Source organism: Ochlerotatus camptorhynchus, unplaced genomic scaffold (assembly GCF_037179485.1).
Source record: "Ochlerotatus camptorhynchus isolate MF236.1 unplaced genomic scaffold, CSIRO-AGI_Acam_v1.1 ptg000503l, whole genome shotgun sequence".
In the NCBI taxonomy this organism is placed as follows: Eukaryota; Metazoa; Arthropoda; class Insecta; order Diptera; family Culicidae; genus Ochlerotatus; species Ochlerotatus camptorhynchus.
In genome coordinates, this window is record NW_027040988.1 from 4,524,551 (window position 1) to 4,768,343 (window position 243,793).

Below are 243,793 nucleotides of genomic sequence, written 5' to 3' on the forward strand. Positions count from 1 at the left end.
CACATCGGGCTAGTCACGAATGATCTAAAATGTGTTAAACAAAACAAATAAACAATAATCGTTAGTTCAACAACACATGAACTTAAATCAAATTTTAAACAAGAAATAACCGGCAGAACTTCAAGTTAAGTTGCTTTGATTTAAAAAGTCTTGACTGCATAATGAAAGCACAATATGATATCAGACTTCTGTCGCGACAGTTGAACTCAAAATGAGTTTTGCATCGATGGTGAAAGTGAAGTAAACGACAGTTCTGAAAGTGACGGAGAAATAAGTATCGATGAATTATTTTTTTTCTTTGATATGCTATGAAATGGTTGATGAAATTTTAATATATTGATATATAGGTAGTAATAATTTGAGGTAGTAATGTTTTTTTTTAAATGTTCATCATGCGTATTTCCGTTACATATAAAAAAGAACAGTGACACAATAATAATAACTTCAGGAAAAATCAAAAACACTTCAGAAACATTCTGAATCACTTTGAAAAGCACTGAATCATTGCGGAAAGTTTACTTCGGAAATAATTGAATCACTTCGGAAAATGTTGAATAGCTTCAATCACTTCCGCAAGTACTGAATTACTTTAAAGAGCTGAATCACTTTTGAAAAGTTTGAAATCAATTCTGAAAGTACTGAATCTTTTCAGAAACCCTCGGAATTTCTTCGGATAGTATTCGAACAGAATCACTGCACAAAACGTCGGCAAGTACTGTATCAATTATCTCAAGTTTGCAATCACTTCCTCAAGAACTGAATCACTTCGTAAAAACTGAACCACTTCGGAATAGTTTGAAATCTCTTCAGAAAATATTATATCACTTCAGAAGAATCTGAATCACTTTGTGGAGCACAGAATCGTTCATAAAAAGTCGGAAATCTCTTCGGAGATTTACGGAAATATTTTAGAAAATCACGGAATCTGTAGTACTGAATTACTGCATAAAAGCTTGAACTCACTTCAGAAAGTGCTGAATCACTTCGGTACTTACAGACATAAGTAAGCATACGGTTGATACTCCGTTATTGTGTTACATAGAGAAGCAACAAATGATGCGTGGAACTAGCATGCATCTGCAATGTGTAAAAACTGGTGATCTCATACTTTACAATAGGCAATCAATCACACCACCGGCCGCGTCCAAATGTAGATTAATAAGGGAATGGAAAGGAGTGTGTTGACATGATTCTTTTCATTTTCATTTCAACAGGATTCACTTAAGAGAGTATTGATTCTTATCACAGAGAACAGACATCCAAGTTTAAACAAAGTTTCGAAAAATTATGTGTAAGAATTCAAATTAAAATACGTTAGAAACACTAGCGCTGCCATACGGAATGTTGCAACTCGCGTTATCAGGAATAAATGAGTAAACTGAACTAAAATTTTGGTTGATCTTATTGACCGTGTAATGAACTGTCATATCTGTTCAAAACAACGGAAATCAATCCTGTTTCTGCGGAACCATTATTTTAGATTAAAAATGTAAGCTCTTTTACAGTTTCCTGTACATCTTCAACCGTTTTTCGTTTCAATTTTAACTGGGCATAGTAGTCAGGGGTAAAACTGACTTTTCTTGATTCTGGCGGCGTATCTTCAAATGGTTCAGTGATGGTGTGAACGGAGATTAGCTCTCATTTAAATTCAGAAAAATGTGATAAGATTTGAACTCTGCATATGTTCTTCCAGAAATTCGAAAAGCCTCCGGGAGGAAGTGGTTGGAACATACATTTTTCGTTGCAAGCACGTCGACTCCACGTGAGAAGAAAATCTCCAGTAGTTTCGGCAATTGTGAAAAGATTTTCGCTTGGTAACACCTTGTTTAATTGCGCACCAATAAAACTCGCACTTGCGGCCCATGTTTTGATCGGTTATAACAAACAATGTTTTGCTCACAATAATGATAACATTAATGTTAAGATGTCGTCTGCCGGTCATCGACGTCGATGGGCAGCAACACTAGCGCCACCACGATATTGCTAGTTTCAAATGTCTATTCAAAATAGCAGTTAAATTTCTTACACAATTTAGGAATTTGACTTGGATGTCTGTTCTCTGTGTTCTTATCATTAAGCCATATTAGCACTCAATTGTGATACATCGAAATAGGTCTCGATTTTGGCAACATACCGTATGCGTGATAATGTTTGCACCATCGTATAAATAAGGTTCCCGTTTCACCTGTGAATACAATGCCTTGGATTTCTTTGCAAGCACGTAACCTACAGCTCATACCGTAGTAGGCTGTGTATAAAAGAAAATGATTTACTTAGTTTGACAGTTGCACCATGACGAAGTGGCAGCGTATTCGTGATTTGTCCCACGCGCAAATGTCGCAAAAAGACATTTCAATCACCGTGGGAGTGTCCCGGTGGAACGTCAAAAGTGTTTTAGACCGAGAAAAGAAAGGACAACTATCCGCGAAGGTGGCCACAGGTCGTCCGAGGTCAGCTCGGGTTTCGAGGGTTATCGCTGCTATCAAAAGGGAGATTCGGGTGAATCCAGTGCGTTCAATAAGGAAAATGGCAAAGGAACACGGGATCAGTGACTTTACGGCACGGAAGATCGTAAAGGAAGATTGCGGGGCGAAGTCGAGGGCACGGAAAAAACTGACATGATTACCAACCGCATCCGGGAGCTACGAGTCAAACGATGCAAGAAAATCTTGAACTTCTTTAAGCTGATTGATTGATTGATTTCTTTATTATAGAGACTTTCAGCCGTTGGCTGGTTCGTCTCTGCACTTCTTTAAGCGTAAAAATCCGGTAATCCTGTTCACCGACCAGGGCATGTTTACCGTCGATCCCGTATCAAATTCCAGAACCGACCGGTATATTAGTTCTCTTCCGGTAAAAGACGTGGTCGACGAGCACAAGAACGTGTATCTGACCAAGCATCCTGCTAGCGTTATGGTGTTTGGATTGGTGGACCGATGGCTAAAAATGGACCCGGTGTTCTTTCCAGATGGTGACAAGGTCAACACGGAGGTCTACATCGGGATTTTAAGTAAGTATGTTCTTCCGTGGATCAAAGAACAGTACGGTCCGAAGCCAAATGTTGTATTTCAACAAGATGAGGCTCCGTGTCACACCTCGAACCGCACTCCGAAGGGGTTTCAGGAACATCTTCCGTTCTGGGCGAAGGATATGTGGCCGCCATCCAGCCCCGATCTTCATCCGCTGGATTACTCAATATGGCGCGTCATGAAGGCCAAGGCCTGTTCTAAACGCCACCCGAGTACAGCAAGCCTCAGACAAACATTGACCCGTACCTGGAGAGAAATGGATCCAGACTACATTATTAGAACCTGCCGTGCATTCCGGAAGCGTGTGGAGGCCGTCATTGCAGCAAGTGGAAACTCGATCGATGATTAACATAGTTTAAGACTCAGAGAAACATCCCCCTTTAAATAAATAAAAAAAAAACTCGAAAACGAAATTTTTGAGAATTTTTTTAATTTTGACATTGCTTAATGGTGCAAACATTATCACGCATACGGTAGATGAAGTATAGCCAACTCTCCACAACTCGATGTCCACTAACTCGATATTGAGTTGTAGAACAGTAGTGAACATGAATATCAGGGGTACTGGGATAGCGAATTTGTATGGGATAGTTATTCTATAACTTAATAATTCTATAATTAGATGGCCCCTTCAAGATCGAGTTGTAGAGAGTACACTGTAGTCATGTGTCCAAAAACGAGGTCTATCTGTACTGACATTTCATTACATTAGGAAAGCTTAGAATCACTTTGGAAAAGTTCAGAATCACTTCAGAAAGTACTGAATAACTTGTGAAAAGCTGATCACTTTGAAAAGTACTGAACCATTTCAGAAAAGCTTAGCACGTACATAATCACTTTAAACAGTACTAAACTTTGCAATAGTTTGGAATTACTTCGGGAAAAAATTGGAAACACTGAATCCATGTATTCAGCTCAGACAATGCTTAAAAACTTCAGAAAAGCTTGAGCTCAGTAGGTATAATATTGAATCCTTCAAGGATAGACTCACTTCCCAAAGTGTTACATTTTTTGGACTGATTTAACACTTTCGGCAGTAATACCAAACCATGGTTACTCCCATGAGGTCTTGAGAACTTCTGAAACAAGAACCTGAAATAGACGGAAAAACCTGGCACTGAATCAGTAAACGTATTGATTATTAAGGTTTCCAACGGTTACATCACAAACATCCAAGAATATGGGGTTTTTTCAGAACTTTGTTTTGCCCACGGAAGATTTATAGAAATGAATCACATTTTTTTTTCTGAAATTAGAAGAAAATCGATTATGATACCGTTCCGATTCAAATTTCGGACGATTCAAATTTCGGACACTTTGATTTTTAATTAAATATTACATCCAGTTAGAAACAAAGTAATAATGTTAGATGATCGTGGAGGGCACTAGTCAAAAAAATTTAAAATTTACAAGACATGTGGATCATATTCGACCGAGATACTCAACTTTCAAAAGTGTCCGAAATTCGAGTTTAAGTGTCCGAAATTTGAATCGGCACGGTATAAGATAAATAAGAAAACAAAAATGATGTTGCTTGGAAAATTTTGATGGAACTTTTAGAAATTAAGAATAATTTCAAGGAGGATAAAGGGACTTTGTAGATGTTCAAGGAACCAAATTCCACCTTCGCCACCTGAAATGCATGGTGCTGCTAATCGTGCAGCAACGGTAGAGCGCAAATGTTTTGCAAAGTACCATATCAACTAGATAGTACACTATTCTAAACAATGTCATCATTGTTATTTTAGGCAGTTTCTTAATTCAAGGGCTCAGAGTGGGTTGGGTGCGACTGCTTAGCTCAAATTTTAGGAACGCAGCACTGAATATAGGCAATTTCAGTACTAAAAAAAATTCAAGGAACCTCTAAAGTGCTTCAAAATCAAAAACGAAGCTCAGGTTAATTCATCAAAATTTAGGGAATCCTTGGAAGTACAGGACACTTCGTGAAAGGCCAGAAAATTCGGGACAACTTTATTATAGGTGTACAGCCATTCCATAGCAAAACGAAATAGTGATTTTCATAAAAAATGTTGTTTTGTTCCTCATCGCAACATATTTGACTCATATTTTTTTATTTTGTCATTAGGGGTGGTCAAAAAAAATTGTTTTTTTTTTTCAATAATGACTTTACTCAAAAATTTAAAACTTTTAAACCAATGCAATTGCAAAGATGAAAATATCAAATGAAAGGTAGCTAAAAATAATTTTTAGGAAAAATAAAATGTTACTTAAAACTAGTTGGATTTTGGATTGAAAAACATTGATTGTATTTTATTTTTTATGGTTTTCATGGTTTCTGGACAGAGGGTGCAATATGTTTTTATATTTTTTCCATGAAAATTTAAGCTTTTAACAACATAAAAAAAATGTTTTTTTGAGTTTTGGGTTTTCGCTCAGTACTTCTATTCGACTTGACTACCATGCGTCTCTAAATCGATAATTTGGACCACCCTAACATGGAAATTGTCACCCTAATAACAACATAAAATATACGTCTAATATTTAGTAATAAGGAACAAAACTACAATTTTTTACGAAATTCTGAGAACCACTAAATCGTTTTGCTAATATATTGTTTTGGCTGAAATATTTTCTTCAAATCGGTTGAGATACTTCTTTTTGAAGTTTCCTTGTTACAAAGTTTACATTAAACAATTGAACATTCAAGTGGGTTTGGGGTTAATTATATTTAAAAAAAATCATATAATCCTTGACAATGACAGCAATTGACCCAAGCAGGCTTCAGATTTTAGTCTCTCTTTTGATAAATGCGAATGTAATGTAATTGTTACTTAATTACCAAAAAAAAATGTCGTTATGCACAAATATTCACACTTTTCAATATTTCTAGTACCTACAGACAAATACAGACATTTTAGTAGCATTCATAGAGACCAGTAGCAAGAAATTCTGGCAACCTTGTTTTATATACAGGGTAAAATTATAACGTTTCAATTGCTAGATTCATTAAAAAAAATCATTACTTCAGGATTCATAAATCACAAAACGATTTAACGTTGGTAATTTGTATGGAATCCCATAACACTGTTGTAAGCAGCTCGCATCGATTTGAAGTTAGCTCAAGTTTGCCTTCTTTTGCCCTAATTTAGAAACACACATTTCAAACATTATTACAGTTCGGCTCATAACGCGCTGCACAGTTCAATCCACGTAAGCAAGTCTAGACAATTTTGTATTCTCCTAACCCAACACATTTTTCAAACTTCACATGTCAGAGACACGATGCACCTGTCTGTCACATTTAAGCGATTGCATCGGTAGCATTTTTTTTCGATTGACTCACCTAAATTCCGCTCTATATTTCTACTGACTTTGTGAGTTTTCACCGAACACAACACTGTCGTCCACAAGACTTTCCAGTAGTTTTTAACACATGATAATATTTGATATCACTCTTCGCGCAAGGTTTTAGTCACAGATAAGCAAATCGTCAGTCAGTTTCACTTTTTTTTTGATGCTTCCTATTTACTACTATATTCCACAGCAGAATTAGCTGAACCGTTTACTGGCAGCAGCAGAGGCACTAACACGGTTCCGAAAGCAGGCGACGAACCCCGTCAATATTTATTCTTACTTTCCCAACTCGGCGGTTGAGCCTCATGAAACTGACCGGCGACGAAGCGGTTTTGTTGTGTGCACTGGGTCGAAGATTTGTTTATTTTTGCACTTAAAAACTGTTTATGTTGGCACTGTGCTCGGTTCCGTTTGGAACAAAAAGTGACAACTGCAATTTTGCAATACTTTTCGAAATCTTAACGCACTTGGTGAGCTTGCTTATCGTTATGTTTGGACTAAAAAAAACAATGGAAATATTTAAACTGTGGACAACGGACGGCAGCTTTTGCGAGTCGATAGACACAGGATGGGCTCCGCGTGGCGCGTTCCTCAACGGACGAATGGACAATGAAGGTGTAGAGCCTGGACGCGAACTGAAAAAAGTAAAACCTGCAAGAGTTTCCCGCAGCGTTGCACATTTGCTATAGCTTTTTTCTCCTTTGAATGAGCGCGCGCGATCAGCATTTCGAATAGATTTACTATGACTTGGGCCGGGTCGAGTATGGTGCATAGTTGGAATGGAACCTTGTGATTGTTTGTTTTTTGAAGGGTATTCGGCGGTGAGTTAATTTACGTTTGGACAAGGTTTGATCTGAGATCAATTTTCGTGCTATTCCGGTTTGGTTAATCCAACAGGGGAAACTTGTTTGAAATTAGGGTATGATAGTCCTTGAAATTTGATACAAATGTAGCTTCCAAATCAGTCTCTCTACTGAAAGTTGAATTTTGCTAAATTGGATACCAATTTTGCGGGAACTGGTGATTGATTATGCTTAATTGGAAAGGCAAGGTGTATTAATGGTTCGAGGTTTTGAGACTCTATTGTTGTGAGTTATGTTTCTCATTTTGAGGCACAAAAGCTGAGATTTAATTGTTTAAGGGTAACATTTGCGCTCTTCAACCCTCAATGTCTTGGACAGTGTCATATCAACACATTTTTTGATACTATTTTAAAAAAAGTTCTCAATCACCACAAAATAAAACCTGTCGCTAGCATTCACAGCTAAAAATATCCAAGAAGATGCACTTGAATCATGTCGAATATCTCATGTACTTTTTATGGCCACAAAAATAAACAAATGTCCTTTTTGGCAAGTAATATTACACCATAATTTAAATTTTTTTTGCTGTTTTTTTTAAAAGCCTTCCCGCCTAAGGGCTGAGTTGTTGAACCCGTAACTAGTCGTATGAGCTGAACACTCATCTGACAATGGGGAACACTGATTAAAACTTGTCGAAGAAGGTTAATATTGACTTACTCAGAAGTCATTTACTATATAGTGATCGAGATAGAGTTATATAGTGAAATATAATTAGTGAAACCTACACACTTGAATTGATGTAAATTTAGGTGCTCTGAGACTGACATATACGAGCGTCAATCTTGATATAAAATTGAGTCATAACAGACGCGAAATTCAGCTCAATTAAACGTACTTTCGAACTTTTCAGTCTCGGAGCACTTAATTTTACATGACATGTTTATGTCAAAGATGGATTCCGTCACGTGTTAGATTATGTATTTTCAAGTGTGTAGAAGATTATTTGAGAGGATAGGAAAAACCATTGACAGAGAGAAAAGTGGTCACACAACGAGATATTGGCTGCACGAGATTGACAAATGACAAAATTCCCATTCTTTAAAATTAATTTTCCAATATACCTGCTTGGTGAGGAGCAACTAATTAATTGTAAATGTAAAAGTTAAAGTGAAAATAAAACATCCACCATTTAGATTTGTAAACATCATCTTCACAAACAAACAGACGTAACACTTCATTGTGTAACTTCAGTTCACGCATTTAATGGTTGATTTGAATATTATCAGTTCCACGATCTACTCGCCACAGCGCTGGCATCGGATCACTTTGACGTTTCTATACATTCTATAGAACTTTTATGGAACATTGTTCGTGAGTTAGCGAGCATGTTTGTTGTCATCATCATGACTAATTTAATTAAGACAAAAAAAAATTGAAACGAATATTTGATTTGAACTATTTAATACTTTATTTGTAATCATCATCTTGAATATGCTATTGATTGCACTATACTATACCTACATCGAGTTTAAGATTATTTTTTTATTTTCTTATTTTCTGTACTACACGCACACATTACGGAACTGCCGAACAGGAGGTTACGAAACCTACCTTGATACTTCTTTCGGCCGAAGCTGGGGCAATCCACCATGCTGTCACCACTCCTACCGACAAACAGCTATGTATCTTAACTGACACCGGCAGTGTTCTCGCAGCATTGAAATCACCTGTAACACGTCATCCTTGGATCCAAGGGATTCAAAAGTCAGCCCCACTGAATACCATTTTCTTCTGGATCCCTGGCAGTGCTGAGATTTGTCATTGTCATTGACAGACTTTCGCGCGATATTAACAAAATTGTTCGTCACATAGTCACTGACAGACTTGATCCTCAAAAAAACCTTTGTCAAAATCTCATTCATTTTTTCGTCAATGACAAAGATTCACCTGGTAACAAAAAGTGTAATTTAGTACATTCTGTGTCACATTATTGTTATCCAAGTAGCTCAGGACGTAGATACTTGTTCACTAAAATGGATCCATGTAATTGTTTTGCTCAAGTCATTTAATTTTGTTACAAATTTAGCTAATTAACAAATCTGCACATGTTCGTCACTGATACCATTGTCATTGACAATTGACATGGTTTGCCTTGACTATGACTGTTAGCTAAAATGAGTGACCAAAGCAGAATTGTCAATATCACCGTGTACTGTCGAGATTTTGCAGCACTGATCCCTGGTCACTGCGAAATATTGCAGCGGATCACCCACGGGGTAAGTCACTCTGCCACCTTGTGTCTGTGCTTATTGCGTTTCATGTGTGTTTTTGGGTGCTGGAAGCAGTTTCTAGGAGTTTCATCGTGATGATTGAGCTGTCGAAACTTCAACCGAAAAAATATATTCACTGGCAACCATATCCTCAACCATAGCATAACGCCGAAAATAACAGATCCCTCTGCGACTCTCTTGGTGTTGTTTGTGTGCAAATTAGTCCTTGACACGGGCATTGGCCCTCTCGCTACAGGAGGAAGACGAATGGGCACGTGCCACCCGGGAAGAAGGACCAAGGAATGGGCGCAATTTGCAATTAATTGGTGGGTCGTGATTGGGCTGCTGCTGGTGAGAACTTAGGATTTATAATTAGATACTATTCCGTTGCGTTTGTCTTGGTATTCTTTCAAGACATCTACATTTTTATCCCGGCAGGATGGTACGACGGTTTTTTGCCCGTTTTTTTCACAACATAGTTTGCTTATCATGCGGCGAAAGGGTGTTTGGAGTGTGTCGAAATGTGTTTCTGTGGGTGTCAGCACAATGTGGCAGAGTGACTTACCCCTGAGCTCACCTCGCTGCCACCGGCCGTAGTGGTCGCAACGTTACAACGAGTGTCCCTGGTCCGGACGCCAAAAAGTGGACTACTTCGCGAAGCTTGGGCTAGTGAGTGGGCTTCCAGAATAGAGCCATTTATCCTCGCATTTATCCGCAAGCTTAAGGGGAAACCAACAAGAAGGACAGATGTTCCAAACTGGCGGGACGTGTCGTGTCCCGTTTGCGTTCCAACCACACACGAGTCGCACATAACATAGGAAGAGCACCCACCTTCCGGTAGAAATTCGTAGGATTGACTGGCTGAGGTCCCAAGCAACACGGCTTGTCATAAAGAAGTTGAAAATACTTTGTAATGACTAACGCAAAGAATCACTAATACCTTAATATACATCATTTAATACATTTATACAACCTAAAAAGCGCAAGACGCGGAGCTTATACAACTAAATAATGGTCTTATAACATGTTTTGGAAACATCATAAAAACCAGCGACAAAAAAAAACCAATAAAAAAATCTTGAGCATGGGATTCGATCACTGGTCCTTGGCGTGGTAGACTTGTTTCTACCTAACTAGACCAACACCGCTTGATGAAAGGTCTGTTATAAGTATCTATCATGTTCTTGCCAATGGCATGCAAATTATTTTCTCGTTCAACACGCCTTCGATCCGTCATGAAGACGTTTTGTTAGTAGCAAAGCGTACATCTAATTGCCAGAATGTTATTTAAACGTATTTTCAACTCCTTATAAGACAACCTGCACATTTTCAGTTGTATTAATTTATGAGATGTCATAAAAAAGTATTTTCAACTTTCTTTATAACAAACCTCCGAATACCTCATAAGAAACTGTCAATCACTGCATGAAGAGACAGTCCGGCTCAATGGCACCGTCAATGTTTACGTCAATCTGGATTGATTTTGTATACGACAAGTTTTATAGGGGTATTAAAACAGTAAGATGCACGTGCAAATAACATTTAAAGATAAAAGCAAAAGAAAACTATTTTAGAAAATGTTGAATCGAAGAAGTATGAAGAAAACATCTTTAAACCTCATATATAACGTAGGATGTTTTCTGCATCTCTTATAATACATTTATACAACAATCCGTTCTAATTATTTTTCAAAAGATGTTTTATGTGTTACTTGGGGTATAAGTTTCTGGAAAGCTACTTCCAGAATCATGTGTTGACGTCCGACACAGAAGATGTTGAAAAATGCGTTAGAGTCACCGCAGGAGTGCCACAAGGCTCCATCCTGGGCCCGGTGTTATGGAACGTCATGTACGATGGACTGTTGAGGATAAAATTCCCGGTAGGCGTGAAAATTGTAGGTTTTGCCAACGATGTCACGCTGGTAGTCTGCGGAGAATCCCTCGAGGAGGTAGAGCTGACAGCGGCCCACTGCGTCAGGCTTGTGGAGGAATGGATGAGAACCAGGAAACTGGAGCTCGCCCATCACAAGACGGAAGTGGTCGTAGTCAACAATCTCATGTCAGTACAGCATGCAACGTTGACAGTCGGCGGAAGCACAATTAGGTCTGTGCGCTCTCTAAAACTCTTGGGGGTTATGCTCGACGATAAGCTCAGCTTCGGCTGCCACGTCGAGTACGGCTGCAAGAGAGCGTCTATGGCTGTGGGGGCATTATCCCGTATGATGTCAAACAGCTCGGCAGTGAATGCCAGCAAGCGCAGGCTCCTCGCTGGGGTCGTAGAATCTATCCTTAGATACGGCGGCCCTGCGTGGGCTGCGGTACTGGATATTGACTGCCACAGGCAGAAATTAGAGAGTACACACAGGCTAATGTACTTAAGGGTGGCCAGTGCATACCGCACTATCTCGAGAGAGGCCGTCTGTGTCATAGAAGGGATGATGCCAATCAGCCTTATCATTAAGGAGGATGTGGCGTGCTATGACGCGAGGACCGTTCGAGGGGTGCGCCCCACACCCTGAGTTCCTTTTCAGGTGTCTGTGAGCAGATTCCCCCCTGTATATATAAAAAAAAAAACATGATTGATTTGTCGCAATGTAGCCATACTGTAGCAATCGAGAAACCGGGAAGCACCGCCATGCAATATAGAACAATCAAGATCAGGGTAAAGAAAGCCGTTGCTAGATGGTTTCCATGAGATTCCTGGCAAGTTGAAATAACCCATAACGATAATTTTATCCATAGCCATTGCCATTTTGACCGCAGGTATAATTTAGACTGAGAATAGATTTCGCTTAATGAACCCTAATGTGTCCGATCGGTAGGGATGAGATTCCGAACAGGCTGCGGTTACAAAACTGGACATGCACCCATACCTGTTCGACGCTACCCCGTCGTTGTCTATTTCACCGCAATAAGAACACCGCCACCCTGTTATTCCTAGGACGACGCTCGCAACGATACACGTCGTATTCGGGTCCGAAAACCTGACTGGACAGGGTACAGGATGACGTCATAGCAATCGTCGGAAATTGCCAGAAAAGTTAGTTGTTAACGTCGCAGTCCATCCCACGAGCGATTTGATAATAAATCATGATGGCGATTTGATAATAAAGCATGATCATCGAGTTCGTCCGTTGGAATTACTGGAATTTTTTTACAACAGGTACCGAGGTATCATTACTAGAAAAGCAGAAATACTCGCCTGGGGTAACACATTGGAAGACCCCCGCACCATAACAGACCGCAGGACCGGGACGGCTAAGAAGAACGGAGGAAGCGATTGGTTCGACTGGGTCCGAAGGGCCGGGGGCTTCCACGAGACTTTCTACGGTGCGGCCCAGTGATGAACCAGATGATTATGTAGATTTGTTGCATTCAGTAAACGCTGATTTCACGTCACAGGAGCTCCAGGCGAAGAGTAGGTTGGAATTTAGAAATTCATCACAGGGAGGTCCTGATAAAGCACATATATTTGCCTCGAAATGCAGACTGGGAGACCTCGTCCAATCCACCGTGAACAGGACCAGAACGACGAAGATGGCAGGAAACAGATACGGTTGCATTATCGGATACCGCACTACTGTAACGAGACTCCCATTATGCTATGTTGCGTGCGTCCTGAGATCGATAGTGTTGTAGGTATTTCGGAGCTGCGTAGTGGATCGTTCATTGAACGTAGTTGGGTTGCATTTGCTATTATAGTCACTTTAACACTCTTGGGTCATTCGTGACATCCGGGGATGAGATTTGAGCTCGTGACTTTGGCGTGAGAGGCATGGATGCTAACCACTACGCCGGGGTCGCCCCCGGACGAAAGATAATTCCCTTGTTTGGGAGCTGGACCTTACTTTCCTTCGGGTGGACTGTATTTAGGTTAGTTGTGGTGAATGCCTTCCTCCGGGTTGACTTGAGTGGGGCTTCCAAGTTTCTCCTTGGATTCACACACATCACGTTTACGAAATAACAATTTATTCATTTGAGTATTATTTATTACACTACATTAATTACGGTTTATTCTAACATAAATATGTTGGTGAATTCCATAAAATTATTGCCTGCTATTCTAGATCATTGCTTACCGTTTACCGACGCGTTTTATTATTAATCTTTCTTGGTCGCCTCGGGGGATGTCCACTTCATCGTTTTACTCTCCTTACTCTCCGTGAATCATTCCTTCTCGCCGATAGACGCTTTTATCGAACTAACTCGAACGCCGCTTTCTTATGCTGTGCTGAGGGGACAGCCGATACGGTCGTTACTAGTTGCGAATAATCTGGCCCGCCCTGAAATTACTGTAATTTCTGAAAAGGTAAAAAAAAACTCTACTGTTCGGTTTGTGGATCAGACGATGGAAGTATACTTCCGTAACGCCTGAAGGAAGCGGTCAGTGGATAGGTCTGTCTAGTTCCAGATGTACAGCCTTGGTGCACAGTACCGGTTACGCTGGTGAACTATCTGACGAGCTACTCTGCAACCACCTAGCGGCCAATATCGGAGTCTTATGGTTCCCAGTAGCAGCTGCGGTCCAGCATGTAGCAACTTCGGATGGTAATACGTTATTATCATGCTGGTCAGGGAATTTTTAGCTGGTAGTACTATCGGATGCTTGGTGTCCTGGTTCTCTGCTGAACGACTCAATCGTCCACTAACTCGGATCAAATTTTTATTCGACTGTTGCATAATCTCCATAAGTCATAACCAGTACACTGTACCAAGCTCGTGAATGACAGAAACCTTTTCACATACCAACTGCCGAAATCTTTCTGATCTTGCGTGCAGTGTATGGCCGATCGACGAGTTTCCTTCTCTACTGCATCCATAATTGAAATATTTAGTTGGTTTGGCCAGGACTTCTGTTCTATCAGCCAAGATGGGCCACACAGCTAAAAAAAGTATTGTAAATTTCCGTTACTATGATGCACATAAATGGAGCGTCATATATCATACAAGTTTAGATTAAAGATCGTGTACACGCTCGTTCGAGGGTACTCAAAACTGAGTTGGAGTTACTCATTTTTATATCTTCATTTGAAACGTCAACGAATGAGTGGCTTAGATTTATAAATTTGAGTAACATCAACTCAACAAAAAATAAATAAGTGTGGATCTCAATTATGAGTTTTCAGCCTGTTAGTTAACTCAAAACAAAAATCTAAATGGCGTTTGTGAAGAATTTATAAACACAAAGTTCATCTTTCCGGTATCTAAAACAAAAATTTACAATTTTGAAAGAAATCTGTAGCAGATTGCAGCCACGGTTGATGTGATCTAACACCTGATTATACAGGAATTTTATTCAAATGCCTCTTATGAACTCTCATAAATTCGCTCAGGTTCAAGATGGTAAGTACACATCCTCGCTGTATTTGAATTGCATACTAATTTAATCCCACTAAATTTCAGAATACATCCGGGCATTACTGAGTTTTAATGACAAGATGCCAGTTCGTGGAAACCACCGAACAGTAAAATTGAATCCGTCGATGGACGAGGAACGAGCGATTCATCTTTTGGTCTATTGGGTAGCGGTAAGAAACATTCAGATATTCATTGCATTTGTGAAATTTAATGAACATTTACTTTACGGCATTTCAGTCTTCAGAAAACGCATTGATGGATCACATGTCCTCACTCAACAGTGTTCCCCACCCGCATATCGTATGCATTACCAATCCTATGAGTGCTGGAAAGCTTTACTTGGTGATTAGTAACCAAGTTTACGTGGAAGCGAAATCGCCCATTTACGGCATCGATTTTTTGTTTAAAAAATTTCCGGTCTTCGGAATTAAAGTTCCTACTGGACTTATTAGGTTGATCGATTTCTTGGCTATCGTTATCTACAAGACACTGAATCACAGCACACGAATGACGGTCAACAGACTCGCCGCCTCATTCAAAGAAGCAGCACGTGCTGAAGATCGAGAATGAGATGATTTTTTGTTTGTGTGACCTGTTATATCTCATTACTTACATGAGCATGGAATGAAATAAAGTCACTTGATTCTTTTTAATTTAACAGAATGTTTTTCGTTTTTACTTCACAATCACAAAAAGAAAAAAGAAATTATTTTTACATAGGGTAAATGTTGGCTTCGGCACCCATTGACTGTTTTCGGCAACCAAAATTTAAACGTTAATTTCACTATGTTTTCCCATCAACGCACTTCCCTGAATGTGTCCAAACGATTGTTTAGCCTTTCAGCTTCAATCTGATTATATTTGAACGATCGAGCAATCCAGTAATGCTACATTTTTCTTCAAATAAAGCATACGCAGTACAAAATGAGGTTGATTTCGAGTTGCCGATAATAGAACAGCTGGTTAACACGCAGTTCTAATGGGAAGGTTGCCGAAGAAAAAGAGACTGCCGTGACTAACCTGCTATTGCAATTTTTCCGTGTACCACATGACAACACCCCTACTACTGGATTGTAGCACATGGCAACACTACTACTGGATTGAACTAGCATTTTCACCAAATGTACTAGAATGTTTTGGTTCTATCTCTTTCATTCTACTCAAAACTGAAATGCATAAAAAATGACAAAATGATACACTCTTTGCACACTGTCAAAGAATCATTGTACACAAAATCAACTTTGTGCAAAACCAAACCAAAAATACTATCCCATCTGGTGGGTGATGGCACAAGCTTCTAAGAAAATTCTATTTCAGCGAACCACATTATTTTAATTGATTTCTTCGCCAGTTAGTCGTCTGTCATTTCGTTTGTGGTGGCGCCTAGTTCGGTTCTCGTTAATTTCTTGGATCTTTGCCACACGATTAGCTACAAAGGTCGTCCATATTGTTCACCGTTCGAAAAATTCATGTAAATTTCTGGGAGATATAGCACACGTAAAATTAACGCTAGATTTGGCTTGAGTTTACGCGATATTTCGTGTAAATTTAAGCGCAATATCGCATAAATTAGCAATATTGTATGCAAGCTTGTATACCCCTGTCCAAGGATATAGGGCTTGATGATGATTTGTCAAGTGTCGCTAAGATTTTTTTGCAATTTGTTAAAATTTTAGTTTTTCTCCAGTTCATTGATTTGAAAGGTTCAAGCGAGTTAATTTCACGGAGTCGTAAATTGTAGTTTTATCATAATTTTAATATTAGCATAAAATAAAATAGTAATTTTAAATTCGCTTTTGTAATGCTAAGGTAAATAGTTTGCTTTGAGTGTAAAGTTAATTTATAAGAAAGTTCTAACAGTTTTTTTTTGCACTTCGAAACTTGACGGGTCATACCTCTAACATAGTAGCAGTGACAGTGTCGCATGTCCTAAAAACAACTGCCTGCGACTAGTGTTCGAGGGGCCGACAGGGCTGAATACGGGTCAATACTAACAAAACTATAACACTAACATGACCCCGAAACTAACGTTCATCCATTGCACTAATAGTTATAATGTAGTTGTACTTTCCTAATAACCCATCTATCATAGACAAACAGACATAACACTCGTAGGTTGTTCATCGAACACGCATTTGACGGTCAATTTGAGTGTTTTTGGTTGGTGGTGCCGCCACCTATGGCGCGCACGGTCGGATCCCTTGCGTTTGACGTTTGCACACTAACGCCATCTGTTCAGCGTACTATCCATCAAATGATACTCAACAGATGACGGTAGTGTTTTAGTGACTATGTTTTGTGGAGAGAAATATTAAATGTGTTATATCTGTTTGTCTGTGGGGGGGGGGGGGGGGGGTATTAGTATTGGTAACATAAACCCCCCGTTAATGTTACCAATACTAATACCTTTCTCTCTGTTCTTTTATTCGTTTTCTATATCCCTTCACCATCACCCCATATCCCATCATCTCGACGAGAGATGAGTTACTTGCAAGGTGCACGCCCAAGTCGTACTACAGGGTAATATGCCGAGCGTGGTAATATCACAAAAATCACGCAGAAACGGAAATCGATGGAGCTGAGGAATAATGAGGTAAATTTTACACAGTATTTTAAAGGAGCCAACTCTAAGCAGGTAATAATAGCAATTAATAATCAAACAACCATAAAAAGGTAAGAATGAATTTATTTATTTTAAATACAGTCATGACCCGATTTTGTCAGTCCCTCCGCGCTTCAGACTTTATTCTTTCAATAATTTCACATACCCATAAATCTAAATTTTTCTCATTCATCGTTAAGAGGGATATTTAAAGTATACTTTGGTGCAATAGGTTCAAGAAGATTACAGAAAAAGGGCATGGGTCTTGTAGAACATTGGAAAACATTTTCAAAAAAGGGGGCTGACAAAATCGGGGGTGATTTAAATTAATGTAGCCCCCTTTAGAATTATTCCTACAATTACTCATTTTCCTTACATATGCAAATTGTTTACTAATTGCTTAATTGAGAAATAAATTTAGCATCCCCCTAGGATTTTTCCTTAGTTAGTGAATGGTCCCACCCCCATTCTCTATGTGAAGACAAACTTCATCCATTGGCAAATAATTGACTGTACAACAGAATCATCTAGAGACAAACATCCAGATAAACTGTGGATATTCAAATGACGCAACACACGATCTATTCAGTATAGTGAAGCACTCATCTCGCTACGTGAACGATATGTTCATGGTTCAGTTTGCTCTTTATACTAGATGCCCAACAGAAAAGGTCTTTTAGAATCTCACAACTTACGGTATGTTGCAGATTCCCTTGTTGATATTTCACACACGATAGGTAAATAGAGCTATCCTTGGCCCATAGAAGCTTAAATCTGCTCTCAAACTATGTAGGAATGTGTTGTCAACGAGTGCTGTTTGGCCTGAACAATGCGCATAATTTAACACGATTTGGTTATTTTCAGTTTGGGGAAAAGTTGGCTTCGGCAAAACCTTAACCTATTATCGTCACCCCCCGTAAACAAAGTCCTAGAGCACTCAAATTTGGCCAATAGTTGCTCTGAAACACAATGTATCCACATGCCAAAATTGAGCTCTCAAGGACGTTGTTTACCCCCCTGACGATAATAGGTTAAGGTATTGCCGAAGCCAACTTTTCCCCTACACCTTATTCAAAAACAATCCTATGCCGGACAAGAGAGTTCATAACGATGACCAGATACCTACGCAATATAATTTACACATGGTTTAAATAAGGTTCAAGTTTAAATATTTCATCATATTATTAGACATCCCCAAGTTCCACCTGAATGATGTAAAAGTTCAAAGTTAAACTCTGCCTCAATGTTTCAGTGTCAAATCAGTCATTATTGATCTTAAGATGGGGAAAACTCCACCTGATGATGATGGGCTATTGCATTTAGTTTACCCATCATAACTAGCTGCTAATTCTTCCGCAAACTTGCTCACATCACCGAGTGCCGCCACCGCCGCTGCTGCCGCCGAAGCTGACAAAGACGTATTGTATAGGGTATGCTGTAAATCTCCTCAATTATTACTCCTGTCCAGCTCAAGACTCACTTTCAGAGTCATATTAACCGACGTGTTTTATTGCATTAGACGAGGTGACGAGACACATGGTGTTCGGTGCTGGACTTGGTGTTTATTACTTCAACCAAACGAGAATGTTGTTCGGTCGATAGAAAAGAAAACGTCCAATCAGTCACATTTTTCCACTTTGTTCGATATGATATGAATTTCGTGATGAAACGGCTCATACCTGTGAGACTTTCCGGCCGTATGTGACTTGCACTTTTCAACAACAGCTACCACGGAGGTATTTTTTTAATTAAATGCGAAGATTGTGTCAGAAGAAAGCAATTTCTCCGATACGCTGTCATTCAGGAGAAGTCCAAATGATCGCCCGTACTGGGGTTCGCCGGGTGAACAATACCATATATAAATGCATACCGTACCATAGCTAACCTCTTTAAGCACTTTCAAGGAGCCCTAGACACGTGCAATGTAATAACGGTAGTGTGACATATTACATGTGCCAAGTAGGGAAACCTCAATGATTAATATATCTATCTTATTGTATCATTGGTCTAACGAGGAGTGTCAAACGGTTTTAGACGAGAAGAAACCAGCGTGGGCGATGATATTGTAGCAAGGGACCCGTTAAAATAAGGAGAGATACAAACCAAAGACAGAAAACTCATCTTTTACGAATTTTTCCCACTGTGCGATGATGCGTTGGTTTGGGTGGGCGGCCTTCACTAGGTGAGGAAAGAGCTTCAGAACGGTTTGTTTATAAATGTTGATAGATAAAAAAATCATCTATCAATGAAGCAGTCATCGGTCGTCATTGAAAAGCAATGCAACTATGTTCTGCCAATCTAATTGAAACTTTTATTGGCTCTGTTGAAACTAATGTTCTGCCCGACAACAACTCAGCAGCACGAGACTCCTTGAACTGTGTCTCAGAGTCGGCGCACTACTGGGCAAACTGGAGGGGCTACGCGGACGAAAAGGCACTCAAGCTTTCAATTAAACTAAAACACAACGCGGATCAATTTAAACACTGTATTTCTGCAATTACCGATAGTGTGGATTGTGTGGTGTTGTATTCGATTTTCTTGGCACATAGCCTTGATGACGATGGTGACTACGACGGCTGCAGACCAGCGAGCGCTCGCTGTGGTTCCGGAAAGATCCTTAAAGGCCGATCTTGTCGGCAAGATGGCGGTACCACCGCTCGGTGAAATTGCGGTACAATTCCGGCAATGGCGGACGAAGCGAGGCTGACCGAACGTCGGCCGTAGTGCGATGGCGGGTTGGTTTTACCGGGCTGGTATAGCGGTTTGTGGAGATGGTTCCGATGCACAGGCGCTTCCTTCTGACGAAGCCGGTCGACGACGGCAAGGCCGCCCTCTGTCGAACCAGGAAGGGAAATTCTCCTTGGCGTTTAGGGCCTTCAGCCCGAGAACAATGTCCTTTACGGTTAGATCAAGGTAACTCAATGTCACCTAGACCGTAGCGTGCAATGGCGGTCCTTGACTCGCCAACCAGAAAACCATTTGATTGGTTGAAAAGAAAGGTCCTAACGAGGAGGTAACATCCATTAGTGCCTTGGACCAATTTAGATGACTTGGACTTTACCTGAATCAGCTGAATTGGTGATTTCCACTGCACCTTGATTCACTACTCGCACTGTTTTCTATTAACATGTATTCCACAGACACTTCTGGTCTACACGCTCGCCTGAGATAAAGTGAACGATGGCCGTTCTCTAAGCATCGCAGAACCCTTCAGCTCATCACCCGTGACTCCGTGTCACCATTTTGCCGCGGCCATGCGCGCCTTATTCAGCAGTCGGCCGTTAAGCATGGCCGTGTCGTCTGCCCAGTGGGTTTCACCGCAAGTGTTACACAAGTTTATTTGAATGCTCGATCACACGGTGCATATTTAAAATATTGTATTGAACCTTTGTAACAGAACGGTTACACTGTTGTCTTGTGAATTTTAGCTATAACGGCCTCTTTTCTAATGTTTATCTCTCAATCAATTTATACGAAAACTATGTTTGAACGAAATTTTTAGAACAATATAAGGGACATTATGCCGTAGACTACATATTTTTATATCATATGGGTGAAAAGATCGTAGAACAAATACTTTAAAATTTTTCATTTTTAAGATATCTTCAAGCATTAAACTAAGTCAAATTTCAATAAAATCACTTTGAATAGTCAACCCCTAGTCATAAAGTTGGTAGATAACACATCAAGCTTCGCTATGAAAGTTATTACAGCAGTTTTCGTTGTTTCAGTCTCGAGATACAAATATTATAATAAGTCGTAAATTACCTAAAAACATAAAATTAACTTGAAAATAACGTAGACTTTCTTCGACCCACGCAGGTATCTCCTTCCTCATTACGTGATAATTATAATTGTAGACGGTCTGCTTGGCATAGACACGAACCTGTCAGGGCTTTGATAGAAGCTGCATGAAATATGAGTATGAGCATGATTGACCTCCCGCGTCCGCTACTCCGTTACTGTCCTGTCAGATCACACGGAGAATCAACAGATGATGCTTGGGACTCCCTATTAAAATTAACCATAAAAGAGAGCTTAACGACGTGTTTGGGATATCATCCTAACCATTTGTGGGTTAGTTTACCCATCCGGGATACAGTTCGTTTATGGCATTTGTTTATTAAGGCTAGCATTTATCCTCAATGTGTAAAATATGGTTCCCCTTTAATTTTAAAACGCAACACCAGCGCCGGCCGCGCCCGAATGCAGGTCAATTAAGGAATTGGGTAGGAATATGTTGACGTGAAAACTCGTGTTGTACGAAGCCGAGAAATCCTCTACTCTTCCACGAGTAATCACTGGGATGTTGGATATAAGGGTTATGTTTGTTTTGGTAGACGATACGCTGCATTAAGAGAATTTGTCCATGTTAAGCTAAATTTCTGGGTTTGCCTCAACGAAAGCTGAAAAAAAAATCATCATTATAATATAAATCCAAATATCCATCATCAAAGAGCTGAAAACTATTTAAACAAATCAAATCAATCAATTCAACCAGGGCAAAAGCTGAAAAGATTGTATCATTACAATATAAATCTAAAAAAGTTCCATAATCGAAGAACTGAAAAAAAAAAACATTTTCATACAACCAACAACCGGGTCAGCAGAAAGTTGAAAAGTCTTTTAAATCTTAAAAAAAAAGATTTTCAGCCGTAGGCTAGTTCATCTCAAAGGTGAAAAAGTTAATATTTATAATATAAATACAAAATTCAATAATTTAAATTAATTATTATAATATAATACTAAAGATGTTTCATCATCGAAGAGCTGAAAGCAAGCTTAAATAATTTATATCCATGCATTGCAGCATGAATGAAAACTGAAAAAAGTGTATTATTATTAGGTAAATCTAATGATGGCATATATTAAAAGAGCTGAACATAAACTTATATTATTAAAAACAATGAATCCAACCTGAGTGAAGGCGGAGAAAAACTAATCATTACGATATAAATCCAAAGATGTTCCGTCATCAACGAACCCAAAGATATTTCATCATTGAAGAACTGGAAATAGTTTTTAAATAATATTTTTTCGAGGGCCCGTCGAGTGGTTTAAGCAATTCAACTATTGGTTATTAACTGCGCTTTTTGCTCTCGGAACCCAACGATGCCGGTTTATTATGTTGTGGCAGAGATTGGGATTAAACCCATGATATTCTATTCTATTAGCTCATTAAGCTAAACCGATCCCTCTAGGGTTATCAAGCATCTCAAAACCACAACACTCCACGGCAAAATATGATTATGTTTTCACTTGGTATGTAATAATCAACACGATTACGACGGGCGTATCCTGCGAGACATCCTTCAGCTTGCTCACAATCTCCGACACTAGCGAGAGACCAGCTGCCGAGTACTTTAGCAAGCCGTAAACTTTCTTATTCACGGCAACGTCGGACATCAAACCACCACTAAAACTCGCGACGAACACATTATCAGCACTTTCCCGGCTAATTTGCCAACGGGACCGTATTCAAACTCGCGCACGGTGACTCGATAGAACTACACGCCGAAAGCGTGACATCCGTACGCGGTGAACCGGCCTCCCGGGAGGCAATGAAAATCACAAGCACATTTACACACCCGTGCACAGGCGACGATCGATGTCGTATCGTGGAGCGAGATTGTGCGCGATGAAAAAAGAAGAGCTGCAGTATTTCTCGGTTACTCGGAAGCTTCACCGGTGGAACCTAGTAATGGGTTGACCAATCAACCGCTCCTCCGTATCACTTCTCAACTCCATGGCACTATTGTATCCTATTGTATCTTAAGGTTTATAAACATTGAGGTAAAAAAAATGTCTAGCAAAGCATACTATGAAACATGCCCTATAAGCATACCTGTTTTTCTGCACAAATCAAGGTTTATCTGCAGTTCCGAAAGCCAATTTCTGTTTTCTGAAGCATCAAATCGACTTGCAGTCTTCAACAAAGTTGTTCATTATGCTAATGGTGGTTTCGACTGGTTGATTGGAATCACTTTATGTTCATTATAGTTTTAAGGATAACATATTTTAATTTCATGCGAATCGGTTTATTAGAAAAAAAGTTAAAATGATTTTAGTGGGTCATCATTTTCTCCCTAACTAATTTGACGAAAATCCCGAACAAAATTGAAATCGTTGGCGCGACCTCTTAACGTGGACCAATTTAGCTGATTCTTTGCACAGATGTTTGTTTTTGTGTTATGAACTGAACTAGGGGGTAGCCTATCAAAAATATCAATCTTTTTCCAGAATGAAACACCCTACTGTCGCAGTCGGTCCAACCTGATTAAGACCATCTCCCGCCCCCACCGATCCAACAATCGCGAAATCCGCTTCCGCGTAGCTAGAGCCATCATCGACAGTCGCCTACTGTACGGTGTAGAGATTACATGCGTTGCCACCGAGAAAGCCGTCCAGATTCTGGAACCGGTACATTGTACAACGGCTACGTTCGAACAGTCTCCGGTCTCCTGCCCTCTACCTCGGCTGACGCTGCATGCGTTGAAGCCGGTATCCTACCTTTTCTCGTTTTCACCGCAGCTACTGCTACCAAAGCCGCTGTCTTTCTCGCTAAAACGTCGAGAAACAACAGGATCGTTCTCCACGACGAGGAGAACCGACTCCTCCGCACGGCCGCCGACGTAGATCTCCCTCCAGTGGCCAGGGTCCACTGGCACGGAGACAAAAGTTGGCAATCGCACAAGATTAAAATTGACAGTAGTCGGAGACGAGCCAGCCAACGGCTGAAAGTCTCCTTAATAAAGATAAAAAAAAAAAATTGACAGCCGAATCAAGGACCGCTTTAGAGCAGGAGACAACTCGGTGGCTTTACGCCGGACAGTTGTCGAAACTCTCTGGGCGCACTACCAAGGTTATGAAGTTAGGTACACCGACGGCTCTCTCTCCAGGAGCGGAGTGGCAATGGGGGTCTCCGGAGATGGTCTGCTTGTGAGCAGATCGCTCCCGACCCAATGCTCGGTGTTCTCAGCTGAGGCAGCGGCCATTCTCCACGCGGTTAAGCTACCGGCCAACCGGCCGATATTAGTCGTAACTAACTCACACAGCGTGATATTGGCCCTAACAACAGAAACACCGAAGCATCCGTGGATCCAGGGAACGGTAAAGCACGCGCCGCCCAATACAGTATTCATGTGGGTACCCGGTCACTGCGGGATCCAAGGGAACCTAATAGCCGACCACCTCAACGGCTCAGGCCACACCGGATCCAGGTCCACCGGATCCAGGTCCACCGGCAATGTACCGCTCCAAGATGTCAAAAAGTGGATCAAGCGGACGATTTGGAGAGCCTGGGGGACCGAGTGGAGGAACAACAGGACACACCATCTTCAGAAGATCAAGGTGACCACCGGAACCTGGAAGGATCGTCCAAACCTACGAGAACAGCGAGTGGTGTCAAGGCTGCGCACCGGGCACAGCAGAGTCTCCCACAACTTCGGAGGAACACCGTTCCGGTGGACCTGCGAAACCTGCGGAATGCCAGTCACCGTGGAGCACATCTTCGTGAACTGCGCGGAGTTGGAAGACCTTCGGCTTGGAGTCAATCAGCATTCGGAACCTGTTGGGCGAGTGATGAGGGCACCTTCCTAAAAGAGGCGAACCTTTACCGCAATATCTGAGTGTTCTTGTTTGTTTTTCCGTTTTGTTGGCCCTTTTGACAGTTTTCTACACCTTTTCATTATAGCAAGATAAATGTACCACAGCCAAGATTGGGAATCTCCTTCTGAAAACCCATTTTTTTTTCGCCATTTTTCAATCTTAAGAGAAGAACTAGCCATATGGCTAAAAATCTCTATAATAAAGAAAAAAAAAATGTGTGATGATTGTTTTGCAGGTTATTACACTATTCAATATCCAAACAGCCCAACATGCTTTTTCTTCAGCAAGAAATCCCTCAACTATTGATTTGGTCTTAACTGATTCCTGTCAAGTTTGTAGCCAATTGGTCACCCATGCTGACTTCGGTTCTGATCAACTTCCAGTAACTTTTGAAATATCCCAAGAAATAATTTCTAATCACAACAGCTCTACTTTCAATTACCATAGAGCTAATTGGGAGCAATATCGAACATTTATGGAATATAACTTCGATCCAAACATTCCTTTGGAAACCAAAGATGAAATTAATTATGCTCTTGAATCTCTGACTACTTCTATAGTTGAAGCAAGAGCTGCCTCAGTACGAAAATGCGAGGTTAAATTCGATTCAATTATAATAGATGACGATCTTCAGCTCTTGATCCGTCTTAAAAATGTCCGTAGGAGACAATATCAAAGAACACGCGATCCTGCCATGAAAATTATCTGGCGAGATTTGTAATAACAAATTAAAAAGCGATTCTCTGCTTTGAGGAACAAAACTTTTGAAAATAATGTTTCTACATTAGACCCGAGCTCCAAACCCTTTTGGAAACTCACAAAAATTTTGAAAAAACCTTTAAAGCCTATTCCAGCGCTTAAAGAAGGTGGTAAAATTTTGATCATACATTCGGAAAAAGCTCAGAAACTCGCAAAGCAATTCGAGAGTTCCCATAATTTCAGTTTGGGTCTTACTAGTCCTATTGAGAGTCAGGTTGCTCGGGATTATCTGAATATTTTCTCTCGGGAAAATATTTTTGATGGTTCCTGGGGGACTTATTTGGATGAAGTAAGATCTATAACTAAAAAGTTTTATAATATGAAAGCTCCAGGTGATGATGTAATTTTCTATATCCTCATCAAAAAACTCCCAGCGAGTACCTTGTCTTTCTTGGTAAAATTATTTAACAGATGTTTCCATTTGGCATACTTTCCTGATGAATGGAAAAATGCAAAAATTGTTCCAATTTTAAACTGGTAAAAAAGTTTTTCCCCTTGAAACTAAACATACTGCTGCTGCTTTCGAGTTGCCGATTAACAGCTGATTGACATTCAGTTCAAATGGAAAGAATGCCGAATAGAAGCAGGTTGCCGTCAGGTTGGTTCATGATTATCTGCAAAGTTTAGAGTGTTTGTATTTTTTTTACCTAGCTACATCGATTGGAGAAAATGGGCAAAGCAGTACGGGGTCACCTTGATTTGCTGAGAACTCGTAATATATCTGACAGGATTAGATCCCATGGAAGCATCGTTAGCTCAAGTATTCGTAATGATAGTTATCAATATGTAATAATGAAATCAATTACTAAGTATTAAATCCGTGATTCATACAAGTTCACTCTTCATTCATGACTGTCTGGGGACTGATCGCAAAGCACAATGTTTGCACTGCATTGCGTGACCCAATTAAGTGATCATAGCTGAACTCCCAACGTCTCTATAGTTATCGTCGTCGAGGGTATGAAAATTATCCATCCGAAAATGACAACCTGCCATTTCACCGATTAAGACACAAAGATGAACCGTTCATTATCGATTTTTATGATCAGTGCCGGACAGCGAAGCGAAACAAAAGAAAGTGAAACTTCGTGACATTCGACAATCTTGAACAGATGCGAAAACAAGCACTTAGCACTCGTCCAATTTGTCACTATCCTTGGCAACGAGAAAATTCAAATTTGGTGTTGGCGTGTCGTCTTCATCGCTACGCATAAAAAAAAACAAGTCCTCTACTGTCTCAAAAGGAGAACTTGCTCTGCAGACAAGTGATTGATCAAATTAATATTTATACTCCGCAAACATGAACCCGTACAAAAGCACGCATAACGGATCTGGTGCGAATAAGAAGAGAAAGAAATAAAATAAAAAAAAAGACCACATGTCAATTTGCTTGATCGCGAGACCTCAGCAAGGAGACCCCGAGGCCGGTCGGCCTGTTTATGAACGGGTCCTACCGCTACCTACGTGGTCCGTAAATGGTGCTGTCGATCGCCAGGACGCGGATTTTCAAGCTGGCACCAGTCGGGTCAGTTATGGTTCATTAAAAGTGAAAATCCTGGCGTCCCTGGTTCGGGGGCTCTTGTATCTCGTGATCAAAGGTTAAATTGAAACACGCGGTTCTGAACAACAAGTGTGGGTATGTTGCGTGCGACCGGGCGCAGATCCGAACATACGGAATCCGCGCACGTTTGTCCTCCCAAATCTAAGAAGACGTGCATCAATAGGGCAAAAGCTGTTAAATTGCACTCGAGTTAAGAAACAGTGTTTGCAGACGATTTTGAGCAGTTCGGATAAATATTTAGGTAAGTAAGGCAACACTGAAAATTTACCCTGCCCCATCGGTCACATGTCATCAGATAGCCGTAAATTAAGTTCAACAAACTAAGTGACCTGCACAGTCGATAAGAAGAACAATAACAATAAAACTTGCACAGCTCATCTTATTACGTTGTACTTTCTGGCAGAGATAAATAACGAAATACTTAAGGCGTGACTTTCCTGGCAGTGCCGCTTTTGATTAGGGTTTTCTTTTTCATCTTTCTACCAGAAACGAAAAACTCGGAAGGGCCTTAAGCGGACTCCGTATCGTGCACCCAACCGGGAAGTGTAAGACTCTGTTACAGATTTGCATTAATTAGCATGCATGATTTGGTATTGTTCCAATTTGAGCAGATTCTGTAATGTGGTCGTCGAAAGAAAGTTTGTTTCCCAAAATGCACTAGAAAATTTTCTTATGTTTTTTTTTTGTACGAAAATACTAATCCTAGAAAAATGTGCATTGTAAGAATTGATATTACAAATGTTCGTAAGAAAACATGGAGAGGATGTAAGAAATCCACCCTTACATTTGATGTTCGTGCCGTTTGTTTTGCGTGTATCTCATCATTTTCACTTTTTTGTGCACTTGCAATGCGAGTAAATTTCACCTAAAAAGAAATTTACTCGCGGTGGTGGCGGTCAAAGTGCACACCGAAGAACCGTGTCAGGAGTTGGGGACTCGTCGCACACCCGAGTCCATATCACCGCATATTTTATGTTCAAGATATAAGTCGAACGAGACAAACTGGCTAAATCACACTTCGACATGGATACAGACGGGATCTCAACGACGAAAGCTGTGCGAAATTACCACCACGTGAACCAGTCAGAAGATACCAAACTGCAAAACGTGGAGATGACATAAAGAAATGAGTTCAGATGTGAGGAGAAACGATGTGTAATGTGGTCGGTCAGTATATTAGGACAATAAAATTGGATAAGTTAATTGTACCTTTGTTGTTGGTTGAAAAAAAAACGTTGGGACTGAGGCATAAAGAGAAATTTTGCGAAACGCGTGATTATGTTCGAAGAGGAGTTTCGTTTCGCAGAACGGGACTTAAGGTGTAGATTGGAACCAGTTATTTGATGGTGACGAAGGATGTGGACGAGAATCCTAGGTAGTTTTTCATTCTTGCTCAAATTTTTGAATGTACTATAGTGTTATGATCTAATTTCTGTCATTACCACTTTATTTTGATTGAGTTTGAACAAATAATGGAATTTTTCTATCAAAGATGACTTCACAATTTATTAACCTTTCCATGCGTACCGTTAGATTTGATAAAGAGTAACATCGCTTCTTGACTCCAATTCCGTCATACGAGTTTCAACACGTCTCGACTCAAAGAAACGCCATTGAATTCATATCGGCATACGAATGAAGGGAGAAAAAATGGATTCGCTAGGAGCACTTCATTTGTTTTAGAGTGCTGCCATAAAAATCTTCCGATTTTGACAAATGTCTATTACCGCTATAAATCATTACAACTTCATCTCAGCAGCAAGACAGTCTTAACAAATAAATAAAAGTGCTGATATCACTTTACATCAATATTTCGTACTCAATATTCATGATAAGTAAACAATTAAGTCTGTTTTATAGCATCCCTCAATTTTTGTTTTACTCATTTGAATCTATGTTGAACAGTTCGTGGTAAATACTACATTGAAATTGAGAAAACCAATTTCCCAAATAGCAATTTTGGTTTTATCGCAGCCTTGTTGCCCATGATTTGGACTTATAGAATGCTTTAAAATCTTGATAATACTTACTTGGCTTAACGGCTTTTGCAGTCTTAACACTCTAACGACAACGTCGACTAATCTTGAAAAACTTTCAATACTACTTGAGATCAATCCATATGTCGTTTGTACAACTCATCTTTTTCTGGTTTCCAGTTCTGGCTTACTAAAAACATAGGAGATGACTTTCTAGGCATAGTGCATTGGAAAACACACACTAAGTACATAAATTCACCGAACGTAAACATTATAGAAAACAGTTCAATGTAGATTACAATCTTCACCAACGTGAGTGGTTCGTGATTCAACAGCTGCAAGAAACAAATTACCAATATATTGCGTATTCCACACCAAACCAGACAAATAAACGCGTTTTCGCTTATTAAAAAGTGTGAGTTTCCGTCTAATTATCTTGAAGTCTTCGGTGCACTAATTTCTTATGATGCAAGCAATAAGTTCTTCAAAGACACCAACATTATTTGACGTGCACTTTAATCACACTTTTTGTATTTTTGGGCAGTTCAGTTTCAGATGTAATTAGCAATATTATTGCAAAATTTTCCGTACACGGTAATCGCAAAATACCCAATAATGACTACAAAGTAAGCATTTTTGAGAGAAACTAGGACTACCCATTAAATCCCTGCGCTTCGGTCAGAGAGCGTATAGGGCGTCGTTGTGCCAATTTGGTCGTGGCACATTTCGAGTATGAGAGAGTAATTGCAGTTAGATCAAAAGTGCCTGAGAAAAATGCAAATACTTTCGTAGATTACCCGAAGTTGCGATAGTGAAGGTATGATCACAGACAAGCAGACATAACACTCTTAAAACCTTCATCGAAATCGTTTTTAACGGTCAATTTAAATGTTTCTTAGTTGGTAGTATCGCCACTTGTGGTGCACATAATCAATTCCCTTGCGTTTGACGTTTACACACTACAGCCTTCTGTAGATGGCGGTGTGTTTACAATGAAAATTTGTTGTGTCTATTTGTCTGTGATATAACATTGAGGTAAAGTTAGGATAAAATCAAAACATTGAGAAATATAACGCATCACTTTCAGAAATATTTCACTTCGCAACCGATGAACCATTCTGACGGCCATATGAGTACCCAAGTAACCATATAGTCGCAATATAGCTTGTATATTCTTACTTTGCTTGACTATGGTTAGTTGGGGAATCTGATGAAACGGTCACTTCTTGAAACTGATCCCTTTCGTATTTCTTTCATTCTCTTTTCGCACACGGAGCGCTCGGTGGAACAGCGACTTTGGACGTGAGCCTCGTCCCAGATCACCATGGCAATTCATTTCAATTCAATGAAACCCACCAAAAAAGGCGGAATCATATTAGAACCAACCAAGGACGATCTACGGAAGGAAATTGCCGGTGAAGCACAGAATGAAATACGAAGCGTTAGAGAAAAAGTCCAAGGGATTCCAGAAGAAGTAATCAACGACGGCGGAAGAGCAGAATATGGTGAGAGCTTTCCAATTATTAAAAAAAATATATATCAAAATTAAAGTAAATACATGCCAGGTTTGAAAAAAATATATTTTCAAACCTGGAAGCGTGTATGTAATACCAATATCCATTTGTCAACATCCATCCGGATGCATACATGCGGGGCTTATTGTAAGTGAAAGTAACCTCGGAATGGGCGTGACTCTCCAGACATTCTGAAATGGGTTGCTGGATCTTCAATAGAGCTATCACCTTCTAACTCCCGGACTAAAGCTGTCTACAATGACCATAAATGCGACATTGTAGAGAGAGTTCTTCCATAATAACACTGCCGGCCAGTGGGGATTAGGTTGAATACACACACACACATACACAAACTAGGACTACCCATTAAATGAGTAAAATTTTACTCATTTATGAGTAAATACAACTACAAAAACAAGTAGTAAGTATTCATTTTTTAATAACAAATACTCATAAATGGGTAATATTTTTACTAATTTAATGGGTACTCCCAGTCTCCCTCGAAAATGCTTACTTTGTAGTCATTATTGGGTATTTTGCGTGTAGGTTTCCTTCTACTTGGTTACTCCATAGAGGTAACTCTAAGACTAGAAGGTCCCGAAGAAACGTGCTCAACTTTTTGGCTCAAGTCTGGTACTCTCTTCGGTCCCAAGCTAATCGATTCACCCCTCGAAACATAGGAAAACACCGGCGCCGGTGGGGCGGAACGAAAAAGATTAAATTAGATTAGATTAGATTAGATTAGAATCAACAAAGCATCCTTTTAAACTAGCAACTCGCAATCAGATGCTATCATAATTTTCAGCAACGTCAGGAATGCTCACGAACCCCCAACATTTGCCATAAAACTTACTACTAACTCAAGGTATCTTCCAAATAAGCTTCAAAATTGCATTTTTTTTATCAAATGTTAAATTCAGTCCTCTATATCCGTAATATGCGTGCGAGGGTCAAACTTTTGTAGACTACTTTTGTTTTAAATTAATCTACTAATAAATCAAATATTAAAAATCCATCATCACCATCGTGGCTAACAGAAATATTTTTTGCAGTGCCACAATAATTATATCCATATACAATAATCCGTTAGAGATAACTTTGTCAAGATACATAATTTGTCAATTCATAAAAAAATCCCTGGATAACTGTTCAAAAGACAGTTTTAACGTGTGAAATGCAGTGTCTTTTAAATTCTGTAAGTGTTGCTGAACGTTTTATATGTCTAGTAGACTGATGCAAAATTTGACTTTTTCGCTCCACAATACTTAAACGATTCCAAATCAGATCCTGACTAACCTCTCAATTTTAACCCCTTTGGTAAGAAACTGAGATGGCACAAACCATTTGAAGTTTGTATGGGAATTACTATGGTAAAACCAAGATTTTTGTTCATGTCTATCTAATAATTCACCATATCGGTCTGCTTCAAAAGCTTTCAACTGTACTTTTATAAAATTTTCCCAGCTACAACTTTGCGGAAGACCACTTTTTGATTAAATGCAAGGATCGAAAGTTATCAATGGTTCAATGCGCTGATGTCTAATGATCATGCTCAATCAACTGCTCAGCAGGCAACATTGGTGTTTCTGGGGGCGTTGAATAGGACACAAAAATCATGACTACTATGTCACACTGCAAAATACAGTGTTGCCTACAGAGCAGCTGCTTGATCATGTCATAAGTTTACCAATCTCTTAAATAATTAATAACTTTGTCCTGTCTCGTTTTACATAGAAACTATCTTGAGCAAAGTTGTAGCTGAGAAAATTTTCTTTAATAATGGCTATCGAACTGTTTCGCAGATCAATATGGAAAAAGACTAGAAGGCAATGAACAAAAAGTTGAGATTTCCCATAGTAATTTACATGTAAACTTCAAATGGCTTGTGCGAAGTCTGTTTCTAACCAAATGAGTTGTAACTTTGGGAGGCTTATCAGGACCCGATTTGAAACCATTTAAGCACTGTGGAGTGAAAAAGTCAAATTTTGCATCAGTCTAATGTCTAGGCATCGAATTGAAAACATTTATTCCTTTATAATATAATGAATTCTGTGAAGCACAGATCAAGAAACGTGGTGTTCTTATTTCAACCGCGTTTCTAGTATTATATCTATGAAAGTCACTTCCTCTTTCAATTCGATCACACAAATATCGAGGCAGCCATTGTAAGGCGTCTAGCATCAAACGCATTATTTTATTCTGCAAGCGCTGTAATCTCGATATTTGTGTTGCATTGGCCAGAAATAAAATGGAAGGGCAAAAGTCAAGATGAGGAGAGATGATTGATTTGTATAGCTGTATTTTACTGGCAATAGTTAAATCGTTTTTCAGTCGACATAGAATTCCATAGATCTTGGCAATTTTCTTGATGACATTGTCAATGTGAGAGTTGAACTTAAGTGTGTCATCAATAATCACGCCACGATATTTAATCTCCCGAACGCGATCAATAGTCTCATCATCAATTACAACAGAGACGTTCTCATTTACTCGATTCTGCGAAATTACCATAAATTTAGTTTTACTTGTATTCAATTTCAACTGCTTATACTTCAACCATCTACTTAGAGAACGCAAATCTTCATTCAAGTGTAAAACGGTATCATTTAAATCCTTAGCTGCAATGAATAACACAGTATCATCTGCAAAAAGATTAATGTCGCAAAATCGTAAAACACGTCGCATGTCATTAATATACATAATAAATAACAGGGGCCTTAATACACTTCCCTGGGGCACTCCAAGGTTATTCCCCACGGGACTTGGAACAGAATCATTAAAAACAGTCCGTTGAGTTCTGTCAGACAAATAGCTTTCTAACCATTTATATGCAGTACTCGTAATTCCAAAGCGCTTGATTGATCTTAACAATAAGGGCCATCAACAATCGTATCTTTACACTCCAAGTTATTTTTCCACTTCGCTAATACCAAATTCAACGCAGTTTCATAAGAACGACCTTCCCGATATCCCGATTGTTCTGGTATTAACAACCTATTACTATTTAAATACTCCAACAGCTGGCCTTTAACAACAAGTTCTAAAATTGTCTCTAATGTGGGCAACATGTTGATGGGACGAAACTCTTCGGCTTTAATCGTTCCAGCAACTGCAACAGCTGCAATTACTTGTTCTGACTGTTCTAAGGTGTCATTAAAAGCTATGGACCGCGGTTTGCACTTACTAGGTTTTAATAAAGATTTCAAAATTTTCCATAACTCTTTGCTGTTGTTTTGATGCTGATCAATCTTCCTTTGAACATATTCACAACGAGTTTTCTTTATTGATTGTGAATACTTATTACGCGCGATTTTGTACCTATTCCAATGATTGTCATTATTTGATCTACAAAACTTTTTGTACCATTTGTCCCTTTTCTGTTTAAGACGCAAAAGATTCAAATTGTACCAGCGAGTTTTTCAAAGAAACAAACTTTTGCTCAACTAGTTGATTGGTACACGTTTTCAAAGCGTTATTAAGAACAGTTGTAGATTCATCTAAGTTAGCGGAAACTTGAATCGTAATTTCATCTATAAAAGACAAAGTTACAAGCGTTCAAAACCTAACTCTATTTCACCACACATATTTTTTGATTTGCAAAGTCAAAGTCGACAAAGACGTAGTTCTACGTCAAAAAAAAAACAAAAACAAAAAAACGACGTCACTACGAGCGTGTTTGAGCATACGAAAGAAGCTAATCTTGCGAAGCCGACTGAAAGCCAGTGTTGGGAAAATATCAAAAATTCAAACCTCACCAACGCCCAAGATGACGCTTGATTTTGGTAGACAAAAATCAACAAGCAAACAACTGCGGTTGATTTTGCAAGCTGTAATATCGCAGCTCGAAATATCAAGCTAACAAAACTCACCAACTGCAAATCTCACCAAACTGTGGTGAGATTGAGTTTAATGATTTTTGCTTTACACCCGAATGCAGCCGAATCTTCCATAACGGCTTGCAGCAGTCCCTTCGTGTCTGCCATCGGTGAAGATTAAAAAGAGATAGCAAACTATGCTTTCTCTTTCTAAGAAAACGATGTGCAATGGAATCATTTTTGTGTCGAGTCAACTCTCAGCTTGATTTTTGCACGTTGTGAATAGTCTCGCAATATCAAAGGCGCTTGTAAAATCAATATTAAGCATAATATTGTGTTCAAATATCACGCGTGATATTGCGAGCGCATGAGAGCGGAGAAATATCAATTGATTTCTGATTTTGCCAACACTGCGTACAGCCAGGGATGGAAAATCATTTACATTCATTTCGTGCATTCATTTACATTCATTTGCCTCTAACTTTTTTCATCAGCGAAATTCCGTAAAGTAATGTATGAAACTTTTGTAGGTTTTTATGTTAGCTACATCTTTTGTTAACCCTCAGTTGTGTATCTCTTATGCATGATGAATCAGAGCGATTAGAATCCACCATTGTTTTTCAGTGAATGTAAATTGCATTCACTGAAAAACAATAACATGTTCTGCCAGCTCTATTTCATCATGCATAAGAGATTCATATTTTAGTTATTAACAAAAGTTTTAGTTAATAGCAAAAGCTACAAAAACTTCATACTTTATTTAACGGTATTCTGTTGATGAAAAAAGTTAAAGGCAAATGAATGTAAATGAATGCACGAAATGAATGTAAATGATTTTCCATCCCTGCGTACAGCCAATCAATTCCACACCTTGTATAGACCAGGTTGTATGTATCCAACGGTAAAGAACAAGACAATGAAACAGCCATCAAAAACATTCAGTCACTCACCAACAGGCGACTCACACCGCTTGCCTTCGCTCACACAGCATGTAATTGAGGCCATAGAAATCCATAGAAAATGTACACTTAGCCATTCAAAACAAGGGTGAAGTTCTTTGGTTAAGTACCATCATGGAAGAATAAATGTGCTGACTGAGCTACTGTCTGAGTGCCCAACAATCAGTGACTAGTTGGCTGTTCATCAGACTGCCAATGAATGTATGGGAAAAATTTGACCATCAAATTTCGCTAACAAACCATATAAAAAATGTTTATTGCCTCGAAAAATGACCCTATGCAAAATTTGAGCTCAATCGGACATGATTTAGGGGTGGCGCAAACGCGTCAAAGTTTGACTTTTTTCACTCTGGAAAATCTCCCAGGGGGAGGTACATGAAATTTCGGAAATGAAATTTTTTTTTTGATGCCAAATGTCTTAAAAATGCATGAAACGTCGAGATTTGGTGTTATCTCGAAAAAATTTTTGTTTTCAAAAATCGACATTCTGGGATTTTTTTCATGAGTTCTATATGGAATATAGAAGATTGATGAGTCGGCTTCTAAAACTGTTCACAATTGTCTCCAACCTGCTTATATATCGAATTAAACCACCATTTAGGATCTAATACGAAATAATTCACTAGGGTGGTCCAATTATTCTTCATTAGGGTGGTCCAAAAATCAAAATAGGTATGTAAAAACCACTACTTTTTACCAAACGCATGTATCTGAAAATATCATCATGTTGTGTTTTGGAATTTTTAAGAATCCAAACTTCAAAACATTTGATGATATTACTACCACGTAAAATAGAAGCATAGACAGACATAAATTGTAGAATAATTCCGAAAATTGTACAGGACAACCGTTAGGGCCTGTTCATAAACTACGTAGACATTTTTTTGGGATTCTTGACCCCCCCTCCCCCTGCGTAGACAATTTTCCATACAAAATTTTTAAAATTTGTATGGGCCGTGGATAATTGTCAACCCCCCCCCCCTAAACTGTCTACGTAGTTTATGGACGGCCCCTTAGTGTTGTTTAGTTTACAGTACAATCTGACGAAAGTACAATGACTTTTTAACATATCCACCTAATACGGGACAACCCGTGTAGACTAGACTAGACTAGACTAGACTAGACTAAAAAGAGGGACGCACATTTTTGAGATCGAAGTGTGCCTTGGCCGCGATTAAACGTGTTTGTTTTCTATTGTCGACAGCCCAAGGCTGAAAATCTCTCTAATAAAGCAAAAAAAAAATTCTATTGTCGGGATTTTTTGCGATAATCTTCTGTCAGCGTTTTGGCTGGTGGCGCTACGCCATCCGGAAGAATTTTCGTTTGAATTATTTCCAAATGTTTAGTCCAGTTCAGTTTTTACGTATTCAGTAACCGTGTTGTGCCAGTGTTAGTGATTTAGACCGTGAAATCAGCATGGAAAGAAAAGATTCCCATTGGTTAAACCCTGTTAAGCCGTGCCGTTCTTTTCTGGATACTAATTTGGTGAACTCGTTCCTTAATTTTTGTGGTAATTCTATCGTAAATATTTTTTTTAAATCATTAAATACGCGTCAATCAAATTTTGCGCTACTGTTTTATAGAAAGTTTCAGTACATTATCAGCATCGATACTGTACCGGAGCGGGGCTTATTGTAAGCAAAATCTTCGGAAGCATGCGATCTTGAAATTGGCTAATGGGTATACGGTAAAACTATCACCTTCGAACTCCAGAGTTCAAACTTTTTGCAGTCATAAAAAAATGGTTACAGGTAGATTTTATACCTAATACCACTGCCAGACCACTGCCAGACAGGAGTGTGGTTGTAGATACATACAGTACATACAATAAATGAACGAATGAAAAATTGCATCAGTCAAATGTGTCAAAATTAGTCTGTTTTTTTTTTTTTATAAAATCTTTATTCTGTCTTCCTAACATATAAACATGTCTTACAAGCTAAGCTATTCTAAACTAATTACAGGCATTTATTTCTAAGAAGAATTTGAAGCTAGGCAAGGAGATCATATGTCGTTCTGTTTCCAAAATATATTGACTAAACTGAACAAATTTTCTTAGAATCATAATTTTGTCATCCCTGCTAAACTCTTCTAAGGTTGGAGCTATCAAACTGGAAAAGGTTAAGAAGCGCATTAAACGAGGATCAAATCTGTTTAGTAAATGTCTAATAAAATAGTTCCATGACTGATTGACCGAAAAACGTTTACAAAATATATGCTCAAGATCTTCGAGGAATCCGCATGATAAGCAATTAGGGTTGTCAGCAATACCTATGCGATACAAATGAGCTCTGTGATCAATTTTCCTATTATAAAGTAAATAAAGAATAGATTTTTCATTTGAGTTCAGGTTCTTTAATTTAATATTATTCCAGACACGTGGCGAATTATTTTGTTCTTTAGTTTCAATAGTTGGTCTAGGCAATGATCCAATTTTATCAGAATATAGTTTTGTCATAGAAAAAGGTTGTGTTAGATCATGTTTGTAAAACAAATTCATGAAAGAAGGATACATATGTGGTATTATAGTAACAGGTTTCCTAATGACTACTGACTACTGATATTAGGCAGAATATAATTTTTCAACAAACACGTGTCGGTCGAATTAGGATTTATCCCAGGCTACTATTGTAGAAAAACGTAATTGATAGATATTGGGCGGAACGCGTCGGAATGTTTAGAAAAATAGGGCGCACGCTTGATCCGGTTTAAGATACATTGTTGACTGCTTTCGGGAACGTGATTTCATTTTAATAACTTGTTTACTTGTTTAACCATTGAACGTCGCGTGAAAGTGGAACTTAATGAAGGCATCAGTGCTTTTTCGTAATTTTTAGTTTTTGGATTAGAAAAATCATCGGTTGCAGGACAGTGTTACCGATTTATATTGGATAATCCAAAGCTATGTTGATCATTATAACATTAAATTTTGAATAACAAATGATAAGACAATCTTATTCAAATGTCGTAATAATACCTCTGACCAAGGAAAAATGATTTATATAGTTTTCATAAAAGTTGACGATACAAATACTAATGAGGAAAGGAATTCCGCATTTCCTTTTCCGAAGTCCTTTTCCTCTCCTTCCCTTCCCTTCTTCTCTTTTCAGAAAGCGAGTAATGGCGCTATAACCATATGCCATATAGGGCTAGGACAAGAGTTAGTGCTCAGGTCCCAACCGCTAGAAGAAAATGGTAGCGAGCAAGGGCGCTATAACCTAGGCGAATACAGCATTCCCTCCGTATAGGTTACGTCCGCACACCGCTCTCTGTTGTCCTTCGACTGAGGTCGGCTGGATCGATTGAGGGATGGCAGTGGGTTGGCGGTGCCCTCCACGCTTGTACGGAGGGAGGACTGTACGCTCGAACACAAGGGGTAAATACCTGTGTTCCATCCCAGGAGATCGGACAACCAAGGAGTGTACATTAACTTTCTTAGCTCTGTCACTCCCAACGATTTATATAGCCTATTTTCAAATCCTGCATACGGAGCGGTTGGTACGGTATGTCCCCGCTCTTTGATTACCTGTGGATTAAATGTTAACCACTGTCTATACTTATTAAGTAGACATGGTAAACATTCACTTCCACAAAAATTAACTAAACGCTACACAGTAGGCCTGGCCGCTTTATTGTTTGTTTCACATCCTTGATGTGCAGCAGGCATTAATAATGACAAGAAAAATGATAGATGTATCATTTTCCAGGATTCTTTCAAGTACTGGCTGTGTATGTGTAGACTAGACTAGACTAGACTATCCACCTAATACGGGACAACCCTTTATATGTGTTTCTTTTAAATTCCTACTCAATAGAGGTGGCAAACTAGTACCCGCATAAAGCATATTGTTTATCTGGCTTCCTTTTGGGTATTAATTAAAAAACACACACTAACAGTGTTCTCCTACAGGCAAGCAACGGTCTCAAGTACTTATTTCTACGTAAACTTTTCTACCTTGGCTTTTTCTACGGCAAACATACTTTTGAACATAAAAACCAATAAATGATCCATAAAATATTGCAAAACGTTCCATAAAATACATCCAAATGATCCATAAAACTTCGGAGAAAATCCTTAAAAAAGTGTGAATGAACCATAAAAAATATAAATATGATCCATATTTAATGTAAAATTTAGCAACACAATTGTAAAAATGTACCGCTAAATTTATAAGCAATGAGCATTGAAATTGTACGAATTACCCATAAACATATTGCAATTGATCCATAATACATTCAGCAGTGAACCTTAAACTAAAGAAAGTGATCCATAGAAAATCATGTTTGCGCACTTAAAAATATAGCCATATTCGTATTAATGAAAGCAACTTCCTCAGAGCAGTCTCGTTTTGGACAGCTTGAAGCTGAAATAGGTTTTATTAAACTAATATAAAATCAAAACCAATCTTAATGCTTATAATAAAACCTATTTCAGCTTCAAGCTGTCCAAAACGAGACTGCTCTGAGGAAGTTGCTTTCATTAATCCGAACATTCTTGAAGAACAACATCGAATATAACCTCAAAATGTCAGAGGGATCAACACCACCGTTGAGTGAAGAACAGAACAGCGATAGAAACTGTGCGCTTTGTGAAGGCCATGACCACGTAGATGATATGGTTCAGTGTGATGTCTGCGATTTCTGGACCCATTATAGTTGCGCTGGTAAGACAACAGCTGTAAAGGAGGTTCCGTAGACGTGCTCTAAGTGCACAAATATGCTGAAGGTGGCAAAAGGAACCAAGAAGTCTGTCCCAAAGAAACCACCTAGCAGAAATAATAGAGCGAGGAGTGATGCCGCAACCGAATCTGGAAAAGGAAGTACCAATGAGGTCAGCCTGGAAGAATCCCTAGACCAGTTGCTGCAGGAGAAAAGCGCAAATAAGAAAGCGCTGGAGGAAGAGAAATTCCTCCATGAAAAGCGATAGGAGGCTGAGCGGAAGATTTTCAAACCGAGAGTTCTCTTCCGTCACTCTTTCAACAAAGATTTGGCTAGATTTAGGCATTTAGGGATTCAATTATTATTTTAGTTAAGCACGCAAACGATGTAGAATGAGCTACTTACTAGTTACTTAGGGTAAATCATGTATAGGAACAAATTGTAGGTTACCAGATTTTAGAATCAAATTGTAGTATCTAGATTAAGCAAATATAGGGTTATCAAATTCAATATTTACACGAATTCCACCTTCAACTAACCTACTTCAGTAGCTACATAGCGGTAACTTTAAGACCAGAACGTCCCGAAGAAATGTGCTCAACTTTTTGGCTAAGCTCTGGTACTAGCGGTCCCAAGCTTATCGATGCACCCCTATAAAACACAAGAAAATCCACGAACCCCTCATTTTACCTGTCAAACTTTCATAGCGAATTAGAACAAATATTGTGTAGTACTAGAATTTTGACTAGAATGGGGTACGTTAATCGATTTGCTTGGGACCAATAGGCAAGTCAAGTAGTGAGCCAATTTAAAATCGTTAGTTTTGTTTTGATTGTTGATGGCTAGTTCACTACAAATAACTACAATTTAATTAAACAAATTTAGGCAATTAAAATAATTTAGCTGTAAAACGTTTTTTAGATGGTTTGGAATTGTATCTTCTTTTCCTCTTTTTTTTCTCGTTCATACTCCGACCTGACGTCTGTCATTTCTGACAGCGACCGTTACCGTCGCTCTCTGAATCTCTCACAGGGTTGTCACTGGGTTTGGCGGTACAGGGTTGTCCCGATATTCTTATATATTATTCACGTTTTGGACAATGTATTATTAATTTTGATTCATAAACCATGAAAAATTGCTCCATTACTGCTTAACTACTAAGATTTACTGTCCTGCCGTGTTTTTAGGTAGATGTGCGAGCGATGGTCAAGCGTCTAGAATTAGCTTCCAAAAGAAGCTTCTATAATAATCTTCTTAAGAAAAAATGAAAAATAAATGTTAATTTTATGGATCATACCAAGGGTAGGTGTTCCAGTAGACGTGCTTATTTTGGTGTGTTCCAATTATAGTCTATATCGAGGGGGGCGACACATCCAAATCTCAATTCTAGATGCTCAACAGATCTACCACTAGCGAATCAATCTTCGAAAAATATTCTTTCATTTCTCGCATCTACTTGCATCGTGCCTCATCTTTTTACAGGAAATCTTCAAAATTGTCATCAATCTTCTTTCTATCTACTCAGCGTGTGCGCAGCTAGCCGAAACAAAACACAATTTTTCTTGCATCGTAGCTAGAGTCGCTCCCCTCGGTCTATATACATATGTTTTTTTTTAATTTGATCAATATACCTTGAAAAATTGCTACATTACTGCGTAGCTACTCAGGTTTACTGTTCTGCCCGTGTTTTTTTGTCAGAAGAGCAGAACGATGGGCGAGCCTCTAGAATAAGCTTCTTAAAAAGTTTCTAAATGAAGCTTCCATAGGAAGCTTCTTAAGAATATTGTTATAGAATCTTCTTTTGGAAGCTAATTCTAGACGCTTGCCCGTCGCTTCGCACATCTACCTTAAATACACGGACAGGACAGTGAATCTAAGTAGATAAGCAGTGGAGCAATTTTTCAAGGTTTATGGATCAAAATTTAAAAAAAATGTGTCCTAAACATGAATAATATACGTCTAATTTATGGATCATGCCTATGTTTTTAAGTGTGCAAACTTGATTTTTTATGGATCACTTTCTTTAGTTTAAGGTTCATTGCTGAATGTTTTATGGATCAATTGCAATATGTTTATGGGTAATTCGTACAATTCCAATGCTCATTATTTAGAAATTTAGTGGTACATTTTTACAATTGTGTTGCTAAATTTCACATAAAATATTGATAATATTGATATTTTTTATGGATCATCCACACTTTTTTAGGGATTTTCTCCGATGTTTTATGGATCATTTGGTAGTTTTTAATGGAACGTTTTTCAATTTGTTATGGATCGTTTTATCAATTCTATAGGTGCAAACTTAGGGCTGCCCTTTTTCTACCTATGCTTTAGTATAAAAAAAAGGATGCGATCTGAGGATGTATGATCAATCAGTAGTGCGTTTGAAGAAGACAACAAGCAGAGAACTGATAGAGAATAGTACGACAGTTTGTTAAAAATGGTTGACATTTGGCTAGTTGGAGAATATCTGCCGTCGTTCGGCCATTCTGTTAACTTGCCGACGTATAGTGAAGTTTTTCGTAAATATATGTTTCATTTGCGTGCTGAAAAAAAAGTTGTAAGCTTAGTGCCTTCCTAACAATAAAGGAATTAAAGGATGCTTGGAAGAAAAAAAACTTAACACATTTGGTAAATGACATAAGCATAAAGAAAAAACTGTTGCTATTTTTCAATACCTGGAAAGCCTTATTAAAATGCAAACTTAGAATGGCTAAGAAAGACGTCGAAAAAAGGAACACATTTCATGGATCATTGCGGAGTTTGTTTGATATCGGGAAGAATTTTAAGGCAAAATCCCGTGAAGAAAAGCAGGCGATGAAATATTTGCAAAAACAACGGGAAAGAGCTCATTTTGAAGAAGAAACTGAGGTTCTCCCTACCAATGAAACCATTTCGTGTAGCGATTTTGAGGAAGAAGGGTCAAGCCCAAGACCGGATCAAATTTGTAGTGCAACCTCAATTGAAACATCATCACAAAACGACAGCCAGGCTGGGTCAGTGTACTCGCCTAGTACATCCGAAAGAGCTTCTCCAAAAACAGGTACGTTGTGATGTTTTACTAATGTTTTTTTTTTCTTTTAGATTATACACCTATTACCATCCATGTTAATATATTTTGAACGTTCTAGGTTCTCCAAAACCAGCTTTGACACGTAAATCGCAACTGATACGAGTTGTTACAGTTGAGGTAGCTGCTGCATTGGACCGCTGTAAAGTGAGTGATCGAAATGCTGTGTTTCTAATATCATCGATCGCTAAAGTTTTAGGGCACGATGTTTCATCATAATTGTTGAACAAGGAATCTGTCAGAATCGCCAGAGCAGGAATTCGCTTACAAATGCAACATGATTTAAAAGCGTCGTTTAAGCCAGATATAATTTAACAGTACCTTGGGATTCTAAGCTGCTACCTAACATATTACCATCCAAAGCTCTACCAAAAACCGAGCGCTTGGCCATAGTTGAATCAGGCGAAGGCATTAGCAAATTATTGGCTGTTCCACCCATCGAAAACTCTATGGGGGCACAACAAGCAGAAGCGGTGTACAATGCAGTCGTCGAATGGGGGCTTGCGGACAGGTATGATCTTAAATCTTGTATGTTCACCTCAGAATTCTGACTATTTTATCGTTTGTTTTCAGAATTATGTTTACATCTTTTGATACTACTGCATCAAACACCGGTAGAAAAAAGGTGCGTGTCAGTACCTGGACAAATTGTTTAAGAGGCAGCTTATAGGCCTCCCTTGTAGACACCACATACATGAACTGCTGCTTGGCAAAGCTTTTAAAATTCTGAAATTTGAAACGTCAAAGTCTCCAAATGTTGAGATTTTTAAGGAATTCCAATCAAAATGGCAAATTTTGGAAAAGACTTCATACCACTCAGGTATGGATGATGATTTTTTAAAATAGCTATTTCGGAAATAGAAAGATTGGCGTTATTAGAGCAACACCACCGTAGTGATTACCGAGAGGTTCTACAACTTGCCATTTTATATTTGGGTGGAAAAATAGATGAAAAATTACAAATAAGAGCTCCTGGTGCGTTCCACAATGCAAGGTGCATGGCCAAAATCATTTATTCTTTGAAAATGTTTATTCTTCGGCATGAATTTTCTTTACCAGATAAAACTAAAAATCAACTAGCTCGATTTTGTGTGTTCATTGTAAAAAATTATTTGAAAAGTTGGTTTCTTTCTCCGTGTGCTGCGATGGCACCCAACAACGATCTGAACCTGTTAAAAATATTGAAGGAATATGAAACTGTTGATGAAGACGTTGCGAAAGCAGTACATAAAGGAATTTTAACTCACTTGCAATATTTGGACAACAGCCTTATCGGACTATGTTTGTTCGACGAAAATGTAGACCTCCTAAATGCTTTAATTGATACATTTGCATTTAATTTCCTAATGATTTTTTTTTACAGATACTCATAGAAACATTACAGTCAGATCCGTTGTTGAATCCAACGATATTTCAACGATTGAACTACACTCGTTTGTACAAGGCAGCAGTGGTATTGAAAACTTATTTAAAGCTCTTCAAATTCCGAAGTCGTTGCTGAACGTCGATATGGAGCAGTGGAGTAGTTCCATCGAGTTTTAAAATGCCAAAAGACGGGTTCAATGTTTGGAAGTAGTTAATGATAATGCAGAGCGTGGTATAGCATTGATTAAAACATACAATTCAAAACTATCAACGGATGAAGATCAAAAGCAGTGCATTTTACAATTAGTTCAAGATCATCGAAAAAATTATAAGAGTACCAGGAAATTTGATTTGGTGTAGCTAATAAGGAAATATATGGCAAAGTATAAAACAAGCATTTTTTCATCTTTTCAGGCAAATGTTCCTCTTGTGTAAAACTCATGATTCCCAAAAAAAAAACAGATTAATGCAATTCAAGATATTTTTACAATTGATTTTAGGAATTTCTGATGAAAAGTTGTGGTTTTTTCATATATTTTAGAATTTTTGGACCACCCTAATGAAGAATAATTGGATTATAGTGAATTATTTCGTATTAGATCCTAAATGGTGGTTTAATTCGATATATAAGCAGGTTGGAGACAATTGTGAACAGTTTTAGAAGCCGTCTCATGAATCTTCTATATTCCATATAGAACTCATGAAAAAAAATCTAAGTCCCAGAAAGTCGATTTTTGAAAAAAAAAAAAAAAATTTCGAGATAACACCAAATCTCGACGTTTCATGCATTTTTAAGACATTTGGCATAAAAAAAAAATTGATTTCCGAAATTTCATGTAAACCCCCCCCCCCCCCCTTGGGAGATTTTCCAGAGTGAAAAAAGTCAAACTTTGACGCGTTTGCGCCACCCCTAAATCATGTCCGATTGAGCTCAAATTTTGCATAGGGTCATTTTTCGAGGTAATAAACATTTTGTATATGGTTTGTTAGCAAAATTAAAAATTACCATTTTCGCTGGCAGTCAACTGTTCATATTCATATGAAAATGACTCATTGAACCTGACTGTTTTGAGCACTAGTCGTAGCTCTTTAAATAAATTTTCTTTAAAAATATCGTCACGACATCTTGTGAGCTATTCGCAGAAAAAGCTTGCTTGCCAAGTTTCAAACATACAGTTCGCTCGAAGCTGTTGACACAAGCAGCCGAGGGTTTTTATTCGGTGTGAGTCACACGATAGTATGTTTTTCGATAGCAACTCATTGTTGCGGAGCTTGCTCATTGTTTGAAGTTCGTTCGCTTTTGCTGTTACCCCGTTGGAAGCAAACAACTAGTGGAGTTGTCGGAGGAAATATAACTTACGATCTGATTCAGGAAACCATCAATGGAAGACATTGCGAATTTTGTGAAATCGCTGGATGAGGATCCCACTCATATGATCACACCATACTGCATAGCGTAGGAAAAAATCTATGTTCATCAAGTTTAAATCAAAGGATTCGATGCTTTTTTGTTTGTTAAACGATGGGAAGCTAGTCGAGGTACGCATGTCGCCTGCTGGGGGCACCGTTCAGTACGTGGAAGTTTTTAACCTACCATCAGAAGTCCCGTATAGCGATCTAGCATTGGTGCTAGGGAAATACGGTGACGTAAAGCGAATAGTACGGGAGTAATTTCCAGTAATAAAGATGTAAAACAGGAGATTCCCAACTCGCTGCATTTACTTTACCGGAAGGGGAACATATTCTACCAAGGGAACAAAAATTTGAGTTTCTTTTGTAAGATGGAGGGGCATCGGCTGAATTCCTGCCCCAAGCGGAAGGATCGAAAGCAGTCGATACAACAACGAACGGAAGATGAAAACCCAACAACGGAATGAGGAAGATACCAGTACGCACGCTGGTATAGTGACTGAAGGTGCATTGCCAAACGAGGAAGCGGTTGAGATCCTGGAAAAAGAGGTGGTAGTGACGGATGTGACGCCCCCGGACGCCGAGAAGAACAATGGAGAGGAAGCAAGCACTACTGAGAAACAACAGCCGCCTGTTTTCAACAAGCGGATAAAGGACGAAGAGAATGCTGGCGGATAAAGGACGAAAACAATTGGCAGAAGCAAGGTAGTTGAAGAAACGGATGAAAACGGAAGCTAAACTCAAATCGCCTCCAAGGAATAGTTAGAAAAAGTTATAAACTATGTCCCGCTTCATAGTTTAATGTAATTATTAAATTATTTAATGGTTCTCGGCTCCGTGGAGTATTTTTGGACATTTGAGCCTAACATATAAACTACTGAAAAAAAGTCTCAAAAATTGCATTCGATATAATGTATATAGAAAAGTCAAAGTGATCCGATGTCAGCGCTGTGGTAAAGGATTCGCGAAACTAATAATGTATAAATTGATAAAAAAATTGACTGACGAGAAAGAGTTACGTCTGCTTGTCTGTGGTTTTTTGTTTAGCTTTCGTTTCTTAGGTGGCTCGTTCGCCATTGGTTCATCATTAGTTACCATCAGTTGCATTCGTTTAAAACTGCTTTGTTAGTCTTAATGGGTATTGAGTCTAAAATTTCAAGGTTCACAGTCGTGAAAGCCATTTTTGGTGTTTTAAAACGATCGTATAGTTTTTCTTTATCGTTAGTTTTTAACACAACCTTGGAGTTTTCAATTCTAGTAGGTGCCAACTTCCCCACCAGCTGAGTACGATGCAGTCAATAATGAACATACCTATGATGAAGAATGGATGTTTAGGTATAACAGATGATAAATTTTCCTATTATGGTCAGTGATTGAAGGAGTGGTTGACTTGAACATGTTTGCAGCCTAAATTTAAACCTGCAGGAAAAGAAAATCAATGTATTTATTTCGATGCGTCCAGAGAGGTCGTTGAATTATCAGTGAAAGAACATCAGCATCTCGAAGTTGCTCCCACTGACCTATTCAGATTTTCCTATGAGATAACCGGCCCCGGATATATGAAACTTCAACACGAGACACGGAATGATCACCAGCTTGGCTAATAAACCCTTTGTGTCGTTGTTGATGAATCGACTAGACCGAATCCAATCAATATGCATTGAAATGTATTACATAAAGCTACCACTACTCAGGAGTCCGTTCACTCTGCTCTAATGTTGTACAGACTCATACTTTACCATGTAAGGGATAATTACATTTCGACTTTGGAGATAGCCTTTTCACTTTCTTTACTAAATGACATGAACATTAAATTCGAAGACATTGTTAGATTGGAAGACTTTTTCAATCTAAAAGCTGTTGTAAATTCCGATGCAAATATCATCCACTTTGCACATTTCAATCTGTAGGTCTCAGGCCGCCAGGTTAGTGGCAAGGTAGCTACTAATTGTTTAGTTATAAAACTTTATGATGAATGGCACACGCAAGGGCTGATCGGATTGCATCGAGAGATGCAGGTAATGTTGGATTAATATTACTTATTAGCTGACATTCGACATTTGTAACTATTAACTGCCGGGATGGCTGGCACGAAAGAGCGCCGGCTCATCTTCTCGACCAGCGGCACGTCCCAGTTCAATAGTTCAAGTTCGGACGGTGCTGGGAAGTGACAATTAGCTAAGTATACAATAATACAACTCATCTCATCCGTGGCGGAAAAAAAAAACATTCACGCCTTGTTGAACTTTTGAGTAAATATGCAAACATTCAAGAAGAAGGATGCTAAAAGTTAAGTGTGTATCATTAGAGCGTCATCGGTGCTATAAAAAGGTAAATTTTATATGGGTCCATATCAATCCTGGTAAGATTTGCAACGAGGGGTGGAGCAGGCGTTTCATTGAGCAAATAGTAAATTCCATTTTACGATGCTAGTACAGGTGCTGCTTTCCTGATTTACTGAGAAGCGAAAAGCTCAAGCGGTAATTTTTTTTTAATATGACTATTGTATGGTACCTTCAACATCTGATGTGATTGACATACCGGTGATGGTAAAAATTTGCACTTATCATCCAGCATAAAGAAATCTGTTCGCAAGGCACGACGCACCATGCACCTTTTGTGACCGATTGTCCACTCATCGCGTTCACTTTCAATAAATATTGCATATGTGTAGTGGCTCTCAGCGTGATGCAGTTTAGGTTTTCTATACCCGTGTAGGAAGTAAACAGCCAGCGTGCATAATGCTGTTAAAATATCCGGCTGCAAATGTACGCTCGCCCGCTTTCATCATACACCACTTGATATGACGAGTGCCAAGTAGGTGGCTAAGAGTCACGCGGCTGGTAATTGTTTGTTTTAAGAGAAAATTTTACAGCCCTAAATCATGTCTTAATGGCTTTAGCGTGAATTATTTGGGGCCTTCCATAGCTCAGTCAGTAAAGGCGCAGCTACAAAGCAAGATCATGCTGGAGGTGGTTGGGTCCGAATCCCGGTCCGGTCTAGGAATTTTTCGGGTTGGAAAAGTTGGAAGTGCATCTAGACACCTATAGTTGAGAGCACGCAATTAGCTATGATATGCGATAAACAATAAGCTTGAAATGCAAGGAAGATGAAGAATAAATAATTTTTGTATGGATTTTTGCATTTTTTTAAATGCTTACTTTGTAGTCAATATTGAGTCTTTTATAGTAATTATTTGGTATTTTGCAGTTACCGTGTAGAGCAGAGAATACATATTTTCTTCTGGCTACCAGCTCCAGTGGAGACATGCACTGCCGCTCATCGCAAGTCGGTCCCATTTGCGTTTTTGTCAAAACTGCGATTTTCAATGGAAGTGTTAGCTACCCGAGCAAAGTCTGAGATCAAATTTAAATCTAAATTTGATGTTGTGATTTCGCTGATAATGATTACTCAGGCTGCTGTCAATTTGCTGTCATTTTGATGCTGTACTTTGCTCGGGTAATCACTCATAGATTCATTATACTGCCTGAACTCAATATCTTTGTTCTGGAAATGCTTGGAAAAACAATAAAACCAGTTGTCCCATTACATAAGAAGCAATGGTACAAAACAAACCTAAAACACGTTTGTTCTCGGCTTGCTGAGATATGGGACGGACTTGTCATGAGCTGCAGTGTACTTGGGGATGAGTCTCTGTTGCGAGGGTCTTTATTGCTAGAACAGGAAAATACAACCACGAGTTTAAACGAACAAGATCATACCACCATACCCCCACAGACGCCCTTTATATGATGTTCACACTATGGACCTGTAACAGTTTCCAACCCTTTTCATGATACAAGCGCTTTATCATGTTTTTAAAACGTTTTATTCCCATACGATTTTGACAACTCTGTACCACCTGCTTGTAACTAGATATTCTCTAAGAGGATAAGGTGACAATTGGCTTCTTCCTATTTTATTTCTATCTCTATCTCTATCTTTATCTATCTCTATCTCTATCTTACGCACATGAAATCGGCCAAACAGGAGCTGGTTCACGTTTGACAGAAAAGTGGTTCATTTTCGCCCCCATATTGTCACCTCTTCTCTTAGGATATTCTGAATAACGTGTTTAAAGGGTGATACGGTCAAAATTTGGTCAATATCAACTTGACGTATTTCTTTCAATTTTGCATTTAAAAAACCTGAACACCCCTCATTTTGAAGGTGTGTGTGTGTAGAATGTTGCTCCTATTTTGATTTTGGAATTCACTCTTCAGTTGTCAAAATGCCGTCCAAGCAAGAAGAGCAGCGTATCAAAATTTTGCTCGCGCATCGCGAAAATCCGAGCTACTCGCACGCAAAGTTGGCAAAATCGCTAAAAGTTGCCAAATCAACCGTTACAAATGTAATTAAAGTGTTTGGGGAACGTTTGTCGACAGCCAGGAAGTCTGGATCGGGGGGAAATCGAAAACCGGAAGCCGCTGAGACGACAAAGAGAGTTGCCGGTAGTTTCAAGCGAAACCCTAACCTCTCTCTCCGAGATGCCGCAAATAAGCAAATAAGTACACGACGATGCTGACGAAGTTTGACTGCGTGGTAATGGACGACGAAACCTACGTCAAAGCCGACTACAAGCAGCTTCCGGGACAGGAGTTTTATACGGCAAAAGGAAGGGGAAAGGTAGCAGATGTTTTCAAGCACATGAAACTGTCAAAGTTCACAAAGAAATATCTGGTTTGGCAAGCCATCTGTACCTGTGGCTTGAAAAGCAGCATTTTCATAGCTTCCGGGACTGTCAACCAAGAAATTTACGTGAAAGAGTGTTTGATTAATCGTCTGCTGCCTTTCCTGAAGAAACACGGTTGTTCCGTACTGTTTTGGCCGGATTTGGCATCTTGCCATTACGGTAAAAAGGCCATGGAGTGGTACGCCGCCAACAACGTGCAGGTGGTTCCCAAGGACAAGAACCCTCCCAACACGCCAGAGCTCCGCCCAATTGAGAAATACTGGGCTATTGTCAAGCGGAACCTAAAGAAGACCAAAAAACTGCTAAGGGCGAGCAGCAGTTCAAGGCAAACTGGCTTTCTGCGGCGAAGAAGGTGGACAAGGTGGCTGTACAAAATCTGATGGCAGGGGTCAAGCGTAAGGCCCGGCAATTCGAATTTGGAAAAGTGGAAGCCTAACTGAATATTTTTCCTGAATTTTATACTAATTGAACTTGAAAAAGAAATTTAATTTGATTTTTTAAATAAACGATTTCACCGATTTACACGCGTTTTCCCTTGAACAAATTTTGACCGTATCACCCTTTAAAATGGGGTTCGAACTTCTCGAATCAGGTCTAAAATCACGCTTTATCACAGCCCTGCAATAGATTTGACGTCTCATAATGCATTTTCATCGCATTCGCTGTCAACAAAATTTATTAAATTCTTTCGTTTTTTTTAATTGGCAAAGTATCGTTTCGTCCTGGAAAAAGTTCTCACCGTGCTTCTTGCATCATAAGGTTAGTTTCTCTTAAAATGAAGCAAGCAATGATTGATTTTTTTTTGTTTTTTTCTTCAGCTCTTCCCGTGTCCCCTTCCAATCGAACGTTCCAATTAATTGGAACGATTCTCGTGCTCGTGTGTGTGTCTTGTTTCAGTGTGATTATGGATTCTGAGCAAAAACGCAGAAAATGCAACCGATGGACTACAGAGCACATGATATATTAGTAGAAATATGGGCAGAAAAAAATTCATAATCTGCGCGGTGCTCCGCGGAACAACCATAGAGGTAACTCTAAGACTAGAAGGTCACGAAATAACGTGCTCAACTTTTTGGCTCAGCGCTGGTACTCTCTTCGGTCCCAAGCTAACCGATTCACCCCTCAAAACATAGGAAAAACCAATAACCCTTCATTTTATCTGTCAAACTTTCATAGCGAATCAAAACAAACATTGCGTAGTACTAGAATTCCGGCTAGAATGGGGTACGTTAATCGTTTGCTTGGGACCAATAGGCTAGTCAAGTAGTGAGCCAATTTAAAATCGTTACTTTCGTATTGATTGTTGGAACAACCATGTGTTCCAGGAGATGAAGCTGGCTCTCCAGGAAAACATTGTAGAGGCAACGGTGGAAGACATCAAAGGCCGCATCCATAACCTAAATACCAGTAGATAATATGCATGTTTATTGTTTTTAATGCAATATTGTTGTTATTCATATAATTTTTAAATTTAACACAGCAAAGAGAAATCAAAAATGGAGCCATCAGGCGGTTCCCCATCTGTATGGCCTTTTTATGAAAAAGTTCATGATATACTTGGCAAGCATGCCATTAATAATCTGGAAACGTTGATCGAGGATAGCATAATGCTGCCAGGTATAATTCGTATGAAATGATAATGGAAGACAGTTTATTTATTGAAAACCATACAGAAACACCCGAAGAAATCCAGGTCCAGTCCAGTCTGAAGAATGACTGGATTACGAGATGAGGTCACCTGACCTTGACGGGATACTAACTCTATCTCCGGGACCACCACATTCGGGAACTTCGCAATCGACTCCACAGACTGTAAAGAAGAAGAAAAATAACTTTCAAGCCGAGATTCTCAAGTGATGGGATATCCTAGAAGATCAGGCTAAACAAGAAAAACCGAGGGGGGCGCTCTACCTACGATGTAGGAAAATTTTGTTTTGCTGTGGTTAGCTGCGCACACGCTGAGTAGATAGAAAGCAGATTGATGACGATTCTGAAGATTTCCTGCAAAAAATTGATGCGCGATGCAAGTAGATGCGAAAAATGATAGAAGATTGTTCGAAGATTCATTCGCTAGTACGAGATTTTTCGAGTATCTAGAAGTGAGATTTAGATGTGTCGCCCCCCTCGAGAAAAACGACAACGGGAGATCGACGAACAAATCTTGCACCAGGAAGCACGTCGGACAGAGCTGCTTGAGAAGTTTGTGCAGGAGTCAGCCGAGCTGAAGGATGCATTTATAAGTTACTTAAAGGGGCTTATTACGGATGTCACTTCACGGTGAAAACTTGTCACTTGTCGTCACGGTGAAGTGATTCCCATTTGATTTGTATGGCAATCACGGCTCTTATTATGAGTATGAGCGAATCCAAACACATAAAGCAACCAACGATACAGACAAAACGGTTGCTACGACTACCATGACAAACTCGCTCTGTAACAAAGCTCGATCCGAGTGGTAGAAGGATAATGATATATTGCTTGCCTGCTTTGTTGCAATATACACGGATGAGGACATAGCTTGATATGAATCGGGAAAAGACATAACAAAAAAAATCCCATTAACACACGTGTATCATCTTCGGCTTTACTTCGTGAAGCAGCTTGCCAACAATTTGCTCGTTTCCTTCTACCGCCCCGAATGAGTTGTGTCGCACGGGCTGCTTGTCATGAAAAAGTACAAAGAAGATTATATCATTATTGCTTTCGACTTCTGACATAGCGTTATTATTCGGTTCGATGATCGCTTGTCATTTTTTCATTTGGAGATATTTTTGATTCCTTGTGAGTATCACTTCCTTATCACCGTGTAGTGACACCCGTAATAAAGCCCAAATAGTCACGTTTAAGATTTGCTTGTTATATACAGTTTTTAAATGCGCTTTGTAATATTGTGAATTTATTGTTGAAGAGGGAAAAACGGGTGGTTTTGTTTGCATGGAGAGTCACCCAGAAATATTTTTTGCTGCAAAATTTAGTTTATTGTACAGTAATTATTTTCTTTTGAGGTTCCTAATGCCTAATCTCTTCGGCACTCGCATTTTTGTTTCCGATTTTCGTTTCCATCGTGGGTTGAACCAAAACTTTATCATCCTTTAGTTGATTTAACAACCATGATATATTTAAATCGTCGTTTCGGTCATTTAAATAATTGTGCAAACTACAACTACTTTTTATGATTAAAGACACATTGTCCATCGAATTGTCAATTCTCTTTCCCACTCTCCTGAAGCGTGCTTTCAGATGTCCGAAAGCGTTTTCGACAACTCTTCGGTACTTAGAAAGTGCATAATTAAAATTACGCTTTAGATCTTCTTGTTGTAGCTGGAAAAGGTATGGCTTCATCATATTAGCTGAAAGCCGGAAGGCTGAATCTCCGATCAGCACAATGGGAACCTGAACACCGTGAATTCTTCGTGTCATTTGCTGCAAAACCAGACTGTGCAGAATTTGCTGCTTCAATTTGGAAGACTCGTACAGCTGCGAATCGTTGCACCGACCAGGACTGCCAACGTTGATATAGAGGAAGCGAAATCTAAAATAAAAATAATATATAATTTTGCTTGAGTACAACATCACGAAAACAATTTTATTTTATTTTACTCGTGGACAATTAGAGCCAGCAAGTTCGTGGAATACCACCCTTTATACCCTTTAATCCAAGTTTTTCAAACCCGGATATGCAGTCCTCCAGAGTGTCCCTCACTAACGGGAAAAAGTTCAAAACTTTAGGTTGTAGGGTATCCCATACAGATTGGCAAAATTCCAGCAAGATATAGCACGTTGCCGATTTGCCGATACCAAAAAGAATTGCAATCGTCCGCTACTCTGATGACGACCCAAGGACATAAACAGCGACAGCGATCCGCTTTTCCAAAGGTATTGCCTTTCTGAGCACGATCGTTTCCTGTTGTAACAAAGACAGCAAACTGCAAAGCTCTTGGAAGCAACCACGGCTCATGCGGAAGTTTTCTTAAAAAAAAATCTTCTCCGTCCTCTCGGCAGTCAACTTCCCAAAAGTATTGCGACCGTTCCTGAAATATCAATAATAAATCTTCGTTAACTAACACAAATTTGAAAAAAAGAAATATCTTGACCCAAATTCGAGGAACCGATGTATTCTTTTACACCACCACCATTAAGAGTGTCTGCTGCTTCCGAAGCTCGAAAATCGTATTGGCACATCCCCAGCGTTTCCTCCAAAGCCGCGTCATTGATTCCTCAAATAAATCATTGAGGATTCTCATTTTTCTTTCAACAGTTTGAAGAAACATGAAGATGGGAACGTTATTTGTTTCCATTTATGAATTGAGTCTTGTACTTTAAAAATAAAAAGTGGTTTTCCGGCTTAGACAATGTAAACAAAAACATTGGAAACCAAAACAACCACCGAGCTGTCAACTTGTATCACCAAAAACATAATGTGAACGGTTTTGTTGCAGAGTTGTATTAAGTATCGAATAACATGTTACAACTCTCTAATCTGAACAAGGCATTAGCTTCAACTCAGTTTTAGACGTTTTTCATTTCTTTGGGTTTTGTTCAATTGTTATTTATTCGATTGGAGAAATTTCTAAAAGCGTAGGTCACTCAGCGCTGAGTGACCATGCTTTTAAAAAATTATCCATACGAATGAGTAAAAGTGAGTCGTTAAAGTAAAATTCGTTTTCAATGTACATTTATATTTGATTTTTCCTGATTTAAAAAAACATATATATATATATATATATATAAGTTGCACTAAATTAGGTTTCAGTATGAGATCCCACGATAAAAAATACGTGAAACAGAATTGAATGTATTTTTGTGGCATAGATAACCGGCTGAAAAAACGAACGTCCCCTAAAACAAAAAAAAAATAGGTCTGTTCCCGTACTTGCTTTTTGACGTAGAACTACGTCTTTGTCGACTATACTGGGGTGCAAATCAAAAAATATGTGTGGTGAAGGAGTGTTAGGTTTTGAACGCTTGTAACTTTGTCATTTATAGATGAAATTAAAATTCAAATATGCCAATCGATAGGATATTACATTACGAACCTGTTGAAATAAATGTTTATACATAAATATTTTTCTGTAATTAAACTTTTTTAAATGTACAAATGATAATTTTATCACTGATTTCATGAAATAAGCCTTTTTTCCAAACCCAGTCATCATAAACAAATACCACTTGGTTGCACATCATTCTGCTTGAACCTGAAAAGATATAAATCAGCGCTGCTGTCATGCTTTTGCTCATTTTCGCTTCGGACGGCGTGGCACTTGGTCCTGCAGTAAGCAGGACCAAATCAGCGGCTAAAGGTGGATCACGGCGTGACCAAAATGAGGAAAAGTAATGTATGTAAACCCCCTCCCCCTTTCACAACAACCTCTCCCCCTCCCCTCTTCACAACAATCTCTCCCCCCCCCTCAACAACCTCTCCTAACCCCCCCCCCCCTCACTCATCAACACTCATCAACAACCTTTCCTAACCCCCGCCCCCACTCATCAACAACCTCTCCTACCCCCCCCCCCCCCCTCAAATCAACAAATCAATATCTAAATATCAAATATCAAATCAACGTGATCAACAAATCAATATCTATGTGTCGGCCACATACTAATATATGTACATATAAAAACCATGCGTGACCACACATACTATTCATTTGCGTATTAATTTCATGTGTACTTCTGAGTGGATTCTGTTTATGTGTGGTCAAATGAAAATCATGTGGAATTTCACATGGATATTTGTCAAGAAAAATGTGAAAATTGTTTTGAGTCAACCATAACCGAAACATTTTTTTTCCTTTGGTTTGTTTTTTTCCGTCGATCTTGTTTTCCGTGCTGAGCACCAATGCTACCGACGTGCCAGGAAGGCAGCTCCCACACCTGGACCCTACATATCGACCCATCAACTCATGAACCGGGGACCAACGGCTTTACTTCCCATCCGAAGGAAGGCGTGATCAGAGATGTTATGCCTCAGAACATCACGGCGGCGTCGGCTGGGATTGAACCCAGGCCTGCTGGGGTGAGAGGTAATTACGCTTACCACTACACCACCGGCGCCGTTCTAACCGAAACATTGAAATACTTGAAAATTTTAAGATAAAGTATAATAGTCAAAAATGCATGAAAAACATCAATTTTGTGTGGTTCTACGTCATACTGCGGTCGTGTCTAGGACACAACCCTTTATTTATTTTTGCTTTTCCTGTAAGATGATGCAGCTTTCTGTAAGTTGCTCAAGAAAATAATATGGCGCAGAAAGTACGGGAACATACTTTTGCTTTTTGCTGAACAGAATCTTACAGAAAAGCAAATACAAGAACAAACCTAACAATTGCTGGGCTGTGCAGTCAAAACAATCGAGATAATAAAATCGTTCATCAGAGAGCACGAGAGTTCCTCAGAGTTACTCTGGTTTTCTCACTGTCTTCCCCCTCGCCTAAAATGCTTCGTACAAAATATACAAATCAGAACTGCTCCTACATCATTCCACTGAACTGATTTTTTTTTTCATTCACAAAGTAGGCCTTGGATAGCGATGTTAAATAATAGCGAATTCTTTTATTGTTCAGTTCCAACCTGGATCGAGTATCAAGATTGGGTCTGCTTGTTTTCGGACAAACGCCAATTTGCTCGTTTGTTTTAAAAACCTAGCTCAGGTTGAGATTCGCACTGACAAAAAGTTCGGTTTCGCACTGGGTTGGAACTGGTTCCAAACCCGATAAAAAACGAATTCGCTTTAAGAGACGTGCGAAGGCTGAAACCAAAAGTTACAATCGTGGTTCCAATCGAGAAATGTAAATAAACACTAAAAAAAGCAATTTTTGAGATTAAAAAAATTATAACTAAGTTTGTGCATGAAAAGACTTAGTATAATTCATCAATCAATTCAGCCCTATTATAATCCTTTACATCACCATAAATTGCGGCCTCTGTTCCCTCGTTCAATTTCGAAACAATTTCAAAAACAGGAACTGCACCCGGATCTGCTAATAGTTTCCCGCGCTCCGATGCCACGTATAAATCTAAATCGTAATTGAAATGTAGCTGAAATATAATAAATCAGTTTAAAATCGACTATCATCTAAACGACAATTCAATCATAGAAAACAGACGTAACTCTTTGAATGAGTTTTTCTTTAAAACATTGTAGCTAAAAAATAGAACCTCAGTAATGACATCTCTCGACCTTTTCGCGGAAAATCTGCCATCTAGCTAAGTCGCAAACAATGTTGCATGCAAGGTAAACAGAATACATATATAGAAACGTCTAGCCGGCGCCGATGGTGTAGTGGTAAGCGTGACTACTTTCTGTGGGTGGGATTTTTCTGAGGCATAAAAATCTCTGGTCACGTCTTCCTTCGGAAGGGAAGTAAAGCCGTTGGTCACGGTCCATGTGTGTTGAATGGGTGCGATATCCTACGCAGGTGTGGAAGCTGCCTTTCTGCCTTTCTCCGTCGGTGATTGGCACTAGATTGCGGAACAGAGACCGACGTTAAATAAAGGAATGAAGAAGAAGAAGCATATAGAACGGTGAGTAGTTCGCGGAAATGATAATACTTAAATCAACCGTTATGACTTCACCCCAAGGAGTTATTAATTTTGGCGAAACCGAAATTTTTGTCAGTGCGAACCTCAACCTGAGCTAGGTTTTAAAAACAAACGAGCAAACTGACGTTTGTCAGAAAACAAGCAGACCCAATCTTGATACCCGATCCAGGTTGGAACTGAATAATAAACGAATTCGCTATAAGTAATAAAGAAATTAAGTCAAATTTCATAACGCTTCCATTTCCTGATTTGATGATTATGCTGCGCTACTATTATTTGCAGCATCCGTGATTATTTGATTTAATTTGATTCACATGGGGGAGAAGGTTGGCGGATGTTCACGGTTCATTTTTTATTCCTCACACAGGCGGATGAGGATGCCGATAATCTCTCAAAAACTGTCCACGTGGTTTGTGGACAGCTCCCAAATAGACTGTGTATGAATCGTATTAATCCAACCATAGAGATTGCTAAAGTATGATTGTGTCAGTGATTTGTTTTCATCAGGAAAATTTTCCGCTATGAAATTTTTTTCCCGATGAAAACAATTTCCGTATACGTATACGTGACGTAGTGTGCGTACGATAAACGTCAGCAATCTCTTTACAGCACAGCAGGGCATTATTTCAAATACACGCTGAACGAGGTGAGCTTTTGAAACATTTCAATTATGTAGCTTTGATATAAGACCGCACGCTTGAAAGAGTGAACAACCTAGAGCTTTCATCGGAGCTTTATAGCGGTACGAATGTTGTCGGAATTAAAGAGGTTGAATCTGTATTCAGTTTCTTTAGTCTAAATAAATTGCTTGGGATGAATCGAATGTGTGATTATAATTAGGTACAGCCTGCATGGTCCTTGGGACTAGCTCAAAATTGAGCAGAATTCAAAGTGAACAATGTATTAGGTCCTAAGTAACATTAGCAGATTCTCTTCGTTGACTTTCTCTTCGCATTCTCACGGCCACGTTAAGACTTTCCCTGGAAAGTTTCCCAGCTGTTTTCAGCACACAGTTCGATGAATGCTGTTATTATCTAGCTTCTAATACGACAAACACGACAAGAAACGGTAGAACCCAATTTATTAACGAAAGAGAGTTTTATCGGATCCAAACGGTTCTACACAAGTGGAAATTAATATAAGGACACTTTAAAAACCATGGCTCCTCCCAAATCTAAGAATCAGAGGAATTATATATCATGTGTGTTTGGAAGCCACATATTCATGCTACAATATGAGCCTAAAAAAGAACCAATTACATCATGTACGTAGGAAAAAATAAATCGAAATGTGATTTTATCCTTCGGAAATAAATATAAGGACGCTATACAAAAATGTATGGGAAATTTTAAAACATTATTTAGCATGTCAACAATTATGGTGGCACCAAAATAACCAAAGAGGTAGTTCAAATAATCATTAAACTTTATTTCTGAAAAGTTATAAGCAGATCCAATCGCTAGAAGTTCTCGAACATCACCAAAATCATTAGTTGAACTGTCATATGTCAACTATATGTCAAATTGTCATGAGCCTCTCGGATTTGCTGAGGTTTCGGAAATTACCTGAGTTTCTTGGAACACTTTTAAAGGTTCAGAAATTTCCTTCAATAGATTGTGGTATCCTAAAGTTTACACCATGTTATGTGTCCAATAAGTGTACTCGCCATCAAATACAAACTCTCTTCCTCGACATCTCATTACACACTGAAGTAAGCACCAACATTAAATCTGTTAGATACCACATCCTCCCATTGCACAAAATGTAGGATAGAAATCCTAAATCGATTCTTGTCGTGCATCGACAGCATCAATTTATGTTAAATTCTCTATACAGCATCTAAAAATTCTATGCTTTGCTAAACATGCTATACAGCCTCTGATTTTGTGTGACTTCTTGTATATGTTCACGCACTACGTCAATTTGAATTCTAATCTTGAGAGAGGTATAATTTTGAGGTTTTTTTTAGATTTCTCGCGTCACTTTTCAAATAGACCAATGTAACATATCCACCATTTTGAGAAAATCGAAGTTGAAGTTCGACAGATTATTATTTTAACTGTTTAAAAATAATACATTTTGCAATACTATTTTTAATGTAGTCAGTGTATAATAACGTTGAAAATTCAGAAGAAACGGTAAATCACAATTTTACTATGAATTTCATGCTACAACATAGAAAAAACCACATAGGACGTTTTGACAAGTCGAGTTGTACATCGGACATGTTACATTGGACGATTTTTCTCAATGACATAATCAATGAGTGTTACATTGGACGTTTTGTCTACATGATACTAGATTCCCTTTCACAGATTTCAGAGTATAGTACCTAACTTTAGATTGGCCCCGCCTTTGGAAAATGAGCATCAATCATGTTAGGCAGTCCGAATGACCGAAGTAACAATCATATACCCATCATTTCAAACTGTACATTGGACAATTTTTGATCGATGATTTTCTTAAATAAATGAAAGTAAATTCGCATGGGTGTTTTTGTATCCCATACAATGATAGAAGAGCAATAGCTTATATCGCTTAACTCGATTTGTTTACATTTGTTACATTGGTCTAGTTGAAAAGTGACGCGAGATTTCTTCAATTTAGTGGAACATGATTTTTTTTTTTCTACAACTTGTTTTAATGCATTGAACTTGTGTTTTGAAGACTTGACGACTTTGGCAAAGTTGTTTATCTTGATAAAATAAACAACTTTTCTTAAGACGTTAAAAGTTCACAGCCTACTGTTTAACTCCATATAACTTGGAACCAGTAGACTTTAAAATCTAACGTTTTTGAAAGAGCTGTTCATTTTGTCAAGATAAACAACATTGCTGAACACATACATACGAACGTCAGAGAAAGAAGTTAGATTGCGGCGCCATCTTTGCGGAAGAGTTTTGAACTATTTGTTTATATCAATAGATGGTCCTTATTATGTTGAGAAACTTTGCCTGAGACACCAAGTCGCGGAAATGCTTCGTTTCGGAGTTATTAAGGCTCTGAACCATTTGGCGAATTATTTTAACTTTTGGTTAAAATTTGACAGATGGAAAGTTATCGATTAACCCTGCTATCCGAGCGTGGTTACTTCTGACAGACAAGAAGTTAAATTTTGACAACTGTGGCTCGAAAACCGGTCGATCGACAGCACGGGGATTTTCGAACATAGAAAATAACTTTCGAAATGTCACTTTTAACCACGAGTTAAATTTAACTCGGCAAATGGTTCACAGCCTAATTTTGCTCCGCTACACGGTAAGAAAAAAGTACCCAACGGCCAGTTCACTTTTACCTACTTTTGACTAGTTTGCCTCATTTTCTCCTTCTAATGTTGTCAAAAAAGAAGGAGCAAAACCACCCAACAGGGGTGGTAAAGTGTGGGAACCCAACGTTGGGTATAATCATATTTACCTACTTTTGGGTACAACTAACTTACTTACTTTTAGTTAAAAAGCTAGTGGAAAATTCCATACGAACTGTACACAAGTAAATGAAAATTACATTGACCCGCTTTACCTACTTTTGGGTTCCTGCACTATAGTGCCGAGATGAGTGAAAAGAACTTAATTTTGGGTACTTTTTTTTCCTAACCGTGTAGGTTGCCTTCCTGACCCAGTGTGCAATGTAAGCATTAGACATTTTAAGAAATTGCGCTTGGTGTTTTTCTTGCCTGCTGTCCTCTGTCGCCATATTGTTATTATGAAAATGTCATTAGCCTTGGAATAAAATCCAAGAAATTCCAATAAAATAATGGCTAAATTAGAGATCCGAAATGATTTCCAGTGTGCATTGGTATGAATTTATTTATTGAGATCTATTTCCTGTAAAATTAAGATGATTCCATCAAATTCATTTGATTTCTGAAACAATCTTTTTTGTTAACTTGAATTCTATTGGAGGCGCATTTATTTAACGCTCATATTATCCCAATATACACGATAAAATGTCAAGCGCATATGTTTTGGAACTTCTATAAAGTCATATATTTTCTTTAAGATTTTCACTAATGTCACCATGAAACACAATTGATTGCATAGTGATCTTGACTCCAACACTCAAACCTATTTTTACCGTTAAAGATTTTCATATGAAAAAAAAATCAGCAGAACAGAACAGAACAACAAGCTAATTTATGGCGGTTGTTTTGAAGCAAATAAAAATTAAATTAGATTTATAACTGATTTTCTCCAAAGCGTAATAAAACTGCTTGAATACAATATTACTCTTAAAGAGGCTATGAAAACCTTTTGTAGAGAATGGGGCTTTCTTACAAAATGTTTTAAGACAGCTTTATTGTGATTCTCAAGCATGCTTTATAAACCTTATCAAGAGTGGTCCACTAAGCTGGAAGACGATCTTATAGCGGTTATCAAAAGGTTGTGCTGGAGCTATTAATTTGATTGACGGTTTTATAAAATTGATCTCAAAACCCAGTAATAGAGTGCAATAAAACAAGAAATGCTACTTGGGATAGCAACCGGTGGAAACAAACGATTTTAAATTGAACCACACTGGATTAACCTATCGGTCCCAAGTACATCGATTAACGTACCCCATTCTAGTCGAAATTCTAGTACTACACTATGTTTGTTTTAATTCGCTATGAAAGTTTGACAGATCAAATGAGGGGTTCGTGGATTTTTCCTATGTTTTGAGGGGTGCATCGATTAACTTGGGACCGAAGAGAATACCAGAGCTGAGCCAAAAAGTAGAGCACCTTCGGGACCTTAGAGTTACCTCTATGCTATAGTGTGGTAACTAGTCTGCTCACATGCACGTTCGACGGTATTTGTTTTTATTTTTGTCCATGCATGATAGAAAAAAGAGAAGTGAAGGTAAAAGATGCGATAAGATTTGTTATAAGGGATTAATGTCGGCCTCTCTTCGTCAATGACGAAGGATGTATAGAAATCTAGATAGGACTGGAATTAGGGCCTAACAGCTTTTGTAAACAATGACTTCTCTTGATGGTTCTAGAAGTTCAAGGCACGTCCGCGCAGACCAACCTAACCATCGGATAGGGGAAGTCTTTTCCTACCCGATGAGGATGTTTGTTTTGCGTGGGCGAGCCTTTTTAAAAGAAACTAAGCGATCGATTCAGCTTCTGGTGGTGAATAGGAGAACGTCAAAAAGAGTGTAGTGAGCAGAGATTTGTGCCTTGAGACATAGGAAGCGGAACGCTTTTTCACTTTCAATGATAAATTGATTCATCTGAGATGTGTGATGTGATGTGATTAGAAGCCACCACCAGTGCAGGACTTGCCATAACGTACGGTTCCTCTTAATGGCAAGATTAGACTATGCAACCCTGCAATCTTTACTGTTCCGTTGTGTGAAGGGCCAAAAACGGAGGTGTGGACCTGTAAGCTGATGCACTTACACGATATCCACTGTAGGGATAGAGAATCTCCTTCCAACGGAACGCTCTTATTACAGACATGCATAGAATGCAATACACATTTAGATTTCCGTCTGGTGTTTTATTCGAAATAGGGTGCATCAGACTCACTGTAGACTGTTAGAGCATAACTATACCCTCGATAATATCGATCCAAGGATTTCCATCAAAGAAGGCATAACTATTTCTGGGAACCACGACTCCCTCCTCCAGCCTACAATTTGTCTGATACTCTTTATCCCCCCTTCCCCATTGTAATTGAATGTAGTGCCATTAAAGATTGAAATGTGAAATTTATATTACATGTTAATACTACAAGTCATATAAAAGTTTATGTTATTCACTGTATTTTTTTTAATATAAACTTTTGACCAATATTTGTGTGATAAATGAATTGCTCACCCCAACTCCATTAAACCTCTCCTTGGGCCGATTTGACCAACTACACACCTCTCGTCACTACGGTTCTTTTGAAAATAACATCACCAACATGCAAAAACCCTTTATCCCCACCTGAACCTCTGTCCCCTTTTCATAGTTTTTCTTTCTTTATTATTATGTATTTGCCATTTTTAATATTATTATTATTAAATTATATTAAAATCTTAGCCCTTACCAATAAATTTTCACGAAAATTTTATCGTTTATTGTTATTTTTCAATAATTAGGGTAAAAGGCTTTAATGTTGGCCCATGGCTCCAAGATTTGGCCCATCGCTAAACATCTCCTAAATATTTATCAATTTTATCTTGATGAACGTGTTAATGTGGCTGTGCCAATGCATATTTTTGGTTTACTAATGTAAATTTGACCTACTACTCAATTTATGTATGGGCCTCACTTAGGAACCTTTAGGCCAACATTAGCACCTTCTTCCCTGTGTTTCATTATTTATTATTTTTATTATTATTCATCAGCATTATTATCTTTTTTAGTTGTTATAAAATATGTATTAATTCATACTTTTTATCATAGTTTTATCATTATTAACCAAATTTATATTATTATTACCATAATTTGTTTTTAATTATTTATAACTGGATGTTAATGTTCATTATTATAATTATTATTGTTATCCTATTCCGCTGTTGTTCACCTAACACCCACACACTGATGCTGTAACATCTTCATATTTTATTCTCAAACTAATTATTTATTCATCTTCTACCCCATCTGAAATCTTGCTTTCATCCTGCTTATATATCTCCTCTGCCTTCTGTTTTAATTTGACTTTGTCTTCAGCTAGCCTCTTCCAATCCGCTTTGTTGATATTATTGTATTTTCCTAAGTCCTGACTTAATGTATCCGTCCATGTAAAACCAGGTCTACCTTCTTTTTTCTTATTAAATTTCAACTTATATGCGATTTTGAGAGGATGATCTTTTTGTCGTCTTAATATATGACCATAATAGCTGATTCTACCAACTCGTAGCCTTCTTTTTATGGTCTTGCCTTTGAACTCATTTTTATTGTTTAATTGCATTGCTCCCCTATTGCAATTAATCCAAATGCTCTGCACTATAATTTTTTCATATTTAGCTAATTGCTGACGACTTCTTTTTGTAAGTGTTGATACTTTGTTTCCATATAACAGTGCTGGAGCTAATACTGTATTATAGATTAATTTTCCAATTTCCCAGGATGGCTTAAACTTTTACAAAATTCAATAACCAATTTCGAAGCTTTAACTACGTTCATGCATCTTTGCTTAGTCGTAGCTGGTCTGTTTAAGGTACCCGTTATGTTAACTCCCAAATATTTAACTGATTTAGAAACATTATACCTTTCCCATTTAAAATTATAATTGATGGCTTGTTCCCTAAGCAATTTGGCGCTCTAATTAAAACATTACTTTTTTCATTATTTATCTCTAGTCCCACACTTGGTAGACAGTCCTCAAAAGCTTTGATAATTTTTTCCAATTGCTCTTGACTTTTTGCAATTATTAAAACATCGTCTGCGAACACTAGAATTAATGGTAAGACCAACACTTCTATCCCCACCAAATTTACTTCCGGCACCATCTCTGCGACTTTCCTCAAAATATGGAAAAATTGATTCATCTGAGATGCTTTAAAACTAAATGTACAGTTGAAAAATTTAATTCTGTATCGTTTTTGCAAAGATCCTGCTGGTGTTCAGAAATATTTTTGTTGAGAAAAATTGAAAGTTAGACAAGTGTCTTAGGTTATGATCTTCCGGATTTCTGGTGTGTGAATAGTTAAGGTACAAATCAGTTCATATCTGTGGAAAATCGTACAATAAGACAATTACCGATGGAAATTGGCAAGATGTTCATTGAAAAATGCTTTAATTAGCGTTGTGAAAAATAGTTATTCTGATGTAAACGAACGGTTTGGTTGACGTTTCTTCTCGAACTCGCGTGGCGCACTCTACGTTGGCGGTGCATTAAAAAGGCCTATTTATTTTTAGTTTTCGTCAAACGTCACTGACCAAAATGACCGTTACCAACACTGGTTTCAATGCATTTCCTTCTGTCATACCAATCTACCCTGCGCATTTTTATCTCAGGTTCATGGTTTTCTTTGTTGTCAATGCAATGGTACTGAAATCTGCCATTTTTCTCTTTTTCTATAATCTTGGCTATGGGCTACACCCAGCTCAAACTTTTTCTTGTCGGTTTACTCTCTTGGCTATGAGCTAAACTCAGCACAAATATTTCTTTTGCGAATTATGTATAACGCAAATGATAACTTGGCTCTGTAAGGTTTATTCGATTGAGCCTGTATAAATAAATTAATACATAAAAAAATGCGTGAAGAGCAAACCGAAACATTGACCGTTGCGTGAAACTGGAACTTAATGAAGGCCTAAGTGCTTTTTCGTAACTTTTAGTTTTCGGATTAGAAAGATCGTCGGTTGCAGGACAGTGTTGCCGATTTATATTGGATAATCCAAAGCTATGTTGATCATTATAACATTAATTTTTGAATTACAAATGATAAGACAATACTAATAAGGAAAGGAATTCCGCATTTACTTTTCTCAAGTCCTTTTCCTCTCCTTCCCTTCCCTTCTTCTCTTTTCAGTAATGGCGCTATAACCATATGTCATATAGGGCTAGAACAAGAGTTAGTGCTCAGGTCCCAACCGCTAGAAGAATATGGAGCATCACTTAACCTTTCTAGACTATATGCTCCCAACGACACATGATTTATAAATAGCAATACAACGGAACGTACGGTACGAGATGTCCACGTTTCATCCATTTATGGGATTCTGAAGCATCGTGTTTAAATCTTGGATTTAAACAGGCCCGATGTTTCTAAATCATTTTGCCCCTCAAATGCTGCACAGTAGGCCTGGCCATTTTGATATATTTTGCGCATCTATGATGTGCAACATATACCAAATAGAAGAAAAAAGTGATGGAGGTATATCTATCATTTTCCAGGATGCTTTCATGAACTGGCTGTGTTGTTGTTAGATTAGATTAGATTAGATTATCTTAATAAAGTAACTATACTGACCATATTGAGGGGGCAAAGAGCCCCCTTCCCCCTCCTCTGGAGCCATCAGTGGCAGAAATGAAGAGCACTTACATACAGTTCTAAACAAGCTTGCTAGCATAGAACTTCTTTGTTGTTCACCTTTTTTCATATAAGGTACAACGGGGCAAGTTGAAACGCGCGGGAAAGTTGAAACGGCACGTGTGGAAGTGGAAGTTAATATTCATTGTAATTATTTTTAAGAGGCATTGTGTAGTACCGCAAACTACTGGATTAGAAATAATCTCAGTGATTATTCACTTCCGGTAAGAGATACACCCCAAGTAACAATTTTGGTTTTATGAGGGTTCTGCAGACCATGATTTAGGCTTGTAGAATGCTATAAAACCGCGATAAAACCTGCAATGTTACTTGGGACCTGCCGTTTTAACTTGCCGCGGTGTACCTTAATAAGATTCATTTGGAAAAGCATCATCATTTCGTTGAACCCATAATGAGCTTTGTTCATATTCATTTATTTACTTTTACAGTAAGTCAATCGCCAGGGTATTTCTTTTGCTATGAATGCCGTTCCTTCGAATGTATCATATTTGTGGTAAACCCAAACAAAAGCTCGAAAGCGTGGCTTCCATTCTAAACTTCACATGCGATGCATGTCAGCGTGGCTAGCTCGTCAGTCAGTCAACTGACCCGATGCAAAACATGAACTCGGCAGCGTTGTGAATGTCCTGCGAATGCTACATAATATATAGCATAGTTTGTACCTGCCCACACTCTCACGGGGATTTCCTTGGAAGCTAAAGCAAAAAGGGATGCACGCGATGTTATGTGCGTCTAGCACAGCGTCGTCATTGCCGCCGACATCACCTTCATTGCCGTCGATCCCAGAAGGAAAAGTGGAATAACCTTTTTTTCCTCCGAAGGCAGCATACTCTGGCCCAATCCTGTTTGCCTTTCCCTCGGGCTAGTTTCATATGTTAGTCATTATTAAATTAATGCCACTGAAAAGTAGGACTCGAGCAGACCTAGAAACGGAACGGTTATTTAAAATAGTTTGGTTTGAACTGGAGGTTCCCCGTTTCTTCACAGGATACCGTTGCAAACGTTTTGCTTAGCGTGATTGTATACAGGAGCTCCGGAAAGGATAACTTTTCCAGGGATTGTTAATTTGCTGTAATAGATAAAGTAATTACTGAAAGCAAGTTTGTACATCCAATTTACTCAGTTGTTTGCATGGAACACAAACCTTAATGGGGCCAAAATCACTGTTAACGACCTAACACAATCAAGAATCCATCGTATTATATTAATTCTAACCGCACTTCCGGTTTGAATCAAACTTCCCGACAATAAATACAGCACGTTCAGCTTTACTACCAGGAGCCATATAGTAAAGCTCAAATTACGCCCTAATGGCACTTTTACTCGTGCGCCAAATCCTGTCCTCATCGGCATTCACCGTAAACAAACTGCCGAATTTCTACTCCCACTCTCGAAATTATTTTCCCTCCCTCTTATTTACTTAACATCAGCTGATGGGATGTTGGACGTCGGCATCGTTGAGTATCATTTCTTGCCCCTTTTTCCTTCCTGGTTCGACTTTTGCAGCATAAATACACGTAGGGGCATGGATAGACGAACAACATATGTACGTACCTACATGGGCCTGTGTGACGTGGCAGACGTCAGTCGCCTCAATGTTGGTTGGCTTGTGCTTCTGCTTCAGTCGTGTGAGAGGACTTTACTATTTTATGATCGCAGGGTGCACGGGCTTTCCAGCCGCCCATTACCACCCACTTGCGCTCGAATCAACGGAGTCACTTGGTAGATAGTGGTGAACATTCGTCAACTGTTTGAATGGGGTGCGTTTAGTAGACTATCGGATAAAGGCGCATTTATTTTTTTTAAATTTTTACTTTTTTACTAGGTAACATCTGGTTAAGTGAGAAGCCAATGAACATTTATGTACACGGAAAGACGAAACAACTCAAAATTAAGTCATTTGTACTCACCTTGACACCTAAGTGCAACCAGTCAAAATTGAGTTTTTTGCGAAGTATCCAATTTTATGTCTTATAGAAAGACATCGTTTTGAGTTGAATGTAACTATTTCAAGAAGAGTGAACATTAGGTAAATATTACTTAAAAGTAAGTATTCATTTAAAAATTATTAAAATAAAATATTATTCAATTGTTTTTCTCCAAAACTATAATTTAGTATTGAACCCAATACAGAAGTTTTATTTATTGATGTTAAAATAAATCATGTTACACAGGTAATTAAAAACTTAGAAGTTATGACAATATTGAATTTAATTTGAGCTGGTCGAGTTCGTTTCTCACTGGTCAGGATCTTCGTCGGCTTTTTCAATTGAATCGCACAGGAACTGTTTAGAAAAAAAGGGTACACACAAATCAATCAACTCACCAATCAGGATTCTTAGTTTCACTGTCCTCGGTGCACTTCGCGACTGGCATAATCATCATCCGGCCGGTGGAGGCCATTTTGCTCATAAATGATCCTCTTACCTGACCCGAGGCCTAACCAATAAATGGAGCAAGGATGCCTCTTCAGTGATTCCAGAAATCGCAGGGAAATCTATAAGGTGGAATGAAATTGAAAATACCCTTACAATTTATATTATTTAATTTACCATTTACCTTCTTCTGTTTAGTTCCAGACGAGGTTTCAGCAGCAAATTTCACCAATTGCACATTGTTGAATTTGATTTCGGAAGTGCAAATTCTGCTGCAGGATAACGGCTACTTGCCCGAAATGAACATGGTCACACGTTGGGATTTTTCATCCAAAATGAAGTGTCATTTCAACACTTGATTCTGGATACTTTAAAGCACGGAAACCAAAACAACTTAAAATCTTTAAAGCCCTCAAAAGTAGCAACCCACACAAGACTACTGTTTGAGTACAATTAACATAAGTGTAATTGTTTTGGTTACACCTCAAGATTATGTTAAAAGTACCTATCAATGAGAACAGAATTGTATCCAACACAGTACTGTTAACGGAGTAGGGTAAACGCTCCTATAGTTGCGGTACGTTAGAAGCGTTAGGTTCCTATAGTTGTGTATTGAGTCTCCATGCACAACTATAGGAACCTAACGCTTCTAACGTACCGCAACTATAGGAGCGTTTCCCCTACTTAATTTTAGGTACTTTCTATCTCGATTTTGAGTTGTATTGTTTCTCCGTGTAGAGTGTTTCATATGCCCCAACGGGAAACTGCCTGGTAAACTCAACTGTAAACAGAGCAGAAAGTTTTTAAAAACAATTTTTCAAATTTTAAGAACACTATTTCGACACAAAGGCATAGGAGGATAGTAATGAGTTCTTTGGATGTTTCTTGGGTGGTTTATCTGTGCTTTCAATTTCTTCAATTCTTCCAACCGTTTGTCCTTCTCTTCACTCCTTTTCCGTTTCCTGTCCGTCCAGTCTACGATAACAAACTTGTAGAAGTAATAGCGTCCTTAAATACCGGTGGCTGCTGATTCATGGCATTGCTTAAGGGCCACCCACATTTGATCCGGCTAGTTTCCAACTGTCAAATTTTCGTCAATGCAACATAAACGGATCTAATTTCGGTGGCCCTCTACTTTCTCTTCAGAAGTATCCTCGGTCCGGGGTGGGGTCGGGCTAAGTAATCGATCCGATCGGTCGCATTTTTACTTTAATCCATGGCACCGTGCAAATTTAGTTGAATTATTTATATTGTTATGTCTAGAGTTGTTGGTACCAGTGCTGAATTTTGTCTTTGTTAATGAAATATTTATTTTAGATTAGCGGGGCCGGTGGTGTACTGGTAAGCGTGATTGCCTCTCATCCCAAAAGGCCTGGGTTCCACCGGGATCTTCTGAGGCATAAAATCTTTAATGAAGCCTTCCTTCGGAAGGGAAGTAAAGCCGTTGGGCCCCGGTTCATGAGTTGATGGGTCGATAGGTAGGGTCCAGGTGTGGGAGCTGCCTCCCTGGCGTCGGTAGCATTGGTTCTTAGTGAAGAGGTTTTCGGATAGGCAAACAAAGGAAAAACTCACGGATTGATAGAGAGAAAATAAAAACAACGTGTATTCACTTGGTTTGATTTGGTTGTAATAAAAACGGAAATGCAACTGTCAAAACGGCCGCAGCCGAAAATACCCCAGTGGTGTGAGAAAACAGTGGGGGCACATGGAGTGCAGTGGTTGCCATCTCAACACCCCTGCTCAAGCACAGCACGTCTCCAATCCTAGCTTGGATCGAAGAACCTTGAAGACAGCTGCCGGTAGACCCTTAGTCATAAGGTCCGCCTGTTGCTCTGCCGATCACACGAACTTGATTTCGATCTTACCTTGTTGTACCAACTCACGCAGGAAGTGAAACTTGGTATCGACGTGTTTCAGCCGCTTGTAGTCCTTAGAATCCTCGGCGATCTTGATCGTGGACTGGTTGTCCTCATAGATTGGGACAGCTCCGTTCAACGGCTTCCCTAAATCTGCCAGCAACCGCATCATCCACATGGTGTGACACGCAGCTGTGCATAGCGCCGCTAGCTCCGCCTCCGTCGATGACAATGATACGGTCTGCTGTTTCCTCGTAAGCCAACTGACGGTACTCCCATACAGCTTCATCACGCAGCCGGAAACCGAACGGCGATCATTCGGATCGTTCGCCCAGTCCGCGTCACAGAAGACTTGCAGCAAGGGTACATTTTCTTCCACCTTAAACACTAGACCAACGTCCGTCGTTCCCTTGATGTAGCGGAGAATCCGTTTCAGGTGGATCCAGTGTTCTTCATTCGGGCACGACTGGAAATGGCTGAAAAAGTTCACAACCGCCGCCAGATTCGGTCTCGTTGTGATTGACGCGTACGTCAAACACCCCACCAGTTCGCGGTAGGGCTTCGACGTTCTCTGCTTCTCGTCTCCCTTCTTCAGTCTCACGCGTGTAGAGGCACATATCGTTGGCGCTCCGAACAAATTCCAGCTTGCTGATAAAACTATGGAACCTGTCGTTCCACGCTCGGGACGCTTGTTTTAACCCGTATATAGAGTGGTTTAGCCAACAGACCAGTTCACTCCCTTGCTGGAACTCTTCCGGCTGGGTCATATAAATCTCCTCTGCTAACTTGCCGTTCAAAAACGCGGTCTTGACATCCATGGTGTGAACGAACATCCGGTTCTCGTTGGCCAACGCAAGTACAGCCCGCAGCGTATCGAGCTTCACTACTGGAGAATACGTATCTGTATAATCGAAGCCTTGCTTCTGTGTAAAGCCTCTCGCAACGAGCCTCGCCTTGAACCGATCCGCCTTCCCGTCGCCGCCACGCTATACCTTGAAGACCCATTTACAGCTGATCGCCTTCCGCCCAGGCGGCAGCTTGACCAGCGTCCAAGTTTTATTCCGCTTCATGGAACTCATCTCCTCGTTCATCGCAGTCTTCCACTTTGGCCAGTCATCACGCTGCTTCAACTCGGCGATCGAATTCGGAATGTCCTCAATGAAGTTCATGGCGTTCAAAGCAAAACTGGCGTATTCCACGTCGAAATCCTTATGCCATGCGGGTGCTTACCGTACTCGTTGAGGCCGTCCGTCTCCAGTTTGACCAGGGGCTTCATCACCCAAGTTGTCATCATCAGCTTCTTCACCATCAGCGGAGTTGTATTCATCGTCTGAAACGTCTTCTTCCTCAGGACCAACGTCGCAGTCGTCGTCGGCATTGATCTGCTTCCGCTGAGGACGCCCTGTTTCGACGAAGTCTACATCGCGCGCTGTCACGATTGTCTTATTTACAGGATCCCAGACACGATATCCATTGTGCGCATAGCCGGCGAGGAGTCCTTTCCACGCCTTGGGATCGAGCTTCCGCCGTAGGTCCTTCGGCACGAACACATCACAGCCGAAAACCCGAATGTTCGACACATCAGGCTTTCTCGATTCCCACAGCTAGAACGGAGTATGCTTCTTCTCGAGCGCTGCAGTTAAACTCCTATTGACTAGGTAGGCCGCCGTCAACACAGCTTGCTCCCAGAACCTCTTGTCCACCGCCGAATCGTCCATCATGGCCCGCGCCTTTTCAACGAGCGACCGATTCATTCGCTCGCTCATCCCGTTCTGCTCCGGCGTGTATGGCACCGTCCACTCTATTTGGATGCCTTTGCGTTTTCAAAACATTTGGAATCGCTTGCCTCGATATTTTTGCCGCCGTTATCGCACTTCAGCCGCGTGATCAGTCGCTCAAACTTCGCCGTGACGAATGGCTCGTACTCCTCGAAACACTCCGCTACCTCGTCTTTCGACTTTATCAGATACACCACCGTGAAGTGGCTCCAATCATCGATGAACGTCACGAAGTATTTCATTCCGTCAAGTCCAACCGGCGTCACCGGCCCACAAACGTCCGTATGCACAAGCTCGAGCACTCGCGACGATCTTCGTTCTTCACGCGACGAGAAAGGCTTCCGCGTTTGTTTACCCACTACGCACGGTTCACAAACGATGGTATCACCGGTCGCACCAGTTGCATTCAACTTCAGTCCCGATACCATTTTGCTCTGCACCAAACACTTCAAGCTTCTTTCATTTAAATGTCCATACCGACGGTGCCACAGTTCGAAACCTTCCTGCACTCGACCACACGTCAACAACGAGGCATCATCCGCACTGTGCCTTTCGGAGTAAAGGTCTACTCCCTACAATTTATTCTTCAACGAACCGCACGCGACGATTTCCGAACCACTGTAAATGTTTACTTTTCCAGCCTCAAAAACGACGCGCATTCCAGCCTGCTCGACGCGCAACACCGAAAACAAATTGCAACGCAGCTGCGGAACGTACAGAGCGTTTTTAATTGTACAGTCTACTGACTTACCTTGAACCACCGCTACCACCTTCACCATACCGGAGTATTCCGCTCAAATCGTTTCGCCATCCTTAGCCACCGCAATCTCGATGGGTTTCTTCAAACGATACAACTCACAGAATAATCCTTTGTCACGCACAAGATGATCCGTAGCTCCCGAGTCGATGAACCACTGCGTTCGGTTCTCCTAGGAAAGGTTCACTCTGTTGACACTCACGAAACAAACACTCTTCCGTTCGCCAGACTCCGCCATATTCGCCTTCGAGTTCTGCTTCTGCTTCCGAGTTGACTTGTTCTTCTTCTCTGGACACTCGGCCAGCTTGTGGCCTTCCTTTTTGCAGCCAAAACATTTCAGCTTCCTTGCCGGCTTCGATCCGTAGAACGCTGCATCCGATTCGGAATGGGAAGACATATCCATGCCTTTCCGCTTCGTCTCTTCGTCAAGCAGGCGACATTTGACGAATTCGAGAGACAAGTTCTCCTCGGGCATGGTCTCCAATGCCGTCACAACACCGGCGCACGACGATCCCAGCGTGAGGAGCAGGTGACACACAACGTCCAAGTCATCCAAAGCAGCACCAGGGGCACGGTACTCTCGGACCAACTTTTCAAACAAGTGGAAGTGATCCTGCAGTTTACCTCCTAACCGCATCGTCAGCATTTGTCGCTTCAAGTGCATCCGGCTGGCGATGCTGCGACGCTCGAACACCCGGTGGAGTGCATCCCAGATGTCTTTTGGTGATTGCTTGTCGTGGATATACTCTAGCTGCGAGTCGTGTATCCTCGAAACGAGCAGCGATTTGCAGCGGCGATCTTTCTTAATTCGCTTTTCCAGGGCCTTTTTCCTTTCTTCCTTCCTCTGCGGCGTGTCGCCCTGCTGCTCTTGCAGCTCGTCCAAATCCGCGACGTCAGTCCGCACACACTCCAAAAGCTCTAGGAGTATTGCCATGCGGAATTTCCATGCCGCGAAATTAGAGCCATCGAACAGCGGCAACAGCAACACCGATTTTTCCTCCGTCATAACGCCCGACGAAACCGATAATTACTTTCGGACAACAAACGCGCGAAACGTAACCTGGGCCCATAACCTGAAGAGGTTTTCGGATGGACAAACAAAGGAAAAACTCACGGATTGATAGAGAGAAAATAAAAAACAACGTGTATTCACTTGGTTTGATTTGGTTGTAATAAAAACGGAAATGCAACTGCCAAAACGACCGCAGCCGAAAATACCCCAGTGGTGTGGAAAAACAGTGAGGGCACATGGAGTGCAGTGGTTGCCATCTCAACACTTAGTACGGAAAAAATCGACCGAAGCAAGGCGTGATCAGACATTTTATGCCTCAGAAAATCCCGGTGGCGCCGACTGGGATTGAACCCAGGCCTTATGGGATAAGAGTCACGCTTACCACTACACCACCGGCGCTACTCTTTATCAAACTGTATGCACTAAGATTATTTAAAAGATTTCGGTAAAATTTCAAAGAAATCAGTGAAATTTTCTTAGCTTGTAACCAGCACTTTTTCATGAAGATTAAAACTCCGAATCAATATCTCGCTAATAAAGTATTAAAAAAAACGAATCAAAATTACCCCTCCCCTTGGCTAGTTTTTGCACCTTGTTGCTGGTGGGCGGGCTTAATTTTATCTTTATAGTGGAGTGTTGGAGACGGTAGGTTTATGGCCGGCATTGCTGGCTCATGGCACGATAGAATGGCGCCATGGGCAGGCGATGGGGATTACTAAGCTTCCCCTCTCTGATGAACCACTGCATGAGAGAACCAAAGATCTAGTCTAGCAGTGAAAGTATCACACTTGTTAATCCTTTGTTTGAGAGCCGCGTTGTAGTATGCTTGCGTATAGGCACTGACGTAGGGTGCTATACTGGCGAGTTTTGCCGCAAATCACTCTTATTTTATTTATTTTTACGCAGATATATTTATTTGGGATTGCAAGGAAATTATACCATAGAGGTAACTCTAAGACCAGAAGGTCCCGAAGAAACGAGCTCAACTTTTTGGCTCAGCTCTGGTACTATCTTCGGTCCCAAGCTAATCTATTCACCCCTCGAAACATAGGAAAATCCACTAACCCCTCATTTTATCTGGCAAACTTTCATAGCGAATCAAAACAAACATAGTGTAGTACTGGAATTTATGCTAGAATGGGGTACGGTAGTCGATTTGCTTGGGACCAATAGGCTAGTCAAGTAGTGAGCCAATTTAAAATCGATACTTTCGTATTGATTGTTGATTATACTATTGAAATATTTCAGAAAGAAACTGTACTCCTTCTATTTGTGTGACAAGCTTTCATTGTTGTTTTCATTGAAGTATTACTCTGGGAACAATGTTAAACACCATTTTTGTACATGGTATTGTAACTAATCTTATGTGTGCTTAATTTTGATTTGGGATAAGTACTTGAACTATGGCTCGGGATTTCCACTGTGGCGTGCTTCTATTGTGACATACTCATACGTATTTTTGTGCTGCAATATAGTGGAAGCGTGTGAGCGTAGTTGGAGCATAAACCCTATATAATTTAAAATAAGCTAGGAAACTAACTTCAAAGTGAAGCATTTTAGTCACATGAAGGGTCGAACTAAGATATAATAAATAGGTATAGGTCAAAATCGAAAGTACTTGAAACACGTTCAACTTAAGATAACAAGTGCAGATACTTAATAAAGCATGGGTTATTATGGTTTAGGTGAATTAGAGATTTCAATTATTTAGTAAATTAGGCTAATGCGATATCATAATCATCAAACGAACTTAAATAACAGACCAATAGCATTAAGCAGATTAACAAGGAGAGGAATAGTTTAGGAAATAAGCCAAATTAGAGGTATGTGTCAATTAATAACTTTTAATCTTTTGTAGGTATAGTTTTCCCCAGAGTATATTGTATTGTATTGTACTATATTATTCTCTGAATACGCGAAATCTCTGATATATGCGGTTAAAGCATCTGAGTTAACTTATTTCTTAGTGTTCAAGTACTTACATTTGTAAACAGCAGTCAATGTTAATCTATGAACGTAACCCTACGTGACTGTAAAATCGATATTTTCTTATGTCGTATTGACGCATTGATGCATGTTTAACTTTTCGCGGTTGTCGGATTCAACGCGCCTACGTCTACGGAGCTTAAGCAGAAGTGTTTCGCAATTGATCAATTTAGATGGTCAAGTTTTAAACCCACCACAGCATGCTTTTGGCGCTACTGTATATGGACGATCAAATGTAAAATACTGTGGTAGCCACAGCATACTTCTGTCAAAACCTAAGCATTTTCATTGATCCATTCGGTAGAGCTTATCAAAAGTTTTTTTTTTTGAGCTTATGTAGTTTAGAATTTGTTCGGTACGGTCGCGAAATTTTGAAATGATTGATACGTGCGGTAAAATAACTAAATTGAAACAAAGCTCAATAGTAAATAAGTAGAATATCTAGGGAGAAAACCAAAATTAATCAACTTGCCAACATAGGCTATCACATTCATTTTGGTAGCACTCTTTAAATGATAATAAACCTTTTTTTTTCTCGATTCGGTTGTCTCGTGCGGCGTTCGCAATTTGCGCGATTTTCGTATCTTACGTAATTTAGATGTTTAGCTCTAAACGGCTTTACTGACTCGAGGTCGTTCCTTAAGCGGTTTTAGTGTAAGTTAAACCTTTGGTGGCTGTCGGAATCAACGCGCTTACGTCTACGGAGCTTACGCAGATGTGATACGCAATTCGATAGAACTTGTCAAACGCTTTTGAGCTTATGTAGTATAGAACTTGTTCGGTACGGTCGCGAAACCTTGAAATGATGGATACATTCTTTAAATTACCTAATTTGATACAAAGCTCAGTAGTAAATAAGTAGAATATCTAGGGCGGAAACCAAAATAGATCAACTTGCCAACATAGGCTATCACATTTATTTTGATAGCACTCTTTAAATGATAATAAGCCTTTTTTTTCTCGCAACAGCTTCCGGAATTCGCGCGGTTTTCGTAACTTACATAATTTAGATATTTCGTTCGAAACGGATTTACTTATTCAATCGGTTTACTACGCGGATGCATCTACGCGCACACGTCACAGCATTTTTTCCATAACTATCTTGAAACAATACATATGGAATCCAGTGTTCAAGCTGCCAACATAGGCTAGTCCTTCTGCTGTATTGTCAAAGATAGAAGCAAAATTTATTCAAATGGGTCAAATCTTGAAAACTAAGCTGTCACGCAGCTCAAGTTTGATACCCAATAAAAAAAAGTGAATCAAAATTACCACTTTTCAATTTTCTCAAAAGTCTAAACTTTTATGGAACCTTCAAAACTTTCCTTAAGTTATTCGAACTGTCCTAAAGACCTTTGACCTTCAATGAAGTTATCTAGACTTCCTTGAATTTATCAGACATTTTTTAAAGATCACGCAAATTTCCTGAAGTTAATGAAATGCCTTGGATCTCTTTTATCTACCCTGAAGCTCCCGAAATTTATCTGAAGTTTTCAATACTTCTTTGAAATCATGGAACTTACTTCAAAAACTCTAAACTTTCGAGGGCTTCTCTGGACTTGCGTAATATTTTCGTTTCTTATTTATTTGGAAGGAAAAGTCCACACAAGTGAGCGCAAAATCTCATCATTTCAGTACCAACAGATAACATGGAATCCTACAGATACATTTGCTTGACCGGGAAGCTGCTTAAAATCGAGTTTGACGTATGTTTCGTCATCAATCAAAGAGCAGCCCTTGTGTTTCGTCAAAACACGGTCGTACAAGAGCCTTGCACGCTTTTTGGCTACGGAATTCTACTTCATGTGTCGGTTCGGATGTTTACTAGCTTTGTACGACTTGTATCCTTCCATGGCAAGGATTTTTTTTGTTATGTTAATTTATTTGTACAGGCTCAATCGAATAAACTTTGCAGAGCCGAGTTATCATTTGCATTATACATGATTAAAGTCTTAAATCTAGAGTTAAAGGAATTGAACCGATTACTCGCGGTCATCTCGAGGTTAGTGGAGATTTACAATTTTTTGGATGGGGAAAGGGAGAAGGAGGTTTGAAATATGATTTATAAAAAAAAATGAAAAATAAAATTATACAAATATTTAATTAATCCTAAAACATGAACTTATTTCTATTCATCTTGAAAACAAACATTAAAAAAAACTACACGCACAATACACAAACTAAACACAAGGTTAATCAAACTTACAATCTAAGGTTAGTATTCTTAAAGTAAACATATATGAGTTTCATAAACTCCAGATCGCGTCTAACCAAAATATCCCGAACTGGAACATTAGGTTGTCTACCTCGAGTCCGAAGGGAATCGCACAGCTCAGATCTGACTCCACGATGCTCAGCACAAGACCAAAGGATGTGATCGGCGTCTTGGTAACCTTGTCCACATTCACAGAGATTGCTGTCTCCCAGCCCAACACGAAATAAGTGAGCGTTTAACTCATGGCAAGGATGTTTCGCACCGTTTGAAAGTTGGCATTGTACTTTCTGCCCACATCTCGGATCGAAAGACCGGGGTTGGCTTTAACGCACCTAAACATCTTGCTGCACAGCTGACAATTCCTGGTTCCAGTTTTTTCGTAGGTCCGCTGATTCCTTTCCACACACAGGATTTCCTTGTAGGTTTGGAGCGAAATTGGTGAACAGCGTTTTGATATCCTAGGATCTTCCAATAACAGAGCAATCACTCTAGTCTAACTCGTCAATTATACTATCTTGGTTGTGATTTGATAGCGAACAATACCATAATTTTTGGCATTCAGAGCTAGACATATCTAGTTTCAACACCTTAACACCGTAGTTTAGATTGAACGACCAAAACTCACGTACAAATTGCCAGAATTTTGATAAATCCCTAGTATCACATTGCCGTCATGAAAAGTTCCAGCAACCTTTATATTCTAGAAGAAGCCTGTCGCTACGCTTGTATTACTGATGATAGTCATCCTGAAAAGCTTCGCACTAATTACGGAGCGTTATCCTCGAAAAAAAAAATGCAACAACTCTTTTGCCGACGAAACCTCATCATACATTTTTATCGCGAATACAAACTAGCAGCACTGCCACCCACATGCAACCGACGTTCAGCGAAAGCACTCGCTCGCATATGTTATATGCAGCGCTCACGATTACCCGCCACAAAGTCTGTTGTTTACCAGCACAAAACAACGATAGTGTAGTTGGTACTCGCGCACACAACCAACCGATCAACCGACCCCATCGCGCCCGACCGACAGGAACTACAGAGGAAGAAAACATCATAGCTGAGGGAAATTTATTTCTCAGCTCATTCAGTTTCGATTCGGACTCGACCGCGTGCGTTTTGGTTTTTCGCCCTCTCCAGCTAACACCAACGGTCGATCACACGCGGCTAACGGCTTAAGCGACGAGCCACGTTCCGCCCCCGACTAGCCACCCACTGGCCGCCCCTTGGGAGTTTAGTTTCTTCCTCTTCTGCTTGCTGCTGGCGGTGCTGTTTGTTTGCGGATTTTCCTCTGAGACTTGCACGCTCTGTTGTCGGGTGGAAAGCCAGCCTGGCGAGCTTTCAGTTCGCGGTCGCCCGTTCAGCAGTTTGGTAGTGTGCGAGAAATACGGGGAGATTTCAAACCTGTACACACGTGGTGCCTTAGGGAAGAATTTTGGTGGTGTTTTGTCGGAGTGCATGGAGTGTGAATCAGGTGAAAATTCGAATTTGACGGCTTGTGGCGGGAAAATTAAGATTAGTGGTGATAAAAAGGCCTCGCAATGAAGCGTGCAAATGGAATGAATGTGAACAAGTTGGGCCCAGCAAACGGAAATATCGATGGATAAGCCAATGATTGGATTAAATTAGGAATTAAGTGCGTGCGTCAAGTATTAGCTGTCATCGTTTGCCGCCGATAACCAGGCAAAAAGGCTAATTAATACCAAATAAATATAAAAACGGAATATGCATACATAGGTGCTTAGATCGACGACTGTCGATTATCCAATGAACCGTTGTTGATTGGAATGGATTAATTGTAAGTGGTCTGAACTGCGAGCTGCGGAGTGTGGGAACATGTGGACCGACCAGTGCAATGTGGCGCTTATTTCGTGTGTTTTAGTGACGATGTGAATCGGCGATCGAATGAAGGGTGGAGAAGTTCTCAATAATTTACATCAGCGTTCGGCATGCTGTAATTTAGAGAAGATTACACGTTACGTTTGATGTTGGCGTGATAACGCACATTGTTTCGCACGCAATCATCGGCGATCTGTGCTGATATTCTTAGAAGACTGTGTTTTAGTGTGGAACTTTTGTGGTAGGATATCAAGCAGAACATAAATGGTCGATTTAAGAAAATTAACAACTAGACATCAACAGTTCTTTAAAATAATTATTATGTTAACTTTGGTGGATTAATTAACTTTCTATTATTTTTTCTTGATGATGAGCGTTGAATCATAGATTGAAATGACAAATTGTGATGTTACTGATATGATTGCTAAAATGGGTTTACTAATATACATGATTGAATGCTTGTAACAATTATAGCAATGGATATCATTTTTCCAAAGGCAACCAGATCGCCTGATTTATTTAGTCAGAGTACAACATTTGGTCAGAATCAATAATTAAATTATTAAATGCTATGTAAGGCTGCTATGTAAAATTATGCCTATTCTCCTTACTTGTTGTGGGACTAAGCTTCCGATTATAGTGCAATGCAATTGTATGGTAAATGTGGAGCTGGTTACTCACTGATTTTTCATATAATTGTAATTTTCGAATGTAGACACAATTCAGTTTCATCTCTCTAATTAAAAGTGGGCAATAGATAAACTTGTCAGCTACCAGCTTGCCATTAAAAATTGAATTACTTAATTTTACAGATATTGGCTCTTCAGTTTAACGGTGGATCAAAACACTACGATGTTATATTTTCAACTTTTCGGTCTTTAGGCTTGACCTTCTTCAGGGGATATAAAGTTGACCATCTTGCGTTCAGCTCAAATATCTTCACGATATTCAATCGAAGTGTGGTGGAATTTCGTACGTGAAGTTTACGATTTTCAGAGTGGTAATTCTAGATTATATAAACATAAAGCTTTAGTGCGATAATTTATTAGCTAGAGATAGTGTTCCGTTAGAGTACAGCAGTGTGAAAACTGAAGAGAAGTAAAAATTGAGCGATGGGCCATTAATGCGACAATACTAATCGTTTAGTAATACTAATTATGTGGTAAAAACCCGAATTTATCCACCTATGGTGTGATCAGACCCTTCTTACTTATTCAAGTTTATTTATTTTATTGTCATTATCAGTGACCAAGCCCCCCCCCCCCGTGTCATCCAGTGACGCTACGCCACTGCCTGGGGGTACCCGGAATATATTCGGGTGTAGTCTATTTGGTGAGGCTACCAATCACCTTATCATCGTATTTTAATGTGATTTAATGGGTTTTAATTCAATTCATATTCAAGCAACTTCCCCGGGGTACCCGGAACATGTTCAAGTGTGTCCAATGTGGTCTGGAACACTTAACACGACTTTCATTGATCTTATTTTTGAATTCTGTAGTAATTTGATGTGTCGCATGATGGTTTTGATACGTTTTCCGTTAAATCCAGCGTGAAGGCCCATATTCACCGGATCTTATTCCGGCCATATCTCCGGAACCGGTTCACCGATTCCAAAACCGTTCAATAGCGTTCAATTGGACCCCAAAACCTATCATTTGGCGCCAAGTTTGTCCAAATCGGTTGAGCGGTTGCTGAGAAACGTGAGCGCATTCATTTCGTTACATACACACACACATACACACATACATACGTACACACACACACACACAGACATGTTCCGATCTCGTCGAGCTGAGTCGAATGGTATATGACACTAGGCCCTCCGGGCCTCGGATCGATAGTCGGTTTTTCAAGTGATATCTATACCCTTCTTTGTAAGAAGGGTAAAAACGTTGCTAGAACCATTTCACAGCCGTAGACAGCATGCTTGGCATATACAGTTTTGGTCACGGCTAATAACTTTGCACACAGTTGACGAAACATAGTTCTTTTTGAAGCAGTGGATAAAATAGAGTTTAAGCTTGTTATAGATACGTAAAAAAAGTAGATTTTAATTACAGTAATAAAATGTATTTGTATTTGCGTAGTAAAAATGAAGTAAGAAATACTCGCTGCACATCTCGGACTTTAAGTGTAAACACTCATTGGTGTTGATTCAAATGTTAAGATTTACCTACCCTTACTAATCTACATAGCTTACATAGCTATACTAAGCTATGATTTTAATCTATCAATTACTTTAAAGAAAAACCGAATTTCAACAACTGACTGAAAAGTTATTAACAAATGAGCAGTTAGTGTGTACAACTGTGCATGCCCAGCATGGGAGACAGTAAAACAAACATGTGAGCGTTTACACTATTTTGCCTGTGGATTTGAGAACATCAATGTATGAGCTGGGTAAAGAAGTGTGTGTTTGATTAGTATTGTCTAATTAATGACCCTTCGCTCAATTTCAGCTTCTGTTCAATTTTCACACTACCGTACTTTGTTCCGCTCAATCTATCATCTTCAGAACTTTCTCTAGCTAATAAATTATCGCACTAAAACTTCATCTTGATATAAGCATGGCATTTCCTCTCAACTCTGATCTTTACGATCTTAAACTTAACTATCCCTGATAAGAGACGAAAGGTAGACAGTCTCTCTAATAAAGAAAAATAATTAACTATGTAGATCTGTTATTTTTTTTTATTATTATTTCGAAGCTTCCCTGAGGTTAGTAGTAATTGGGTCACCACTCTGAAATTCAATAATATTATCTAGAATTCCATGCATTTCGAATAACTTTTTAAATGTTCCCGTAATTTTCCCGAAGATAATTGAACTGTCCGGAAGTTCTTTGATCTTTTTTAAAGCTTGCTGAGGTTTTTGAATATTCCCTGAGTTTCTTGGAACTTCTTTAAAGTTCCTGTAATTTCCTTGAAGTTAATTGAACTACTCTGAGGTTCCCACATGTTCTCGAAGCCACCATGAAGCTCTCACATTTCTTCTGAAGTGCTGCCCAGAAATTAATGAAACTGTCACAAAAATCGTAAATTTTTTATCAAAATTTCTGGACTTCTGTGAATTTCCCAAAATATGTCAAAAGATTTTCAATACTTTCAAGAGGTCTCTGGACTTCCCTGAAATTCGTGGAACATCTTAAAGTTTCTCAAATTTTGCTGACGTTCATGGTGCACAGGGGCGATTCGCTAGTGTATTGTCGATTCAGGCCAATGTATTGATGAACGTGTTAAAGTATTTTTATCGAATAAACGTGTATATTGTGTAATAATGCATTATTTTCTCTTTTTGAGTAAATGTAATTTTTCGTGTATTAGAAAAATAAAAGTGTATTTTTATGCATGAATGTATTGAAAACCAGTTATAAGTGTATTCTGTCAAATCAGTGTTTATGTTTACCACTCGAGCCTGAGCAGCCCAAGGCTGAAAGCCTCCTTAATAAAGCTAAATAATAATAATACCACTCGAGCCCTAAGAGGAAGAGGAGACAATAGGGGGGCTTTTTTGAACCAATTTTCTGTCAAACGCGAACCAGTGTCTGATTGGTCGGGTGAACGTATAGAAACGTGAGAATTTTTACAAAAGGGAATCAATTTTCTTGAATTTCGACAGTCGACTGCGTCGCTCATAATGAAATAATTTTTGCACGTTCGTTTACGCGAGATAGGAAGAACATATCACTCGTCACATACAAAAGGAAGCCAGTTGTCTCCTGTTCCATTTAGCTCGAACCGAGGATCAAACGGATAAAACTGACAATGTTGCCATTTTTTATGTTGGTTGACGTTTTGTTTGACAAATGCCCAATACACGCTAACTTTAAAATTCCCAGTAGTGAGTAGAATTTCACCCATTTTGAAGAATAAAGGCTTAACTCATTAACTCATTATCTCGCTCAATACGCATTAATAAGCATCTGTTAAGAAATCTGTTACTCATTAATGAATAACTGTTACACCTATTTTTGAGGAACTTTTCTTAAAAATAGGTGAAATTCTACGCCTTAATTTATTGTATTCGACCTCGGTTTAAAATACAAAATAATAATTTTACGCATTTAGTTCGAATTCAGCATTTTGATTGTACATTATATTTTGTACATTGTATTTTTATTATTCGTCGAATATTTGTGTATTTTTCAGGATTCTGTATTTTTGTGTAATGACGAGTAATGATGAATTTTTGAGTATTTTTTTTTCATTCACGTATTTTCGATTCATCACTCGAGAGCAGTGAATTGCCCCTCGCATGGTGCTGTCCTGAATTTATGGAAACAAGCTTTCGCAGAACTCTAAATTACCCGAAAGTCTGGATATTCCTGAAGTTACATGATTCCATTCGATCTCTGACCTAGCTTCCCTGAGGTTGCTAAAACTTCTTTTAAGTTTCCACAATTTTTCTCAAGTTCTCTGAACTCGTCAGTTTTCTTGACTTTCCTTAAGTTCTCTATATCCCTAAAGATCCAGCGCTGTTCTAGACGCTCGCCCATTACTCCACTAATCTGACCAAAAAAAACGGGCAGGACAGTACACCTGAGTAGCTACGCAGCAATAGAGCAATTTTCCAAGGTATAAACCTTGGATTGAATTAAAAAAATAGTGTCCAAAACATTAAAAAATTTATATTTTATCGATCATACCAATATTTTTTAGTGTAAAAACTTGATTTTCTATGGATTAACTTAGTTAGGTTAAGATTCATTATTGAAAGTTTTATGGATCATTTGCAATATGTTCGTAGATGAATTTCCAATCGATTTGTGTATTGAGAATTAAAGTCCATCATCTCTGGATCAAAATCAGATCATATGGGAACTTACATACGATTGATGAGCTTGACAAATGTCCTAAAAATACTGTTTAATAAATTTATGGTGGTCCTGGAAAGGACCGTTTTGTCGTGATGGTTGAGTAATGTTGAGCTATTAGGGTGTTCAACACAGATGATTGCTGGTGAGCTGTATGTTGTTTGGAACGAGGGTGACGCGCTTGGCATAGATGGCCCACAGTGACTCACGAAGATGGATCCCGATCAGAAGCGGTGAGGCTTCTTCCTCCTTCTTTGGTGAATGGACGCTCATGTGGGCTGCAGCTCGTTGCTTGCGGGCAGCCTTTCGTTGTGTACAATGATCAACGCCACGCGTCGAAAGCACTGCTGCTGCTGACGAGCGACCGGAAATCGCCACACACGGTTGATTGAATAAGCACCGTTCAGTGAGACCGGATGGAATTCGATTTTTAAATCTGTGTTAGGGAAAGCACTATTTGCAGGCAATCGGTGATAATTTTGATCACTATTGCAACAGTTGGACATTTGTGTAATTTTCAATAGTGAACTATTGAAAATTATGAAAGTGTTTGTAGCAAAATTTCCAATCGATTGGCTTGTTTAGAATTAAAATCCATCCGCTATTGACAGAGTTATGTGTGGTCAAAACCTAACCACTTTTTGTAATGCGGTAAATTTTGGTTTTTTGAAATTTCACCCCGAATATGTTGCCGAAAGACGTCTATTTACGAAATTGAATGGATACGAACAGTAAGAGCAAAACCGTTAAGGAAAGCTAAATTGTACCAGGCGGGCAATTAATTCATACGTCATTTTAAGGTGTAAGTGTATTTTTCATAATAATATTATTATTGATCTTTAAAAAACTAGAAAGATTTTGTATCGGTAATTTACCATCAATTTTAGTCTAGATTGATGGTACATTTAAAGTTACATTTCTATCAGTTTGAGCAACAAATATGTTTTTGACAGCAATTTCTACGTGTTCCCTATCTTAAACTTTGAATTAGTAAGCAGGCAAATGTTTAACAACTTTGTGTGTGTAAAACCAAATCATAACCACAATTTCACAAAAGTTTTGAATAAGTTCAATCACTCACTATCACAAGACGAAACGACAGATCATTAGCTTTCTTCTCATTATCCAATGATCAAGCACTCATAAGAATAATTCTTATGCGGTTTTGGCATCAACATTTCAAACTGATTTAGATGAATTTAAGCAAGTAACCGTGTGTAACCGGTAGAGTGAATATATTTTTAAGATTTCCTCCGTACAAGTAACTTTAATAGCAATACATGAGCTAGTAATCACGATGATCACAACACTGTCACGTTATGTCATGACAAAAACTACAAGGGACAGCCCTATGGGGTTGTACGCAATGGTGACGTAGGACTACGTGGTCTTATGTGATAAATCTTATTTGTTAACTGCAACAGGAGCTTGTGTTTTGAGTAGAAATATGAATTTGAGCGGGGTTCTCTCTGTTTATACTCTTTAGTATGACGTACTTTACATAGATGGCCCACAGCGACTCACGAAGAGCTACTGATTCCGATCAATAGCGGTGCGGCTTCTTCCTCCTTCTATGGGCGCTCATGTGGGCTGCAGCTCGCTGATTGCAGGCAGCCTTTCGTTGTGTACTGGAGAACACCACCACTCACCACGCGCTGATTTAATAAACACCTTTTGGTGATACCGGATCTCAGGCCGGATAGAATTCAAATTTGAAATCTGTGTTAGGGAAATTGCTTTTCGCAGGCAATCGGTGATAATTTTAATTATCATAGCAACAGTTGCACATTCATGCAATTTTCAATAGTGACATTTTGAAAAATGATAAAGTTACCAGATGCAAAGAAATATTTCTGATCGATTGGTGATAAAATTATTGAAATTGGTCCAGGGGCAGCTGAGTTATTAATGTTCAAAATCTTTCATAATTTTGTTACATGTTCCCTTTTTGGTTTTCACAAAGTGTACCCCCATATAGAAATCACAGTCGTAGTCCTACGTCAAAAAATCGATGAAATTTTGAATAAAATCTTTATCATCGTTTTCTCATTCGATGATAGTGACAGAAGTATCTTTCATTGAAAATTACGAGGGGGGCGACACATCTAAATCTCAATTCTAGATGCTAAAAAAATCTCATACTGGCGAATAAATCTTCTTTCATTTCTCGCATCTACTTGCATCGCGCATCATTTTTTGCAGGAAATCTTCAAAATCGTGATAAATCTTCTTTCTATCTATACTCAGCGTACGCGCAGCTAGCCACAGCAAAACACAATATTTCCTGCATTGTAGATAGAGTCACCCCCCTCGTTCTAGGTGCACTTCCACAGTTGTTAATTGAGAGCTTTCGATGCGGCGGTAGCATTGGTGCTCAGCACGGAAAACACCAATTTATGCATTTGTATTATTGTGGAAGTTTAAAAAATTTCCAACCGACAAAATTCCTCGGCCGGACCGGGGATCGAACCAGCACCAGTCACCTCCAACATGATCTTACAGACTGAGCTAAGGGAGGCCTTGAATTGAAGTTCAAAACTCAGTTTGGGGAGACTTAATCCCCGAGCATTTAGTCACACTTGATCACACTTTTAGAAAGATTTGATCCCCAAAAGTTCTTACTTGAGAAGGGATTAATATTAAAATAAATGTCGATACACACTTCCGTAAAAAGAGCATTGCAGTTTGCTTTTCGAAAAGTTGGGGGCATTTTTTCAAAATGCAATTTTTGGCATCTTTTAGAAAAAAAAGGTATTTTTTAAGATTCATGTAAGCTTGTTCGAGGCTTGATGATATTTATAAAGTTACGTAAGTATTTTCCATGTAGGGAAAATGACGGCTTCGGGACTTCTTTACTTAGTATAGTCAGGGGGTAAATTAGTTCCATCAGCGCTGATTAATTGCATGTATTTTTTTTTTCCTTTGGTTTGTTTTTTCCGTCGATATTGTTTTCCGGGCTGAGCACCAATGCTACCGACGTGCCAGGAAGGCAGCTCCCACACCTGGACCCTACCTATCGACCCATCAACTCATAAACCGGGGACCAACGGCTTTACTTCCCATCCGAAGGAAGGCGTGATCAGAGATGTTATGCCTCAGAACATCCCGACGGCGCCGACTGGTATTGAACCCAGGCCTGCTGGGGTGAGAGGTAATCACGCTTACCACTACACCACCGGCGCCGTTAAATAATTGCATGTAGGAGCATCATATTCCAGAGCATAGTTTTGCAAAAAAAAAACTTTTGACGTAGGACTACGTCTTTGTTTTCTATATGGGGGTACACTTTGTGAAAACCGAAAATGAAACATGTAACAAATTAAGAAAGATTTTAAACGTTCATAACTCAGCTGCCCCTGGTCCAATTTCAATGTTGATTTTCAACAAAAAACTATTGAAAAACTGGTAAATTTCCAGCATTGTCCAAAAGCGTCGAATTAACTAACAAATCCACCAATTACCTACGTGCATATGCTGCTTCCCCAGCACAGTCATCAGAGAGTAGTAAGTAGGCGAAACAAGTCGAAGTGGCATTCGCCTCCGATCCTCAGGCGCGTGTGAATAGGGAGGATGGAATTGCGTAATATTTTGCACACTCATCGCCATACTCAGAACCACACGCTCCCAACGACCACACCACTGTGTGGTGGTGTTCTTACTTACTTACTTAAGTGTCCTGAGCGCCATCCCTGGCGCAAAGGGCCAACGTGAAAGATCTCCATCCTGGGCGATTGTTTGCTTTCGCCTTGACCTGGGCCCAGGTCAAATTCCGGTCGACTTGCTTAATCTCCTTGTTTAGGCTTCGCCGCCATGAGCCCCTGGGTCTGCCTCTGCTGCGATGTCCGGCTGGATTCCAATCCAGCGCTTGTTTGCAGATTTCATTTCCGCTCTTCCGTAGAGTGTGGCCAACCCACCTCCACTTACGTTCCCGAATTTCTGTCGATATCGGCTTCTGGTGACACCGTCGATGGAGCTCGGCATTCGAAATCCAGTTGTGAGGCCACCAAGCACGAATTATATACCGCAGGCATCGGTTGATGAACACCTGCAGCTTCTGTGTGATCTCCGCTGATACGCACCATGTTTCGCTAGCGTACAGCAGTACAGATTTCACGTTAGAGTTGAAAATTCGGATCTTCGTGCGGAGACTAATCTGATTTGACTTCCAGATGTTTCGTAAACTCGCAAAAGCAGCCCTTGCCTTCTTGATCCGTGCACCTATGTCACTCTTGGTTCCGCCGTCCGACGCTATCTGGCTGCCAAGATATTGGAAACTTTCAACCTTCTCCACTTCCTGACCAGCTACCGTAAAATTGGATGGATTTCCCGTGTTGATATCCAACGATTTAGTCTTGCTGACGTTGATGTTGAGACCTGCCGCTGAGGAGCGTTCGGCGAGATCGTCGAGCTTACTCTGCATGTCAGAACGCCGTTGTGATACTAAAGCAACGTCATCCGCCAAATCTAGGTCGTTTAGATGCTCCATTGTAATAGGCTGCCAGAGCAACCCACGGTTCGGCACACGGTCGATCGCACCAACCATTATCTCGTCGATTACGATGAGGAACAGTAGCGGTGATAGAATACATCCTTGCCTCACTCCAGCGACTACCCGAATAGGGTCAGATAGGGCTCCGTTGTGCAGCACCCTGCACGTGAAAGCCTCATACTGAGCTTCGATGAGGTTGACGATTTTATCCGGAACTCCCTTGCGCCTTAGGGCGCCCCACAGGTTTTCGTGGTTGAGTCGGTCGAAAGCTTTTTCGTAGTCAATGAAAACCAAGTAAAGGGACTCTTGGAATTCGTTGACCTGCTCCAAGATTATGCGGAGCGAGACAATATGGTCCACACAGGATCTTCCAGCACGGAATCCCGCCTGCTGCCGTCGGAGAGTCGCGTCGATCTTCTCCTGTATCCGGTTGAGGATAACTTTGCATAGAACTTTGAGAACACAACACAGTAACATAATGCCACGCCAGTTATCGCATACAGTTGGGTCCCCCTTCTTTGGGACCTTCACTAAGACGCCCTGCATCCAGTCAGCCGGAAAAGTCGCGGTGTCCCAGATATTGCAGAATAGTTGATGCAAAATTTGTGCAGATAGCATGGGGTCAGCTTTGAGCATCTCTGCTGATATGCGATCGACCCCGGGAGCCTTGTTGGATTTCATGGTTCGGATAGCAGCTTCGATCTCCGGTAGGGATGGCGCCTCAGAATTGACGCGAGTGATGCGTCGCACTCTTGGCGGTTCATGCCGAGATGTTGATGGCTGGTTGACCGACGAAACTTGTAGAAGCTGTTCGAAGTGTTCAAACCAGCGTTTCAGCTGATCAGTGGGGTCGGTGAGCAACTGACCAGTCGCGTCCTTCACTGGCATCCTAGGATTCATCCTTGCTCCACTCAGGCGTCGTGAGATATCGTAGAGGAGACGGATATCGCCTGTTGCTGCGGCTTTCTCACCTTCATCGGCAAGGGAGTCCACCCACGCTCGCTTATCCCGCCTACACGAGCGCTTCACTTCCTTCTCGAGAGCCGAATACAGTTGGCGGGCCTGGTTCTTCGCTCCTCTGGTTCTCGCCCGCTCTATCGCGGCTTTTGCATTTCTCCGCTCCTCTATCTTCCTCCAGGTGTCATCCGTGATCCACTCCTTTCTCTGAGCGCGCAGCTCGCCCAGGTTGTTTTCACTCGTTTCAGTAAAGGCATCCTTGATCGCCGTCCATTGCTCTTCTACGCTGCCACCATCAGGAATATCCGCAGCTCTGGTCTCCAGTTCCTCGACGAATGACCTTTTTACTGCTGGATCTTCCAATCGGCGTGTGTTGAATCGCCGTGCGAGCCACTCCTCCCGCCGCTGGACCCGCGCGATACGAAGGCGGATCTCTCCAACGAGGAGATGGTGGTCAGACGCGATGTCGGCACTGCGTTTGTTCCGAACGTCAAGAAGGCTCCTTCTCCATTTTCGGCTGATGCAGATGTGGTCGATTTGATTTTCGGTATGTCCATCACGGGAAACCCACGTGACTTTGTGCACTGGTCGATGGGGGAAGAGCGAACCCCCGATCACCATGTCGTTATTGCCACAAAACTCTGCCAACAGCTCACCGTTTTCGCTCATTTCGCCAAGACCATGGCGCCCCATGACACGCTCATAATCCGTGTTGTCGGAGCCGATCTTCGCATTGAAGTCGCCGATGTAGATCTTGATGTCACCTCTCGGAATTTTATCCACGACTGCATTCAGTTGACTGTAAAAGTTCTCTTTGTCCTGTAACTCGGCAGCATCGGTTGGCGCATAACATTGGATTATGGTTAGGTTACGAACCCGCGTTCTGAATCTGGCAACGATTATCCTCTCATTGATAGGTTCCCACTTGATGAGCGCCGCATTTGCTTGGGCGCTAAGCAGGAAACCAACTCCACGGTGGCGGGGAGCGTTTTCACCTCGAATACCAGAATAGAGTAGTACCTGTCCCGACGGCAGCTTGTGTTCTCCAAAGTTTGGCCAACGGACTTCGCTTAGTCCCAGGATTTCGAGCTTCATGCGTCGAGCCTCGCTGGCGAGTTGTGCCAGCTTCCCCTGTTGGGCTAGCGTTAGTACATTCCATGTTCCAATTCTTGTCCGTTGTTTTGCGCTAAAAGTCGTTGCCGTAATATCAGTCCGTGATCTTTCTCTATTGGTTTCTGTAACAGTTGTAAAGTTTCGGGGACAGTAGGTAGTTAGCCTTTTTTTTTTTTTTTTTTTTTTTTTTTTTTTTTTATACAGGGGGGAATCTGCTCACAGACACCTGAGAAGGAACTCAGGGTGTGGGGATGGGAGAATTTCACTCCCGACCCACTAAACCTTACCCTGTGCGCTTGGCCCTTGGCCTCCCCGGAACCGCCCGAAGGCATTACTTCGTGGGAGGGGCCGCTGTAGCGCTATGGCGCCTCTCTAGCAATACTCTAACGATCTGGTCGGGCAGTAGGTAACTGCTGCTCGGCTCGCCACTGTCGTTGTAATACCGAAACTATGTGGGTGACCGCAGTCACCACCGCGCTCCAGTTCTCGGTGGTACCACACATCCTATGAACGATGTTGTCCGGACTGGTATCCGCTCCGCATATCGCTAGCATAGCGCTCGATACTGGCTCGAAACGTGGACAGGCAAACACGACGTGTTCGGCGGTCTCCTCGACACCAGCACATGTGGGGCAGGTGGGAGTACTTGCATGTCCGAACCTATGCAGGTAGCTCCTAAAGCAGCCATGGCCTGACAGGAACTGTGTCAGGTGGAAGTTTACTTCCCCATGGCGCCTGTTGACCCAGCTTGATACGGAAGGTATCAAGCGGTAAGTCCACCTCCCCTTTGTGGAGTTTTCCCACTCCAATTGCCATCTCGCGGTCGACACAACTCGCGCGTTGTTGCGCACCCCTCGAACGGTCCTCGCGTCATAACACGCCACATCCTCCTTAATGATAAGGCTGATTGGCATCATCCCTGCTATGACACAGACGGCCTCTCTCGAGATAGTGCGGTATGCACTGGCCACCCTTAAGCACATTAGCCTGTGTGTACTCTCTAATTTCTGCCTGTGGCAGTCAATATCCAGTACCGCAGCCCACGCAGGGCCGCCGTATCTGAGGATAGATACTACGACCCCAGCGAGGAGCCTGCGCTTACTGGCATTCACTGCCGAGCTGTTTGACATCATACGGGATAATGCCCCCACAGCCATAGACGCTCTCTTGCAGGCGTACTCGACGTGGCAGCCGAAGCTGAGCTTATCGTCGAGCATAACCCCCAAGAGTTTTAGAGAGCGCACAGACCTAATTGTGCTTCCGCCGACTGTCAACGTTGCATGCTGTACTGACATGCGATTGTTGACTACGACCACTTCCGTCTTGTGATGGGCGAGCTCCAGTTTCCTGGTTCTCATCCATTCCTCCACAAGCCTGACGCAGTGGGCCGCTGTCAGCTCTACCTCCTCGAGGGATTCCCCGCAGACTACCAGCGTGACATCGTCGGCAAAACCTACAATTTTCACGCCTACCGGGAATTTTATCCTCAACAGTCCATCGTACATGACGTTCCATAACACCGGGCCCAGGATGGAGCCTTGTGGCACACCTGCGGTGACTCTAACGCATTTTTCGCCATCTTCTGTGTCGTACGTCAACACACGATTCTGGAAGTAGCTTTCCAGAATCTTATACAGCCCTCCGGGAATTTGGAGCTGGTGTAGCGAGCGGGCTATCGCCCCCCAGCACGCGCTGTTGAACGCGTTCTTCACGTCTAAGGTTAGCACCGCGCAGTAGCGAATGCCCCTTCGTTTCCGATGGACCACCTCTGCCGTCTGGATGACGTCGCGGATGGCGTCCACCGTGGATCTGCCCTTTCGGAACCCGTACTGGCTGCTTGACAGGCCGTCTACACCTTCGGTGTAGGCCGACAGCCTGTTGAGGATGACCCTCTCAAGCAGTTTCCCAGTGGTGTCCAGCAAACAGATGGGTCTGTATGCTGACGGGTCCCCAGGGGGTTTTCCTGGCTTCGGAAGCAGCACCAGCTTCTGCCGCTTCCACGCGTCTGGGAAGACGCCTACGTCCAGACAAGTCTGAAAAACAGAACGGAACATGTCTGGATTTTCCGCAACGGCCGCCCTCAGAGCCACAACCGGGATCCCATCTGGGCCCGGGGCCTTGCCCACCACCAGCGACCTGGCAATACCGCCAAGTTCACTGTTCGTCACTCTAGACACTTCTCCCTGATCCGCGCCTGGGATCCGCGGCCAGGAGTCTACGTCCCTACGCGGGAACAGGAACCCAACGATCGGAGCCAGTACCGCTGGTGATCTCTCCGGGGGTGCCGTCACGCCGCGGGTCTTTGCCATGACCACTTTGTAAGCATCCCCCCATGGGTTCGTGTTGGCGCTTTGGCATAGGCTGTCAAAGCACGCGCGCTTGCGTCTGGCGATCTCTTTATTGAGGGCTGCCTTAGCCGCTCGGAGAGCGACGCGGCGTTCCTCGCGAGATTCAGTCGTACGAGCTCGTTGCATCCTCCTTCTCGCCTGGAGGCAAGACGCCCTGAGGATAGCAATCGACTCGCTCCACCAGTACACCGGTCTGTGGCCATGCCTGGGATAGGCTCTCCTAGGCATGGTTGTATCGCACGCCCTTGTCAGTGCTGCTACCAGTTCTTCCCCCGTCAGATCCGGGGTTATTCGCTCCCGCCTCAGTGCTTCGCCGAAGACCTCCTCCTCGAAGAACGACGTCCGCCAGCCTCGAGCGCAGGAAGAATTTCCTCCTGCCACTCGCCTCTCACCTGGCCCCACACTGTACCGAATCGCCTGATGGTCACTATGAGTGTAACCCTCATCGACCCTCCAGTGTAGGTTGCCCTCCAAACTCGGGCTGCAGTATGTCACGTCGATGACGGATTCTGCACCATTCCTTCTGTAGGTACTGACCGAGCCGGTGTTGGATAGTACAACGTCCAGCTTGGCCATTGCCTCCAGTAGGATGCGTCCTCTCTGGTTGGTGTGGTGGCTACCCCACTCTACCGCCCATGCGTTAAAGTCGCCCGCAATGACCACCGGTCTTAGGCCGACAAGTACCGCAGTCAGTCTGTCCACCATCTGCGAGAATTGCTCGATAGACCACCTGGGCGGAGCATAGCAGCTACTTAAGTATACTCCGTTAACCCTGGCGATCACGAATCCCTCGCTCGAGTTGGACACGACTACCTCCTGAATGGGGAAGCTCCCCATCGTGCATATCGCCGCCATCCCCGACGCGTCCGTGACCCAATTCCCGTTGCCGGTTGGGACGCGGTACGGGTCAGAGATGATTGCGACATCCGCTCCCCATTCCACTGCCGATTGCCACAGCAGTTGCTGGGCAGCCGAACAGTGGTTCAGGTTCAACTGCGCTACCTCGAACATGGCTGAGCATTGCTCTTTGCCTTAGCAGCATTGCTCTTGGACCCCGGGCAGCGGGGGCCACCTGCCATGTGGTTGGTAGGGGTATTCCCCTTCTCCGCGCATATAGTGCACCTCGGCGGCTTTTGGCAACCTCGCGCCTTATGGCCCTCCAAGCCGCACCATCTGCAAAGCTTGCTCCTGTCGGTGTTCTTGCAGTCACGGGCCACATGGCCCTGACCGAAGCACCTAAAGCAAGCCGTCACCGGTCGGGGAATACTGACGGGGCAGACCGACCAGCCCACTCGCACCCTCCCTGCGGCTACCGCCTTTCTGGCCTCAGCTGCAGAGAGCCTGATGGTAGCCACTTGGGTGGAGAACAGTCCCTTCCTCAAGGTAATCGCTGATTGCGGTACCTCGACTTGACACTGTTCCCGGAGCGCCGTGACTATCTCGGTCGCCTCCGTCACTTCGTCCAGGTCCTTGACCTGGATGGTGATAGTCGAGCCTAGCGACTTCACCTGCACCCCAGAACCAACAACCTCCTTTGCCAGTTTCTGGTAGGTTGGTCCCTGGTCCTTAGCACCACGTTTGAGCACCAGGAGCATCTCGCCTGTACGAGTGCGCCTGATGCTCCTCACGTTACTGCCCATCTCCACAAGGCGCTCGTCCGTTCTCATTTTCTTCAAGACTTCCGCGTATTTCGACGCGTCCGTCTTGAGGATGAGAGCTTCGCCCTTGTTCCTGGTCCGGGCAGCACTGCTCTTGGGGGCAGTTTTGTCCGGGGGTTTCGGGGGTTTCGGGGGTTTCGGGGGGGTACCCTTCTTACCGCCCTGCTTCCCGCCCTTGGAGCCGCTAGGTTTCTCAGTATTTCTATTGGCTATTCCAGCCCTCTTCTTCGGTACGTCCACCACCGCACTCTCCACCTGCACAGAGACTTTCCGTCTCTTAGGGCGTGCTGCGCCCTTTACTGGCGAAGGTGAGGGTCGATTACGCTTCTGTCCCTGCGTAACGGCAAAGTGGAGGGCCTCGCTGGACATCGTATTGTTGCCCGCGAAGTTGAAGGCGTCCGTCTGGGTAGACTTCGGTTCCTTCTGTTCCGCCCTCTCTGCGACCTCTAGTCGCTTCCTGAGCCGCTCGTGGTCGTCCTGGGCCTCGTTCACGTTTGCACGGAGCTGTCGCAAGGCCTGCTTTAGGTCCTTCGCGATGTTGCTCTTCGTACTCGTGAACTCAATTATGGCGTCGAGTTGTCCCGCGATTGCCAGCAGCCTAGGGAGGGGCCCAAAGCTATTCATAGTTCTGATTAGCCCGGGCCAGTCCTTCGGCTGCTCTTCCGGCTGTCCACCGATCCCGGCCGTTGTCTCTGCATCGCGCGGAGATTTCGACCGTTTGTTCGGCTCTCTGTGTTCGGGAGATCTGGGTAGACCTCCCTTCGCGAACGGGTTCGCGGTCGCCTCCTCGGCGACTTGTTCAACTGGGGTTTGGGGTTTTTGGTTTTTTTGATGATTGTTTGAAATCATCCCGACTGTTGGGTCCCCCTTAGACCGCTATCCTACCGTGCAAATGGAATAGTCGCTGATTGATCCCCATGGGTGCCTATGCGAGCAGTGAGGTCCATGACGAGGGTTGACATAGGCCTTCATGGGGCGTTATGTTCAGAGCCGGATCGCGTAAGACGGGAATAACTCAACCGAACCTATTCCCACCGCAGCCCCAACTGGGTGGCACGGGAGGAACGTATTCTAAGGCCTGCCAGGGTTTTATGGGACGGAGACAAACAAGGCATTAGCTCAAACGTCGTTTCGGCCGGTTCCACCCGACTCTACTAAGAGAATGAAATACCTTGAGTGCCAGCCCGTAGCGTGGTTTATGGTAAGTTTCCACTCAGTGTCCTACATAATGCCAGTGTGTCAGTATACATACTTGCGATCTTACTGACATCGATCGCAAGGCACCTTCCGGCGCTTCCCCTCGTTTGTTGTTCGATTAGCCGACTGGATCAGTACCGCAGCACTGGTGGTCCATCGTTTCCAGGGTGCACCACGGGGAGGCGAACAACTTCACACCCCTAGGTAGTTAGCCTAAGGTCTCCTATCCGCCGTGATGGGGCTGCCATCTTGGGTATAGCTTTCGGGGATAAGCATTTCTTGTTTCAGCCGCTGGATGCCAGGCAGACGCTGTTTGAGCCGCACCTCCATGGTGGACAGACGCTCAGTTATTGTGTAGATGGGGCTGCCATCTTAGATTTAGCTGACACAATACAGCATTTCTTATTCAGCCGCTGGATGCCAGTCAGACGCTGTTTGAGCCGCACCTCCATGGTGAACAGACGCTCAGGCCGTGTAGGCCGAACCCGCTAGGGGCCCCCTTCCCTGTCAGCATATGACCAAAGCTCCCACCGGGGTTGGTTACCCGATCTTCGCTAAGGTTGCTCATATCCCAGGAGACACCACGAGGAGGTAGGGATAGGAGTTACTGGGTAAGAGGCTAATGGACCACTAATGTGGTGGTGTTCGATCGTCGAAATTAGTAGCAGCAGTTGCAGTGCTTTCGGCGTTGAAAATTGTTCTCCAGTAACAACGAAAGGCTGCCTGCAAGCAGCGAGCTGCAGAGCCCACATAAGCAACCATCAAAGGAGGAAGAAGCTGCACCGCTATGCTATGGATCGGAATCAGTATCTCTTCGTGAGTCGTTGCGGGTCGGTCATCTATGGTCATCTATCATTATCGTGTCACCCTCGCTCCAAACGACAAACAGCTCGACAGCCAACACCCAGCTCAGAATTACTGAACCATCACTACAAAACGGTCCTTTTCAGGGCCACCAAAAATTTGTTAAAGAGTATTATTTGGACATTGGTCAAGGTCATCAGTTCCCGCAAGCAGCTAGCTATCAAGGCTCAACCTGTCTATAGAAGGTGTGGAATTGAAGGCCTGAATATATTGGTGCAATTAGTTTTTCCTCGGCTTTCAGTCCGCACGATTCAATCACCCTTGTAGTGACGTCGAAAAGATTGTTTCAATCGGCGCTTACATATGAAATTTAATGTGGATTATAGAATTTTGTGTATGTTACCAAATTTACGAATGGTTTTCCACTAAATGTTGAGATAATTTATTGATTATTGAATCATCACACTGTATACAATGAAAAAGCAGTCTATTTATGAGTTTTTGCCTGTTTTCAAGTAAGGAGTTATCATAAAAACAAATCGCCAGCTCGTATTACCCGGCGACTTTACAAATAAATGAAATCAAACAAAATCATCATGCAGAACTAGATAGGATTTGTTTTACTTCATATTTAATTAAATTGCTTTCGAGTGTTAAGACATCGTCTCCCGCAAAGTTTACATTTTTCCCTCTACCAACACATACATCAGGGCTAGGTAGATCTCCACAGGATCTATAGAATCCACGCAATTTCAAAAAACCAAAATGCACAGCATTACGAAAAGAGGTCAGGTTTTGACCAATAGCAGATAGATTTTAATTCTAAACAAGCCAAACGATTGGAAATGTATCTACCAATCTGCTTAAATGAACACTTAGTTAATTTTCAATAGGTCACTATTGAAAAACACCAAATGTCCAACTGTTGCAATGGTGATCAAAATTATCACAGAATGTCTGAAAACAGCGCATTCCCTAACACAGACTTAAAAATCGAATTCGATGCGGTCCCACTGAACGGTGCTCACCCAAGTAACATTGCAGGTTTTATCGTGGTTTTATAGCATTCTACAAATCTAAATCATGATCTACACAACCATCATAAAACCAAAATTGTTACTTGGGCATTCAATCACCGTAAGTGGTGGTGCCTAGTCCAGCAGCAGCAGGAGGAGTGCTTTCAACAACAACGAAAGGCTGCCTGCAAGCAGCAAGCTGCAGAGCTCATATGAGCAACCATAGAGAAGGAAGAAGAAGTCCCACCACTAGGCTAGGATCGGAATCAGTAGCTCGTCGTGCTCAGCTCAGCATTACTATACCATCACTACAAAACGGTCCTTTTCAGGACCACCATAAATTTGTTATGAGTATTATTTGGACATTTGTTAAGGTCATCAGTTCCCGCAAGCAGCTAGCTATGAAGGCTCAACCTGGTCTCTATACATGGTGTGGAATTGTAGGCCCGAATGTATTGGTGAGATTAATCATCGTCCGACCATTTTCCAGAACACGCTGGTAGGAAGTGTTAAAATTCCATATAGAATTTTAGAGAAGTGGGAATAATTCGCTTTGGGTGTATATTTAGTCCCCAGAAAGCCAATAAAATCAAATTTGTGAAAAAATTAGTTCTCATGAGTTCAATCTCTCTAAGTCCCTCCTTTTTTACATATTCTGCACAAACGGAAGGAAATCCTGTGAGGGGTGAATTGAATACACTTTAATACCAAAATGAACAAAACAAAATAAATAACAAAAAAAAAAATCAAAATACACCTTTTAAAGTCGGGTAGATGAATCGAAAATACTCAAGTTGACAGTCTCTTGGCTTCTCTTCATCAACTTTCTCTTTGAAATAAATACTACAAATTTGACACGCTTACAAATAAAAAACGGATACACTCTGATGAGACAACGAATCCTTGCCCCCAAGCTCCTCCCCTGATCCTATCCTTCGACAATGTACCTCTCTAACCTCGAGTAAGCCGCGAGTATTCGGCCCAACTCCTACTAGACATAGAATTAAGTGGATTTTGTTATAAACAAAGAATTTTGAACTATCGGCTCCGTAAAGCTAACGCGATTGAGCCTACCAAATAAACGAACTAGTTAAAAAATAAATAAAAAAAAGGATAACAAATAAAAAACGGAATAAGATAATTGCTGATTGATCAATTAAAAGAACTAAATGTTCACATTTGTTCCGTCCACTAGCGGTCCTACGTCAAGCTTCCGTTCGTGCCCCTAGGCACAGACCCTTCTAATTTTTCTTTTAAATATTAGCGGTTCTTTAGACATATACTGTATTGGTAAAACATGAGCAAAATATTCAAGTCAGATAATCCAGAAATCTACTCAATTTAAGAACATATCTATACAAATATCAACAAATGGAATAAAGTATTCGAAAACTCTTTTGGTTGTAATGCATAAGATACATTGAAGAATATTTTATAATGGCAATAATTCAGCCAGAACTTCCATCTTGTTAGAGCTTATAGTTGTCCGCACTAGTTTACTAGTTTTATAATTCAACGATATAATGTCACACAATGAAAGGAGCCAAATTGAACTGAGTCACATAACATATAAATTATTTGGAATAAGTCAGTTAACATTTAGAAACTGTTTAATTATGAAGTGACGGATTTTTCCGTTGGCTTGTAAATAATTGTATTGCATATACTACAATTGGCAAGAGTTCGAAACAGGCGACACCATGACTGTCACAAAGTCTTGATGGGAAATGTCGTCACACCCGCATTGCAGCGTGCGTGGCAACAAGCAAAGCATTTATTGTGTCATTGGGATCGTAAAATAATTCGAGTATACCAATAAAATGTCAAGTCCACACCGGACAGACAGAGAGTTATGTACAAATAATTAACGAATAAATTAATGTTTCATGCTTGACTTTAGCGATCGCTCTGCTCTAACTACAACAAAGTCGTAAACGTTACCTGATGCTAGACACCGAACGACAAATCTGCCGACCTTTCTTCTCGATGAACCCTGCTGTATAGAGTATTGTCGTTTGAACCGGTAGGAAAGAGCTCATCATAACGTCCGAGTCATAAATAAAATCTCCGTACACATATTTAATGGCAAATAGAATGCTTTTGCCGCCGCTTTCCAGAGGCATCATCACAAAAGAGCAATTCCGCCCGGTGAGATCTCAGCAGAGCAGTAGTGTTGCGCACCAGACGTTGGGACAAATTATGCAAATATCTGCCCGGCGATGATGTTATGAATGGTGACCGAACATATGTGCACAACAAACTGTCAGTCACTACTGATCAAAACCGCGACTAGTGGAGACGCGCGCAACTCGATTTATAAGCAGCAGCAGCAGTTCCAATGTCAACCATTTGACTTTTTCCAGTGAGATGCTTATAATTATGATTGAGTGGATGCAATTCTATTCCATGTTTTTTGATTGTTGCTCTTGGATTTTCTATCTCTTGAATATTATTTTTCGCTATCTCACCGCTATCTTACGCTGGGTTGATTTGAGACACGTGATTGTCGTCTCGCCGGAATTCTCAAATTATCTCCGCCAAGCAACTTGTTTGCGAATCTTCACCGACGGTTGCGAACTTCGCTGTTTTTGTCGTGTTTTGTCACTTGGATTCATTTCAAATTTTGAACTTTTTGGTTCTTTCCAATTGAATACTGAAGGTTAATTTATTGCTTCTTTCAAGACACTATGAAAGTTTCCGCAACTTACATTGCATACGCTTTCTGGAAAGATTAAATGTGCTACTTGAATTTCCAAATAATATGCTCCTCGGGGAAACTTGTCGCATTCTATTTCACCTATCCAATCGTAAAGATTAAGAAAACATCTATTTGCCGTTTTTCTCGCCAACGGACTGCACTTAATAGAGTACGGCAATAGAAAAAAAAAATTATGCACGCTATCGTGCTGAAAAATAACGAGCCTCCGTTCGAGGAATTTCTGGGCAATCCCTTGACACCGAAAGTGGCTCGATTTCACTCCTCCCCCATAAAGGATACTCAGCTGCACGTTGTAGTCGTCCTTTTTGATGCAATCAATTTTTCAACTTGGCCTACGTCACTTGGCGGTTCGTTTTACGGCGTGCTCAAATTGCTCCAATCGATTGCATCCATCACACCATTCGGCTTCAGATGTACCTACCTAGAAATATAAATTTCATTTTTATTGAGCTTCAGCTTCTTGGAAACATTTCATATTAATCAGTATACCAATTTTGGCTAGGAAACTCATTTAATTTAGTTGGCAGCTCAGATCATTCCTAATATGTGTGTTCAGGTTTTCAAAAATTGTTTCAAAATTGAGATGTAGATTTGTGTGCATCTTTGTTTTTTTTTTATAAACATCATTACGTTTTATCTGCGCAAATAGGGCTCAAACGCACTGCATCACTAAACTAAAAAATATCCGTGTGTTCGTTTTAACGTTAAATGGAATCACGTTTTTATACTGTTGATCGAAAGACATTTTGTGCTGGGGAGTCTTCTGACTAGCTGGTGAATTTACCGCAAAATACACTAGAGATGGGCAAACAGATCTGGATCCGTTCAAATGATTCAAAAGCGTTCATTATTCATAAGAACCGGATCATCGGCTCACCAGAGCTCACCAAACCATTAAATGATCAAACATGACTTGTTATGCTTGGTGGGCTCATAAAAAGGGCTTAGTAGCATTATTAGTTTCACAGTGCCAGACCTGTTCTCCTCGACAACTAGCCAATGAATATTTGATGACAATGAGTTTCTTATGAAATTATTCTGCGTTAAATGGAGAACCGTCTCAAAGGCTACACAGTTAGAAAAAAATCATGTAAATTTAGGTGCTCAGAGACTAACATATACGAGCGTCCATTTTGACATAATATTCAGTCACAACAGACGTGAAATTCAGCTCAATCAAATGTACTTTTCGTTGACTAACGAACTTTTCAGTCTCTGAGCATTCAATGTTACATGACATGTTTGTATACGTCTCATCCTTTTTGTCAAAGATGGATTCCATCACGAGTAAAATTAGCAATTTCTAAGTGTGTAGGTTAAACTGTTCCGAAGAACCGTTGATAAAGTTCGGATCACCTATATTCATGAACCGGTTCTGACCCGTTCACCTAAGTGGTCAATTGTGGCCATCTCTAAAAAACACTATCATTAATCATTGTTAGCCCTTTCCGAGCGCAGTGTCGGCGTGCGATAAAAACATTCCGGTGTGAAACGAGGCGACTATCAACCGACTAAGAGAAAAGTGTTTGCTGATTCCTGTCGTCGGAGAGAAAAAAAAAGGGAAACAAGTGCGATAAGGGGAAGAAAAGCAGCGAATGTTGAAGGTGGTGTAGTTCCAAAATATTTACGCAATGAACGAATTTCGGTGCCGATGGTTCGACGGTGGTAGAAAACTACTTCCAGTGGATTGAAAAGTGGTAGTTTCGGTGGTGTAGAGAAAGGGTTCCAAGAGTGTGAGAAAAACGGAAAAAAATAATAGCGTAACTTAATCTGCCCTGTTAATTAATCAAACCATTATGCGATGATTATACGCGCTAGTGCGACGACTAGGACCACCTCGACCACTAGCACCGTAACAGCCGACAACACCTACTTTTCCGGATCCCGAGAGATTGTCGCCACCACCCCTTCTACTGCCTGCACCTTGTGTCGGGAAACGGCTGTCAGCATTACAACAGCATGGTCACAGCCAACCGGAATGCGTCGGTTATTTTTGGAGGAGTCGCCCTGCTTCTCCTGGGGTAAGTTGTGTAACCTTGCTTACTTCTCTTATGTATATAACCCGGCGTACGATTGAGTGCGTCCGGATCAACCGAATGGAAGCGGTGATCCGAGTAGAACTCAGATTTGTTTTTATTGTTTCAGCCCTTTCAAATGTTTTCCTCAATTCTGATTTTTATTTGTCTCATGTAACGGTTTTCGAATAATGCCCTGACACTCTGCTGAATATCAAGCAAACACATTGAGGCTGCAGAACAGCGAAACCGATATTTTGATCCACCTCAAAATGTCGATTTCGCTCCACCCCGCTCAATCGATTCTAAATCAGGACCTGATCATTTTCCTTAAATTTGAGCTCATTTGGTTGCGGTCTCATGCTGCACTGGCCCTTTGAAGTTTATATGGGAATCATAATGGGAAAAGTGATCTTTCTGTTCAGGTTAGGATGAACCTTTCACCATTAGTTTATTTAAATAAAAAATAAACGATTTATGGACAAACTTGCTATCTCAGTGGCACCGCCCAAGTAACAATTCTGCAATAATTTGGCATCCACTCTGATTTACGATGGTTTTATAATAGGAATGAACAATCTTTTTAGTTCAAATACAGCATTTCACAGTGTAAAACGTTCCTGATTAGTAGTTTACCTGTTTGTTGTTTAAAAAACCTTTTACCTGTCTTGTTTTAAAATTAAATTTGAAGTAGCTCTCAATCCCACCATAAAACTGTTCTATAAATCAATCATAAATTTCATTAGCGATTTTTTATTAATGTCTTCATAAAATACTAAAAATCATTACCATTAGGTTTTAAATGAGAGCAAAAAGCCTTGTTCCTTTTAGATTTTTTAAAGTGTAAGTATCATAAAATCTCCTCTGTTTACAAATTGAACTTAAAAGATGGATGCTCATAGTGAATAAAAGCCAAATTTATGACAAGGATATCTCGAAGGATAAACGAAATAGGATGAAAAATTCAAGCGATGCTAACGACCGAAGGGAAGTCGATTTTAGTAAAATTTAGTTCTTTAGAAGAACCAGCACGTCCGGCTGAACGGGTACCATCAACGACTGAGCATCTGGTGGAGAAGAGTGAAGTGAGCGTGGTCCTCGAATTCATAAAACATTGTCAAAACAGTCTGAAAACAGACGAGCCTTCTCCAGACCTTGCGAATAGATGACGATTGGAATAACTTGCGTCAGTACCGACCGACAGCAAACCACTGAAACTGTCATTTAGTGGACGCGATTTTATTCGGCGACAGGGTCATCTCTTCGAAAAATTTAATTCAACCGTACATTCCTGCATTGTTTGATGGTGCAGTTCCAGAAGCATCCGGAAGAAGGGGATCTTTTTCGGGAATGATTGAGGTTGCAGGCAGCGTTCCCAGTTTGTTTTCATGATTATCGGTATCAAATGATTAAAAATTCGGTATTTATCGGTATTCACTATTTTAATTATTTTTCTTTTTTTTTTTTTGACTAAAATCGAAAAATGTTTATGTATCAATTTGACTGATATTCATAAAACATCCCTGAATATTCCACAATGTTCCTGAAGTTTTCGTAACATTCCTGAATTGTACTTCGGAATATCCCATAATTCTTCGGAACTCGTTGAAAGTTCTTGCAATTTTCCTAAAATTAATGGGCTGTTTTGAAGTTCTCTGATCATTCTCGTAGTGCTCGTAACTTCCCTGATTATTTTGGAACTACCGGAAAATCTCTTATTTTTTTATTTTTCCAAAGTTCTCGAAACTGCCGATAACAAACACAGAACTTCTCTTAAAATGTTCTTACAATTTTCTAATATTCGTGTAACTTCCTTTACGTTTTCAAAATTTTCATGAACCTCTCTAATCCAGGGGGAACGACACTCATTCAAATGAATTTTATTTTACCATGCTTGCCTGTAAACATAATGTAATTGAAGAATTTTTTTGAATTTGTCGCCTTGACGAAAATAGAGTAAGGATAAAAAAAAAATATATATATATGGGATTCCTAATGGGATTGCATTGGATACGAGGGTGCTTTAAATTGTCATTGGGATGCGTGCAACTGAAATGAAACAGTACGAAAGAAAAACATCAAAGTAGCCATTTTAGTCAATGCTCAGTGAAAAATAATGTTTGGATGGTGACAGCTGGCAAAAACCTTTAATTCTAAACACGCAAACGAAATTTGTGAAAGTCAGCAGAAGTGACAGGAGCTGCAGGAATAGAAGCATCGCGGATTCGTGTAGCCGTCTCCGAGGCTGGAAAACTCGATTCGGTCCCGAAACTGTGATCTTCACAACCGATTTTCAATTCTCCACAGATTTACTTAAAAATTCTACCCTGAATTTAAACTCACAAAAGTTACTAGGAGTAAAAGTCTAAAATCTCTTAGAGCGCTTTCTAAAACTACCTTTAATATCATCTAAAATAACTTGTTATCCCTGATATCCATTCTAAAATCTAAAGTCTACTCAAAATTCCAAAAAAGTTTAGTCTGGTCCAAGAATCTTAAAACTTTTCGAAGCCCCAAAATCCTTTTTTCTGAAAAATAGATTAAGTATTTTTTTCACCGATTTGTCATTGAAATTTCCGGCTTTTGCCTGATTTCCCGGTTCACTGATCATCCTGCTCATCCCCCTGCCCTAAAAATATTCGATCGACTCTCCACAAAGGAGAGAACGAGATATATCGTCGGATTCGTGCAATTCTGCCACCACTCAAAATCTGTGAATTTACACATTCAACGTTTAAAAATGTGGGGTTCAGTTTCAGTTTTATGATTCTTTTCATTACCGGACTGAATCGAGTCTGTTTCATTAATTCTTTCAAATTCAGATTAAAAAATAAACAGTTCAACGATTTTTACTGCTTCTTATTTAAGATGTTCTAATTTTTAATTTTTTTTTTGTCTCCTCTATGACGCGCTTGATGTATTTGCGCCCGCGGCCGATTATGGTCCGTCATCTATTTTAATTGAAGCTCCCCCGGGAATCCAATCAAGAAATCACTTCATCCATGGCCTTCAGCATAGATATACGTGGATGTTCATTCCTTCACGTTTCAACTTTGATCATTTCTACCAGCTTCGCCAGGACAATCGCCACCTTGAACGACTCAACGCGTATCACATTTTTTAACACCATGTTTATTATCGAGATCGTTGAAAACTGACAGTGCTTCGCGATCGACCTGAAAACTGCACGGCTTGCTTGATGATTTGTGTGCATGCAGAAGGGATAAGATGGGAATAGAAAGAATAGATAGGATGGATTGAAATTTTGTGCACGTTGAAAATTTTAGGAGTGATTTGGTTAAAAATGGGATAATCCTGAAGTGTCGTTCCAAATGCTCTAATCTAATCTAATCTAATCTAAGACAAACGCAGCCAGTACGAGAAAGCATCCTGGAAAATGATTAGGTTAGATGAGGTCTAATCATTTTTCTTGTCTAATTGATGTTTACAGCACATCTGGGATATGATATAAACATCAATACGGCCAGGCCTACTGCGTTGTATTTGCCGCAAAGATGATTCTTGGAAATGAATGGGAACATTTCTTGAATCTACAGGGGTGGAAGGATGCGTGGACATACCATGCCAAACGCTCCGAGTTACTATGTGTAGTTGTGTGTAATGTGTAAATATTTGTACAATATTGAAGAATCATAAAATAATGCAATGGAAGGATCTTACCGATTTTTTTTCCTATGTTAGTAATGATTTTATTGCGCTTAAAAGTTTCATTGGATGCAGCCGGTCCTTGTTTATCATGGGGTTTTGGATGCAGTTTCTTGTCATTGCTCGTGGTTATGTTTAGTGAAGTGATCATTTCTTTCACTAGAAACTACTACTCCTGGCTGATCCACCAGCCTTGCATTGAGCTGGAACCGCAAGCAAGCAAATCAATTGCCTCCTCGCTCGAATCCTTCGTTGTGAGTGGTTCCGATAGATACACGCCACTGGATATACTTCCACTGGATATCACCGTTACCTCCTGGACTTATTTTGTAACTTCTGGCTTCCGGATCGTTATGCACTTGTAACTAAACCCAAACGGACACGATTCAACAGCGTACATTAGAAAATTCAGCGGAGATCTGCTTTTTCGCAACGTTTCACTGTGGTGGCGAAGGAAGAAAAAACCCGGTTTGTTCACTCGCGGTAATCTTAAAAACTCTTTCAATCCATTTTTTTTTTAAATAAACAAACACAGCACTAAAAAACACACGCGAAATTATTGAAAAAGTTTTCAAGTGTCGAAAATGCACCAGCTAAAGGACTTATTGCACTAAATTTTCAATAAACATCTCGGAAAAAAAGCAGCAGCAAATTCAAAACACGTCAGTTTCAATGCACGGCCTACCTCGATCCAAAATTTTCATAAACCTCTCGGATCTTAACTGAAGTTTTCGAGAATTCCCGGAACTTATTTAAAGGATCAGAAATTTCCTTGAATTTATATGTCCTAATTTTTTTTTGTTATTACTTTATTTGTACAGGCTCAATCGAATAAACTTTACAGAGCCGAGTTATCCTTTGCGTTATACATTGTTACTGTCTTATATTTAAAGTTAAAGGAACTGGACCGAGTACTCGCGGTCGTCTCGAGGTTAGTGGAGATTTACAATTTTTTGGATGGGAAAAGGGAAGAAGGAGGTTTTAAATGTGGTTTACGATATAACTATTTAATTAATCCTAAAGCATGAAATTATTTCTATTCATCTTGAAAACAAACATTGAAAAAAAAAACCCCCCAGACGTACAAAATACAAACTAAGCACAAGGTTAATCAAACTTACAATCTAAGGTTAATATCCTTAAAGTAAACATATATGAGTTTCATAAACTCCAGATCGCGTCTAGCCAAAATATCCCGAACTGGAACATTAGGTTGTCTACCTCGAGCCCGAAGGGAATCATAAAAATGTGATCTGACTCCACGATACTCCGCACAAGACCAAAGGATGTGATCAGCGTCCTGGTAACCTTGTCCACATTCACAGAGATTGCTGTCTCCCAACCCCACACGGAACAAGTGAGCGTTTAGACAATAGTGATTGGACATGAGACGAGACATCACGCGTATGAAGTCTCGACTCAAGTCCAACCCTTTGAACCATGCAAACTTCGACACCTTAGGGATAATTGAATGTAGCCATCGTCCCAAGCTCCCTTCACTCCATTGATGTTGCCAGCTAACGAGCGACTGCTGACGATAAATAGAGAAAAATTCACTATAGGCGATCTGTCGATCATAAATGTCGCCTTCCATAGCGCCCACCTTCGCAAGTGAATCCGCCTTCTCATTGCCCAAAATTGAGCAATGCGAAGGGACCCACGCGAAGGTGATGATGAAAGAGCGCACGGATAAAGCACTAAGCAGTTCTCGTATTTTCAAGAGAAAATACGAGAAGTGCTTTACCGGCCTAATGGAACGGATAGCCTCGACAGAACTGAGACTATCCGTAAAAATAAAATAGTGGTCTGGAAGAAGTGAAGCAATAGTTTCCAAAGTGTAGTGAATTGCTGCCAGTTCAGCCACATAAAGGGTGTCCACGATGAAATTGCCACACTATGAAATTGCTCTAACTTTTTAACCGTTGGGTAGAATTTAATGAAAATTTGGGTGGATTTAGTTCATAGTGCATTATTTACATCCTGCAAGTTTTAAAGTCCTGTGATCAAAACTCGCGGAAATGGAGTCGAAAGAACAGCTCGTGCGTGATAAAATCTTGCTCATTCATCACGAGAACAAGGATCTCTCGCATCGTTCCATCGCTAAAACGTTGGGAATCGCGAATTCCACGGTGTCGCGAATGATTAAGCGGTTCGAGGAACGGTTGACCACCGATCGGAAGCCCAGAAGTGAAGGAAAAAGTATTCCGTACAACACCAAAAATCACAACCGCGTAGTTGGGGCCTTCAACCGAAATCCAAACGCCTCCGTTAGGGATGTGGCTAAGAAGCTGCACCTAAGCCGAAGTTTTGTCCAGAAGGCCAAAACTAAGGCTGGGCTTCGAACGTTCAAGGTACAAAAGGCCCCTAATCGCGACGAGAAGCAGAACAAGTCCGCCAAAACCCGTGCCAGGAAGTTGTACCTCAACATGCTGACGAAAGTTGAATGCTGCATCATGGACGACGAAACATATGTGAAGGCCGACTTCAAACAGATCCCCGGCAACCTGTTTTTCACGGCCAAGGATAAGTTCAGCGTTCCGGAGCATGTCCGCACTCAGAAGATGTCCAAATTTGCGAAGAAATTCCTGGTTTGGCAAGCCATCTGCACGTGCGGGAAGCGGAGTGCGCCTTTCGTGATCCAGGACACGATGAACGGACAGGTGTACATAAAAGAGTGCCTCCAGAAGCGGCTGCTTCCTCTCCTGAAGGCCCACAACGTCCCAACAATCTTCTGGCTGGATTTGGCCTCATGCCACTACTCCAAGGACGTGCTGAAGTGGTATGCGGACAATAAGGTCAATTTCGTGCCGAAAATGTTCAACCCTCCCAACACTCCGGAACTCCGCCCCATCGAGAAGTACTGGGCGATTATGAAGCAGCACCTTCTTAAACGACCTAAGGTAGTGAAGACAGTCGAGGAACTGAAGAAAGTATGGGTTTACATGCAAAAAACGGTTGATTCACAGGTTGTGCAGAATCTTATGGCCGGGGTTAAGGCCAAGGTGCGGGCATTTGCGTATGGACTGTAAATAAAATACGAGTAAAATGGTAAAATGAAGTTTAATAGTTATTTCTCAATCCCTGAAAATTTAATGGCAATCGGATGAAAACTCGAATTTTGCGAATCAATTTTGTGTGTGGCAATTTCATCGTGGACACCCTTTACACAGAACAAGGAGCTTCAAGTTTTCGAGAGGCGCTATGAAATTCATTAAATACACCAAAACCAGCGGACTCCTCTATTAGAGATCCATCTGTGAAAAACGTTCTTGCAGAATCAATATGGCCAAACTTTGCAGCGTATAATGACGGAGCAATCATTGGACGATGATGCTCTGGAATTCCGCGGATTTCCTGTGTCATAGATAAATCAAAATTCACTGAATTGCCGAAATCGGAGAAGATTACACGATTGGGAATATTTCTTGAAGGGCTGACATCCTGTGTTAAATATAGGTAGTATAAAGTCATAAAACATGTTTGAGGATTTAGCTCCAGAAGCTTCTCAAAATTTTCGATCACCAGTGGATTCATTACTTCGCAACGGGTGAGGAGCCTCAGAGATAACTCTGAAAAACGGACGGATAGTGGCAACATGCCCGCCAGCACTTCGAGACTCATAGTATGAGTCGAGTGCATGCATCCTAACGCGATACGAAGACAACGATACTGGATCCGTTCCAGCTTGATGATGTGCGTTTTAGCTGCCGACTGGAAGCAAAAACTGCCGTACTCTAAAACCGATAAAATCGTTGTCCGGTACAACGTCAGAAGATCTTGTGGATGGGCTCCCCACCACGTTCCGGTAATTGATCGAAGGAAATTGATCCTTAGTTGGCATTTTCTTCTCAGATACTCAATGTGGGATCTCCAGGTGCATTTGGAATCGAACCAGACCCCGAGATATTTAAAAGACATGGAATGAGTGATCGGTTTACCCAAAAGTTGAAGCTTCGGTTGTGCTGGGCTATGCTTCCTAGAAAAAACGACCAACTCAGTTTTCTCCGTGGAGAATTCGATACCTAGCTGAATAGCCCAAGTAGACAAATTGTCCAAGGTATCCTGTAAGGGTCCTTGCAGGTCAACCTCTTTTGGCCCTGTGATAGACACTACGCCATCATCTGCAAGTTGTCTCAACGTGCAATTGTCACTAAGACAATTGTCAATTTCTCTAACGTAGAAATTGTACAAAAGGGGGCTTAAACATGAGCCTTGTGGGAGACCCATGTAGCTAAATCGAAAAGCTGTAGAGTTTCCATGAGAAAAGCTCATATGTTTTTCTGACAGCAAATTGTACAAAAAATTATTAATTAATGGAGACAATCCACAAACGTGGAGTTTCTCTGAAAGAACTTCAACGGATACTGAATCAAAAGCCCCCTTGATATCCAAGAACACAGAAGCCATTTGCTCTTTCTTAGCAAAACCTAACTGAATTTCCGAGGAAAGCAACGCGAGACAGTCGTTCGTTCCCTTACCCCTACGGAAACCAAATTGAGTATCTGAAAGAAGGTGGTTCGTCTCAACCCATTTGTCGAGGCGAAAAAGGATAATTTTCTCCATCAATTTCCGAATACACGACAGCATCGCGATGGGCCGATACGAATTGTGATCCGACGCGGGTTTATCAGGCTTTTTAATGGCTATCACCCTTACTCGTCTCCAATCGTCGGGAACAATATTGAGCTCCAAGAACTGATTGTACAAGTTCAACATGCGCCTCTTAGCGACGTCTGGGAGGTTTTTCAGCAAGTTGAACTTGATTCTATCAGATCCCGGGGCAGAATTGCCACACGAAAGGAGAGCGAGTGAAAGTTCGACCATTGAAAAAGGCTGACTGATTTCGTCTACCGAATTCGCGGTTTCGTGAGGAATCAACTGCGACGGCACGGAATCTGGACACACTTTTCGCGCGAATTTAAGAATCCATTAATCCGAGCAATCCTCGCTTTCGTTGTTAGTAGACCGGTTACGCATTCTTCGCGCCGTACTCCAAAGCGTATTCATAGACGTTTCGCGCGACAATCCGTCTACAAACTGCCGCCAGTAACTCCGTTTTTTTGGCCTTGATGAGGCTCTTGAGTTCGCGTTCAAGAGATGTGTATGCGTCGAAATGCTCGCGTGTTCCGCGTTTCCGAAAAAGTTTAAACGCGTCGGACTTTTTACGGTAAACCTCCGTGCATTGTTGATCCCACCAGAGCGATGGTGTTTTCTTACGAATAGACGATCGCGGCACCGGTCGTGTTTGAGCTTGAAGTGCGCTGTCGATGATGAGATTAGAGAGGAAATTATATTCCTCCAACGGCGGAAGCTCTTCCACTGACGATACTGTATCGTCTATCGCGGATTGGAACTTAGTCCAATCGATGTTACGGGTTAGATCATACGCGACGTTAACGGATTCTGACGAGTTGAACCCACTGGCAATCGAAATTTTGATCGGCAAATGATCACTACCGTGCGGATCCTGGATTACATGCCAAGTGCAATCCAACGATAGTGAATTGGAGCAAAAGGTGAGGTCTAATCTGCTACCATTCGAGGATGGACCAGCCAAACGTGTTACTTCTCCATTGTTAAGGATTGTCATGTTGAAGTTGTCACAGAGATCATAAATCAAAGTAGAACGGTTATCATCGTACAGTTCCCCCCAGCCTGTACCGTGGGAGTTAAGTTCTCCCATGATCAACCATGGAGCGGGAAGTACCGCACATATGTCGAAAAGTTGTTTGCGATTAACAGAGACTCTAGGAGCAATATATACAGAAGCAATACAAAGGCTCTTACCTTTAATGGTAGCCTGACATGCGACAACTTCAATACCGGGGAATTCGGGAAGATTCACTCTATAGAAGGAATGGCACTTTTTGATCCCCAAAAGTACCCCTCCTCCACGTGAATCCTCACGATCCAATCGAATAATGTTAAAATCGTAAAAAGGGAGATCAATTTCTGAAGAGAGCCATGTTTCACAGAGGGCAAATGCATCGCAATTATTGTTATGGACTAAATACTTGAACGAATCTAATTTCGGAATAAGACTTCGACAATTCCACTGTAGAACAGTGATCAAATCCCCGACCTCGTTTGGAAAATTATCCATCGAAGGAGATGATAGCTGCAAGAAGGGGCCATTTTGAAGTCAATTGCTTCAAGAAGGATTTCACAGTGGGAAGCAATGTGAGGACAATGCTTTTCAGAGGATCAGAAATGTTGAGGTATTTGAGAATACCGTCCACAATGTCATCAAATGAGAACAACCCAGATGAAGAAGGGGTTTCTGTTCTTAAAATTGGGGCATCAGGGGTTTTGGATGTCCCCGGAAGTGGTGGAAAATCCTGGGTATAGTCAGTTCTGCGGAATCCAGGAGGAGTAGAAGTCTCCTTTTTTCCACCACTCCTTGATTTAGGCAAGCTGATTTGGGGTTCTTTATTTGCAACAATCCGCGAACGGATGCGCTTTCGTTTCCGTGCAGAACCTTCCGGAAAACTGAAAGAAGTTCCCTCCTCAGCCAAGTCAGAGTCAGTCTCGTCATCTGACAAAAGAGAAAAGGGATTTTTGTCATTGGTCGATGGCGTGGCTGTCTTAAGCATTTCTGCAAAAGACCGCCTGGAACGTTCCTTAAGGGAGCGTTTCATTTTGTCCCCGAGCTGTTTGTACGCCGGGCACGACGAGAGAGCATGAGGAGGAGTTCCGTTGCAGTACACGCATTTTGGTGCAGTAGCTGCGCAGGCGCCATCCTCATGCTTCTCCCCGCATTTGGAGCAGCGTGCCTTGTTGCCGCAGTGGGAGGCCGTATGTCCCAACCGCTTACAATGCTGGCAGTTCATGACCCGAGGTACAAACAACCGCACAGGAAGACGAAGTTTTCCCAGCTCGATGTATTGAGGAAGGGCAGATCCAGAAAAGGTCACCCGAAACGAGTCTGTGGGGGTAAAACTCTTTTTACCCTCGCTGAGCGATACTGACTTCATTCTATGAACGACCAGTATCTTTACCGGAGGAAGCAAGGGGTTCTTGAATCGGCCAACCGCTTGCTTCTCCAGTATCTCGGGGTTCAGACTCGCCTCAGTGACCACGCCTTCGATCTCCACATCAGAGGCTGGAATGTACACCTTATATTCCAGTGTGAAAAATTGGGAAACAGCAATTTCATTGGCCTGTTTCAGGTTAGCGACGGTCACACGAAGTTTGTTGTGCCTAACCTTCGTTATTTCGGTCACGGCAGAGAATCGCTTTGTCAGATCATCAGATATCTGAACAACATTCAAGGGTTTGTTTTTGGGCTGAAAATAGACAACCCATGGGCCAGTCGAGTCATTCGGGTAGGCCCGCAATCTGGTGCTTTTCTCATCCTGCCCATTGACAGACTGAGACGACGAACCAGGGATGACATCATCATTATTCTGAGATGAATGGTCATCCATGTCGTCTTCTGACAAAACATCCATTTTGTTCAACTAGTGGGAGCGCAAAACGCTCTCCCACTGAACGCACAGACACAATACACAGAAAACACTACAAACACAGAAATACAAAATGAAAATTTAACTAATGGGGGAGTAAAAGAAACAAGAAAAAGCAAAAACTTATCTGATAATCCTATACTACTACCACCGAGCGTTATATGTGTAGGCGTTTACACCGATGGCTGGGAAGCGACGCGCAGCGTGGATGACCTTCGCTGTGGTGCACTTGATCGAGGCGCGGCACTCAGCGCACACAGGCGCACGATGATTGATGAACGATGTAGATGTAGAAACGGGTGCTCACACTCGATGATGATGATACGTTCGTGGGTATGCGTAAGCGCGTATGCGTGACCACGCAACGATGATGCCCAAATTTGTTTGCGAATTTCCAATAGCACGGATTAATCTTTCCGAAAATGACACTTTCTACTAAAAAAAACTCACTTTTCGATCAATTTACCGGGAACTATGCCAGGAGTCACTTAGTGAGAAAAAACTGATAAATTATATCAAGCGAATACCGAAAAAACTTCCAAAACAACGGAGCGCGAAACAAGTCGACCGTACTTCTTGCTAGGACGCAGTGGGATTATATATGTCCTAATGTATCGAAAGGATTTATGTTTGGGGGAAAACCAAACACGCCGAATAGGCCTGCTTACGGATTAACTTAACATGGCAATAGGATCCGGTCCGAATGCCAATTGAAGAATTGCAGAAACCAGTTCCAATTGCAGCATTGATGTGTGGTGTCAACAAGAATTCGGTGTAGAACGATCCTGTCATTCTGTAGAAGCATCTGCAACCGCAGCAGTTTCTCCCGGAGACCAACTCGGTACGACTGATGTTCCACCAATCAGTCAGCCGTACAGCTTATTCTATGGACTGAACGATCTCGGAGTTTCGATTGACTGTGGAGGCTGGTATTAGCAACATTAACCACACCGGAGGTAACGAACCCAATATGAACCGTGGTATAAATAAACGCAATCGGAACCGCCAGCAATTTCAGGGCGATAAATATGCAATTCTGGCAAGACCAAGCAAGGATGAAAAATATGAAGGAACAACAAGCAGAGACTAAAAAGGAATAAGTAATCAAACGTTGGCAACATCCTGTAGGGTTTTTGATCTAATTTCCGTCCTACTAAGCACAACGCGCACTTTACCTCTATTTCCTGAACGAGTTTAAACTAAAAATGGAATATTTCTGTCAAAGATGACTCCTAAATTTATTCACCTTTCTATACGTACCGTTGGATTTGATAAAAAGCCACAAATTGTTGAGATATTGTTTGAAATCTAATACTGCTTCTTGATTCTAAATTCGTTCTACGAGTTTCAATTCCGTCCTAACGCATTGAAACGGCATTAGATTTTCTTCGTCCTACGGATAAACGTAGAAAAAGGGGATTCGCAGGGAGCGCTTCTTTTGTTTTGAGAACAATGAGCGTAAATATTCATACAATGCGCTCTAATAGGATTCATGTTGTAGCTAATGAACTAACGCATCGGACCAAACATAATTTTGATTTGTGCACGGTGAAATCATTGATATTATTGATCTTTTCTGATCGATAGAACGGAAATGGGCGATTACGACGAAGTAGCGCTCTACCCTACCATCATTTGGTTGTTGATGTACATTAGTCGATGGAAGATGTGGATGAACGGATTAAAAGTAAGAAGTGGAGAGCCATGAGAAAGAAGAGGAGAAGAGCAATGCTAGTAAATTTTAAATTTGTTAATGAAGAATCTCGCCAGGTTTGGAACTCCTGTTTATTTATTAGGGGATTCAACAGCATTGCCCAAGTAGCACGACGATAATGTAGAGCAGACCTGCCCAACATTTCAAAACTTGCTTTTTTAATGGCTGTATCTATTTTCAATAAACATGTTACAGCTGCATTTCGTTTCTTCCTCATTCATGCTAGGCTGAAATTCACAATTATGAATAAAATTGGACTAGAATGATGCCATTGTTGACATCCAGAAACCACGTCCAACCCGCAAGCTACGCGTTGGGCAGCGCTGATGTAGAGGCTCACCTTCCACTTGCTGGTTGAGTACTTATGATACAGGATTGACACCCGGTACAGAACTTTCTTCCCATGGATGGTCAACTTCTGCCACCAGTCACCCGTGAAGGGGCAGAACTTTGAGGTTGACAATAGTTAGCGTATACTGGCTAACAGTTCCAGCAGTGGCCGACGATCTAGCGCTTGTCAATCTTCTCATTGTTTGGCATCATTGAACCCAGAGGAATTAATGTTCTACAAAAAAGACTCACATGCGTGTTATTTGATGCTCGTTTTACTAATTTTACTACAAGCACAATGATTACCCTCGCAATACTATGTAATATGCACACAAATAACTAGTTTAACTTGACAAGATAAACAAATAATCTCAAAAGTCATAACTGCAGGGTTGCCAAACTCATAGGGTACTGAGACCGACAGATTGATTGCCACACTTCGGCACATTCAGCACAATGCTGGGCACAGCTTTCAGAACAGATAAAATAACTCGGCACAGATTGAGATGTGCAGAGTTGAGTACCCCTTGGTATTTTCTGATTTCCAGAAATTACTGGGATGAGCCATCAGCTGTTTCTCGACTACTTGGTAATCAAAAACGGCGAGGAAATGGAAGCATCAGAATATTAAGCATAAGAAATTTTCAGCGGCGCCGGTGGTGTAGTGGACCCCCCCCCCCCACCCAGTACCCCTCTCTCTCTCTTTCTCCTTTTAGCCTGCTTTACAAACACAAAAAGCCTCTATATATAGCTGCCACAGGGATTCGAACACAGACGTTTAACAATCTTGACTAGTGGGAAATCTAGTGCCTTTACCATCTCGTCAAAATCTACTGTTGAATAAAGAGTAGATGCAAGCTAACCTTTTGTGTATGCCAGGCAGAGCCTTCTTAGTTCGCTGGCGCCGGCAACTGAGTTAAAAATAAATCGTGTGTTCCCAACACCTCACACTCTCTGCGCTTTTGCTACACTGACGTAAACGGAGGGTGGTTAAATATATTTGTTACAAAGTTTGTTATAATTCTCAAATATTGCCGTTTACATTGCACTCGCTAATAAGAAATTTTATTTTTCTGATTATAAAGTAGCATATGCATTAAACTTAGCTAGGGGAAATGACGGCTTCGGCATGACAGACTATTTTCGGCAACCCAAATTGAAACACTATTTTCACTGGATTTTCTTACGAAAACAGTTCGCTGAATGCATGCAAACAATTCTCTATGCTTTCAGCTTCAATTTGACTATATTTTTACCACTGAGAAAAAGCAATCTAGCAGGGTTTTCTTGAAATGAAACACACGCACTACATATTGTAGCTGATTTCGAGTTGCCGATAATAGAACAGCAGATTTACATGCAGTTCAAATGGAACGGTTGCCGAAGAAAAACTGGTTGCCGACAATACTCGCTCTCACTAGAGAAGATTGCAACTTTGTAAAAGCGTTTCAAAACAGTTTTTGACAATTCTTTCGACTGAAATTGTTAGAGCAGCCGGCAGCAAAAGATTGTAAACAAACCAATACTGCATATGTGTGCGTTCCATAGAGAAAAAGGCTATAGAAAGAAGGTCGCTGCTGAGGTTGCCGAGAAAACGTAAATTCCCCTATATGAAAGTAATTAATTTAAGTATATTTAACAAAACAAAAATAAGATAAAAGCGAATAATTGATTGCATATGCACTATTTGAATTCTAATACAGTGTTAGTTGCACATTTTGTTTGGTTATGCGTTGAGATCTGTCTCCCACACCATTTCAAATTAAAGATATATTCGAGGTAAGTTTTGATTGCTAATTTTCGACGGTTAGTGTTGCAATTTTCCATTGATCATTTTTATTTGTATTTCATCAACAACATATTGATTTTCACAAATTCCAAAATATTTATTTGAAAAGGTGCACGCTAAAATTCAAAGAACGCAACTGAGCTGATAATTTATGTTTTTGGATTCCATTCATGAGCGAATATATCATTGGTTCACACTATTATGCGCATCCGTTCCTAGATAGTTTAAATCTAGGTAAGCCTTTTGATCAGAAGCGTCTTACAGTGACAATTTCAATTTTATAATGCTAGTTGTGCACTTTTAATCACCAACGTAACATTTTCAGGTTTTACGGAATCAATTTATAGTAGCCTAGTCGCTTTGGGCTAGGTGGTTTGTTTCGACTTGCGAAATGAGGCCCCTGGATTTCCATCGAGTTAGGGAGAATCGAGTTAAGGAGAGATCGAGTAAGGGAGAGTTGACAGTAATAATTTGTTTAATTCTTAGCATCCCAATCAGAAGAGAATGCTGTAAAAAATAAGGGAAAAAGCACTAACTTTGGCCTATGGATCTAATAAAAAAAATTCCATTCTTCAATTTTTCGTAGAACAATGCCTCATCTACACAATACAAATGAACATGTTTGATTTTAAATGTATCATTATCAAAAAAATGCTTGCCTTCGAAATTAATTTATGGGCCCAATATTAGGGACACTTATACCCTGGACAAACTATGGCTTATATCATGTAATATAGGCTGTCTTGCAATGAGCACTCATACATAGGATTTCCAGTGAAAATTAGATGTATAAGTGCTCATTGCAAGACAGCTTATATTACATGATATAAGCCATAGTCTGTCCAGGGTATTAGGCTGACATTAGGCACATTAACCCTATTAGCCTAATTCCATGTGAGAAACTTTTCCGTAGCCCTTAAATAAATTTAAATTCTACTACCGGCTCAAGACTAAAACAAAACAACAATTAAAATAAAACAAACCGTTGCATTTTTCGTGCTACTAATGCTAACAAACTTAGTTAATATTTAAATTTTATTCTAACAAATTGTGTAACAATTTTATGTCAAATACCATGATGATTTTTTATTCCTCATTTCACTACTGAGCTGTTAAAAAAAGATTATATCAACAGTTGTTATGTATAACAGAAGTTGATATAATCATGATATAATTTTGTTATAACGTTCTGGTCGGGAAGACTATTTGAGAAGAAAATATTGAAATTGGGTTCTTTAAAAGTATTGAGGTAAATGCACATTCATAATCTGCATAGATTTACGAACAGTGTTCACTCGGCTGTCGACAGAAGCAGACCACTCACAATGTGTGTCACACGATCGTCTGTTTACTCGGCAGCAACCATTGTGTGGTCCTCCTCATTGTTCTTCATCAGAAGTTCTTTCAGTCGATGCTTCGTCAACTTTGCACAGCAACCGTTTCGTGATTAATGTGTGAGTGCTGACCACGTTTTGCGTCCATTGCTATAATGGAAGCGCTCTGACCCTCGTTGGCGAATCTGCCATACAAGTAAACCACTGGAAGCGGCTCCGGTTCTGGCTTATTGGATAGCGGAAGCTAAAATGTTTATTGTCTTCCCAACTAACAATTTTCACAATGTAAACGCTTTACTCATTTCATTTATACAGCCTCAAGCTGTATTGAAACGTTATACGATATGAAGAAACCTTTACTCAACCTCTATACAAGCAAATCTGGCGAACTTAGTCAGCTAATTATGGTTGTTGGGACGGTTGGGACAAGCTCTTATTGCATATCCATTAAAACTTCTATACAGCTGTTATCCTGCAGTTTAGTTGTGTGTCAGCTTATTCAACCTTTTCCCGGTTATCCAATAATCACTAAACAGCTTTCTTTTGAAGCCGGGTTAAATACTGTTTACGCTTTTTTTTATGGAAGAATTTATTGAGTTTATTTTGCTGTGAATCAAATTAATTGAAATTAGTTACAAGTCACCACCAAATTATTTACCTTGCACCGGAACCTGGAATCGAACTCGAGACGACCGCATTGGCAAACCTTGACACTACCAACACTTTGAACTGATGTAAACAAATCAACATGCCCTTCTACAATAAAATCGTTGAGTAGATGCTTTATAATAGTGCACTTTTCTCGACTAGTTACTTCAGCTTTGTAAAGGAGCAGAGTAAAAGCTGTAAAACTGCACACGTCTAAAAATAAACCTAGTTGACTGTGAAAATGCAAGAGTGGTTGGTTGTGTAGAAGCCATCAAATGACTAATATATTCACTTTATTAACTTTGTAACAAGTTGAACATTGATTAGTATGTGTATAAAAGATACGTAAGCGTTTTTGGCTGTTGTTATTCAGTGCGAATGACAGATTGAATAATGGTTGTGAAAAAGTTGAGTAAATGCTCTCCAAAACTATTTTGCTAGCTTCTGCTTGTAGCTGTATCTGCAGCTTCATTTCAGCTACTTTACAGCACAACGCTGAAGAAGTTGGCTTATAAAGCTGAAAATGTTAATTGGGTTGTACTTTTTGACTATAGTTTTAAGATGTATTGTATAGGAACAAGAATCATCGGCTCTGTAAAGTTAATTCGGTTGAGCCTTATCAAATAAATTAATAATAATAGATTTACGAAGCCCCTTGAAAAGCAAATTTATCAATAAGGAAACCATAACGCGTCCTAATGTCTTCATCGCATCTAACATAACGCAATCAAGGTTGCATTACTAAAGTAATGTCATAAACATCGAACTTTCACCGCCATAAGAGCGGATACCTACAAAGTATGAGCGAACGGAAAGCTTCAACTTTCAAACTAGCAGGTTACATGCAAAAACCGAATGCCATCGAATCGAAAGTGTTGTAAGGCCAGAACGTCACCGCACTACCGCACCGCATGCGGGGATGCGGGTCACGTGGTTTGAGTGACAAATTTGAAAAAATGCCACGAAACTTATTCTCGGCAAGTTTGACCCTGAAAGTTGCAACGATATTTTTAGACACGCGACATACAAATTTACTGTAGGGGAATAAAAATGTCGATCTTAATCGCAATGCAACCTCCATCGGTAGCAAGTAGAAGGATAAATGGGGAAGCTACGAGGTTATCTGAAAATGGAGTAGCAAGGGTGCAATTTTTGTTCGTAATGGTATGTACACGATCGGTGGTGGTAATTTATTACACGACAAGAAATGATCAAGTATCTGTGGACGACAAGACCTATGGCTAAGGGGATGGAGTGGAAACATAATTTGCAATGATGGTATAATAAGGGCGTAACTCAAACACGGAATGAAGGTATACCGTCCAATGTCTGGAACAGATTATTTGGAAACGCCCTTTCGGTTTGAACTCCTCACAGCCAACAACAACAAAAAACGCTTTCATGGTGGAACAATCGCCGAGTAAGCGAGTGCATGCAAAAACATCATGCATCATCACGAGTGGCGGCAAGGCAGCAACGAAAAAAGGACATGGAGTCCAATTTTGGCAGGAAGGGAAAATTATCCAAACTAGGTTTCTCAGTCCAGTCCCACTCGTGCCGTTCACCTGCTGAGGACTGAGGTACTGAAGCAGCACCAGACCAGATGTAGTACAAGTGGATAGTCTTACCATTTTCACTCTCAAGGGAAAAAAAATAAATCCTCAACAGAAGGCAGACAATCTCGACAGAGAATTCTTTTGAACGAAAAAAAAAAGTTGCAAACAGAGTGAACGTTTTAGAGAAGCGCCTTTTACCATCATTTTGAATTCACGTGAGAAGGTGTGATTATACTGCCATTAAAATAAATTTTATTTTCAAACATGGATGGAGTGATCATCGTTGTGTGCCCTGTTTGAATGTATGAATACAGATAGATTGCTGTTTATTGCTGGACGTCAGCTCAGTTGGAGTTTAATTTGCATCCATGTTGCAATAGGTGAGCGCCGGTTAATATTAAGATACCTCAATTGATTTTTTTTTATCAGGAATGAAGTTATACATTTTCAGTTATCAGTGATAGTTGATAATACTACTACGCTAAGAACTCCCTGAATGGTGTTGCGATTTTTTCGTACTTTATATAGTCACAGGTTTTATTTTAATCCAGGATATTATTATTTGCGCTTCTCGTAAGTTTTCGTACACCAAGATTTACCGAAAGGCTGTAATTTCACATTTTCGATACGAGGCCCGTTGGGTCAAGTATCATATCAAGTATCAATACCAATGTGCCTTTCAAGTATCAATGTTGGTCCCAAGAGAGTCCGAAGGTCAAATAGCCCAAAGTGGAACAAAACGTTGAGTGGTGACAATGAATGATTCAAAGCGGGACAAAAGGTCGAATAGACACTGGGTATTATCTCTCAAGCCCTGGGGGAACGACACTTCCTAATCCATCCTCATCCCACATTCATTATATCTTTTACCTCTTCCAGACATCCCTGTATATTTTTTTTGCAAGATATCCTGAACATCCCTCTTTATCCTTTTGTCTATTCCGATCGTTTCTTTCTCTCCCACTCGCACGCCATAGCAGCGCTGATAAGTCCTTTTAGAAATACAATGCATCTTATTGAGTGTCGTTCCCCCTGCTCAAATCCCCACTGTCAAAAAACTACCCCATTTCAATTTAAAATATTTTCAGAATGATTTTTTTTTTCATTATTGAAGGCTCACCAAAACTTGAAGAGGTTGCGGTTTTTTAGATTGATAGAGAAACAAATCTAATCATAAATTATGAAGTAATGATAGTTTTAGCATTTTTCAGAATCAGACGTTAGGAGGTTTGAGAGTTCCCATTATAATTACATTGTTTTCTTTTCATCTGCTCGTTCTTTCTTATAACCTCTAGATGAATCTTTCGGAACAGTATTCGTATTGGAAGGAATTTACTATGCCGTATTTTACAAGCTGATTTTGAATCAATTTGTTTACTAGTTTATTGCAGATTGTATAGTTTTTTTTGGGTTGCAGGGCAAATGGTAGAGCTACAAAACGTCGAATAAAATAAGATCGAAAGGACAAAAGGGCGACTGATGAGAGGAGGGAAAAAAGGGAGAATGGACAAAAAGTCTAATTATGAGAAGGTTGCAAAAGGATGAATGGCAGTGCTGCGTTCCTTAAATTTGAGCTAAGCAGTCGCACCCAACCCACTCTGCGCCCTTGAAATAAAAATCTGCCTTAAATAACAATGATGACGTTGTTTAAAATAGTGTACTATCTAGTTGATATGGTACTTTGCAAAACATTTGCGCTTTACCGTTGAGGCACGATTAGCAGCACCATTCACTTCAGGTGGCGAAGGTGGAATTTGGTTCCTTGAACATCTACAAAGTCCCTTTATCCTCCTTGAAATTATTCTTAATTTCTAAAAGTTCCGTTCCAAGCAACATCGTTTTTGTTTTCTTATTTATATCATATCATACTAACGGCGCCGGTGGTGTAGTGGTAAGCGTGATTACCTCTCACCCCAGCAGGCCTGGGTTCAATCCCAGTCGGCGTCGCCGTGATGTTCTGAGGCATAACATCTCTGATCACGCCTTCCTTCGGATGGGAAGTAAAGCCGTTGGTCCCCGGTTCATGAGTTGATGGGTCGATAGGTAGGGTCCAGGTGTGGGAGCTGCCTTCCTTGCACGTCGGTAGCATTGGTGATCAGCACGGAAAACAAGATCGACGGAAAAAACAAACCAAAGGAAAAAAAAAAATCATATCATACTAGATTTTCTTCTAATTTCAGAAAAACAATGTGATCCATTTCTATAAATCTTCCGTGGGCAAAACAAAGTTCTGAAAAACCCCATATTCTTTGATGTTTGTGATGTATCCGTTGGAAACCTTAATAGTCAATACGTTTACTGATTCAGTGCCAGGTTTTTCCGTTTATTTCAGGTTCTTGAGTCTACCCTTGAGGGATTCAATATTATACCTACTGAAGATTAAGCTTTTCTGAAGTTATTAAGCATTTTTTTTTATAATCCATTTATTTGTCAAGGCTCAAATGCGTTAGCTTTGCGGAGCCGAATATTTTTTACATTAATATCATTTCTTACAACTAATGTTAGTAGAACGGGGGCCGATTACTCGCGGCTTACTCGAGATTAGGGATTACATTTATTGATCATTTGGAGGGAGGACAAGGGAACTAATTTAAAACTTAAACGTAAAGGATGACTAAAATACAAAACATTAAACACATACATCAACAGCTTTAAGAAAGTCGTAAATAAGCTTCATAATGTCGATATCACGGCAAGCTAAGACGTCTCTAATTGGCTCAAAGGGTTGTTTTCCTCGGACCCTAAGGGAATCTCACAGAACGGATCTCGCCTCATGATGCAAGGAGCAGGACCAAACAACATGCTCAATGTCGTGATAACCGTTTCCACAGGTACACAAGTTGCTGTCGGCAAGCGTAATACGGAAGAGGTGGGCGTTTAATGAACAGTGATTGGACATGAGCCTGGACATTACACGAATAAAATCACGACTCATATCCAACCCTTTGAACCAGGGTTTGATCGACACCTGTGGGACAATAGAATGTAGCCATCTTCCCTGTAGCATTTGTTGCCAGTTGGCGAGGACTTGCTGCCGAGAAATCGCGAAAAATTCGTGATAGGCGATTTGTCGCTCGCAAATATCGCCTTCCATAGCGCCCATCTTGGCCAGCGAGTCCGCTTTCTCATTGCCCGGGATAGAGCAATGAGAAGGGACCCATACCAAGGTGATGATATGCGAGCTGTTTGATAAAGCACTCAATGACGATCGTATTTCCTGGAGGAAATACGCCGAGTGCTTCATCGACCTCATTGAACGCATAGCCTCCAGGGAGCTTAGGCTATCCGTAAAAACGAAATAATGGTCAGGTGGAAGTGAGGCAATACGCTCTAACGTGTACGATACAGTTCAGCAACGTATACCGAACACGGCTTTTGAAGCTTGTATGAGGCGCTATGAAAATCGTGGAATACTCCAAAACCAGTGGACGCATTTATCACCGGCCCATCTGTGAAAAATCTCTTCTCGGTGGGGACGTGGCGGTATTTGTTCGCAAAAATAGTTGGGACAATCCTGCCTCATTGTGAGATCGAATCTCACGGAAGAATAGCTGAAATGATGGGAGACAGCTCGATTGGGGTTTAACGAGGAGGGGCCGATGTCCAGAGTCATGTACTCGTAGTACAAGCTCATGAATAGTGTTTGAGGATTCCGATCTAGCAGCTTCTCAAAGTTTTCGATTACCAGCGGGTTCATGACTTCACAGCGGATGAGGAACCGGAACGATAAATCCGCAAAACGATTTGTTAAGGGGAGGGCGCCCGCAAGAACTTCAAGACTCATAGTATGCGTCGATTGCATACAACCTAGCGCGATTCGAATGCAACGATATTGAATCCTTTGGAGCTTCAATATGTGCGTCCCCGCCGCCGATTGAAAGCAAAAGCTACCGTACTCCAAAATCGAGAGAATGGTGGTCTTGTAGAGTCTTATCAGATCTTCCGGATGGACTCCCCATGAAGTGCCGGTAATGGAACGAAGGAAATTGATTCGCTGTTGGCATCTCTGCCTCAGATACGCTATGTGTTTTCCCCAAGTGCACTTGGAATCGAACCAGACACCTAAATACTTAAACGACATGCTGTGAGTGATTGTTCGACCCATAAGTTGAAGCTGAAACTGTGCTGGATAAAACTTCCTAGAAAAAACAACCATCTTTGTTTTCTCCGGAGAGAATTCGATACCCAGATTCATTGCCCAAGTAGACAAATTATCCAAGGTATCTTGCAATGGTCCTTGCAGGTCCGGTGCTGTTGGTCCAACCACGGAAACCACGCCGTCATCTGCAAGCTGCCTTAGCGTGCAATTTTCGGCCAGACATTCATCAATGTCTTTGACATAGAAATTGTACAGGAGGGTACTTAAACATGTAGTTGATTCTTGCAATTTTCGAGAAACTTGAGTGCAAATTGAGAGTGACGCCGCGATTCTAAATTCCGCTCTACAAAATTTTCAATCTTTCGATAACACGCGGATTGAAAAATTATAAAAGTTATATACTCACATTAACCATCGAGTGCGCTTCTTCAAATAAGTGGCGGTTAAGAGAAATTTGCAGTGTTTCGCTAAATATTACGAAAACATTTCTGTCCACTGCATTGATGTGGCTAGTGGTGAACTGGTTATGAGTGTCATGTCTTTCCGTAACAAAAGATTAGCCATGGATGAGTGTCTGACATGCAATGCTGAAATCAAGGCGGACGAAAAACAAGTGAAATGTGTTTACTGCAGCAACTCTGTACACATGAAATGCGCGGGATTATCTGAATCTCGCTATAACAAGATTCAAAAAACAAATAGCTACTATTGCTCAAACCCCTGTGAATCTTCGCATGTGACCAACAAGAAGATGGATGAACTGTTGGCCAATATGAAAGGTTTGCAAACATCGCTTGATAGTATCAACAAAAAATGTGATGAAAACAGTGCGAACCAAAAACGAACAGATGATGCTATGAAATACTTGAGTGTGTCCATTGGAGAACTATCAAAATCCCAAAGTGAAATTAAAATTTCGGTTGAAGAAGTGAAATCCTCACAAACTTTTATCTCCGCGCAATATGACGACATAAAATCGTTACACGAGGAAACGAAAACAGACTTTGCTAGTTGCCTGAATAAAGTGAGTGATCATGATGGTCAGATTGTGGCCCTCAACAAAACAATCGTCGAGATGAAAAAACGTCTGCGTCTTGCAGAGCAGAGTGGACTGAAAAATGAAATTGTTATTAACGGCATACCTAAAGAGCTCTCTCTCGGTGAGTCGACCATCGTTACGAAGGTAGCTGCTGCTGTTGGAGTTCAACTGTTCTCCACCGACATCGAAAGAACTCAGCGTGCGAGGAATGGTATGCTCCTGGTTGAACTCAGTAACTCCAAAGTACGCAATGACATCCTGCGTGCTCGTAAGGGTAAATCCATATACGTCGATGAAATTGATTTTGGCAATGCGGTGCTACCGGCTGGCTCCAGATCCTCTCCAAACAACAGGCGTTATCACACTAAAGTGTTCATAAATGAGAACCTGACCAGAGAAACCAGATCTATCTTCAGAGAAGCTAAATCTCTCCGAGTGTCTCATGGTTACAAATATGTGTGGTGCAGTAAAGGCAATATCTACTGTAAGCGGGACGACTCTGCTGAAGTTTACGTCATCGATTCCGTTGAGGATCTAAAAAAGTTACGCTCATCTCCGAGGAAAGCCTGATTTCTTACTCTCTGTTGCTGTTTTGCTGCTGCTGCTGTTGGAGGCTGCTGCTGATGGTGTTAGTGAGGAAATTTTGATCTACTCACAATCGACACAATGGAAACAAACGATGATGCTGATTTTATTAGTACCGTGCGGTTAGGAGATAATTTGAGTGTATGCTACCCTTTTTTGAATGAAGTTTTTACAAATACAAGAATCAATTTATTATATGTAAACATCAACTCGATACGAAACAAACTTGATGATCTTTTGATTTATATATCTAGTTTTAAATCTATTGTGCATCTTATTTGTATAACACAAATGAGATTGAGTCCGGATGAACTGCATATGTGTCATTTACCCAACTACGAAGTAGTTTGTTGTCCACGATCTAATCGAACAGGTGGTGGAGCCTGTATTTTTGTTCATCAGTCAATAGAGTATGACGTTATGAGGAATGAAGAGTTCTTAGAAGGCAGTTCAATAGTTATATCACTGAGAGAGCCTAAACTAAAAATCGCTGTAATTTATAGACCTCCACATGCCACTTTTAGAGATAGCGTCGATTATCTAGATTCTTTACTCGAATGTACTACCAAATTGTTGTGTGTGGGTGATTTCAACATAAACTTACTAAGTGCAATATCCCAAAGCTATGTGTCAACGGTGGAGTCTAATGGGTTCACGTTTTTGAATAAAATCGGTAGGGAATATGTTACTCATGGAAATGGTCCATCAGGAACGGTAATAGATCATGCCCTTACAGATTTGTATTGCCAAAAATTCTCTGTGTGTCTAGATGACGTTAGTTTTACTGACCATAAATCACTATTAATCAGCTTCGGTTATAATCGTTCATCCAATATTCGTGCAGATAGATGCATAGTTAAATATGATTTTGGTCGCATCTCCACTGAACTAACGCAGTCCTTAGAAACAACAGTTGATATCGATAGTTTCACTGAGCTCATTACCGGTACAATGGCGAGAAATTCGTATCAAGTGCATACTAGTAACAGATGCCGTAGTAAAGCACCCTGGATTGATGAAGAAGTTCTGATAGAAATACGGTTTAGAAATCTGTTGTATCAAAGAACCGTTCAATGGCCAGCAAATCATATAATTCAACAAAATTATAAAAGGCAAAAAAACTATGTCATACGTATCATAAAACAAAAACAGAAATCTTATTACCAAAATTTTATAGCACAAAATCGTTGTAACATAAGAAAGGTATGGAGTATATTAAATGAAATTGTTTTCCACAAAGATACTAGAGGCTTCCATAAACGCATACCAGAAATGATTGTCGGTGATACGATATTGAAGGATAAAACGGAAATATGTAATGCTTTCAATAATTATTTCATTAATATACCAAATGAGCTATCCAACAATTTGTCCCAAATTTTCAACCATGATTCGCAAAATTTGACACTACATACAGCCATTCAAAGTTCCATTGTTATGCTACCAGCTACAAATAATGAAATAAGTAACTATGTTCGTGGTCTTAGGAATTCTAGTGCGGTAGGAATAGATGGAATTCCATCCAAACTAATTAAAAATAACATTCCACTGTTTGTTCCCAAATTAACATATTTAATTAATCAGTCAATCGAAGAAGGCGTTTTTCCAAACTGTTTAAAATCTGCTAAAGTTGTGCCTATTTACAAAAGTGGTCAGAAAAATAACACTAGCAACTACAGACCGATTTCAATACTTCCAATATTGTCCAAACCATTTGAAAAGCTCATTGAGCATATGCTTGCAGTTTTTTTGATCGACACAAAATAATCAACAAAAATCAGTATGGTTTTCAGCCAAATTCTAATACTACTAGTGCTACTGTGAACCTTGTCAACGAAATTCAACAGAATATTGACCAACGTAGAATTTGCTCCACAATCTTTAAAGACGTGTCAAAAGCTTTTGATTGCGTACCGCACTGTATACTGTTATCAAAACTACAAAGCTATGGTATAAGGAATAATGCTCTAAAACTAGTTGAAACATATTTAAATGGCAGGAAACAACGCGTAGTCATTGATAACCACACAAGCTCAGATCTAAATGTTAATTTCGGAGTACCCCAGGGTTCCATACTAGGCCCAATGCTTTTAAATGTTTTCATCAATGACATTTTTGAGCTGCCGTTAAAGGGAAAACTTCAACTGTATGCCGATGATGCTGCGATTGTTTATGCTGCTAATTGTATAGAAGATTTATTTCAAAACATGCAGCACGATCTGAACTTGATACATCGGTGGTTCTATGATAATTCTTTAACAGTTAATGCATCTAAAACCAAGTTCGTGATTTTCTCCAGTACCAACCGATTTTGTGACCTAAATTATGACTTGTGGCTAGGTGAAGAAAAATTAGAAAGGGTTGCTTCTACAACATACTTGGGGCTGATAATACAACAAAACCTTAAGTGGAATCTGCACGTTGATCAAGTTCACCGAAAGTTAGTAAAATTTCTCGGAATTCTTCGACAAAGTAGTCATATGATCCCTATGAAAGAGAAAAAAAATCTGTTCTATGCCCATGTTCATTCACAAATTTGCTACTTAAATATAATTTGGCAAAATGCACCTACTTATGTTACAAGCAAAATATCTACAACTTTGAACAAATTCATGAGAACTATTTTCTGGGAACAATATTTAGACCCGAATGTAAGAACTATTGATTTGTATACTAATAATAACGTGTTGAATTTAAGCCAAATTAAATATTATGAATCGGTTCTATTCATATTCAAAGTAAAAAATAACTTGATCAAACATAATGTAGATTTTCAAACACTAAGTGATACACACCGATATGATACGCGAAATGTTAACAATATTCGAGTTACAATCCCTAGAACCAACTATATTCGATTTGGTTGTATTTATCCCGCTATAGTTAATTTCAATAATTTGCCAATGGATCTTAAAAATATCCCTTCGATTTATACATTCAAAAAGGCCTTGAAAAGGTACGTCACAGAAAATATTGCCTAGACTAAAAAGCTATTTTTTTTTCTATATACCAATCAATATAATTAACTCTCATTTGCACAGTTGAATATCGAAAAAGAACCTCCCAATCAGTCTCTAGACTGCCAATGGTTCATTGTAACTATTTTGTATGCATTGTAATGAATTAGTTAGGGGAAGAAACCAAGAATTGTAAACTATTGTTAATGAAATTTTGTACAAATCTTTTGAAAGGGATTTTTACGCCTGAGATTGAAACATAAGGAATTATTAAATGTTTCCATCTTGGCTTTTCCCCTTGCCGAAAAAAATAAATTAAAAAAATAAATTAATAATTATTAAAAAAAAAAAAAAAAAAAATCCGAGTTGCCATGAGAGAAGCTCATTCGTTTCTCGGACAACAAATTATTCAGGAAATTGTTGATAATCGGAGAAAGCCCACTTGCATGGAGTTTGTCCGAAAGGATGTCGATGCAAACAGAATCAAACGCCCCTTTAATGTCCAAGAAAACTGAACCCATCTGCTGTTTTTCAGCATAGGCTAATTGGATTTCAGTTGAAAGCAACGCAAGGCAGTCGTTCGTCCCTTTGCCCCTACGAAATCCAAATTGCGTATCTGAGAGCAAGCCATTCGCCTCGACCCACTTGTCCAGACGAAGAAGAATCATTTTTTCTAACAGCTTCCGAATACACGACAGCATCGCGATGGGACGGTACGAATTATGATCCGACGCGGGTTTACCGGGTTTCTGGATAGCGATAACTCTCACTTGTCTCCAATCATCCGGAACAACGTTGCGCTCCAGGAATCGATTGAACAAGTTCAACAATCGCCTCTTTGTGACGTCTGGAAGGTTCTTGAGCAGGTTGAACTTGATTCAATCCATTCCCGGAGCCGAGTTGTTGCATAAAAGAAGAGCAATTGAGAATTCTACCATCGAAAACGGGGAGTCCATGTCATCGTTTTCCAGCGGCGGATCGAGAGTGTTGCATCGAACCGGAACCGAATCGGGACAAACCTTACGCGCAAAGTCGAAAATCCACTTGTTAGAGTACTCCTTGTCCTCGTTGACCGACGGTGCCGCGTTACGCATTCTCCTGCCGACATTCCAGAGCGTTTGCATGGAAGTCTCTCGCGATAGCCCTTCGACGAACCGACGCCAGTAACCGCGTTTTTTGGCCCTGACCAAGCTATTAAACTTTTCCTCTAGCTCCGTATACCGCTCAAAGTATTCGCGGGTACCGTATTTACGAAACTGTTTAAACGCGGTAGACTTCTCGTTATTCACGTCGGTGCATTCCTGGTCCCACCACACAGTGGGAGGACGTTTGCGAATGGTAGTGCCAGGAACAGGCTTCGTTTGTGCTTGAAGCGCGCAATCCACTATGAACCGCGATAGGAAGGAGTACTCATCCAACGGAGAGAGAACGTCGATCGATTCTGAACCGTCACGGACCGCGTTCGCGTATTCTTCCCAATTGATGTTTCTCGTGAGATCGTACGCGATGTTGATTGGACACTGTGAAGATGAACCGTTGGAAATCGAAATTTTGATGGGCAAATGATCACTACCATAGAGGTCTTGGATTACCTCCCACATGCAATCCAATGATAGTGAGTTCGAACAGAGTGACAAGTCTAGTCTGCTCTCTCTTGCTGGAGGTTTGGCTATTCGAGATACTTCACCGGTGTTTAGAATGGTCATATTGAAATCGTCGCATAGGTCATAGATGATGGTTGAGCGGTTGTCATCGTACAGCTCTCCCCAGCCTGTACCGTGGGAATTAAAATCCCCTGACATCAACCGCGGCTCAGGCAGCACTGAGCAGATGTCAGATAGCGCTCGCCGAGAAACAGCCGTTCTCGGAGGGATGTATAACGAGGCAATACTGATCGAGAATGCTGTCCACAATTCCAGAAAGCGTGAACATGGCGTTCTGCTGTTCTGGTTGCAAAACTGGGACATCTGGGGTTTTAGATGTTCCCGGAAGCCCCGGAAATTCTTTGTCATAATCGACAGGCTTAAAACCCGGTGGATTGGGTTTTGGTTTATTTCCGTGACCTCTTGATTTATCCAAGGGGGCTTGGGAGTCAGTTTTTTGTTTTCTGAGAGTCATTCTTGGATCGCTTCCTTGAAGGACCTTTGAAAACAAAATGACTTCTGTCTTTGCCCTCTGAGTCAGTGTCGTCCTCGTCAACTGGGAGAAGATTGAATGGATTATTGTTTTCTTTTTCCGGAGTGATTTTAAAAGGAGGATTGAAAGTCTTCAAGATCTCCGCAAAGGAACGCTGAGAGCGCACCTTCAGAGACCGTTCAAGTTTTTTTCCTTGCTGTTTATACTTCGGGCAATCTGCGAGAGGATGCGGAGTTGCCAAACAATAAACACATTTAGGAGGAGCACCACAAGCACCCTCCGCATGCTTCTCGCCGCACTGATCGCATCGTGGCTTGTTGCCGCAGAAGGCGGCGGTGTGGCCTAAATGTTTGCACTTGGTGCAGTTCATCACCCTTGGTACAAACATCGGCACAGGAAGTCGAATCCTCCCAATTCGGACATAATCCGGCAGAGTCGATCCGGAGAAAGTGACTCGAAACGAGTCAGTCAGCGAGTAGATTTTTTTTTGTCCCGTCGAGGGATGCTGACTGCATTTGGGTGCAGTCAAGAATCTTGACTTCTGGAAGAACGGGGTTCTTGAAGACACCAACCCCCCTCTTCAAGAAGTCATCGCAGGTAAAACGCGCTTCGGTGACCACTCCTTCGATTTCCACGTCACGACTGGGAATGTAAGCGCGGTACTCCAACGTAAAAAGCTCGCAGGCAACGATCTCATTCGCCTGCTTGCGGTTACCAACAGTGACGCGCAGTTTGTCTGGCCTCACCTTCAAAATGTCGGTCACTGACGAGAAACGTTCAAATAGATCTTTTTCGATCTGATTAACGTTAAGCGGTTTTTGTTTGGGTCGGAAAAAAAAACAACCCATGGGCCTGTCGAGGCGTCTGGGCATGCCTTATGGCGGGGGGCAGTTTTTGTTTTCTTGGCGGGGTTAGGCGGAGTAGGGGGAGACGGTTTTGGCGGTGTGGGGGGAGAGGGATTAGGTGGGGTAGGGGGAAACGGGTTTGGTGGTGCGGGGGGTGACGGTGCTGGTGGTGTTGGTGGCGATGGATTAGGCGGGGTAGGAGGAGATGGGGTAGGCGGTACGGGCTCCGGTGCTCGTTTTCGCCTGGGCCGCTTCGGGATGGTTCCGGTGTACTTCGTCACCGTGGCTGTCGTTTCCACGTCGGACAGTTCGTCTTCAGTGGGAAGGGCAGGAAGGGTATTCCCCCCGCCATCACTATTACCATCCATTGCGGGGCAACTGCAACCGCAATAGATACAAAACAACTACACACAGGGAACACACAGGGACAAGAGAAAAAGAAGAAGAAGAAGAAGAAGAAGAAAATATTTGCGTGGGATGGGAGAAGGGGGAAACGAAAACAAAGGGGCAATAAATAAAATTTATTCGCTACTTAACTACACCGTGTGTGTGGAAACGCCGCTATCACGTGGTGCGTTGGTGTTGGTCCACGCTGCTATCCGGTGGTGATGGTTGGTGTTGGTGGGTCGGCAAGATGATTATACGACACGCTTCACTATCACTTGCACACCCACGCGACGGCGTGAAAAATGATGGGCTTGACGACGCCGTTAGCTCCGGTGCTGGATTGCCGAGAAGAATTAAAGATGGATGGTAACTCCAAGGGGCTCGGCCGATGGAATTTCACTTCCTCTGTTGGATACTGGTCACTTGGGGCACCCAATGGGGGTGAAAAAAAAACCGCTCGGGCGGAAAAAAAACTAGGTGCCACGCAACTGAAACCGGGACGTTGTTAACCGACTGAATGCTCAACTAGGAATGATATTAAGCATTGTCTGAGCTGAATACATGTATTCAATGTTTCCAATTTTTTTCCGAAGTGATTCCAAACTTTTGCAAAGTTTAGTACTGTTTAAAGTGATTCTGTACGTGCTAAGCTTTTCAGTACTTTTCAAAGTGATCCTAAGCTTTTCTCAAGTTATTCAGTACTTTCCAAAGTGATTCTGAACTTTTCCAAAGTGATTCTAAGCTTTCCTAATGTAATGTAATGTCAGTAGAGATAGACCTCATTTTTGGAAACATGACTACAGTGCATTCTCTACAACTCGATCTTGAAGGGGCCATTTAATCATAGAATTATTGAGTTATAGAATAACAATCCCATACAAATTCGCTATCCCAGTACCGCTGATATTCATGTTTACGCGAGTTAGTGGACATCGAGTTGTGGAGAGTTGGCTATACTTCATCTATTTTGCTAAAATCGAGACCTATTTCGATGTATCACAATTGAGTGCTAATATGGCTTAATGATAAGAATCAATGCTCTCCTACAATGAATCCTGTTGAAATGAAAATGAAAAGAATCATGTCAACACATTCTATTCCATTCTCTGATTGACCTACATTTGGACGCGGCCGGTGGTGTGATTGCCTATTGTAAAGTATGAGATCACCAGATTTTGAACATTGCAGATGCATGCTAGTTCCACGCATCGTTTGTTGCTTCTCTGTGTAACACAATAACGGAGTATCAATCGCATGCTTACTTATGTCTGTAAGTACCGAAGGGATTCAGCACTTTCTGAAGTGCGTTCAAGCTTTTATGCAGTAATTTAATACTACAGATTCCGTGATTTTCTAAAATATTTCCGTACTTTCGGAAGAGATTTCCAACTTTTTATGAATGATTATGTACTCCATAAAGTGATTCGGATTCTTCTGAAGTGATATAATATTTTCTGAAGAGATTTCAAACTATTCTGAAGTGGTTCAGTTTTGACAAAGTGATTCAGTTCTTGAGGAAGTGATTGCAAACTTGAGATAATTGATACAGTACTTGCCGAGGTTTTGTGCAGTGATTCTGTTCGAATACTATCCGAAGAAATTCCGAGGTTTTCTAAAGAGGTTCAGTACTTTCAGAATTGATTTCAAACTTTTCAAAAGTGATTCAGCTCTTTCCAAAGTAATTCTGTACTTGCGGAAGTGATTGAAGTTATTCAACATTTTCCGAAGTAATTCAATAATTTCCGAAGTGAACTTTCCGCAATGATTCAGTGCTTTCCAAAGTGATTTAGAATGTTTCTGAAGTGTTTTTGATCTTTCCTGAAGTTATTCAGTACTTTGTGACGCGACTCCTGACATTTCGAAAGTGATTCAGTACTTTCTTAAGTGATTCTAATCTATGTTCAATCGATTCAATGCGTTTCGAAGTGACTTTGAACATTTCTAATACATTCCGAAGTGGTTCAGAATTTTCCGAAGTGATTGAAAATATTTCTTAAGTTATTCAGCATTTTCTAAAGTGAGTCCAAACTTTTCTGAAGTGATTCAGTACCTTCTGAAGTGATTGCACTAGCGACTCCAAATTTTGCGATTTTAATCATTTTAAATTTAAATTTAAATCAAATTTAAACTTCACAGTTTAGAACAATCCTGTGGAAATTTGTCCTCGATGTTCTGGGAGATGATAGCGGTGCGAAAATGAAATATGTATTAGGGAAAACACATCAATCACAGAATCTGAGCCTACCGGACGGTACCTACGTTTATGCTTTTTGATGCAAATTTGAAGCCCCTTCTATTAAGATAATTCGGCAAGATTTTTTATTTTGGCATAATTCTCTTAAAATGAGGGGCTAACAATTTGCATCAGAAGGCATAAATATAGGTACGGTATGGCATGCTCGGCATGGCGACTGTGTTAGGGAAATTACTTTTCCCATCATGCATAAAACAGTGGTTTATTTAATAGCTAATATAAAAAGCAAAAATTGATTGGAGGAACTTCTGGCTGACATTGTTCCAATCGCAAGATATTCGCAATCAATCATATAAATTCGAGATTTTTTTTGCTTTTTCTAGCGTGCTGAAGAAAACCTCACGAAGTTTTTCTGGTTATTTGACATGGTCATGTGGTATTTGGTCATTGCGAGAATTTTTATGTACCACTTCAATACTTGATACATTTTACCACACACGTTTGGTTGCTGGTACATTATCAAAGAGCCTTGGGGGTGATGTGACTGGCAGCAAGGCGAGCGAACGTTCAATTAAATTAACTCTTAAACAAGAATAATTTATAGCGGTCCTGAAAAGAACCGTTTTGTCGTGATGGTTGAGTAATGCTGAGCTATTATGGTATTCAACACGGATGAAGCTGACGAAATGTATGTTGTTTGGAACGAGGGTGACGCGCTCGGCATAGATGGCCCACAGCGGCTCATGACCAGCAACTGAATCCGATCAGCGGTTGAGGGCAGCCTTGATAGCTAGCTACTTGCGTGGAGTATTTTGTTGTGTACTGGAGAACAGCACCACGCGGTGATTGAATGAACAGCGTTTGGTGAGACCGTATGGAATTCAATTTTAAAATCTGTGTTAGGGAAAGCGCTTTTCGCAGGCAGTCGGTGATCATTTTAATTATCATAGCTATAGTTGCACATTCGTGCAATTTTCGATGGTGACATTTTTAGTAAATTGAATCCTTAATTTTAACAGATTCCTAGAAAATGTTTTGACTTTTGAAATTGCACCCCCAATGTTGCCTAAAACATATGGTAGCTGATATCCGATTGATGACCTTGGCAAATGTACATAAAATACTCTTTATCAAATTTATGGTGGTCCTAAAAAGGACCGTTTTGTCGTGATGGTTGAGTAATGCTGAGCTATTAGGGTGTTCAACATGGATGAGGTTGGCGAGCTGTATGTTGTTTTGAACGAGGGTGACGCGCTTGGAACAGATGGCCAACAGCGACTCCCGAAGATGGATCCCGATCAGTGGTGGTGAGGCTTCTTCCTCCTTCTTCGGTGAATGGACGCTCTTGTGGGCTGCAGCTTGCTGCTTGCGGGCAGCCTTTCGTTACTGCTGCTGCTGCTGTTGCTTACGACCGATCGTACAACACCATACAGGGTGACTGAGTAAGCACCGTTCAGGGAGACAGGATCGAATTCGATTTAGAAATCTGTGTTAGAGAATGCGCTGTTTGCAGACAATTGGTGATAATTTTGATTACTATTGCAACAGTTCGACATTTCTGTAATTGTCAGTAGTCACTTATTAAAAATTAAAAAAAAATCAACTGTGCAAATTTGTAGCAAAATTTGTAATCGATTGGCTTGTTTAGAATTAAAATCCATCCGCTATTGACAGAGTTATATTTAGTCAAAACCCGACCACTTTTTGTAATGCAGTCAATTTTGGTTTTTGAAATTGCACCCTCAATATGTTGCCGAAAGACGTAATCCTACGTCAAAAAATAACTACTGTATAATGTTATCCGGGGGCAAATTGATCACCGGGGTAAAATTGGTTGGTTGGTGATGGATACCAAGAGGAATCTTGATAGCTTTTCATTGTAACTTTGACAAGTTTCTCTGAAAATAAAAATAGATTTCAAATAGACGAATCATAGGGTTGAAACAATTGTTGCAACTTGATTAACTTGAATGAAACATTTTTTCTAAACTTATTATTAAATAAAAGGTCTACTTTGCAACAAAATAAACATACTGATACTAAAAGGCCATGATATAAGTTTTGTGCTATTTCGAGCAAAGTAGGATACTCAACTTTTAAAAGTGTTCAGATTAATGGACTAACTGGCTGGATTTCGAGCCATTACAGTGCATCAAATAAAAAAAAATGTTAAATTTATTCTGAGTCACTCTTGACAATTTTTTCGAGAAAATGAAAAAATAGAAAACGCATTAACCTAACGCCCTTAAACAGTCGTATATTTTATGATTTTAAAGCTTCTTGTTCTGCCGGGGGAAAATACGACCAAGAAGATTGCGAAAATCGAAAGATAAATTTGATTATAAAAATCAATATCCCCACATTTCCGGCATTGTACACATCGTTTCAGGTTTGATGCCCTTCGTTCTCAATATACCCCTCAACTGATATACATCATTTATCGCAATAAAAACCACAGAATTAAAACTTCTGCATTTTCCTCCACCCACTCGTCGAACGGCTTGGAAAGTTCATTGAGTTGGGAAATTCCCAACCATGGCGGGTTGTTGCTGCCAACCGGGGAGACCGTAATAGGACAAGTTCTAGCAATGAAATTGCCAGGAGAAATTACCCGATGGAGCCACTCATCTGCAAGCAAGCTTTCATGGATGTTTCATGAAAAAAGAAGTTGGAAGGAGAAGAAACAAAACCAATTGGCATTTCCCCAACATAAGTCTTGATTTCAATGCCTCAAGGACGACGATAGTTTTCCTGGTTCCTGCAAGTTCCTGAATATGCATTTCTTCAAGTGATTCCTGTGCTACCCACCGACTGCATACAACTGTTGTCGGTAGCGTTTCAGTTTCCTTCTTCCGGCCATTATATCGGAAGTGGAACATTCTTAATGTGTTCCTTTTCGGGACCACACCACACCGCGCTACTGCAGGGTATGGCGGAGTATGCCACTTGGAAGAATGCGTTTGATCTGCTTTCTTCCAACCAGCAGCACCGTAGCAATCAATGTTCAACGCACTCTAAGGTATTGTGACGCAGAGTGGTTTAGCCCACCTCGGTGTTCGATTGAGAAATTCAAACTTTAGCACCTCATGCATGCAAAGATTGTGCTGGGCCGTAGAAAAGCGCAAACAGCTCATGAATTATTAATTAGTATGCCGTTTAACCGGTCTAGCCCTCGGAAGAGGTGTACTCATGCGTCGGCTGGGGGTGGTAAAGGGTAAATGGAGCGATGTGCTGGTTAGCGCTTTACATAAACCAAGCCTTCCTTGCTTTATTGTTAAAGTAGGCACAAAACACTCGTTGCCATAGGTATTCGATTCAGGGTGGCAAACAAGCAAGGATTCACTTTTTTTTAGTGGCTGAATAAGCAGGAGAGGTTTTGCTGTTCACCTTGCGCTGCTGAATTACTACCGTCGATATCACTGGGCACAATGCGACAAAACTGACTTGGCTCTCTAGGCTACAGCGCAGGTTATTTTTGCCAGCTGTTTTCCATATTTAAGGCTATCTTCTACTTCCATTGAATGAACTGCATGAAAGGATCTCGAACATATTGACTAGTGTGCACTGCCGTTCTACGCATATCAGTCCCATGTTTCAAAAGTTGATTCTGAGAAAATCGCGAATAATGTTGCGAATCATTTCTGCTCATTGGAAGAAATATACGTTAAAATAAGTTACCGCATTGTTCACATTTCAACAGAATCAATATGTTTTAGTGAAAACTACAGAAATTACCTTCAATGAAATCAGTTAAGCCTATTTTTACACGGACAATATTTAATGGGACTGTTATGCCTAGAAATGAAGTAGGATATTTTACGCATGTTAGTCCCACTAGGAACTGTTACTTTCAGTGTTGCTTTGATGGCCACGTTGCGTTTGACGTCTTTACTCTTGTGCTTGCATGATCATGCTTGCGTTCTCCGCGAAGTTTTGGAAGATCCATCATTAAATTATACCAACAATAAATTTGTTGACATTGCTACTTCTATAAAACTATTAAAAGTATGGGTATTGCCAGAAACTAATGATGAATGCACTATTTAGAACATAAACTTCTTAACATCTTGTTCTACTCCTTAGCTAGATGAACGTAGGCCTAAAGGAGATTGTCCAACCATAGATTTATGGCGGCTGACATGCTGTGGACAAAAGATCAATACGTTACACGACCGTTGACCGTGGGGCCTCATAGCCTAGTCAGTAAAGGCACGGTATTACCAAGCCGGAGGCGGCGGGTTCGATTCCCGGTCCGGTCGAGGGAATCTTTCGGGTTGGAAATTTTCTCGACTTCCCTGGGCATAGAGTATCATTGTGCTTGCCACACAATATACAAATTCATGCATTGATATTGGCATCGAAAGCTCTCAATTAATAACTGTGGAAGTGCATTTAGAACACTAAGTTGAGAGCACGCAATAAGCTAATATGCGCTAAGCAATAAGCTTGAAATGCGAATAATAAGAAGAAGAAGACCGTTGACCGTGGGCTTTGGTGATTTCAAGAAATACTTTGGATGAGTTTACATGCACATGCAAATTTCTTCCGTACGGAGTTGACCTTTATACTGCGTATTATCATATTATAAAAGGGGCTTTTCATGAAACACGTAGACACTATAGGGGGAGTGTAGGGGTGGCGATTGTCTACGTAAGTGTCTAATAATGCATTGTTTGAAATTAGAAACTGGTGTTTTAATATGAAATCCCGTTTTTCTTAATATTTATCAATATAAAATAAAACTTCCACTTCCTAAAATGGTTCATACCGTTTCTTTTGATTATATAAATCCTGTTTCAATAATTTGTTTACACAAATCGATTCGTTAATGATAGATTCAGTCAATCTTTGTGGAACAATTATGCGTAAAATTTCAACATGGGACAATTAGGCTTGATATTGTTTTTATAAAACCCAGAACAAATTATATGTTTTTCTATTTACATTCCAAAGTCTACCTAAAAAAGTACTGTTTTATGAACAAAAGTGAAGAACGTCCAAAAGTAACATGGGACAGATATGCGTAGAACGGCAGTGCAGTAAAATATGAGAAATTAAAAGGATTATAGCAGTGGTCACCAACCTATTCTCCATTGAGGGACACATTGTGATTTTTTGATCAGTCCGGGCAGCAAACGTAAGATTTCAAACATTTTTTCATCTTTTTTTAGTTACAAAGGGTCCTGTGGCCAGATTTAATCCCACACACTTAATTTCGTTTGCCGTATCTCTGTAAATCTCTTGCATTTTTTGAGACTCAGCTAAACTAAGTGGCCTCCCTTAGCTCAGTCAGTTTAGGCGCAGCTACAAAGCTTAACCATGCTGGAGGTGGCTGGGTTCGATTCCCGGTGCGGTCTAGGAGTTTTTCGGGTTGGGAAATTACTCGACTTTCAAGGACGTAGAGTATGCCACACAATTATACTAACGCAAAAATGGTACAGGCATCGAAAGCTCTCAATTAATAACTGTGGAAGTGCATCTAGAACGCTAAGTTGAAAGCAAGCAATAAGCTAGTATGCGATAAGCAATAATCTTGAAGAAGAAGAAGAAGCAGAAGAAGAAGAAGAAGAAGAAGAAGAAAAAACTAAGTGTGTCTTCATTTCAAAAAATTCAAAAATATATATAATTGTCTAGTCAATGTATTATCTCTTTAAGGTGATACGGCACGTCATGAAACAATGGCTGTTCCCACTATCATTAAATAAACGTGTTTTGGTATGCGTACGAAAGACACCTTCCTACAAAATAGTAAATTACTAATTACATACCTTAAAAATGGGCCAAAACTGTATGAATAAGATCTGGATACATATTTGTACACTTTCTCACCAAAATATTACCAGTTAATTCACGCATTCGCAATATTTGCATGAAAAAGTACGATCAGTCGATTTTGTTCTACTCTGGGCATGTAATTTAAATTACTGTTTTCACTAGCTTCCACTTTTCAGAACCACACTAAAAACAATTACGAGGCGTGCTTCTACAAACACTTTCAATTTAATTCACTTTTAAAGATGATATTTACTTAAATAATATCATTTGCATCGTTAAAAACGGGAGCCGCGAATAATTTTGTAAGCTGAAATTGTTTTGTTTACCTTTTTTCTACACACCACATTTCGAAGGTGTGTGTACAAATCATCTATCATCGTATCCAGTGTTGTCAATTAAATTGAAACAAAGTGTTAAAAACAATGTTTTTATTGCTTTTGAAGGTTCTTCAACTGTGTTCAATTTAGAAACCATCACTAATAAATATTAAAACAATACCCAGACAACCAGAATACACGTATATTCAAAGTTGTTTTCGTGATATACAAACATATATACAAACAAACAAGTCGTATAGAATGCAAAGAAATGGCTTATACGTACAAAAGTGGAGGCCATATACGTGCATATTTTTGTTTAATTTTAAACGAGTTGATTTAACATCATATGCGATTTGATCTGTAATAACAAATCCATTTTGAAAAGTCTTACGATGTATTTAATCCGATTAAATTTGTGATACAGTACGACGGAAAAATGAGTCATCGCATATAAGTCGGAAATTTACATTCTATACGATTTAACTTAAACATAATGCGAGGTATGCCATTCTAATATACGATTTTGACTTAAACTGTATCAATTTACGATACTGTCTGTACATTGTTATACGACTTCTGGTTGTCTGGGTATCTTATTTTGTTTTTTCCAGAAAAGAAATGGAAGTAAATAAACTTACAAATACTATTTGTCATTCTGGTTGCACTGGTCGTAGCCATCAGCTGATATTAAAAAGGCGGGAAAATAATTATGCAAAAACATAAACATACACGATAAGAAAAAAACGTACCTAGCGGCCAGTTCACATTTACCTACTTTTTACTTTGAGTATAATCACGATCATATTCACCTACTCTTGGGTATAACTGACTTACTTTTGGGTAGAAAGCGAATTTTCAATTCCATAAGATTTGAACACAAGTGAATGAAAACTACTTTGACTCACTTTACCTACTTTTGGCTTCCTGTAATAAAGTGGCGAGATGTGTGAAAATAACTTACTTTTGGGTACTTTTTTCTTACCATGTACCTGGAGATTTGAGTGCTGGAATGATTTTTGGACCAGTCGTGTGTAACCAAAGTGTACAAAGTGTGGCTTTGAATTAATCAACTACTATGATTACTTGACTTGGTTGGCCTTGGTGGCTAGGCGTATGATATTTTTCTGTATAGAAAGGGATGTCCTTGGGAGGTGGTAGATCGTTAATTTTGGTAGATTGAATAGGAATGTAGTAATGGTGTCAATATTGGATGATAAATAGACATTCGACCTATTAATAACGAACTCTAGCAGCTATGTTTACGCTAGTTGCGACAGTGCATGATATACACCCACACCACTACAGCATCAATGATAATCATTTCACTGACACATAGAAACGAGAGAAAAAAAAGCAAAAAAAGCGTGACGTATCGTATCAATGAGCTGGATTACCGAGGTGAAGCAATCGTTTAAGTTGTGTGAGTAAAACCCCTGTACGATACAAGCTATTAGTGACGTCGACGTCACTGGTATCGTATCACCTTAAGGTTCAATTTACTTTGATGCTTTTTGGAAAATTTCAAAAGCAGTTTTTTCCGACGCATTATTTCAGATTGCAAAAAGCTCGCACTATTCGATTCCTTTTGATATTTTACACAAAATGACGCGAGCTTTTTGCAGTCTAAAATAATGCGTCGAAAAAAACTGCTTTTGAATTTTTAAGAAATGAATCAAAGCAAATTGAACCTTAACTAAGCTAGATTTAAATAACACCCATATTCCTAATTAAAAAAGGAAAGGCTTCCATGTAAAACGGTGGCAAACATTTACAAAATGCATTGATCGATTATAATATGTTTATGAATGTTGTTTTGTAGTTTATTGTCCATATTTTCATGATCCGTGAATAAAATTTCAATCGAAAAATTGTATCGTACTGAAATAGGAGAAAAATCTACTTCGGCCTAAAAATCACCCATTCCCGGCCTATCGAGCACAAAACATCAAAATTATCTATGATTTCGGCGTGAACGAGCCAAACAAACGTTTGTTACGATGCTTCTAATCAAAAGCTGCAAGACGAAGTGTTGAAGTACGGAAAATATGATCTGGAAAATAAAAAGCACACTTGAAGTGTACAAAAGGCGCACGCGAATACACTTTTCTTTCCATTCGATAGGCCAAAGAGAATCCCAATGGCGTTTCAAAGGCTACACACTAAGATTTTGTTTTCGTGTTCGGTAAATTTTACCGAAATCAGAACAGCCGAACGTTCGGTAAAACTTTGAACTTCACTTGACAGGCTATTGAACTTGAAAATAATTTCAAAACATGTTCAACCTTGTTTAAATGATCAAATCTTGTCATTTTAGTGGAGATTTAGTTTCAAAGTTGCTGAAAAGCAATTGAATTGAATTGCATAAATTTTACTGAATAGTTCAGCTGTTCAGATTTCGGTAAAAATAACCGAAGTCGGCGATAATTTCTAAGTGTGTAATAGGCCCAAGAAAACCTGTAGGCCAAGTTGAGCCGCCTGAAGCAGTTTGGCATTTTCAACAATAAACGAATATTTCATGACCCCTTACTAAAATAACGGTACATATGGAAAGGTAAATACATTTAGAAGCCATCTGTAATAATAACATTCCGTTTGGTGCTAAACTACGCTAGATTTGGAAAGGCTAAGTGCGGGTTACACTCAATAGGCCGGGAATAGTCCTCTCCAGCCGGGTTCGTATTGGTGCGATTTGCGTGTTTTAGTGAGATGAAATTTTTTTAGCTGTGAGAAATTTTTTGTTTGCTGTAAGAACTGTCATTCTAAAGTAAAAATAAACAACAAAACGAAAACAAACCCTATGCTTGCACGGTAACAATCAAGTACTCTTTTGTGAGTAAAGGTTAACCCAGTTTTGATAAAGGTGGTTTTACTCATTAATGAGTAAATTATTATAACAACAATGAGTTTCTGCTAACAGTAGCTAACAGTTACTACTTAATTTGCATAATGAATTACTCATTAATTAGTGGTGCCGCATTTATTGACATTGGGATCACTTTTACTCATAAATGGATGTTTGATTCTTACCGTGCACATGCCAGTATACGCTAGTGCGTGTAAAATTATGTTATTAGAGTAGTGTTCGTGAGATCCTGCTTGGAGAACTCAATAGGGTAGTTAAAAATGAGAATTATTTAAACAATAAAAACTTGTGAATTTATTTTGAAGCTTTTGTCTTATTCCCTCTTCAAAATTGACTCAAAAATCAGGTTAAGCCCTAATTTATTTTTTGTTCATACTACTGCGCAATTTAAACCAATAAAACGTAGATCTAGCCAACTATTTAGACAATTGTGTAAAGTTTTAATCACAGTGAAGACATTAAAATGTCAAAATCTGGCATGTGGCTCAGGCCTGTCACTCTGGTTACTCCATGAGTAACCAAGCATGGGGAAGGCGAGCACCACAGAAATAAAATAGCCATCATCAACCTGCAAACAGATTCCCGAACGTAAATTTTTCCAACCAAGTGACTCTTCTGGTAGCCTCGAATCGGAACTGACAGCAGTAGAAGGAAGAAAGATAAACTGAAAGACAGGCGAACAATTGGCTTTGCCGAGGGAGAACCTGATTGAATGCTGCTCCGAATTATTATTATTTATCATCATTATTTTTCATTGGCAAATCAATGAAATTCATACTGATTTCTTGTGGCTAAAATATATAAGTGTTTCTTATGGAATTCGTACGTTCTTTTGCCTGCGTGTATGGTAAAATCCATAACCAAACGTCAGACTGTGCATACAACATGGCGGACTATCTGCGTGAAACATGGCGAACTATTCACTCCACCGAAAATTACCACAAGCAACTGTTATTGCGGGAAGCTCCCTGAATGATAATACGCAATTTAATCAAGATTTTCAAAAATCTAGATTACATTTATTACCCCAGCACAACAAAAAATTAATTTTGAAATCACATGAGAGCCGATGCACTTCAATCGTGTGAAAAATATGGTGTAATATTATTTGCCAAAAAGGAAAAAAAAATATCATTAATGCAGTGCATGAACTGAAATTACGCTACTTTCACTGCATTTGTTTATTCTTGTGGCCATAAAAATTACATGAGATTTTCAGGTAATGTTTATTTACATGTAATATTAAAATTTATTTTTTGCTGCGAAGCACTATTGCCCAAAGCACGGAATGAAGTCATAAACAAATTTGACGTTTGAGCTAAAAATGAACACATGACGTAATGATCGCGTAACTTTAGAAAAGGGTATATCAACTTTCACAAAAAACAACTTTTCACGCTAACCAAAGAACGCCCACGCAAACCAAGAGCACTATGCTATTATTCTCTCTCGCTATCTCCTGATTCTCGCGCAACACGAGAAAAGGGCCTATCATTGTTGATCGGTTCTCGTCGTCGATTTTCTCTTTCGCGAATAACCCGACTTCAAATGAATTTTTGATTGAGTGTGTGGTTTCAGGCGCAAGCTAACATCATCTTCTGTCTGAAGAAATTCGTTTATGTTGCCGTGGTTAACCAAAGAGAAAATCGATGAAGAGAATCGATCAACGAGGATAGGTCCCTTTCAAATGTTACGCGAGATTTATCTCGCTCGAAGTGGATAAGTAGGGTACAGGAACCAAAACGGTAACACCATACATAAGTGCTGATAAATTGTTTTGAACATCAACGTTCATATTTTTAGTTTTGTTTAGATAGCCGTCAACAGGTGTAGTAATAATTTGGATAAGTTTTGCAATCATTGCGATGTTAAGGGGAGGTTCTCATTCAAACTACAAAGAATAAACAATGTTTGGCATTTTTTGTGGGCCAATGAAATAACATAGGAAACGGTTTTGAAATTCAAAAAACTTAGAACTTCGTCTTTATTTCCAAATTTTAACAAGGTAACGTTTTAAGTAAGGTGGAGTCGTGGAGTCACCCAATGCTCGAACTGCCTGCTGTTCGGGCATGGAACGAAGAATTGCCATATGATCAGCCGTTGCATCAAGTATGGCAAGCAACACAAAACCGACGCCTGCGACAGACTCGATGAAGCCGATCACATTTGCGCCAACTGCGGTGCTGATCACAAAGCTACAAGCAAGACCTGCCCGAAGCGCACCGAGTACATCGAGATTAGGAAGAAAGCATCGACGAGAAACTAGCCTGGCCGCAAGAAAGTACTAAACATTAATGACCAGAACTTCCCACCGGTACCACGACGACCGATTACAGTGCTGCCACGATTGGCTGCTGCTCGTACCACTGCTACTGCTGCGGCAGCCACTACCGCTCAAGTTAAAACTGCCAGAGTCCCTGCACACTCAGGTCAAGAGACGACTGCTGCTCCACAGCCGCAGGATTTCCCCACAGCCCCTGGGCTAAACTGGCGTCAGGATGGACCGTCCCTACCGCAGCCAGAAATCAACGATGGTTCGTGGTTCACAGCAGCGGAACTAATGATCATCTTCCTCAAGATGCACTACATTGCCAACTCCATCAAGAACAAATCCGACCAGCTCCAAGCTGTGGCTACCTTCATGCTCAGTTATGGACCGTGAACTCACCAAAGTCGCAAACTTCCTCAAGAGCAAAATTATCAAGTTCGGTGACTTCCTCAACGAACATACCATCTGTCGTGCTGCTGCTGGGGAAGACGCTTTGGTGCCATCCTAAAACAGCCAACAATGCGTTGGTTGCATCAGCATTGGTACGGTGCATTTCAATCACAGACAGGAATCGTGAGTAAGTATCGACGACCATTAGGAACTCACCCGATCCAAAACCCGGTACCGATAGGAAATCTATCTGCAGTACTTGCCAGGGACCTTCAGGTAATTTTCGAGATGCTAGTGGAATCGGAGGGTTTTTCCTGGATAGTAGTACGCACGTTTCACAGTTCTTGACGAATTTTTCAGTTTCAGCACTCATTTTTGGCCACCAAAAAAACTCACGCATGATGCGTTTCATGGCTACCTCGCCAATGTGTCCACTATGAGCTGAGTCCAGTGCTCGGCCCCTTAAGCTTTTAGGGAGAATAATCCTATCATCCTTGCTCATCAATGATCCGAGTCTGTGGATCTGCTTCTTCTGAGCTTCATATCCGCGCAGTTCTGCTGGCCACACGTCATTTTCCAGAGCTATTCGAAGCATCTCCATTTCTCCGTCTTGTTCTGAGCTTGATTCTATTTCGCTCAAAGTTATTTCCATACAGCCTATATCTAACACGCACAGAACATGAGTGGTACTGTCCTCCTCAAAGGGCACGGTTTGTTGAGTATCCCGAATCAATCTCGACAACGCGTCTGCCACATTGTCTTTGCCCTTGACTCGTTCAATCCGGAAATCATATGGTAGGAGTCTCAAGGCATACCCTTCCGCTATGGAGGCGAACCAGCCCAAGGCTGAAAGCTTCTTTAATAAAGTTAAATAATAATAATAATACCCTTCCGCTCTTGTGAAAGCTCGTTTTCCGATGCGGTAACTTGAGTGGTAAATGAACTCGTTTGAAGTTGCGTCTGAACGTACCACAAATGGTCTGCCAATGAGGTAAAAGTTAAACCGTTCGATACCCCACACCACAGCCAGAGCTTCTCTGTGGGATTGAGGGTAATTCCTTTCAGAATTCGTGAGGGACTTTGAAGCACAAGCGATTATTCTCGGTGTTCCATTTGAATCATGTTGAACCAATACTGCACCTAGGCCTACTGCAGATGCATCAACAAAAAGTTCAGTATGGTCAGTGTTACTGTAGTACCCCAGCATCTTGATTGCTTCAACAGTGTAACTCTGCAAGGATACGAACTCAGCTTCTTCTGCATCCATCCAGTAAAATTTGTCTGCGTTTGCCAAAGCCCTCAGTGATTCTGTCTTCGTTGCACGGTGAATTAGGAATTTATGCACAAAAGTTATTAAGCCAAGAAAGCTTTTAACTTCAGCGCATGTTGTCGGTCGTCTAAAGTTCTTAATCACACTCAATTTTTCTGGCTCGATTCTCCACCCCTTATCGGTCAGTTTAAATCCAAGAAACTTGGAGCTGCCAAAAATGCATTTGGACGTATTGATCCTTACGTTATGATCTGCGAGTCTGGTCTGGACTTCAGCTAGGTTTTTGTCGTGCTCCTTCGACCTTCCGAACACCAAGATGTCGTCCAGATAGTTTACTACGCCTTGACAACCAGTCAAAACCTTACGCTCCATAACCTTTTGGAACACGTCCGGAGCATTACTCAATCCGAAGGGAAGACGTGCATAGCGGAACATCCCAAATTCAGTCATAAAGTTAAATGTCGAGAATCCTTGTCCAACTCTATGTGAAAGTGCATTCATCCACATAGAGTTGGACAAGGATTCTAAGTTTGATTTTCGGAGCGGTTGGACGTTTGTTGGCTGTTGTTGGCACCAAAGCGTCTTCCCCAGCAGCGGCACGACACCATCGACATCGCCATCATCACCGAAACTCACCTGAAACCGGAGATGAACGTTTTTCTTCCTGGATTCCGGTTCGTGAGGCTCGACCGGACAAGCTATGGGGGTGGTGGAGTGGCCATCGCTACCAGGAACAACATCTGCTGCCGGCTGCTACCCAGTTTTCAGCTGAAAATGATTGAAGCATTGGGAGTGAAAGTCTCCACATCTGTCGGCCCCGTCAACATCATTGCAGCCTATTGCCCGAAACAAGCCAACGCCAGGGAAGGATCCGCGGCAGACCTGCGGAGGGATATTATCAAGATACCACGATGCCGTGGAAAGTTCATCATCGCTGGCGACTTGAATGCCAAACATCAAGCTTGGGGCAACCATAGACGGAATCAGAACGGCACCATTCTAAACGACGACCTGCAAGAGGCCCAGGACACCATACTGGCGCCGGAAGCTCCCACCCGGCTGAGCCGGTTCGGCGTGCTCTCCATCATCGATATCTTCGTCAGCAACATGGAAAACATCTCCCAACCGGTAGCCCACCAAGAGTTAAGCTCGGACCACTTTCCGGTGGTGGCCGAGTTGGGCTCCTCCGTTAATCGATTCCATGCTTCCCGTCGGAATTAATAGCTGGGATCGGTTCCAACAAGTCGTCGACGAAGCCATCGATTTCGGTGCCCTACTGGAGACGACTGATGACATCGATAGATCTCTGTGCGCTGTCGAGGAGGTGATATCCCGAGCCCGCGAGCAACAGGTGCCAGCTTCCAGACTGGTGAGTAATTCTCTGAACCTTGATCAGAATACTAAAAGCCTAATCAGACTCCGTAACGCCATGCGTAGGCAGTACCAGAGAACTGGACTGCCTACCTTAAAGCTCCATTCCAACCGTCTAACCAAACTTATCAAACCCAAAATGGTGGACCTCAGAAATGAGAATTTTTCCAATAACATCCGTTCCCTCCCATATTGTGCAAAACCCTTTTGGAAACTAACAAAAGTCCTCAAAACTAAACCGAGGCCTATTCCACCGCTGGTTCCACTGAATTGTCCCGATGGTTCAGTGGTTCACCTGATAACACCTGAAGAGAAGGCTGCCGCGATAGGTCACACATTTCGTCAGCTCCTACAATCTCGGACAAAACATCACCAGCCCTCACGAAGCTGAGGTTGCTGAAAATGTAACCAATCTCCACCAGATTCCTAACATTTTTCCCGAGGAATCCGAGATCACGGCTGACGAACTGTTGGCTTATATTAAAACTTCCAAAAACATGAAGGCCCCAGGTTTCGACAACATATTGAATCTGGAGCTCAAGCACTTGAGTTCCAGTTTCTACTCGTGGTGGAAGTTAGCTAAAGTCATCCCCATCGGAAACCTGGGAAGGATCCTTCCCCTCCTTCAAGTTACCGACCCATCAGCCTTATCTCAGGGTTATCCAAGCTTTTCGAAAGGGCAGTTTACAGCCGTCTGCCGAAGAAAACAACATCTTACTCGAAGAGCAGTTTGGTTTTCGAAAAGGTCGATCAACCGTCCACCAACTGACCCGAGTAGCGTGATTGTCTCTCACCCCAGCAGGCCTGGGTTCAATCCCAGTTGGAGCCGCCGGGATGTTCTGAGGCATAACATCATCAAAGGAAAAAAAACAGACCCGAGTAACAAAAATTCTTAGACGGAACAAAGCTGTTTCAAAAACATCTGCTATGGTATTGTTAGACGTTGAAAAAGCGTTTGACAATGTCATGATGTACAAGCTGCATCGATACAGTCTTCCGATCTTCCTCATGAACATCATACAAAATTATCTATCGGACAGGACTTTCCAGGTTTCTCTGAATGACATCACTTCGGATGCCTTTAACATCGGTGCAGGTATGCCCCAAGGAAGTATCCTTGGGCCCATCCTGTTCAATCTATTCAACTCCGATACTCCGGCTCTCCATGATGGTGGATCGTTGTCGTTGTTCGTAGACGACACATCCATCGTCTACAAGGGTAGGGTCATCGGAGCTCTGACTACCAAACTCCAGAGTGGCTTGGATGTCCTGTCTGAGTATTTAAACAGCTGGAAGATCCGTATCAACGTGGCGAAGACCCAAGTCATAATTTTTACACACTCAAAATCTCCCAGACTTGTTCCGTCTGAGAATAACAAAATCTGCCTAAACGGCACAGTGGTGAAGTGGTCCAAAAAGATTGTCTGCCTCGGACTAACACTCGACAGTAAACTGATTTTCAGGAAGCATGTTGACAAAACAAAAACAAAATGCAACATCTTGATAAGTCAAAATTTGGTCAAGGGAAAACGCATGTAAATCGGTGAAATCGTTTATTTAAAAAATCAAATTAAATTTCTTTTTCAAGTTCAATTAGTATAAAATTCAGGAAAAATATTCAGTTAGGCTTCCGCTTTTCCAAATCCGAATTGCCGGGCCTTACGCTTGACCCCTGCCATCAGATTTTGTACAGCCACCTTGTCCACCTTCTTCGCCGCAGAAAGCCAGTTTGCCTTGAACTGCTGCTCGCCCTTAGCAGTTTTTTTGGTCTTCTTTAGGTTCCGCTTGACAATAGCCCAGTATTTCTCAATTGGGCGGAGCTCTGGCGTGTTGGGAGGGTTCTTGTCCTTGGGAACCACCTGCACGTTGTTGGCGGCGTACCACTCCATGGCCTTTTTACCGTAATGGCAAGATGCCAAATCCGGCCAAAACAGTACGGAACAACCGTGTTTCTTCAGGAAAGGCAGCAGACGTTTATTCAAACACTCTTTCACGTAAATTTCTTGGTTGACAGTCCCGGAAGCTAGAAAATGCTGCTTTTCAAGCCACAGGTACAGATGGCTTGCCAAACCAGATATTTCTTTGCGAACTTTGACAGTTTCATGTGCTTGAAAACATCTGCTACCTTTCCCCTTCCTTATGCCGTATAAAACTCCTGTCCCGGAAGCTGCTTGTAGTCGGCTTTGACGTAGGTTTCGTCGTCCATTACCACGCAGTCAAACTTCGTCAGCATCGTCGTGTACAGCCTCCGGGATCGCGCTTTGGCCGTCGTATTTTGTTTATCATCGCGATTTGGAGTCACTACCTTCTTGTAAGTCGATAGTCCGGCTCGTTTTTTGGCTCGATGCACGGTTGTAGACGATACACCCAGCTTATTTGCGGCATCTCGGAGAGAGAGGTTAGGGTTTCGCTTGAAACTACCGGCAACTCTCTTTGTCGTCTCAGCGGCTTCCGGTTTTCGATTTCCCCCTGATCCAGACTTCCTGGCTGTCGACAAACGTTCCCCAAACACTTTAATTACATTTGTAACGGTTGATTTGGCAACTTTTAGCGATTTTGCCAACTTTGCGTGCGAGTAGCTCGGATTTTCGCGATGCGCGAGCAAAATTTTGATACGCTGCCCTTCTTGCTTGGACGGCATTTTGACAACTGAAGAGTGAATTCCAAAATCAAAATAGGAGCAACATTCTACACACACACACCTTCAAAATGAGGGGTGTTCAGGTTTTTTAAATGCAAAATTGAAAGAAATACGTCAAGTTGATATTGACCAAATTTTGACCGTATCACCCTTTAATCCTTCAGTAGAGTACGAGTTGCCAATCTGGGAGAGTTGGGCACATTCTCATCACCTCAAACTACAAAGGATCCAGAACAAGATCCTGAGGATGATCCTCAACAGTCCACCGCGTACTAAAAATTCTGAGGTCCACCACCTGGCTGGTCTTCAGACCTTGGCGTTACGGAGAACTGCTACCATCAAAAGGTTCAAAGATTGCTGCATGCGATCCGATCAACAGATCATTAGGGATCTGGCACGTTAGGTTAGGCGACTAGGTTAAGTAGGTAGAATATCAATAGACATACATTAGACATACATTCTAGGTAGACATACATTCTAGGTAGACATACATTCGATGAATTACCAACAACTAACTGTAAAACATCCCTAATAAAATTGTTATGGTTATTTTGCTTAACGACGTGTTTGGGGTATCATCCAAACCATTTGTGGAAAAGTTCGGCAATTTGGGTTATCGTTAGTTTATGGTATTTATTTATTAGGGATATCTGGTACCTCTATATATGCAATTCGAATAACGTCCAAAGTCCATCCTTTTTTACATATTCTGCACAAAAGAAACTTTCTGCCCCGCCCCATTTGAAGCTTACGTATGGTTTTATGGGTTGTCGAATATTTTCGATGTTGTAAATCATTCGTAATGCTGGATTTCCATTCTAAATACGTCCAGTCGTTAGTTCCGTCTATGCAGTAGTTGGAAAAATTCCAATAGATGATTATGTAACACTAACAAGATAGTGATAATCTCAACCTATTTTATAACGAAACAGGGTATTGCATTATCATCTCATTTAGTCTCGCGCTTAGTAGCTGTCTTTATATCATTTGACATTTTCTTTTTTTCTTTTTGTTATTTTCGCTAGAATTCTTGCGCGACACGAGAAAAGGGCTTATCATTATTGATCGATTCTCTTAATCGATTTTCTCTTTCGCGAATTTATTTATTTTGTCGTCAATCAGATGTAGACCATTTTTTATAAGTTACAAGTCATGTGTTAAAATTACGAATAGAATTAAAGTACTGCTTTAATCTGGTTTTTGTCATTATAAAATCAATAGCTTCACTATGTTTATTGTAAGCAGTCATAATTTGGTTTAGTGGACTAAATTTGGCATAATTTGTGCGATAGTGATTTGTAGTAAATATATTTCGAGTTCGCAGTTGCCGAGAAGGTATGTAAAAATTAAGCTTTGATAACAGTTCTACTGAATCAATTCGATGCGATACTATATCGTTCACAAACGAAACCATTGCAAATTCACGACGCGCTTTCAATGTTTGAATGTGCAGCGTGCTTCATAAGATGGAAGAGGAAATCTTGTCCAACCTAATTTACGAAGAGCAAATAGTAAGAATTGCTTTTGCACTTATTCTAATCGTTCCTCATGCGTGAATGAAAAAGGTGACCAAACTATGCTGCAATATTCAAGTATTGATCTTACATATGAAATGTACAGTGATTTTATTGTATACGGGTCATGAAAATTGTAACTGAATCGTTTGATAAAGCCAAGCATATTATTTGCTTTGTTGATAATTGTATTATAATGATCAGTGAATGCTAGTTTTGAATCAATTATAACTCCTAAATCCCTAACTCGTTCACACTTTTCTACTACCTGATTTACTAATACAATTGTATTTTCTGGTTTGTTTCTTTTTCTATTGATTTACATTTTGAACGTTTAGTTGCACCAAACATAGAATAAGTTTATTTCAATCTGGTATGTCTGTATATCTTCTTTGTTTCTTATTTCTAAAAAGAGCTTAATGTCATCCGCATAGATTAGAACTTTTATGTCATTAAGAATAAAGGAGATGTCGTTTACAAATAAAATAAACAAAAGAGGGCCTAGATGCGAGCCTTGGGGGACTCCAGAAAATAGAATAACCCGAATGCAAATTAATTTCCCATTGAGTGTGTTGTTTCAGGCGCAAGCTAACATCATCTTCTGTCGAAGCAGCGAACTTAGCGAGATATTCGTTTATGTTGCCGTTGCAAAAGTCGATGAAGAGAATCAATCAACGAGGATAGGCCCTTTCTAAAATGTTACGCGAGAATTCTACACATTATCATGGGATACCCAAGTAACCAACAAGCCCGTTAATCGCCCTTTTTGCTATATAAGGCTGCTATACGACTGATATAAAGTTCGGAAACCCTATATTTACCTTATATCGCATAAAAGGCGATTATCGGGTAGTTAGCGGGCTTGGTGATTTCTTGGGCATGTAAGTGAATTTGAATATTCTCTGTACAATGATGGGATTTCAATAATAAAATTCCCTATGAATTCCCGGTTTTCCAGGTTTTTTTCATGTAGCAGACACTCGGTCATATCACCATGTTGACGATTATGAAGTATTATGAACTATTAAAATCACTCATTATACTTTTGTGAATGGTAAATTGTACTAAAACAGAATGATCGAATGTTTCTTGACGCCACGATTTTCATCACGTTAGCACCATTTTGATCTTGTCTATGGGGCGCCATATGAAAAAAAAAATGCGTCTACTTTGCTCAAATTTTATGACAACAGCACTGTCTTATACTTCTCAATTTCATCTACCGGCAACGAACACATATCTGTGGTTTTCGAAATAGAGAGATCAATTTTATGTAAAACACAATTTCAACATTTTTGGACTTATCTCGCAAAACGAAACAACACAAAGTTTGACATTTATGCTCCCACGGTCGCTGAGCAGAACAAAACGAACACTAGCCACATTCCTCGTCTATAGTAAAAGAGCTCTGTTGCTGTTTAAATAAAATAAGCAAAGCTACTTACATTAGCTTACTTTCATTACGATATTTCTGCCAAATTCAAATTTTATTCTGCCATTAAATTTGCTCGAAATAGGCACATAATTTGGCAGAGCATCTGTCTGTCCGTAATTCCAACCGATTAACACATTTTAGACAATCATCAAGAGAGTGCCCGGGAAAGTGATCATGGCAGCTTAAGATTGCCAAAACGATGGATGAGTTAGATATTTGAGCAGATTGATGAACTGGGGCCAGGAAAAGCTCGGCCGATAGACACAATTTTAAATACGACAAGCACAATTGTCAACTTCAAGCCCCAAATTCTAACGCCCACATGTTCGAAAAGGCATTGAGATCGATTGAAAGACATATAAGCATACCAAAGTACACCTATCCAAGAGCAGAAAAAAAAGAACTCAAACACATATAACCCATTCTGAGGGCTTTCCAGCACAGGCTTTTGCAGCGGAGTATGTACATGCTCCCAGTGGCAATCATCATAAGCTATAATCAAAGAACGAGTGATTATGTTAATTACGTTGACAATAAAGCTGCAAACGAAGAAGCAAGCGCTACTCTGAACTGTGGTCGAAGAGGAGAAAATGGTAAATGTAAATGACCAGCAGCAGCGAGCTACGAGCAAAGGCTGGGGGTGAATGATGTCCAAAGTAGCAAGTATATGAATAGTTTTCTGGCCTGCGGAACTGTCCATAGAAGAAGGAAAATCAATATACAAAGGACACACAAGTGCCGACCAGGGACTACTGTCGGAAGTGAATCATTTTGCGCTACACCGATGTTTACAAATAGCGTTGACTCGGGTATGGGGTTCAACGTTGGATCGGTTCTTTTTTTTTTGGTACGAGTTGATTGAGCTTTCGGTTGGTCACTTGACAAGCTTGTTGTGACATGAGTTCAAGAGTTGCGGGATCACTGAATTTTAATTGCTGCTGCAGTGGTCGTACTGCATTGGCTGTTTACGGAGGATAAGTATATATGGTAAAAGTTTTCCTACTTCCTTTTCTTCATGGTTATCTCGGCCCAACTGGAATTTTGCACCTTTTTTCAACATTTTTTAATTTTTTTTTTTTTTAATCTTTATTTTAGAGATTTTTAGCCTGAGGCTAGTTCATCTCTTACATTTTTTAATGTTCTTTGAGCAAATCCACACATAGAAATAGTCAGGCTTCCTAGCTCAGCATTGTTTAAAGTTCAATTTGCTGAAAACTGTTCAAGCTTCATTTCCAAATTCTCAAAGTTTCATAGTTATTTTTATTTTATTTTCATACATATACCAGGTTCGAAATTTTACTTGAGTTGCTGAAAAACGAAGGTCAATCACTGTGGAAACCAGTGGAACTTACTATCTCCTCGATATTTGAAGAGCACACAAAACATACAGCAATGAAACTGGAACTTCACGTTTGCTGCAGTGCAGTAAAGAGGGAGTTCCAATTTCAAGAGCGATGCCGTAACAGTGTCCGAACATTTGAAGTGATAGGGCATGTCAACCACCATGACGGCCATTTGTACACAGAGAAAAAAATTACCCTACATTTAAGTTCTTTTTACTTAATTTTGGGTAATTTTGTGTTTTGCATCCCACTCTCACTTTTTGTTGTTGTCAAAAACGGAACGAGAGATTCGACTTTCTCATGACTATCGTTCAATAAGCTACTAGTGAGTATATGAGATATTCTCAAATTTGAGTCAATTGAACTTAATTTTTGGTAGAAAATACTCACGAGTAAGTAATTTTTTTTGCCGTAGTCAAATGTAAACTACTATAAGCGGTTTACTGGAAATTAGCTTATTGAACGGAACATGGGAGATGAGTGAAAAGAACTTAATTGTGGGTAATTTTTCGGTTCCGTATAGACTCTTCAAGAAATATGAAGAAAAGGAAAGAGCCTGACGTTTTTCGAAGGCCATTAGACCCAAATATTGTAACGTAAGAATTGGTCTTAAGATATTTGTGGAATTCTTGAATTGAAACAAAAGATTTCAAGAAAAAGAATGTTGAATTGTGGACATAGAAAATAATCTTAATATTGCAGTCAAATCTTTAAGATTCTGGGCCTGATTAATCATAATATAAAAATCTTGGATTTCGAATATTTTGAAACCTCTCAGATATTTTATTCATTGACGGCACTTTGAAGAATTTTCTCAAGATTTCGAGAAGAATTTGAATCGAATTTTGCGGAGAATTAAAAAACAAGTCGAGACATAATTCAAAGAGATTGTAGGTAGGGAGAATTTCAATGTACCACTGAAGATAATATCACAAGAATTGTGAGAAGAAATACATGTGAGCTTAACGATAATTTATACGTCATTCTGAAGAGAATTAATTTTTTGCAATGTGCGATAAAATTCTCATCATCCATTCCTCTGTCTTTATCCTTTAATACATAAGTAAGAATAAACACATAATTGCTTGAATACATTTCCATTTTTTCTAGAACTCAATTTTTTTGAATCCAGCAAAATTTTCAAAATGGTGTCCTTTAAATTTTTCAAAAAAATTTAGCACGGAAACCACATTTCTGATCGAAATGATGTCTGACACAAATCAGTAGAGAAAAAGAGTTTTTTTCTGGGATGAATATCAAAACTTTTGTTTTGTAATTTAAAGAAAAAAAATATGGTGAAAGCACAAATATTTCAAAATGCCTATGTCTGAATTCTGAAAAATAAATTTAAAAGAGCACATGGGAATTTTTGGAATATTCCAAACTATGGACTTTTAAGACTGTCAAGTAGTAAAGAAAGAACTTTTGCTAAAAATTTTGAACTTTTTTTAATACGCTTATTTGTGTACTTTTCCACGAAAGTTATTCAAAATGTCTTGAGCATTTTTTTCTGAGAGTAAATTTCATGAAAAAACGTTTTAACAAAAAGTTCAAAAATAGACCAAAAGTTTTTGTTCTACGGTTTTTGTAAGTTTTTAAGTGTCCATAAATTTAATATGCTAACCTTCGTTTTCAGGGTAATCTGTAACATGACCGGGCTTGGCTGAATGTGACTGCCTTTTAATTTGTTTTCGTGTTCTCACGCTGTTGGCAGACGTATCTGCAGCGATTTTTCCTTCAGCATTCGGTCCAATGACATACACACAGCATCCGTAGCCATTCGAGGATGCATCGCAAAAGCAGTGTAGTTGGTACTCGCGATGACAGTTGGGAAGGACGCATCTTTGCACTGTTATCTCCTTCAATTGGAAAGCTTGCCACCAACGACTTTCTTGTGCTAGCAACTTCATCCCAAGTCAGTCGTTTCGCCCACAGTCCTTGAACGAACATTCTGGCACTGATTACTACTGGCCCCAAAAGTCCAAGCGGGTCAAAAAGCCTGGACATATCGGATACCACGGCACGCTTGGTTACGACATCGAGAATCTGAAGACAGGGTACTTGGAATCCAAATTGATCCGTTCTCGGATTCCACAGCAACCTCGTGATAGCGCTGCGCCCAATCTCCGTCTGGGAAGAAGTTCCCCAAAGTTCTTTGGGAATATGCCGCAACACGCTCAAATCGTTGGCGCACCATTTTCGAAGGGTGAATCCTCCTTGAACAAGGAGATCCTGCAGCTGGTGACAAGTTTCGGTTACTTCCTCTAGATCATCCCCTCCAGCCAGAACATCATCGACGAAAAAGCACTTCGTGACTTCGGACGCGTCGTTCCCTTTCATCCTCGGCGAGTTTGTTCAGCACACGGCGAGCCCAAATGTCACGGATTCGACCTCCAAGCGACCTCTAGATACTTTCGGTCGTCCGGATGCGTCCACACTTGCCGGGAGGGATTTTTCGTCTCATTAGACTGATGCAAAATTTGAAATTTTCGCTCCACAGTGCTCAAACGGTTCCAAATTGGGCCCTGATAAGTCTCCCAAAATGTGAACTCATTTAGTGAGAAACTGACTTGGCACAAACCATTTGAAGTTTATATGGCAATTACTATGGAGAAACCATAATTTCGGTTTAACCTATCTTAAAATTCACCAGTTCACTCTACTTTAGAAAATGATAGCTGAACTTGTTGAAAATTTTCTCAGCTACAACTTTGTTAAAGACCACTTTTCGATCAAATGTTAGGAACAAAAATATTAATGATTCAAGTCACTGATGTCTTATGATTATGCTCAATCAATTGTTCAGTAGGCAACATTGGTGTTTATGGCGCGTAGTATAGAGGACAAAAATCATGACTACTATGTCACACTGCAGAATACAGTGTTGCCCACAATACAGTTGCTTAATCTTGCCATAAGATTATCAATCTCTTAAACCATTAATAACTATTTAATTTGACCTTTGGCTGAAAAACAATTTTCTGCAAAGTTGTAGCTGATAAAAAATCCCATAAGAATAGCAATAGAATTTTTTAACAGTACAATATGTAAAAAGGCTAGAAGACAATAAACAAAAAGTTTTGTTATCCCATAGCAATTTCCATATAAACTTCAAATGGTTTGTGCCAAGTCAGTTTCTTATCAAATGAGTTTAAACTTTCGGAGGCTAATCAGGACCCGATTTTAAACCGTTTGAACACTGTGGAGTGAAAATTTAAAATTTTGCATCAGTCTACTGCTCAACCGCTCTACTAGAAAGGAGTTCCAGTGAGCATCGGGCTCCTCAAGCTTGTCGAGGATTCAAACATGACGGTTGAATTAATCCGCTAACTCCCTTCCGGACTGACGGAAAACGAAACAGTGCTGACATGTGTTGCTTCACCAGATAGTTGGTGTTTTCATACCAATCACAAATAGGTTTCCATGCGATTGCATAATTGTCTGCAGTAATCGCAAAGGACGAAATAAGACGAGAAGCGTCACCTTTCAAAGAGCTCCGCAAGTAATGAAGCTTTTTTACAGCTGATAGCTGTAAACTGGAGTGAATAACCGCCTTAAAAAGGTAGTGAAACTCTATCAATTTATCTGGTTGTTTGTCAAATTCCGGTATTTTCAACTCCGGAAGTTTGACTGACATCGCATGGTGAACAGGGGGTGCAACTGGTTGGAGAACCTGAAGAAGCTGTGGACGTCCATTTTGTACAGGAACTTCTTAGGGAAGCTTCCCCATCAAAGAAGCTTTCAATTCAAAGTACAAGTCTTGAAATTCCTCGCGAGATTCGGCATATTCTTCTTGAAAGTCTTCAATCACTTCGATTTCATCCTGCATGCTTTCAAAGTTCCGCCACAGTTCGTCGAGGCGATCGATCCTCAACGCTACTTGATTACCATGCGCGGCGGGATCATATTGTTCGTGAAAGCGTTGGATCAGCTTGGCCGATCCGAGAATGTTCTCCCTTCGTCGCACAAGAGTTTTGTGATGAACAGAGTTTTTTTTCGCAAACTCGATTTCTTCATTACCGAACGCACACTTTTCCGAACAAAAGAATACCCACCAGAAGATAGGCTCGCTTGAGAGTCCACGTGCTTGCCTTGATCTAACCAGTGACCCGACAGAGCTTCCTGGATGTATGGTTACTAATTTGTATCCAGTTGTCACCAGCTCCAACGACACGACGAGACGGCGACAAATGAGATAGTTTTTTGCTGGTCCTACTGGCGCTAACTGGACAAACAATAAAAAGTTCTGGCAAAAGTTGTGTGGAACGTGGTTGATGCTCAGCAGAGCTAACCTCACTTATTGGGAGTCGTTTCCGGGGTTTCGGCACCAAATTTTGTTGGCAGACGTATCTGCAGCGAACTCGCGACACGAACCTTGATGGCAGACGGATCTGCAGCGAACTCGCGACCAACCCGTTCTTGCACAAAGCGGACACTTGATGACAAGTTAATTCCGACCGGTGACGATTTTTGTCCTTGAGGTGACCTTTCGGACATAGGTTAAATTGGGTTTTCTATAAAGAAGGAATGCAACACGGCCTGGTTTGAACGACGGATCTATTTCAACTGATTTTATAACTAATTTCGTGTGCTACGGTTATCTAACACTACTACTACTACTACTACTACTACTACTACTACTACTACTACTACTACTACTACTACTACTACTACTACTACTACTACTACTACTACATATTGAATGCCATACATTTTTGGATTGCGTGTTACTTAAGCGGAGCATATAAGAATTTACATTCACTTGTCTATCTCTGTTTCATCTCATGTGAAATTCATTTATTGGAACAAAGTGTGCAAATATTAATTCTCCTCCGAACACACGTCATTTGGAGTAAGGTGGGGCAAAATTTTGACCTTAGTTGAAAAAATTAAAATTTTTAGAATTTTTAGAATCAAACTAATTCCATACACAACATTCTCTTACAGAACTTTGATGAGTTTTTTGTACATTCATAGGTAGAACGATATTTTTGGAAGAGTGTTCAAAATGAACTTCAGTTCGTTTCAGCAATCGGACAAAACTTCGGCAAAAATCGGACAAAACTTTGACAGTTTTGAGAAGTTTTGATATATATTGGAAAATCTTTAAATACCTCATGATGGTGTGAACAGTGAAGGACATAAAGAAACCGAGGTTTTTGTCTCACTCTACTACATCTATGATTATTTCGAGTAAATTAATGCGTTAGACATTTGTGATTACATGAGATTGGGACACGACTCGAACGTTTGCCCTGCTGACTTGAACTTTTAGCCCAATTCTAGCTTCTTGATGACATATCAAAATTCAGATCCTCTCAAAATCATCTTCACAAAAACAGTAATCGTGCTGTGAAATAAAAATTAGCCCTTCAGCATTGAATTTTTCATGTAATTCGCCACCAAAATTGGTAGAAATGTTATAATTTATCATCCCGAAACACAATTTCACCCATAATTCTTCGAAAACACCACCAATTTTTGAGATTTTTTTGAGGAAAGTAGTGATGGGAAAAATTCAAAAAATTCAAAATCAGGAACGGCCGAAAATCACTGCTGATCTTGAGATCAGCAAAATCACAAAGTAGAAAATCAAGGCTGATTTTAACCTTAGCTGATTTTGAGGTAACAAAATCCCCAAACGAAAAATCAATACCTTGATATTACAGTCAAAGTAAGAAACCGACATCCGCCGCCATTTAGGAATCCAATCCTCCGGACAGTGAATATGCAGCTCATGCAATATGCGTATCTACGCAATGGGCTTGATGAGTAGAATTGGAAAATCAACATCCACTGCCATTTTGGAATTCCTGATGGCGGACTAAAATCCAAAATGGTGGCCTGTAAACAGCGAATATGCATCAAAACCCATGCAACCGAATGAGCAGTAAAATCTAGGAAGAAAGAAAGAAATTTTTATTTTAGTTTTTAAAATCTGCACCACTTTTTTCACACCGATTGAAAGCTTGACAAACAATTTACAAAAATGACCATTTGCAAAATTTGGGCGCCATCGAGCTTGATTTAGAGGTGACGGAACAGGATTGAAGTTAAACCTTTTTTTTTCGTCTCGAAAATTTCACAAGCGGGGGAGGGGGCGGGGGAACGATGACCGACAAAAATAGTTGAAGCCAAATGTCTTGAAAATGCATGAAACGTGTAGATCTGGTATTATGAACATTGAAAATTCATTACTTTTGTACAATTGGATCGATTTTCGATCTTTCTCCTGCAGATGGAGGGTATTTGAAAGGACTAGCTGGAAAAAGGTGAACTGCACAAAAAATAAGGTTTTAAACAATAAAATAAAAATTCCATTCTTATTTCATAGATTTCATAGCCCATTCGGTGGATACCCATATTTCATGGGTTTAACTGCATATGCGCTGTGACTTCTAACACCATATTAGATTTTGGTACCCCGACCCCCGGATGTTGATTTTCCGCTTCTACTCATCAAGCCCATTCCGTAGATACCCATATTGTGTGGGTTTAGATCTAGGGGCAAGACAGCTCCTAATCATGAGCAATTTCTGAGTTGCTTTTGATGCACCTCGAGTAACTCACATTGCTCAGTGAGAAAGATCACTGTCATTTGCTTTCTCACTTTTCGCATCACAGCAACATATGAAGGTGCACCTTCATGCGAAGCCGAAAAGCTGCTGTCATTCAAAACAACAATAAAATTAAAAAAAAACATGAGCGAAACACGGAGGCACTTAAATTGATTGATTTGATTATCCTGCATCATCTCTGCTTAATAACCTTCGTTCAACCCTTACCAACTGTGAACGTGAACGGAACCTATTGCTGCCTAGCTGCCTTACACTTACCAAGGGCGAATGCTTGTCCGGCTTGATATGGTGGAACCCGATCTGCCTGACCAAATACTCAAAATCCGGCAAACTACGTACCCGCACGTACTACAATAATCCTCGAAGCAATCCCGTTCCTATGGCTTGGCAAATTGCCGCTGGATGAAACTGCGAACCAAGCTCTGAATTACCACTGTCCCGTTCTACTGACGGTGGACATCCATCCTTCCTCTTTTGGTGCTTCTGCTGTGTCTTCCGGATGATCGTGATACGGTCCCGTCTCTGCGATACACCACCGTGATTTTGCTGCGGCCGTCGACGGCAGTCTCCTTTAAAGTAGAACATCACTACATATGTGTGTTCTTCGTTTTCGCGTTGGCTAAATCCATAGCGGCCCAGGTGTAGAATTTGTTGTTCGTCTGCATCTGTTTTATGAACAGCGCTGACGAGTGATTGCTATCGATCTTGTGAAATTGAACACGTCTCATGACAATACTGTACTTGGTCTTAACATGGCCGTGGGAATGCAAAGAGAAAGTTCACGAAGATAATCTGTCAGCTTGATTTGTTCTTCGTCTTCCTGACCGGTTTTCACTTCGATTTCGACCGGTTGATCGTTGATGGGTTTGCACTCACCGGAAACATTGGTAGCGGTTACTTCAACGTCCTCCTCCTCTTCGGCTTTTGGTTTGCTTTTGCGGGCAGCCACGTTGGTCGCCGGTTAGGGCCAGTAAGGGCTGCCAGCAGATGAATCAAGAGGTATTCGAACCAAAATTGGTAAGAAATATTCATTCAAATCGATTTAATACAGTTGAACAAATTTCAAAACTATATACGTGCATCCCACTCTAAACTTTAGTTCTAATATAAATTAAATATGTTTAAATCTGTCATAAGTATTCTTAAGTATTTTTAAGTATTTTCAATCCTGGATAGTTTTCATCGTAGTGACCGGTTGTTAGTATAGTTGTTTGTTGTTTTAACTTGGACGATTTATGACTTTTCGTCTCGAATTTAGTGGAATTTATACTAATTTTCGCTGTTTTAATTTAAATTATATGTGTAATCAAGTTAATTAACGGGTAAGTATTATAATTTGATTTTTGAAATAGTGTAACAAAGTAAACAATTTTTTAGCTAACCAGGTAGAATATTCACTGGACTGTTTTCATTCATCCGATTCGAATTACTGATTTATTCTAACCTATTCTTACTGACTGTTCCATGCGCTACCAAACATTTAGATTCCGAAGGCATTAAAGGACGTCAAACTGGCATTATTCTAAACTGTCCAATAAAATCACCAAGGTCTTAGAACAAGAGTTTCCTTCATATTATTTCGCCTCAGAATTTTAAAAGTGTTTGACAATGCTCAAGCAGATCAAATCAACCGAAGCTATGCTGCTCATTTGCTAGTGAGCCACGATAGTGAAACGTACCATTTACAGTTGCTGCAGCTGGAACTATTCGTTGGGATGGTGAACCTCCCCATACTGCCACTATTTGAGGAGCATATATTGCTGGATTACGCCGTACTGACGAGAAAGTTAAGATAGTATCCTACTGGAAGTCAATGATTTTTTTTTAACTCTACATAGATTTCGTGCTTTTAGGTTTCGTATGATGATTGAGGATACCAAAACACTCGCTTCGTTACCTTTATGTTCTATAGAGGCAACCAGATGACTCGTGCGACACGATGAAATAAAGAAGAAGTCTGCAAGGTTGTCAAGAGGGAATACACATTTTAATACTGTGAAATAATAATTTATGCAATTCTCACAATAAAAAGAATACTTCATTAGCTTGTTTGTATTAAGTATAAATAAATCCAAAGCTAATTTGTATAAATTGATTCCAAAATAGTCCATATTAATTTTTTAACATACCACAACCGTTTCTGAAAGTTTGCTCACTGACCTCATGGTACACGATTTAAAAACCTAGGGCCTATAGAAGCAGTAATTAAACTATTCCAAAATTATCAAAAAGGGGATATGCCGTTTCGATCTTGTCCAGACTTGATAATCGTTTATAACATCGATTCTCAACGTTGCCCCACCGATCAGCTCGGTCTACATCGCCTAATTCCTTTTATGTGCTTTTCGTTCAGTGGGGTTTCGCTAACTCGATTGTTTAGAATAAGAGCGCCGAAGGTTCCAAATACTATAAATTATCTTCCAGTTTTAGATAAACACATTCGGCTGGAAGCTATGAGATGTGATTCTCGGGAGGCTAAAATAAGGTGCAAATGGTGTGGAAAGCCTCCACAACTTCTAATTCAGCTCGGATCAGCTTAAACTACTTCAGTTAGTGTCACACTGTCAATAGCCTAATTTTCACATATTGCACAATGATGGAATTCAAATCAACGAGGAACGGGTGGAAGATTCACACGACTATCAGCTAGACAGAGCTAGACCATCGCGTGAAATATTTGAGTGCTAGCATAATGCGTGGCATCATTCAATTTGTTCTCGAAATTGAAGCCATAATCGGGATAACATTCCGTCACTTCAAGGCAACAAAAATGATTGAATTTCTAACAAAGGATAGGTACTTCAAAAATGTTCGCTGAAAAATGATAGATGATATTAGATAAACAAAAATATTAAATTTGTATGGCAACTGTGGTAACCTAGGTGGTAATAAACTAACGCTAAATATTTCGTAAGTATTTTTAAGTATTTCCAGGTATCTTAGATATCAGTAAGAACTTTCTGTGTAGAACGCAAGAAATACAAAGTTTATGTCGTTTTCGTCATTGTACTCATCGTTTTTTGATTGTACTCATCGAGCGCATTCTGTAGATACCCATATTGAATGGGTTTATATGCATATACGCTGTCCGAAGGCCGCCATATTGGATTTTGGTCCGTCATCTTGAATTTAAAAATTTCGGTAAATGCCAATTTTTCACTTCTACTCATAGAGGCTATTTCGTAGATACCCACATTGCATGGGTTTAGCTGCATATACGCTGTTTAGTGGCCGCCAAATTGGATTTTGGTCTGTCATCTTGAAATCCACAATGGCAGCGGATGCTGATTTTAAACTTCTACTAATCAAGCCCATTCCGTAGATACCATCTTGAATTCCAAAATAGCGACGGAAGTCAATTTTTCGATTCTACTCATCGAGCCCATTCTGTAGATACCCATATTGCATGCACACTTAGAAATACCTAATCTTACACGTGACGGAATGAGTCTACCCCATTAGGCATAAATACGAGGAGCACGCACTAGTTTATTAATACTACACAGCCTGCTGACAAAATATTTAAAATCTTACCATTACTGCATTAAATACTTAAAATACACCCTTAGTTTCTATTAAAACTTGCATTACTCTCAAAATTTTATATTTAAATTATTTTCAATATTATTTGTTAATTGCTTTCAATACCGCTTAAAGTATTTAAATTCAAATTATTACTGTCTTCAAAGTATTTAAATTACTACGATGTATTTTAAAACACACGCACTTATATCTGGAAGGGCGCGCACCTCGCATAAATACGTTAGGCATACGGACATTAAGCATAATGGACGTTAGGCATAAAGTCATTAGCATAATGGACGTTAGGCATAATATACGTTAGGCATAATGGACGTTAGGCATAAAATAATTTGCTGCTGTGCAACTCTAGAAACCTGTTTCGAGCATGGTAAACAATGAAATCCATTATTTATCATATCATAAGTGACGTAACTACATATTTACTTAGATCCAAGATTAGTAGCGTTAAGTAAGTTGGCATTAAAAACTCGGCATAGTTTTTTACTACATCTTGAAATCAATCGCATCTAGAAATAATAGAGAACACATTTATTGTAATATATTCTTACACACATATTGCAAATCCGGAGAACTTTGAGATTTGGGCGTAGTTGCTTTTGTAAACAAGCTTGTCAATCGCTGATTTCTCGTGAATAAAAGAAAAATCTCGTAAACAAACTATACCAAATAATAGAGGAACCATTCATCTATCTGTTTGTGTTGTTAGTTTTTTAGATTGAGCTTTAATTCGCGAGAAATCGTCAAATGAAGTGTTTGCTTACAAAAGCAATTACGCCCTAATCTCGAAGTTCTCCGGAAATGTCAAAGAAGAAATCGTTTTCCTCAAAGAACAGCTCATGAAATAATGAATGGTGAATTCTGTGATTTTTCATTCAATAACAAAAAAACTGCTTATGTTGAATAATAGATGATGCCAAAGAACAGCTCATGAAATGAAGAATGGTGAATTCTGTGGTTTTTCATTCAATAACAAAAAACATACCTGCTGCTTCCAGGATTTACTCCCATACTTTTCGATACAATGATTATGTTTTTGTTCTCATCAGCATGAATACTAGCAGAACCGTCTGCTGATATGAGGGAGCGATACCTCCATGAACAGTGACGAGTTGCCGAAACAAACAAGGAACTGTGGCAAACGTACCATCTGCAACCAAATACTGTCCAAGACGTCGCAAGTTTTCATGAGTCCCAAAAATTAAGGCTCTTTCATTATTGTCGCTGATGTCAGCAATCAATAGACGGTCCCCATTATCATCCTTCTGGAATTCATCGGATAGATCATGCCTAACGTCCTTTATGCCTAACGTCCTTTATGCCTAACGTCCATTATGCCTACCGTACATTATGCCTAACGTCCGTATGCCTAACGTCCGTATGCCTAATGACCGTATGCCTAACGTCGTGTACTCTGACGGAATCCATCTTTGACATAAAGGATGAGACGTAAACAAACATGTCATGTACAATTAAGTGCTCCGAGACTAAGAAGTTCGAAAGTACGTTTGATTGAGCTGAATTTCGCGTCTATTATGACTCAATTTTATGTCAAAATTGACGCTCGTATATGTCAGTCTCAGAGCACCTACACACTAATCGAGTCAGTACGGTTTTACCGAGTTTTTGAATTGCGGAACTGTTCGGTAAAAGTTTAAAAATTTGTGGAAAATTTATTAATGAGAATATTTGTTCTGAACTTGTACATACTTAGTTCTGTTAACCCCATTAAATGATAGAAAATAAAATTGGTCGATTCCATTGATTCCTTACGGATAACGGTCATTTGAATTTTTACTGACTTTTTCAGCAATTCAAAAACCCAGTAAAAAAATACTGACTCCTGTAAAAAAATCTTAGTGTGTACATTTACATTAACTTTTCTAAGTGTGTGGGTTTAGATGCATATCTGTCCCACGGCCGCCATATTGGATTTTGGTCCATCATCTTGAATTCTAAAATGGCTGCGGATGTCAATTTTCCACTTCTACTCATCAAGCCCATTCCGTAGACAACAAAGGGGTAAGTCACTCAGCACATTATGCCGAAATTAGATTCAGCACTGCTTGGCAGACCTTCGGCACAATCTCGTAGGCATTGGATTGGTGCAAATAAAATGGGAGCACTGCTGGACAACTGTCATTGAAGTTGTTCACAACATTACGTGCTAGCGGCGCCGGTGGTGTAGTGGTAAGCGTGATTGCCTCTCACCCCAGCAGGCCTGGCTTCAATCCCAGTCGGAGAAGTAAAGCCGTTGGTCCCCGGTTCATGAGTTGATGGGTCGATAGGTAGGGTCCAGGTGTGGGAGCTGCTTTCATGGTGTCGATAGCATTGGTGCTCAGCACGGAAAACAAGATCGACGGAAAATAAATCAAAGGAAAAAAAACATTACGTGCTGTTTGACTGATTCAGGAACATCCTTTAGTTGAATATACCAAAGGAACTCAGACCAGCAGTTCACTTATAGATCTAAATACGAAATGTAGGTTCTATAATGAGCCCAAGAGGACTTAATCATACCCCATTAGCACCCTTAATTCAAATAATGCTGCAACTCACACTAAACAAACTACCGAAGTCATATTCATCATCCTCTATAGTCCGGTCTCCAACAATGTTCCCCACCGGATAGACCGTTGTTGTTCACATCACAAAAGGCTAGGCTTCTGGTCTACCTTTGAGGGCATTATAATACCCTATAACACAGGACTTTTATTATCCTATGAACACAAAACATCAAAATTTCGACCACCTGCCACTTCCCGCGTCATTCTCAATCCGATTTATGCTGCGATTTCAAACCAAAACATTCAAGGTGTCAAAAATACTAGGTTGCCGGGATGGATATTTTACAAACAATCGCAGCTTGCTCTATGACTGGCAACATCGGCACACCTGCGGCACACATGCGGTACACTGACAAAAAAGATAATGAAAGATTGGTGTGTGAAGTGACCTACCCCTTGGTAGACACCCATATTGCATGAAAAAGACATGTAAATTTCAGTGCCCTGAGACCGACACATGCGAGCGGCCCTTTTGACATAAGAATCAGAGAAACGAGAAAATCAATTCAATCAAACGCACTTTTCGTCGAGTTCAAGGGCGTCGCCAGGTTTTGAATGCCATTTCACCGAACGCCATTTCCCCGAAAACCTTTGTGTTGCTGAGTTTGGGAGGGGGGGCAGTCTCCCCCTCCCCCCCCCCTTCCCCCCTCTAGCTACGCCTATGGTCGAGTTGCATATGTTTCAGTTTCAGGACACTTAATTTTACATGCCATGTTTGTTTACGTTCCATGATTTACGTCAAAGCTGAATTATGTCTCGTGTAAAAATAATAATTTCTAAGTGTGTTGGATTAGATGCATATACACTGTCCAAAAGCCGCCGGAATGCTGACTTGAATTTCGTAATGTCCCAGACTCTAGAATTTAACATATCTTCTAATCCTACACTCATAAAATTCGACACATTTTTATTGGCGTATTTCTATGTAAAATTCCACATGATTTCCATGTGTCTACACATAAACCGAATCCACTCAGAAGTACACTTGAAATGTATGAGTCAAATGAATAGTATGTGTGGTTACACATGAATTTTATGTGTACACATAAGAACTATGTGTCCGGCACATATATAGATATCATTTGTTTATCACATTGTGAAAATTCATGTGTGGGACACATAAAAATAATCATTGAATTTTTATTAGTGTATGTTTTTCGGTGATTTTGAACTTGGTTGATATTGATGCTGGTTGATTTCATCTTTTATATAAATAATTGCAAGAAGCTTAAATCCGGGAGTTAGAAGGAGACAGCTCTATCGCTATTTTCAATCAACCGGTATTGCTTGATTGACGCGTATTAAATGAGTTGGAAATGTTTGTAGTACGCAGCCTAAGGCTGAAAGCCTCCTAAATAAAGCTAAATTAATTAATTAATGTTTGTAGTACCACTAGTCTAGTACTAGTACTCGGAAATTTAGTATGAAAATATTATAAAGGACAAAATGGAACGAACTCACCAAATCTGGTCAAGTGACCTTAATAAGCTGGCTTGATGTGTTGAAGGGCAAGTCACAATTGTGGAGGGTTCACTTGACAGCATGCTTGGCATGCACAGTTGTACACACCAACTGCTCATTTGTTAATAACTTTTCACTCAGTTGATGACATTTGTTTTTCTTTAAAGTAATTGATAGATTAGGATCATATTTAGCTTGCTATAGATATGCAAAGAGTAGGTAAATCTTAGCATTTGAATCAACACCAATGAATTTTTACACTTAAAGTCCGAGATGTGCAGTGAGCATTTCTCATTTCATTTTTACAACACAAAAACAAATACAGTTTATTACTGGAATTTAAATCTACTTTTTTTTTTACGTATCTATAACAAGATTAAACTTTATTCTATCTACTGCTTCAAACAGAACTATGTTTTATCAACTGTGTGCAAAGTTATTAGCAAATGAGCAGTTCGTGATCAAAACCACAAACGAAGTGACAGACGGAGCGGTTCGAAAACTTTGGTGACTAACCTGCTATTGCAATGTTTCAGTGTACCACATGGCAACACCACTACTACTGGATTGTACCACATGGCAACATTACTACTGGATTGAACTTTCACCAAATGTACTAGAATGTTTTGGTTCTATCTCTTTCACTCTACTCAAAACTGAAATGCATACAAAATGATACACTCTTTGCACACTGTCAAAGAATCATTGTACACAAAATCAACTTTGTGCTAAACCAAAACAAAAATACTAACCCATCTGGTGGATGATGGGACAAGCTTCTAAGAAAATTCTATTACAGTGAACCACATTATTTTGATTGATTTCTTCGCCAGTTAGTCGTCTGTCACTTCGTTTGTGCCAAAACTGTGTATGCCAAGCATGCTTGACAGGGTAATCCGGTTTGTGGTAGAGCTTGCACGGAATGTCCCGAATGTAGTCTTGAAATATCTCTTGGCCTCTGATATAATACATATACCACAGACAAACAGACATAACTCTCGCAAGTTGTTCATCCAACAAGCATTTAACGGTCAATTTAAAAGTATCGTAGTTGGTAGTACGACCACCTATGGCGCGCATAGTCATTTCCCTTAAATTTGACGTTTACATACTACCGCCATATGTTCAGTGTACTACCCACCACAGTGTACTCAACAGATGGCGGTAATGTTTTAGCGACGATGTTTTACAGTGATAAATATACAATGTGTAATGTCTGTTTGTCTGTGCATATACTGTGGACTTCGGTTCAGAAAATTCAAGTATCTGTTCGTCACCAATATCACTTTACTGTTAAAAATAAAAATCCGGATCAACGCAAAATCCAAAAATTAGACGGGAAGAAATTTTTCGCTTCCATCTGCAAGCACAGCACTCTTCGATCTTAACATTGAGGAACAGATGTCAAGTCAAATACTGGAAAATTATAAAACATAAATAGGCCTGTTGGTTACGCCCGCTTCAAATGTGTGTCACGTACACCCACCGCTGATCTACGCCACTGACGAGTAAGTGCAACCACACCCATCGCAATACGAGGGATTGTTAAGAGGTGAGAGGACAAAATGGTCAGTGTAAACAAACAAATCAATGGAACGAAGGCAATCAAAAGTGAAATTGCGCTGCCAATTGCGAAAATTAAAAACTACTTATATATATACTTATTATATACATTAAATCTACTGCTTAAACCTAGTGAACTACCTAGTGAACTTGAATGCTAAATATTAGTTGTAAATTATTGATTCTTAATCAAGGGTGAGAATATGAAATAGTATGACAAGAAGATTCTTAACCTATTGCGTGCTATTATTAAGGTATCGATGAACAACTAGAACTTCTACTTACCTTCTGCTTAAGTTATATTTGGCCCGGAAAAAGGTGAGGTAAACAGCATTTAAACCTTAAACATGATCCTAAACACAAACATCTGAATAGGTACCTACGGCTAAAAGATTACTTATAACTACCAGCAAATTCGGCTGTTCTGTTACCGTTGATAGGTGAGACTTTATATCTAGAACCAAGGCACACATTAGTAAACTAAACTTAAACCTACAGATTTCCTAAACCTACGAGAGTTGTTGGATCTCTCAAGCAATTATAGTGCCATACAGCGAGAATCACTAAATGTAAGCATTACATGATACTTATCCTAACTCAGCTTAACTTAACTGAGTATTCCGCAGGAATTTTATAACTTTCATTCGCTGAAATACATTGGTTGGTGAATAAAGTTTAAAGAATTTGATTAATTTCGGCTGTTACCAACAAGGCCTAAGGCAAATCTTACCATCCTCATACAATTCAACAACAGCGTAAATCCCAAAAATTCTCAAATGCTCCATCATCACGTGACACTGCAAGACAATTTTAGCGGTACTGTTTCGGAAGCACATATCCGTTCATGGTCAACGCCCGTCAAACTACGCTAAGTGCTCTTTTGAACGAATGCGTATTATCAACCGGCGATCACTCTAGCATGCACGTGCTAATTTTGTACACATGTAAATATGTGTTATTTCAGCACCATCCACAAAGGATTCGACCAAAAAAAGCTCCGCCGTGCGGTAAGTATGTTCATATATAGATACCACTCCTTTCAGTCAGTGTGTATCCTGTTCGATCCCAAGAGGCTGATAAATAGCAACGTCGGACGAGGCGAGGACATTCTAAATTGGATGATTCAGCCTAAAAGTTTCACGTCTGACTATTTCCATGCCCTCGATTGGGTAGGTTGGTATATTTTATTCTATTTGTAGGCTTGAAAACTTGAAAGGATGAGTGTAGTCTGTAGTGTGTACTGTTCATGATAAGAGCCTGTTCGATGATGGTTCTGATTCGTCAGAATGTATAAATAAATGGACAACGTTTGCTGTCAGAAACCGAGGAAAAGTTATCTGCGTCTTTCAAAACTCAAAACTGATTCCGGATATGAATAAAAAGCTTCGAATTTGGAGATGGATAAACTGCTATGGAAGAAACGCTCCATCATGAATTGAGCATTGCCATTGGATGGAGCAATTCATCCATTTCACATTTTCCGGTATAATGAAACAGAATTGTATTTCAAGAAGCAAATCTCCCATCTGTAAGGAAACATTCTACCTGACTCAACGATCCTCTGAATTTCAATAAACAAATCCGCAGATTTCAAAGAATCTTCAAAAGCATTCTCACTTCTACCTTTACATTCCTCCACTACGCCCATAATAATTGAGGTACAATTTAAACTTGACTTATTTTCCAATTTCCAATCAACAAACAGCAACCAACTCTCATCAAATGCAGAATTTCCTTCCATTTCCCAGTACCTAACCTTGACTGGTTTTTTTCTTTCTCTGTTTGTTTTGAGCTTGATGTTCTATCCGTCAATGTTCCACCCACTTTCACATTTACCAAAACTGTTGTGCTGCGGCACCAACAGCAGCACTTAATGATTAAGAGGAAGGAAGAGAGCGCCCGCAGCCGTGGCGGATGGAGCCAGTCCGCTAGACTAAATGGAAAATCGAAATGTCAGTCCCATTGGGAGGATTGTGTGCCATTGCCATCGCGTTTTTGAGTGACGTTCGGGGTTCGATTTTTCATTTGTGTGTGCGAGTGAGGCAGTTGCACTCGGGATGAAGCATGCGAGGAAGCAAAAAGGTCATCATCATGTAGCAAAGTACCACCCGCAGCACCGTGTTGTGAGGATGACCAGGAATAATATAGCTCATTGCCAAACGAGATAACGGTGCAACGATAAGATACGGCCAGGAATGTTGATTGCATGTAGGGAAATTACGGTAAAACAAAAGAGCCTGCATTTAAACTCATGTACCCGACGGGGGAGTTATCATGATGGCCGGTTTCAGGGTCACTTTGAACATTAGAAAATGTATGCGTTTTGTCCCTGTTGTGGTGGCGGAATGTGATTGTCGACGGCAAGGACAACATTAATAATTGTGAGCTTTTGTCAACAGTGGAAAAGCAATGAGAGCATTCCCTACGAATTCGGAAATCGGTTTGTTTTTGTATATTTTGATTTGGTTGAAAATTTGCAGAAACGTTCCTTATGACCGACTATGCCATTTTGCATCTTCATATCGCTAATTTGAATCCAGCCTTATTTTTGAAAAGGGCCTATTGAAAAATATCAAGCTTATCTTCAGAAAATTTTTACTCGAAAACTGTTTGCCCGATCGGCAATATTGCAGTCCATTATCTATTTGAAAACAAATATGTACTCTAAAAAAATTACCCAATGTTTGTTTTAATTTCAAATAAAGTCTTGAAAACAATTTTTCTCAAAAATTATTTTTTGTATTTTTTTTATTTGTTGATATGTTTTAAGGGATAACAAGTGCCATCTATTGCACTATAGGTTAAGATGAAGAAATTATGGAAAAAAAGTTATGATTTACAAAAAAACACAAGTTTTTGGAAAAATGTCCTTTTCGACTTTATATAATGGTATACTAACAAATTTACAATAAAAAAGCACCCAGGTAATTTTTTACTAAGTCGCACCGTTTTCGAGATTAGCGGTTTGAAAGTAGATAGTTTTAAAATGTTGGTAGTTTTTGTCCATTTTTAAACAATTTTTTTTTTACGAAAGATCAGAAAATTTTAGAATCAAAATGCACTTGGTGGCTCATCCATATATTAAATGTCTTCTAATATATAAAAATAAAACAATGCGACCTTTTATCATGCACAACATAGGTATAAACTTGCTGCTAATAAGCAATTCATGGTACCAAGTGGGTTGTTTTTGAATTACCTACGTCCATATATAAGCCAAATCTGACACGTAATCAACATTAGAATATAATTCGCTGTGTATCTGTGAAAGTGACCTGCTTAAGTTCAGTAATTCAGAAGACGAAGTGGTAGTTAAAATGAATACTTCTTATTATAAGTGCCTAAACGTGTTAAAAAAAAGTTGCTCGCAAAATTGCCAAAATCTCACGGATAAACGAATATACATAAATTGGTTGATCTGGGTTTTGAGGAACAGAACCAACTTAACAGTAAATTAAAAAATTGTGATTCTTGTCGTATACAGCTTTCTAAACGTACCGAACTATCAAGTATCAACGAGTTATCAAACTGCGATGAACAAGATATCAACATGAATGTTTCAAGTCAGGAAACTTTAGTAACTGTGCCATCAACAACATCGGTAGAAACAATCGACTCTAATGTTGGTGAATATTCACAAAGCGTTAATATTGAACTATTCAACAAATCTATATCTAGTATTTTGACATCACCAATTGATCTGAAAAAAAAAATGAGTTGTGTAAATTATGCTGTGCAGAAATATCATGAAAATGCAGCAGCAAACTTAGATCTAAAGTTTTCGAAAGGAGATACAACGAAAACTGAGAAATTTCAGCTCTTGACGGTATTACCTAGATCATGGACAGTTCAGAAAATTATGGACACATTTAACACAACCAGGTATATGGCAACACAATCTTATAACTTTTAAACGATAAAGGTGTACACTCCACTATTACTTCGAGGTTAGGCAGTGGATTGAGTGATGATACGAAGGAAGTTGTTCTGCAGTTTTTTGAAGACGATGAAACCAGCAGAGCAATGCCTGGGCAGCGTGATTGCGTAACAATAAGAAAAGATGGTAAGCGTCAGTCAGTTCAATAAAGGTTAATGACGAGCACTTTACGGGAGTCCTACAACCGATTCAAAGAAATAAATAGTGAAGTACAAGTTTGGTTTTCAACCTTTGTGAACTGTAAATTGTTAACTAGTTCAGGAACACATAATGTGCAATGTTAATTTGATTATTCACAACTTAAAGAAATTTGATGATTTGATATGTTTTTGCAGAATACAAAACCAAATCTTCAGGAAGGTGAATTTGTAGTAATATGTGATTTTTCAGAAAACTACACATTTTTATTACAAGTTGAAGTACAAAGTCATCACTGGAATAATCAGCAAGCAACTACACTGAAAAAAGTTTTCACTTAGTTTCTATTAGGAACGCACATAGTATTTTTCCAAAAACAAAAACAATGATTTTTGCCTGAATATCACATAGCATTAGAAATTCTATATGAGAAATCATATAGATTTCATTGGACACATAACGTTCATGTGATTTAGTGGTGCAATTTCCAATTATGGGATCACATGAAAGTTATGTGAAATTCAAATGGATATTTTCCACTGGTTATGTGATTTATTTTATGAGTGTACATCCATTTATCATTTAACGGCGCCGGTGGTGTAGTGGTAAGCGTGATTACCTCTCACCCCAGCAGGCCTGGGTTCAATCCCAGTTGGCGCCGCCGGGATGTTCTGAGGCATAACATCTCTGATCACGCCTTCCTTCGGATGGGAAGTAAAGCCGTTGGTCCCCGGTTCATGAGTTGATGGGTCGATAGGTAGGGTCCAGGTGTGGGAGATGACTCAAATTTTCTTTTGTTATGCAACTACTGAAGAATATGAAACTCATAAGCACGAGCTTAACTAAGGGCTATAACCATTCAAGGAACTCAAAAATATCACTCATTTCTTCCTATTTCTGAAAGACAAATAGAAGTCAGACACTTTCCAAACTGCAATAATGAAAAGAAAATTGTTGATATTACTAAGAATTAAAGTATGGATTTTTAATTATAACTAGGGGAAACGCTACTATAGTTACGGTAGGTTAGAAGCGTTAGGTTCCTTTAGTTGTGCATGGAGACTCAATACACAACTATATATAGGGACCTAACGCTTCTAACGTACCGCAACTATAGGAGCGTTTACTCTATATCAATCTAACAATGTAAAAATAATTATGCTAATGAGCACATAACATATATGGAACTTCATGCAAAACTACTGACTAAAAGTTGACCTCTTTTTTGTGTTTCCTCTGTGGTATAACTAGTATAGTTGGACATCGATCTGTCAAAATTAAATTTTCGTTATTCGACACTGAATCTTCATATGGGCCAATGTCGGAAACGTAAGCAATGGCTTCTTTCATAAATATCTTTTAATTCAAAGTCAATCCATGTAACCCAGCAATTCTATCAGCTATGGGGACTTTCTCTATACACAAACATCGTGGTGGCTTACTTGAGCGAGTTTTCATTCTCAAGAAATTCATGGAAAAGTTAGTGTTTACATTTGTGACATTGGCCCTTGTGAAAGAAAATCAGATATTTGGTTGCATGCTCAGTACACGCTATTTGAAAACTACCCAAATTTGAGTAAAATCCACCATGATCGGTCAAACTGAATCTATCAAAAAATGGGTAAACTATGTTGGGAGTAACAGGTTAAAAATTGAACAACGTCGGTCGGATCTATGCCAATATTGCTCATGTGTCAGCTTGTCACTCCCAACATAGTTTACCCATTTTTGAGTAGGTTCAGTTGTGACCGATCTGGGTTGATTCTACCCAAATTGGAGTAGTTTTGAAATAACGTGTAAGTATTGACGTTGACGGTGCCTTTCTAGCTCTTTACTCCTGTAGAGATTGCTAAAGTGTGATTGTGTCAGTGATTTGTTTTCATCGGGCAAAAATTTCCGCTATGAATTTTTTTTTTCCTGATGAAAACATTTTGCGTTTACCTATACGTGACGTTGTGTGCGTACGATAAACGTCAGCAATCTCTTTGGTAAAATCCCGAAGGCTAGCGAATTTTGTCTTATCTCTTTACTCTACCATGGTACCAGCGAGCCAGCAAAGATTAACAGGATCTTATGAGATTTTTCACTGGAGTGAAAGAGTAAGGTAATGTCTAACATGTTTCTCGCATAGAGTGACGTTTGCTTATGGGATTTTACCATAGGAGTAAAGAGTTACAGAGTGACCGAAAAGGCTAACTGTCAAGGTAATGCGGCCATTCTTTTTTAGACTACACGGAGAAAAAATACTACCCAAAATTTGAGTTCTTTTTACTTAATATTGGCTTCAGCCTCTCACTTGCACTCGTTATTGTTGTCAAAAAAGGAACGAGAGATTCGACCCAACGATATAGTTCAGCCCAATAAGTTACTTTTGAGTAAATTGCATATTCTCAAATTTACGCGAATTAAACTGTAGTGTAGTGTAGATATTTTTTTTTGCTGGTGTTAAATGGAAACTACTATATGCGATTTACTCAAATTTGAGTTATTGGGCTGAACCCCGGAATTGAGGGAAAAGTACTTAATTTTAAGTAGTTTTTCATCTCCGTGTAGCTCTGGGGCACAGGGCAGCGTTGCCAGAATGTTTTAAAGCTTATCGGTATGAAAGGTTTTAAAAAATCGGTATTTATCGGTATTTACTATTTTAAATAATTTTATATTTTTGCCGTTTTTGAAAGCAAAATTTTTAACTTCTGGAAGAAGTTGAAAGTTGGAGGAAGCTGAAAACAACATCCAGAGAAAGAAGAAAGAAGCTCTTCTGGAGGAAATTTGAAGAAAGTTCTGAGAGAAGTCGGAAAAACATCCGCGGAACTTCCAAGACAAAAATTGAGAAACTTCTGGCGAAATTTAAAGAAACTTTCAGAAAAAAAATCGGATTTCACATTCAAAGAAAGGCAGAAAAATTTCGGAAATTGGAAGTTAATTCCAGAAGTAGCCATTTCCAGGGGAAACCAGAAGAAGCTCGGAAAAACCGTAGACACAGGTTCTAATTATTCCGGTAGTGGCTTGACTCCTTGATATTCGAGTTTTCCGTCACGGAAAAAAACACTTATTTGTGAATAAAATAAATCGTATGTAAGTGTCCACAAGTGATTGACGACAAGCTTGCAACTAGCGTGCCAGTGTTGCCCGCTTTCCGTTTGCTCAATGTCCATTGACTAAACCCTTTTCATTCAAGGTTCTCCGATCACATGGCAATGTAACTGAAAAGCGAATGTTCATATAACAGCAAGCAATACAGATTACCAAATGTTGTACTTGATCGTAGATCCACCTGAAGCGAAGGTACAGACTGACGAATATACATCATATGCCTCATTATCAACACAGATTGAAATCAATGATAATACGTACCCACGACATCTCTCACGCTGACGCAGAAACGTGCTCGTAATGATGTTGCAACATGCATAAAAATATCCCAGATTTTTTGTTGGCACTAAAAATAGTCTACCCCAGATTCTCAATCATAATTATCAGCCTTGTTTGTTGTTTGTTGTTTCCCACATGCCTTCCTTTCGGGCTCTGCAGGGGCCTGACGGGGACACTGCACTGAAAAATTCAACTAGGCGGCAGGAAATCGGGCTGTTTCAATGACAAGCAAGTACAATGGGTTTGTTCGTCCATGCAAGAAGTGTACACACATTATTTTTTTGTATTTCGCGGAAGTGTTCTACGGAAAAAAAAAATCTATCAAATGGCCTACAATGCACCCTTGGATGCATCGTGGAAGAATGCATGCCTGCGTCGATTATTTATGAGACGGGTTCCGTCTGCCAACCTGCATGGAGGTTAGAATGCTTTTTGTAGTTCTTGGATCGTTACGTGTGACGGCAAATAATTGTTCTTTTTTCGGAATGTATGAGTTTTTCCATATGGCTATGGGTACAATTTGTGGCAGGTAAATAATGAGCTGCTGGATACCCATTCCAAGGGATTCTTATGAATAACGGATACAAGAAATCCGGATCGATTTCTTAGAAATTCCAAAAGCCAATCACAACGATTAAGTTGCATAATGCTTTTTCACTTGTCAAACAAATAAATTCGTGAATGCTTGTACTCACACAATAACCGATCCAATGCTGCTTAATGTGGCAGCACAACAAAACGTGAACAAAAAGCAATACAGTTGCAAATGCTATGTGGCACTTTGGGGCGGACAAGTCAAACAAATTGATAGATGAAGTGCAATAATGGTGATAAAGAGTCGACTTTCAATGTCACGTTCAGTCGTGACAGTTTTAATCAATCTAAATTGCATTATCGGCGAACGAATCTAGTTCTGTACACCCGCGTTATAGTTATGCCACTTCTTCTCCTCCTGCTCCACCTAAAGTTTCTCGATCTCATGAGTTTTAGAACCTGAAATGTTCTAGTAGACTAGCAGCGTCATCTGTATCTGTTCAATTTGCATCGGTGTTGGGCAGACAAGTGGAGAAGTGAGCCGAAACGAATTATTTTATGGACACTGTTTCAGCTACACGTAGCATCAAGAGATCTAGAGACATACAGCGGAAGAGCGTGCCGGACCGGCTAGGGAAAAATGCCTCTATTGATGTAAATAAATATGTTTTATATGTTTTTATTTAGACAAGCAGACAAATGGCGCGCGTGCTCTTCAAAGTGTATGAATCGAAATTAGACCTTCCAGTTCAGCAACGCGAAGATGAATACTGGACGCATGTCGGGGGGATGAAGTGGATATGACTACCGGTCATGCAATCGAAATTAGAACCATATGCGAGAAAGTGAGCAAAAACAATAAACCTTAGACGTTGATTCCGAATCTTCTGCCGGTTTGAAGCGGTTGAGTTTAAATTGAAAATACGAAGTCGTTTATTTTTGAATGTTCGATTTAATTCTTAAGCTTTTCAGAAAATCTCTATCAGCACGCATGATACAACATACACCATTGCTCTACTGCAATCTTTTGAACTTAAGACTGAAGACCATGCTTCTAGTAATCATAAAACATTCTCTTTTTATCCCATTTCAGCTTCCTGAAAGAAGTGATGACTGCAAAAAACTACACATTAAAACCGAGGGTGGTTTTGCCTGACGACTATGTCAAAGGTAGTGTAATACTCTATTAAACTCGAGAAAACAATAACTTCGGTAGGCAATAAGATTGCTATGATATCGGCCATCACTTGATGAATTTTTGAAAGTATTTGGAAAAGTTGAATACGCAAAGTAGTGTTCGTACCATCCACTGTGACGTGTTTAGCACCAGGGCTTCCTCCTTCTTTCACCTTAATAACTTTTTGCACAGCAGTTTCATCGATTTACGGTCTTCGTCAAAATTTGTTTTGCAATGTTCTCCTAATCTCTGTCTCAGTGAGTTTTTGACTATCAAATTAATATTTTCTTTTCGTTTCCCGTACGTACATTTTCCTATACAATCTTTCAAATTCTCCCGCAAAAACCAAATCGCGCACATTTTCGTTCAAATTTGGCACAGTTGTTGGGTATCGTAAAACGGGGAGAACTTGAGCACTTTATACCGATAAACCTGAATATTCTCCCAACGACACGTTTAGCATACAAACAAATACTTCTGAAATCTGTAATAGCAAATGATTTTCTAATGTAAGAATTTAGTTTTGCATGCTGGGTTTATTTTTTACAACAAGATCCTTATGCAGGTTTTTATGCAATGTTTTGAAGTTGAATTTACTTGTGCCAAATTATGTTATTTTGATAAACTGTGTTTGCTGGCCAAAGGGTAATGATGGGAAATATCGCCACAGTGCAGTGCAACTTCACCCCATTTTAGAGAACCTTAAATAGCAATGGGGAACAGGTGGTTGTAATCCACTACACAAACTTACACCACTAGACTGATGCAAAATTTGAACTTATTTAGTTAAAAACAGAATAGCATAGCATGGGATCAAAGTAATCCGCGATGTATTTAGTATGTCATGATAATGAAAGGTTAAATAATTCAACTTGATCTTGAAGAGACTCAGCATTAAAGTGCAGTCTCTTCTAACCGCTATCTTCAACAGATGCTTAGAACTGCACTACTTTTCAAGCATCTGGAAAGTAGCAAAAATCATACCAATCCACAAGCCCGGTAAGGATCCGACATTGCCTTCAAGCTACAGACCAATCAGCCTCCTTTCAGCGCTGAGCAAATTGTTCGAGAAACTCATTCTCAATCGTTTGCTCAAGTTTGTCGAGGAAAATAACATACTCCTTCCTGAACAGTTTGGGTTCAGAAAGGGGCACTCCACCAATCACCAGCTAGTGCACAAAAATGTACTCTATCAGAACATGCTTTGATAAGCAATTTGTATATATATAGTAGATTAGGTGTATGTAGTACTGTAGGTTAGTTGTAGCTATAAATAGTAGTTATAAGTAGTTTCCTTTTTCAACTTAAAACAAACCAATCCCACCAAGGTGGTCATTCTCTAAAACAGGCCTTATAGGACTAGGAACTGTAATTAATAATAATTGAAATTCAAAAGAACTAAAGTTGAAAAGACGCATCTGTGTCACTTAATAAGTTATACATGTAAACCACACAAATTCAAGAAATATAGATCATTTAAAGTAAAAAAAAGAAAGGTTAAATAAATTTATTCATTCCACTAACGTAACTCAACCTATCAAGACGTCTCTTCAATTCCGATAGGTTATGGGCCCAGAACGACGGGCATTACCAGAAGATTTTCAAGTAGTTTTTCTTTAAAAGTTTTCTGAAGCAATCGTGAAATTCTTTCCATCATGGCAAATACCGGAGACGGTGAAGCGGGAAGTGGAACAGGACTGGGATCAAGCGCAGCGGCTTTGGATCACCACTGGGAGCAGCGTCGCTTTGGCGGTAGAGAAGCTTAAAGGAAGAGAGAATTATGTGTCGTAGGCGTTCGCGATGAAAATGACCCTGATCCAAGAAGGTACCTGGAGCGCGGTGGAGCCGCGTGAAGACGAGGTCGTGGATGACGACACGAAGCTGAGGGCGTTGTCCACCGTCTGTCTCAGTTTGGAGAAGACCAACTACAGCTTGGTGCTGACCGCCAAGGATGCCAAAAAAGCTTGTGACAAGCTGAAGAAAGCTTTTCAAGATGAATCTACAGGCAAATCAGTTTGCTGCAGCAACTTACTTCGATTCGATTGGAAAATTTCCAAACAACCGAAGCGTACGTGGATGCCATGGTTTCAACGAGCCACAAACTGGCGGAGATGAACTTTGTTGTTAGTGACGATTGGTTGGCATCGTAACTGTTGATGGAACTACCGGAATATTATGCTCCCATGGTAATAGACATGGAAGCGTCTGGTCAAGCTTTGTCAGCAGATGCAGTCTAGTCGAAGATCCTGCAGGACGTGAAGCCAAAACAGGGACAGAGGAGCAGCTATGATGAAAGAGCGTTCTACAATGGTGAGCAACAACAGAGGCGTTGCAAGGGCGGCGGTTCGAGCAAGGCAAAGGACAATTGCTGTTTCAATTGCAACAAGCCAGGTCATTACGCTGCAAACTTTCCAGAAAAATCTGGATCGTCGAAGCGTAACAAAAGTCGTGCAATGTGTGCAGTGTTTGCAATCGGTGATGTGCAGCAGGAAGAATGGTACTTCGACTCAGAAGCATGGCTTAAAACAGTTCAGTCGTGTATGGAACCAGCAGTTGGATGATGCCCTTCGATAATTTGGACTAGAACGGTCAAAAGTGGATGCTTGCTTTTATTACAAGATCGAAGGCAACAAGATGAAGTTTTTGACGTTGACGATTTTCTTATATTCACCAACGACAACAAGCTGAAGAAGTCCTTGAAGAAGTTCATCTGCAGTCGATTTGAGATGAAAAATCTCGGTGAAGCAAAGCATTGCTTGGGTCTGCGAATAAGAAGAGATCGAGTCAAAGGTGAGTTGTCACTAGATCGAGGAAATTATGTCGAAGCGATGCACGCTGGGCAAAAATTTACAAAACCGCGACTAAATTGAATATCTCGGCTGCCAAACGGTATCACTCAACATATTATACATATTCTCAAAGGAAAAATTCTGCTGATTGATGGTGGTCTTATTGGCCGGAGACTTTTGCGTACCGAGATAGAGGGCCGGGATCAACCCGAGTTCCTGGTAAAGCAGGAAATGCCGCGATCTATCGACATAATTTACACTAAGTATACGTATATTACTGGAAATTGATAGTATCAAGTATATATGGTGTAAAGACACCATATACGCCCTCTGGGAGACTCTACTGGCCTAAAGTAGGATCCGGAACGACCGAAGTGGCCACATTATAAAAAAAATGTCCTAGAACCAAGTGATTTTATCTATGTTGTTCAAAATCAAGAGATCAAAGCGTATTTAATATGTAAACTATTTTTGGAGTATAGTGGCTATATTCTGGTTCTCCGGATAATCTGGATTGGCCGTTAAAGTGGCCACATTATAAAAATTGTCCTAGAACCTTGCGGTTTTTTCTATGTTTGTATGCATGGAACTTAGCATAATTGTTTGTTAAAAAAAATCTTTAAACCTTGTAACTTTTTTCCAAAATAGCGTCTTCTACATTTTTCAATACATTCTAGCACGAAAACGTCATTTCTGATCGATATGACATCGAAGGCAAAGAAAAATAAAGTCAATAAATACACCACCACCATACTATTTCAAAGGTAGTCAGTGAATAATAACGTTCAAAATTCAGAAGAAACGGTAAAATAACAATTTTACTTTTAATTTCATGCTACAATATAGAAAAGAAAAAACCACATAGGACGTTTTGACTAGTCAAGTTGTACATCGGACATGTTATATTGGACAATTTTTCTGAATGACAATTAAGATCAATGAGTGTTACATTGGACGTTTTGTCTACATGATAGAAGATTCCCTTTCACAGATTTCAAAGTAGAGTACCTAACTTTATTTAGATTGGCCCCGGTTTTAGAAAATGGGCACCAATCATGTTGGGCAGTCCGAATGACCGTAGTAACAATCATGTACCCAATTTTTGACCTATGATTATCTTAAATAAATGAAAGTAAATTTGGATGGATGTTTTTGTATCACATACAATGATAGAAGAGCAATAGTTTGCATCGCTTAACTCGATTTGTTTACATTTGTTACTTATGACCTTGTGAAAAGTGACGCGAGAATTTCACTCACTAATACACTCCACGTTTTTCTTTTTGCATTTTCTTGCATTGGACCACAGCTCGGTATATCGCATCCTCCACTGAGGCAAATAAACTTAAAAATTTCGTAAGACTCCACTTTTCCCCGTAACGTGGGTAGATCACCTTTTCGTGGTACGTTACGGGATGTAAGATCTACCACCAATTCCTAGTCCTTGCTACTGCAGACTAGGGGAACAGGATTTTTCAGTAATCCAAGGAACACATCTTAGTCCTTGTTACTTTTTATGCCTTGTTGATAGTGACAAGACTCGGCTTTGCCAACTGAGGATGATCTTGAAACAAGGAAAAAATGAGTTAGTTGTCTTCATCTATGTGATTCCTAATCTTCTATTCGTTGTTCTCTACTTTGAAGCGGTTAAGACTAGGGTTCTGATGCATGGTCATTATCGGTGTCATACCTTAATTTTGTTGCTAAGGAATCCAAGTTTGACTGACAAAGGGGCACGCCTTTGCAGGGTGTTTCAACACTCCGAAGGATATAAATAGCGGGACCTTTCAATTAGAGTCGGATCCTTGCGATAAATGCAAGAGTGGCAACTGTAAAAAAAATCGAATAATACTTCATTATTTCTCAATAGTGATGGAGTACTACGACATGCACTAAACTAAGGATACGGGATATACTACAATAGATCAATTTACTGGTCGCAGTAGTGTTAGGTCCCGAACAGAGGAAAAAAAAAGGCTCGACTTATGAACGACATATATCAATTTTATAATCACGTTTACAGCTGGTATAATCAGTTTGACAGATCGATGTCCTACTATGCCACTTGAAGTCACTGAAATGGGGTCGATTTTTAATGACCAATGTCCACATATATTATGTACATCCTGCGATGATGAATCCCGCATAATTGTAAGGATGTATAATTTCTAATATTGAGACTTTAGAACAAATGTCCAACAAAATAGTTATAATTTCAGGCAATAATCGATGCAATCCTCAATTGCAACGATTAACTTTCTTTATATTTAGATAAGATGTAGTTTTAGATGTTTATTTTAAGATGACAATTGTTAAACTGACATGTAGGTATAGAAAATCTGTTTAAAATACGGGAGCAGAAACAGTGTTAACACACTTAGATATATATCCCAACAAACAATTGAGAGCTCTTATAAAACACCTGAGTTGATCAAACGTTGAATAATAGCTTCCAGAGTTGTACAAGAATGTAGTTGTATTGCCGTTTGGTTAAAACCTTCAAAAACTGCTTGAAGCACTCTTAAATGATTGTTTACGTTCGGTTAAACTGTTTGACAGGAGCCATATAGGATGTGGAATAAACGCATCAAAACAAACCATTGGGAGCTCTTTTAGAACACCTGAGTTGATCAAACGTTGAATAATAGCTTCCAGAGTTGAACAAGAATGTAGTTGTATTGCATTTTTTGTTAGAAGCTTCAAAAGCTGCTTGGAGCACTCTTAAATGATTGTTTACGTTCGGTTTAACTATATGCTTTATAAGACCTACGATAACTTTTATAGCACCTTAGTTAAACTGATTCACAAGAGCTATACAGAACGTGGAATAAACGCATCAAAACAAACAATTGGGAGCTCTTATAAAACACCTGAGTTGATCAAACGTTGAATAATAGCTTCCAGAGTTGAACAAGAATGTAGTTGTATTGCCATTTGGTTAAAAGCTTCAAAAGCTGCTTGGAGCACTCTTAAATGATTGTTTACGTTCGACCAACCACAATTTTGTTGCTAAAAATAGCACAAGTGATAGGCATGTTTATATAACCATAAGGCAATGATTATTCGACTGCAAGAGAAGTCACTCAAGATGAGCTTGATATACTTCTCTCATATGATCAAAATATGTATTCAAGAATAGAGCACATGGAAACAGAAGCGGCTGGCAATCCGGGATCATGAGTTCGAATCTTGCTTCGAGAAACCTTCGGTGGAGTAGAGGTAAATTATAGGTGTTATTAATAAATGCAAACATTAATTTAAGACATATATCATATAATCAACGATAACGTTTCTAGATAAATTCTCTCAATTAATGATTAGAGAGATTAATTGAAAGAATATCAATCAAAGATTAAACAGATGCTTGTTACTACTTCCTCCATGATCACAGAATGTGAATTATGGCATAATTACATATTTTTTCAATGTGCACAAATAAATTAAATTAATAAAAACTGTACAAGCAATTATTTTGGCGCACCACGACAATTGTTAAACTAATTTTAATCTGTGAATATTGTGAGTACTTACACAACGGTTATTAAGGAGTCATTAAAAAGTGCTATAAACGCTTTTCACCGCTTGCTGTATAGTGATTATTTAGGAGTCATAAAAGAGTGTAATAAACGCCTCTCAGGTTCAATCTCTCATACATTTCGAAGCAGCTGTTAGGAGGTGTCTACAAACGTTGTATTAGAGCTTTCACCAAAACAATAAAGCTTGAGTTTAAATATGTATCTATAAACGTTGTATAAAAGTTGCTTCTATCCGGTTGTTAAGGAGTCATTGAAAAGTGCTATAAACGCTTTTCACCGCTTGCTGTACAATGATTATTTAGGAGTCATAAAAGAGTGCAACAAACGCCTCTCAGGTTTACTCTCTACTAAATTTTAAAGCAGCTGTCAAGAAGTGTCTACAAACGTTGTATAAGAGCTTTCACCAAAACAATAAAGCTTGAGTTTAAATATGTATCTATAAACGTTGTATAAAAGTTGCTTCTATCCGGTTGTTAAGGAGTCATTGAAAAGTGCTATAAACGCTTTTCACCGCTTGCTGTACAATGATTATTTAGGAGTCATAAAAGAGTGCAACAAACGCCTCTCAGGTTTACTCTCTACTAAATTTCAAAGCAGCTGTCAAGAAGTGTCTACAAACGTTGTATAAGAGCTTTCACCAAAATAATAAAGCTTGAGTTTAAATATGTATCTATAAACGTTGTATAAAAGTTGCTTCTATCCGGTTGTTAAGGAGTCATTGAAAAGTGCTATAAACGCTTTTCACCGCTTGCTGTATAGTGATTATTTAGGAGTCATAAAAGAGTGTAACAAACGCCGCTCAGGTTCAATCTCTAATACATTTCGAAGCAGCTGTTAGTAGGTGTCTACAAACGTTGTATTAGAGCTTTCACCAAAACAATAAAGCTTGAGTTTAAATATGTATCTATAAACGTTGTATAAAAGTTGCTTCTATCCGGTTGTTAAGGAGTCATTGAAAAGTGCTATAAACGCTTTTCACCGCTTGCTGTACAATGATTATTTAGGAGTCATAAAAGAGTGCAACAAACGCCTCTCAGGTTTACTATCTACTAAATTTCAAAGCAGCTGTCAAGAAGTGTCTACAAACGTTGTATAAGAGCTTTCACCAAAACAATAAAGCTTGAGTTTAAATATGTATCTATAAACGTTGTATAAAAGTTGTTTCTATCCGGTTGTTAAGGAGTCATTGAAAAGTGCTATAAACGCTTTTCACCGCTTGCTGTACAATGATTATTTAGGAGTCATAAAAGAGTGCAACAAACGCCTCTCAGGTTTACTCTCTACTAAATTTCAAAGCAGCTGTCAAGAAGTGTCTACAAACGTTGTATAAGAGCTTTCACCAAAATAATAAAGCTTGAGTTTAAATATGTATCTATAAACGTTGTATAAAAGTTGCTTCTACTCCTATACCGCGTATACATATAATGCTGTAGTTGAACAGGTTCTCCAAACCAGTGTAAACAAGAGTTTTACAGAAGTTATAATAAACAAATTGTACAGTTATTATTCAGCATGCAGTTGAATAAAATCACAATGGAAGCGTTTCTTCAACAAGAAATTGATTTTGGATAAACGTTTTACTGAATACGTTAGACAACACCTTTGTGTTGCAGTTGTATAGGTTCTCCAAACCAGTGTAAACAAGGGTTTTATAAAAGTTGTGGTGAACACATTGTGCAATTATTATTCAACATGCAGCTGAACAAAATCAAAACGAAAGCGTTTCTTCAACTGGAAATTGTTACTTGGGATATCATAACAATTAAGGCGGGTATACTAGTCCAAGATATTTTACTTGGTTTGACCAGGAAATTGGAACTCCGTTCAAAGTGACTATGTGGCTACTACTAGGTTTCAAAACTCAGGCTCAACCACATGAGTTTTGGAAGCGTTGGGAGATATTTTCCACTTTTCTGACGTAGGAATACGTCTTTAATTTTTATATTGAGGGTCACATTAAAAAATCAAAATTCAGACATGTAACGAAAAATCCCAAACACGAACGTAAAGATAGAGCGCAAATCGCAGGAATTCCACCTGCTTTGGGAAATGCCTCAAAAATCACTTTCCTGAAATTTTTATTTTATTCTTCCAATATTCTTTATCACAGAAATAATACTTTGAATTTTTGTTGTTAATTTATCTTATGTACAAAAGACTGAGAAACACGATTTTCGTATCAAACAAAAAAATTTATTCAAATATATTCTCAAAAATCCCATTGAAGTTTTTAGTTGGAAAATTAAACTAAAAAACCCTGTGTTTTTTTTTCCGGAATCTCATGTTTTCTTGCAAATAATTATTTATGCAACAAGTTGCAAAATGAATATTTTATCAGCACGTATTACGACGAAAGCTGAAAAAAATCGAGATTTGCAACGAGTTGCATTCAACATTTTTTTCATTTTTGAAAATTACCCTTTGAGTTTAAATTATGTCTATCAGTATGGAACACTAACGGCGTTGGTTGTGTAGTGGTAAGCGTGATTACCTCTCACCCCAGCAGGCCTGGGCTCAATCCCAGTCGGCGCCGCCGGGATGTTCTGAGGCATAACATCTCTGATCACGCCTTCCTTCGGATGGGAAGTAAAGCCGTTGGTCCCCGGTTCATGAGTTGATGAGTCGATAGGTAGGGTCCAGGTGTGGGAGCTGCCTTCCTGGCACGTCGGTAGCATTGGTGCTCAGCACGGAAAACAAGATCGACGGAAAAAACAAACCAAAGGAAAAAAAAAGTATGGAACACTGATACAAGATTAACTGTATATGGACGTCCATGCGTATGATCAAAACTTAGATACCATAGATTCCATAGATAAGCGGAGGCCTAAAAAGTTGCTTTGACAACCATGCCAAATGAATATGCCATCATAGAGCTTTTTGTTGTGCAGTTTTGTTTTTTTCCTAACTTTGCTCAAATATTGCAATACCTCCCCGAAAAAAAAATGCCATGATAACGTCATGCTTGTTTGGCTACAATAACTGACAGTTCGTTTGGCTACATTCTACTTCGCTTCCGCTTATCTATGAAATCTATAGTATCTATAGTTATGAAATATGCCTGTCATATCTTTCAAACTCTTGGTTAGTAGAGAGAGAAGCTAGGTAATACTTAAGTAAATACTTACTTTTATAAACGCATTTATAAAATACTTGGCAACACTTTACAAAAAATATAAATTCATATTCAAATTTCTTGTCTCATTTTCTCATGAAAACACTCTTAAATGTTAATTGTAGGTTTATTTGTTCCAAAGATATTTATGAAAGAAAGTAGTGCTTTAATGAAAATCATGAAAAATAGAAATGCTCCCTTGTACCGAGGGGTGCTTCGATGGGCACAAAAATTTGGATTAAAAAAAAATCGATCAAAATTAACATCACCTCCAAATTTGGTCCAAATCGAAAGAGGTAAATTTCACGTGCCTCGGACACTTGGCGCGGAATGACCCATATACTTTAGGTTGCATCGCCAACTTGAGGGGAATCCTAACCGAATACCCAACCTTCCAACTCCGTATCACTTATGAGAGTGTCGCTAATTTATTTTTATTTTATTTTTTTTTTATTTATTTAACCACCATCTTTGACATTTTAGCCATACAGACTGTTTAAAGTATTCTTAAAAACTGGTCTACTTATATTAAAATCAAAAACATCACACACATCATTAAACAGTCTGCAACATCTATCGAGAGGATTGTTATAACCGTAAGCTATACGATGTCCGGGAGTCCTCAGAAAGTAATAGTTGCGGAGACGGCGAGCTGGAGTGTGGAAATTGATGTTCCCGAGCAAACAACTGCAGCCAAATGATTACTAATCATGTCAAATATGAACATCCTCTGGAGAAAGACTCGGCGATTTGTTAGTGTTTGCAGTCCAATAAGCGCACATCTATGCTCGTACGGAGGTAAGCTATCTGCATTTGTCCATGGCAGACGTCGTAATGCAAACTTTATAAACTGTTTCTGGATTCTCTCGATGCGCAGTACATGCACAGCATGATATTGAGCCCAAATTTGTACTCCATATTCAAGAACACTGAGTACCATAGAGCAGTACAGCGCTTTCAGGGCGTACACGTCGTCGAATTGTGCAGTATTGCGGCGCAAAAATCCTAGCATAGAGATGGCCTTTGCAACTGTCATGGATATGTGCTCGTTAAACCGTAGATTGCTGTCCAAGATCCTTAATGGCATTAACCCTTTCCAGCGGCGATTGATTCATAGAGTAATCAAAAATGATCGGAGAGTGAGCGCGGGTAAGGGTAATCACTTTGCATTTGGCAGCATTGGCTTGCATTCCATTCATCTGACACCAATTGCTCTATATCAGCTTGTAGTGCGCAACAATCCACGATCGATTTGATCACACGGTACAGCTTAAGATCATCCGCATATAGCAACTTGCAGGAACTTAGCATATCACACACGTCGTTAATAAACAGAACGAAAATGAGAGGTCCTAGGTAACTCCCTTGTGAAACCCCCGATGGTATATGGAATACCTCGGATCTGGAATCACGTACCTTAACGAAAGCCTTCCTGGATGATAAGTATGATTTCAACCAACAAACGATCCACAGTGGAAGACCAAGGCGGTTTAGCTTCATAATGGCTAGGTCGTAAGGGACTTTGTCAAAAGCCTTAGAGAAGTCGATGTAAACGGAGTCCACTTGCTGACGCTTCTCGATGTTACCTATAAGAGTGTTCGTGTAAGTCATCAAGTTAGAGACTGTCGAGCGCTTTTTCATGAATCCATGCTGAAACTCAGAGATTATGGGTTGAACAGCTGGATACAACTTCTCAGGCAGAAGACTTTCGAGAACTTTGGCCAAGCAGTTCAGGATCGAGATAGGTCGGTAATTTTCCACTGTGTGCATGTTACCGGACTTGAAGATTGGTGTAATTGAGGCGAGCTTCCAGGCATCCGGAAAAACGCCATCCTTAAGCGATCGATTGAAAATAGACATAACGGGAGTGGCCAACGATGCTGCACAGTTCTTGACGAAAGATGGTGGAATACGGTCCGGGCCTGGACCTTTCGATGGATCGACTGAGCAAAGGGCTTTGAGAATAGCGTCTTGACTGAAGATGAGCTGCTGCAGGTGAATGTCGTATCTTGGTAGCTGATCAATGTATTGCTGCGGTGGAGGAGTTTGATCGGGTTCGAAAACACTTCGGAAAAAGTCAGCGAAAAGGTCAGCAGAAGCGGTGTCGGTGATGAAGCTTCTACTACCGTAGGTGACGTCCACGGGAATACCAGCTGATCTTTTCCGAGAGTTGATAAAAGACCAGAACGACGATGGATTTTCCTTGAAACCCCTCTGGAGGTTGTCGACGTACTCACGAAAGCGAGCTTCCTACAAACTATTATACTCTGCTTCTACTTGCTGCACCGTATACTTGTTTGCTGCGGTCCTGGAACGAAAGTAACGTTTTCGAGCTTTACGCAGACGGTTACGCAGATTACGCAATTGCGGATTCCACCGAGGTTGTTGGAATTGCAAACAAGATTTTCGTGTCTTCACCGGAACAGTATCTTGGATTACTTTATAGATGTTGTCGTAGAATACGGAGACGGCGGCATCAATGGTGGGTTGGTCAAGTATTTGTACCCAATCCAAGGCGGCAATCCTCGTGTTAACAACATCGAAATCACATTGTGCAAAATTATACTCACTGCGGGCTGCTGGGTACGGGAGCGGATGATCTCTCGAAGAGGAGTCAACTTTTAGAACGAACGGCTAAGTCGGTGGCCTCTCGTTAAGTGAGTGCTACATCCAGAGGTGGCAACAGTACATTTTTTGAAAAACCATCGTCCAGAGCGAAACAAAACAGCCAGCACACAGGCGGCCGTTTATAGGGGAAACGCTCCTATAGTTGCGGTACGTTAGAAGCGTTACCCTGGTAGCACGGTTGTCACAAATCAATTGTAGAAACTTATATACGACTTATTTCAGTCATAAACAAGTTGCTGTAACTTATTTTGATGAAAGTGTGCTACTCGGGTAGGTTCCTATAGTTGTGTATGGAGTCTCCATACACAACTATAAGAACCTAACGCTTCTAACGTACCGCAACTATAGGAGCGTTTACCCTAACTAATTAATTAATTAATTTAGCTTTATTTAGGAGGCTTTCAGCCTTAGGCTGGTTCGCCTCCGTACCCTAACTACATTCCAAGCGAACAGCGGAGATAGAGAATAAATAAAATCTCGCAGCCTGATTTTTCCAAACTGTTTATTGTAATGAAATTTTAGCTGCAGGCTTGCGTGTGACAGTAAATTACCAACTCCCTTATTTACGCATAATTTTAACATCAATGCTTATGAGTGGTCAGTCTTCATTCTTATCTTTTAATTCCATGCAATAAACATCAAATAAATGCAGTAATTAACCAGAAATCAGCAAAATTCTACACGACATAAATTTATGTCGCCCGTGCCGCCGGTCTTGTCTGCTTCTTTGTGCGAAAATGTTCTGTCGCTGGCAGAAAATAGTTTAGAAATGTCATGACATTTTTGCCGCTTGCCAGTTTGTTTTTGTGTGTCGTCACAATGGTTATCGCAAAAAGAATCAAATGTTAAGGAAAAAATGTTAAACTCCAGGACTCGTGCCACCACTGGCTACATCAACATATTCTTCCACAAGCTTGCAAATGCGCATTACAGCTAAAATGCTATTTTTCGGATTTATGAAGCTATGAAATATATTAATGATAATTCTTATTTACAAGATTTTTTTTATTTTATATTATAGTCACTTTAACACTCTTGGGTCATTCGTGACTTGTCCGGGGGTGAGATTTGAACTTGTGACTTTGGCGTGAGAGGTATGGATGTTAACCACTACGCCGGGGTCGCCAGAAGGTAAAGTGTGTGTATGACACATAAAACATCAGTTAAGGTAAAGTTTGAATATGACATACAAAATTTGTCAAGCTTTCAGAGGGTCACAATAGCGATTAGCTGTAACGATGAGCAACGCGATGAGCGAGCAATCAGCGATCATAAAATCGCTCGTTGTAACCTTCTGAAAGCAAAATTGACAAATTTTATACGTCATATTCAAACTTTACCACCTCTTCTTGCATCTTACAAATAAAAACTATTATTATAGTATCCCATTGTTTCATAATAACGAAAAATAGCATTTTAGCTGTAATAAGCAATTGCAAGCCTGTTCTTCCCTTTTTTTCCATGATTTGTTTTCCGTCGATCTTGTTTTCCGTGCTGAGCACCAATGCTACCGACGCCAGGGAGGCATCTCCCACACCTGGACCCTACTTATCGACCCATCAACTTGGCGTGATCAGAGATGTTATGCCTCAGAACATCATGCTTACCACTACACCACCGGCGCCGCTATGTCCTTTAATTTTGAAGAAATCTCAATAATTTTGCATTTAAAAATTAGGATTTACCGTGCGGGACCGAAATCCGTACACCTAAGCACGAGAGAATCATTAACGGTCAATACTAAATAATGCTATCACATTATGCTCTGTATCACATCTTTTTCCTTTACATTTATAAACATTTTCCAATATTTGCAAACACCAGGTCTTAAAATTACCTTTAATTATTAGAAAAAAGGATTTAAATTGCACATATCTTGAATCAAAATCCGTACAGCGTTTTGCGATTGAATCAAAATCCGTACAGTTTTGAATCGAAATCCGTACACTGTGTTGAGGATGAATCGAAATCCGTACAGTCATGAATCAAAATCCGTACATGAATGTAAATCGATCCAAATCAATGAAAAAAAAACGTGTTGCTATCTTGAATAAAGAATTTTTTTCTGTAGTTGCTTGGCTAAGAGCTATATTCGTTTAAATACACTAGTTTACAGCATATTTGAACTTTGTACGATGATGGTCATTTCCCATGTAAAATCGTGCGCTGAATCCAAAAATGTAGTCCAAAAAAATCTCGGTAGGATAGTTTTGGAGATATAGGGGTAAGAGAGGCATAGTGAACAGGTGGGCATAGTGAGCATCGCGCGTGCTCCAGCTTGGACTTCCGGCCGTTCAGAACAAATTTGTTGGCTGTAGGATCAATATCTTAATGATATTGATCCTACTACCAGTTGATTTGTTTCATGCAGTTGGAGATCCAGAGCCAAAGTACGGGATGCTCACTATGCCCCGCCTGTTCACTATGCCCCTCCTTCCCCTAGCTAAAAAATGAAATCTCACGTTAAAAAAAACTAAAACACAAATATCTCTGGCTGCAATGAAGTGATATTAATTATTTTAACGCCAAATTAAAGGTGATAAAAATTTATTTCGTTATAACACTATTTTTCAGTTGCTTTCTGATCCTGAATCGAGTAGAGCACGAGCAGGGAACCGTCCACCTTCGTCATCTTCCACGATGACGACTGCTGTAGCCAATAGAACTTGGAAAGTGTAGAGCTGGGTCGAACCAGAAACCGTGATGTCAGTGGCTGCCACATTAGCCACTTGGGGGGAGGTAGAACCAGATGCTTCATTGTCTTCGTAGGTTTCGTTAGATTCTTCGGAATTGGAAGGATTGTTGCCCCCAGCAACTGCTGCGACTTTTTTTGACCTTTCCCTTCTCGATTTAAAACACACCAGAGTATGATGACGACCCTTGCAATTCCGACAAGAAAATCTTGATTGGCAATCTCTTGCCTGATGACCAGGTCGAAAGCAATTTCTGCACAATGAATGGGTTTTCAGCAGTGCATCCTTATCATTCACAGCCATTCGTTGAAAAGCAGAACATTGGTAGAGGAAATGGTTCTCGTTGCACGCCACGCATCGTCCCCCAGACGTTTGCATCGTGCTGAAACTAGACTTGACCGAAGAGAGTTTCTGCTTAATCGTCTGCTGTGATTGATGAGTTCCCTTTGTTTCCACCGTTTTTGGTGGTAGAGATTCCAAGACCCGGATCCTACGTTGAAGGAATTCCAATAAATCCTTCAGAGAGTCCTCGTCCTTTGTTGACGAGAATTCTTCCCAACTGCGGCGAGTTACGGGATCCAACCGAGAAGTGAGAAGGTTTATCAATAACAAGTCCTTGTAGTTTGCTTGTTCTACGATCTGATCGAGCGTTTGGACTGCTCTCTCAAATCCATCCACAAGAATGTGTAGATCCCCTACAGATTCCCTGGTAAGCGAGGGCAGGTTGAATAGAGCTTGAACCTGTCGCTTTTTGAGTTGTTTGTTGTTGTTGTAACGCTGCTGCAAAGTGTTCCAAGCAACTTGGTAGTTGTTCCGGGTAATTTCCAATGGGTCGATTAGGTTCTTCGGCTCTCCTTGCAAGCAGCCCTTCAGGTAGTGGAACTTTTCTACTTCTGACAAGTCCGTTTTCCAATGAATGAGCGAAGTGAAAAGATCCCGAAAGCTGAGCCACTGATCAATGTCTCCATTGAAGGTTTGTAAGCTGATCTGGGGTAGACGTACATGATCCAATGCACCATGCACCGGTACATCGCTCACTCGGGTGGATTGCTCTAAAACCGTTGGAGGCTGTAGGGCACTAGCCTTGTCCATCAAGAAGGATTTGGATGTATAGTAACGCTCACTGTAAACTCGCCTCTCCTCATCGAAATCAACCTCTTCATCTTCAGCGTCGTACTCATCATGTGATTTAATTTCCACCAAGGTGTTCCCATATCTTTCCCACAAATCATCTAGCCTTGACAGGCGGATGTTTACATCAGTTAGAGTAGTTTGTTCATTATAACCCTTGATGAACGTACAGATGTCATCGAATGATGCTTGGATGTCTTCCAACCTTGTTGTCAGCAATTTCCAGGTAGACGGCTTTTGCTGTTGCTTGGGCGGCATGGTGCGTAGATGTTATTTAACCGGTAAACGAAAAGAATGACGTTGTAGTGATCCGAGAATCCAAGGCTTCGGCTGGCATATACTGCTGCTTACTGACCTGACATAAGGAAATGTAGTCCCACAATCGTTACTGTAGATCGAATGACTACCAGAACACCGAATCACCTCGCAACGGCACAGCAATATCGTATCACTTGAGTTCATCAAACGGTTGGAGGAAGAGGGGGAGAGAACTTGTTTGTAGTATTCCAAAATTCCTGGCCTCGGCTGGGCATATACTGCTATCACTCACCCAGAGAAATAACGACACCAGAATCCAAAAACGTTTCGTATTTTACAAGTCCAATTCTACGTCAACGTAAGCGCTCCAAGTCAGAGGAATCAAGCGGAAGGATCCATTAAGAGGAAAAGTTTGTATGTAGTATCCAGATATTAAGGCCTCGACTGGCCATATACTGTGGTAACTAACCTGGAGTACCAACAGCAGCACCAAATTCAAAGCAAAATCCAAATCGATCGAACTTTCTAACACCATTCAAGTCAGCTTTGTTCTAGTACGAACAGGTTTGTGCTCATTAACGAGCTCAGGGATTGCCAGCACAATGATGTGAAGAGGATGTAATGTATAATTAAAATTGTGTATTTCCGTCGTCCATCTTCGGTGACATATACTATTCTATTGACTCACCAAGGCAGACATAACTTGAGCCCCTTCTTCTTTCTGTGTGTCCCTTAGCTAACCTTTGCTCGTGGATGGAGGCATGCGAAGGTTGGTATACAAACTGCAATCGCAACATTCAATGTCGCAATTGATGATGAATGACTGATGGTGATCTCGAATCGAAAACCAATCGATTGCGTTGTCTTCCGGAGGGTAGCATCAACCGGTTTGGCTCCGTATGTGGTATAATTCAAGAGAAACGTCGAAATATTGGAGTTAGTACACGAAAGTGAACGCTTCGGCAGGACATACACTGAACTATGCAAATTACCTGGGCAAAACTCTGCTGCGCTGGTTCAGTGGTCCTGCTGAGATGGTAGGACGGGTGTTGCTCTGATCGCTGTTCGAACGCACTATCATGCAAGAATGCTCTGTTGCAGGTGGATAAACGACCATGTTATTCCACTAGTCATTGTTGTTCACCGGTTCAAAAGCCCGTAGTACCATGTAATTTGATGAGATGAGTGTTAGTGCTGAGAAATTCCCTGCTTCGGCAGGACATATAGTAATGGTTCAACTAACCTGACCGAAAACTGTGGTTCAACGATGTCCAGACCGAAGCCACGCTACGTCGTTGTTTTGTGATGGCTGCGAAGTTGATTGTCCGTGAGTAGGATGGCTGCGAGGCTAATTGTCCGCGTGAAGAATGGCCGCGAAGGTGATTGTCCGCGAGAAGTGATTGTCCTTACTTCGTAATGGCGATCCTCTTTGCTCTTCAATGCGATGGTTGTTTGGACGTGTCTTCCGAATAATATCCAATTCCATCCGGTTCGAAGGACCAAAAATGTCAGGAACGCTGAGCTGATTACCTTCGATGGATGTAGGCTGTACGGTTCTTTATTCCCGACACTCGCAGAATCATGGATGGTGGATTTGACGGTGTAATTGCTATCCCGTGGTCCTTGGTTTTAGGGATTTGAAGCAGGTTGGGAAGAATATAGCAACCAGACACACAAAACTTCTTTCTTCTTCACAAAATCACACACGCGACGTAGGTTCAAAACAACGGACTCACAAAGTATATTTTATTACAGAACAAACTAACATCTATACAATCATTACACAAATTACACTAAGGATCATCCCGTCCTTCTATCTCGATTGGTTATCGAACTAACACTGAATATCCTAAGCTACTGGTAATTGTATGATCCCGGTCGATAGCAGGCGATGTTTTCCATCGGCTGTTATCGACAGAGAGATCCTCTCTTATCGTTCAGTGCTCCTACCTAAATATTCACCACTGCGGCTTAAAGCCGGCAGCGGATCTTCGAAGAGAATATATCTCGTGCTCCCAACGCGATATTCTCATTACCATACACGAACGTCGAAACAATGAAGCCTACTATTCAATCTGGGTGTTGGCTATAGGGTTGCAGTCACTGTTGCTGGGCTGTTCTCTAAACAATCCTACTGACATTTTTTTTCGACTACATTGTTGAATTCAGTGCACGATTTTACATAAGAATCATTCGTCAAAGGTTCAAGTTCATTTTTTTTACTTTTACTTTTTTAACTAATGATATCAGCGTTAGATTAATTGATGCTCCAATCGATTCAAAGGAGAGGTAACTGAATTCTTTTCATTTAAGAAGGTAACTGTTCTGGATTTTTATGCTAACTAATATCATGTTTAAGAATTAATTTCTTCCAAATTTTATTCTATACCAGTGCTTTGGGTTAAATATTCTTACTGGAGTTTTCCTCCGATCACAACTTCGAGGTTTTTGAAATTTGACATGTGATAACGTGCAAGATGCGCCATACTTTGGAACTCCACCAACCCACTGGCATCAAGCGATAAATTAACCGGTTCCTAAGATGGTACCATTATAGGGCTAGTAAAGTAAGTAAAAGAAAAATACAACCATCTTAAAAATCAATAAAAAAAGACAATGAACTGACATCAAGGATTAGTTTTTCGTTTTATGCAAGAAAATTAAAATTTGTAATATAACGACTATAACTTAATTTAATTTAATACGTCAAGAGAGTAATAATCATAAAAATACAGATCATTGCTTCTTTTCCACAGTTTTCTTCTGCTTCTCCATTGTTACCATTGCCTTTTCAAGTTATAATGCTTTCTTGCTTCCAACCCTAATAAAAATAACCATAATAGAGAGCTTAACGACGTGTTCGGGGTATCATCCAAACCATTTGTAAGAAAGTTTACCCATCCGGGATAAAGTTCGTTCATGGTATTTGTTTATTAGGGAACTTTCTTTGCTCTTCTTCCTTTTCTTCCTCCTCTTCCTCTCTCGCTCAACCTTTTTCTTTTGTCGTTCCTCAATCCTTTGTTTCTTTGCGTTCTCTTTATCAATTTTCGCCCGCACTACTTTCATGTGTATTTCCGGTCATTCCTCGCTGGTAGCTACTGCTGGGAATGCTCTCTGGCCCATTTCTGCTCTCTGTAAGGGAGCATCCAAAAATGACGTAGCATATTTTTGATCAATTTTATACTCCTCCTCCCCTCGTAGCGTATTTGCCTATATCTAATACATGGCCGGTCACAAATTCTGAAACCTTCACCTCCCCCCTCAAATGCATGGTCCCTAATTTGTATATGCGTGTTGGTGATATCCTGTAGGGGAGCTGCGTTGTTTTACGTTTCGGTTGGTTCTTGACGCTCTTTATTGAAAGATATTAATAATATAACGTTTACAATACGAATAAACTAAGAGAGTAGCGATTCAATACGGCATCTCTTATGGTGGTGAATTGAACGGCAAAATCCCTGGATGCTTCTCGGTAAGATTTCTCCGCACGCATCATTGCCACAGTCTTCTCCAAATTCTCCGGTGTGTATTTAGTTTCCATGATCTGCTGAAAAACATTGGATAAAGTAGAATCGTCATTAGTGATGCACAAGTGTACGGATTTAGAATCAGCTGTTATATATGGATCGAAATCCGTACAGTACTAATTTTGATAAATAAATACCATATGAACGATCCATTGCTTAGAATTGAGATATAAAACGATAAACACTAACCTTTTCGATCGACCTTCAGGAAACTACTTGCAAACATCACTGAAATACGCTTAACAAACTGAAGTAAACCCGAGAGATTTTCTTAGAAAATCGTTAAGAACGCAACCGATTGACAGAAATGCCCGACACGTGTTAAGGTTTTTATTTTTCTTATTTTAATTGCATGACATTCTGCTTAATTGTTGACGTAAACATTAAGCTAATGCATGAATGAACATGAATATGTATTCATGTATAATATTTACATTGATATGATGCATATAAATAAACAAATTCAATAGGGTGTACGGATTTCGGTGCTGTACGGATTTCGGTCCCGCACGGTACTTACCATTCTTACCGGCGCTACTTTTCTGTTCAGATTTGCTTTCTATTATTGAATAAAGCAATTACAATAACACGTAAAACATACATAGTTGAAGATGCTAATTTCAAATAACAGACTTATGTGGTAATTTTTATACGATAGATGAGGAGGAGAAAGTTTAGAATTGATAGTTCCGTTGAGAGTAGAAACAACACTATCAATTCTATACTTTCTCCTCCTCATCTATCGTATAAAAATTACCACTTTAGTCTGTTATTTGAAATTAGCATCTTCAACAACACACTAAGAAAAAATCATGTAAATTTAGGAGCTCTGAGACTGACATATAAGAGCGTCAATTTTGACATAACATTGAGTCATAACAGACGCGAAATTCAACTCAATCAACCGTACTTTTCGTACGAACTTTTCAGTTTCGGAGCACTTAATTTTACATGAAAAATTTGTTTACGTCTGATTCTTTATGTCAAAGGTGGATTCTGTCACGTGTAAAATTAGTTATTTCTAAGTGTGTATGTAAATCGTTGACTTCACGCAGAAGTAAACTAAACAATAGTCAAAGTACGTAAAGCATAGTTTTCTTATCACAAACTTGAAAATATATGCAGTTTGACAGATGATCTCAAGTTCATCACCGCTACGATTACAGCGCTGCGGTTGCCGGCAAAAACTTGGATTTGTCAATAGAAACTAAGCGGTCGTTTTAGCCTCTGGTGGTGGATAAGGGAAACAATCAGAAAAGTGATGAGGACTGACATTTTCGCCGTGAAGTATACAAAGAGGAAAATGTTTTTACCTTTTCTGATCTGATCTGAGCATAGAGGTAACTCTAAGACTAGTAGGTCCCGAAGAAACGTGCTCAAATTTTTGGCTCAGCTCTGGTACTATCTTCGGTCCCAAGCTAATCGAATCACCCCTCGAAACATAGGAAAATCCACTAACCCCTCATTTTATCTGTCAAACTTTCATAGCGAATCAAAACAAACATTGTGTAGTACTAGAATTTTGACTAGAATGGGGTACGTTAATCGATTTGCTTGGGACCAATAGGCTAGTCAAGTAGTGAGCCAATTTAAAATCGTTAGTTTCGTATTGATTGTTGCTTATACCTTTCAAAAAATGCAATAACAAAGAAAAAATCGATTATATTTTATTGTGTTGAAAGGGTTTTTCGATCCGCGCACAAGAAAAGTTTCTACAGGCCATTGTTCGAAGTAGCGTCTCGGCACCAAAACTTTAAACGCGTTTATCTCGAAACATGATTGAATTTCAAAACCGCACCCTTCTACACTGATAAAACTGCAAAGATTTTACTTATGTGATTTAACACATAACATTCATAAAACGATCCACACATAAATTTTAAAAATAACACATGAACTTCATGTGTTTTACATATGCCAACTATGTGTATTCCAAATAAACGTCATGTGTAATGGCACATAGCAAAAAATATGTGTGTGCACACATAAAACAAATATGGTGTATTTCAAAATGAAGACGGAACACTGTTTTTAAAATGTTGAGAATGCATGTTCGGATTTTCCAGAGGATCAATTGCATATTTTTAGAGGTAAATATGAGGAAACATTCTTGAAACGTATGTATAATTATAATATTTCAATGAACAGCTGAAATCTAGTCGGCGGAAAATGTAGGTGCTGCCCGGTCAAAACACGGAACCGAAGCACTGCAGCAAAACGCACCAGAAGCCGATCGATGCCCGAGCAAAGTCCAGCATCAAAATGACAGCAAATTGAAATCATGTTTTGATATCAACATCAAACTGAAATCCTAATTTGATTTCATTTTATGCAATTGATAAATTTTGTTTTCATTTTGCTGTACATTTGTTCTTCAAAAATATGTTGTTGTGGGTTTGTTTTCATTGCCTTAGCATAACATCAAATTGATTACTTGTTTTGTTATCAACAAGAAAAATTTATATCAAATTGAGTTTTCAGTTTGCTCTCACTGACAGCAAAAATAGTTTTCAAATTTCAATTTTGATATTTTAACCGTTAAAACCTGTTAAAACGACGAAACGAATCATTATTAGCGAAATCACAACATCAAATTTAGATTTCAATTTGATCTCAGACTTTGCTCGGGTGGCGAGCAGTACAAATGGAATGAAAATCAACAAGCCGGATGTTTGATTTGTCCCCACATCATCAGCGGCGTGCGATCGGTATACTTCTATCTGAAAAGTGCAGGTGCTGAAAACATCACTGAAAACGCTAAGCTAGTATCATCCGGAGAGTTTGGAAATGCTGCTAAACGATGATGTTTTCATTGCGGCGAGCATTGTGGTGTATTAATTGATTAGCTGTAACGATCAAGAGAAAATATATGGTAATGTTTTGAATTTCCTGTAAAATCCGAAAATTTTAAAATAATCGGCAATAAAAAGTATGAATAGACAAATTAAATCCATCTTTGACTAGCCATAATGTTTATGTGTGACCGCACATAAAATTCAATAAATGTCGATTGAAAGCCATATATGTGTCTCACACATAAATTTTATTCGTGCAATGACATTGCAAAAATCTATGTGTGTGGCACATAAACGAAATATGCACAATTTTATCAGTGTATGTTTTTTCATTGGCCCATAAAAAAATTCCAAACTTTGCTTACTTTTTGTCCATTTCAATGAGAACCTCCCCGTAAGATAAAATTTGTTAATAGCACCGTCGATACCAAATCAACCCAACATTCGTTATCAGGATTTAAACCGAGGATAATATCAGTTGGTTGCTTACCCCCATAAGACCTTTTAAGTATTAGTAATCTAAAAAACAATGTATATGCAATTTGTGACGTAGGTAATTGCATGTACTTACAGTGCTGTCATGCAGTTGTCTGTGTCCAATTACTTCACACCGGTAATCCAGTTCATTGAATTCTATAGAGTGTATACACTGACCGAATTTGACATATTCCTGTTATGTGGAAGTCTAATAAATTTGCGCTATAAGATAATCCATTGAAAATGATATGATTGAAAATGTGTCAGGTAAATTCTATATGAATATCTGATACATTTACAATGCTGATAATTTGGTAACTTTTATATGATCGTCATATGATAAATGAAAATCGATCAAATTATAATAATTAACTGAAATGAATTTGAAACCCATAAGCATAAGCTATACTTTTCACCACAATATAATATATGTGTCATAAATCAATCGAAGTAAAGTTTATGTGAAAATAACATGAAATTTACTTCTTCTTTTGACACATATATTTAATCGATTTCTAAAAATAAATTTGAAAAATAAACATCAGGCAGTGGGAGCTTTCACAGTTGTGCCTTTTTTTTTTATTGTAGCTGATTTGGGATTCGATCAAGATCTGTTGAGGTGTGATGCTTTCGGTGTCTGTGCTCGATTCCACTGGGCTACGGCTGACTTCAAGATTGAGCTCGTTCAAATAGCATGAAGTAAGAACAGCTCTCCCGACATGGAATGTAGTGCAACTTTATGCTCGTTTTGCTAGAGTGAAGACAAATAGCACTGACAAATTTATGCTCCATTTCGGTGGTGTCGTGTGTTCAAATCTTTCTTAATGCACCTGTGTGCAATAAATCAACGTCTAAATTATATGATTTGATAGAACTGGCTCATGAAGTTCGAATACTACTTAGGGCTGGAATCTGAATTAGCCGTGTAGAAGGCTTACAATTAGAATCATAGCAAAGTAAATATTACAGTAGAATCATTTTTTTTCAATCTCAATACATTCTTTTCTGGAACCAATTATCATATGAAACAATAACAAACAAAGATTATTCAATACAGTATCATTGTTGTTAGTAGTATTTAGTTCAACTAATCATTTTAATGAGTGTACGTTAACATCGTTGAAAATTGTTTCAATAATTTATAAAAAACAATCATGTAAGATGTATTTTATTGGGAGCGATATTCATCCCAGAAAAACATGCAAAAACAAATGCTTGCTGTTGGATTTCTTAAAAGGCATTTCTATATGACTATTTAATGATTTGGATAGATCTGTTTACAATCTTTAAACGTCAAAAATCAAAGCAAGCTATTACAATGAGATATACATGTTTTCCTATACTGCAAAGTTAAATGACAGTCCAATAGTTTCTACATGTCTATTTACACGCGACATATCAACAAACGTCAAAAATCAGTAAAAGCAACTCCAATAAAATATACATGATTATCTTATAAGATATATATTTTAGTGAGCAATATTCATCATGAAAACAGGTATATTTTACTGAATTTTCTCATAGTGCAAACTTATATGATTTTCCATTAGTTTCTAGATGTCTGTTCCCACCCATGACATATCAACAGTTTTTCACCATGAAATATATCAGACAATATTCATATACTTCTTACCTTCGCTAACCACGTTCGAAGCAAAGTATTATCAAATACTAAGTATGTGAAATTACGATAGAAATCATTCCATATCGCAGTCATAGTTTTTAAGTGATAATCCAATGGAATCTATCAATCATCACATAGAATGAATAAATCTGCTGACATTGCTATGTTATAAGATGGATCCAATAAACGGTACATGTCGATTTGTTTCAGTGTACACTCTTGAGGCAAGGTTATAAATCATACGGTAACATGAAAGTAACACTGACGCAAAAAATTAGCTGAATTAAAGGCCAACCGATAGTTGTGGTGCTAGTGTTGACAACACATTTTTAAGCTACATTCATGTGTGCCCCATAGTTATATCACAAACGAAGTGACAGACGGTTCGGCTCGAAAACTTTGGTGACTAACCTGCTATTGGAATTTTTCAGTGTACCAAATGGCAACACCACTACTACTGGATTGTACCACATGGCAACACTACTACTAGATTGAACTAGAATTTTCACCAAATGTACTAGAATGTTTTGGTTCTATCTCTTTTACTCTACTCACAACTGAAATGCATAAAAAAAATGACAAAATGATACACTCTTTGCACACTGTCAAAGAATCATTGTACACAAAATCAACTTTGTGCAAAACCAAAACAAAAATACTATCCCATCTGGTGGATGATGGCACCTAGGGGGACGACTCTATCTACGATGCATAAAAGATTGTGTTTTGCTGTAGCTACCTGTGCGCACGCTGAGTAGATAGAAAGAAGATTGATGACGATTCTGAAGATTTCCTGCAAAAACTTGATGAGCGATGCAAGTAGATGTGACAAATGAAAGAAGATTGTTCGAAGATTGATTCGCTAGTGTGAGATTTGTTGAGCATCTAAACTTGAGATTTAGATGTGTCGCCCCCTCGGATGGCACAAGCTTCTAAGAAAATTCTATTACAGCGAACCACATTATTTTAATTGATTTTTTCGCCAGTTAGTCGTCTGTCACTTCGTTTGTGGTTATATCGCGTTAAAAGTTTTTAATGAAAAAAAAAGATATCATACAAAAAAGAATTGATACATACACATCCAATAATGCACTTCATTTTTAGGCAACGATAATTCCTGTTAAACACAGTAAACAGCGCCTATGGCACAACAAAGATTAAGATTTAAAAATCCTTCTCACCGCTCGCGACAAACTTTCTTAACAACGTATCACGCATGAACAGAGCTTGCTTGCGAATATTTGCAGCAGCTGTCAAAAGTTGATGTAAAATCAACCAGGATTTTTCGGCTTCACACAAAGTATATGGGAATGAAATTTGTGTCATAGATGTGCTCTGTGGTTGTTGTGTGGGTGTCATTGGTCATATTTTGTCGAGTAGATGTGATTTGATAAGTCATTTGATATGATTCCGAAAAATAACGAAATTTACCATACGAAACCATAATCCAGAATATCTGAAACCGGTTCTACCAAAGAGGTAACTCTACACTGATAAAATTTCAAAGATTGTTTTTATGTGTCCCACACATGAATTTTTGCAATGTGATCAACAAATGATATCTATGTGTCGGACACATACTTATGTGTACACATAAAAGCCATGTGTAACTACACATACCATTCATTTGACTCTTAAATTTCATGTGTGCTTCTGGGTGGATTCTGTTTATGTGTGGTCATGTGTAATTTTACATGGAAATTCTTCAATTAAAATGTGTGGAATTCTATTAGTGTAAGACCAGAAGGTTCCGAAGAAACGTGCTCAACTTTTTGGCTCAGCTCTGGTACTATCTTCGATCCCAAGCTAATCGATGCATCGCTCGAAACATAGGAAAATTCACGAACCCCTCATTTTATCTGTCAAACTTACATAGCGAATCAAAACAAACATAGTGTAGTACTGGAATTTCGACTAGAATGGGATACGTTAATCGATTTGCTGGACCAATAGGCTAGTCAAGTAGTGAGCCAATTATAAATCGTTATTTTCCAACCGGTGCACTATGGGCAAAAATGGGTCCAAAATTACCCAAAATTCAATATCTCAACAGCACGCTGAATTCCGGCTATGAAAAACAACTTTTCCGAAGGGAAATTGTCCGGGGAATCGATTGCACGTGGTCCCATAGACCGGAGAGCCTTGCAGGTATGTGTTTTGGACAATTTTACCCCATTTTCCCCTACTTTTTGGAGGAAATGTTTTTCCACAGCTCTATTTTTCGTAAAACATAAGCACTTTATGCATGGTTTTAGAATACTATGTCTTTAAACAACAGTTCATGAGATATTAGGGGAATACGTGGTACACTGTATAGGGGAGTAAGGGGTCAATGTGAAAATAAAATCAATGTTTTTTTAATACAAAATCAATTCTTTTAAATATCATAATATTTTTTCCTGAAAAAAAATTTGAATTAACTTTCATTTGGTAGGGTAAATTATGGCTTCGGCACCCATTGACTGTTTTCGGCAACCAAAATTGAAACGCTTATTTCACTGTATTTTCCCATCAAAACTCTTCGCTGAATGTATTAAGCCGATTCCTTACCTTTTCAGCTTCAATCTGATTACATTTTTACGACTGTGAATTCCTGTTATACCATATTTTTCTTTAAATGAAATATACATACTACAAAATACGGCTGATTTCGAGTTGCCGATAATAGAACAGCTGGTTAACACGCAGTTCAAATGGAAAGGGTGCCGAAGAAAAAGAGACTGCCGACAATAGTCACTCTCACCTGAGAAGTTTGGAGCGTTGTAAAAACATGTTCATATTCAAGATTGCTTTCATGTCATTGGCCACATCTTTCTGGACCTTATTAATGAATCATTGCAGAATGGACATGTGCCACAAATTTGGAAGGAATCCTTCGTGATTCCTATTCAAAAAGTTGCTGGAACGATTAAAGCCGAAGAGTTTCGTCCCATCAACATGTTGCACACATTAGAGAAAATCTTAGAACTTGTTGTTAAAGGCCAGCTGTTGGAGTATTTGAATAGCAACTCTTTGTTGATACCAGAACAATCGGGATATCGGGAAGGTCATTCTTGTGAAACTGCATTGAATTTGGTGTTAGCAAAGTGGAAAGACAACTTGGAGCGTAAAGATACGATTGTTGCTGTTTTTTGGACCTGAAACGCGCTTTTGAAACAATTTCTAGGCCCTTACTGTTAAGTACAATCAAGCGCTTTGGAATTACGAGTACTGCATATAAATGGTTTGAAAGCTATTTGTCTGACAGAACTCAACGGACTGTTTTTAATGATTCTGTTTCCAGTCCCGTGGGGAACAACCTTGGAGTGCCCCAGGGAAGTGTATTAGGGCCCCTTTTATTTATTATGTATATTAATGACTTGCGACGTGTTTTAAGGTTTTGCGACATTAACCTTTTTGCAGATGATACTGTGTTATTCATTGCAGCTAAGGATTTAGAAGTTGCCGTCTCACACTTGAATGAAGATTTGCAGTATCTAAGTAGATGGTTGAAGTGTAAGCAGTTAAAATTGAATACAAGTAAAACTAAATTTATGGTAATTTCGCGGAATCGATTAAATGAGAACGTCTCTGTTGTAATTGATGATGAGACTATTGATCGCGTTCAGGAGATTAAATATCTTGGCGTGATTATTGATGACAAACTTAAGTTCAACTCTCACATTGACAATGTCATCAAGAAAATTGCCAAGAAGTATGGAATTCTATGTCGATTGAAAAACGATTTAACTATTGCCAGTAAAATACAGCTATACAAATCAATCATCTCTCCTCATCTAGACTTTTGCCCATCCATTTTATTTCTGTCGAATGCAACACAAATATCGAGATTACAGCGCTTACAGAATAAAATAATGCGTTTGATTTTGAGATGTAATAGATTCACTTCCTCAACTTTGATGTTAGACGCCTTACAGTGGTTGTCGGTGAAGCAAAGAATTGTATATTTGACTATGGTGTTCATTTTTAAAGTAGTTAACGGTTTGCTGCCTCGATATTTGTGTGATCGAATTGAAAGAGGAAGTGACTTTCATAGATATAATACTAGAAACGCGGATGAAATAAGAACACCACATTTCTTGACTTGTGCTTCACAGAATTCATTATTTTTTAAAGGAATAAATGATTTCAATTCGATGCCTAGACACATTAAACGTTCAACAACATTAGCAGAATTTAAGAGACATTGCATTTCACACGTTAAAACTGTCTTTTGAACGGTTATCCAGTGATTTTTTTTTTATGAATTGACAAATTATGTATCTTGACGAAGTTATTTTTAACGGATTACTTTGTATGGATAGCTGTTATAACGACTTTTTAATAATTATTGTAGCACTGCAAAAACTATTTTGTTCGCCACGATGGTGATGATGGATTTTTGATATATGATTTAATAGTAGTAGTAAAAAAAAATAGTAGTCTACAAAGGTTTGAGCCTCGCGCGCGTATTACGGATATAGAGGACTGAATTTAACATTTGATAAAAAAAAATGCAATTTTGAAGCTTATTTGGAAGATACCTTGAGTTAGTAGTAAGTTTTCTGGCAAATGTTGGGGGTTCGTGAGCATTCCTGACATTGCTGAAAATTATGATAGCATCAAATTGCGGGGTTACTAGTGTAATAGGATGCTTTGTTGATTGTTCATTAACTCTTGATTGCTTGTAATACTTATGAATATTTTAGGTGGACAAAAAGGCGAACTAAGAAGTGGACGCCTGAGCTTTTCAACATTTATATCGCTGTGAAGCAACTGTAAACTCTAGAGGGAATTTATATCTGTAACTGAAACCAGTTCGATTTTGTTTGCCAACCTGGTTAAAATGTCATATTTAATTATCTTAAAGATAAATCGTCCAGCTCAAACCTTTGTAGGGGTAAGAGGTGGGACCATCATCATCATCATCATCAACCCGTTTTGATCAATTCTGTCGATTGGAATTGGTAGAACAGCAAGCAGCAGATAAATGTCAACAAACAAACCTGTCATGTATGTGTGTGACGCTGAGAAATCGCTAATAGAAGTTCGGACGCTGCTTAGATTGACGAGAATACGTAAATTCCCCTATTTTGAGTTCCGTCATCAGCCAAACAGTTCAAAAGTTATAAATTTTTGAAAAAAATCGAAAAAACAAATTTTTTTTTTGATTGCCCTAATATATAAATAATTACCCTAATGACAAAATACAAAATATGGGTCTAATATGTTGCGATAAGGAACAAAACTACCAATTTTTACAAAATTCTGAGAATCACTATATCGTTTTGCTGTATACAGACAAAAAAAGTGAAAACTCTTCTAAAACAGATAGCAATAAATTAAAACTTATTTAACCCCAATTAACCTTAAAATTTCGAAAAAAAATCTTATTATTGCAGGCAACCTTTGGGGTCATTCAAACAATCGCATCGTTCAACATTTATATGAATTAAAATAAATTTAGCGAGGGTTCACTTTTACCCCTTACTCCCTTATAAAGTGTACCCCGTATTCCCCTAATATCTCATGAACTGTTGTTTAAAGACATAGTATTCTAAAACCATGCATAAAGTGCTTATGTTTTACGAAAAATAGAGCTGTGAAAAAACATTTCCTCCAAAAAGTAGGGGAAAATGGGGTAAAATTGTCCAAAACACATACCTACAAGGCTCTCCGGTCTATGGAACCACGTGCAATCGATTCCCCGGACGATTTCCCTTCGGAAAAGTCGTTTTTCATGGCCGGAATTTAGCGTGCTGTTGAGATATTGAATTTTGGGTAATTTTGGACCCATTTTTGCCCATAGTGCGGTGGTTCTACCATAGAGGTAACTACGCAATGTTTGTTTTGATTCGCTATGAAAGTTTGACAGATAAAATGAGGGGTTTTTGGTTTTTCCTATGTTTCGAGGGGTGAATCGATTAGCTTGGGACCGAAGAGAGTACCAGAGCTGAGCCAAAAAGTTGAGCACGTTATTTCGGGACCTTCTAGTCTTAGAGTTACCTCTATGGTAGTAGTGTTGCCATGTGGTACAATCCAGTAGTAGTGGTGTTGCCATGTGGTACACTGAAAAATTGCAATAGCAGGTTAGTCACCAAAGTTTTCGAGCCGCTCAGTCTGTCACTTCGTTTGTGCTATTGGTCCCAAGCAAACGATTAACGTATCCCATTCTAGTCGAAATTCTACTACTACACAATGTTTGTTTTGATTCGCTATGAAATTTTGACAGATAAAATGAGGGGTTATTGGATTTTCCTATATTTCGAGGGGTGAATCGACTAGCTTGGGACCGAAGATAGTACCAGAGCTGAGCCAAAAAGTTGAGCACGTTTCTTCGGGACCTACTAGTCTTAGAGTTACCTCTATGCTAATAGACTAGTCAAGTAGTGAGCCAATTTCAAACTGATAGTTTCGTATTGATTGTTGGTATTAGCAACAATCAATACGAAACTAACGATTTTAAATTGGCTCAAATTTCGTCGAGTAGCTGTGATTTGATCATAAGGAACCATAATCCGGAACACCTGGAACCGATTCCAAGGTAGGCTTGTGGTCTTATGATTGTTCTCTATCATTTCCGGGAATTTCACGAAAAAAATAATATGTTGTCGCAATGATGAGTAAGACATAAATTCTAGAATATATAACAAATAGGGAGGCGCCTGGGGGAAGTACCACCCAACAGAATGATATTAACAAAATTTCAATTTAATCGGCCATGGCATCTCTGAGATACATATTTTTGAAAATAATAAGTTTATCCCGGGCTTTTACGGGTTAAACTTAAACTCAGTTTGGTTTGGCCACAAAAATAAACAAGGCTGATTTCAAACGTATTTCATGTTAGAGGTCAATACAATCAATGTTTGAAATAAAAATAATGTTACGTTTATTATAAAAGTGAATATTTTTGTTTGATTTGACAACAATGTGAACAAAATTTTTTTTTTTTTATTTTAGACATTTAATTTATAAAACAAATAAATTTTGAAATTGTGGTAAGCGTGATTGCCTCTCACCCCAAAAGACCTGGGTTCAATCCCAGTCGGCGCCACCGGGATTTTCTGAGGCATAAAAACTCTGATCTCTGAAGGGAAGTAAAGCCGCTGGTCCCCGGTTCATGAGTTGATGGGTCGATAGGTAGCGTCCAGGTGTGGAAGCTGCCTCCCTGGCGTCGGTAGCATTGGTACTCAGTACGGAAAACAAATCAAAGAAAAAAAAACATATTTGGAAATTACTTTAGTATTTGAATGTGCGTTAAAGGAAAACAAAATGGATAACAATACGCCTTTTTAATTGAAACTAAACGATCGATTCAACCTCTGGTGATCAATAGGAAAACGTCAAAAAGAGTGTTGTGAGCAGAAATTTCTACCGTGAGACAGGAAACGGAACACGGAACTTTTCCTGATAAATTGATTTATCAGAGATGCTACAAAACTGGATCTACAGTTGAAAAATTTAATTCTGTAACGTTTTTGCAAGATCCTGCTGGTATTCAGGAATATTTTTGTTGAGAAAAATAGAAACTTAGAAAAGTGCCTTTGTGGTTATGATCTTCCAGATTTCTTGTGTGCGAATAGTTAAGGTACAAATCAATTCAGATCTGTGGAAAATCGTACAATAAGACAATTACCGATGGAAATTGGCAAGATATTGAAAAAAAAATGCTTGAATTTGCGTTGTGAAAAATAGTTATTCTGATGTAAACAAACGGTTTGGTTGACGTTTCTTCTCGAACTCGCGTGGCGCACTCTACGTTGGTGGTGCATTAAAAAGGCCTATTGTAAAAAGCTCTGCACGCTAACTTGAAAGTACTCATTAATGAGTAAAAAAAGACCCATTTTGAAGAAAAGTGGCTTAACTCATTAATGATTAAACAATTTTACCCATTAATGAGTATCTGTTACCCATTAATGATTAACAATTACTCATTAATGGGTAACAGATACTCATTAATGGGTACAAAATTTACTCATTTAATGAGTTAAGCCACTTTTCTCCAAAATGGGTCTTTTTCAACCATTAATGGGTACTTTCAAGTTAGCGTGTGCAGACAGGGCATCTAATTTCCCGCTATTTTTCGGTGTCGATTATGGCTGGTCTGTGGACGGTGGTGTTCTACTCCAGGATCCAAGGGGGCCCTTCGGGATGGGTATCCGGGGGTTCCAGTTGAGTGGAACCGGCGAAAATTTGTGATATTGGCGTCGTTTTGTCGCTTCGGATTCGGAATGGGTTCAGAATCCATTTCGGATTGTCGTTTTTCTTTCGAAGTCTTGCGGGAGGGTGATATGGGGATCGCCATCAGAAACGATGGAGTGACGTTGATATTGTGGGGTTCCGCCGATTTTGTCGAGCAGGCACTTAATTTGGTCACTTGTCTAGGTGGGTCCGGATCCTTTTATTAGGTATCGCTGCTTGCGGGCTGTTTTCGGATGAGTTTCGACGAATAGCTGGAGCCAAATGTAAACAAGAAGGCAGGACATGCTAAAAATCCGTAATCCAAATTCTATATTGTTGAAATTAACATGGTGTTGAATTTAATTCAAACGTAAATTTTGTTGATGAAAACATGTTTTTAATATGTTTATAGTGAAGTAATGAAATTGGGTTGTTAGCGGAATGCTTAAATAAAACAGCAAAAAAAAGGTTATCTTCCATTTAATTCCACTTAATTATTTTGGTATCCATGACAGATACGTATTTCGACTACAATGTGCAGTCTTCATCAGTGTCATCCCACTCAAGATCATATCAAAATTTAACCCCCTTAAGTACTCATCCCTAGGTAAAAAAGTCAAGATCACAGATATAAAAATGAAACTACAATGTGTTGAATCGGAACCTACCTAACTAATAAAAACCAAAGATTTAAGTAAACTAAAGGAGAAAAATCTATACAACTCTCTAATAAGGAAAATCCCAAAGGCTTGGCAGCCATCATAATGAAGTTGTTCCCCAATATGTACATAACTATAATTCTTCGTTCATAGGGCAAATAAAGCACAAAATGTTGTTTCTCCAATCTTGCCATTTGTACATAATATGATAACATCTAGCTGTTTTGAAGCAAAGCAGCGTTGGACAGCTGTTGTGCATAAGTTTCTCTTGTATGTAGTCAAACATTTCTTTCGAAATGGCGAATTTTTTAACACGAATACCAGATACATTATCTCCAGTGAACGGAAGCACATATGCATGTTGGATGATAAAATGGAGCGTGAAGAGAATTCATAGTTTCTTATCAAACCCAACATGAAATTTCACGGTTCCGTACGTCATAGTAAAAACAAATGCACAGAAAACCTCGGTGCCAAACCGCAAAAAAAAAAACTCGTGCAGAAATCGCGTGAAGCGAATCCGCTAATTAATTGGCATATATACATTAATCAGTGCAAATAACAGCTGTTGAACGGCTGCTCATCACAGTCATTACCGCTGAAACCCAGACAGAATAGAGCAATAATGCGGCATTGCACGAGTAGTGGTTCTATCCAGCGAAAAAAATTGCCCCTTTCCGTCCATCAAACGCCGCATTTATCACGATTTAATAATTCACATCAAAACTTTTTTGCCAACGTTTATTGTTTTGGCGCCAGAGCAGCTTTGTGTTTGTTACAAGAAGATTTGAACGATTTCCACGAAGACTTCGTGTCGTCTTTCATTAAGGGATTGGTGAGCTTTCAGTTGGAAAATTGTCACATTTCCGCGAAGTAAAACGGTTCTCTGCAATCATTAAGCAGAGACGAATGCGAACATTATTTCCTAAGAATTATGATCGTGATACTTTAACTGAAAAGAAAATACTAAAGGTGAAGCTCAAGGTTAAACGAGTACGAGCTGATAATTCTCACGTGTAAGCTTTAAATTAATTCCCTTTCATTTCTCTTCTCTTTCCAGAGGTAAGACCACCCTCGAAAAAAGGTACCCCCGTAGTGGTAGAGTTCAGCATATTCGTCGTCGACATCAACTCGATCAACGTGGAAGACATGGATTTCAGGTACTGGCTGGCGAACGCTCCCCTAATTGGCATCCACTTTGTTCAATTTCCGCTTCCTTCAAATGCGCTCCAGAAATAATAGTTTTCTGTCGATTAACGAAGAAAAACCTGTCCCTCTCTATTCCAACCCATGCTGCACTGACGACGCCGCCGACGACGACGACTACCCCAACGATGTGCATTCCCTTGCAGAGTAGATATGTTCGTGCACCAGAAGTGGGTCGAATCGCGGCTGGATTTGCACGACGACATCTTCGAGGATGGCGACGATCACGTTATACTTCCGCCCGAATTTTTTGACAACCTGTGGCAACCGGATCCGTACTTTCTGAATTCGAAAATTTCAGGTAAGCCAAGTTCGGTCGACGTTTGGCTTAGTATTCAACCAACCGGTGCGCTTTACTTCACTGCAAAACGGCTCTGGATACTAGGAGCCGGGTCATTTATTTCATAAAATGTCATTGTGAGACTTTCATTATTTCCGTCCAAGTTATGTGCATGTAATTTTGGTTCTTTTTTCCTAGGTGTCTTGTTATGTTTATTTTATAGGGTGTGCTTTCAATTGATTATTTTTCTATCTGTTTAGTTAATTATCCACACCTTATTATTAGATGAGCTCATGAAGGGTTTCTAGAAATATTGTATCTGTATACAAAATTGCAATGTACACTTGTATGACAAACTTTAATAACTACATTGAAAGCTCATCTTAGTCAGAGCGTGAGTCACTTTTACTCATTTGTATGGAGAAATTTCTCCATACGAATGAGTAAAATTTACTCATGCTTTGAGCTAGTTTTGCTTTCAGTGTATGCGATTGTATACTAAATTATTAGCACATTTGAAAATTATACATGTGTGACCGCCAGTGGCGTCGAGTGCGCAACGGGTGCGCAAATTTTAGGAGTGACACTGGAACTCCCGGGAAACCTCCCTTAGCTCAGTCGGCAAAGGCGCAGCCAAGACCATGCTGGAGGCGGCTGGGTTCGATTCCCGGTCCGGTCCAGGAATTTTTCAAATTTAAAAATTACTCGACTTCCCTGGTTCTGTATGATTGTACTTGCCACACAATTATACTAATGGAAAAATGGTACAGGTATCGAAAGCTCTCAATTAATTTCTGTGGAAGTGCATCTAGAACACTAAGTTGAGAGCACGCAAGAAGCTAATAAGCAATAAGCAATAAGTTTGAAATGCATATAAGTAGATAAAGAAGAAGCTTCAATTATACATGTTCCAATCATGCTTGTTATGGAGGTTACTCATGGTTACCCTCCGGTAAAGGTGAAGATAAACAAATATAGCTCCACGCATCGTGAAAAAAAAAATTGTTTGAAAACAATTACACCTACAAATGTAATATAAAAATGATCAGCGCCTCTTTAGGTTTAAAATGGTTTCCATCTATCAGGCAACAGTTTTATTTTATTTGGACAGCCTTATGCACATTATGTGAAGTTGATCACTACACTGTTCAATTTTTGTTTCTCAACAATCCATTTACATGATATTGCTATAAGATAATTTGATCAATATTTCATTAAGGTGAAAGGGAACATCATTAAATTTCAAAAAATCAAATGCAGTTTGTTTTTTTATTCGAAAACAAAATTACGTTCATGAAAACATGTTTATTGCATGCATTCTACTTGCTTACCGGAATGCAGTGAAACGATTTTCATTGACAGAATTTTGGTATTTATCGAAAAAACTGCTTTTGAATTTCAAAAAAGTAGAAGGGCTTGTGCCCATGGGCACGAACGGAAACTTGTCGTAGGACCGCTAGTGGACGGAACAAATGTGAAGAGCATTTAGTTCTTTTAATTGATCTTATCTCTTTCCGTTTTTGATTTGTAAGCGTATCAAATTTGTAGTATATTTTTCAAAGAGAAAGTTGATGAAGAGAATCAATCACTTGCACTCCTTTTCCAAGTTTGGTTACAAGATTACAACTCTGGAGAGCATTTTGTGTGGTCGTTGGGGGCCTGTGGTTCTGAATATGGACAAACAGACACAGATAAATTCCATTACTGTTATAAGGGCCGTTTTATTGTAGACGACATCCATGGCCGCTTACGCTTGGCGTGTTCAGAGTAGGTGATGTTTGACACCACCACGGCGAGCCAGACGACGGATGGTGGTTATCTCGAAGAACCTTGCGATGACGCTTGGCGCCTCATTTACCAAGACCTTTTCCTCCTTTGCCACGACCAGTCAATTGTTGTTTGTTGGGTGTAGAAGAGTTGACTAGCCTCCACCTTCCTACTGCTGCTATTGCTGACCACTGACCAAAATAAGGTGATGCCTTTTTTACTTGACTTTAAATTATGTTATGTTTATTACTTGTATTTGTATGGTTTACATGTATTACTTATCAAGTGACACAGATGCGTCTTTCAAACTTTAGTTTTTTTGAAATTTCAATTATTATTAATTACAGTTCCTAGTCCTATCAGGCCTGTTTTAAGAATGACCACCTTGGTTTGTTTTAAATTTGAAAAAGGAGACTACTTATAACTACTATTAACAACTACAACTAACCTACAACTACTATATACACCTAATCTACTATATACAAATTGCTTATCAGAATTTATCAAATTTAGTCTTAATTTCGTTAATTCGGGAATCTATTTTGGAAATTCCTGCCTCTTCGTGTAAATGTGTTATTCTAGTGTCGAAAGGACGATCAAGAACCATCCTCAGCACTCTATTCTGAGCGACCTGAATTTTGTTCCTGTGAGTCTGTGCACATGATTCCCACACAGGAGCTGCGTAGAGAATCATAGGTGTTATGATTTGTTTGTAGACAGCCAGTTTGTTCACCCTTGAGAGGCGGGATCTACGGCAAATCAGCGGATACAGACATCTAGCCAGGGCAGAACACTTGATTACGGTTTTCTCCACATGCGAGCGGAATAGGAGCTTTTCGTCAAACAACATCCCGAGATAGGTTACTTCGGCGGACCACTCAACCCTTGTGCCATCCATGATTACAGTACAAGACGGAGCCGGTGTCAGTTTGGGCGATTGCCGATGGAGGAACATGATCGCTTGTGTTTTGGAGGGATTGATTTTAATTTTCCACGTGGTGGCATAATCAGCAAAGGCGTTAAGGCATCGTTGAAGTTTGTTCGTTATTTCGCGAGGCATCCTTCCTTTGACTGCTATTGCGGTATCATCTGCGAACAGGAAAAACACGCAACCGTCACCGAGGGGAGGAATGTCGGAAGTGTAAATGCTGTAAAGCAAGGGGCCCAGCAGACTGCCTTGCGGGACTCCTGCTGGGATGGAAAACGTGTCTGAAAGACAACCATTCAACGATACCTTAAACGACCTTTGCTGGAGGTAGTTACGGGTGATTTTAACCAGATGTAATGGAAAGTTGAAGTTACAAAGCTCGTACGCAAGTCCGTCATGCCAAACATTGTCAAACGCCTAGCGACGTCTAGCAAGGCCATGGCTGTGGACTTGGATACAGCTTTGTTACTTCGGATGTTATTCATCACCCGTACTAGCTGGTGATTGGTGGAGTGCCCCTTTCTGAACCTGAACTGTTCCGGAAGGAGAATGTTGTTTTTCTCGACAAACTTAAGTAAATGGTTGAGAATTAGTTTCTCGAACAATTTGAACAGCGCTGAAAGGAGGCTGATTGGTCTGTAGCTTGAAGGCAATGTCGGATCCTTACCGGGCTTGTGGATTGGTATGATTTTTGCTACTTTCCAGATGCTTGAAAAGTAGTGCAGTTCCAAGCATCTGTTGAAGATAGCGGTTAGAAGAGACTGCACTTTCATGCTGAGTCTGTAAGTCGCGGTTTACCTGCCAGTCTATGGCCCGATTTACCCCGGTGGGGTGGCTACGAGCAGAGTACTTTCCCAAAAGACGTTCGGATTTAGATGGATTGATAAGAAAAAGAGAAAGAAATTTGAAATTTACAACGTCTATTCTATTCTGACCTTTCCCTTTTTCTTCTCGTTGTCCTCGATGTCACTCGGTGGGGCCCTTTGACGATAACTGTGGCGGTTGCTGCTTGTTCACGTCGGCTCCAGACACGGTCTGTGCCGAGCTTCTCCTACTTCACTTTTAGCTGCGTAGCAGCGGTCCTTTGCTTTTAGCGGGGGGATGAGCAAGGCTCCTTTATCGGAACCCCCGGTGACGATGGTGACGAATCACCGAACCAACTACTCGCCGTAGATGGTCCCGGTAGTCACCGCAGTGCACTACCCAGGCGAGCGCTCCTTCGGTTCGGCCTGCTTCGTCCCTCCTTGGCTCTTAACTGCGATGGCGAGACTGGCTCTACTGACTGAGCGACCGCAGTGAGGACGGTGGGTGTTCGGGGATCCTTGGTGATTAGCCGGGAAGCGAAAGATTCCTTTACGCTTAGCTTCCGGGCGATCCGACACCCTTCGCTTCTGCTCACGAACCACGGCACTTTTCGGGGAAACGACGTCACTTCCACGCGACGATGCTGGGAATTATCCCTCCAGCAGACACACGCCACGAAAACGGCACTCCAATTTCTCGTTTTCACTTAAACGGACAGGGCAAATAAAACGCGTCGAATTCCAACCGTGGCTCGTAACTTCCTCCCTTTTTTTCGTACTGGCTGACAATCACGGACAATGCAACAACCGCCATCGTTCTCCTGCAACCGCGCTCGAATGTTATGCTTCTAATGTTTTTCGCCTTCTTTTGCAGCGTGAGGTGAAACGGGACCTATATCTATTCTAGACGCGAGACAATTTAAAACGATAATTTTTACGCTACATTCTAATCCTAATAACATGCCTACACGAATACAATCTACTAAAAAAACAGGGTGGGTTATTAATTGTCCCCCTAGACGATGGTTACAAGTCTCTTCAAGATCAAGTTGAATATACCGTCAAACCCGGGAGCCTTCATGTTCTTGGTGCATTTCAGCGCTGAGCAAATCTGTTGTACTGTAATCATATCCGAGGGGGGCGACACATCAAAATCTTAAATTTAGATGCTCCAAAAATCTCACACTAGCGAATCAATCTTCGAAAAATCTTCTTACATTTCTCGCATCTACATGCATTGCGTATCATCTTTTTGCAGGAAATCTTCAGAATCGTCATCAATCTTCTTTCTATTTACTCAGCGTGCGAGCAGCTAGCCACAGCACAACACAATCTATACTGTAGCGTAGATAGAGTCGTCCCCCTCGATCATATCCACCGGATGCACGGCTCAAGGGGAGGCATTTAGGTTTTGAACGCATTGCGCAACCTGATCTTCGAGCGGACTTTGGTTTGGATAGTCGAGTACAAGCAAATGCGATGAAGCGAAATGCTCGCCGATCGTATTTGCTTTCTCCTGTGGGGTGATTAAAAGCCGATCGTCATCATTTTTGACTCTGAGAGGTGAAACGGGTTTGGGATGAGTTTTCAGGACCTTGGCTACCTTCCAGAATGGTCTGGAGCGGTCGTTCAATTTCTGGACAACACGCCCGAAACTTTCATTTCGGAGTGAGTCCATTCTGGAAGCAATCTGCCTGTTCAGATCGGCCATTTCACGTTTTTTGCCCAGGTCTCCAGTCCTCTGAAACTGGCGTCTACGCACATTTCTCAACCGAATCAATAATTGGGTGTGGGAATCAATAGCAACAAACTTACCCCTCACAGGAACTTGTCAAATGCATGTCTCGTCAGCCACGGATATGGTCTGTTGGAGTCCTTCCAACGCCCGGTCGATGTCATCTACGGTGTCGAGCAGTGGATTTTCATCGATGTTGCTGTCCACCATTCGTCCGTACTGCACCCAGTTGACATGGTGGTAGTCTTTACGCAGGCAGCTTCTAGCAGGAACCACGTTGACACCGACTTCAGTCACCACCGGTTGGTGGTCGGAGCTGAGATCGTTGTGCGCCTCCGGCTTGGATAGTCCGATGTTCGACAGGAAAAAATCCAGGGTGGAGGGATTTCCTGCCGGAGCGATAAAAGTTGGTTCGTCTGAAAACTGCACAGTGTGGAGCCCATGTTGTGCGTGGTCGAACAATAGACATCCGTTCCGGTTCCGCTGGTAGTTCCACCAAGCTTCATGGCGGGCATTCAGGTGGCCCCCAACGATGAATCGGGAGCTAGTACGGGTGATGGCGGTCAGGTCGTTCTTGAATTGGATTTCTAGTCCGTTGCTTGCAGTACACTGTCGTGGGCAGTGAACAGCGATAAACCGAACGTTTCCAGTTGGTGATTCCACCTCCACACTAACGGCCTCGATGATAGAAGTGCGGATGTGGGGCAGAGTCCTTTCTGACGATGACCGCTACACCCCCCCCCCCCCCCCCTGGAGCTCTGACCAGAATTTAGATGGGTCTCGGTTAGAAGACCCACGTCTATGATGTGCTTGCGGAGGAAGTCGGTAAGCTCAATCTGCTTAGCTCTTACAGAGCAAGCGTTACAGGTAGCGACGGTTTGCAGTTTAGACACCATACTGGATGATGAACTTACCGAGCACTTGGATCTGTTCGGGCTTATTGCGGCACTTACGTAGAGCACCGGTCATGTTGATGATAATCTCCATCAATTCATCTGCTGAGAACAGATCGGGATTATTTGGTTGAGCTGTTGGTTATCAACAGAATCCAGGGGGGATGGAGAGCTTTGTCCAGCATAAGATCCAGACGTTTCTTGAGGGGGGGGGGGGGCGGATCGCACCCGTGAATTCGTGTGTCCATGAAGAGGCTGAAAGTCCTCCGCCCTGAAAGCTGGTGCCTTATCCTTCCTTCGTCCCGGTTGATTGTTGGTTGACGTCTGTTTTCGGATGCGCTTGAAATTCTCGCGTTTAGGGCACTGCTTGTCGGATCATTGGTGAGCACCACCACAGTTGGCGCATTTTGACGCCACAGTTTCATTCGCAGCACATTCGGAGGTGGCGTGGTTTTGAGCGCAATTGCCACAGCGTGGCTTGATGTTGCAATTTCGAGTGCCGTGTCCAAAGTTCAGACACCGTTGGCACTGAATCACATTGCGATGGCCACCACGATATGGCTCCCAGCGGACGATGATGGAATTGATGGAGCGGATGGCTTTCGCGCGTTGAGCGTCACCGTTCCCTTCTGGAAGTGTACCAGGGAAAGGCAATCCGGATACGCCTTCACATTTTCGTCCTTTCTTGTCATCCGATAGACGGCGCTTGGGGCCAGCTTATACCGGTCCCTGATTTCATGTTCGATAAATTTCGGGTCGAAATTTGGTAGAACGGTTTTTCACCGGAGATGTCGTGGGTGAAGAATTCCACCTTGGAAGTCCTCAGGTGGGCGATGACCAAGTCATACTCCGCTTTCGTACGGAGCACCACCTTGGTGCCGACTCTGCCCAACTTGAATTCAGCTTTGACGCCCAGTGACGCCAGATCCGCGATGAGCTCGTTAAGATGGGCATTTTTCACTACCAGCGGAGGTAGCTTCACTCTTGCCGCGCACCTTTCAGCAGCATTTTTTTTTTCGGCAGCGTCACCGAAATCTCCGTTCGTCGCAGAGGCATCGTCGCGACCAATCGTGCCATCGGACTGGCCCCTATTCTTCTTCCTCTTCTTGCTGAGTTTTTCCGTCACAGCTGGCTGGATATTCCCATCCATGGGGAGAACAGCAAACCTGTTGGATGTAGGTAAACCCGAACTTCCTTCACGGGGCTTCGCGAGCGATGCTTCCCCATTTCGGGGCAACCACACACAAAAAACCGCGAAAGAGAGAGCGCGAACACTATCGCCACGAACTTTTCGAACAACTCGAGAGAGCGAGCTAAAACCGAACTGAACTGCTTGACGATCAAGCAGAGAATGCCTGATAAGGTGATGCCAGACAGCAGCGCTGTTTTATATCTTTTCAGGTTAAAGCAGAATTATGTGCAACCAAGTGGAACTCGATTATGACGACTGGGTTTGGGAAGAACGTTTATTTCATGAAAACAGTGATAAAATTATCACTTCTTTTTGTACATTGAACAATGCTTGACATTGCCACTTTTTCAATAGCTTCTCATTAATAAAAATCATCAGTCGGAAGCATTGCTATAGATGCGTAAAAATATTTCTGATCGATTGGTGATAAAATTATTGAAATTGGTCCAGGGGTAGCTGAGTTATTAATGTTCAAAATCTTGCATAATTTTGTTTTATGTTTCATTTTCGGTATTCACAAAGTGTACCCCCAGTATAGAAATTAAAGACGTAGTCCTACGTCAAAAATAAGTACGTTAATAAGTATAAATAAGTTTCCCCTTAAGTAGTGTTAAACAGTACTTTTGAAACATTTTCTCAAGCAAACGATGTAGAAGTGATAAAATATGCAACTTTTAACTGTTTCTCGTAATATGATCATAATCATCATTTCTTCTGATACTGTGTTCGGCAAAATTACTTATTTATCTTTATTTTGGGTTGCTGAATCTGAATCTGAAATAAGATTTTGTTAAAATGAACGGTTTAGCATCACGAAAAATTAGTTTATGTTCGTCTTCAGCAAACATAAATCTAGTATAAATACTAGCTTATTAATTTTTGCAGTTCATAAAAAACCTGCATTATCAACTTCACCCCAAATTTGAAAAGATGCAATTTTATCTCGTATAAATTCTATAAAATAAACTAAATATGCAATTTTAAAACTAAATAAGAAAAGCATTTACTACCCGTTCATCCAGACATGGACCTCGTCGCTAAAAAAGAAGATTTTTCGGGAAAAATCGGGGTTTGTTTCCAATTGCTCCAAACCTCAATCAGCGAATCGTATGATCGTTAAGCTTGAGCTCCTGGGTCAATTGGATTTATTATGGGTGCAGACCAAAGACTCAGTTCTTGTGCGCGGCGCGGAATCGACTGCCGATATTCTCGGCAGAATTTGCGTTCTGTTCACTTAGGGGTGGTGGTTGAGCGTTCACCGAACCAGTTTCCTCGGTATTAGCAACCATTTGAGACAAACGATTTAAAATTGGCTCACTAATTGACTAGCCTATTGGTCCCAAGTACATCTATAAGCGTACCCCATTCTAGTCGAAATTCTAGTAATACACTATGTTTGTTTTGATTCGCTATGAAAGTTTGACAGTTAAAATAAGGGGTTCGTGGATTTTACTATGTTTCGAGGGGTGCATCGATTAGCTTGGGACCGAAGATAGTACCAGAGCTGAGCCAAAAAGTTGAGCACGTTTCTTCGGAACCTTTTGGACTTAGAGTTACCTCTATGGTTTTAGTCACCTTTCTCATCGGGAGAGGGTATTGCTGTTGCGTCTTTTCAGAAACATATGGGAATTCCGGAAGTGGAATAATATTTGTTGAATCTTAATCTAAATTTGAATTACTCAAGAAACCTTACCGCTCAACCAGCACATTGCACTCGGCACTCACTGAATGTTTAGCCATTAAGTTTCCCATTTCATTTAGTTTGCGCTTCCCAATTTTTGTTTCGTTCTGTACGTCGTTATATCGTTATTACAAATGCCTTTAAACTGCAACCCCAGAACGGTTCGTTTTAACTGTAAAACGAATATACTTATATATGTATATCGAAATCAACCATCGGCAATCGCAAGGCAGCCGGCGCTATCAGAAAAGTCAAAAATAAACAAGCCACAATAACTTGGTGAAGAAAGCCTTTCCAACTGCCACAGTTTAGGTATTTGCTGCAACGGCAATCCAGCTAGCTAACTGCTGAAAGGTGCACCCCTTTTGATCGATGCCCGTGGGCCAGAGTCATGGTTGGTTTGGTTACCTTGTGGATAACCATTGCAACCAACCGATGCTAACCGTCGCGATTCTCCTGTACATAAATTTAAACTTGAATTCACTCCTCGAAACTCGACGCGGATAATATATGTACGATTTGCCCCGATGAAAGCCATCGATAACCTTTACCTTCTAAACTTCCATTCAAATTCCCGACGACTACCGGGGTGTGCTATCTCAAAGTCAAAAGTAGTTTTCCTCACATGAGCCAGCTCCAATCTCACACTCCCACACTCGGCTATGGATTTTTCCATGTTTTCATTTCACCTTTCCGGTTCGGGTAGCACTGTGCTGCAAAATTTTCAGAAGGATTCCTGTACATTTTCGAAACGTGAATCGATCACACTAGTTAATAGTTGAAGCAAGCGCTATTTTTGAATGCTCGCATGGCAGCAGCGTCAAGACCTTGGTTCGAATCCCGTTAGTCTGAGTTAAATTTTGCCACACGATAAAGTTTTGTTTTTACGACCCCCATTCGAAAACACCTTCCCTCGCGTGTCTCATCAATCGTTTCCCCTCAGAAAATCAATTGGCACCCCATCATTTTCCCGCCGGCGGCAATAAAAGAGGGATCACATTCCTCCCGCAAAAATCACCACCAAACACCAATCCCTCTTTGTCGCGTACATGTAGCAGCAAAGCAACAATATATATAACTAGCAATAACAGCAATTGTCACCGCAAATCAAAAACCGCGACGCTCAAAGTGATCCAATTTCCAATCCAAAATCGAAACCATACTTGCAGGTCAATCTTTTATAAATGAAGGTATAAATAGGGTTTTATGTGGCAAACTCAGTTGTATGACATCAATACGTCAGCAAGGTGAGTACTTTTGATTTGAGCTATTGATTTGTTTGCTCTGGCCGCACATATCACCTCCACCCCCGATCTGTTTTTTTAGCAGAATCGTTAGTCATGTCGCGTCATTTTTCACGGATCGTTGTCATATCATCCACATTTTGCGTTCACCGGTTCACAGTGGTTGTCTACATTTATGTCGTCCACGTCGTAGATGTTATCGGATGTGGTCGTGAACGCTCTGCGCTTAATACGGATGGATAGCATCCGATTTTGGATTTGCACGCGGTTGCACTTTGAACTGTGTTTAGTCGTTTGTGTCATGATTTCCGGTGAACGGTGATTTTTTAAAAGGTTGTGGTACCATATCTACATTATGAACGAGGATGAGTGCCGCCTTTGTTCAAGACTTGCTAGTTAAAACGTGGCAATTAACTTAACTACCATAATAAAAATGTTACGGTTATTTTGCTTAACGACGTGTTCAAGGTATCATCCTAACTATATGTGTAAAAGTTGCACAATTTAGGTTATCGTTCGTTTATGGTATTTGTTTATTAGGGTAGTAAATAGTTATTCAGTCGATTCGATTCCCGGTCCGATCAAGGACTTTTTGACATAGAATACGTCTTACGGGAAGTTACTGGGGGTAAATCGAAAATCTAAAATTGCGACCGTCACGAAAAGGTGTAAGGTTATGAACGCTTATAACTTTGTCATTTATAGAAGAAATTAAAATCCAAATACACCAATCGATAAGAAATAACTCTCATAATTTGCTACAATCAACACTTTTTCAATTTTCAAAACTGTTTTCTTGAAATAAACGTTCTCCCCTAACCCAGTCGTCATAATCGAGTACCATTTGGTTGCACATCGTGCTGCTTGAATCTGAAAAGTTATAAAACAGAGCTGCTTTTGTGCCTCAACTCATTTTCGGTTCGGACGGCGGGCGAACAGGTAGCAGCAGCAGTAGGAAGGCAGCGGTTTCTGTCAAGCGCGCAGCGTTCGAGTTTTGCACCTCGAACCTTGCGCGTCGTTCTCGTCGAGATCACTGTCTGCTGGCAGCGCCGTCACCTCGATGGCGCAAGCGCTCCGAAGTGGATCAACCTCCTTGTCTGAATGATAACGATTACGCGTTAAGCTAGCATAGAGGTCAGTAGTAGTATTAGCCTTTGGTTGGTTCATCTCGAATAATCATGAAGTGATTTATATGCTCTGCCAATCAAAGATGGTTGTCACTGAGCAGTGATAACCATCTTTGATTGGCAGTCTAAACATACACTACCGATCATAAGTTTAAGGACACCCCCAAAAAAGCATGCAAATATGTTTTGTTCAATAATCTCTCATTTGACGTTCAATTTTCGATCTCCATAGGTTATTTGAATGGCATGAATGGTATAGCGTGAATGTTCTACTACTACTTTTATTTCAAAATTTGGCCAACCCAATCTGCGAAAATCAGTCACAATTCTTCAGAGTAAATTTTGAAAAATTTTGTAACTTTAGGTGAACTTTTAGCACACAAAATTTGAAAATTATATTGAAAAATTTGCCTACGACGAAAGTTCAAATGATCTAAAGAGAACGAAAATTGGACGTAACATGACAGAGATATGAACATAACAAATTTGTCATGTTTTTTTGGGGGTGTCCTTAAACTTATGATCGGGAGTGTATTGCTAAACATATTGCTAATTTGATAGACTATTGCAACCAATTTACTGAGTATTTTGTACAGCGTACATATTTATTTTTAATATGCCATTCAAAATGAGCAAACTTGTATATTTGACACATGGCTTATTTGACCCCACATTCTCCTTTAAATGTTTCCAATAGTTAATCAAAGCTCACTTACTGGGCTCTACATGGTATATTTGGAAATTTCCAAAGAAATTTTTTGTCTAATTTAGCCAATAAACCAGTTTAAATGCTTTCAATTTATAGAGGATTTTGGGGTAAATCAGGCGCTAAACATGTATTTATTTGTTCGTACACAGTATGAAAACAAGAACATTTGATGCTTGGATTCCTTTATACCGCAAGAAAACCTAAATCTCGTGTTAGCATTTCAGCGGCAGAAACTGTTCAATCAACAGAAATTTTTCAAAAAAAGTTAATTGTTTTGATATGAGATACCGGGAAAAATACGCTCAAAACATGCATTTGAATCAGTTTTGTCCTTTAGACTATTATAATCCACTTTCTGAGCATCTATTTTATTTTTACTTTTTAATATTGAGTTTAAATTCGGAAAACTTTTATATTTTATTACAAAATCTGACTTATTTGACCCCATGCTTTCCTATAAATGTTATCAATAGTTTTTAAAAGGCACAAGCTGACTACAAGAAGACAAATTGGCTATTTCTGATAAAAGGTACTGACTATTTGAATCAGTGAAGTATCATACTGGGACAGAACTACAGAAAATACGGGATTTTGGGGCAAAATAGGCTCCATACATGTACTTATCGCCGCGTGCGCCGATTGAAAATATGCAGAATAAAAATCTTGATATTTTTCCCAAAGGAAGTCATACCTTACAATGTGTGGTTTGAGCGGCAGACAATTTCAAGCCTTTTTGCTGCCAAAATCCCCACTGTACATTGTTTGAAAGGTGACCAAGTGAACTGAAAATTGTTATCGGCCTACGTCGATTCTAATTAAAAAAAAAATCATGCAAATTCACTTTTATGTGAGCCAACAGCTCTTTTTCCAATTCACTACACTTCAAGCGGATAGCATTCATAAACATCATGGACTTTAGACAATCAACTGCTAAAAATCTAACACCATTATACTGCCAAAGTGCAACCGTAACAAGCAAACTCCAAATTTCAAGGTACGTATTCGTAATTTGCGTTGACGGTAGTTTTGCTTCGCTCCCCGAATGTATGTCACTGCTTGCGGCTGCTGCACATTTGTTGCGTAAGCGTTAGATTTTTAGCCGATTTCAGTCCTTTTGTATCAGCTCCTGGCGCCTCCATCAATCCATCAGGTTCATATCCACGGGTTCTGTAGTTTAAATTCCACGGTAAAATTGCGGTAATTATTCAATTATTATACAATTTATTCTAGAGGACAGGGTTGAATTTTGAAATGTTAGACTGTAGCCGATGTATGTCATTGAGTTCATCATCTTGTTTAGTGGTCCATCATGCTAAATACTAGTATGTAGTATGCAGTATTTCTAATCACATAGCAGCACAATGTCACAAATGCGCTTCAATCCAAACTATCAAATGAAAAACCATTGTTCGATTTTACTTCCAGAAATCGCCACCCTCACGCACAAGTTCTCCTCGGTGACACTGTACAAAAATTCGACCGTTCGATATGCTTGTATGATGCACGCCATAATTGCCTGTCAGATGGAGTTCCAGCTGTACCCGATGGACATCCAAATTTGTCCAATCTACATCGAAAGCTTCTCCTATCACAATCAGAAAATTCGACTCAAATGGGCCGACAACGGTGTCACCATCAACCCGGAGCTCAAGCTGCTGCAGTACAACCTGGGGCAGCCACTACAGCTGGAGGAGACTGACGGCTATATGCCGGAGAAATACGGTTTGATTATGAACAATTTGGTCAGAAACCGAAAACGACTACTACCGATTACCGTTTTCAGGTAACTTTTCCCGGTTAGCAGTATATTTTCGATTCGAACGACAGATAGGGCACCACCTGATCCAAACCTTTGCACCTTCGACCCTGGTGGTGATGTTGTCTTGGTTCAGTTTTTGGCTTGGGCTAGATGCCATTCCGGGTCGAGTGACGCTTCTGGTGACGTGTATGCTGACACTCGTAACGATGTTCACCGGAATGCGAGCAGATATTCCTCCGGTGGCCTATGTGAAGGTAAGACACACGAAGCAATTATTTATTTATGGCCATGTTCAATAATTTCCTTCCCTCTAATTAAGGCACTGGACCTTTGGATGGCGGGTTGCATGATGTTTGTGTTCTCTGCGCTGGCCGAGTTTGTAGTCGTCAAAGTGCTGGACGTGCAATACCAATATCAGGTGAACAAGGTACCGAAAGTACTTCCAATGAGGATCAGTGCCATGGAGAAGGGCCAATGTGCCACGGTGGCCAACTGGGAGGGCGGCACGGTGAACGTTCGCCCTCGAAAGCCAACACAAACGCCCACAACCCCGGGACAGGTGTCCCTGCAGGGCAACGGAGGACCTCAACCCCCGCCAGCCAAACAACCAACGCGAAGGCAAAGCATTCTATCGGTGGCGTGGACCGACACGGACACCGGTGTAGAAAAGATTATGTGGCGTGAGATTGATAAAATGTCGCGTGTGATATTTCCGGGCCTGTTTCTCCTATTCGTTATACTCTACTGGCCAATACTGATTTTCAAAACGTCCTGATCGACGATGGAACCATAGACGTCTGGGCTAATAATTTTTCTTATCTAGAATCACCCTTGTCCTATAAACTATACTCCTGCACCCTTGTCCATGTCTTGCTGCTTCCGTCTATTTCTTCTGGTCTAGATAGTCGAGCTATCTGATTTCCATCCACGATGCACCTCAACTTGTAGGAGGGCGCTTGAGCTGGTTTTCTGTTTCGAGACGACCCGGTTTAAAATTAAGTCACCAATTTACGCGGATATCTCGTTTTCCGGTAATATTCAAGATTCCTCCAATCGTAAAAAAAGACAAATCTTATCACAAAAATATGACACAGCTCAATAGAGTAGGGAAAAGTAGGGCTCTTTAAATTGAATCAATTTTAACGTAAGATCAGCACCCTTTTCGTAATGCCTTCCATCTTAAATGGGCTTTCAAATGCTGGTTTGTGTGGACGTGCATATCGGCGTTAGATTGATGCAAAATTTGAAATTTTTGCTCCACAGTGCTCAAAAGGTTTCAAATCAGGTCTTGATAAGCCACCCAAAATTTAAACTCATTTGGTAAGAAACTGACGTGGCACAAACCATTTGAAATTTATATGGAAATTACTATGGGAAAACTAAACATTTTGTGCATAGTCTGCTAACCATTTTACATAGTGGGCACCTCAGCGGGAGTTCTGCCATGCCATCTATCGTACATTTCATCCATCATCTTGAATCTGCTAACTTTATTGCTTCGACTTGAAAAATGTTTTATTGTTGAAATTTGTAACTGATTATGATTTAACTTGAAAAGACATAGAGGTTTTGTGCCTACGGGAGAAGAGGTATTTAAATTATTTTCACTCCCGCGGGTTTCCCCTCTATCAATAAAAAAAATATATTCAACACATCATAATTCCTTCCTATTATTCAGCTACGAATGTAACAACGATGGTGAGTTCACCATGTTATATCTTCATTTTATTCCAGCAGACAGTAATTTCAAATTTATAAAAAAAATCTACATATGCCAGCAACACTGACTGGGCTTACCTTCCCTACTAACATAATTCCTAAATTCCCGAGACATTTATGAGGGGCCGTAGAGTTCTCTGCATCTCTCTTAAGTAAATGTTGGACTAACATACCTTTCCTATCCCTACCAGTTGTAAGGACGTGGCCAGGACAATCCTTAACTGTTGGAGCGGGATGTTTCTTTATCTGGGAGATAGTATTTATTTCCTACTTACTATCTGTCCAGTTACAGAAATCCGTCTTGCTCTTAATAGTTTTGAATTCGTACCACCTACGATATTGTGCAACTTGTTCGATGCTAATGCTAATGCTAGTCTTCTAACCATTTTACATAGTGTGCAGTTAGAAGGTTCTATCCTTATTGGAAATTTTCTCAGCTACAACTTTGCCGAATATTGTTTTTCAGCCAATCGTGATATCAAATAGTTATTAATTGTTTAAGATATTGATAATCTCATGGTATGATGAAGCAGCTGTTCTGGGGGCAACACTGAATTCTGCTGTGTGACATAGTAGCCATGATTTTTCTGCTCTATTCTACGCGCCAGAAATACCAATGTTGCCTGTTTAACAGATGATTGAGCATAGTCATAAGACATCAGTGACTTGAAACATGAATAAATTTTGTTCCTTACATTTGATCGAAAAGTGCTCTTGAGAAAAGTTGTAGCTGAGAGGTTTTTTCCCATAGTAATTTCCGTATAAACTTCATAAGGTTTGTGACAAGTCAGTTTCATAATAAATTAGATCAAATATTGGGAGGCTACTCAGGACCCAATTTGGAACCGTTTGAGCACCGTGGAGCGAATATTTCAAATTAGGCATCAGTCGATGGGCGTGTGTGGTAGTGTGAGTGTTTTTTGTTTGTTTTATGGTAAGGGGAAACTTTTAAAAAGCCATAGGGAGGGGTACTGCTATTGCAGATGCCCCGTGAGTGGGGCTCTTACCAACCAAAACCAATGTAGCTCTGACAATATTTGGATTACTTTCCTATTTATGGCATTCCAAGTTTTTTTTTCTTTATTACCGTGATTTTTAGCCGTAGGCTAGTTCATCACGTTATACAGCAGATGGTCAGGCTAGATCCTGCCTAAAAAATAGGTTTCAATTTGACATGAACGTGACGTATAACCGGCTCTGATTACCCAACGAATGAGACAGACAACATTTTAAAAACTTAATGTAAGGTGAGGATTAGATCGGGGCTGTGGTGAGGACTGGGTGCGCGAACAAGGTAGAACTCCACCGTTGGAGACAGTGCCCGGTCCGGTGGAGAAACCCCGACGGCAGAAAAAAAAAATAGAAACGTGAGGAACACACGATCAATGCAGCCACCGACGGGGGGCTAGATTTGGTCATACAAGTGGGCTTCTTTCAGAAAGGCGATCAGCGCAGCCAACGTCCAGGGTTCGTAACCAAGCAGATTACTGACGTTCTCCGGGATTCCATGTTGTTCGTGTAGCTTGTGGAACTCCGGGCAGACACACAGCACGTGTTCAACCTAGGCGGGGATGCTGCAGATTGAACAGACCTTGTAGAAAGGTGTCCCACCAAAATTACAGGAAATCCTCGCATGGCCGGTCCAGAGTCTTGAGATGATCCGCTGGTCCTTGTACTTTTGGCTGTCCGGCCAGGAGCGTACGGTTCCCTTGATCTTCCTCAGGAAAGTGGTCCGCGACTGGAACCATTCCTGCTGCCAGGCTTCCATAATGGTATTCACAATCCAACGCCTGACGTCGAGGAGGGGTACGTTCCTGGTGTAGCGGGGACGGTATGCGCCAGATCCCGCCAGTCTGACCGCAGCCTCGTTTCAGGGAACACCGCTGTGTCCGGGGATCCACGTAAATACTGTTGAAGGTGGGGCGTACCGTGTAATGGCTTGTATCCAGGGGTGGCTCGGGGCTTTGGCTTCCAGCGCATGGATGATGCTGTGTGAGTCAGTTAATACGAGGATCGGTTGATCTGCCGGAGTGATGGCTGCGTCTAGAAAATCTGCGGCTTCAGCGGAAAAGACGGAACACTCCTCCGGTAGACTTTGACTCTTTGCAGTACTCGGTCCTGCCACTCCGAGTCCAACTCCAGCCCGCGACCGCGATCCGTCCGTAAAACGATGAACGTGCCCCTGATAAACCGACCCGAGAAGCTCTGCAACAGAAAGTCTCAAAGCTACAGAGTTATCTCCGGCTTGGAATCCACTCTTAATCCGCTTATCTATTTTGACGACGTTTGATCGCCAACTCTTCTCTCCATGCCAGTGGACCCTGGCCACCGGGGGAAGATCACGGTTGGCTGCAGTGCAGAGGGCTCTGTTCCTCACGTTGAGGAGAATGACCCTTTCATTCCCGGATGTCTTAGCAGCGAGGGCAGCGGCTTTCGTAGCAAAGGCTGCAGCAGATCGATAACGTTAAGAGAGGATTCCGATTTCCACACATGCGGCGTCTGCAGGCGTGGAAGGGAGAAGACCGGATACGATGCGTACGTAGGTCTTGTATACCGGAGCAAGGGTGTGGTTGAGCTTCTCGAAGGCTAAGCAGGTTATTTCGAGGCCGTAGAAAAGTCGACTGTCGATAACAGCCCGAGCGACACGAAGGCGGATCTCACGGTGGCTGGAGCGATGCGGGAGGGAGATTGTCCTGACTATGTTGATGCGGCTACGACAGTTTTCTTTCACCATCCTGAAGTGCTGGTTGAAGCTTAGGGTGCGATCCAGTACTACCATAGAGGTAACTCTAAGACTAAAAGGTCGCGAATTAACGTGCTCAACTTTTTGGCTCAGCTCTGGTACTCTCTTCGGTCCCAAGCTAATCGATTCACCCCTCGAAACATAGGAAAATCCACTTACCCCTCATTTTATCTGTCAAACTTTCATAGCGAATCAAAACAAACATTGCGTAGTACTAGAATTTTGACTAGAATGGTATACGTTAATCGTTTGCTTGGGACCAATAGGCTAGTCAAGTAGTGAGCCAATTTAAAATCGTTAGTTTCGTATTGATTGTTGGTACTACCAACAATCAATACGAAACTAACGATTTTAAATTGGCTCACTACTTGACTAGCCTATTGGTCCCAAGCAAATCGATTACGTACCCCATTCTAGTCAAAATTCTAGTACTACAGTATGTTTGTTTTGATTCGCTATGAAAGTTTGACAGATAAAATGAGGGGTTAATGGATTTTCCTATGTTTCGAGGGATAGTACCAGAGCTGAGCCAAAAAGTTGAGCACGTTTCTTTGGGATCTACTAGTCTTAGAGTTACCTCTATGGTACTACCCCCAGAACACGCACTGTTTTCTTGAGCGGAATCGGGTGATCTTGGATGGTGATCGGTTGTCCTCGAATCAGATGGCCCGAGTGACAGATATGGCACCGTACACTCTTGGGAGCGGAGAGCTGGAAACCAACCGAAAGCGCCCACCTGCTGACGGCGGAAACTGCTGCTTGAGCTATGTTCCTGGTCCGCTTAGTCGTTCGTCCCGTTACTACGATGAGTATGTCGTCGGCATAAACGATTACGTGTACGTTCTTGGGCAATCGGCTGAATACCCCGTTCATTGCCACCAGGAATAGCGTTACCGCTATGACGGACCCCTGGGGCACTCCAGTTTCTTCGGGGAACGGATCCGAGCGAGGCTTCCCGACGGTCACCTGGAAGGTAGGATCAAGGAGGAAATTCCATACAAAATGTGTGATGTGACCTTCCAGGTCCCAGCCGATGAGCTGCTTGATGACACCTGGTGTCCATGTCCTGTTGAACGCCTTTGAAATATCAAGAGAGACTAACTCCGCATGGTGACCGTTGTCCTGGGCTTCCTTAAGTACATTCCCGAGGGCTGCAAAGTAAGTGGAGGAGCCGTATCCTTGCCGGAACGCATACTGCCATTCGTCAAAGAGGCCGTTTGACTCCAGGAACTGCTTAAGACGACGATTTACCATTCTCTCCATCACTTTTGCCGCGCACCAAGTGAGCGCAATCGGCCTAAAGGAGGAGGCTTCTTCACTCGCCGTGTTGTTCTTCGGAATGGGCACAACCAAGCTTTGTTTCCAGAGGTCCGGATACGAGTCAGTGAGCCATAGATCGTTGAAGAGGGCGAGTAGCCTCGTTTTTCCGTCGAGGGAGAGGTTTTTTAACACCGGGTATCCAATCTCGTCAGGGCCGGCAGATTTACCACTACTGCTGCCGAGGGCAAATTGGAGCTCCCGGAATGTAAGAGCTCGTTGATCTGAAGAGCAGGAACATCGGATGGAATTCACAATTCGCGAATGCTGCTTGTGGAAGGTTTGACTCACTGGACGAAATCGCTGTCGTAGCCACTGACAGCAGACAGGCCGGCAAAATATTTTCCTAATTCGTCGGCGATGTCCTTCTGTTCTGAGATCGAGGTGTCATGAGCTTGGATAGTAGGTGGAGTAGACCGCCGCTTGCCACTCAGAGCGTTGACGCGATTCCACAATTCACTCGACGATTGGGATTCGTCGATTGAATCCAAGAAATCCATCCAACTAGATCGCTTTGCGTCACGGATCACCTGTCTGCACGAGAGATGGCGTTCTCGGTAAAACTTCAGCGCTTCCTCCCTCCCAGGGTCGTCTAAGGCGAGACGCTTAAGCCGGCGCAAAGCTTTGCGTCGCGCTTTCACCGCACATTTGGTATTCTCGTTCCACCGACGCACTATGGGCAAAAATGGGTCCAAAATTACCCAAAATTCAATATCTCAACAGCACGCTGAATTCCAGCCATGAAAAACGACTTTTCCGAAGGGAAATCGTCCGGGAAATCGATTGCACGTAGTCCCATAGACCGGAGAGCCTTGCAGGTATGTGTTTTGGACCATTTTACCCCATTTTCCCCTACTTTTTGGAGGAAATGTTTTTTCACAGCTCTATTTTTCGTAAAACATAACCACTTTATGCATGGTTTTAGAATACTATGTCTTTAAACAACAGTTCATGAGATATTAGGGGAATACGGGGTACACTTTACACGTGAAACTCGAGATGTCGTTCGGATCGCGTTGCTGAAGGAGAGCGTCAGATTTTTCCCTGAAGGCGGCCCAGTTGGCTTCCTCGTAGCGCCATCTGGGTCTCCGAGTCGTTGGAGGGGCCGCGCCTACGGAAAGCTGTATACGGATCCGGTAATGGTCACTACCATGCAGTTCGTTACTGATATTCCACTGTGTCCTGTTCGCGATAGATCGACTGGCGGTGGCAATGTCGATCGCGGTGGTGTGCCGTCCATTAAAAAAGGTGGGAGCGCCGTCATTCAGCACCACCAGGTCCTCACTCTCGAAGATGTTCGCCAGAGTAGAACCTCTGGGGTCTGGGCGGGGGCTGCCCCAGTCCAGATTGTGCCCATTGAAGTCGCCGACGATGAACCGCGGTTCCGAAAGCTTGGAAATAGCTGCACTTGAGTCTCCATTTAAGTTGGCTATCCGTCCGCAGGGCAGGTACGCACAGCCGACAGCTAAGTTAGCGGCGTTCTTGAGGCGAACGTCAACGATTGGTAGGTCAGTTTGGAGGTCAAGAACTTGGTGTGGAATACTCCTAAGATACGGAGTGCCTGAAGTTACCGCAGCGCTTGTAGCACCAATCGTATCTCCCTCCCAGCGAACGATTGAGTTGGTCGGTTGTATTGACCTCTTGTAGAGCGATTATCCAGGGGGCTTCGCTTTGGGAAAGGAGCTCCAATTCCTCTAGGCGGCCAAGGAATCCGTTTATATTTCACTGGAGAACAACGTTCACCGGCTTGGGCAGTGCAGGCGTGGAGTACGAGATGGTAGACTCACTGCATGTCGAGTAGGGCCTAGCCCCGCTGAGGAGAGGTGTAAGCATTCCATCTACGGTGTTGTAGATGCTAGGTACATTCGTGCGACTGGTGGCGTCGATTTCGTCGACCGATACCGTGTCCGTTAGAGCTTCGCCAAGGATAAGTGGAGGCGTTCCATCCAACAAATGCGAAGAAGGCACACCGGTGGGCTCGAGCAGCAGACCGAATGAAAAATTGCCCCAGGCGGAAAAAATCCACGTAACGGAAGAAGAAGTGCTGACTAATCGCGCATAGGCAACGCTATTTAGTTCCGACGCGTTTTTCGGCAGCTTGCATCCCTCGAAGTCCTTCGGGGAATGGGCGTAATATCCCTTGTCCGTCCCGATATCTACCTGTAGCTCGATTCCTTCATTTTCCTCAGGGGAATAGGTGTTGCCACCCTTGTCCGTCCCTCTTCCAGTTTCACCCCGGTGCCGGGGGGGTTGCCGTCAGTTCCGGTGTGGGAAAGGCGTCCGCACCGACGGGGCCCCGGCTGCCGGGGGCTATCACTGGGTTCTTCTTGTGGTTTTTCGTCAACGAGCCACGGGGGTGGTCCAGCAGTTACGGTGTGGCATTCCAATTGCCCTCGACTAAACACAGTTCTCGAGTATTTTTTTTAAAGGGACGTATCTGCATTTCTAAATAAACATTAAAACGTCAATTTGTCGAAACTCTTAGCACTCACATGCAAATGAACAAGACGGTGTTGATAGTTTGCGAGGGAGTGCTAAGAGTTTCGACACATTGGCGTTTGAATCTTTGTTTAAATAGCAGATACGTCCCTTGGAAAAGTAATAGAGATTTCTTGCATGATATTCACAATTTTGATGACAACTCCCCTAAGGACCAACATCTCGATTCGCTCTAACTCAAATCTTGGACAGTCATTACCACGTGCTCCGGTATTTCCACACGTCGGACACAGGGCTTAAAAAAACATGTAAATTTACGCATTTTCTAGCGCACACATAGTTAACGCGTCATTTAGCATAATTTTACACGTGTTCATAAATTTACATGCAGCATTTTCCGAACCATGTAAAATTTCAAGAATCGCAGAATATTTAATGAACGTGTAGTCCTACCCCTATATTTACATTTCAGCAGCGACGAAAAGTTGCTTTTGTTGCCGTTGTAACGCCCGAAATTACCAATTTCTTCTTGTTTGGAATTGAAATAACCAAGATATTTTTTTGACCTCTAAATCAGTTTTTATTCATGTACACACACATTTAGAAAAATTAATGTAAATTTATGTGCTCTGAGACTGACATATACGAGCGTCAATTTTGACATAAAATTTAGTCATAATAGACGTGAAATTCAGCTCAATCAAACGTAATTTCTAATTCTTGGAGCATTTAATTTTAAATGATATGTTTGATTACGTCTCATCCTTTATGTCAAAGATGGATTCCGTCACGTGTAAGATTAGCTGTTTCTAAGTGTGTACTTAGAAATAACTAATTGTGCACGTGACGGAATCCATCTTTGACATAAAGGATCAAACGTAAACAAATATTTCATGTAAAATTAAATGCTCCGAGACTGAAAAGTTCGTTTCTCGATGAAAAGTACGTTTGATTGAGTTGAATTTCGTGTCTGTTATTATTCAATTTTATGTCAACATGGACGCTGGTATATGTCAGTCTCAGTGCACCTAAATTTACACGGTTTTTTCTAAGGTGTAGTTTACATTGTTCACTCAAAAAATTCCACACGTCATCATCATGTGGCTCACATTTAATTTTGCGCTTATTGTGAAACACATCCATTTCATGTGTGAATCTTATGCTATGAACCATGCCAGAACACTATGGATTAGAATTGTGACACACTTGCATTAGGTCCTAAGTAACATTGATCGATTCTCTTCATCGACATTCGCTTTCGATAATAACTTGGGTATAGAGCCATGTTTTGTCATGTTTGTCGAATTAGAAGATAGATAATAGCTTCTTTCATCGATCTTCGGATCATCGGAATGTCTTAACATGGCCGTGAGGATGTAAAGAGAAAGTCGACGAAGAGAATTTGTCAATGCTACTAGGGACCTAAAACAATGTTCAGCTTGAACTGCCAGAGGCCAGAGCTTTCACATATCTTTTTAATGGGTCTGATTTGGAATTCGATCATGGACTGTTGGGGGTGTGCTGCTGCTGGAGACTTCGTTCGCTCTCACTGTGCCACAGTTGTTCTGATATATGAGGCGGGTTTTTTTTTTTTTTTTTTTTTTCTTTGATTTGTTTTCCGTCGATCTTGTTTTCCGTGCTGAGCACCAATGCTACCGACGCCAGGAAGGCAGCTCCCACACCTGGACCATACCTATCGACCCATCAACTCATGAACCGGGGTCAAACGGCTTTACTTCCCTTCCGAAGGAAGGCGTGATCAGAGATGTTATGCCTCAGAACATCCCGGCGACGCCGACTGGGATTGAACCCAGGCCTGCTGGGGTGAGAGGTAATCACGCTTACCGCTACACCACCGGCGCCGCTGAATATGAGGCGGGTTGATAGGATAAAGTCACAAGTCTTATTTTCGATGTTTACCTTTCTGAGCAAGCAATTCACATCGTATTGAAATGCAAAACACTTTAAATCCATCTGTTTTGAACAGCAGTGTGATTCAATGTACAATACACTTGAATAGATAGTGAAAGATTTTCAACATTTCAAAGTTTGAAACACTATAAATTAACGTGTATAACACATTGAACCAAGGTGAAATACACTTAAAGTGTTTAAACACTTCAATCAAACGTGTGGAATTTTTTTGAGTGTGGCCATTCGACAACTTTCAATCTGTAAACCAAAAGTTAAAAATATCCGTATAAAGAGATAGAGAGAGAAGGATTAGTAATTTCCATTTAATTCCACTACCTTATTTACTTATCCTTGACAAATACGCGTATTTCTTCTACAATGTGCAGACTTCTTCAGTGTCTTGTACTAATATCCGACTGATTCCACTAAGACGCCCACATTCATCAGGATTAAAAATATCCGCCAAATAGACCATTCTGTGTGCGCGAGTATTGGGGGTGAGGATAACAATAACAAACCAAAATTTTTGGCTGGGGTGAAGATTACAAACTTGAAAATGGGATTACGCAAGAAAGCTCAATGATTCAGAGGCTAAGTGAAGTTTACTACGAAAATGAAAGAATGCAGTGACAACATTACAAAGGGGCATAGTCCTTGGTCACTGTTAAACGCAACACAATTCAGTACTAACATTTCAAAGGGGCGTAATTGCTTGTGCAAACAATTGATTTTTGAAATTTGAAATTAAATCCGCGCCAAATCCGCGCGGACTTTATATCAAAATCGCATAACAAGAAATAACCTAAGATATAAGATTGCAGGAGGACAACAAATGTGATTATTGTTGTTACAAGGCAGGTCATCAATTTAACAAACCTTACACTGTAGCGTATGTTTCACGAATGCTTCGGTTTATTTGAAAAGAACTTAACTCTAGTTGTAACCATATAGAATCGTATTGTATATAAGTATGGGCGGAGCCTGGACTACTTGATCGTTGTATATTGGTGATCGATATGTAAAACGGAATAGAAATGCAACATATGCGTAAACTGTCGTTCTCACGGTGGGCTGTAATTCGATCTTCATGCTTACGAGTTACATCGGGTACGATGCATGGTGTATTGATTTATGGTTGAGCACTTAAAGTGCATGGAAAACAAATATGGCTATTTTGTAAGAATGCTTAGGTCGAAATATGAAATGTTGTAACGGTGTGGTGATTGCGATATCACACAAATAAAGAAAAGGAGACTTCTGTCAGCGATAAACGTTAATTTTTTGTCAATGATATAGCTAGGATACTAGGATAGGCAAATTTTTGGTCAACTTTGGAGTGTTGTAACTTCGTCAAATATGATCCGATTTTAAATCTTTCTAGAGCATTTGACTGGAAAACTAATATTGTTCTACGGTGTAGCCACGAAAATAATCCTGGTCACCGTATACCGGAGATATGCCGGGTTTTCGGAGGGCTTGTCTAACTTGCTAAATTTTTGGTGAAATTTTATATATGATACTGTTTAAATATATATATTTTTGGTAAATACAACAAAAGAAGAACCATTTCTAAAGCTAATCATATGCCAATAACTAAAATCGGTCTATAATCAACTGAGATATGGCCATTTCCTTGGAATCGGTTCTGGTGGAGGGTTCTGAATGCGGGCAGATCATTTAATCACTCAAAACATGCCGTGCGACAGCTCTTTTTTCATGGTTTCTCGTCAATAGACTTTTGATAAACTTTAAATGCATCATTGACCACATTGGTCACTCTCGGAACATCCAATATGCCCCCGGGGAAACCTGGAGCAGTGGACAATTGCATTTTTACACCAAAACATGCCGTGCGACAGCTCATTCTTCATGGTTTTTCATGAATAGGCTTTCCATAAACTTCAAA

The 243,793-nt window shown here is 40.2% G+C and overlaps 1 protein-coding gene across 2 annotated transcripts; it reads left to right on the forward strand.

The window, feature by feature from the left end:
• Window positions 1-80,579: 80,579 nt before the first annotated feature.
• Window positions 80,580-233,129, forward strand: alka (alkaliphile). 2 transcript variants are annotated; one of them, XM_065235792.1, is made up of 8 exons: window positions 80,580-80,739; window positions 103,664-104,242; window positions 182,956-183,032; window positions 217,492-217,591; window positions 217,784-217,938; window positions 231,422-231,718; window positions 231,780-232,009; window positions 232,075-233,129. In XM_065235792.1, the coding sequence occupies exons 2-8, from the start codon at window positions 104,181-104,183 to the stop codon at window positions 232,528-232,530; spliced, it is 1,377 nt and encodes a 458-aa protein (XP_065091864.1). In that variant the 5' UTR covers window positions 80,580-80,739; window positions 103,664-104,180; the 3' UTR covers window positions 232,531-233,129. The 2 variants fall into 2 exon arrangements, with proteins under 2 accessions (XP_065091864.1, XP_065091865.1); XM_065235793.1 differs by lacking the exons at window positions 80,580-80,739; window positions 103,664-104,242; window positions 182,956-183,032 and having other exon boundaries at window positions 217,586-217,591; window positions 217,789-217,938.
• The last annotated feature ends 10,664 nt before the right edge of the window (window positions 233,130-243,793 follow it).

Excerpts from the sequence above, each read along its gene's own strand:
- alka (XM_065235792.1), top strand. The coding sequence starts at position 104,181 with ATGGTCACAGCCAACCGGAATGCGTCGGTTATTTTTGGAGGAGTCGCC. Across the intron at positions 217,592-217,783 it reads GTGGAAGACATGGATTTCAG|AGTAGATATGTTCGTGCACC; the intron begins GTACTGGCTGGC and ends ATTCCCTTGCAG. Across the intron at positions 232,010-232,074 it reads CTCCGGTGGCCTATGTGAAG|GCACTGGACCTTTGGATGGC; the intron begins GTAAGACACACG and ends CCTCTAATTAAG.